At 34.0% G+C, this 232112-nt stretch overlaps 19 protein-coding genes, 2 long non-coding RNA genes, 1 other non-coding gene and 8 pseudogenes across 30 annotated transcripts; 7 read left to right on the top strand and 23 right to left on the bottom strand.

Moving 5' to 3' along the window:
- Positions 1-1899: 1899 nt before the first annotated feature.
- Positions 1900-2748, bottom strand: LOC145557965 (uncharacterized). The gene has a single exon (XM_081619131.1). The coding sequence runs from the start codon at positions 2746-2748 to the stop codon at positions 1900-1902; it is 849 nt and encodes a 282-aa protein (XP_081475257.1).
- A 4930-nt stretch (positions 2749-7678) lies between these two features.
- On the bottom strand, positions 7679-13446 carry LOC145560168 (uncharacterized). The gene is made up of 8 exons (XM_081621431.1): positions 13314-13446; positions 12982-13084; positions 11553-11651; positions 10856-10966; positions 10536-10682; positions 9968-10065; positions 8934-9144; positions 7679-8194 (listed from the first exon to the last, which is right to left on the bottom strand). The coding sequence occupies exons 2-8, from the start codon at positions 13055-13057 to the stop codon at positions 8109-8111; spliced, it is 828 nt and encodes a 275-aa protein (XP_081477557.1). The 5' UTR covers positions 13058-13084; positions 13314-13446; the 3' UTR covers positions 7679-8108.
- A 784-nt stretch (positions 13447-14230) lies between these two features.
- Positions 14231-17494, bottom strand: LOC145558773 (acetylornithine aminotransferase, mitochondrial-like). The gene is made up of 3 exons (XM_081620108.1): positions 17038-17494; positions 15960-16394; positions 14231-14955 (listed from the first exon to the last, which is right to left on the bottom strand). Exons 1-3 carry the CDS (start codon positions 17467-17469, stop codon positions 14431-14433), a joined length of 1392 nt encoding a protein of 463 aa, XP_081476234.1. The 5' UTR covers positions 17470-17494; the 3' UTR covers positions 14231-14430.
- A 626-nt stretch (positions 17495-18120) lies between these two features.
- On the bottom strand, positions 18121-22011 carry LOC145560167 (F-box/LRR-repeat protein 14 pseudogene; annotated as a pseudogene). The gene is made up of 2 exons (XR_014093105.1): positions 21879-22011; positions 18121-19758 (listed from the first exon to the last, which is right to left on the bottom strand). The product of XR_014093105.1 is annotated as an F-box/LRR-repeat protein 14 pseudogene (transcript).
- Positions 22012-23202: 1191 nt separating this feature from the next.
- Positions 23203-28433, top strand: LOC145558771 (APO protein 2, chloroplastic-like). Its single transcript, XM_081620107.1, has 5 exons — positions 23203-23475; positions 24663-24724; positions 25104-25264; positions 26412-26761; positions 27300-28433. Exons 2-5 carry the CDS (start codon positions 24676-24678, stop codon positions 28129-28131), a joined length of 1392 nt encoding a protein of 463 aa, XP_081476233.1. The 5' UTR covers positions 23203-23475; positions 24663-24675; the 3' UTR covers positions 28132-28433.
- A 383-nt stretch (positions 28434-28816) lies between these two features.
- LOC145557964 (flotillin-like protein 4 pseudogene) lies at positions 28817-31500 on the bottom strand (annotated as a pseudogene).
- Positions 31501-32621: 1121 nt separating this feature from the next.
- Positions 32622-38979, bottom strand: LOC145560166 (BRAP2 RING ZnF UBP domain-containing protein 2-like). Its single transcript, XM_081621430.1, has 12 exons — positions 38700-38979; positions 37446-37561; positions 37242-37350; positions 37031-37145; positions 36322-36419; positions 35680-35786; positions 35204-35453; positions 35051-35104; positions 34794-34937; positions 34588-34652; positions 33298-33352; positions 32622-33187 (listed from the first exon to the last, which is right to left on the bottom strand). Exons 1-12 carry the CDS (start codon positions 38958-38960, stop codon positions 33041-33043), a joined length of 1521 nt encoding a protein of 506 aa, XP_081477556.1. The 5' UTR covers positions 38961-38979; the 3' UTR covers positions 32622-33040.
- A 4442-nt stretch (positions 38980-43421) lies between these two features.
- LOC145560165 (putative receptor-like protein kinase At1g80640) lies at positions 43422-48103 on the top strand. Its single transcript, XM_081621429.1, has 6 exons — positions 43422-43558; positions 44221-44417; positions 46569-46698; positions 47215-47342; positions 47512-47608; positions 47684-48103. The coding sequence occupies exons 2-6, from the start codon at positions 44223-44225 to the stop codon at positions 47983-47985; spliced, it is 852 nt and encodes a 283-aa protein (XP_081477555.1). The 5' UTR covers positions 43422-43558; positions 44221-44222; the 3' UTR covers positions 47986-48103.
- Positions 48104-48684: 581 nt separating this feature from the next.
- Positions 48685-50378, bottom strand: LOC145557963 (uncharacterized protein At4g15970 pseudogene; annotated as a pseudogene).
- Positions 50379-56068: 5690 nt separating this feature from the next.
- On the bottom strand, positions 56069-60104 carry LOC145557961 (uncharacterized protein At4g15970 pseudogene; annotated as a pseudogene). The gene is made up of 3 exons (XR_014092343.1): positions 59919-60104; positions 58516-58887; positions 56069-57057 (listed from the first exon to the last, which is right to left on the bottom strand). The product of XR_014092343.1 is annotated as an uncharacterized protein At4g15970 pseudogene (transcript).
- A 1670-nt stretch (positions 60105-61774) lies between these two features.
- On the bottom strand, positions 61775-63748 carry LOC145557960 (uncharacterized protein At4g15970-like). The gene is made up of 4 exons (XM_081619129.1): positions 63744-63748; positions 63548-63614; positions 62436-62813; positions 61775-62266 (listed from the first exon to the last, which is right to left on the bottom strand). Exons 1-4 carry the CDS (start codon positions 63746-63748, stop codon positions 61775-61777), a joined length of 942 nt encoding a protein of 313 aa, XP_081475255.1.
- Positions 63749-65105: 1357 nt separating this feature from the next.
- LOC145557959 (uncharacterized protein At4g15970 pseudogene) lies at positions 65106-66189 on the bottom strand (annotated as a pseudogene).
- Positions 66190-68851: 2662 nt separating this feature from the next.
- LOC145560164 (uncharacterized protein At4g15970-like) lies at positions 68852-73819 on the bottom strand. 2 transcript variants are annotated; one of them, XM_081621427.1, is made up of 4 exons: positions 73653-73819; positions 70873-71223; positions 69869-70243; positions 68852-69642 (listed from the first exon to the last, which is right to left on the bottom strand). In XM_081621427.1, exons 2-4 carry the CDS (start codon positions 71137-71139, stop codon positions 69160-69162), a joined length of 1125 nt encoding a protein of 374 aa, XP_081477553.1. In that variant the 5' UTR covers positions 71140-71223; positions 73653-73819; the 3' UTR covers positions 68852-69159. The 2 variants fall into 2 exon arrangements, with proteins under 2 accessions (XP_081477553.1, XP_081477554.1); XM_081621428.1 differs by having other exon boundaries at positions 70873-71219.
- Positions 73820-76005: 2186 nt separating this feature from the next.
- Positions 76006-78722, bottom strand: LOC145557958 (uncharacterized protein At4g15970 pseudogene; annotated as a pseudogene).
- Positions 78723-86027: 7305 nt separating this feature from the next.
- LOC145560163 (DNA mismatch repair protein MSH1, mitochondrial-like) lies at positions 86028-100250 on the top strand. Of its 2 annotated transcripts, none has more exons than XM_081621426.1 (23): positions 86028-86211; positions 86351-86520; positions 87784-87922; positions 88092-88189; positions 88487-88562; positions 88668-88787; positions 89632-89679; positions 90196-90260; positions 91320-91405; positions 91774-91938; positions 92588-92697; positions 92803-92908; positions 93022-93097; positions 93472-93530; positions 94106-94173; positions 95220-95393; positions 95966-96172; positions 97158-97414; positions 97522-97665; positions 98187-98244; positions 98400-98699; positions 98844-99554; positions 99790-100250. In XM_081621426.1, the coding sequence occupies exons 2-23, from the start codon at positions 86390-86392 to the stop codon at positions 100018-100020; spliced, it is 3429 nt and encodes a 1142-aa protein (XP_081477552.1). In that variant the 5' UTR covers positions 86028-86211; positions 86351-86389; the 3' UTR covers positions 100021-100250. The 2 variants fall into 2 exon arrangements, with proteins under 2 accessions (XP_081477552.1, XP_081477550.1); XM_081621424.1 differs by having other exon boundaries at positions 87778-87922.
- Positions 100251-101002: 752 nt separating this feature from the next.
- LOC145558770 (3-isopropylmalate dehydrogenase, chloroplastic-like) lies at positions 101003-109993 on the bottom strand. The gene is made up of 11 exons (XM_081620106.1): positions 109657-109993; positions 107125-107254; positions 106900-107011; positions 105698-105773; positions 105504-105592; positions 104223-104309; positions 103461-103577; positions 103230-103337; positions 103051-103104; positions 102819-102971; positions 101003-101336 (listed from the first exon to the last, which is right to left on the bottom strand). The coding sequence occupies exons 1-11, from the start codon at positions 109892-109894 to the stop codon at positions 101262-101264; spliced, it is 1239 nt and encodes a 412-aa protein (XP_081476232.1). The 5' UTR covers positions 109895-109993; the 3' UTR covers positions 101003-101261.
- A 15051-nt stretch (positions 109994-125044) lies between these two features.
- LOC145558769 (uncharacterized) lies at positions 125045-126075 on the top strand. The gene has a single exon (XM_081620105.1). It carries the CDS (start codon positions 125175-125177, stop codon positions 125763-125765), a length of 591 nt encoding a protein of 196 aa, XP_081476231.1. The 5' UTR covers positions 125045-125174; the 3' UTR covers positions 125766-126075.
- Positions 126076-131505: 5430 nt separating this feature from the next.
- Positions 131506-132643, top strand: LOC145560162 (early nodulin-like protein 19). The gene is made up of 2 exons (XM_081621423.1): positions 131506-131802; positions 132103-132643. The coding sequence occupies exons 1-2, from the start codon at positions 131622-131624 to the stop codon at positions 132462-132464; spliced, it is 543 nt and encodes a 180-aa protein (XP_081477549.1). The 5' UTR covers positions 131506-131621; the 3' UTR covers positions 132465-132643.
- A 56-nt stretch (positions 132644-132699) lies between these two features.
- On the bottom strand, positions 132700-132784 carry TRNAM-CAU (transfer RNA methionine (anticodon CAU)). Its single transcript is given in 2 exon segments — positions 132700-132735; positions 132747-132784. It is a non-coding gene; the product is annotated as a tRNA-Met (tRNA).
- A 551-nt stretch (positions 132785-133335) lies between these two features.
- LOC145558767 (uncharacterized) lies at positions 133336-136251 on the bottom strand. Its single transcript, XM_081620104.1, has 2 exons — positions 136097-136251; positions 133336-133714 (listed from the first exon to the last, which is right to left on the bottom strand). The coding sequence occupies exon 2, from the start codon at positions 133707-133709 to the stop codon at positions 133476-133478; it is 234 nt and encodes a 77-aa protein (XP_081476230.1). The 5' UTR covers positions 133710-133714; positions 136097-136251; the 3' UTR covers positions 133336-133475.
- On the bottom strand, positions 135196-135618 carry LOC145557957 (glycine-rich RNA-binding protein 4, mitochondrial pseudogene; annotated as a pseudogene).
- An 8703-nt stretch (positions 136252-144954) lies between the features above and the next one.
- LOC145558766 (protein NUCLEAR FUSION DEFECTIVE 4-like) lies at positions 144955-148799 on the top strand. Of its 2 annotated transcripts, XR_014092609.1 has the most exons (4): positions 144955-145657; positions 146614-147506; positions 147966-148527; positions 148642-148799. XR_014092609.1 is itself a non-coding variant. In XM_081620103.1 (3 exons), the coding sequence occupies exons 1-3, from the start codon at positions 145328-145330 to the stop codon at positions 148429-148431; spliced, it is 1689 nt and encodes a 562-aa protein (XP_081476229.1). In that variant the 5' UTR covers positions 144956-145327; the 3' UTR covers positions 148432-148799. The 2 variants fall into 2 exon arrangements, 1 of the variants encoding a protein (XP_081476229.1); XM_081620103.1 differs by having other exon boundaries at positions 144956-145657; positions 147966-148799.
- Positions 148800-148945: 146 nt separating this feature from the next.
- LOC145557956 (F-box/LRR-repeat protein At2g42720-like) lies at positions 148946-152215 on the bottom strand. Its single transcript, XM_081619128.1, has 4 exons — positions 151799-152215; positions 150114-151082; positions 149756-149860; positions 148946-149539 (listed from the first exon to the last, which is right to left on the bottom strand). The coding sequence occupies exons 1-4, from the start codon at positions 152204-152206 to the stop codon at positions 149213-149215; spliced, it is 1809 nt and encodes a 602-aa protein (XP_081475254.1). The 5' UTR covers positions 152207-152215; the 3' UTR covers positions 148946-149212.
- Positions 152216-160854: 8639 nt separating this feature from the next.
- LOC145560161 (uncharacterized) lies at positions 160855-162136 on the bottom strand. The gene has a single exon (XM_081621422.1). It carries the CDS (start codon positions 161661-161663, stop codon positions 160887-160889), a length of 777 nt encoding a protein of 258 aa, XP_081477548.1. The 5' UTR covers positions 161664-162136; the 3' UTR covers positions 160855-160886.
- A 7971-nt stretch (positions 162137-170107) lies between these two features.
- On the bottom strand, positions 170108-172540 carry LOC145560160 (amino acid transporter AVT6E pseudogene; annotated as a pseudogene).
- Positions 172541-186740: 14200 nt separating this feature from the next.
- Positions 186741-189193, bottom strand: LOC145557955 (uncharacterized). The gene is made up of 4 exons (XM_081619127.1): positions 189094-189193; positions 188946-189015; positions 188760-188858; positions 186741-186833 (listed from the first exon to the last, which is right to left on the bottom strand). The coding sequence occupies exons 1-4, from the start codon at positions 189168-189170 to the stop codon at positions 186741-186743; spliced, it is 339 nt and encodes a 112-aa protein (XP_081475253.1). The 5' UTR covers positions 189171-189193.
- Positions 189194-191239: 2046 nt separating this feature from the next.
- Positions 191240-191935, bottom strand: LOC145557954 (uncharacterized). Its single transcript, XM_081619125.1, has 2 exons — positions 191612-191935; positions 191240-191473 (listed from the first exon to the last, which is right to left on the bottom strand). The coding sequence occupies exons 1-2, from the start codon at positions 191933-191935 to the stop codon at positions 191240-191242; spliced, it is 558 nt and encodes a 185-aa protein (XP_081475251.1).
- A 1409-nt stretch (positions 191936-193344) lies between these two features.
- On the bottom strand, positions 193345-195351 carry LOC145557953 (uncharacterized). The gene has a single exon (XM_081619124.1). It carries the CDS (start codon positions 195349-195351, stop codon positions 193345-193347), a length of 2007 nt encoding a protein of 668 aa, XP_081475250.1.
- A 28789-nt stretch (positions 195352-224140) lies between these two features.
- On the top strand, positions 224141-227482 carry LOC145560159 (uncharacterized). Of its 4 annotated transcripts, XR_014093104.1 has the most exons (4): positions 224141-224212; positions 224359-224750; positions 224990-225028; positions 225749-227482. It is a non-coding gene; the product is annotated as an uncharacterized LOC145560159 (long non-coding RNA). The 4 variants fall into 4 exon arrangements; XR_014093103.1 differs by having other exon boundaries at positions 224359-225028; positions 225766-227482; XR_014093101.1 differs by having other exon boundaries at positions 224359-225028.
- Positions 227483-228817: 1335 nt separating this feature from the next.
- On the bottom strand, positions 228818-231846 carry LOC145560158 (uncharacterized). The gene is made up of 2 exons (XR_014093100.1): positions 231389-231846; positions 228818-229413 (listed from the first exon to the last, which is right to left on the bottom strand). It is a non-coding gene; the product is annotated as an uncharacterized LOC145560158 (long non-coding RNA).
- Between the last annotated feature and the right edge of the window lie 266 nt (positions 231847-232112).

Raw genomic sequence — 232112 nt, 5'->3', positions numbered from 1 at the left:
TTAATCTCTGTGCACTTGCAGTTATTTCCATCAATAAGTAAAGAAGGTATCTTTAACTGTTACTTTGCAGTGGGGGCCCTCTTTCACAACTTATATCCAGGTTTTCATGCCAGATTTTTTGTACCAAAATCCCTGCTTTTTTGCCCCTTTTTTTTTTTTTTTTTTTTTTGTACTATTATAGAAATAAAATACTGTAGTAATTTGATTTAATAAGTACTGTAAATACAGATTGAAAATATGAAGAAAAAAAAAAGAGAAAAAAGTACATTTTAGAAGATATATTGGCAGAGATCAGGGGATTTATTTGAAACTCAAGGGATCTATGAATCTATTATTCCAGGTAGCTGAAGTTTCCTCTTGGACCATACTGTATACTTATTTTATGTACCATAGTATTTTGATTTTTCATGTAACCAAATATAATATAGAGGAGAATTTACATACCGTTACAAGTTATGTGCAATGATTTGACATAAAGCAGAGAGGGAAAATGTTTAATCGTTGCACATAACCTGTAACGGAGGTACTCCCTCCGTCCCTAAATTATATTCTTCTTTCTCTCTATTATGTGAGGAATAAATGCTAGAAAAAGGAATGTAATTTAGGGACGGAGAGAGTAGTATTTAGTTTTTATGAGATGCATCATGTTTGGAAATGCCATAAGCATATAGGCTTACTAAAAAACTTTTCTTTAGAATTCCAGACATCAAACATTTAATTATTACACCATCTAACATATTACTCTGTTGACTATTCCTCATTTTCACTTATGTAGATGTAGCTAGAATAAACAAGTATTATAGTGATCAAGAATCCGAAGAACAAAATGCATACATGATAGATAGTACGGAGTATATTACGCTAAGGATAGCGAAAATGTGAAAGGATGTCGAGAAGACGAGAAGTTATAACGTACGTATAACATCTTACATGTATGTTGTTAGGTTATTTAGGGTTGCCCTTGAGGCCTTGATTGATGATTCAAGTAACCCGAAAATCGAAGGACTTCATGATAAATTGATTATCAACAATGGAGTAATTTGCAACTATTTTACCATCATTTAATAAGTTTACTTGACATGTTTTTTTTATCTTGTGTAAAATTTGCTAGTGAAATCTCATTTTTCATGTCATATGTGGTAAGCACTTCCATTAAGAGTTAAGACATGCATCACACATTCAAAATAAAACTTGAACATTTTCATGTACAAAATCTAAATGTGCAATAGTTCTGATTATTTCTACTTTCGTAGTGTATACATTCGAAAGTAGCTGTAATACAGTATAATATTCACGTCCAAGTGTACAACATGTATCAAAAATTCAAAATTATCAATTTCACTAATTATACTAGTGCTCAATTTACAAAGTTTTCTTTTTTTTTTTTTTTTTTTTGTTTTAAAAAAGTATAGTTAACCCGTACTTAAATCTAAATTAATTAACAATTACTCGGTATAATTTTTTTTTTTTTTTGGTTTTTGTTTTAAAGTCTATTAGAGTATTTATCATTGCTCAATGTATGATATCACCAAAATCATAAGGAAATTTAACGACAAACAAATGTTGGCCAAGATTCCATTCAAAATCACAAGAAATGATTCCATATTTCCATCTTAACCAACGTGATTTTTATAATTTCACAACTTTCAACACATATATAATGTCTTTTTTCGTTCTCTTAACCCTTCTACCAACAAAATTAGTAATCTAATTAGTAAATTATTAAATAATTAGGTTAAAGATACATATATACTTCATTCGTACTTGTATTATATAAATTCTCCATCTAATTAACCATGCACTAATAATCTAATATAATTTCCTTACCTAAATACTTCTAATCCTAGCACTTTATGACCTTAATACTAATTAGAGAAAAGAAAAGGGATGGAGTAGTTTCTATTTATGTACTCCTACGTTCAAGTCAATAAGCTCCATAAATCTATTTTTAGTAACAAGCTGAGACATAGATGTTACCACTTGACATTTTTTCTTATACATTGTTGTTGTTGTTGTTGGATTATTAATATTCTTAATAAACTCGTACGAGGAAGACGAGGACGATGATGTCGGCGACAATGTCGTTGAGGTTGAGGTGGGGACCACCGACGGTACTTGGAAGTTTGTCTTGGCCTTGGACCCTCGGAGTCGCCGAGCTGCTGCGTCATACGCACGCGCCGCTTCTTCGGGTGTGTCGAACGTGCCGAGCCAATGCCGGCATCGCCCGACTCGGTCTCTTATCTCGGCTGACCATCTCCCCCATGGCCTCTTTCTTACTCCCCTATACTTCTTCTCCACCCCTGTGCTCGTTTCGAAACGTTTCGCCTTAGAGTTTGACTGTTTTACCGAAACGTTTTTTCTTTCATTTTCACTTTCGAAACGTTTCGGTGCGTTAGGGTTAGGATTGGAAACTTCAACCTTGACTTCTTTGCATGTTGTTGGTTTGGTGGTGGGGGTGGTGCCAAAGAGTACATGTTGGCCTACAACAGCGGCAATTCCTTCAAGGACCGGAGACGAAGGCGGCGAATGAGAAGGAGGAGGAGGAGGAGTCTCCTTCTCTTGGTTGGTGTCAATTGTTGTAGTAGGAAAATTGAAAGAAACGTTTTGTGATAATGGTGATGAAAATGCATCATATTGATAGAGGGTGTTGAAAAAAGGATCTTTGTAAATGAAAAAAGGTAGATTTCGAAACGTTTCTTGCTCAATTAAGAAGGAAGAAACGTATTCTAAGGTACTAAGATCATTCATGGTGGCTTATATTAACTTGATTTTGAGAGGAGAGAAAAGAACAAAAGGATGAGAAATGATAAAAAGCCACTCTACTTCTATATATAGTGGTCAATTAATAAATGATAATTTTTTTTTTTTTTTGAACAAGTAATTTATAGTGGTCAATTAATTTATAGACGTGTGTTAACTGCTCAAAAACCGATGAATATATAGTGGTCAATTAATACTAATTATTTATAAGTAATACAGTAGAAATTAATGGGAAAAATAAAGTTTATAATAATGAAAATAATTATTTATAATAATGGTAGTTTGAGATTAATGAAACTAAATTTATGCAAAAATAAATAAATGCGAGGTAGACGAAGTAAGGTCATGCAATAGTCACAAAAGTGTAACAGCTAGTAGTAGTAGTACTGTAGTAGTGGCCAAAGGCAAGTAGTGTAGTGAGTGTGAGTGAGTCCAAATATACTCCATAAACAGTATTTTGCTGCACTTTGGAAAAGAACGTAAAATCTGTTTACAGTTCTACTTTTAGTATTTCTTGTCTCTCTTTCATTTGGTCAATATACATCTTACCACTATTTTCAAAAAACAAAAAAATATACTCCATATATATATATAATCCATATTTAAGTTATTTTAGTTGAATTATTTGTTTAGTATATGAGTATCTAATACATAGTAATACTTTTCTTAAAACGCTTGCTAACACAATGAAGAAAAAAAAAATAAAGGAAGTATTTATAGTTTATGCATCAATGCATTATGCATGTATTTAGGTAGGTGAGATGAACATAGAGAAGTGTAAAGTGTTATTCATGTACTCGTAGTTTCGTTTTAAGATAACAAGTTTTAAATTATTTGATGGAAACTTTACAAATTATGCAAATGGTTATTATTGAGCTAATATTTGTTCATCAAGAGCTATGTAATGCTACTATGTCAATCTTACATGTACTGCAATATTTGTTCATCAAGAGCTAATATTTATTGAAGATCAAATGACTCCAACATGAACCTCAATTCCCATAGTCCTTATGCCCTGGCCTCTTTTGTGTGGGGGACGAGTTTAAGTCTTTATTTTAGGTATATAGCATAAAAAATGGGACACACTGGGCCTTAGCAATCTTTACCTTTACCTTTAAAATTTATATGTATGAAATGTTTTTCATTATAGAGAAATTAAACTAATATGTGAACACATGTAACACATACGAGTAAGAGGGATAGCTCAAGTGGTTAGAGCTTTCCTCCCAATTTTAGAAGATCATGGGATCAATTTTCATCCCCGCCCTTATGGCCTTATGGCTATCTAAACACCCAAAAAATAAAAAATACATACGAGTAATATTTTAAAATAATGAGCTGATATAAACTCATAACATAATGCAACGCAATTATGAGCAACTAAATTATGAATGCGTTCTTGATTTTCATTTATTTTTCACACTTCTTAATGTATTTATTTATTATTAACCTTTTGATTTATACAAAAAAAAAAAAAGGTATGTCTTATAATTTAAAAACAAAGAGAGTACAATACATAATTACATATGCACTATGCACTATATAATTTTCTTTTTAAGAAAAAAAAAAAAATCTTAAAGAGAATTTCAAATTACTATCGTTGGAAAATTTTAAAGTAGTTAGGTTAGTTTTTATTTTTTTTTTTAAAGGTTGATTTTATTTTATTTTATTTTTTTAAAAAAAGGTTAATTAGTTTAGTACAACTTAGTAAAACGTCTAAAATAAGCCATATTATAGTCTTAAATTTATAGATGAGGGTAAATTAATGATGAATGTAAGTACAAGTGACATTACAGTCTCGAGATGGGTTAAAAAAATAGGTAAAAAAGGAGAACCGTTGATAATGTAAAACAAAGATATAAGTAATTCTGTAAATAATTAATGGGTGGAAGAGTAGCTTATTAGGTTGAGGATACCGTAATAATTAACGTCAGATAATCGTCATAATAAGAAAAGAAAAGATAGTATAGCTCTAGTTTGACTGCTTGAAATGATTGATGTATAAATATGGTACAGTAGCAGAATTTATTTGACAATAATTCTGAGTATTTTATAGATTCACATCTTTATTATCTTGCACCAGTTGCATGGCGTAATGCTCACGATGTACCTTAGGATATTCTCTAGTGGTTTCTCACTGTACTCCACTATCATAAGATTATTTTCATCTTTACAGTTTGATTTTTAATTAGGCATATAAATATATAAGGTATTGGTGTAACGTGAGAAACGATTTTAACACATCTATATGTGAGAAGAACATAGAAAACTATGATCTCATGTAAGTAGATAATTGGTTGATGATTTATTGATTTTCGATATGATTGATCATGAAGCCCAATAGTTGTGTAATGGTTAGTGTTATTTTGGTATGGAACTCAAAATTTGCACAATGATTCATGATCACTCGTAATTGAAATCATTATTAGTAGAATTGAGTATCAATTTCAAATACTCCTTACATAAAGATCAATTTGGTTCACAAATATTAGATCAATAAATGCATTTAATTTAGATGAACCCTACATGTAGATTTGTAATTTGTTTTTGTGGAGCCGGGTTGAGTACACTCCCTCTTTCTTAGTCAAATTATGTTCGAAAAAGTATACTGTGATTAATTGTATAAGTTGAAATTATATTTATTTTAAAGTATTTAATATGTTTTATAACTCGAATATAAATAAAACGTTTAATTTTATAGACATAAAAGGACGAATAGAGTACTTCGCATGTTAAGGAAGTTCCCAACAACTCAACAAGACATAGCAAGTGTATAACCCAACCTATGCCTCTAAATTAAGGAAGTCTCCAACAAGAAATAGCAAGTGTGTAACTCTTCATTAGCTAATTAAAGAAATACATCCCAACAAACCAAAGAGAATGTCGGTCCATTACCCACTAAAACACACAATACATGACAATATTTAGATATACTTGTATTAAATCTATAAATTTGGGAAAACAAAATATGCATGTAGTAGTAATATTTTAATTTTTACCTCAAAAAAAAGTTACACCCTCCCAAAAAAAAGAGAAAAACAAAGGGAACATACTTTGGACTGACATATAAAATTGGTTTCCTCTTGTTTTTTTTACTGTGTCATGCAAAAAGGTAAAATCTTTGGGATTAAAAAGAGAAACTGAAGCAAAATCGGAAGTAAAAGTAAGGTATGATTATAACTTTATGAAATTATTGATGTTAAGAAAGTGCAAATACGTGTAACTGATAATCTGTGCTGTTTACATGCTTTCTTGTTTGTGTTGTTTTAAGTGTTGCCATAAGAAACATGCAACTAACATCACTTGAAAGTGTAAACAGTGAAAAAAAGTGTTACAAAATCGTTTATTTTTGTTCTTATAACTGGTTAGAAATAATTATGGCTTGATTGGTAAAGTCCTAGGTATTATGTACTATTGTATTGCTATAATTAGAATTGATTTGGTTAAAGAAAATGAATGTATTACTACTTTACTATGACTTTTCCATGGTTTAAAGAACTTATTGTGAATAAGATTGTTAGATGAGAGATTCATAGTTAGGGTCTGTTCTCTTCAGCTTATTTTCATTTCAGCTTAGTTTAGTTCAGCTCTAATCAGTTTAGTTTAGTTTAGTTCAAATCAGTTTATAATTTTCTTCTCTCATAAAATATTCAGTTCAGTTCAGTAAATCAAAACAGGCCCTAAGGTTTACTTGGGGATACACGGATGTGGCGGGAAAAAAAAGTAACACCTATGTTTCGTTTTAATTGACACAAATCATAATCATTTTGACAATAATAGTCACTTGTAAAGAGGAAAAAAAGAGTGATTTTCACTTAGGAATATAAATTTAAAAGAAAATATTTATTGACAATGATAACAATATAATTGAATTGGAAAATTTAATATGGAGTAAGGAATTAGCCATAAGGCGATATATAATTTGAGACGAAGAGGGTAAAATTATGTTAGGTATAACTGTATAAGTATAAGGAGTAGCCATATTTTCCAAAGTCTACAATAGCTTAATCCGTGGTATGCACATGAGTATAGCAGTGAAACATGCACAATAAACAGTATCTGACTTGACTTTGGAAAAGAACAAAAAATCTATTCCCAGTGCTTCATTCTTAGAGTTTTCTAACTTTTCTTTGTCTTACTTTCATCTTGTCGATCAACTGATAGTTATACAACATTACTCTTTTGTTTTATTCTTTATATTTTTAAGAAATAGCCAAAGTAATTGAAGCACATTAGTTTCTATTTCTGAGTTTAAAAGAATTATAGTGCAGAATTTTTGGATGGATTATTAGAAGGGAAAAAAAAAATTTAAACTTCAAATGTTGGATTTACAAAAATAATTACAATACCAACGCAAAAAATTTGGTACGTATATGACATTTTGGATGAACATATGAGAAAAAATATGAATGTACATGAATTTTAAAGTGAATGTATACAAAATTACAAAGGAAACTATAATTCCATATTGAATAGGCCACTTCCCTCACTCTGTTTCATTTATTAATCCTCTTATTTCTTGGTATAAATTGACCAAATTTTCTACATGAGAAAAAATAGGATCTTACATAGTATATATAATTAACTCCCATCAGTATAAGTCTATAAAAGGCAGTGTAGTTAAAGTATTCCGTACCAATTTTCCATTTAAAAAAACTCGTGGACATTTCGTAGTTCAACCATAAAAAAATTTGGAATTTCATGGACGAGTATTCTTAGACTAATTGATACGGTCATGGACTTTGTGAGCATCGTGTACACGTTCAAGTTCTTATTTGCAGATGTAAGTTCTGATAAAGATGAAAAATAGAGCTCAAATTTTTTCAGCTTGAAGAATATAATAGGTTCTTGATTCCAGTGGTTTTGCAACAGCAGATTTTTCAGCTTCTATACTCTTGAACAGGAATGTTATTTCTGATACTGTAAAAAGAAATCAAATTCCTCGATAATAGACAGCAACACAGAATTAATTAAGCTGGAAGTATGTGTTTGATCAAACCACATCTACTTAATCAAGAGACTTACATCATACTTGGCTACTCTTGGCCAATGTACAAAATAAAAAAAGAAAAATCTAAAAAATAAAGACTCACAGCACGTACAAAATTGTTGTGTTTCATTGTTAAGCATACAGGGTCACTGGTTTCAGCTTGGACAGCCTAAGGTTTTTCAGCCCTCATCACTATAACAATAGGGAAAGATCAGGTTTCTGCATAGACATAGCACTAAGGGAATCTAAAGCCTATCCGTGGATGATATCGACAGTTCTTTGTGGCTTCCAACTCATTGAATTAATTCTCTAGCCTTCTTTTAAATACTTCTGTTGCTTTGTGATTGAAAGGAAACAGTTAGTAAGGTTTAAACTTCCTTGCAGCTCGTATCTGTTGTATCCGTTTCTTGTCCTCCTCGAATTTACTTTGTAGCTTCATAATATCTGCAAACAGATAGGATATGTTGAGCATAGAGAAATGAGGTGAAATTAATCTGCATCTACAAATTGTCTATGTGATCCAACATGTGATCATCTACGGGAAATATTAGAGCTAAGACTGTAACATGTCAACAGTAGCGAAACACAAATTATAGACTAATAAACTATATGTCCAAACGAGTTGAGCATCATTTGATAATTAAGTTAATCAAAGCATTACTCGATTATTATCCCATAATTAGGTGAAATGGGCATGCAATAGTTGCAATTGCTCCGTGCTTAGAAAAAGGATGTAACAGCACCAGTAGAAAAAGGTTGTGGCAATTATGGGGTTAGCAAAATAATAAAATATCTAACTTCATAAATGTAAATGAGCGACTCTATTATGTTTCACAAGTTACACTAAGGATGGAGCTAGAAACTTTGAAAGTTGTACCAAATCCCTAGGTGAGTATGAGGGAAGGAGAAGTCATGAGATTTCTAAAAACAAAATGAAAGTTTGAAATGCATTGTTGACAACACAACACATGATAATGCAACACCTCATTTGTCTATCAAGAATGCCAAGGCTCAGTATACATGAAGAACCAAAATCAGCATTGAATTAAATAGTAACCAACTAACCATACGAGACATCAACATAATCCACAAAAGTGGACGCCTAAAATAAAGAGGATTTCAATGCCATCCCACTTTGCAAGTAAAAAGTAAATCTGAGAGCATAAATATAATGTAATCATACCACTCCTGTGTGCTTCTTTCCTCTGGAATCGGTAGAAATCTAGCCCAACATCCTTACTCTTTTTCTTGGCCAATTTATCACGCACAGCAGCCTCAGCTACAGATCCAACAGCAACACCACTATCAGGATCAGTTGTTCTTTTCCCACCCTTGCGGTGTACAACAACAGTCCATCCTTCCTCAGCAAGCTTGGCTTCTCTCTCTCTTTTTGCCTGTGATACAAAACCATGACAGTTATAAACATATCAAGGAAGTAGTTAAGGACTTGAGGGTAGCCACACACCAAACTGGAAAACAGAATTCAGACATGATCACCAAGGACAAAACCATTTAGGAAGTAGACTTGAATTTGTTAATTTTAACTTAATAGTTAATACATAACGATGTACAGGGAATGTCTAAACAAATGACAAGGCAGCTGTTCCACATCAAAGGATGACGACGACAACAATGTGTCCAAAACAATCCCTACCTTTTAAAAGTATGAGATAAGTCTTATGAATAGTGCTTAGACAATTATAACCTCTAAATATTTATTTTACTCAATTGCCCCCATTCATGTTTTTAGCTCTTTTTTTAAGCTCTTAATAATAGTGTGTGGACATTTATACTCCTAAAAATATTTGTTCACATATTATCCCTCATTAATGCTATTAACAACTTAAGTTGTGATGTGAGGCCAAACCGAAAAAGCTTCCCGAATATTGCTAGTTATGGCACGCGCATCGAGTGCGTTAACCACCCTAGTAACAAGAAAATTAAGAAAATTGTAAACATCTGCCCTTAGTCCTAAACTTCCAATGATTACAGTTAAGCAAGTCTGCAAGAGCATGCACATTGCAACAGTAACCCTGTACTTCTTGTTTGTACGTGCTTCAGCAACAAATGTATGAATCTATAATGGGAAGCAATTATGTCTTATAAAGGCAGAGACATGAGCATGGAAAGGATGGCAAATAGGTTACAACTATAAATGCCTGAACCACATTTATATGTAAATATAAATGTAATGACGAGGGAAAGAAGAAAAATCACCTGCTCCTCCTGCTCCTCATGTGCAGTTATAAAGTTGTCAATTTGTTCTTGCAGCACCTTCAATCCAGGTCTCCTAACGTGAAACTCCTTAATCCACTCTATAATTGACATATGTTAACCCAAAAGGTCATGCTAAATGTTGCATTTAAAGTTCAAATAACTTAAACATGAACTCTGCTGAGTAAATCAAGAAACAATGAAGATGCTGACATAAAAGACACAGAGCAAAAACCCCCAGAACATAAAATGTTACCTCACAAAAAGAATTGAAAATAAAAATCCCAACTTCAGATATGTAAGCTGAGAGGATGAAGGGATGTTCTATTCACCTGAATTTTACTCGTTTGAAATTATCTTATATGAGCTTAACTTATCTAATTTTTCTTAAACTTGTCTTGTCTATAAACTTATTTTTCCTAATAAACGAAAATAAGGTAATAGAATGGGACCTAAAAGCAAAATTTAGTGCCGTTTTCTAACTAAATTTATATGACTACCAAAAAAAAAAAGATCACACGTTCATTTGGGAACACTTTAAGATAACAGAAATAGAAATTAATTTGCATACTTTTCATCCCTTTGGAGTCATCTTCATCTACTGAAGAAATTTCATATACATCATCCATTGCAACTTCTTGCACCTCCTTCACTGACTTGATTTTTTTATTTGTTGACTGACCATCCATCTTCTTTTTATGAGCCTTTTTTGACTTTCCTAAACAAAAAAAATTGCATTTATGTCAACATATTAACAAAATCTCTCAACAGCCCAATGAGATAATAAACATGCAAATAACTAGTATCAATTATCCTTTCACCTGAAGTAGCAGGTCTGCATTTTTAAGAAAACAGATAAAGAAGAGAGAAACCATTCACAGAGCAACAAACCTTTTATTTTTTTACAGGAAACCTCTGCATCTGGTCTCTCAATCACCACTATGCTTGGTTCACTTGGATGATTATCCTTGATTTTGCTTTTGCGAGCTTTCTTTGACTTATCTACAGCATAGAGAAAGCTTGCTAAGAGAATAACAAATCACAATTATATCTCTGATTTCCATTTAATGTAGTTTTGCATTGATAGCAATCATAACATGCCTCGTACTTTTTATCTACTTCAGACACTCCCTTTATCAGGAGAACATTCTAAAAGTCCAGTCAATCATTCCATTCTTTTTAACAACATTAGATTTACCACCTCCATTCCGTTTTAACAGTCCCATTTCATTTTTAAGAGATCAAACTAATTAGTATATGACTAACTTGCTATTAAGTATTGATTTAAAAAACTTTAAAGTGGAAAAATATGGCTGGCATGCTTGAGTTTCAAACCACCATCCCAGAATAATATTACACTCTAATTACTCTGTAAGGAAAAAAAAAAAAAAGAGGTTCAAAACATGCCTTGAGGACTACAAAAAGTCACGTTGAATATGAGAAAAAAGAAATAGTATGTGACGCTCCTTAAAAATATTTTCTTTGGGGAATAAGTACCACAGCTTTATATAGAAGGAAGAAATATACGCTACTGCTGATTTTAATCATATCATAGTAGAAAATAAATGAGCAGGTAATATGGGCTTACAAGCTTTTTGATCTACTCCAGCCACATTATCCTTGTTCTTCTTGACTATAGGATACTTGCCATCATGTTCAAGAGTACATGCATTCCCTGCACTTTCACCTGAAAAGAGGTTCCATAAGATAACAATTTATAACAGCAGCAATAGCCCATCAATTTGAGAGCAGTATTTAGAAATTGATACAGGGCAACAGTAATCCTATGTATAAATGAACCTCAAATTTGGAATGTTAGCATCAAGGAATAGCTTGAATAGGGAACAAAAAAGACAATAGCATGAAGTTTACATTTAAATTTTTTATGCATAGAGTTTTAGCAGGCTTTGGAATCAAAACATACAATGTTCTATCCCTCACACCTTGCATCCAGAAGTTACTGTTATACAATCAAGAATCAAGTATAATAGAATCATCAAAGATTTGACCTTTTTAGAGCTGCCAATGACTCACTAAAGCTTGCAACTACCAAAAATAACGAGTACTAAACTTAACTCAGCTAGCTTTTCATGCCAGGAAATAAACTACTCAATTTCAGTTCAGGATTATGTACTCAGAATTGCCTTTTTTTTAACCAATCCTTGTAACAAAACATCATATCATAAATGACTTTTACAACATCATACATTCATACTCCATATTCTAGAAGTACGAAAACCTAAAACCATAGATAGGATACATTAGCATATATTTCCAATTACCTGTAATTCTACATACTCTAAACGTCAACATGTTTCCCCCTTTCTACTTACAACAATCAATCAATCAATCAATCAAAGCCTTAATCCCAAAAGTGGGGTCGGCTAACATGAACCAAATTTGATTATTCCGTGTAGTCATCGACATAAATCTTTCTCCTCCATCCCTTACGATCCAAAACTTCATCCTCACGTAAATCCATGCACTTCATATCCTTCCTCACTCCTTCCAACCAAGTCATCTTTGGTCTCCCTCTTCCTCGTTTAATCCCTCCATGGTCCCACTCTTCCACTCTTCGCACCGGTGCACCCTCGGGTCTCCGTCTTACATGTCCAAACCAACGCAGACGATTTTCCCTTAATTTATCTACAATGCCCGCCAACGAGGAAAAAAAAGCACCATTTCCCATCTCCCCTTCTTCCCATGAAAATAAACAGATCACAGACAATTCCAATTATTAGTCATTCTTCCCTTAGTTTCTTTTGAGAAATAACATGATACCAAGTCAAATTGACACCAAAATTCTAGCTACTTTGCATATGTATATGCACAAATGTCGAGTCCAACGATGTATTATGCTCACAGAACAGAACTATAACAACTCGAAGATCGTCATTGACACATAGAATCAAAGTTTCACATTTATAACTAACAAGATCAAATTACAATACCCCATATTGCAGTTCATAAAATAAGAGCTCATAGTTGTAAAAAGGCTAGTAATTTGAGCTACAAACCCTTTTCAAGAAGCTCCCGACTACGCTTTTTGATCTTCATCTTATTCATCTTCTTATCTAGTTTGTTGCTTCCCATTTCTTGGGTACAAAGCCAGAAAAAACCCTGCAAAATCAGGTTTATATCTAATTACCTAACCAAATATCAAAACCAGGCCACCATTAAACAGGGGAGAATATCGATTTTATAGTTCTGTCATAAATTCAACACTTTAAAAAACAAATATGACAAAATCATCAGATTAAACTTCAATAACCATTTCACCTCAGAAGAACCCTAAATTGAATAAACTAACGAATAACATTAGAATGTGAAACTGATATTCGATGATTACCTAAGCTTCAATGGAGGAGAGAAAGCTAAAGAGCAGCTTTAACGGAGAACTCAGAACACGCTTCAATGGAGGAGAGAGAAAGGGTGCAGCGGCGCAGCCGTCTAAAGTGATGATGAGTCTGAGAATACACTTTGTGTGTATCAGACTATCAGGGGGTAATATCGTCTTTTCCTTGCTTTATGTGGGGGTAAGGTCGACATTTTGGCTGTATAAGAAATTGAGAACGGAACTGTTCACTGTTGTAGGGTTTCCGTTTTGTAGAATCGTTTTTTGTATTAGGCAGGTTTACGTTAATATTTAGGAAAATTTGTTCGGAAGAACCTTTTGAAGTGAACATTTTGTTCAGAAAAACCTTTTAAATTTTTTTTGGCCAAGAGAAACCTGTTTAAAATTATTTTTTTGTTCAAGACAGCCAAGTGGGACATTCCGACGTTGACTAACAATTTTTCGAAGTTGACCACCTTTTTCCCTGTACGACTCACATGACTCTTAAATCTCTTATCACACCCCTCCTTCCCCTAATTCCATTCCCTTTTCCCTCCAATTAGGAATTAAGAAAATGGGGTATGTGTGATTCGAGATTTAAGAGTCACGTGAGTCGCACATGAGAGGAAAAGGGTGGTCAACGCCGGAAAGTCCCACTTGACTATCTTGAACAAAAATAAAAATTTAAATAGGTTTCTCCTGACTAAAAAAATTTTAAAAGGTTATTTTTCTAATATTTATTGTAAAAAGGTCCATTTGAAAATAACTTGACAATTTTTATACTCCTACTCAGTCTTTAGTTACTTGAAGCCCTTTAAAGATAATTTTATACTCCGTATTTGTAATTTTATCCATTCTTTTTCACATTGATATCACTATGGAGTACTAGTATTAAAATTTTAACAAGCAAACAGAGTACTTTGTAAGATAAGTGTTCCCATTGAACGAGTAGTATACATTGCAAAAAACAATTGCTACATTATTCCATGGCACAATTCAAAGAGAGGCTTAGTAGAAAAAACGTATCCCTGATTTACAGCTAATCAGCTACTATGCCTAATATGTGCTTCTGATCTATTGTTGTCACAGGAAAATTTTACATTTATCGTACACTAATCCAACATAGACTGCTTCAATCCAAGGCAGGGAAACACTTAAGGAGAATCTCTGCGCTTTTTTCAAGTTCCTGCTCTGATATGATAAGTGGAGGAACCAATCTCACTATGTTTCCTTTCCCAGCAGTTAAAATTAACAGTCCTGAATTTCGACAAGCATCAACCAGAGGACCAGCTGGTACATCTAATTCTATACCAAGAATAAGACCCTGCCCTCGGACTTCTTTGACATGTCGGTTTCCTCCCAATTTCTTTGTCAAGAGTTCTTTGAAGTACTGGCCTTTCTTTGATACGCCAGCCAAAAAACTAGGACTCAAGATTTTATCTAGGACAGTAAGTGCAGCTTGACACACAAGTGGTCCACCAGCAAAGGTGCTTCCGTGGTCTCCAGGGTTTATAGCCGATGAAACTCTTTCTGTAACCAGCGCAGCTCCAATAGGCAAGCCTCCGGCAAGAGGCTTTGCAAGTGTCATAATATCAGGGTATACACCATAAGCTTCATGTGCCCAGAGGTAACCAGTTCTGCCCAAACCACATTGCACCTAGTAATTGACATATACATAAGAATTCAGTGAGTCAAATCGGTAGTAAAAAAACAACTTTGTGGTTAAGAGTTAGTAGGCGAGAGGGATGGAGTGATCGTGGAGGCGTGAAGGATTACTTCAACATCACTCTCTTCCCCAGGCTTATTCCAACTCTTTCTAATTCAGCATGGAAAAAGTGGAGTCCATGCTATCCCGAGTCAAACCTTCACAAACCACAACATATATAGGTTTTGTTAAAAGTACTTTTTACAATCATCCTTATTCCTTAAATAAATACAAATACATAAGCAAAGGAACATAAGTTACATGACCATCTCTATTAATGCTCTATATTGGGATATCAGATTAAACCTATTCAAGATGCACCACTATGCTTCACATTACTAACTCACATAAATATACAGGTGATTAGGGTAGGGACAAGGCATGTGGATCAGCTCTCCAAGTTGTAATATAGCAGGGAAGGATCAGAATGAACTTTTCATCAAATGCAGGAAGTATTACAGGGTATTTGTTTGGGAGAAGTCTAGACTAGCATTCAATTCTAGAATGCAGCCACGCCTTTTCATTCAACCCAATACCAAGCTGGCGCAGGGCATAGTTTGCTATAGAAGAGGTTGCGGATGTCACAGTGCAACTCATACAAGGACAGGGGCCCTCTTCTAAATAATAAAACACCCATAGTAATATCCTGCTCAAACCTTTTACTAGAACCATCATTTCCTTTTCCCTTAGACCAACTTAGAGATAATCATTCACAAGCCATGATTAGCCAGGCAAACACACACTATTTCAACAGCTTGCCACAAAGAAAAATTTGGATAATTTAATCTAACTCAATTTACACTAAAGGGAAAACATCAATAAAGGTCCTCGGGAAAAAGCAAGTGGTCAGTCGTAAGAAATTGAAAATATATACCATGCTGAAACACATCATGCTCAACTGTCATAGAGGATGAACCGTAATAATGAGTATGAACCAAAACACAGTAATTTCTTACCTCATCATAAACCAAGAGTGATCCAGCTTCATCACAAGCAGCACGTAATGACTGTAAGAACTCCTTGGTGGCACTGTATATGCCCCCTTCACCTTGAATGGGTTCAACAAAAACAGCAGCTACTTTCCCACTCAATATAAGTTTTCTTGCAGCCTCAGAATTACCATATTCAAGAAAAGTGACTCCAGGCATGAGTGGCTCAAAAGGAGATCTGTAATTTTCTTTACTAGTCAAAGAGAGAGTACCAATTGTTCTTCCATGGAAACAATTACTAAACGCAATAAACTCAGTTGGTGGGTCTTTTGCATCAGGATGTGTATGTCTCTGGAACTTTCTAGCAAATTTAATGGCAGCTTCATTTGCTTCTGTTCCAGAATTTGTAAAGAATACGCGATCAGCAAACGAAGATGAAACTAGACGCTTTGCAAGCTCCACCTGAAATCAATTTGCAACAGTCTTCTCATCACAATCCATTAAAAAGGCGAAAGAACAAGAACAGCACACAACAATCAAGCCACTGACACCTCTACGTCTACATCCATCCATCACATAGCAGTCCAGCAATTACAAAATTTGACACAAATTGACACCATACATAATTTTACACTGTATTTCATGAGCAAATCATCAATCAGCCAAGATTTTAAACTACTAAACAACTACTAGCTCAAATGACATTCCATACTCTCCCTCCAACTAATCAATATGAGTGAAGAAACTAAGCCAAAACCATCTATTTCTAACATGAGACAAAACTCTACCCATATATCAATACCCAACAACTATAACATCCAATTTTTACAATGCACAAAATTGATACACAAAATAGCTCCTCTTACATAAACCCTGGCCCCACCCGAGGACTTACGTGTCTAACTAATTGACCCGTGTGAGATTCCGGTCCAATACCATACAAGTACTTCTTTTTACCATCATTAAAACAGACACAAACCTCAACATAATGTAGTTTCCCATAAATAACACAACAATGACCTCCAAAATCAAAACCCATTTCTCCTATTACAATTTAATTAATAATAACAACAACATAATGAAGAAATCAGAGAAAAAATCATACCATAGGAACAGAGTAATAAAGGTTGCTAACATGGGCCAAAGAATGGGCCTGATCAGAAACAGCCCGAACCCAATCAGGGTCAGAATGACCAAGAGCATTAACAGCAATCCCAGAAGTAAGATCCAAATACTCTTGCCCTTCAACATCGAACAATTTACAACCTTTGCCATGGGAGAAAACAACCGGAGCTCTAGCATAAGTACCCACAATCACCTTTGCATCATCCTCTATTATCTCCTTTGTTTTGGCGCCAATTTGGGGAGCATTCTTCTGGTCCAAAACGTCGACGTATAGGCATGTTGAAGGTGTGAATGAGTGAAGGTGTAAGCGTTTATGGTGGCCGGAGTTGAGGGGTGGGAGGTTGAATTGACGGCGGAGATTGGTGGAAGAGGCGGCGGTGTTGCCGAAGATGCATTGTAGGGAAGAAGTCATTGTTGATTTAGAGAAGAAAAAATGGGGTGGTAGACTTGTAGTTTAGGGTTTTGGAAAGGAAATGGGTTTTATTGGATTTGTTCTCTTTGTCGTACTCCTTTTTTTTTTTTTTTTGAACTCGATTTTAGAAAAATTAATACTCCTTCCGTATTTGAATAATCTCGTATTAACAACAATTTAAAATGAGATAGATCATTAGATTATTCTCAATGTATATTTTATGAAATTCGGTTTCTTTATGTGTATGGATACAAGTAGCTAAAATTGTGTATTGAAAAGTGTACTATGTCAAAGTATTACGGACAATATAATAAATTTCGTAGAGGGTAGAGTATACTATAGCTAGTTAACTATGGAGTAATGTATTTGTGTCTTTACAATTATTATTGTGATTAACAAACAAATAGAGAGGATTTGTATAAGAAATGAAAATGTGATTATTAAGATGGTTAACACTATGCATCAATCGAATCTACTTCTTAAAAGCAACTACAATTATTCGTGCATACAAGAAGAGCATCTACTGTGAATCTGTAATACAAATACTTTGTACAAATGAACTTATTGTTATGCCCAACAACGAGTTCCCCACGCTGTTGGGCACTCAACTTAAATACAACTTGTAACTCGTGATGGCATCAACAAATAAACAACCGTACATGTATGAGCTTTAGTTATTCAACAATACACCAATATTACAGTAAATTCTGACCAACGTGAAGCTACTAATCTACAACAGATGCATAACTTCCTTTGATGCAGCGACAACATGAATTTTCCTCTATCCCAAATCAAGTAATCCTGTGGAGTGAGCAAACAACAGAAGATCAGTACATCCAAGACAAATCTTGCTTAAATGACACATTTCTTGCCACCCTGTGAATGCTTCTCTCAGAAACCTGAGGGCAGTCTTCCACTACCAATAAATCCAATTTGTTTGATCCCACCAGTGGCTTGAATCCATCATCAGTGACTCCCAAACACTTGCTAAGCCGCAAAACAGACAATCGTGGAAACTGAGCTACAAGTTGTAGGCCTTCATCACTTATCTCCTGACATCTCACGAGTTCCAAGGATTCAAGGCAGCAAGCTGAACATAAATCCTCCATTCCATCATCGTTGAACGAATAAACATGGTCCAGTGAAAGTTCACGAACAGGGCAACTTCTAATTAAATACAGAATTCCACCTAAAGTAAATGACGATAGTGAAGGGAATTCACCATCTGCAAACGATATTCTGACAGACTCCAACGTAGGACAGTTTTCTGCCAGTGCCTTTAAGCTCTCGTCTGTTAATGTTAAGCGATTGCTAATTAGAAGAGGTACTGAGAAATCTGACGGAACACGGAGAGAAATTGACCGTAGACCTTTTGAGCTTTGAGATAAGCCCACGATGTCAGCGTCCCTAAGTCCAACACACATGTCCAAGTGAATTTTCTCCAAGTTACTGCACTTGTCCAAAACACAAGCAAGACCTCTTCCAGGCATGATGATGCAGTTTATCAAGCTCAGTTCCTTCATATTAACACATGGGATCAATTGCTTTTGCCATCTGTCTACTGCTATGCGGTCGTATAACTTCATGTATCGATAATTGGCATCCACTTCAAATTGCAAAAGTTTTAGATTCCGCCAACTATATCCAAGCTTTACCAAGTCACCTTCTCCAATAGCCCGACAATTCTTGATAACAAGGTATTGAATTTTTTCGAGTTTACCAAGATATTCAAGCCACTCAGCACTACTTATGTTTAAGCATCGAATAAGATGCAGCACACTGAGATTCTTACAGCCAACAACAACAGAGAGAATCCCACAGCCAGTTATTCTAGGAGTAAAAATCAATTTCAAGGATGAGAGTACTGAACATGATCCCAAGTAACCAATACCAGCGTCTGTAATGAAGGTGCAGTGACTTAATGTCAGATCTGCAAGAGAAGGGCAACTGTTTGATAGAGCAAGAAGCCCTTGATCATCCAACTGTTTCCCCAATTTGGACATCCACCCAGAGTAAACAATTTCCACTTTCATCAGGTTAGGAAACCTGTTGCATAGAGTGTTTAAAGCTTTATTTGCTGGGTTCAGACCACAACCAACACGAAGAAATAGTCTCTGCTCATTTTCAAGCTCAAGGAGGCGCTTGCAAGCTAAAGATAGAGAGTTTCTATCTTCAGTCCGGGAAATCCTACTTAAAATGTCCCATATCAATGCATCTGGCAAAGTGTCCATTAAAACTGAACTTCCTTGCGTAGGGTGTAGTCTGCATGCAGCACACTCCCACAACAAGCTGGACATGAAAAGAAAAATGGCCTTTAGCACAATTACAAGAAGTATAGAATAGGTGCACAGTAATGAGTCACAATTAAACCTATGCGAAAGGATGGGATGTTAAAATTCATATCTGGATAATTATTCATCTCATGCAAGAACCTTTTTGAAACAGTGATGGAACATAACACACGCGCTTAAAACTTTTTATTATATATTAAAAGGGTCCGGCTTTAAGTACATATCTTCAAATTCCCCAGCTTTTACAAGGACCATAACTACCTTTTCTAACATAGAAGCACATAGCAATCTATGAAGGTGATACATCATATCAAAACTGATGGTACTCTTAACTGAAAATTTGAAAGGAACACATTAGCTTGGACAATTTCCAAGGCAGTAGAGCCATTTTATATAATTTTAAAGCATCTCTTTCCTTCATTGAAATCACATAGATGACTAATAGAAAACAATTCCATAAAAGTGCAATGCCATTCATTAATCTTGGGATTTCCAAGGCAGTAGAGCCATTTTATATAATTTTAAAGCATCTCTTTCCTTCATTGAAATCACATAGATGACTAATAGAAAACAATTCCATAAAAGTGCAGTGCCATTCATTACCAAGACACAATCTTGGGATAAGATCCCTTCATATAGTTGTTCACCAAAAAGAAAAGACATAAGTTCTCTCTGAAAAGAGAGCCATACGTCAGCAAGACTAAAAAGAAATTCATGTCTTTAATTTCATTGGATACCAAACCACAAAACACCACCACAAAAGTTACCTAAATACACATATTGAAAGCTAAAGAAACAAATACTAAGACTTCAGGGTAAATACCAAAAGAGAAAAAAAATCTTCAATTCCATATTGATGAATGCATCAGGGCTGCCACTGATGCCCTAATATTCATTCACCAAAGCCACAAAGGGCACAAACTAAGCAATCATGTTGTAATCTCACTATCCCAGTACAACATAAAAAATTTCAGTCTTAGAGGGGCCAAGAGTAGTGGTGCACTGGTGCATCTTCCCCTTTAGGAAATTCTATACTTCCTCCGTTTTTCATAGATGCAGCACTTTCTATATGGGAAAGTTTAATTTAGATGCATCACTTTTCCTTTTAGTTGATAAAAATTTTCTCTATCTCTCTCCTATCACATGGGTCCTCTTTTTTCCTCTCTCTCTTTGTTATCTCCAAAATTTGTCAAAAAAAACGAAGGAAGTATGATCCTTTTGAATTGGCTCTCCCAAGGAGAGACACCAAACTTCCTTTGCTACCTTGCTTAAATATGCTAAATTAAAAATATAATTGTAGAACATAGTATGTGATAGATAGGGTCAACAAAGTTAAATCATAGTAACAAAGATGGTAACCATTATTTTCTCCCTCAAAAAATCAATAGCTAGCAAAGTAATGCATAAGATGATCATACAATAGGGCTGCATCATAATGTCACCATACGGAGTTACTTTAACTACTCGTATGAAATAAGTCCATCTGTATTCCTTTAAGCAAAGAATCCATTCAATCATAGCCATCAACATAAAAGATTATATATCCTCATAATATAGTGAACATGCAAATAAGCAATCCATAAGTTAATAACCACCTTTTAACATCATTAGTACACTAATCAACCATTGATGTAAACACTAGACGAAACGAAACCACATTAATTTCTTTTCCCTCCTAGAATTTTCTCAGCTACAGAGCCAACTAGCAACTTAGAGTCCACCTGACTCACAAATTATAAACTTAAAGCTGGCCCCTTTAATTCCTTAAAAATCTATTACTTAATAAGACCATTAAATTATACCAATAATATGATAGGAAAACATACAAAAATTACAAAATCTGTTTTAAGAACAAAGTACACAATTCTGGTAATGGTGCTTATTCGTTATAATTCAACAGACAATTTGATAAAGCAATACCAAAATCAACGAACACCCTCTCTAATTCAAATATGTAGCATATTAATTTAAGATGATGTTTAACAAATAAGCCCCAATTACTAATTTACAGAACAACCAAATTTTCCCCAATTATTGAATCTGAAATGCGAATTGAATAGAATTGAACAATATTTCAAGAATTAATCCATATAACAACATAGGTGATTAGGGCTTTACCTGATTAAATGGGAGTTTTGTGCTGTGAAATTTGCCAAGATAGGACAGAGGACTACGAAATGTGAAGGAAGAACCCTAAAGAAGAAAGATGATTTTTTTTATGGTTTGGAGATTTAGGAAGTCGTTAATTCGTTACGGTGTACTCCGTAAAATAGTTTGGGGAATTTTTTTTTTAAATATATTTTATACTATTTGGGATTAAAAATGATTTTTCTTTATCAAGAAGTCCATTCAATGAAAAACATTCATACAACTTAAAAACTACGGGTAACATATATTATGTAAATAAAAATGAAACAGCAACGGAAAAACTAAGTAGCCCGTAACAGAACCAGATAAACAACATGCGACGTGAGGTTTACAGACGAATCTAGTCTACCCTTACAAGTTACAATTCACTTTGTGAACCTTTCTGTCAAAAAAAAAAGGTTGCAACCCACCTTAACCTTGCAAAATAGAAAGCACCTACGAAAGCTAAAGCGCATTTTGTAACCCGATGTCTAAGAGCCTAGAGATGGACGACGATAGAACGAAACCGATTGATTGGTTTAATACTTGATAGGGACCAAATAGAGAATTGAACACCACAAGAAGGGTTAAAATCCAAGTGTTGCAAATCCAAAGGAACAACTTCAAACGCTTGATGGTTGAAAAATATAACAAAGTAATAATAACAATAATAACTTAGAATAAGACTTTTTTTTATGTTTTATTTTTTTTAACAACACACAAATAAGCAAAATAGAGCCTATTTAGACCCAATATTCTTATCTAGCCCTACGAGCTAGAGAATGGACTTTAAACACAACCTCTCTTGATACCTTATTACAAGAAAAGCAAACTGGATTATTAAAGGATATGAATTTCTTGAGCTAATTAGTGTACTTCCCACAACATAAGGATTCTTATTACAAAGAATAAGATTGGCTATGGACTCTTAATTTGAAAGATTAACATGAGTCTGACACGACATGATTATTTGTTAGCTCGTTTCAAGCACGACTCGCTTGAGCATGTGATATACTAGCACTGCACGTGGTGCCAATACAACTCGTGCCCATAATTATGGTACATAAATTACCTATAAGCATTTCTTAAAACACGTACGTAGTATATGGATTAACGTTTAAAAAAAAAATATTTATTTTTTCAAATAATCATTAAGGCTGTGATTTTGATCCCAAATAAGGAATAAAAAAATAAAAAAAAATAAAAAATCACACCATTACACCCATTCATAATTTTTTTTCTTACTATCCTCCTTTTCTTTCTTACGGAGTATTATCTTCTTATTCCCCCAATAAAGGCCACAATCTCTCTCTAGTCTCAACTCATTTGTTAGCTCAGTTTCGTTTCTTGTTCCTTATGTGCTTTTGCTCTGTTTCTTCAATTCAACCCCAAATTCCAAAAAATACCCAGAAACAGTAATTATTTACTGGTTTGATTAAAGATTACCCAGCAAAATTCAAGTTGAAATCAACCCGAATTACGTCAATTTGGAGCTACTCATTTGTTGCTAACACTGAGTTCACAACCATTTTTATTGTTCAAACTTTCCTATTTGAAAAAAATTGGAACTTGAGTGAAGAATAAGGAGGTATGATTTTAAGCTTATGTTATTTATTGAAACTACAATAAGTTGGAATTTTTTGTATTAAGTTTTGTTTATATTGTGTGGATAAATGAAATTATAAAATACTTGTTCTTCGTATTTGATTTTGTTATGGAAAGGTATCTAATTTATGCTTACTGATAATAACAATTATGAATTCAGTGGAATAATTTTTTAAATTGTTTTTGGAGGTTGTTAGTTGATTGCTATTGTTCTTTATTCCGAGTTATAACACACTATCGGACACATATTATTTCCTCTATCCGGGGTTAATAGTCACGTTGATAGTGTAATTTGAATATGTAATGTGACAACTATATCCGGACGGAAAGAGTAGTTTTAAGAAGATGCCAATAATAAGGGGAGTTATGTTTTAAAAATGAAAAAGAAGTAATGTATAGAGAAAGATTTATTGTATTTTTGGAAGATGTAAGTGTCAAATTTGAAATATAATGCAATGTTTATCATCTTCCTATCTCTAGTAAGGGCTTAGGGGAAGTAAGTTCTAGATTTCGGTTTTATATGAGTGGTCGTTTGATTGGATGTAGGGAGATAAAGTTGCAAGGAAATTGCCATTCCATTATTATTAAGGATTGAGGAGTCGATTTCTCTCATATATCGTCAGTTGCTAGGCTTTATAGTTTATACTATATAAACAGCTTTCGCATTCTATAGGAAGTAGAATTTCCTAAGAATGTGTACTTGATGTGTATTTGTGAATCTAGTAAAATTTCAATTATCGACTCTTGGAGAATTGCAACTTCATGAAGAATTTCATGTGAAATTAACAAAATATAAGAACCTACGACCATTTATGTATAAGTATTTGGGTTTATGTTTAATTAAGAAAGGGTACAGGTCAAGTTTCTAACCTGATTATATCAGTCAAAAGTCGAAAATCTTAAGTGCAAAGTCGATAGAGTCACATACAACCTTCAGTTATTGTGTAATTTTTATGGTGGGGCCTAGTCCCTCGTGTGCACCAAAAAATAAAAATATAAACAAAGTTATGGTACTAGGCTTTGAGTAATTATCTTTTTATGTTTGTTTGTTGTTTCCTTGGAGTTTTCTTTGTATAAATCTTTGGCAGAAGGTAGCAGAAGTGAGTTAAGAAAGTTAAATTATTTAAAACTTTCATGCTGATGGAAATGATCCTTTTGTTCTTTACTCAGTCCATCCCTGGTGATGCCATTGGTGGTTCTCCAGCCAAGTTCAGTGACTCCAGCATTAGGAGGTACGCCTTTATCTTTAACTGTACTAGAACTTAGCTGATCAGGATGGAACAACTAATCTTGCATCATTTGCTAAGTCTCACAAAAGGTTTCCTGAGAAGAGTTTACTAGTCACCTCCCTACCTGCATTTATGTCCTTTGAAGCCTTTGTAACTCAGAGCTGTGCAAGTGATCCTAGAAATATTTTGTGAATTCGCTTTGACATAACCTCCTTGGAATAGATAATTATCTACTTGTGCATGATGTGTATTCAAATCCAGTTGCTACCTCCTTTCAAAAAAAAAAAAAAAAAAAAAAAAAAAACAGTTGCTACCTTCATGTTAAAGTTGGCAGGAAGTGAAGCTGTTTTCCACATATAATTCCGTCTTATAATTCTTACAGGGACTTCATCTCATCTACAAGCATGCCCTATGAATTCAGGCTACCTCAATGAATGTGTCTTGCTTAATCGTAATACTTTACCCAGTGTTTCCTACAGCAGAAAATCAGAGTTTGTGAAGCTCAATGGGTACTCCGATCTTGGTTTTATTAATCATTTGAAGGTATGATACACCTTTTGTCATTGTATGTGTTGTGATTCAAGACTTTAGGTACATGAATGAAGCTTCACTATTTGCTTCTGCATTGCCACTCTACATTGTCATAGATTGTTATCTTTCCTATAAGAGGCCATGATGAGGCCTCAGTTCTTCAGATTTGTACTCTTTTGAAGTTATGAGATCTAGATGATTGTGTATTGCCAAAAAAAAAAAAAAAAAAAAAGCAGATTTGCATCACATTCTGCTAACTGCAAAATTTAAAATCTGTGTTTTGGGAAAAGGAAGAGGGGCGGAGACAAAATGTGATGGCATTGTATTTTGGCGAATCTTGCTGCCAGAATGTTACCATTATGACTTTAAGCACTGGTAATCAATGGCTGTCCCTATGTTATAGACAGTTGATTGTTAAGAATTCTTAGGGAAATGAAACGCATGGTATGATAGAATATATGTAGGAACACACCCTTCTGAAAATATTTGTGCTTTTTCTTTGATATTTATTTATAAAGCTAGCACAAACAAACAAAATGCTTAAACCAACAGTGTTTTAGTGGATCTCCAGAAATTTCCTTGAAAAAATGATCTTATTCACTGGCCAGTATACTTTTGACATCTTCTGTCACCTTTCATCCTCACTGCAAAAAATTTCCTTGAATCTAGTCCATCCTCACTGCAATTCAGATTTAGAATAGAAGGAGGCAAAATGGTTCATTTGCAAGAGTAGAAGAATTTAAGGGAACAAAACAAAAAGATTCTAAAAACCTGGAGAAACCTCTCTATCCACATTTCCCAACCATCTTCCTTTGTATGTTATAGTTTTTACAGGGCAAATTAAAGTTTTTTGTGTGCTCTGAAACTGATCCTAATATGATAGTATAACACTTTTGATTCTCATCTCTCAATTTATTGTAATTCAAAATTTAGCTGATTGCTGTTCTCGTTAATATTTGGTCCTAGAAGAACCTGGAACCAATTTTTTAAATGTGATTGTCATTAGTTTGAGTTGTTGTAAATTTGTAATCTTCCTTTGCATTCTGTAAAATTTTGAGCATGATATACGTTGAATACATACTCTATGTACCCTGTGTATGTGTGTAACTAGCTTGCTCAGGTTTCTGGATTAACTCTGTTCTGATTTTTCTTCCTTTAGTGTGGCAATCTATCCAAACTGTTATTGAAGCATAGAATTCTGCCACAAAGTTCAAGCCATACTTCTTCTTTGGTCATTAAAAATGATCATCCCCAAAATGCTGATTTTCCTAAATATTACTCAAAGAGGGAAAAGAAGCCTTTTCCAATTCCTATAGTAGAGCTGAGGCGAGCAGCCAGAGAGAGATTAAAGAATAGCAGAGGTCAGCCTAGGAAACCTGTGCCACCACCAAAGAATGGCCTGCTGGTGAAGAGCCTAGTACCAGTTGCTTATGATGTCCTGAATGCGAGGATTTTATTGATAAATAATTTGAAGAAGCTCTTGAAAGTTGTGAAAGTCCATGCATGCAAGTAATATTTCTTGTCAAACTCTTACTTAATAATTTGCTAGTTTCTACATGTACCTGCATATACCCATGTAGACACTGCTGAATTTTCCCAGTGGTTCCGTGCTGGCATGCAATTTGGTTGTAGTGAGCAGTTTTTATGAAGATTATTATCGATATTTGAACCAGTAATTTTGAGTAGTTAAGTATTGTAACACTTGTCTTCAAAAAAAAAAGAAAAAAAAAAGGTATTGTAACACTTGACTTTGTCGTCATCCTAAAGAGTTGAATTACCTGATAGTTGGAATAGTATAATATTTCAATGTTGCATGCATCTGCACTTTTTAATCTGGATAATGATTGTAATGCTCATATATCTAGATTGTCCTTGTTATGTATGGGGCTTCTTATTCTCGACGAATTTAATTGAAACACATGTTGCAACTAAAGGAAATTGTGGTCATACTTGAGATAACAACTAAGGAATATTAGAAAACTTCTTTCTGATTACTACAAGTGATTTTTGTTTTCATTTTTATTTAATTTATTTATTGGCTGTGTAGAGGCTGCAATGAGATCCATGTTGGACCCGTCGGGCACCCTTTCAAGTCTTGCAGGGGTCCAGGAGCATCAAGTCGGTATGGTTGTCATGACTGGGGAGGTGTTGTGGTGGAAGACATTTTAGTTCCTGTGGATTCTTACCATCTGCAGGACCGTCTCAGGAAGCGTATTGCTCATGATGAAAGATTTTCGATTCCCCGTATCCCTGCTGTGGTAGAACTTTGCATCCAAGCTGGAGTTAATCTTCCAGGATACCCTGTGAAGCGGCGAAGGAAGGCTGTTATTCGAATTGGGAAAAATGAATTTATTGATGCAGATGAAAGTCACCTGCCAGATCCTGAACCAGAAACTCCCAGAGTTCCAATATTATCTGAAATTCCTGATGCAGAAATAGTACCCCCATCAAGTGCTGAGGAAACTGTCTTACTCGCTGAAGAAACACTATTAGCATGGGAGAGGATGAGAAAAGGAGCCAATAAGTTGATGAAAATGTATCCGGTTAGGGTATGTGGGTATTGCCCCGAGGTGCATGTGGGTTCTTCAGGGCACAAGGCTCAAAACTGTGGAGCCTATAAGCACCAGCAACGGAATGGACAGCATGGTTGGCAAAGGGCAGTACTTGATGACCTGATACCCCCAAGATATGTGTGGCATGTGCCGGATGTCAATGGTCCTCCAATGAAGCGGGAACTTCGAAGCTTTTATGGTCAGGCACCTGCAGTGGTGGAATTGTGTGTTCAAGCTGGGGCTGCAGTTCCTGAGCAATATATGCCAACTATGAGATTAGATATAGGAATTCCATTAAGTGTTGAGGAAGCTGAAAAGGTGGTTTGAGTTTCATGGACACCAACGGCCATGTCTATAGTTGTGATGTTCCTCACGAACCATGTCTAGAGTTGCACTTTTAGCAAAAGAATGATTTAGTATCATTAAGAACTTACCGTTCTGTTGATGCCTCACTGTAAGCTTAAGCAATTTTGTCAGGTCTTGATTGTGTTAATAAAATACAAAGTATTTATTAATTACAAACATTCTTCAGTGTGATCAGTTCAAATTTTCTACAATGAGACCTTGGTTTTTTCAGGAAAAATATTTGTCATTTAACAGAACCTATGATCATTATATAGTATATTAAACTGGCTTCTCATGTTCTCAAACATGCATAATATCTCCAGCCTTGGGCACACACTCCTGCTATAGAGCTTGTATGATTAATCATACAGTCAAACAGTACTCCTTTTGTTTTTAGATTTTGTTCTAGACAACAAGGTCGCAAAACAAACATCTAGTTGAGTTAATGTAAGAATAACAAAACCAGGAGCAAACTGCAATCATAAACAGGACACAATTTGCAACTATATGGTAGTTCGTATCATTGTATGAATTAAACCCAGAAAAATTTTCCTATGTATGTGTATAACAGCATAAAACAAAACAAAAAGAGTACATCATAATATGATGTTCCAATAACCTAACATCTAATTAGTGACAAAAACTAGATAGTATAACCCATCCCCTAATGAATCAAGTTCATATATTCAAAGGTCACCTCACTTGGCAGCTGCAGCATCAGAATCATTGCCATCAGTCAGAGTGGCAAGCCAAGCAGGAGGGAGCATCCCAGTCTGTTCGTTGACCGTCTTCACTAGTGGAGGCAGCATGCTGTAGATCTCGGCCACATCTCTCATGGATCCACCAGACCCATTTCCACCCCCCAAGGCGGCCCCACCAGATCCTGATGACCAAATGCTGATCTTTGGCTGCAAACCCTGCACAGCGTCAGCATTTATCTTAGCCATCTCTTGGAATGTTCCAGAATTGATCTTCATGTAGTCCCTCAATGCTGCATAGTTTCCATCAAGGGCCTTGAGAAGGGTAATGAGGTGATATCCTTGGGCTTGAACAAGGACCGAGATTCCCTCCGCCTCTTTCTTCTTGCCATAAAGTTCTGCATCAGCTCCTTGCTGGCGAGTGTAGAAGGCAGCTGCTGATGCCTTTTCTGCCTCAGCTTGCTTTTGCATCCTGTAGAGAATCGCATCCGCTTCTCTTTGGTTGTTGTATAGGTTTCTATTAGCTTCTTGAACCTGATAAACCAAGAGTTTGCATGTTAATTCAAAGCAAGAAGTAACACAAGGAGATTAAATAGAAAATTATTACTCACATTTATTTCTGATATTAGTATCTTCTGTCATTTAAAGTACTGGTATTTATTAAGATCAGTGAATGGGGTTAAACCTTAAAATCATTACATTGCCACACGCCTTTTCACAGCATAGGAAGTTGAGAAGAAGGAAGCAACAAGATATAGTATCCAGATAGAAGCTTAATTTTGCAAAACACAGTGCAAACAGAATGTGTCACAGGGTTAGAATTGCATGCAGCTCATATTTCCATTACCAGATTTGGTTAGCATTTCAACTTTAAGGTGCCCTCAACTCTGAAGATAATTACTTTATGCTAAAATTTGTACTACTTCATTCATTTTTGGATTAATGCTATAACAATTCAATATCCTTAGCTCATATGGTTCATACTCAAGAATTTGACAAAAATTCTCAAATCCTTTGTAAAAGATGGGCATACTCTTCACATTGCTCAAGGTATCATGTACAACCAAATTACAAACTAACCAACAAAAACTTGGCTTATCTTAAACTGCAAAATGACCTTTTCACCGAATTCAACAGGTATGAAAATTCAGAGGCAAAGAGATTCTAACATAGCATCAATAACATACAAGTTTTAACATCAATAATTCTACAGAGCTAGCAAATATGTAACATGATTATTATTACATAAGCATAAACATCAATTAATTATAATAAGTACCTTGATGTCATATTCAACAGTGGCCTTACTGAGGAGGTCAGCCCTGAGTTTTTCAGTCCTAGTGAGAGCATTCTTCTTCTCCACCTCAACTTGCAACTCGGCCCCTCGAAGGGAAACAGCCTGCTCAGCCTCAACTTCTGCCAACTGAGCCGAATTAGACCAACCGGCCTTCAAAGCAGCAAGCTCGGCATTTGCTTTAGCAACATCAGCCTCCTTCTGGTTCTCAAATATCTTAATCTCACTCTTAACCTTGACTTCTGCCTTCTTGCCTTCTCCTTGCCTCTGAAGGGATATGATCTTAGTTTTTACATCAATTTTCGCTGCAGTTTGCGCTGTTTCCCCTTCCCTTTGCTTTGCTCCTACCTCCCCTTTCATCTTCGCCTCTGCAACATCCACCTTAACATACAAAACACATACTAAAATCAGATCAACCATATATATTTTCCAAAATTTAATAACGTACTAACATAAGTCTGCCTAACTAACATATTTTCTTGGACTTAAACAACACGGAATCATTAACACCAGAAATATACTACGTTAGAATTTTACTAGCAATTCAAGATTATCATTACAATTCCACTTTTTTTTTTTCTTCTTCTGACTTTTTAATATTTCCCCAATTAACCATTACTCAACACATTGTATCTCATGCGAAAATTTCAATAAACATTGCACTTTCACATCATTTAAAAACACAAAAACCCCAATTCAACAATTTTTTTGTCTAATCATATTAAACCCCTGAAAATCTACAAGAATTACAACAAAATTAAAAAGAAAACAGAAAAAACCCATGAATTAAAACTTCAAGAATCAAGAAAATGTTACCTTAGCTTGATTAGCAGCCTCCATTTGAGTCTTCTGACCCAAGTAAGAAAAATACTCATGACCAGGAACATCAACAAGCTGCTTTATATTAGCATTATATATAAACAGTCCAAACTGATTCAACTCCAACTGAACTTTCTCAAACACTTCCTTCTTAAACTCTTTAGTACCCTTAAACACCTCTTCCATAGTCATAGTAGCAGCAAGAACCCGAGTTTTGCCTTCGATAATACCCTGAACAAGTTGATGAACATGATCAGAGTTCATGTCATGGGGTGCCATGAGCTTAGCATACAGAACAAGACAAGCATGATGATCACCATCGACTCGAGGGCCGATAGTGAAGACTGCAGGGAGCACAAAAGGGAGCTTCTCATGGCTTGGACATTGAAAGTGAAGTTGACAGGTGATACATTGACACGAACGTAGCGTTGGCCTGGAAGAATGAGAGCTTTCTTTGGCTAGTTTAATGTCTTGGATTTTCCAGCCTGTTATGGCTAAGTATTCTGAAGGTCTTGCTATTTTGTATAATGGGATTATCATGGTTTAGTTGTTTTTGGGAGAGAGTTTTTGAAGGTTTTTGATGATTTTGTGTTAGTGTTGAAAATGGAGTTTTGATTTTTGGTGGGTTTGATCAAGAATTAAGCAGTATATATAGGAGATAGTAGTCGGAGCTTTTATAAAACAGAGTACTTAATTTTGGGAGTTCTATTTTTTTTTTTTTTGGCGGGTGATTTGATCTTAAATTTGGTAGTTATGGAGGTTCTTACCGTTTTTATTCTTTGTTTAAATTATTTTAGATTTTGTTACTTACCTTATATGCATGATCATTTATGAGACAAATAATAAAATTTTGATACTCATGGTTGTATTGCCCTACATTAACAATTGTAAATAAATTAATAAGTACTGTAACATTTTCCCTCAAAAAAAAAAAAAAAAAAGTACCGTAACATTTCCATAATTATACATGTTTCCTCTCTTTTTACCACATAGATCCCTCCTTATTCCCCTCAATCTCTCTTTTCTTCTTAACACCCGTGTCCTCCTCCTATGTTGTAATATCTAGGGAATCTAAGCATAATTTTTTGTTCGAGGTGCAAAATGCACCTAAGCTATAATTCAAGGTGTTAAGACCAATTTTGCTTTTACTTGTAGTTGAGAATTTGTTTGTTGAAGCTATAACTTTTATTGTTGAAAATTTACTAAGAAATCCCAAAATAAAAGTTCAAAAGAAATGCCTTGAATAGTTTTGATTTTTTCAGAAAAAACAATATATATTCTTGCTCCCTACTCCCTTGATTAGAAATTGATTTTCAAACTTCAACACAATTTATTATTATTTTTTTATTTTAATTTTTAAATTTTTAGCCGTGAGTCTTATATTATGGCAATTGAGGTCTAGTGGTTGACATGGTTGAAAGGAGTTTACTCAAGTTTAGAGAACGATGGATGAGAAATTGAGAATTAAAATTGAAATGAAAAACCAGGCTTTTTAAACCACAATTTTGACAGGATTCAAATTAATCCATCTTCAACCAAACAATCACTCCATCTCACTAAGATTTGTACCAGTTTATGTCTACTTTGTCTAGCATAAGTTTCTCTTAACAAAATTATACGTATGAATATGATGCAAATATTGTATAAGACCCTCGTTAGAATGTCAGGAAAATCTTTTTCTTTCAAGTAACAAATCGAATACTTCATAGTAGTTAACACACAACACCCTCACATCTACTATGATTTGCAAGGTTACCAGATAACAGTATATCACTAAATAGCTGTACAGTCAGTACCTTAATATAAGCTCAAAAGCTAATTAGCAAATGTATGTAACAGCGACATCACCAGCCTGACCTTAGGGCAGAATGCTTCAAGAAAGTTTAGAGACTTCATGCCAGTGAAGACCATAATGTTCAATATTGCTATTCCTGTATTCTGTTATCTAAGAAACTACCAGAACACGCACTTATATTTACGTATAACAAACTCTGGTTCACCCATTTCAATCCAAGTGACTGTGCAAACAAAGTATCATCCCTCATTAAAGCTAGCTTTGCCATAGATTGAACTAATTGCTTCACCTCTTCTTCCGGTTCTTAGATTTGATGGCTCTGGTAGAGGATTCACCTCCTAACTTCAAAACAGCACCATCATCTACTTCATCAGAAATGGATAGCTGCTCCACTGCTTGCCCTGCTTCAAGGTGCAACATCAAGTCTTTAAGCTGCAATGACACAGAAGATTGCACGAGAGTTATCATCAGAAGCTCCAAGGTAGCTAGGCCAAAACAGAAGGAACATCCTGGAAGATGACCATTTTAACAAAATGACAAACCTGTTCTTCAAGATCTCGTATTTTTTCATCCTTCAGTCTCACAGCTTTCTCCTCCCTGCAGCAACATATAAATTGTACACTTCAGTAGCCCTATGCAACATAATTCGACTTGCAAAAGAAACAACTAACTATGTACTGTAAGGATACCATCAAAATAAATTTATTTCTGCTAGTATCAAAATAATACAATGTAGCAGAAACTTTATCAATAATAAAGCAGAGTGAAAATAAATAGGTAGGTAAAAGCACTCTTCCAAAAATATTCAAGCCTACGAATTTTCAAATTTCCCCAAGAAAAAGGAAGTTTCCCAGCCCGTCTCCCAGGGGTTTATTACATCACTCAGTCAAGCTTCAAAAGCACCTTCAATTGAGCTCACCCACCACCACTAATTAATCTCTTCAACAGATATAACAATTGGGAACTTAAAAAACAGTTATTACACTAGTTTACAGAAGCATTATGCTGAAGCATTCAAACAAACAAGATAGAAACAATTACCTCTGCTAAGCCAATTAGCGAGTAAACAAGTAATCACAAGATCAAATATTCACTTATCTTAAGAATTTTTCAAAGAATGGAAAAGGTTACAAGCATCGAGGTTATGCTTCTTTAAGGCAACTACTCCCACTATAACCCCCCCCCCCCCTCTCTAATTTTCTTGGTGTTATTCATTAATAGCTCTGTTCCTGAAAGTTCTTTGCACTTTCCATTTTTGCTATTCCAAAGTCCTTTACACTTTTGCATAATTCTATTTATGAATAATCTCATTTACTACCTTACCCCTGTTACCCTACAATATTTACACTCCCTCTCTTTATCCACTTTTTTCTTACACTCAACCACCACATCGATATTGCACACTCAAAATAAAAAAAAAAGAAAGCACAAACTGTTATTTGTGTCAAAAACACAGTTAAATGCACAAGTAAAACCCAGTCAGACACAAACTGATTCATCCATGGATCGTTAATATTAGTTCCTAAACTTGTACAGTTGTACTCCACGAACATCAGAACAAACAAGGAATTTTATTCACAGAAGGTCCATAACAAGGTCAGGGTCATGTGTCACCATTTACAATTCATCACAAATCCATCTCCTGATTTTGATACATCATCAACTTTGAACAAAACCATTATGTGTCAGAGGTGATTGGTAAATGCAAATGTTATGGTAGAATGTAGCGTCCTGTGGTATAAAATATAGAAAGGAGGATCCCTACATCAACAATTGTTTGATGATTTTCCACAATCACAATATATTAAAACAAGGTAAGAAATTGGAATTACCTTTCCTCAATCTCCTGTATCTTAATTTTCCAAATCTCTTGATTTTTCAATAGATTTTCATTAATCTGCAATCAATCATTGAACACAAGGGTCTAAGTTCATGTTCGTAAAACCACCGAAAATATAAACAAATATATTCATAGATGACAAAAGCTAGCACAAGAAATCTATCCAGCTATTAGCCAGAACCTGAGTCGGACACATACATCATCCAGAAATTTCTTTTCTTTGATACATCTATCCAATTTTGCTTGCAATTTCTGCAATTTCAAGCTCACAGCCTTGCCAACAGCTTCAGCTATATCTTTTTCAGTCTCTTCTTTAATCTCTTGCAACAAAGATTCAAAATACTGCAAATACAAACCAAAATAATGATCTAGTCAGATCAAGAAATGGCACAATTATCATTTCACAAAGAACAATGCACAAGACATAGTAAAACAAATTCATTAGGTGCCCTCACCAATTTTTGATTCTCAAGCTGTGTGGAAAGAAGCTCATTGTATTCATTTACGATCTGGTAAGACAACCAAGTGCAGGGAAATTTAATCTCTGCAATTTGCAGCAACAAACCAAAGATCTATAGCTTTAAATTAAGAAAACAAAAAAAACATACAGCTTCAACTTTACTATTTACAATAGCATCGTTTATTCCAGGATCCCCACTACATTCACAGCTTCCACAGCCATGCGTAGCATGTGAACAAGGAACATTAAGTTCAACCAACTTCCCATCAGTTTTGGACTGTATTAAACGGTGCACATAGTTGTCACCAACATAGTCCCAAACACGCCTAGTTTCCAAGTCCAGGGAATAACAGTGCTGTGTTTCTTTCCAATGCATAATAGCATGGCCCTCTTTATACCTGGATTAAACGCTTCCTGGTCAGAAAATTATAACAATTAGAATATCTTGTCTATTTGACAGTTATATTACATATACTGTTTGATGTTTTTATTTTGATTTATTTTCTTTACGTTCCTTTGGCCATTTGAATAATGATAACAGTTTCTTAGCATTAGCTACTTGAAAGTTGAAACTCGGGGTTATACAATGCAAAAATTTTCTCATAACAGAAAAAGAGTTATTACCTTCCACAACCCACAAAACCACATATTACGCATATCCACAAATTCTCTGAGGTTTGACAAACGAAACATGTTGAATTATCAGGTTGCTGCTGGCAATATCGACAAACCTATATGATGACCATAACAGAGTAATGATTAGAATCAGCAATACCTTAGCAGCACACAAAAGGTTGATATTCCAGGGTTGGTACCTCTAATTCCAGAACAGGAAAGGCAAAACAATGATCAATAAATCTCCTAACAATTTCAAGCTAGCAAAATTACAAAGCAGGAAACCAACAAGACAACTAGTCAACTACCACTCTTGGGGTTTGGGGGAAGGTAAAACTGAATCAACAAAATTTCACAGCCCTGGATTATATGCTTGGTAGAAAAAACAAAATGTTACTCATTAGTTATATGAAAATTCTGATTTGTAGAAGTTTTTCAATAAAATAAGCACTTAAGCTATAGGCGCAATTGCACAAAATATACTCAAATAGAAATAGAGTAATCAACACACATAAAAGTTACAAAGTTTTATTTGGGGAGTCTGAACTCTAGCATGTGACACCAATTTTCAGTTCTTAAAGAATGAGCAACATAAGTACACCAATAGCACACAAAAAAATTGTAGTAAAATTCAAAAAAGATTAAGCTTACAGGACAAGAAGAATCTGTCCACTTAGAGATGCAGGAGCAGTGGAAAGAATGATTGCAAATGGTTGTGAGAATTCCATTGGTTTCTTGATCCAATCTCTCTGCCATGTAAGCAAACATTTAGAAAGACCATAAAAGCCAAGGGGCAAAAGCAAAGAAGACAAAGCTTATGGCCATTTCCACAAAAATTTTAGTGGTACGGACATGTATGTGTAATTATATGCTTTTGTGTAAACAAATCATGTCATATGTCAACAAATTCTAATGATTAAATATCCACACAAGATGAATAAAAATAAAAAACTAAAAGTCATGTACTTCTAAAATGTGATTCACAAGTTTTGACTTTAAATAGTCTATTCAACAAAATCCACCAAGAATGTACAAGGTAATTGTCAACATTGCCTCATTAGTACGAACCTCAATTGATAAATGTTCCTAAGCATCTAGGTTAATCACTTAATCCAGGAGAAGGTTAAATACTCCCATTAGTTCTGCACTAGTTTGCTTGGAGCAAGACATTGATTGATGTGAAAATTAAGCTGCTAAAGAGGGAGGAGAAAATAATATTAAAATTTAAAAAAATAAGAAGTTCCACTTGGTTTATGTTTACACTAGTTATTTTAATATTTTTCATTTCAATAGTAGCAACAAATCTAAAAAATTTGTGAAAAGAAATACAGAGATATGCCATAAATATACATAAACATACCTAAACATACTGGACATGTAGGTTGCTCAGTTGAGTTCCCAAGAGAAGCTTGTCCATGTTCAATAGAGCCCGTGTATTGCACATCAATAATAAAATGCACATGACAAGCTTCTGGCTAGAGAAATAAGCAGTCAGAATTTACCAAAAAAGAAGGTAAAAAGATGTAAAATACTTTGCATACACTTAAAGAAAAGTTTTTGAAGTCAACAACCTCCAAAGATGAATATGTTTGCCCATTGAAATGCTTGTAGAACCCATCTGTTGAGTCCTGACTGTCAAATCTAATCAGAACAATATATCTGTCCTCCATTTCATCATTCCTTGACAGAACACATAACAGTCAGAACACATTCAATAAGTACGCATAGAAAATGAAACATCACACAAGAAATCCCTTAAGATGTAAACTTCTCACCTGACAATCCGCATTTCAAGCATATGCTGGATAAAAGAACCAGAAAACCGGCAAAAATCTGCATAAGTCATGTGATTTGGAACCCCAAGAACACATACAAGAGGTTTTCTGCCAACCTAAGCATCATCACGAGTGGGTTAGGTCTTTCTTAAAATAATTATCAATGTGATGGAACTTGTAACAAATTTTGAAGATCATTATGAAAGTTTGTAACCATCAGTCCATCACAGCAAGAATGTACAGGATTCCATGAAAACTAAAGAATATACTTATTGCTGTAATTCATTAATTTGACTCTGGAACACCCATCCTTTTTCTCCTTATACCCAAAAGGACAGAAAATTATTGCTTTTCCAAGACTGTTATGCTGTTTAATCTATTAATTTGTTCTACAGTTTCAAAAACTTACTACCCGACTTTAAAAAAAAAAAATCAAATTTTAAACATCTCCAACAATACCACATTCATAATCATGATAGGATAAGATGCCCCTAATAAAATTTTATGACAGAAAGTGACCCTAGCGTTATACTAGTGAAACAACAACAACACTTCTTGTAGGACTTCAAAGTCAAGCAATTCATTTATAGTTTCGATGTCTCAAGACTCCCAACAGTAACACAATACATTCAGACAAAACCCCAATCAAGAATAATGGAATATACAAATGATCAAAAATCAACCTCAAAGTCTACAAAGTTTCACTTAGAGAGGATGAATACATGATGGAGGGAGTACAAGGTATAATACTAATGCATACCAAGTTGGAACGTACAAATACTAATTCATGATTGGAACCAAGTTGTAAGATTGCAATTAGGTATAATACTAATTTTCCAAAAGCTCCAATAAGACTCCAATCTAGTGCAGAACAGGGAGGGGTGGTGGCAAGACCAACACAACCTAATTGCAATCTTACAACTTGGTTCCATAACACTAATGCATACCAAGACACCAAGTAAAAACTACATAACCCAATTGTTCACATTAAAATTCCTTGATAAATTGTTCGAAAATCGATATCAGAATACATTTCCAGCTTTGATGATCTAATACACACTTCAAACTAAGCCATTTTTTCTCTCCGAAATTAATTCCATCAAATATTGTAATTACATCATATGGACCAACCTATTTGATTCCACAAAGCTAAATTATCAAACAAACAACTCAATTAGACAAATTAAAACCTTAAAATTCATAAAATCAGCAAAAAAAACTCAGAGCAAAATTAAAAATGGAGAGAAAGTATACCGGAAGAAGGGAAAGTGAGGGAGAAGAAACATCATTGGAGAAAAAATGCATGACACCTCGAGTTTCTTCAATTCTAGGGTTTCCGGAGGAAAACGACAGGGTTTGAGTAGAGATGCTGCTACCGGAGAGTTGCGACGAAGAGTCGCCGGAAACTATAATCTCCGGCGCCGGTGGAGGAGGAGGAAGAGGAGAGGTTAAACTGCTTTGCGGTGGTTCGGTGGTGGGAGACGTGCTGGCGCTTGCAGAGGTTGCTTCCGCCATTTTTGGGATGATTTTGAGTATTGAGTTTAAAGAGAGAAATTTGGGAATTGAAAATGTGTAGACGATGAATATTTATAAGGTACGAATGTACGATGGTAGATTGGTAGGTGGTGTTGGACCATTCTGTCACTAGGGTCTTTCCGTCGGGTTACTTATTTAACGGTTACTCATTCGGTCATGAGTTAATTATTTAGGGGTTACTTAGGTCGATTAGGGATTACTCGATCGGTTAGGGATAATTCTGACCACACGGCGTAGCCAACCACATATGTAACTTTGTATTAATCACAACTCTTTAAGCATCTCCTCACGATTTACTCCTAGTGATTTACAAATGGGAACAAGATCCTCTCTGATTGAGCTAGTCGAATTTTGTTTACATAGTCATAAAAGTTCAACAAAAGCAGTTTTTAAAACGAATCACTATTACGAGTAGTAGGGTCGTTCACATTAGGTTATCTGTATCGTTAAGCATTAACGATACTGTTAACCGTTAGAGCGATTACTAAAAATCAAGGTTAACCGTTCCTTAATGGTACGGTTACCGGTTAACCGCGAACCATTAATTAAATTTTAAATCATTACTTTTTTGCTCTTTTAATAGTTTCAAGCCTAATACATAGTTAATTATAAACAATAATAAGTTCAAATTAGTTGGATACAAACCTATAAGTTCGAGTATTGTCATCCGTTGCCCACAAAGGTTGGGCATGAGGAGAGAGATTGTAAAAGAATATTAAAAAAATCAAAAAAATATTATTTTAAGAGAGAGAAAAACATTGCCCAGGTCATGACCATGACCTTTGGCTAAGGGTGGGCAAATGCTTAGAAAGCGCCACTTGTCACCATTTTATTGGACTAGTAGTTTTTACTTTTTTTTTTGTTTGCAAAGTTATTGTTTATGTGATAATTTATGGTAAATCTGTACAAACTACGGATTAATATTTTTCATCAAATATTGCAATTGTAGAATTATCTTGATTTAGATAATCATGTATTTTTATATCTAGTACTAATTTAAAATTTGTTATCGTATTATAATATTATTACATCTATACTATCGTTTCACTAGTAGTTTTAACATTTAAAATTAATAGTTATTTTTAATTTATATTGATTACATGTTTTAATCTATTAGTATTATTAATTACTAAAAATTAATTAAGTAATTATAAGTGATTGAGTAGAAGAAAAAATAGGAAAGAGAAAATTTGTGACCATAAATTTATAGGGCAACTAATGGGAGTATATGGGTATAAGTAGGTATGAGGATTGGGCATGAGTGAGGTGAAAGAGAGAGATATTAATTAAATATAGTATGACCATCATTGCCTTGGGCAATGGATGGCTATGCTCTAAAGGTCACTTAGAAGAAACTTGCATGATTATATATATATATATATATATATATATATATATATATATATATATATATATATATATATATATATATATATATATATATATATATATATATATATATATTTCCTAAGAAAGTAAATAAAAATAAAATTTTAAATCAAAACGATTAATCGATGGTTAACCGTTTACTCAAATAAAACTGTAACCGTAACTGTTAACCGCTACATTTAACAGTTCGGTTAACCATAACCATTTAAATTTTAACAGTCCGATTAATTACCCTATTAAATTCATTGGTTATACCGGTTAACGGTTACCTTTTTTTTTTTTTTTTTTTTTTTTTTTTTGGTTTTGTTGCACACCCCTAACAAGTAGTATGACTTTATTTTGGTAAAGATGTAAAGCAAATACTCTCTTATTGACACTAATTCCTTTTCTCTCCTTCCATCTCATGGCCATGCCAGCGATCAACTACCTTTGTGGATCAAGTCAACCAAACAAAAGACACTCTAGTAACCAACAAGAGTTGGCTCAAGTGGTAAGCAACTTGATGTCGCTTAAGGAAGGTCTCGGGTTCGAGCCTCACCGTATGCAGAAACTCTTGTTGGGAGACTCACCCACCATAAGTCAGGTGTGCTACCCGAGTCGGATCCGGATGCAGTCGGAGCTAAGCTCCGGTGAGCCAGGTGGGCAACCTTAAAAAAAAAAGACACTCTAGTAGAAAAATATGTAAAGTGGACGTATACTAATCCCTTAGGGAAAGGCATTTTCTCATGCGAGTGGTGCTCACACTAGTGCTAATTGTCGTGTGGTGGTGCAGTGGGTGGTACTAGTGTTCGACTGGTCGTGCTGTGGTGAATGGTGATAGAGGAGAGAGAAAGGGGTGTGGCTGCTGAATTTACAAAATAACCCTTGATATAAACAAGTTTTGATCGTATACAGTTTTAACTTGTATTTTCTCGCTATGAAAATGTTTTACTCCTTTAATTTCCTCATTGTTCAATAGTATTTTTGTGGGTCAAACTTTAGTAACTTTGACTAAATTATCATTATTTTATCCTGGTAGGAGATATGTTTGCAATATATAGTCAAATTAGCTTAGAGTTTTTCACCATTATTATTAGGTCTGGTTCTTTCTCTTTATTCATATAATATGAGTAATATATAGAAAAATAATTTAAGTTTAGCAAAAATAAATTTGGTTAACTAAAAATAAATTTTAATCTATAACCAAAAAGAATGCAAATAGAACATTATTTTGTTTATTTTTTAATATAATTTTAACACAATAAAAACGAAAATGTTTAAATTTAAGCCATACTCCCTTTGTCCTCTTTTAGTTGCACCACTAGATTAGTACCCGCGCGTTGCACGGTAGTGATAAATATTTTTTTTCATATTTCTTTAGTACATGTTATATAAATATATACTACCTCCGCTCCAAATTACTCGCAACTTTGGAATATTTTATATCTCACAAATAATACCCCAAAGTTCCGGAGGTAGTATAAGAAAATATGTACATTTTTTTAAATGGTGGGTTATAATTTAATGTTACATCATAATAATATTTATTATATTATTAAAAATATATTAAAATGATGGTTATTCAAAATATATTTAATATTGCATCATCTAATAAGGTTATACGTTTAGAGTGCAAGCACAACATTACAATATTGATGTCAAACACTCAAAGTCAAGTTTTAGATTTTTCCTTTTCATATATACTTGGTCCTAGTTTATAGCAAGTAAAATGAAAAGGCAAATAAAAAATAAATAAATAAAAATTTGATGACATCATATATAAATTTGGAGGGAAATTTTGTAATGAGAAATTGACACATAACACATTTTAGCATGTTTTGTTTTAGTATTAGTTTATAGAAGATATGAATGATAAAACTCTCTTAGGGTGTGTTCTATTCACCTGATTTTCACTGATCTGAACTTATTTGAACTTACCTGAACTTATCTGAACTTGTTAAAACTTATTTTAGTTGTAATTTGTACTTAGGTAACCCTTATTAGAACTTATTAAACCTGATTTGAACTTATCTGAACTTAACTGAACTTATTACACCTGAAATAAGTTAAAATAAGGTGAACAAAACAGACCATTAGCCTCACACAATAAATGGGTCCTTGTTAAAAAAAAATGATTTGAGAGAGTTTTTTTTTTATTTTTTTTTTTTTTTTATTTTTTATGTTCCGGTTATTTCGGATTTGAGGATCAGTTCTACTATTAGTGGTTAGGTTCCGCTCCTCTTCCAATCAATGTTGCGGGGGATCGAGATATTATCTTGAAACCCGTAAAAAGTAGGGTTGTACAGAGTTTGGTCTGGACCGTAACCAAATCAGACCAAACCACATTTTAGCCGTTTGGTTTGGTTTACGGTTTGGAAAAATACGGTTTGGTTTCGATTTTTTGGGAAATACGGTTTGCGGTTTGGTTTGGTTTTTCAAAAATTATAAACCAAACCAAACCGTAAACCAGTAAACCGCATTTTAATATTTATATATTATTTAAAAATTAAAATAGTTATTATATATTTTAAAAAAGAAAAAAAAAATAATAAAAAAACATGAAAAATCAGTAGAAGACAGTCAGTAATTCTGTATACTACTATACTCCAAGATCAGTTTAGCTCTGGCAATCATTGATATTGCATAATGTAGCCCCTAATGTTGTCAAGTTGCTGCCAATTATTAAAAACTATAATGTAGTATGAATTTTTTTTTTTTCGGACAAATGTATTATGTTTTTTTCCACTGTTAATTTGTTATGTATTATTTTTATTATGTGTTATTGTGTTAACACTTGATTAGTTGGTTGTTATTTTTATTAAAACTTTGTAGTATAATATAATCCGATTATAAATTTATTAATATTTGACAATATTTAGAAAAAAATGTCGTCTCATCATAAACCGCACCAAACCGCATTATTACGGTTTGGTTTGGTTTGGTTTCAATATTAATATGGTTTGGTTTGGTTTGGAAAATTGACCAAACCGTATTTTGCGGTTTGATTTGGTTTATACTCAAACCGCACCAAACCAGACCATGTTCACGTAAAAAGTCAGGTGAAACAACCGAAAGACACGAGTAAACAAGAGTTAAAGGGTTAAAATTCAACCGACTACTGCAGAGTTAATTACAAGTATTAATTGATTAAGCACTTCATCGGCTCATAGTCATCGCGAGTTCTCCAAGCCATCTCCCAATCTACTAAGGTAAGCATTTGTCAGTTCAATATCTTTCCATTTTCAATCTATTATTTTAAATTTCATTACTTTGCAAATTTTCTTGTGTTTGATTTTAATAATTTATGGTATGTTTATTATGTTAATGTTCTATTGATAAATTGAATTCATATTATGAGAAGAGGAACTCTTGCTTAATTGCTTTGTATACATTAGATAGTTTAATGAATCACCTCCAAAATATAGTTTAAATTACTTTAAGTTTGCCCCTTTCAATTTCAAGTGGTGGGTATTTATCAAATGTTTGTAGATGGGTCTAATTTGGATGAACCAAGCTTATGTGCAAGATCAATTATATGTTTAACCTGTAAATCTTGGCATATTGATTGTGGACAAATTTGTTTATGTGATTCGTTACAATATTAGTTGATAGTGTGATGCGTTCAAATGGGGTTACTGAAAATACATAACCAAGGCTATAATTTTGAAGGGTTAGGAGTGTTTTATGGTATACTTTAGGTGTTAAATTCTGATGTGAATTGGCTTGCATCGAATGCAGCTTTTTTGAAAATTATCGTGTTTCGTGATTGCTGTTATGGGGGTTAAGGGGAAGTCAAATGTTTGCTTGTTCAGTTATGTACATAATTCGTGAGATTTATTGAACAGTTTGTTATCATTTTTGATGGAGTTAGGTATGGAGATCACACCACTAGATATTCAAGCGTTTATGAGTGAGCAACCACTAGGTAGGGTGGATGCATTTGGCAAGACTTTCCTTGGTCACATTCCTGCAAACAATTCCTATGGACTTAGGGAGATGGATGTGGCGATCAGAGTGTCGCACCCTCGAATAGAAGATCAAGAAGAGAATCTTCAAATACAGTTTAAAGTATGTTGAATGTTCTATAGCTGATGTTGTTCTTTTTCTAAATTCTTTGTTTGTTTTGCTGATTGTTGAATATGATAATTGATTCGTAAAATTTTAATCTAAAAGTGGTTTGTTTCAGCTGGCTATTAGTTGCATAGGCTAATATATTAAAGTATCATATATAGTAGTTATAGAAGAGCTTAATAATTGATTGGTGCTTGTGTCTATTCCATGTGCGTGTTTTGTTACAAAATAAGTGAAAAGGGTATTGTTATTTTAGATCCTATCTGCTCCTTACATCTGCTGCTTTGACTTGACGCTTAACTGATCGAATTTTATTTTGGAGCTCAAATCTACTAATTCCTGACAATTACTGCCGATTTGGCAGGCTGTAATAGAAGGGTAGGATTGATAAAAAAAATTGTCTAACACCCCTTTGCCCATTCCTTTTATTTGTCCCCATTTCTCCCCTTTTTGCCATTCCCTTCCGTCTTTGGCAAATTTGCCTCTGCCATATCTTTCTTTCTTTTCTATTCTCTTTCACTGCCCTCTCAACCAGCAACTTCATATTATTTTGATCATTTGCTATTCCTCTCTTATTAGTCCTATCCTTCTGTTTATTTGAATACAGCTTTTGTGTGGATCTAATTCTTCCTTTCCGAAGTAGAAATTTCAACCGCTAGGTACTTATACTAGGTGGCTTATCTTATCAGCTTCTAGCACTGTACCCTTATCAAGAGGCATTTAGGTCTTCTGTGCTAAAAGGGACGGAGAGGTGTGGGGAAAGATTTGAGTGGGAGTACTGTTGTTGGAGATACTGGTTTTCGTCAATTTCTGGTGGTACGCAATATGTTGTTGATAAATCATCAACTGCTGAGCATGAAGGAGAGTGAAGATGAACCAGTGATTCATCGTTGCCTATTTTCAGAACGCTCTTTCATTTGTTATGTCAGATCATTTTTGGTATCTAAGTTTTGTTTCCTAGTTTTTAGTAGATACTTTGGCTAATGAGAATGGAAGCAGGTTGAAGTTGAATGTGAATTATACTATACTTTCCGAAGATCCAGCAAAATACTTTTATTAATGAGGTTACAACTTACACGGGCTTTTCGCTTGCTAAAACCTCAAGAACTTTGGTAAGGTTACAAAGATGCCTATCTCAGAGCAAACCTCACCCCTCTTAAGCTCATTATTTCTCGAATCCATCTGCTGGGCATGGGAGTACATTATCAACTTTCTCAATTTCATGGCTCAATTATGCCTCGTCTTGGTCTATAATCATTGAAATTCAAAACCACCTGTATATTTTACTGATCTCCATGTTGTATTCCTGTGAGTTCAGGTATAAGACAGCGTCAAATGATAGCCAAGATTTTTCTTACCCCTATTATGTAACGACTTTTGGAGAGATTAGCCAGTGTGATAGGCACATTCTTTGATTGACTTTGGATCAAAATGATTTTTCTGTGATTTTACTTGCATTATTTTAAATAATATTTTTCTTCAGATTATTACTTTGAGCTTTAAGATTATCCCTTTATAATGTTGTTGCTGTTTTGATTGTCTCTTTCTACTTCATATTACTTGTCACTTTCAGTATGCTCATAGACGGATCCAAGGAGGGGCCTACCCGGGCCTTGGCCCCCCCAATGCCCAGATTTTGATATTATATAAATAAAAAATCTTGTATAAGTATTCAAGTTTTATAGTTGGCTTAGTTGGTTAGTTACTTGTTCCATAGATTTGGAAAGTCAAGGGTTCAATTCCCCTTGTTTGCAGATTTTTTTTTTAGTGTGGATTTCTTAAACTCATATCCATTTATGGCTTTATTATTTGAAATGCTTTATAACTTCGGCCCGGGCTATAAAAAATTTCTGGATCCGCCCTTGAGTATGCTAATTGCCAATGCTGTAATGAATGTTGATTTTAGACGTGTTAGAATATCAGTGCAAGTTTATTTGCCTCTTAAAAAAACTAATGCAATATTACGTCATTTTGAAATGCAAATGTAATGGAGAGAAAACACTTAATACATGTGTTAATAAAGAATAGAGGGAGCATTTAGTTCTTACGTACGGAGTATGTTGAATTCAATCAACATTTAAAGTCGGCAACTTTTCTTTTTTCTGGGACTTATGCCTGTAATTTATTTGTTTGCATTGTGAACTGCAGAATGAGTTGAAGTTGTGTTCTCTTAAACACCGCAATATTATTGGTTTGATTGGATTTTCCGAGACAAAGGAGAACTTTTACCTTGTCTATGAAATGGTGCAAGCCAGGCCGTTATCAGAACTTGTCAAGGGTTAGTTGCTTGTTTGCTTTGTCTAAATCTTATAATTGTGACTTATTCAATTCTGTTAATGCTTGAGAGTGTAGCATAGCGATACATTTTCTTTTCATTTATGATCATTTTTAATGAAAATGGTATCTTCCCTTTTCTCTAAAAATTGTGAACCTTCTCCTACTCTATCCCTTTTCTTAGTTCTCTGTTTTCTATTCAGATCCCCATATTATGTTATACATATGGGACAGGTTGGACTTTAGAAGCAAGAAGAGTACCTATTGTTTGTATGTGGATCACTTCGATTATGAATATGGTCTGTTGGACTTCTGAGTCATGTCTCTGTGATTCGAACCGAGTAAATAATGGCAAAAACAGAAACCTAATGCATCTTCATCTGCTTCTTCAACATTGAATTACCCTGGCTTCCATATTTGTTTTAGTTACTGATCTAGTTAACCTAATTGATTTATAACGCATGCATTACTACCATCAGTCCATCAGCATAACATTTTTTATTTTTTTTTGGTCAAACAGGCTTGACATGGGAACAAGCATTGAAGGTTCTTAAAGGAACTGTCTCCGGGTTGGCTTTTCTTCATAGCCATTCAGAAGGGCCATTTGTGCATTCCAACATCAGTACTAACAGTATTCTTGTTACTAAGGTATAATCTTTTGTAAAATTGCTTTGTATTATTTTATATGCCCCTGAATTGTTGCTTTGTTAGTCTGCACATATTTGCATCTCTATATCCTGCAGATAATTGAAATTTACTATTTTATTGCCAACTGACCAAATATGTACCTTTTGTACTGTTGTCCACTGATCTGCAGGACTTTGTCCCTAAAGTCGTTGATTTTAGGCATTGTGTAGTGGAAGGGCAAAGAACCACCCACGATAATCCCAGATACTATCCTTCATCGCAAGAAGGTATGCGTTTTTAAATTGATCACAGATGTGTTCTCCAAAATCATGGCTCATCACGTTTTATATATTGAAAAACAGGCGCTATTGTCAAGGAAGATATCTTTGCATTTGGACTTCTTGCCCTGCAGCTGATTACCAAAGATGGAAGAACAGCTTATGCAGTGGAGGAAGGTCTAGACCTCTCTCCTCACCACATACTTGATTTATATGTCCCAATGTTCAGAGAGAAGGGAAATCTTGTGCATGCATCATATGGGCAAGAAAAGGAATCGAGAAAGATTACAGAAATGATATTCAACTGTTTGAAGAAGGATTCTCCACTTGATTTGAAAAGTTTTCACAGAGATTTGGTTTTATTAAGCTTAACTAAACAATGTTAATTGTCAGTTAGTTGTCCATATCATGTTCCAGTAGCTGCAATATTGTCACCAAGAATGAGCAGTGTTGTGTACAGAATAAATCATTTGTAGCAATAGTAAAGTTTTCTTGTTATACGGAGGTTCTTTTTGTGAAATCTTTCATTTTCATACACACTTCTCATAAGGAATTACCAGATCCTCTCACGCTCCCTTACCTCTGTAGTAAGTAACACCACGTAATGTATTACGAAACAGGGAAAAAAACTCAAAATTCAAAACCTGAATGCGCCTGTTAACTTTAGCACCATATTATCTTAAAGTTGCGATATCCTTTACCTAGCAGACTGCCCACCAAAGTGTTGAAAAGTTTACCTGTTAATTTTACAGTGCAGGTTAGCTGCTGCGAAACCAGTGGAATACTCTTAGAAAAGTACAGTGCTTGAGAACCTTTGTTGTAGATTCCATAAACCTCAGGTCAGTTATTTCAAATTAGATTGTTGTGATGAATCTTCTCTTGTAGCTATTTACAAATGTAACAAACTCAGATAACCGGAAATTCAGTAATTACAAAGCTTCAGATGACAGTCATTACCATTGTAACATTCAGCTTTACAAAGTAGAAATACAAAATTCAAGAGAAATTCTTTCCCTTGCTAAATTAAGTAAGCTAGTGATTAGATACAAGTACAAACCTAATCAAATGCAGAAGATCAAGAAAAATTAACCGAGAAAGGAATACAAACATTTGTTTGGGACACTCCAACTAAAAGGTTGTGATAATTCAGACTGATTTGCAGAAATAAAGGTTTTCCAATCTTCTAATGCAGTCTTTAGATCAGCAATTTTGCTGTCTAATCCCACACAACAATTAGCATGCATTGTACAAACCTTGTTGAAATCTCTGCTAGGCGAACAAAATCCACTAAAATAATCAGTATTCAAGAACCTTATTTTCAACCCAAGTAGTGCAACAACTGGATCATGCTTTATTCTGTTAAAAGCATCTTGTTCATGTAAATGTGGATACAAGTGTCTTGATGATACCCAAAAGTCGTAGAATTTGATGGTACGATTGTTAGACCTCGCGAAAAGAAACCCCATGTTGGGGAAGTTGTTCAAGTCATACTGATCTCCATTGAATCGATCACATGAAGTTTGGAAGTCTGAATCATCAGTGATAAAATGTGGGAATGGATCTCGAAACCATACAACATCAGTATCCTGTAAAAGCAAAAAATATGCAGTTGATTATATATTATAGTTATGTTTGGTAATACTAATAAAAAAATGTGTCATTTCTTAAGATTACCGTTATAATGAAGTTATATTCCAAGGTCAAAATAGTTTGCAAGAAAGCAAGTCTTCTCCACAATATGTCCAAATACAGGGGTGTCATGAAGTTGGCTTGATGAGCAATTGCAGATGATTCATTAGTCTTCAGAAGATAACAATGGGAGACTAATGTCTGGCATCGAGTGTATGCGTCATCGTTGACTGCTATAACCAACAAATGGTTGAGAAGGTAGGCTGTATTGTTACCAATTCTGAAACTCTCTAGGAAGATATCGAAAATCGAGTTTGGTGCTGCCCATGCCTCGTTTAAGTATGTCAAGATCACTGTTTTCTCCTTTGTTGAAGCTGCCTTTAGAAGCTTTCTTAGTTCATAATACTCATCATGGACCTTCAAGTTTCAAAATTTTTGATAAAATGTAAGAAATCAAATCACATTGCATAAGAAAGCAAAAGGTTTTGCAAGAAAGAAAAGAACTACTCCCTTTATAAGAAAGGGGTAATCCTTTAATTTGGTAATTCTAAAAACACTTGAGAGAGTTGAGAAAACCCGAATTTAAATCCCTTTTCAGACAACTTTCCTCAATTCTTTGTTTATTTTCTCTAATAATTTTAGTTTTTATAAAAAAGAATTCTTACAACGGTATCAATATGTTATGGGTAAAAACTCAATTTTACCAGGCCATGTTAATTTATTAAAATAATGATGGAGATAGACAATGCCAAAATGTTACACGCTCTACATGTAACAAGTTATAATATGACATGATAAAGTTTCAAGCATTCAAAACAACGCATAGTTTAGTAACAAATTCTCGAACATGAAAAATTATATTTAATGCTTATCAGCAACCTTAAATTTATCGAAAATGCAAAAGAAAGGAAATTGATCTATTGTAACAAGAAAATTGTAGACTCACTTGTTCATCAAGGGGCGAAAATCTATTGAAACGATTGAAAGGAGAAGTGAAGCTTAAGACGAGGAATGCAAATGCAAGAGTTGAGATCAACACCGCAATTTTAAGCAATATAACAAAATTACATGGCCTTGTTGTTGTTGATGATGAAGAAGAAGAATTCATCAAATTCAAAATTGGACAACTCCAACCTTTTATCTCCACCATACGTCCTCCAATTGTTTTGGGGATCAAATTTGTTTATATTTCCACAGAAAAATTACAAGGGTTACATTATATATGTTTCGGATTGTAAGTTGAATTACATAGATTTCTATGTTGTTTAAGGAAACTATTGAGATCATATCATATCTTTGTGTGATTTGGTAGAATATTTGTAGCTCTATATATTTCCCAAGGTAAATCAATGAAAGGCAAGCAATTCTATTGTGATTATTTTCTATTTCTCTTTAATTCTTCATGGTATCACACTACAAGAAAAATCACTTTTCGTAGCGATTATTTCGTAGGGATTGTACATTCGCTACAATATGCAAGTATGTTTGTGAAATAACTAAGGATGTATCATTTTTACAATCGCCATGGTTTTCCCATATAAAATCGATACGGAAAACATAATAATACATATCCACACTATTTTTACACATTTATATAATTTTGAGAAATCGAATCATTTACAATCGCCACTAAATCCTAAAAATCGATACGAAAAGCCTTTTCAACACTAGATATATAAATATTGTTTGACAAAGAGTACATAAAATATGTCATAGCTTATTGGTGAAACATTTAATATAAGAGTTTGAGGTTGCATGTTCGAATCTTGTAAAGATCATACGCAAGTTTTTTTTTTTTTTTGAAGAAAATGAGTTAAACATTTATAGCGATTGTAATCGCTACAATAATCACCATGATTGGATGTAGTTTTTCGTATCGATTATTGAGGCCAATCCCAGCGATATTGAAAACCACTACTAAAGGCTAAGGCAACGGGGGATATTGTATCGAATGAACATTCGTTGGGAAAGCATTTTGTTGCAATTACAATCGATACTAAAGGTTAAAATAATTGCTACGAAAAGGTTATTTTCTTGTAGTGTCAAGAGCAAGGTTTGTTTTTTTGATTTTTTTTCTAAAACACCATGGCTGGTGACGATGTTCCACCACCGCCACCACCCAAGATTGAACCAAACTCTCCGTACTATTTAGGACCTCAAGATAGGCCTGGCGATTATATTACTCCGACTCGACTCAAAGGCGATAACTACGATGGGTGGGCTGCCGATATTCAGACTGCCCTTGAGGCACGTCGTAAATTCGAATTTCTTGATGGTACGATTACAGTGCCTGAATCACCATGTACGAAATCAGACTGGACTGCCATCAATGCTATGCTGATTTCGTGGCTCTCAAATACAATTGCTCCAGAGGTAAAATCCTCCCTTTCAAAATTCAGAGAAGCAAAGCCTTTTTGGGATCACCTCCAAAAACGTTTTGCCCAGACGAACGGTCCCCGAATTAAGCAACTTCGCTCTTCGATTGCTAAGTGTGAACAGATCAAAACTATGGCTGTTTCAGTATACTTTGGCAAATTACACGCTATATGGCAGGAGCTTGATCACCATGAGCCTCTAATCTCCTGCTCGTGTTGCTCCTCTTGTACAGCGGGAAGGCTTCACAAGCAGCGTCGAGACCAATCCCGTCTCCATGATTTTTTGATGGGGTTGTACTCGGATTACTACTCTTCTCTTCGTTCAAATATTTTGTCACAAGATCCTTTGCCAAGTCTAGACAGAGCGTATCAACTGTAGTGCAAGAAGAACGGGTACACAATTCAAAAAAGGAGCACGAAACTAATCCCACCGAGGCAGTCGGCTTTGTGCTCCGAGCAACTACAGGTGGGGGGCGTGGCTCTGTTTGTTCTCACTGTAAAAAATAGGGTCACGACTTCTCTACTTGTTGGTTTAAGGACCCATGTCCTCATTGTAAGAAAAAGGGACACGACCCTACTCGGTGTTTTGAAGTGGTCGGGTTTCCTCCGGGCTGGACATCAGGTCCGAAAGAGGCAGCAGCAGGTCCGGGAAAAAGGGGGGAGTGCGTGCCAATGTAGCAGCAGCAGAGTCTACCGCGGCTCCTCCCTCGAATCCTGGCAGTAGCAGTGGTGTATTCATGGCTGAATAATGGAAATCCCTTTCAGGTTTTATTGGTAATACGAATATTCCTGAAAATCGTTTACACGGTAAGTTTGATGATTCTTGTTGGATAATTGATACCGGAGCTACTCACCACGTTACCGGTAATCAATCGTGGTTGTTTGACGCTCGTTATATTGAATGTCCGGTTGGTTTACCGAATGGTGAGAGTGTGTTAGCTACTTTGGAAGGTTCTGTCCGATTGTCCGATAAAATTACCATCACTGGAGTTCTTTTTGTGCCACACCTTAATTGCAATTTGCTTTCTGTTACAAAACTCTGTGATCAATTAAATGTTGTTGTCCAATTTAACTGTTATATGTGTGCTATACAGGACCGACTAAAGCAGCTGATTGGAACGGGAATTAGGCGAGACGGACTATATTATTTCTTTGGCAAACTGGACGTGGTGTAACGTGTGTCTGTGGTTGAAGCAACGTCAGATTTGGAGCTTTGGCATAGGCGTCTGGGGCATCCTTCGGAAAAAGTAGTTAAGTTACTTCCGCATATTAATAATAAAAATAGTTTAGATAAGGGTTGTGAAATGTGTTTCCGTGCTAAACAACCTCGAGACAAATTTCCTTTGAGTGATAATAAATATTCTAGAATTTTTGAGAAAATACATTGTGATTTATGGGGTCCATATAGACATGTTTCGTCATGTGGAGCTCGATATTTTTTTACCATTGTTGATGATTATTCGAGAGCAGTGTGGATTTATTTATTTCTTGATAAAACAGAAGTTTTTCAGATGTTTATGGCTTTTGTTGCTATGGTTGAGAGGCAATTTAATCAAACAATTAAAATTGTTCAAAGTGATAATGGAACCGAATTTAATTGTTTGATTGATTTTTTTTTACTGCTACTGGCATTATTTTTCAAACCTCATGTGTGGGAACTCCTCAACAAAATGGGAGGGTAGAGCGAAAACATAAACATATTTTGAATGTTGGGAGAGCCTTGAGATTTCAAGCTAAATTGCCTATTTCTTTTTGGGGAGAATGCGTTTTGGCTGCAGCTCACTTAATAAATCGTACTCCAAATCCTCTTCTCCAAAACAAAACCCCATTCAAAATTTTGTTTCATAAACCTTCTTGTTTTGATGCTATCCGTACTTTTGGTTGCTTATGTTTTGCTCATCATAATCAAAAGACAAAGGGGGATAAGTTTGCTAGTCAGAGTCGTAAGTGTGTATTTTTGGGTTACCCTTTTGGGAAGCAGGGTTGGCGCCTGTATGATCTAGAATCTAAGGAATTTTTTGTGTCTCGTGATGTTAAATTTGTGGAAGACATTTTTCCGTTTGGTTGCCCGGATGATGTCAATATTGAGTTGGGAATTCATGGCACAACGAAGGATATACATGTTGATTTTGCGGATGTTGATTTTGGGATTGAAAAATGATGAAATAGCTGCTGAAAATAGGGAGGTGTCTACGACAAGGGGGGCTATGCGTGCCCAGCAGCCCACTGCCGCAGACACCCAGAACAGTCCGCAGCACTCCAGCACTGATCAGCCCGCTGGAAAGGCTGCGGACGCTGATCAGTGCTCGCCAGTCCCGCACAGCGACAGTGCACAGCAGGTTGGCGACATCCCTCCGTCGTCCAGCACCAGCAGTCCGCACAGCACCACCATGTCCGATGCTCAGCAGTCCGAGTTAGGGCGCGGATTTCGGGAAAAATTCCCATCAGTTTTGCTCCGTGATTATGTCACACACTCGGTTTTTGCTAATAGTCCGTCTCCGCCATCCAATCAGTCTTCAGGTACTCCGTATCCCTTAGCACATTATATACATTGTGACAAATTTTCTGTGAATTATCGAAAATTTATTTCAGCTGTTGTTCAAACCAAAGATCCAACAACTTTCAAAGAAGCTATGCAGTCTGACGGATGGCGTAAGTCCATGAATGAAGAAATTCGAGCTTTAGAGGACAATGGTACTTGGACTTTGGAGTCTCTTCCCCCGGGCAAAAAGGCACTCGGAAGTCAATGGGTCTATAAGACAAAGTTTCTTTCTAATGGCGAGGTTGAGCGCCTCAAATATCGTTTGGTGGTATATGGGAATCATCAGAAAGCAGGTGTAGATTTTGATGAGACATTTGCCCCGGTTGCTAAGATGACTACGGTTCATACTGTTCTTGCTATTGCAGCTGCCAAGAATTTGGAAATTCACCAAATGGATGTTCACAATGCATTCCTTCATGGTGACTTGGATGAAGAAGTCTACATGAAACTTCCACCCGGTTTTCAGAGTTCGGATCCTACATTGGTTTGCAGATTAAGGAAATCACTTTATGGTTTGAAGCAAGCACCTAGATGTTGGTTTGCTAGGCTTACTACAGCCTTAAAACAGTATGGTTTCAACCAGTCTTATTCTGATTATTCATTATTCACTCATACTACTCGTGATACTCAGATTACTGTTTTAGTATATGTTGATGACCTGATTATTTCTGGGAACAATTCCGCTGCATTGTCTGTTTTTAAGGCTTATTTGTGTGATTGTTTCAAAATGAAGGATCTAGGTCCTTTGAAATATTTTTTGGGGATTGAAGTGGCTCGTAGCTCTGCAGGTTTATTCTTATGTCAACGAAAATATACTCTGGATATTATATCTGAGACAGGTCTATTAGGCGCGAAGCCTAGTGGTTTTCCCATGGAGCAAAATCACAAATTGGGATTGGCAACGGGCGATTTTCTTTCTGATCCAGAGCCATATAAACGACTTGTTGGTCGTCTGATTTATCTTACTGTCACACGCCCTGACTTGGCGTATTTGGTTCATATTTTGTCTCAGTTTATGTAGCAACCTCGTAGTGAACATTGGGATGCTGCAATGAGGGTGGTTCGATAGATACTTGAAAGTGACTCCCGGACAAGGTATTTTATTGAGCTCTAATTGTGATTTAAATCTGCAGGGTTGGTGTGATTCAGATTGGGCTGCTTGCCCTCTGACTCGTCGTTCTTTAACTGGTTGGCTTGTTTTCCTTGGAAAATCTCCTATTTCTTGGAAAACTAAGAAGTAACCTACTGTTTTTTTTTCTTCTTCAGAGGCCGAGTATATATAGGTCCATGTCTTCGTGTTCTAAAGAACTAAAATGGGTGAAGGCTTTGTTGTTGAGTCTTGGAGTACAACATCCAAAGGCAATTAAGTTATTTTGTGATAATGAGGCAGCTCTGCACATTGCAAAGAATCCGGTATTTCATGAACGGACAAAGCACATTGAGATTGATTGTCACTTTGTTCGTGATGCGATTACAGAGGGGTGGATTTCTACATCTCATGTTCCGACATCTTCACAGCTTGCAGATATTTTTACAAAAGCTCTTGGGAAAGCACAGTTTGATTATCTTCTTTCCAAGTTGGGCACTTACGATCCGAGCGCTCCAACTTGAGAGGGGGGGGGGGTATTGAGATCATATCATATCTTTGTGTGATTTGGTAGAATATTTAGAATATTTTCCATATAATTATCTTTTCTATTTTAGTTATTTTTCAAAGATCCTAAGATATCTTATGATACTAGGACTAGGATTGATATTGTAGCTCTATATATTTCCCAAGGTAAATCAATGAAAGGCAAGCAATTCTATTGTGATTATTTTCTATTTCTCTCTAATTCTTCAGAAACACAAATTACATTTCTATGACCAAATTGTGGGAGAAATGTATCACATGCATTGAACGTCTACGTATGCAGGGTAATTTTGTTTCTCAAGTACTTCGTCTCATATTTTATTTTTACACTATTTATATATTTTATATAGTTTACCTTATCATCCATGTAAAAAAAAAAATTAAAAAAAAAATAAATAAAAAATTGTATGATTTATAATACTTGAGCTCTGTCAAAAATAAAATAAAATAAAAATTAATACACTTGAGCTTACATACTTGTTTTTACTATTGTAATTTATATTCATCTACATACAAATCCATTATATATGTATGAGGCCTTGACTAGTGGTTAACAGACATAAAGTATGATCCGTGTACGATTAATCACAAGAATAAATTCATCCACCCCTATTTGTGATGGTGTGCCATTGTGGCTCGTTGATACAAAAATATTATATTATAATAAAATTACAAATCCATTACGTGCGAGAGTGAGGGATAGCTCAAGTTATTAGAGTTTTCCTCCCGATCCCAGGAGATTCTGGGATTGTTTCTCTTACCCCACCTTTGTGGCTCTCTAAACACCAAAGGACGTGCGACATTTGTTAGGAACTCTCCAACGAAAGGGTCGTGACACGGCCGTGTGATTATTTGTAGAAAAATATGTCTTCCAACTCTTTAACGCCGTATTTAGGTCAGCAATTTTCTTATCTAACCCAATACAACAATTGGCATGCATTGTACAAACCTTGTTAATATCTCTACTTGGTGAACAAAACCCACCAAAATAATTTGTGTCTAAAAACCTTATTTTCACTCCAAGTTCTCTTAAAGAAGGTTCATGTTTTACTTTGTTTAATGCATCTTGTTCATGTAAATTGGGATATTTGTGTCTTAAGGATACCCAATATTTGTAGAATTTGATCGTGCGATTGTTAGACCTTGCGAAAAGGAACCCAACGTTGGGAAAGTTGTTCAAATCAAATTGCCTGCCATTGAATCGATCACATGATGTTTGAAAGTCAGAATCAGGAGTAAAATGTGGGAATGGATCTCTAAACCATATAACATCTGTATCCTGCAATTTGAAATTTCAAGTCAATATTAAGATTTGTTAGATATAAACGGAAAAATTTAACTGTCAAACATTATGAAAAGCAAATACGACAATTAATAATAAATGTATTCCATAGAATAATGAAGACATGAAGTAGAAGGTTAAGTATGAAGAGATTTATTTAAGTTCGAGTATGTATTTTGTACAAGAAATTTTAATTATTTCGATTCTTTCTTGTTAAGAGAGACACGTCAATCCCTCCATATATCTTTTTAATACTCCATTTATACCATTATATGAGTAACTTTGTACAAAGTAGATTGTTTAATTTAATCAATTCAAGAAATATGAAGTATTAGAAAGATGGATTGTTTATATTCATTTTTATTTATTTATTAATTATGAAATCACTTACTCCAAAGTCTCATCTAAGGTGGTCCTATATCAAATAACACATTTGACTTTCTTAATTAAATCAAGACCTAGAATGGAGTAAAACTTATTAATCTATCTATATCTATACTTCTATACTTTATTAGTATTTAAAAAGACAAACCACAAATTTTTCATATGATACATGACATCACAATTCACAAATCACTATTCACCCCATATGCCACATGTCATCTCTCTTAATATTTATGTTTAAGTCTTTATGTATTATACAACTTGCAAATTCAAGTAAGAAAATGAAGTGTTTCATTTCCACCATAATAAAATAATGTTTTAATTAATACACATTACATAAACATATAAATTATAATTAAAACACATTACATAAACATATAAATTATAATAAAAATTGTCTTTTCATCTCCTAGACTTTAAATATAATTTAAAATAATATGTCATTTTATATCCCACAATCTTCACGTGTATATATTTAACTAAATTCATTCATCTTCTTTCACGGTTCTAGCCTCTCTCTTTTTTTTCTTTTAAGTTTAGAAATGAAACAATCTTCCTACATATGAAAATAATTAGCCCAAGTAACAACTCGTGCATTGAACGGGCCAAAAAACTAGTTAGTAATTAAAAAGCTAGGCATCCATACATCTTCTTCAAGTATGTTTACCAATAGATGATTAATGTCAAACATATATATACATCAATAATAGCTATAATCTTCAATTTTATATGCAATATGTAACTATTATTATTAAAAGTTGATAGTTGAATTCATATTATACTCCTATATTGAGATGAATCTAACAAAACTGTATAACTGTATTCATATACTCCTATATTGGGATGAATAATCTAACAAAATTGTACATAGTTAATTAATCGATAATTAATTTTCCTCAAAAAAAAAATTATAATTTTTTTTTTTAATATATTAGAAATCACAAGATAAAAGTCAAAGTAACCTGTGAAAATTGTTGAAGTCCAGATGTGTCAACTAATAAAAATCATACTCCTTAAAAAGTACGAGTAAAAATTAGTTGGAGAGTTTCGTAAGGAGATAGATAGAATTACCGTAATAACGAAGTTATAACCCAAGGTCAAAATAGTTTGCAAGAAGGCTAGTCTTCTCCATATCATATCCAAATAGTTAGGAGTCATGAAGTTAGCTTGATGTGCCAATGTAGAAGATGCATTTGACTTTAGAAGATAGCAATGAGAGACTAGCGTCTGGCACCGAGTATAGGCGTTGTCGTCGACTGCTATAACCAGCAAATGATTGAGAAGGTAAGCTGTATTGTTACCATTTCTGAAGCTCTCTAAGAAGATATCGAATATCGAGTTTGGTGCTGCCCATGCCTCGTTTAAGTATGTCAAGATCACTGTATTCTCCTTCATTGATGCTGCCTTTAGAAGATTTCTTAGGTCATAGTACTCATCATGGACCTTAAAATTTAAAATCCATATTATTAAACAAAATGTTAATTAGTAAGTTGTTGGTTGGTTGGTTGTCTTAATTTTCTTAAGACAATGACAGGTGTGTATTTCAAAGTTTTATTGTAATAAGTAATAACGCCAAATCAACAATGTTACTCGATCTTACAAGTATAGTTACAAAGAAGTGAAGTGTAGTTTTAAAAACAAAATCTATTTATTGATTTATATAATGTTATTATGTAATTGACCTAAAAATAATAAATAAAATTAAAGTTAATTATAGTTGTATTATATCCTTCAACAATCTTAACATTTGGAAAAACCTATTCTAATGGCTTAATTAAAATTATATACTCAATTGATTCAATTGGCCTGAGAATATTGCCATATCTCATATTGCATCATTGAAATGAAAGTGCTTGTGTGTACGCAATAATAATCTACTTAATTGTATTTAATAATAAGCTAATAGAAGTTGTACGAGTAACATTATTTCATTAATTTTTTTATTTTGACGTATAAACAATGTTATAGTTTATGTTTTGGACTAAAAAAATCAAAAATATAATATGGTTTTTTTTTAAAATTAAGTAAACCCGAAAATACAAAATTAACAAAAAGAACAATCATGGGTTATCAAAATTAATATATTTCAATCACACAAGTATAATACGAAATTGCGAAGTAGTATATAAATATGATCTTTTAATTTGAAAAGTACTTGAATATAAACCTATGCCAAGTACGGTTTTTTTTATAAAAAAAAATTAATTTAATTTTATTTTATTTTTTTAACATATGCATGATCAAATTCATATATGCAAGATTGCAAGGTCATATATAAGTTTAGTTAATAGAGTACTTTTAAGGTATAAAGTGTACAATATGTGGAAAATAATTACTATGTACGTACTTGGTCTACACCGAGAGTATAATTTGAATTAACAATCATGTGATAAAACTACTATATATCACTAAATTTGAATTAAAATGCAAAATTTAAAAGAAAGGGAGCGAGTGATTAAGAGATCGAGACTCACAACTGACGAAGATAAATTGAAACGATTGTAGGAAGGAGATAACCGGCCGAAGCTAGGTAGAAACTCCCCATAGTTGTGGCATGAAGAGCAGTATAAGATGAAAAATGCAAGTGTTGAGATCAACACCGCGAATTTACTCGGCATGGCAAATTTCCAGGGCATCATTGTTGATGATGAACTCGTCATGGCTACGAGTTTATATCATTATATGCATGGAATATAAATGCTAGTCCCTCTAACCCTTCTTTATAATTCAATCCTTAGAGTGTCAACTGATGACTCCTTTTTTTCTAAATTATTTTTTTAATTTTTTTAAAATAATGTTAGGATGACTTAAGATAGTTAAGTACCTTAGCTTCTTTACGTTATGAATTGACAAATGATTTATCTTAACGCACATGCTTACTATTAAGATGTACACATATCTTGTTTAAGTCTTTAATAGTTCAATTACGATAATTAAAATATAAAAAGATTTCACGACTTGGAAATTCTGTAGACCATATGTCTTAGATAAGACAGATTTAACAATGGTTTGTTGTGAGATGTTAAGTTACTTTTGTAAGCTATATTATCAAGCTCTACTGATAAAAGAAGCTATATATACGGAGTAATATATATCATCATGTACATGTGCATTCAGTGAACAAATATACCAACTAATTTGGTTGACCGAATTTATTGAGATATAAAAGGAGCAATTTCGTACATATATGAGCTGTATGTGCAATGTGCTTAATGTTAAAATCTTAATTAGTGAGTGGTGTTGAAAGTCTGAGATAAAATAGATATCATATAATACGCTTTTGTGCTGTACTACTTGTATAACAATCTTAGATTTCGATTATGTTCTCAAACATAGTTAAATAATTTATTTATTTATTTGAAAAATGGTTGAATAATTTGTAAATTGTATAATCTATTTTATTGTCCACTCTAATCACTCTCTAATTGTAATCTTTCTTTTCCCGTACGTATATACATAAACACTTTAAAGTCAACGTTGTTATCACATGACCTGGAGAAACTAAGGCTATAATTAAGCACCGCCACCCATTAATCTCAATAAATTATTGGTTACAGAACACTCTTACTCTCTCCGTCCCTGTTTGTTTGCCCCATCCCAAACAAATGGGTCAAACTTTTAAAACTTTGACCATAAATTCTCATCAACCAACAAGATATAATGTAGTCATAAACTCATAATGTGAGGTCTTGCATGTTAGATTCATCTCATTGTACATTTTATTAATATCATGTTTTTATAATATTACGCATTTTTTTTTTTTAAAAAAAAATTATATACATTTTAAAACATGTATTGGAGACCGTAAAAAGTCAATTGAGACAAAAGATAAAAAAAAATTATTAAAAAAAAAAAAAAAAAAAAAAAAAAAAAAAAAGGGACAGAGAAAGTACTAGCCTGTTTCTTTCACTTCCAATCTCTAATTAGTAACTTAGTAGACATAGGAAGGAGATATTAGCTAGGGCACAAACGAATTATGGATGAATAGAATAAAACTTGAGAATTTTTATTTAAGATTGGTTTAACTACTTTATACAAAATTAAATTACAATTTGGTTGTATTTAGGATTGGTTTAATTACTGTTGGATTTAGTGAGTGTATCCCAAATTCCATGAACCCACAATTTTAATGATGATTGCTTATGAGCATACTACAAGTTTTTTGGTTGACATTAGCATTATATGGTGAATATAATATTCATATTTTAATAATCTTTAGTAATAGAACAATAATGCAATAAATATAAGAAGTATTATCAAAGTAGTGCAGAGCATATTCAAATGTGTCGTATGGTACACAAAAAGTAGAACAACGGATTAGACCCACCAATCAACGTCGGCATTTGAATCTCCAATGAGAAGATTGTTGTGTATAATTAGCCTTTTGATATGAAGATAAATATCTCCTCCAATCCTCAAGTGAAGTTTTTAGAGCAGCAATTTTGTTACTCAACCCAACACAACAAGTAGAATGCATGGTACAAACCTTGTTAAAATCTCTACTTGGTGTACAAAACCCGCCAAAGTAATCCGTATCCATAAACCGTATTTTCAACCCGATTAATTCAATAAATGGATCAAATTTTATCCTGTTGAAAACACTTTGTTCATGTTTTGTTGGATATAAGTATCTTTTAGATAACCAGTAGTCGTAGAATTTGATTGTACGATTGTTAGACCTCGCAAATTGAAACCCTACATTGGGGTAGTTGTTCATGTCGTACGGATCACCATTGTATGCATCACTTGATAATTGAATGTCTGAATCATCATCCGTGATTATACGTGGAAATGGATCTCGAAACCATAAAATATCAATATCCTGAAAAAAGAGAAAATAAAAAGATTTAGTATGCAATGGTACGTACGTGATGAATGTGGCAATGTGTCATTTTTATCTTATATAAAATACATGACATTTTATATATTCTACGGATATTCCCTATATTCTCTATAAATTTCTTAAGAAATACGGAGTATAATATTATTACCGTAATAAGGAAGTTATAACCCAAGGTCATAATAGTTTTCGAGAAAGCTATCCTTCTCCATATCATATCCAAATAATTAGGTGTCAAGTAGTTAGCTTGATGAGCCAATGCCGATGATGGTGCATTTGATCTAAGAAGATAGCAATGGGAGACTAGCGTCTGGCACCGAGTATAGGCGTTGTCGTCGACAGCTATAACCAGCAAATGGTTGAGAAGGTAAGCTGTATTGTTACCATTTCTGAAACTCTCTAGGAAGATATCAAACAATGAATTTGGTTCTGCCCATGCCTCGTTCAAATGTGCCAAGATTACTGTATTATCCTTCATTGATACCGCCTTTAGAAGATTTTTTAGCTCGTAGTACTCATCATCATGGACCTTAATTAATATTCAGATCATTATCAATGAAATATATATACAGCAACAATTAATGATAAAAAAAAAAAAAAACGTAATAAAATATGTAATAATGATAACGATATCTCCCTGATCCGTAGTAATAAGGTATATTATTTATTAATAATACTCTGTATTGGTTAACAATTGCTAATAAAGTAATAAATACTACAGTATATATAAAAATAATTAATAATTTATAATTATAAATAATAATTTATTTATAATTAATAATATAATTAATAATATTGAGGAATTTGGTGGATAATAAGAAAGAAAAAGTTGCATAGAGACATGTATACACTAGACATCTGTTTTAAACACTTAGACGTAACACATTGATACTAAGAATAGGTAGATTTAAAAAAAAAAAATTGGAGGAAGTACGGGGATAAAAATATATGATGATTCCGATCCAATTCTAATTTATTTACTATTGATTAAGATATAGCAATATACTTTAAAAATAAAAAAAAATAAAAAAGATACTGCAATATACGAATTTAAAAAATTAAAGTATATACAAAGTACAAACAACATACGGAGTATTATAAAACAAAGTAAATCAAAGCGCAAAATATAAAATAAAATAAACAAGTATATCATGGCGCAAACTTAATTTTAAGCCTTCTTTCAAAAAATAATAATAATAATAATAATAATAATAATTTTAAGCACAAATCAAGAAGAAACTAATAAACACAAAAATCACTTACAAGTTCATTTCCAGGGGTTAGTAAGGAAGATTCACTGGATCCTTCATAAAATGTAAATCGAGAAAAACTGAGGTACGAATCAAAATTGTGCAACATTAGACATAAAATTGTACAAATTGACAGTAACATTAGCACTACTACTGCTATTCTAACATAATTTGGTACTTTTTTTGAGTTACTGTTTTTATAATTATACTTCATTTTCGTTGTAATTGGGTTGTTCTTCCACTTTCAATAATGTATTTTTTTTGTAAAAAAAAAATTATTAGAGGTGAAGGGGTTATTATACATTTATAACAATAGAATCTTCCTTACCCCAAACAAAGACATTATGAAAGGAATAAAAAATAAATACTAAAAGGAAACAAACTTTTTTGATCCTATACCTTTTGTTTTGCTGATTATATTACCTTTTAAGCAATATTTGTTGCTTATATGCCTCTAACGATGTAGCAATCGTGACAAAGAGGTCATCAGATCAAATCTCATCCACATTTCTTATTAAGTTGAATGTATAGTGTTGGGTGTTAAAAGCCCCATATAGGGGTGTCAACTTTGGGGGGTGAATAGAGTATATAAATTAGGCCTTGAATCATTATTTTTAAGTCTTTGGTTGAGTTAGTCTTTTAACAAGACAGATAATATGATAATTGATAAATATATACTCGTTCTATCTCATAATGTATAACGAAGTGAACTAACACAGTTTGATATACTTCAATTCGTTGTTATTTATATAACATAGTAACAAAATAAGTCCAAAAGAACAAGTCTATAAAGCTAGATGTGTTCCATAAGTATTCTTAGATAGTCTGAGCCATAATAGACTAGTCAAGTGGCCAGCCTAGCTTTACAATAATGCTTAGTTAAGAATACCTTCAAAACATCAACCCATTTTTTCAATTCAATTAAAAGTGTATATTGCATAATGTATTTGAATTACTATGAAACACTATTACATTAATTAAAATGGATATTGTAAACCATAAAAATTCAAACTTGCAATCTACAAATAAAGAGGTAAAAAAATATACGGGAACAATTATTTCATTGATAAATTGTGGTGAACAACTCTTGTAGATCTCTTGACTTCTCTCTTCAAAGGGTTAGGGTACAATGTTTGGTCGTAGGGAGGAGATCTAGATGAGGTCTTCGTGACTTGTTCCATTTGAGCCTAACTAAACCCTAGAAATGACCCTCTTTATATTTTTTTTTTTAATATATTATCTCCTTATTTACATATATTTGACGCCTAATAATCAACAAAATTTCGGTGTCAATAGATACTACCTCTTTTTTTTCGTTAGTTTTAATTGCACCATTTACATGTAATTTTAAGATGGTTCTCAAAATTTAACATGAATTTGGTCTGTTTCAATGTTGTACACCTATATATAAGCCTGGCATAAATTCCACCTAAATCGATCTCTAAGATGTCATTCAATTCAATGCAAGATATAGAAAAAATATATTTCTATGTAACAAGCTTATTAATTATAATTACTCCGACTATAACGTACACCTGAATGTATATTACATTCATCTACGTACAAATACATTATATGTGACATTCTTTAGGAACACTCCAATGAAAAGGTTGTGACACGGCCGTGAGATTAATACCTGTAGAATGATAAGCCTTCCAATTCTCTAATGTAGTTTTTAGGTCAGCTTTTTTGCTATCTAACCCAACACAACAATTAGCATGCATGGTACAAACCTTGTTAAAATCATTACTTGGTGAACAAAACCCACTAAAATAATTTGTGTCTAAAAACCTTATTTTAACTCCAAGTTCTCTGAAAGAAGGTTGATGTTTTACTTGATTAAATGCATCTTGTTCATGTAAATTGGGATATTTGTGCCTTAAGGATATCCAAAACTCATAGAATTTGATCGTGCGATTGTTAGACCTTGCAAAAAGGAACCCAACGTTGGGAAGGTTGTTCAAGTCATATTCATCTCCACGGTTCCAATCACATGAAACTTGGATGTCTGAATTATTATCAGTCATTATATGCGGAAGTGGATCTCGAAACCACACAATATCACTATCCTGTAAAACAAAAAATATATATTCAATATTAAGTACTATAGATAGGTTTATTTTGTCAAAGCACGAACGCAGTAATAATAATGTGTCATTTTTGTAAAACATAATATTTAATTTCCTCTTTCACTTTTACTCAAATTGTTGCAACTAAAAGTGTTATTGCAGGGGTAAAACTGTTAAAGTAAATGGAAAAAGTAGTTATGATTATTACCGTAATAATGAAGTTATAACCCAAGGTCAAAATAGTTTGCAAGAAGGCCACTCTTCTCCATATTAAATCCAAATAATTAGGAGTCATGAAGTTAGCTTGATGAGCCAATGTCGATGATGCATTTGATCTTAGGAGATAGCAATGGGAGACTAGCGTCTGGCACCGAGTATAGGCGTTGTTGTCGATAGCTACAACCAGCAAATGGTTGAGAAGGTAAGCTGTATTGTTGCCTATTCTGAAACTCTCTAAAAAGATTTCAAATATTGAGTCTGGTGCTGCCCATGCCTCGTTCAAATATGCCAAGATCACTGTGTTATCCTTCATTGTTACTGCCTTTAGAAGAATTCTTAGCTCATAGTACTCATCATGGACCTTAAAATTTGATCAAACCATTATTAATGAAATACATAATACATAAGAACAATTAATGGATGAAATTGAACAATGATCGTAACAATGAGGATGCCCCAGTTTCTCATGGTGAGAAACAAATTTTATTCAATTGTGGAGCCCACGATAATGAAAAAGTTATTGATTTACTCACGATAATGCCCCATGAGAAACAAACTATGAAAAACAGAAATAATGCATCGAACATATGTGTGTATTCATTTTATTTGATTGTTTTGCTATCTCATATCGATCTACCTTTTTCTTAAACGAATTATTCACTTATTCTTTGGTTTATCAACTAATAACTTACACTCATATATATTTTTACTTAGTTCTAAGAGGAAAAAAAAGTCTTATTACCTTAAGTATTTACCTCTTGATCTCTAGCTTACACCAATTCTTCTTATTTTTCTTTGTTTTAGTAATCTTTAGTAAGTGCATGAATTAAAATGGAAAAATCAAAATAGAGGCATGTTATGCAACTGTTCTATTGAATAAAAATAATTTTAGTGAATTTAGACTAATGTTAATTTTAAAAAATAATTGATTAAATTAATAAATTTATTCTCAAGCTTATATTAATGACCAAAAATATATTTTGCTTGATAATAATAATAATAATAATAATAATAATAATAATAATAATAATAATAATAATAATAATAATAATAATAATAATAATAATAATAATAATTTGGATTATTATTGTTAGTTTTTTAAAAAATATATTTTGATAATAGAAAGACATATACGTCTTCTACAAATGAAATATAACTTTAACAATATAACAAATACATTAAATAGAATCAGATAATGGTTTCCTAAGAGTGAGGGATAGCTGCGCTCAAGTGGTTAGAGTTTTCCTCCCGATTCCAGAAGATCTTGAAATCGATTCTCACCACCGCTCATGTGGCTCTCTAAACACCATAAAAAACAGATAATGGTTTCCTTCATCAAATGTACTCCCTTGATTGTTATTATTATTTGATTTATTTCCAATAATTTACATTTGTTGATCAAGATTATAAAATATTTTTTTAATAAATTAAATTAATTTTAGTTATAATACTCTGTATAAGATACATGCCTATTTAGTTTAAATAAAATTTAACCCAGAAAGTTTGGGGAGCGACCATTTGCACCAATTTATGATACTTATCTAATTAGGCTACTGAATACAAATTAAAATATACATCATACAATATAATATATCATCGCGCAAAATTAATATCAAACACGTACAAATTAAACAAAGAAGAAATTAGACACAAATATCAATCACTTACGAGTTCACTTTCAGATGGTGGTATGAATGGTTCATCGTCGTAACCCTCAATGTATATAAATTGGCTAATATTGATGTACGGAGCATAAGTGTACAACATCAGAAATGAAATTGTACATATTGAGAATAACATCACTACTTTTAATATTCTAACACAATTTTTTGAATAATTGGTATTATTCATTTGTGTTGCAATTGGGTTATTGCTCTTCATACTAGTAGAAATGTATTGTAAAGGGAACATATACATATATACCAATGTAATCCCCTAGTAAAATTAAAATAATGAGAAAGGAAACAAAGAAAACAAATTTATATGATCCTAACTCTTTTTTGATCATTTTCCTTTGCAGTAATATATATTTGTTACTTAATATTAATGGGAAGATAATATGTGAGTTTTAACACTTGGCGTTTCTCTAGCTTGGCCTGGTTTTTTTTTTTTTTTTTTTTTTTTTAATTATTATTATTTTTTTTTTTTTTTTTGATAACGTGGATTGTTGGTTGAAAGAAAAATATTTGAGTGTACGTGGTCCTTTCAATTGTGCCTTGAGCGAGATCAAAGAAGATTGGTGAATGGTTTGATAGATATATGATTATGATGAGCATTTAAAGTGAACATAAACCCATTTAGATTAGAAAAAACAAATTAAACTATGACTATTTTAGGCTGTTCACTATATTTCCACTTATTTCAGGGTTAATAAGTTCATATAAGTTTAAATAATGGTTAATAAGTTCAGATAATGGTTAATAAGTTCAGATAAGTTTAGATAAGATAAGTTCAGATAAGTTGTGATAAGGGTTAACTAGGGCTATCCAAGTTTAATTTATAACTAAAATAAATTCTAATAAGGGTTGATAAGTTCAGATTAGTTCAGATAAGTAAAAATCAGGTAAATAGACGCTCCCTAAGAAGATCTTTGAAAAAGAAAATTTTCTAGCATTTGTGTTTGAGCAATTAATCTCCGTTGCATTTCTTGTTCCCGAATTCAAATACTAGTATCCAGTTTCTTCTTCTCGTGATTTGCTCATATGAAGTATATGACAGGCTTTATATTTCTTCTTAACGGTTACTGATTTTTATTAAATCTTAATTTTACTAAACTGAATTTATTTTACTTGACTGAAATTTTTTTTATGAATATTTTTATAAGGTGAAGTACGTGAATAGGGCCTAACAAAATTTAACTGTCAATTGTTCTATTGTTGGTTGAGTCAAATTATTCAATTACAAAATATATATTTCTATTATAAGCCACCTTTTTTATTATATAATTTGATGGACGCCTAAAATAACTAATAGTATACTTTACATATAGATAGAGATAATTGTTTTTGGAATCTAAAACATGTGTCACGTGCATTTAAATTCATTGTATACAATTGATGAAATGGTGCAAATGACTAATGACATAACATATGTTGATATCAGATTAAATAAATATCATCACTTTGATCAACAATAAGTTTATAACTACGTTACAACTCATCTATCATTTTGTTACAACTGTAAGATTCAAGAAGTTAAAAAAAAAATTATAATTGATACAATAATTCACCTACTTCACTCTTCTGGAGGAAGAATAAATAAAAGAAAAACATGTACACGAACCTACAATCAAATTCAAGGCTATAAAAATAACCCAATTAGTCAACATGAAAATACATCACATATGGCATTTATGTGGGACCCTCCAATTAGCAGGTTGACGTGTCGTATGATTATTGGACAAATAATTCTTCCAAACCTTAAGTATAGTTTTAAGGTCAGCTATTTTGTTATCTAAACCAATGCAACAATTAGCATGCATTGTGCAAACCTTATTAAAATCTCTACTTCTTTCGCAAAACCCACCAAAATAAGTTGTATCCATGAACCTTAGTTTTAATCCTAGTTGCCTTACAAAATCACCACTTTTTATCTTGTTAAAAACATCTTGTTCATGCAAACGAGGGTATGTGTGTCTCGAGGATACCCAAAAATCGTAGAATTTGATGGTACGATTGTTAGACCTTACGAAAACAAATCCATTGTTGGGAGCGTTGCTTATGTTAAATTCATTGCCGTTGAAGTGATCACACGAGGTTTGAAAGTCTGAATCACGTGTAAAATGTGGGAATGGATCTCTGAACCACATAACATCGGTATCCTGTAAAAAGAAAACAAAATTAATATGACATGAATTGCTATATCATGTAACATTTATTGTGCAACATCTATATATTTTTCAATCTATTGAAAATTGTCACTTGCATGCGCACTTAGAAGCACACCAATAAAACAAACACGTGTGTACAAACCACGTATGATTAATTGGGATCGCAATATTCTACCAAAATTGCATATATGTTTAATGTGTAGATTAGAATAATTACCGTGAAAACAAAGTTGTAACCCAAGCTTAAAATAGTTCGCAAGAAAGCGAGTCTTCCCCACATCATATCCAAATAGATAAGAGTCATAAACCTAGCTTCATGAGCCATTGTAGATGACTCATTAGTCTTGAGATAGTAACAATGGAGTTGTCCCAACTCATGACATCGAAAATACGCCTTTTCGTCGACTGCTACAACAACCAAATGATTGAGAAGATAGGCTGTATTATTTCCATTTCTAAAACTCTCTAAGAAAAGATCAAATATGGAGTTTGGTTCTGCCCATGCATCATTCAATGTTGTCAATATCACTGTTTTCTCCTTTGTTGAAGCCGCCTCTAGAACCTTCCTTAACTCATAATACTCATCTTTGACCTACATGTATGAATTAAAGGTATGATTATAAAAATAAGTCCATAGTTTTACTACAATTATCAACGTTTGTTGTCAAAATATGTGTGTTTACTTTTCAAATATTGTGAAAATAAGTATATCGATCCAATGTTCTAAAGTATTTTATTTTAGTCATATGCAAAGTAATTCATTATACGTATGATACATTGGACCGGTCATTAAATTACATATTATGAAATGGACAAGTTTAATAGTATGATAACCAATGTTTAACATAATTTAAATATATTGTACCGTCTTTAAAATTTCAGATATTGATTTTTAACGATGAAAATTAAGGATGTGTTCTATTCACTGATTTTCACTATCTGAACTTATTAAAACTTATTTGATATTATCTGAATTTATATTAATCTATCTGATCTTATCCGAACTTATTAGCCCTTTAGTTATAAATTAAACTTGGGTAGTCCTAATTAACCTTATCACAACTTATCTGAATTTATTTTTCCTAAACTTATCTTATCTGAACTTATTGATACTTATCTTAACTTGTTTAATGGGGAACGACTCTAAGTTAAACAAACTCAATTCTAAAATAAGCTTAAATTTTGAAAACCGAGCAATAGAGACTAAGGGTAGAAACTCACCACGGCATAATTATCATCACCATAGAAAGAAGAAGATAAGCGCCCCAAACTTGGTACAAACTGCCCATTTTTGTCGCTTGAAGAATAATACAAGACCAAAAATGCAATTCCAAGCGTCGAAAATACCAATAAACTCTTCAAAATCCTAGCAAAATCTAAAGGCTTTGTTGATGATGATGAATAATCATCAATCTTCACGGCCACCGTCGTCGTCGTAATCTCTCCCATGATTGGGCTACGCTCATCACTAATCTTCCCCTCCTCCATAACTCTTCTTGTACGTAATAAAAACCACACTAATACAATTTTATGCTTTCACTAGATGGTTGATTAACCAACACATAACCCTGCCTTGGTTTAAATAAATAAAGTTTTGAGTTAATTAATTATAAGAAGATAATAAGCTAAGAAAAAATATCAATAAAGGGAATCATGCACTAAAAACATGCCAAAGCATATGGAATATTTGAGAGAGGATAAACAAAATTCAAAGTAACGTTAAATATTATGTGTACTTAATATATATAGTATAGTTTGTACTGTAGGTGTATATGAAAAGGTCAAGTCTAGCTAAAATATTGCTGGTCATATTGGACCAGTTTTAGTTCTACAATATTGAACACGTCATTTTAATAGTTTCCTGATAAATTCTTTTGTTTTTCCTAGTAGCCTTTGCAATATGATTTTTTTAGTCGACTCTTATAGTTGTCATTAAAAAAAATTCTATAAATATATATGGGACCTAGGGCATGTTCACATTTACTGATCTGAAGAGAGGGAATTAGGAGTTGAAATAAACTGAAAAAAAATTAATTAAATGTGAATAGACCCCTAAAAAATAAATTTTTGAAAAAAGTATTGTTTTATTAATGATTCTTATAATTTAATTAATTTCATTATATATATTGTATTGGTTCATATCCTCAGTAATTTTAAATTTTAAAGTATTTTATTGGTTTATGAATTATGACGGCGTAATTTGATATACAATGAAGGATTCATGTATAACTGAAACGATAACAACATCAAACTCTTTTTTTATTGTGTGTGAATTAAACCAAATAGTAATGTCGGTATTGGTAGTGTACTTAATTTCTCATCAAACTTTAGGAGAAAATCCAATTTATTATACAAATGTTATATAATTGATGAGAGAAAAGCATATTATGCAAAAGGTATGAAGATGAGATCAAATTATAGTTACAAAGTAGTAAAAAATTGAGATAAGATTATATTTACAAAGTATAATTTACATCATTCACACCAATCACACACACACGCTCTTTAGAAAATTTTTTATTATCATACATGATTTATCATGTATATACTTTCAATAAGTAGTTTTTTTATATCACCTCCAAGACTTTAATCGTACATTAGGTGATTATTGATTAGGTATGAGAGGGAAAAGGTTAAACGGTAAATTGTTTTGAAAGAGAGAGTATATAAAAGTGATGGGGATCGGAAGACAATGAAAAGAAAAGTGTGAAGAAGTGCGCATTGAAAAGGAAACTTGAAATGTAAATTTCTTTGAAAATATATAAAAGAGTGAAGTTAATTTTAATGATTATATGTTTGGAAATATTAATATATATGGTCATACTCTTACGTTGATATTTTGGGGGTATTATTGATAGCCCTAAAATTTCTTTTATGGGGTCCATCATCCATGGTATGCTTATTCCTTTTTGCTATCTTAGTCGATTATTCATAAATGACACATCAATTTATTTTGCAACTTGGAGTATGACTACAATGCAGTCGGTAGGTAGTGCTATTTCTAATTTTCTAGGCCTACCTCTTGCTATTATGGCTATTTAGTGTTGGAATACGATGCAGATCCATATCTATCACTCTTACACAACTTGCACAAGTTTTTTACCCGATATATCAAACTTTTAAAGAAAAATAATGTTACTTAGGAAAACCAAAGTTAGACTTATGATTGAAATCCAGGATCGGTTTATATATGTGTACGTAAGAGCACCATCTCAACCAAAAGGTTAGGCTAGCTGATGGTTGAACCTCAGGAATATGTTTTATACTTTATCTCGCCCCCTCATATAATTAAGAGCTCTTTGGCCTTGAAATGTGGATACATCATGAGCCCTTCGCATACCCTGCACGATATATATATTCCACTTGAAAGTGGGGGGTGGATGAGATTTGAACCCGCGACTTTTATGACACGCTAACTCTGATACCATGTTAAAGGATCAATTTAACCAAAAACTTAAGCTTATGATTGAGGCTTTAGAATATTTTTTACTACGCATACTCTATCATTATGATAGTAGGATTGAAAAAGACATAAGACAAGGATAAAGAATATAGATTATAGAGCATTCCACCTAGTCGCTAAAATTAGCTTCTAAGTATACATAGATAGACATGTTTTTCTTATGAACATTCAAACTTACCAAAACAGGTATTAAAGAATTTCCGTCATACATTATTATCCATAGTCATTTGTCAATATAATAGACCCTTTGCTTGTTCTATTTTGTCATTCTATGCGTGTATGCCATTATTTGACTATATATATGCCTTGTACAATACTCCATAAATAATAAACATAATTAAAACTATATATAGAACATAAAGGTTCAAATAACATACAAAAACAAAATTCTTCCTAGTTTGGATTTTTCTTGTGAGTTTATCATCACCGTTCAAATAGACAGAACTTTCAAAGACAGAATGAGTAGTATTCGCTAATTGAAATCCAAAGCAACAATTAATAAATATGTAAAATAAAATAAAATAAAATAAAAACTCACCATAATAAAGTAGTCTTTTCCCTTGATTCTTTCATCTGCCTGAGTTTATATATTTATTTGAATATTTGATAATGGTTGTTTGGGCTCTAAGTTCTAGTATGGTAAAATATATACAATCTAGAAAGGATAAAATATTTTGGAAAATATTTTTGTAGAAAATATGATTCTTTTTTAGTTGCCAAACGCCAATAATAGAGTATCTATATGATTCATTTTATCTGTATTATTAGTATTATTATTCAGCAACTTGCATGAATAAATGACTACAAATTAAATAATAACCACACGTTCCTCCAATCAGTATACTGTATACCAGTAGATCAGCAGAATTTCTTTGACTATTATTCGTAAGTATGTAGTCACTACTTTGTTAATGGGATTTCTAATTCCTTGATTGATTGCATTCGTTGTTTCAAATCATAGATAATCTTATTCTTATCAAGGGTTTTGATTCTAAGTGAGTGAGAGAGAGGAGGGAGAGAGAGTAGTGAGGGTACGTCACCACTCACCAACTAGCTAGTGTAACGTATTGCGTATTATGCCCATGGACATAACACGTAAGGTAACCTCTTAATGACCCTGTTCTTTTGAGCTTCTGACAAAACAAAGCAAAATAGGTGCATGTCAACAAAATAAAGTAACTAATTTATACTCCGTAAAGTATAGTAGACCACAGCAGTCAAAAGAACAGGGTCTACCCGACTCAAGGCCATCTATGAGGGCGTGTAAAGTGATCGACATAGGGTCCTCAATTAATTCATAAGGGTCTCAAAATTAGACATATAATGATAATTGTGTGTTTATTAATAACATTAACACATTGTTCTATCTATTTTTTTGCTTTAGGTACTTTTAATTTTATTAAAAGTATTTATTTATATTAACAGCATTGACACATTATTGTTCTATCTATATCTACATTTTTATAAGTATGAAGCAATGCATGATAGGATTATACTCACTCTGCTTTTTTAAGTACCATTTTGATTTTTTGCATTATAAATTCACAAAATTTTCTTTGTTTAGTCTTAGGGCCTGTTTTCATTGACTGAACTTAGGGTCTGTTCACATTTACTTAATTTCAGTTCAGTTCAGTTCAGTTCAGCTCCAATCAGTTCAGTTCAGTCCAACTCCTAATTTCCCTCTCTTATGAAATATTCATTTCACCTCAGTTCGGTTCAGCACCAAATAGCTCAGTTCAGTTTAGTTCAGTAAATGTGAACAGATCCTCAGCTGAACTGAACTTATTAAAGCTGAACTGAACTGAAATGAATATTTTATAAGAGAAGGAAATTAGGTACTAAACTAAACAAAACTGAACAGAATTTATTAGAGCTGAACTGAACTGAACTGAAGATAATCGTATGAGAACATACCCTTAGTGATACATATACATAAGAAGAAAAAAAAATAGTCATGTACTCATATGGTCATTTGTTGGAATCACCCTAATATACAATTTTCAAATATAAAGTTTAAATTCTTATAATTTATATTAATTTATAATTTTACATAATGCTAGTCAATGTTCTACAATAACATACATACGTCTCCAGTCAAATTAATTAAGTTACTTAGGGCATGTTCACATTTACTGAACTGAGCTGATTTGAACGGAACTTAATTGATTGGAGCTGAACTGAACTGAACTGATTGGAGCTGAACTAAACTGAACTGAAATGAATATTTTATGAGAGAGGGAAATTAAGAGCTGAACTGAACTGAACTAATTGGAGCTGAACTGAACTAAATTGAAATGATTGGAGCTGAATTGAATTGAACTAAACCAAAATTAAGTAAATGTGAACATGCCCTTATACTCCGTATAACTGTATATAATAAATATAGAGAGTATTTAAAAAATTAGCACGGGCCTCCAACATATTTTGGACGCGGTCTAGCCCTACCAACCAGTAGTATACGCTAAACTAGAATGTGACCTGTAGGTCAAGTTCTCCTAGTCCCCCTAGATATTGACTCTAGTTATTTGACCCTAGTGTGGAAATTTATAAGTTGATTTTTTAAAAAAAATAGCATTACAAACAAAATATTAGGACCACATGAAATAGTGATGGATGTGTTAGATGATTAAAGTTAATTCCTTAACTCATAGAGTGGAAATGAAAAAAAATAAATAGATAGATAAAAAAAAAGGGTAACTTTATTTGTTAAAGGAAGCCTAATGATTATTTTGAATTGTCTATTTAATTTATACAACAAGTATATAAATATAGACAAAACAAGCAAATTATTCATTTAATTAATAACAACTACAAATACTAAACTCTCACCTTAACAAAAGTTCTTGAAGTCAATTCCAATGTGTTAACATCTAAAAGTTAATTGAAGAATATCACATATGACATTGATTTGGAACCCTCCAATTAGTAGGGATCGAATGATTTGAGGACATGTAATTCTTCCAAACCTCAAGTGTAGTGTTTAGGTCAGCTATTTTCCTATCCAACCCAGTACAACAATTAGCATGCATTGTGCAAACCTTGTTGAAATCTCTGCTCATTTGGCAAAACCCACCAAAATAATTTGTATCTAAAAACCTAAATTTCACCCCAAGCTTTCTCACGTATGTACCGTTTTTAATCTTACTGAAAACATCTTGCTCGTGTAGTGTAGGAGGATATGCATGTCTTGAAGAAACCCAAAATTTGTACAATTTGATTGTGCGAGTGTTAGATCTTACGAAAAGAAAACCGTTGTTTGAAGGGTTTTGTATGTCGAATTGCCTGCCATTGAATCGATCACATGAGGTCTGGAAGTCTGAATCTGGGGTGAAATGTGGAAATGGATTTCGAAACCACATAATATCTGTATCCTGTGATATAAACAGTATAAATTATAATTACTTAATTAAATGTGATTGATCCAACAAAAGAGTTTAAAGTGCTACATAAAAATTGTTATTCATTAATTTATTTTGGACTATATATAAGCAGCTAAGCAAATTGTTCATTTTGAGTTTTTCAGTTTTCTCTTTATCAGTTTTTGGTTTTTTTCATTTTTTTCGGTTTTTTTTCATTTTTTTTTTTTAAAACTACAATTTAGATTTATTTTTTTTTTAAACATAACAAAATGTTCTTACGACATACATATGAGAATGAAAAAAAAAAATTAAAAAAAATAATTAATAAGTAAAGAGTAAAAATTAGTTTTTGAACAACGAAATTCAATTTTAATTGTATTAAATCAAATTTAATAATATTGTTTAAATTCCAATACATAGTTACATACCCAAGAGGCCAAGATAATACCCTTCACGAGAATAGTCCTTAAGTACTAACCTCAAGAGCCTTCAAAAAAAAAAGTACTAACCTCAAGAATGAATAATAATAATAATAATAATAATAATAATAATAATAATAATAATAATAATAATAATAATAATAATAATAGAGGAGTGGGGGCCCAGATTGTATCTCGGCTTCCCTATTGTAGGTTGTATGACTTTTGTTTTTGAGATATAATAATAATAATAATTATAATAATAATAAAAACAACAAAAAAAAATAATATTAATAATAATATTATTATTATTATAGGACGACGAGTATAATATATTTAATGTTATATTATACGATTCTGAAATTCAATAATTCTAATAAAGTGTGAGAAGATTGTTCGTAATTTCCCCCATATTTTACTTTTTTTTTAAAAAAAAGTCTTATGAAGTTTCTGTCAAAAGAATTTCGTAATAAAGTTGACTTTTTAGAATTACTCCGTATTTGCATACCACGCTACTATACATTGGTTTCTTGCTTTCTTATCAGAATACGTAAAATGTTAATAATACAAAGAGTTAATATTTGAAAGAAAATACTTACCGTGAAAATAAAGTTGTAACCCAAGCTTAAAATAGTTTTCAAAAAATCAAGTCTTTCCCACATTATCTCCAAATACATAGGGGTCATGAACCCTGCCTCATTAGCCATCTCAGACGATTGCTTACTCTTAAGAAAATAACAATGGCAGATCAATTTCCGGCATCGATTATACGCCTTCTCATCCATGGCTATGGCTAGCAAATGATCGAGTAGCGGGGCAGTATTATTTCCAATTTTGAAACTCTCTAAGAAGATATCAAACATGGAGTTTGGTGCTACCCATGCCTCGTTCAAAGATGTTAAGATTACTGTTTTGTCCTTTGTTGAAGCCGCTTCTAGAACCTTCCTCAACTCATAATACTCATCTATAACCTTCATTTACAACAAGTCCATAGCTTTAAAATTAATTCAAGTCATGAGTTTACTTTTAATTAAGTTTTAACCTACATCAAATAAAATGTATTATAAATTTTACCATACAATATAACATTGAATGTGTTCATTACATTATCAAAATAGTCAATGTTATTGAATTGACTAGTTAAATATATCTAACTTTGTAGATTAACTTCATATATTGAATTGACTCTATATATTTCTTGGTAAAAGCTAATGAGCATCCCCAAAGCGTTAGATAAGAGAATTAAAAGTGAAAATATTATAGTAAAATTAACATTAATTACACCAAACGACTCGTGATTTTATCATGCATTCCTAACTTAATATTGTTGTACTATTTTAACTAATAAAATTATTCCTTATCTAACGTTTCAGGACGCTCGTTAAAAAGATCCATATTTCTATAACTAGATTAATCTCCTTTTAATTTTAACATAATATTGCCGGGAATAATTTTACGACATACTAGGTATTAAATATTTTGCTATATTATTTGAACAAAGAACAAGAAAACAATCAAAAACCAAAAAAAAAAAAAAAAAAAAAAAAAAAAAAAAAAAAAAACAAACAAACAAACAAACAAAGAGCTCACCGTGCCATTGATATCATATTGTGTAAAAGAGAAGCGCCCCAAACTTGGTAAAAACTGCCCATAATTGTTACTTGAAGAATAGAACAAAACAAGAAATGCAACTCCAAACGTCGAAAAAACCACTAAACTCGTTAAAACTCTTCCAAAAACAAATGGCAATGTTCGTAATGAATAATTATAATTCATAGTCGTCGTAATTACTCCCACAAATGGACTGCCCTCGTCGCTTTTTTCCTCCATAAATCTCCTTGCATCAAGTATATATAAAACCAGTAGTTTAATTTGCTTAGCTTAACAATGCGATTAATTAGAATATATCACATAATTAATATGTTTATAAATGGTTTATTTGAGTAAATTATACGAAGTAGAAGCTAGCTAGGTAGGAAATAAAGTTGAGATTAAGTTGATGAACATATATATTCTAATGTAGGAGGGGCTTCAATATTTTACAATGTAACGTCATATGTATGAACAATATACAGATCTTAGCTGTATGTGAAATGGTCAAGTATAAAATATTGGTAGCCACTTGTGATCCAGTACGAGTTTTAATTTAGTCTTAAATTAAATCGATTTATAGACAAATTTAATTGTTCAAATGTATAAATAATGTGTGGAAGAATATAATATACTCGTTTTATATATCAAGGTATATTTTTCTTGTATGCAACTTATTCCCTCCGTTCTTTTTTATTTTTCAAACCAAGAGAATATAACCTTGGTTCTTTTTTTAGTTTGATCATCTAACATTTATAGAATTTTGCTTACCTTGTAATATATGGGATATATGCAGTGCACAAAAAATGTGTGAATGGATTATGCAGTCGACCGGTCGTGCATTGTTAGAATCATCATTATTCTTTCATGTTGTATTTAAGTGATTAATTACTTTAAAGTTTGAATAATGACAACTTACCTAGTAATTGATACAACATTAGATAAACTAACTCAATTAGCAAAATGATAGAGTAACTTATTTAAAAAAAGATCATTTTGATCTTGTACTGTATATCATAACAAAAAGTAATTTAAGTCATAATCAAGTAGCTAATTAATAATAAGTTGCTACCTAGCTATTAGCCATGATGTATGATCAAATTCCGCCTACATTAATTTGTACCCTGTGTGGTTCTCACTGCATCAAACAATATATCAGATGCGTGCACATGAGATTGATTTTGTATTCATTTTTTTATTTTGCTAATTTACTCATTATTGATTTGTTTTGCAAGTAGTAATAAACTAGTGATATTTAATCTAGAAATCTAGATCATTAGCTAGGGTTCCGGGTTCGGATATAATGTTGCAACTAGCATTATTATTTATTTTGTTACGTATAAATAATGAATACAAACCTAGGATTATACTCTGCATGCATGTGTAGCATTCTGGCAGAAGGGCAAGTACAGTTGTCATGCAATTTTCAACTATTTCAAATAATGATATCAACGAAATAATTTTGAAGCTAAGTGTTGAGAATTTTACCTTGCAAATCCCTAATTTGTAAAATGACCCGTCATACAAACCACTAATAGTCTAAAGCATAGTGATTATATTTATTACTTGTAATTCGCATGTGTATAATCTTATTAATTATGAAGTATTTTATGAGTACATCAAATCATATTAAAAATCAAAGCAGCGTCTTTATAATGTTATTAATTCTTACCCTTTTAGAGTAAGACAACTGACAAAAAACTATATCTAAATCTAATGGAATGAAAATTTTGTATCACATATGTTGATATGTATAACAAAAATACTTACATGGATTCTTATTAAATTTTGTAGGACATGTATACTGAAAATCAAGGTTGACCTACAGGTTGGAGGCCCTCTTGATCTCCTTCCACCACTGCAAGAGGAGCTCGATTCACACCCCAAATAAGTGGGATTCCTATTTTTTTTTCCCTACTTGTAAGGTGAATTCTCCTTACCCTCAATAAAATGTACCTTATGTTATTTATTTCTACCCCTAATTTAAACACTCACAGATGAATAAGTCTAATTGCCAAGTTGCCAACGACTTGCGCACAATTGCACAAAGGAAGGGGAGTCAGTTGGCCTGGCAATCTGTCACATTATACTAATCAAAAGACCAAAATTAAAATAATGTTAAAGAAGGTTGAAATACTAATAATATAAAACAATATGTTAATGGATTTCTTAAAGCTTCAGGTTGGAAAGCCAATTCGAGGATTAAGTTTATTAAATTAAAGTGTAATGATTATTTATTTTCTAGGAAACTTTCATTGGCCAGGCCAGAGATTGTTAAATGGCTAAATAAATAAGTCAATGATGTAAACATTATAATAACATACATATGTACTTTAAACTATTGATCAACCAACTTGCAAGATCACAAAAAAAATTTACAGTCTTAAATATTAGAGAAGAACCACAATTTTTTATTTATTTTTTTATTTTATTTTTGGGAATTCTCTTTGGTAATCTTGTATATTTAAATTTAATTGCTTCTAGCATCAATGAATATTTTTTACTAAAATTTTAACTATAGTTAAAGTTGTTTGGTTAAATTAATTATTTTTTAATAATAAAAATTAAAAAAAACCCAAACTCCTCCCCTAGCCACCAGCAGCCCCTCCCCCTGCCAGCGGCCAGGCGCCCCACTCCTGCCCGGAGACGGTCGGCCTTCCCCACTTCGGTCGGCGACATAGCCTTCCTCGCCGCACCCAAAACTACCAGACAATCCAAACCCGTTTTCTGGGTTGGTTTTAAAACCCTAAACGAGTTTGGGTTTTTAGGTGTTTTTGAGTGGGTTTTAGGGTTTATGGGTCGGCGAACATGGGAGGGGGTCGACAAGGAGTGAGAGACACTAATACGTATGAAGTACAAAGTAGGCTTTTTTTTTCCACAAGAACTGAACTAAGATATTCCTCTTCTCATTAGCCCGTGAAAAGCGAGGCCCGTTTTAAGTGAGAATTACTAATAGTTGAGTTTGGCTAGTACCAAGACTACCAACTTGTTGTGGTGCATAGCCAAGGTGATATCTATCTATACTTACTATGTATAGTAAAATAATCACCAAAGAGGACACTTGGCATACTTTTGTGAAAAAATTTCCCTCCAAAATGCTATTTATTTATTTTCTATTAAAATTCTTTTATTAAATTTTATTTATGCAACACATAATTTAAGAATTTAAAAGATAGACATTAATAAATTCAAATTTGAAAAAAAAAATTGTTACATAAGTCATTTAATTTCAATTAACTATGTTTAATTCCAATCGACTATAAAGTCTATAATTATTAATAAATCTTATTTTATAAATCCGTGCATGACACGGGGCCAAAAACTAGTACTTGGCTAAAGTAGACCAATAGAGTGACTAAGCGAGCTTGTGTGTAAGTTGGGTTAGGCGGTTAGCCTTAGTACGCCAACTAACCGAGTTTGTTAATTAGCCCAGGCTAAATGGTCTAAACACTAGACAATTCATTAAATTAAAGGCTACAAGTTATTTAGTGAGTTAGGAGATTTTTAATTTATATATATATTTTTTTAATTTATATACTTGTATATAACATGGACTTATGGTATATGTGATCGAAAAATTGGCATGTTGGACCGATTTGATTTGATTTGAGTTGAGTTGGAGGTAAGTTCATACATTATCTTTTAACATGGACTTATGGAGCATCAAGTCAAATCAATTCAAGTTGGGCTTTTCTAAACCATTCAAGCCTTTTAATAGTGAGCTAATATGACGTTGCAGTGGGCTGTTTGAAGATTAAAACACTGGTATCATAACTGATCCAATCTCTTGCCCGTTTTCATGGTTGGACCATTCTTGAAAACCTAACATGATCTTTGACAAAAAAATTCTCAGTCTTGAAATAAAAAATAATTAAAAAAAAGGAAAATTTGTAAATTACCACCCATAAAGGGGTCTTATTTTGAAATTACCACCCATTAAAACTTTTATTTAAATAACCACCCATTAAATTAAAAAACATTTCAGATTACCACCTTTTATGAAATTCCGTTGGAAAATCTGGTTGTGGGCCCCACCTTATTAACTTCCTTCCTTTTTTTTTTCATTTCCCTCGACCTAACCTTCTGATTGAAACATTAAACTCAAAAAAACATCTTCTCTCATCAATTTCTTCAATTAATTCATCCAAAAGCATCAATCTTTCCCCTTTTTCTTCCTTTAATTATCTGTCAACTTTGCAATTACCCCTTAAGGGTTGAATCAGAATCCTAACATTTTTTTTTCTGCAAGAAATCACCATTTGACCGGAGCTTCACCTACGAGCTTGCATTTGCTGTTGAAGTCGCCATCTTGGGGTGTTTTCTGGGGACCAAAAGCGCGTAGGTGAAGCTCCTGTCAAATGGTGATGTCAATGGCGACGCTTGAGGTAAGCAATTGAGACCCTTTACAATTTCAGACACGTAGCCTAATTGCAAAAAAAAAACAACCCCAATTTTAAAGCCCAGGAACCCTAATTCCAAAATTGCAGAAAACCACCAATTTTATTGCCCCAGGAACCCTAATTCCAAAATTTTAGACATGTACCAGCAGCAATTTGAGGAAATTTGGATGAAATTTGGGGCAAAAGTTGTTAATTGATGTTGGATAATTTATAAAGAAAAAAAAAATCGAGGAGGGAAACATTCAAAAGAGTCAAATTCGCCATTTTTAGCCGTTATGTGGGGCCCTCAAACGGATTTACCACCGGAATTACAAAAAAGGTGGTAATCTGAAAAAAAAATTAATTTAATGGGTGGTTATTTAAAATGAAATTTTTAATGGGTGGTAATTTCAAAACAGGACCCCTTTTTGGGTGGTAATTTACAAATTTTCCAAAAAAAAAATATAAAAAAAAAAAAGTCACATAGCATTCGTGGAGTTTTAATTAAAAGTAAAAGTTTTTCTTAAAAAATGAAATTTGATTACGAGGTTTTTTTTTTTTGGCCAATGAATAAAAGAGGTTAATGCTTGAGACTTTGAGAGTACAAGGAGGAATTAAGGCAATCCCCTACTCCCAAGCAAATTTAGTTGGTAGGGTTTGAACTTGTGACCTCAAAGTTACATAGTGAGCTTCCCACCAACTTCACCAATCTTTGATTGGTAACTAAACTGGGGTTATTTTAAAACGTATTTATGCACTTTCATGGAATAAAACGTATTTAGGCAATCCCCTACTGTTCACGTAGGCTAGTTCGTTATTTTTTAATTTTTTCTAGTTTTCAATTTTTTTATGTAGTTAACTTTTTGGTTGTCAGTTTTCTTGATAATCATGACTTTAACAAGTTAGACTAATTTAAAATTTGATCCTAATATGACATAAACCATATGATTTTTCAAAACATAAAGCTGAAATTTAAAGTGATACCGAATGAGCCCTTAAGTAGCGGTTTAACCCTTAAATTACTATCTTAGGACCTTATTTTTTTGGGACTTGAATTGAGCAAGAACTTGGAGTACTACACACTCACCAAAAAAAAAAAAAAAAAAAAAAAAAAAAAAAAAAAAAACTGAGCTTATGTGGACCATGAATATAAGGTTTTTTTTTTTTGTTTTTTTTGTTTTTAAGAAATCATAAATTTATTTTGTTCCAATGCAAAAATGTAAAAAAGATTTTTAAAAAAACCATGTTTTTGTAAGGAATTAATCTAGTACCATAACTTCTATTTTGTTCAATTAATCCACTTCAATTGATGTTACTGTCTCCGTAAATAGCTTTTTGAAAAAATTGTTAATTTTTCTCACTTACTTATTGATAAGTAAAGGTATCATTGATCAAAGTTTTGCATTGACATGCGTATACGGTGTTTCACTTAAAATAAAAACGGATGTAATGGGTACGAGTAGTAAACAATAAAGAGCTAATGTAATTGGGTTATGTGTGAGAGAAAGAATTTAAAAAAACATTGGTCTCAGTTTTAAAATTGAGAGTTTTGCAAAATTTCAAAATAATAAAAATGTTGTATAGTAGATATTAAGTAATGACCTAAATCGAAGACAAGTGTGGTAAGGATTTAAGAATGATCGACCTAATATAATAAACATAAATAATTGTCATAATTTGTAAATGCTCGTATCTAATCTAATACTCCCTCCGTTTTTAAATACTTGCTCCACTTTCTATTTCCGTCCGTTTTAAATACTTGCTCCATTTTCTTTTTTGGAAAGCTTTAACAATATTTAATTCAATTCTCACACCTAATGGACCCAACATAATACTCTCTCTCATCCTATTCTCCTCTATTTTTGCTTTCAATTTTTTATTATCCCAATTAGGCCCCGTTCTTTAGAGCTGCTTTGCTCTGCTCTGCTCTGCTGAAATGTGCTTTGCTCTGCTGAAATCTGTTCTGTTTTGCTCTGCTATGCTCTACTTAAAATTAATACTTAATATTTAATTATTATAATAATAATTAATATTTAATAAGAATAATAATAAATAATTAATATTAATAATAATAATTAATACTTAATAATAATAATAACAATAATTAATGATTGATATTTAATAATAATAATAATAATAATAATAATAATAATTAATTATTAATATTTAATAATAATAATAATTAATTAATAATAATAATAATTAATATTTAATAATAATAATAGTAATAATAATAGTAATTATACTAATATTAATAATAATAATACTTATAACTAATAATATTAATTATAATAACAATAATTGATTTTTATAATAACAATTAATATTAAGATAATAACTACTCCCTCCGTCCCAAAAAGAATGACCCATTTGCATTAAAACACCACCAATTTGCAACAATATTTGTGCAAAATTAGCTTCCCCATATAAAAATTTCATCTTCCATGTTATTTTATTACTTTTTCTCTCTATTTTTTTACAAACCCCATGTAAATTTATCTTTCCAATATACTTTTACTTCTTTTTACTTAACTTCCTTAATACCCGCGTAATCAACCCAAATGGGTCGTTCTTTTTGGGACAGAGGGAGTAATATTTAAAGATAATACTAACTATAAATTTTTAATAATAATAATAATTAAATAATATTTAATAATAATAATTATTATAATTAATATAATAATAATAATAATAATTAATATTTAACTTTAAAAATTTAATGATTATAATAATAATGCGATGATGATAATAATAATAATAATAATAATAATAATAATAATAATAATAATAATAATAATAATAATAATTAATATTTAATAACAATAATAATAATAATAAATACTACTACTAATAATAATAATAATAAATATTTAATAATAATAATAATAATAATAATAATAATAATAATAATCAAATCTGCTCTGCTCGCTCGGCTCGGCTCTGCTCTGCTGAAATCTGCTCTGCTCTGCTCTGCTGAAATCTGTTCTGTTTTGTCCAGAAGCTCAAAAGAACAGGGCCTTACCCCACTACATTTATATTTTATTACTTTCTCCAATTTCTCCTAAAACTCTGCGCATGCAGAAATAAAACAAGTATTTAAAAACGAAGGGAGTAAGAAGTAAAAAAAAAAAAACAAGTGTTGCGAGTATTTAGACCATTCATAGACATTTATGGTTTCTACTTTCTAGCGGTTCGTGCCAAATTGCAAGGTTCAAATGTAAGAATATTTGTGTGCTTTCAAGACGACAAGGCAAGCAACAGAAACGCAAAGGAGCAGCAAGGCAGACAAACAGTCATCAGTCTCTCTCTCTCTCTTCACACTAGCCCTGCAATTTGCGCGCGCAAACCAGGTACCTTCTATTTTTGATTAATTTTGGGTACAATCTTGCATTTTCAACTAGTTTATGCTTTGAATTTTTCTGGGTTTTCTTGACATAATTCCTCACTCAATTTTTCTTCTGGGGTTTTTCTGGGTTTGTGTTTCTCAAGGGTTTCAAGAAAAAAACAGCGAAAAAGCTGGGAATTCACATGTACAGGTTAACAATGAAAGCGGTTGCTAGTTCAATGCCGCTGTCACTTCCAAAATGGCGCCCAGTTGTTCTTCTTCTACCTTCTTCACTCCACAGTTGCTCGTCTCTTCGTTCTTCTTCACTCCCAATGTACTCTCTCTCTCTCTAACTTTTGATTTTCTTTAGTCAATATTGTGGGGTTTTATGCAAATTATGAAATGGGTAATAATTGTTTGTTGGTCTGTTCAGCTTATTTTGTTGGGTTAATATATGTTTAAGGGAAAATTGGTATTGTATTAGTCAAATTATTAGGAGCAGGGTAGTTTGTGTGTAAGGATTTAATTTTGTTTGGGAAACATTTGCACTTGTTTGGCTAAAATTGAAGTACAGTATTTGTGTTGATACTTGTGTTAAGAGAGTGTATAGGATTTGTTGTGTTATGAGAGTGTTGCATAGATGTATGTTTCATGTTGGGTTTTTGTTATTGTTATATACAATGACTTGTTATTTACTGTAAAACGGCCTAAACGGGTATTATTCAAGGCGGAGTTTGTAGAATCTAGCCGTTGAGATTGAGGGAGAGGTGAATTCTAGTTCCAGTATGAGTATATAAGAAGTAGGATTGTATTATACTTATTTATACTATTATTGAGAAATGGATTAAAGTGAGCAATGTCAGTCTGTGAAAGTTTTTTAAAAAGTTTTTACTGCTTTGGGAGAGATATGATTTAAAAACAAAGTCTTGCAGTCGTTTCCTGACCGGTCTAGTTGTTATTCTACATAGGAAAGTAGATAGTGTATTCGGGCAATGTAGAATGTTGGGCGTTGTAGGTACGAGGAGCTTTTTTGAGGTATTCGAGATAGGTGGATCCGTGGATGGCATAAATAAAGAGTACTTTGGTAGGAACTAGGAAGCAATTGTAGTTTTTTGCTGGTAGTTTTTACAAAGATCTATGATAAGTATATGTACAATTATTTCGGATATAGTAACACTAACACCTGAGGGTGATTAGCCGGGATGGCAATTGGAAATCAGCTAATAAATAAGTTTGAACTGTGGGATCAAATTACCTATAAGCATTTTAAAATAAGATGTACTATGTTAAGAAGCAATTGCAACAAGTACAAAAATACCTATTCAATTGACATCTGTCAAATCTTAAACCTTTTTATCCTAAGTTTGACATCTAATTGTTTGTCATCAAAATTATGTCAAAGGTTTAAATGGGTCATATTTTTTTTGTACATTTGTCTTTATTCGACTCATTATTTTCTTTTCTTGTTTTGTTCCTTGAAACGAAAAGATGTATGATGACATTCACTTTTACCTTCTTCCCCTTCCTCCTCTCCCCTTCCAAATAGGGGGAAAAAAAAAAGAAAAGAAATTTGATTTGTGCTATTGCTTAGTTGCAGAAGCAGACAGAGTGAAGGAGTGCAATATTACAGAGATAAAGAAGCTCTGAAAGGAACAACTAGGAAAAACAAGAAAGCTAAAGAATGGAAAGATGTTCTGAGCGAAAAGGACAATTCCCATGTTTTCTGGTGGAAAGAGGTCCTTAGCTATGTGCTTTCTCATTGACATTCATCCCTGCCCATATACATGTCTCTGATGTCTACACTTGTTTACATGTGCACACAAATTTGTATATTTCAACACTTTTATGCATTTCTTTATTTATACATAGCTTACATCTATATTCTTCCGTGTTCCTATGTTGTAGAAATTAGGTGCATGCAGGAAACCTTCAACAGTTCAACTTATTAAGAGACTTGTCTACTCAAACTTGCTTGGGTTGGATGTTAACTTGAAAAATGGGAGGTAAGCTAATATAACTGTCAGTTATTAACTGATTGTTTTTTCTGAACTTTGGCATTTTTCTTTGTGAAATTAAATTTCTTAGATAAATGCTTTTCTGTTGCTTGTATTAGATGTTGACTGGAAGTTAGGGGGTAAGTTTGGAATAGTAGATTCCATTTTGTTTTGGTTCCACATTTATATCTGTTTTTTTGGTGACTGATTTTTGAATAAATCATATATAGATCCTTGTCATCAGAGGAATGATGACAAGTTGTTCAGCCTTTATATACTTACATGGAATATCTTTTCTTTATGCAGTTTAAAAGAAGGGAACCTTAACTGGGAAATGTTACAGTTCAAGTCAAGGTTTCCACGTGAAGTTCTGCTATGTAGAGTATGCCTTCATCTGATTTACTGCCCTTGTTGTTATCACACTTAGCTTCATAATCCTCTGCAGTGGTAGGTTAACTTATACCTTCTTTCCATTTCCTTTTTTCAGGTTGGGGATTTTTATGAAGCCATTGGTATCGATGCTTGTGTTCTTGTTGAATATGCTGGCTTAAATCCATTTGGTGGCTTGCGCACGGATAGTGTTCCAAGAGCTGGCTGTCCTGTGGTGGTATTGAAATGACTTCTCTTTTTGTTCCTGATAATTTCATCATCTCATGCTATGTGGGAGCACATGACATAGCTTCTACTTTGTTTTAACTGTTACTATAGTAGCAGGATTGCAGGAATGTGAACTAATTTGAAACCTGTGTTTTATTCTGGATACTGTCCAGCTTATTCAGTGCTTTGTTAAAAGGAAAGGTCCCTCTGTGTCTTTTCCTTTTCTTTTCAGTACTAAGACTACTAACTGGTAGAGACGTAGAGTCGTTTCATGATTATCTAGTTTCCAAAATAAGATATATCTATGTTTATGTTATATTTTGTATTGCTGTCAAGTGGGCTTATTCCCTTGCCTTTATTTTTACTCATTTAATACTAAGAACAAATGGGTTTTGAACATGCTGTGTTTTATAAGGACATCTCAGAATAAATAGAAGCCTTTTGGGGCTTATAATTATATCCTTCAGAAAGGGCTAGCTCATAGCCAATTTTTTCACTTCTCCCTATGATTAATTCAGATATGTCAGAAAATAATGTTTCATAAGACCCTTTTATTTTATTTTATTTTGAGGAAAATGTTCATAAGACTAAAATTTATTTATACCTCTGTCAAATATGGAGGTTTGTAAAGATATCTTTATTTTACTCTGGCATTGCTGTGAACTTTGCATGCTTGATAATTCAGCACCCCCCCCCCCCAAAAAAAAAAAAGTGTTTATTTGCCTGGGGATAATTTACTGATTCTTTAATGGAAATCTCTACTTTCTTTATTTGGGTTCTCAAGTGAATTTATCTCTTTTTGTCTGCATGCCAATTCTCCTATGAGATTTACTGTATATAATGTACTTTTGCAGAATTTGCAACAAACATTGGACGACCTGACTCGCAATGGCTATTCTGTTGTGAGTATTCTAAATACTATTGTATTGTTTAAAGCTGTCTCCATTAACATTAATAGATCTACATATAGTCTCATATTTAATCCATGAAGAAGTCAAAAGCTTATTACATGAATGGCTCTACTAGCCTGCTAAGTGTTCCAATGACATACTTGTCTTTAACTTATCCCTTGATGTGTTTAGGACTTTAGGGTCTTTGTCTTTTGTAGAATTGAAAAACTAAGAGCAGAAGAATTGTCTTCTGTTTATATTGTACTTTAGGTTAGTTGACTGACTGTACATACCAGTATTTATTAATTCCATATAATTGCCTGAAAGTTTCCTTCAAAAATTTTCCTTTTGAAATGACTTTAAATTAAAAAAAAAAAGTACAATTATTCTTAAAATATGAGTTATGTTATGGCACTCCACATGAAAGGCATATAAGAATCTGAATTGAATTGGAAAATTTTTATGAGTTGCTCACCTGGTATTTTTTGTATAATTTGATTAGCCAAACAATTTGGTTTTCCTTTGCAGTGCATAGTTGAGGAAGTGCAGGGTCCAACTCAATCTCGTTCTCGGAAGGGTCGTTTTATATCTGGGTATATATATGTATATGATATTTTGGATTCACTTTTCTTTTTCCAATCAATTATTTCTGAGTTTGCTTTACTGGCTTTTCCTTTATGGGCCTTGTGGCGCCTTTGATGAGGAGTCGTTTAACATTGTTATGCTGTTCAAGAATCATGTCATATAACTGACTACTGTTGTTGGTTGAAACCTATGGATTTTGAAGGGACAATCACTTAAGTTAAGTAGGTAATGTGATTTTGAAAAAGGTGTCAAATCCCTTGTGAATCATGAAACCGCTTAAAAAGTTAAAAAGTAGTAATGGTCTGATATTGGGGTTTGAATTTTCCATTGTTATGCACAATCTTTGTACTCCCTTGCATTGCATGAGGAACATGAGGTCCATGACTGACAGTTTTGTCTGGAAGTGGTATCACAGAATACATTGAGTTGTCTCTATTTTTTACAGAAACTAGGATATATATATATAAGGTTGAAAGTAGCTCTCCCTAATGACGACATGTTATATTTTTTCACTACTGTGCCAAAAAGAGGTTGGAAAAGAATGTCACCTCTCCCTAGTTGGGATGCTGTTGTTTTCAAGTCCTCTATTTCAAATGGGCAAGTTTTAGTATTTTTTTTTTAGAGAGAGAGGGAGAGAGAGAGAGAGATTGCCTGGAAGGAGCAAATTAGCAAAATGAACATCTTGTTATATTGCTTTCATTCCTTGAATTTCATCCTTCACATTTGCAAGAAAAGTTGTTAGCCAATGAGATGGTTTCTGTGGCATGACTTCATCTGCACTTGGGGTGGTGGTTGTCTTGAAAGCATCAATTATTTACCTATTAAAAGATCCTTGCTGATGATAGGATGCCTGCTGGTTATCAATATTTTCATAATCCCATTCTTAGCTAAAGTTCCTCCTATGTCCTGTTTTGTCTGTGACTTTCTACCCATTATTGCTCAACAGCAAAGGTTGCTTTTCAGAGGTGCATGAATATATTGGTCAAAGGAAATGGATGTCTGTGTATGTTGTCTTAAGCTTGGATTTGCTGGGTTTCAGTGTGAGCTAACTTGTTTTTGATGCTTAGGCACGCCCATCCAGGAAGCCCATATGTATTTGGCCATGTTGGGGTTGATCGTGACCTTGATTTTCCTGAACCAATGCCTGTTGTTGGTAAGAGAGAAGTTGAATATGTTAATTATATCTTTGTTTGGTTGTGCTATGTCAAGATAACTTTTTTTGAAACACTTTGGTAGTGCTTTTTAGTTTTGGATTGAAGTTCAAAAATAATAATGAATATGGTGGACTAGCTCTTACTTCAGTTAATGATGCTGTAGCTCCTGTTCTTGTTATACTTTTTTCTTTTGAGTGGGTGGTCTGGGTTAAAAACTTAAAATTTCCTGTTAAGTGTACTGTTTTTGGATATCTTTCTTTCTTTGGTTGGCATCTTGGTCAAAATTATTCTTCCCCTTGTTGAATTTTTTCTGCAACCTATTGAGACTAATGATTTACTGAGTATTTGATTTGATTTCTGTTTTCAGGGGTGTCTCGTTCTGCAAAAGGCTATTCTTTAACCTCAGTCTTGGAGACTTTGAAAACATTTTCTGTTGAGGATGGCTTAACTGAAGAAGCCTTAGTCACAAAGCTCCGCACTTGTCACTGCCATTATTTGTTTCTCCACAAATCATTGAAGCACAACTCTTCAGGTGTGCATCTTTGCCTTCAAGTCATGTATTTATATGTGAATATCCTATTCTCATGCCTTGTATTCAGATGCTCCAGTTGTGGTGTTAATATCGCTGATGCTTTGCTATCCTTTTGCTCTAGGTTTTAATTTCTCTAGAACATACTTTGCAGAGTTGATGAACACATCCTTTTTTGTTTGTAATCTTCAATGATACTTTATCAATCCCCAATAGTGCTTACTCTTGACATACACTGTGTATTTGGGTTTGATTTGTCGTCTATGGACCACTTATATTGAAGTAATTGGATAAACATTATTCAAGTCATATTATACGTAGTAGTAAATAGCTATTGATTTTAGAAGCTATTGACAGTTGTTGAATGAATTAATGTCACCAATTTCCCTAATTACAGAATCAGATGCTTCATGCTTCCCTTGAAGAACCAATAATTATTCTTTGTTTTTTGGTTCTTTAGCCCTCTGTAAACTAATCAGGGTTTAAGGGTACATGCACTTTGAGTCACGATCTTGCCAGTTGCAGGATCATACTGGGTGGTGATTTTGGCTTCATTATTATAGGGTATTTTGGATGGAAATTTTTATGAAATTAAATTTTAGTTTTTACAATTGAACAATTCCTTTTCTCACATGAAGATGCTTTGATTCAGGAACTTGTCGCTGGGGAGAATTTGGTGAGGGAGGATTGCTGTGGGCAGAATGCAGCTCTCGATACTTCGAATGGTTTGAAGGTGACCCCGTCAAAGAGCTTTTGCTCAAGGTTGATTGCTTGAAGAAGCTAATGACTGGATATCTTATGCCTATCCTTTTGTTAGTTCTGTATGATGTTTTTCTGTGTTATGTTTAAGCTTAAGTTAACATGCAGGTGAAGGAGCTTTATGGTCTCGAAGATGTAGTTGTATTCAGAAATATAGCCGTTCCTTCTGAAAAAAGGCCCCGTCCTTTACACCTTGGAACTGCCACACAGATTGGTTGGTGCAATTTGTAATATTATTTAGCTCTTGACTTTCTCTCTCTCTCTCTCTCTGTTTTTTTTTTTTTTTTTTTTTTTTTTTTTGGTCATGTATATTTTTGATGTCTTCAGGTGCCATACCAACAGAAGGTATACCTTGTTTGCTAAAAGTGTTACTTCCATCAGGTTGCACTGGTTTGCCCCAATCGTAAGTAGTTTATTTTCTTTATGTTGTTGAATCATTGTTCATCTTATGTAATTTGTCGGTATGAAAAATCTGCCTTCTACTTTTTAGAAACATGAACTGGAATGCTTTTTGAAGGTTTAGGGCTTGTATGGATTTGCTTCCTTTTTAATTGCCCTGAATCTTTTCAATATAGTGATAAAGTGTATAATTGATATAGCTTTAGCCTTGTTTTACCAAACGAATCTCTTATCTTATAAATTTAAGCATGCACTGATGGTCATCCAGTTTCTTCACAAGTCTTTTTTTACTGGCCCCAACCAATCCTTACCTTGTGGGATTATAGCTTTATTGGGATTTTGAGTGCTATTATCTCAAAATTGAAAATTTTGTTTCAGGTATGTTAGAGATCTTCTTCTTAATCCTCCTGCTTATGCTGTAGCAGCTACAATTCAAGGTATGTAGATATAGGCTTGAGGCCATGAAGTAAGACTTGGGGTAACCAGCTGCCAACGTATATTTTTGGCTTTCAAATGGCTGGATTGATTGTTTTTGATTCATTGAAAGAAATATATTGAAACTAACATGTAAACTAATATGTCAGTGCTTGTTATAATAGTCTGATAGAATGCCTGTACACTGCAATGTCATTGAATTGCTAAAACAGACTCTATTAAGTACTTTGCAAGTACCGTAGAGTTTATTTTACTAATGCATCAACATCAACACTAACATCAACTTCTATATTATGTCAATGCTTTGAAGACACTCCCACCTATTGCTAGGTTTGAGGGGTTGGATGTATGCCGCCCTACCCCTATTTTATTATAACTGAGAGGTATTTTCCATTTGACTCTTGATCTAAAATTAACAAATGTCAGTAGTTTCAGCACCCAGTATTCTTTTCATTACCCCATCTGAATTAGAAGCAGATACTTTGATTTAATATATGATTTACACTTATGAAATTATCTAAGACCTTATGGATTCTCTATGATGTAGCTGTCTAATGTACCTCTAAATTATTTGCAGAAATATGCAAACGCATGAGCATTGTGACATGCTCAATACCTGAGTTCACATGTGTATCATCTGCAAAGGTTATCCTCTAGTCTCCTTAATATATGATTTATCCATTTGTACTGATTTAGCATTATCTCTAGGCTTCTGGTCTGGTAAATATCCGAAGTTTCCCTCATTGTTCATCATTTCTGTCTTGACTTTGTATTCATCTGCCTATATGGTTTATCTAGTTAGTCTTGTTAAACTCAAAGATTTTTGTAGATTCCATGTCCATTCTTCTGTCTTAAAGTCAAAACATGTGGTATCCCCCATCCCTGGGAATGCAGTAAGCTAATCAATACATTTACAACTAGGATCTAATTGAAATTGTATATCTTAGTCTGAGGATACATCTTAGTCTCCTACACTCATCCTTGCCTCAAGGAAGAGCCTGTGAGAGGCTATGTGTCTACTTCAGAAGCGATTTGTTTCCACATGTTTAAGTGATCCGCATGGCAATCATAAAAGAGTATAGGATGCAAAACTTCAGCTTTAAAATCAAAACATTCATTTTCAGAATACAGAGCTACTGAGCTACACATTTAATGACTATATGAGTGATGTGCATGTAATGTGTGATGACTCAAAAGTCACTGATGCAGTGCATTGCAAAGTATTTAAAATAATCAAGTGTATGGTGCATATGCTCCTTAAATGCGTATGTACCATCAACACATCTTTATACCCATTTTCTGTGTTTGTTAGACACAAACTAGCTGTGGACCTTTCATAGAATTGCATGCTGCAGGTGCTCTAATAGACTACTGCTTTGTTCTTTTCTAGTTGTGAGTGTTTCTCCAAGATATGATATGTAGGGTAAGCGGTAACCAAATAATCTGTAAGCAGTAATGGCTTGCTTAAATTGCAAACCCTCTTTTTTTTTTCTTTACCTGTCTTCTTGATATTGATCTGCTGCATAGAACCTTCTTCCTTTCTGTATATAAACATATGCATGTCTGTATGATTGTATCCGTGCATCAGGCATCTCATCATCTTTTTTTCCTTTCTGAAAGTGCTTGTTTTTCCATCCACTCTTTTGAGCAAGATATTGTTGGATATCTAATTGTGGATTTTTCATCTGCAGCTTGTCAAGTTACTAGAGCTGAGAGAGGCTAATCATATTGAGTTCTGCAGAATAAAGAATGTTGCTGAAGAAATATTGCAGTTGCATGATAAATATGAGCTTCGTGAGGTCCTCGAATTATTGATGGTTCCTACTTCGGTGGCAACTGGATTGAACCTCGAATTTGACACACTAGTGAGTTTGCAAAAGATTATCTTTTTCAAAAGTGACTACTTATATTATATGCTCTTTTATGTTTTTGCAATTAAAATTAGGAGCTGACTAAGAATATGATACAATGGATTGGAATTTATACTACTTGAAGACAGAAGGAAGCTGCCTCTTTAATGGACTAGTCCTAATTGTGGGGCATAGTGTCTGAACTGTTAATCTGAAAATGTAGATGTTACGGATCTAGCTTTTTGATGTTACAGGCATAAATGCATAATTAGTTGCACTGGTAGGGACTGATGTGAAGCTGAATGAAAAGATATTTAGTCAAATAGGCAACCTTTAAGTTGATATCAAAATGAAATGAATTGATGAATGGTCTTTTGAAAACAGATCTTTATTTTTATTTTGGGTGAGGGGGATGTAGTATGTCAACCATTGAACTGGCACTCCGAATTTTTGCTATGCTAGCTAATAACTTTTATGGAATTTGTATTTCATCATGAGTGTTGGTTTTGTTGGCTAACAGTTTTTTTTTTTTTTTTTTTTTTTTTTTTTATTATTATTTTTTTTTAATATGTTAAATTTTCTTCCAGGTTAATGATTGTGAATGGGTGTCACGTAGAATTGGTGAGCTTATTTCACTAGATGGTGAACTTGAGCAACAATTAAGTTCTTTCCCGCATATTCCAAGTGATTTTTTTGAAGACATTGAATCTTCTTGGAAAGGGCGCGTGAAAAGAAAGCATATGGAAGATTTTTATGAAAAAGTTGATGAAGCAGCCAAGGTCCTTGATATGGCGGTAGGTGCATATATCTCCTGGATTTTGATTGTGCTCTTCCATAGCTGTCTTTGTTTCACAATACTTCATTTGTTGGATTCCAAATTCTGCAATGAAGTCTGGATGGTGTACGGAGACAGAATCACAAAATATTGACCGTTCTGATAAATGATACTCTAATGGTACATTATTCAGGCTTGTTACCAATTCCTGCTATTGTGCTCTTTCATAACTACTCTGTATGGATTTTATGTTTAGTTAGACTAAATTTTACAATGCTCTCAGGAGCATGATGCTCATCATGATCACAATAGAACATGCAGTTTAAAATTTTTAGAAAATAGAGAAATTTGTTTGCATGGTTAATTTTTTTTTTTTCTTTCTAAAATATATGTACATATTCTTCTCAACACAATTACATATTATGCACATAAACAAATTGATATTGTTGCTGTTGAAAAAATACGCAATAGCAATTTAGTTAAAGTGAATTTGACACGCTGCAATGTTATTCTGGTTGCAGCTGCATGTTCTTTATACGCACTTCCTTTGCATCATACATTCATTCTCTTTCTATCATACGGGGATCATGATGTAATTTGAGCAAAGTCATGTTTAAATTTATGTGTCAAGACGTGATTTCTCCGAGAAAAAAAGTATATGAAACCATCAACCAAGCTCCTTGCATGAGGATTCTACTTTTGACAGGGGGTTAAATCTTAATTGTTTGTATCCTTGCTCCTGTGACCAAAGAATTGAATAGCACTCCAGTTTGCCTTGGATTGGAGTATACAAACACATTTAGGTTTGTTAATGGGGATGCTTATTGTAGCTGTCATATTTTAGAGCTCTGTCCTGCTAATTTGGGTTAAATGCATCTATTCATCACTCCACATGACTCAATTGCTGTTGTCTTTTTTGTATTTGTTACAGTTTCTAAACGGAATTTACAGACTTACAGCATAAGATACCTTCCAATGACCATTTGTGCCTTTTCATAATTTAGGTATCGGAGGATTTTCTACCCATTATTTCAAGGATAAGAGCTTCTATAGCGCCACTTGGGGGGCCAAAGGGTGAAATTCTTTATGCTCGAGAACATGAGGCTGTTTGGTTTAAAGGAAAGCGGTTTGTACCATCAGTATGGTCTGGGACCCCAGGGGAGCAACAAATTAAACAGCTGAAACATGCATTAGATTCGAAAGGGAAGAAAGTCAGTGAAGAATGGTTTACCACGACAAAGGTGGAGGATGCATTGATGAGGTTTGCTTCTGATTTGTAACTAGAATTGAATAATGATTTTTTTTTTAAAATCATGGAATAATGATTTAACATTGAAAAATGCTTAAGAAATAAGTTTTGGGTTTCAGGTACCATGAAGCTAATGAAAAGGCTAGAGCCAAAGTTCTTGAACTGCTGAGGGGTCTGTCTGCTGAGTTGCAACATAAAATTAATGTTCTTGTCTTTGCATCCATGATGCTTGTTATTGCAAAGGCTCTATTTTCACACGTCAGGTTAGTGTTGCAGAGTTGCACATTCTAGACTCTTATTATCTGTCAGTACTCTTGCTATCTTTCAAAGCAGTTTAAATTTTCCTTAATAGTTGACTTAGGATGGTATTCCTTGGTTGATGTAATTAATGGCTTTATCAAGTCTTTTTGCTAGGGAATCTTTATTGCTAAGGTGTATGACTCTTATATATGTGTCTCAGGACATTTGGCAAAAGTGATAATATGAGCACTGTTTATGCCAGGCAGAGAGATTGAGCTTCATATTTAATAAAATTTAAACCTTCTGGCATTTAACATCTACTAGTTGTTGCCCGTCCAAAAAAAACATCTAGTCGTTTTAACCAGCCAGTTGCAATGTCTTCACAGTTGATCCTTGATACATGTGTAACTGAGTTTCTTTTTATTTTTATCTTAGCAAAATTTCTAATATTAGGACTACGTTTTTGCCATCTGAGAGCTGGAAAATTTGGACACCAGATCAAGTAATGCAACTAATACATGCCAATCATTATTTGTATTTGCAGTGAAGGAAGGAGAAGGAAATGGGTCTTTCCTACGCTGGTGGAATTTAGCAGCTCACAGGTAGTATTCCTGATTCCGACGACCCCTCCCCCCCCCCCCCCCCCCTCCCCTAAAAAAACAAAGAAGAATCCCTCCTTCCTTCTCCTACCCTTTCCTGAAGTACTGATCCTTCCTCTTGCCAACTGGGTCTTTGATGTATCCATGTCTGTATACAGAATGGAAAGCTGGATGGTGAATCCTTAAGCATGGAGATGACTGGTCTATCCCCGTACTGGTTTGATATAGCTCAAGGCAATGCAGTGTGCAATACTGTCAACATGAAATCATTATTCCTTCTAACAGGACCAAACGGAGGTGGTAAATCAAGTTTATTGAGATCAGTCTGTGCAGCCGCTTTACTTGGAATATGTGGGTTTATGGTTCCTGCAGAGTCTGCTTCAATCCCACATTTTGATGCTGTTATTCTTCACATGAAATCCTATGATAGCCCTGTTGATGGGAAAAGCTCTTTTCAGGTATGTCACCTGGGATATCTATAAAATAGAAGATTTTAAAGAATAAATACCTAGTGGCTAGTCTGCAATTACATTCAGTTGTTTATGCCTGGACTGCAATCAAATTTCTGATTTAAATGAAATTTTTGAATACAAAAAATTCAGATAGAAATGTCAGAGATGCGTTCACTACTATCTGCAACAACTTCAAGAAGTCTTGTTCTCATAGATGAAATCTGTCGAGGAACAGAAACAGCAAAAGGAACTTGTATTGCAGGTAGTATTGTTGAAACTCTGGATGCAATTGGTTGTTTGGGCATCGTATCAACTCACTTGCATGGAATCTTTGATTTGCCACTGAGAAGAAGCAAATCTGTTAACAAAGCAATGAGTGCAGAATTTGTTGATGGTCAAACAATACCAACTTGGAAGTTAGTAGATGGAATCTGTAAAGAGAGCCTCGCATTTGAAACTGCCCAAAGAGAAGGGGTACCTGAAACACTAGTCAAACGAGCTGAAGAATTATATCTCTCTGTATATGCAAATGAGATGCCTTTGAAATATGACAAATCTGATTGTTTTGGCTCTACTGCTATTGTGAATAACTCTAATGAAGCTCACTGCGACATGAGTACTTCCTTAACCAACCTAAACTTGGCTACCCAAGTGGAAACTCTAAAAAGAGAAGTCTATAATGCTGTTACTGCCATATGCAAGAAGAAGTTGGCTGAGCTTCATAAAATGGCAGACTCGTCTCAAATTCCAGAGATTAATTGCATTTTTATTGCTGCTAAGGAGCAGCCACCTCCATCAACAATAGGTGCTTCAAGTGTTTATATCATGTTGCGCCCGGATAAGAAATTATATGTTGGAGAGGTAAATTTATGCATTATATTATACAAAAATATTTGGAAAAAATAAATAGGCAATTAAAGGAGCTCTTTTTTTGGCTGAAATTCTAATACTTGCCATTTAGGCAAAAACTTTACCAAGATTATCATCCATTCCTAGCTTCATCATGCTGAAATCTTACATATATGTACTTCTGTAGATACTAGTATGTAAAAAAATCAACAAACCCTAATTTTTATTGAATTTCATGGTGCTGCAGACTGATGATCTCCAAGGTCGAGTCCAAGCACATCGATTAAAGGATGGCATGCAGAATGCTGCATTCCTTTCATTCGTAGTCCAAGGAAAGAGTGTAGCTTGCCAGCTTGAGACCCTTCTGATCAATCAGCTTCCGAAACGAGGTTTCTTCCTCACTAATATTGCTGATGGCAAACACCGAAACTTTGGTACATGTGATTCCATCTTAGAACCAGTTACTGTGTGTAAATGAATGTGCAGTTATCTCATTCAAAATTTTGGTTGGATTCTAGGGATCAAGGGGGTGTATATTGTATTGGCCCTTATGAAATGTATTTTGTATGGAAGGAGTAGGACTGTAGGACTGTAGGAGATGTATATTGTTCATAATTAACTGGCTGGTGGAAGCAACAATTTTGTTCATAATGCCGAGTTGCCCCACCAGTGCACTTCCTTACTTGAGTTGAAGCATTTATCTAGCAATGTTCCACTTCCATTTTGTCTGATTTGATTTCCTTTCGAAACTTCTAAAATATTTGTTTGAGGGTTTATTCTTACACAAGTATTAGGGACTCAGGGTATTGTACTTCGTGCAGTGGTCCTCTCTTGGTACTGAAAGAGTTCATCCGGTCACTTCCAATATTCCCAACCACTGCAAAGACCAAGCTAAAATTCTGTCCTCGACTAAACCCAGAAGTAGCATTCGTTTAGGATCAGACAACACAGGTACTTGTTATCACGCAATGTGTTAAAATCGGGTGAATTACTTCAGAGGCGGTGTGGTGATTGGCCATTTTTCTTTAAAAATAATTTATGGAAATAATGTTTTAAAAAATATTCCTGTGAATGGAGTTTAGACCACAATTTTTTATTTGCGCAATCTAAATTTTTATTGCACTTTTTCTTTTTTATGACTAATTTATAACAAGGTTAGTGAATGGTGGTTAGAGCTTCCTTCCCGATTCCAGGAAATTTCGGGATCGATTTTCATCACCCGCCCTTGTGGCTCTCTAAACACCAAAAACAATAACAAGGTTGCACTTAAACAATAGCACCTGATGACATAATACTCCATTCTTTAGTCATCACGAGCAAATTGCAGCCCTATTAATATAGACCCAAGGCCCCTATTATTATATCCGCTATTAGTTGCCTTAAAGTTAGACAGTTAACAAGGCTCGGTTCAAGATAAATACGCAAACTTTGAGCAAATTTGAATTTTCACAACAGAAGAATTGGTTACGATGAATGCCACCTTTAGCTACAGCTTTGAGTTGACAGAATTATTCTAAATATAGATCATAAATTACAGTACAAAACTGTTATTCCCAAATTGGAAACAACCTACCACATATCATAGCATGCTATGCAAAATTGTGCTTGGTTTCTCGGTCATCCTCCACATGAATGAATTGTCAGGATTTTATGCTCCCAGTACTTGGAGGGAGCTACTATTGAATATCGGCCATTGGGCTTTCATGCGACAATGCAGACTCAAACAGCAGCAGGAATTGAAGAGTCCACCGACTTCATCACCTGTTCACCCATCTCTTTGCATCCAACTAATTTCTGTAAGCAGTAGTCAATTACATATTAGTCATTAACTAAAGAAAGATTTACAAGAGAAGAAAAAATGTAATGATCCCAATAGTAAGTAATTAGTCATACATTATATTCAAATTTAGAAACTAATGTCACAAGATTTGTACATTGTAAAATGAATGCTTTCGCAAACCAGAAGCAAATGGACTTATGTACACGACCTGATGATGTGTACCAATTTTTTAAACTAGCATTACCAATTTCATTATATAGTGTACATTGAAAAAGTTCAATTCAACTGCACCTTTTGTTTTATTTGAAGGAAGGAGAAAATAGAAAAGTGTAGTGTGTGAACTTGTGGAAAACCCGGCCGCTACACTACAATCCTCCCCCCCCCCCCCCCCCCCAAAAAAAAAGGCAACCAAAGAAAAAAAAAATTATATAAAATATAAAACTTACCAAGTACAATTCTATATACAACAATAATGTAAACATGCAGAATGTGGAATTTATATAACAATTCATTAAGTAAAGGAAATTTTGTTTTTTACCACCTCACAAAAACACGAAAATCTCTTTTACCACCTCCCAAAAAAAGTATTTTACTTTACCACCTCATAAAAAACACGAAAATAGGTTTTACCACCACTTAACGGTTTCCATCCAAAAATTCCGTTAAGTGTAGCCCACAGTAACACGTGTCAGCATTTTATTTGTTAAAAAAAAAAAGAGAAATTAAAAAAAAAAAAAACAAAAATCCTAAAACTACTCCAGCCAACACCGCAGCACCACCCCCGCGCCACCGCCGCCTTCCCCCCAACTCACCGCACCCCTCCCCGAAACCACCACCCGCGTCGCACCACTAGCCCCAACCCACCTAAATCCTCCCCCTCCCTTCCCCACAACCGTATCGCCTCCAAAAACCACCAAACCCAAAACTCATCCCCCCAAAAACGACCACGAATTTGACCTTAAAAGGCTGAAATCGGCCGATCAAGGCCACTGAGCCCCAAAACCGGCCGATTTCGGCCATTTGTGGCCAGATTCGTGGCCGTGGTGGGGATCTAGGGTTTTGGGTTTGGTTGTTTTGGGGGCGACGCGGTTGTGGGAAAGGGAGGGGGAGGGTTCAGGTGGGTTGGGGCTGGTGGTGCGACGCGGGTGGTGGTTTCGGGGAGGGTTGTGGTGAATTGGGGGGAAGGGGGTGGTGGCGCGATGGTGGCGCTGTGGTGGTGGCTGGGTAGTTTTAGGTTTTTCTTTTTTTTTTTTTTTTTTTTTTTTTTTTTTCTTTTTTTTTTTATTTTTTTCTTTTTTTGGCCAATAATAACACGACACGTGGCTTTATGGGCCCACTTAACGGATTCCTAAACGGAATCAGTTCAATGGTGGTAAAACCTATTTTCGTGTTTTTTATGAGGTGGTAAAGTAAAATACTTTTTTTGGGAGGTGGTAAAAGAGATTTTCGTGTTTTTGTGAGGTGGTAAAAAACAAAATACCCTTAAGTAAACATACATTTCCAGCTGAGTATATGTCACCAGTTCGGAATCCCCTATTTAGGGTCTCCATAACAGCTGCCTCAATCCTGTCTGCGGCCTTGCTTTCCCCAAGACCATACCGCAAAAGCATTGCAGCACTTAAGATCGTTGCCAATGGATTTGCCTTGTCCTTGATTTTTCAACAAGTCAAAATCAGTTTCCATTCTATATTTAAGCTAAATTAAGATTCAATAAGTCAAAAGTCCAACCTGTCCGGCAATGTCAGGAGCAGAGCCATGTATAGGTTCAAAAAGTCCAGGTCCCTATATAAATCACAAAACTAAGTCCTTAGTCATATAAAATAAATCCTAACTATTAAAACACCAATTATTGGGAGAAAAAAAAGCAAAAAAATAGCAATTATTGACACCAAATTAGACTCCCATACCGATTGACCTATGCTTGCAGAAGGAAGCATTCCAATACTCCCACTAATCATTGAAGCCTCGTCAGATAATATATCACCAAATATGTTGTTGGTTAAAATAGTGTCAAACTGCACAAATAAATCAATCGACACTGTCAGTAATGGAGAAAAGAAAAGAGAGAGGAAAGAAAATAAGACTGTTAAATGCTTAGTGACTTTGGGCTGGTAAGGGTGAATAGATGAATAAAATACCTGTTTTGGATCACGAATAAGTTGCATTGCTGCATTATCAATATACATATGTGAAAGCTCGACATCAGGGTAGTCCACTGCCATATCCGTAACTCTTTTCCTCCAAAGCATAGATGCCTGACTAAATTGTATAGAAATGAGACTTAACAATAGATATGGTATAATAATTAGAAATTAACCTTATGAAAAACTTCACCGCAACATATAATCCGAAATATGTGCTTTGTAGGACTTAATGCAACCAAATCATGCACCAATATCTCTAAAAGTATTAAATTAGAAAGTAACAGTCTTTGTGCCTTTATGCCTAAATATATATATTTTTTTAAAAAAAAATTATTTACACCAAGCCTTTGTGGTTGCAATTGAATATTAGTAGAACAACTTGTTTACGGGAGTACGGGACTGGTAATTATTATACACTAGCTTGTCTGAGAATTACAGCAAAATCTGCATAAGGTCCATCAAGATGCAATGCTGACAAGATAGTGTCAAAACACAATAAGGCATCCCACAAATATTATATAGAAAATAAGTAAACAGCCCTTTCAAATTCTGCACAAAGAAAAGGTGCCTGATAGTAGTTATAACTCAGAACTTTCTAGCCATATTCATTCTATTCATTGGGTTTTAGAGCGCTTTATACCATACTGTCACTTGCCAGTATAGCTAATCCACATGATATGCACACAACAAAGAAAAATAAAAATAAAGTCACCCAAAAGACTAAAAAAATTCTTATTAGTCACCAGCACCACAAACCTCTAGAACATTGGCTTTATCAACAGAGCACAGTTTCCCACGCCTCTTTCTAGCAGTCTCAAAAGCAACACGAGCAATACGGTCAATCTGCCAAAAGAAAATTTTGATAAACAGTTTAATGGATGTGAGATCATGAATTACAGATATAAATGCAACATCATTGAAGAAGGGATCAGAGTACAAAAAGTCGCTATTCCCAACTCCAATAATATTTTTTCTTTGGGTGCTTAACTGCTAATATGTTAAACAAAAGAAAGTTGCATCCTATTTGCTCCAAGATATACATATAGATGAGCAAACATAACAGCACTATCATAAAGTCAGCGAGCACCATGGCACCATTCAGACTTTTTGGAAGAAGTCAACACATACAATTCACTACAAGAAGAAACTACTATGAGTTTATCATGACAAATGACATGTTCACATCAAGCAAATCTATTTCATCTTTAACTTATATTGAATTATATACACATTAACTATTAATTAAAAACATGACAGAAACAAAGACAGTTTAATCCAGTAAACAAGAACAAAATTGAAAAGGTAAGTTCAATTCATAGGTTTAATAATTACTACAATCTGATTTTTCTCAATCCACTGGCTGCCGCCTATGGACAAAACATGAACACATAACCCGAGACATAAACCATTTGCTATCACTGAATTAAGCAAATAGAGCCTGATTCCTAAATGAGAAGGATGGAGGTCAAACTACACTGCAAAAACAGTGTTCCCTAGCTAAATGGACATTTTACTCAGCTCTGCATAAGGGAACAGGAAACAACCCTGGTCTGCTATCATGGAGAAAGGAAATATGATGAAGATATTGAAGAAATAATAAACAAAGTGTTAGCAGTCAAAGTCTCTCCTTTAGTAGATTAGTAGACCTGTATTCCTAACAGTTTTCACTCAAACACACCTCAGCCCAAAGACAGGCCACCCCCCCACTAAACCTTATTTACTAGAAGGAAGAGCCACTGCAAATGAATGTCACTATCTCGTATACGTTGTTTTGGTCTTATAAATTTCACTTCATAATCTAGATGGAATCCTTTACCTTGTACTATATCTGACCAATTCTTCTATCTAAAAGGATTCAGAGTTCCTATTTCCCATTCCACCCAATTGTCTCTCCACTCTATGCCAAAGAATTTTTACAAAGAATCTGTGTGATAAGTCCATTTTGTTTTTGTGGGACAATTTTAAACATCAAAGACTACTTCTACAAAAGATAAAATTACCTTAAAGTTTACATAAAATCTGACTAGTAAAACATACCTGAGAAACAGAGTAGACCTCAGTATTGAAACCAATCTCCTCTCCCTTTTCATTCACACCAAAACCCCTAGGCTCCCCAAAATAAATACCTGAATTTAAAAACAGAAGTTTCAGAGAAGAAAAAATAATTACATCCACTAATGAAGTTATTTAGAAGCGCTTTCAGAATGAGTTCAACAATATAGGACTTTTACCGGCAGTAAGCTCCCTCACCACCATTAGATCAACACCTTCGGCTACCTCTCTCTTCAATGTGGTACAATCGATCAACTGGAAATCCAAAGCACCCATACATTAGGAACTTCAAAAATATTAGTAAAATTAAATAGCATCAAAAGTATTCTAGGAATTTGACCAGATATAAATAATGGTGTAGCCTCATCCTTTAGGAGCAAGATTTAATCTTACCCATAAAATAGCATTAGCCATAGAGTGCCTAATTCCGGAGCAAATAATTTTAATTTACACACAGCTACTACTTACCAGGCACACTTACAGAAAGCACTTAAATAACTTTTTCCCTCAAGAATTCACGAAGTGGTTTTTCTACATTAACTAAGGACAAACTTTAATGATTCTGTAATGGACTGACTTAGTATTTTCTGATTTAAAGACTAATTAAGAGATAAAAGCTTGATACTTTGGTTAATAATGGCAGAAATTGGATACAAAAGGATAGATTAATAGCTTAAGGCTATTACTCTCTTGACAAATTAAAGTTATCACTCTCCTAGTAACTTCAGGTTACTACTCTCAACATTTTTCCTCACAATTCACATGCTGTCCTACTGCATATACTATCCCCTATATATACTAAGGCCAAGTACTACTAACCTAAAAGTATTAGACTTCCCAAATCGCCCTTCCTAATGTTAGTTTATTACAGATTTTTGTACTACACTGGCCATAATTAAGACAAATCTGACTCGAGATAATGTAGGATGAAACAGTTCATAATATAACCTTTACATTCCTAAACTCGACAAACTATAGGTCACTTGCGTCACGCCGTCACATTATAAATTCTCATTGCTTTATATAGAAGTACATTAGAAGGTTTTTTTACCCTCGGGGTTCATAAGATATATATGTCTTATTTCAACAAGGGATACAAAAATTCAGGGGTTAATGTTTCCCACCTCAACAGTAACCACTGCAGTATCTAGAACATTGCTCCTCAAAGTTGTAGTCTTTATTTACCAAAGTTATACTTGCCATAGAAAACAATGAAAGTTCATGCCTTGAGAGAAAAAAAGAGGGGAGTTGGGAAAGCCCATGAGCTTGATGTATGCAAGAAGTTTCAGTATAAATCAACAGAACAGTATTTTAAGAAGAAAAAAAAGTAACATAAATAAAATAAAACACCGAATATAAGCAAAAGAAACAGAAGAGCAACCTGAGGCAAGACAGTAGCTGGCCTTAAATTTGCAAACACGTCAAGACCTGCTCGAAGCTGAAGCAAGCCGGTCTCTGGCTTCAACTTCTTTTCAAGTTTGTCCCATTTATACCTGATTTCCGACAGGGCCAAGTAACCCATCCTTATTTTCACATATTACAAGGGAGGGAAGCCAGAAAGAAAAAAAAAAAAAAAAAAATTAAAACAAGTGAGAATGAATTTTACCCTCCAATAGCTCCAAGAAGAACAGCATCAGATTGTTTTGCTGCTGCAAGGGTCTCCTCTGGCAATGGAACTCCAGTGAGATCAAAAGCAGAGCCACCAACAGGCATCTCTTGGTACTTGAGCTCAATCCCTAAAATTGAAGAATACCAATGAACAAATTAAAGATTGACAGAAAAATACAATATGACCAGGTGAGAAAAAAAAAAAAAAAAAACATTTCTGACAAGCATAATTTCAATTCTTTAATTTTTGACAAGTAAAAGCATAAGGCAGATATAGAAGTTAATCAAAAACATATAATAAGTTATCTAGTGTATAGATCGCGGGAGGTCCATCTGTACAGATGGAGTAGCCTTTTTAGAGAGGTACAGTTAAATCATTCATTATGTTAATCACAATTCACACACTGCAGAAATCTTGATGCTTTATAGTTTCACTCAACAACGTGCAAGTAGCAAACAGTAGTAGTATGATTTCACATGAAAACCTGATATTTTACAGAATGTCCTCAAAACCTTTATGAGCACACAAACATTTAAAAAATCGGATGTAAAATAATATATTGTACATCTGCTACAAAGTTACCTTGAATGAAAAATTACCCTTTAATGAATGAAAGTTACCCGGTTATCCTGATATAAATAAAAGTTATTTATGCTTTATTGATAAAAGTTACCCAAAAAAGTGTTAACTTTGACTAATCCAGATGAAGACAAGCTCAATCTGTCACCTTTAATCTTACATCAACACTTATATATAATTGCATGAGGGAAGCAACCTAAAACAGCAAACCCTTAAATACATAGAAACAAAGATAGCGATCCCTTCCACTGTTCCACCTAAGATTTGTTTGTGATCTTATCCAAAGAATACGTAGACCAACATTAGGAAGGGCATTTTGGAGTCTAATACTTTTAGGTTAGTAGTCCTTGACTCCTTGGCCTTAGTATAAATAGGGGATAGTATATGCACTAGGATATCATGTGAATTGTGAGGAGAAATGTTGAGACTTGAGAGTAGTAACCTCAAGTTACTAGGAGAGTGATAACCTAAAGTTATCGAGAGAGTAATAGCCTTAAGCTATTAATTTATCCTTCTGTGTCCAAATTCCGGCCATTATTAATCTAAATTCCAAGCTTTCATATTATTATCCATATAATATAAAAACCTGAATTTCAGTCTATTACAGAATACTACACCCTTCTACATCTCTAGCAGCTACGCATTCACCATAAACTTATCTTCTTTGGGCCTCTCCCTAGAAGTAACGGTAATGTCATCCTAAAGTGCTGCTAAACATAGATAGGACTTTACAAACATCCATGAACGACTATCATAGAACCAATGGTCATAGACCATACTAGAAAGATTGGATACTTTTAGAGCATACTAGAAAGATTGGATACTTTTATATAGCTTTGTACATGACATCTCAAACACAACTACTGTTAATAAAAAGAAATATCACTTCTTTGGTTAGTACAAATGTTATCTATATCAACAATCCATATCAACAAGAAGGAAGCCTTAAAAGTATAATGTCTAGAAAGGACAAGTGATCATTCATTATTGATAAATCGGGAATTTTTGTCAAGTGGGATTATGTAAAGTAATGAAGTTGTCCTAAAGTATGTACACTTGCACATAAATCACAAGTGTGCTCAATTTTTTATCAAACAAGCAACAAGGTATGCATGGGAAATCTAGAAACCCTCTTATCAATTCCTAAAACCTATCATTCGATCTCCCTAAACTTAACTTTTTCTAAAAACAAAATCATACACATATCAGTCATTCTTCTCCTACTAGAGTTCATAAAGTGAGAAGAAAATGATACACTACTATTGAAGGGAATGAATATCTCCTTTCTCATTTCCTCTGACTTGTTCTCTAGGTCATTTTTCCCTCTCTACACTACACACCAATCTAACTAATTATGAGTATATTATGCCTTTGTGTCCTACATGGCTACATATAACATTATAAACATTATACTGTAGAACACCAGCCAAAGAAAGCTCTCAATATCAAGATTAAAAATTTACACAACAATCATATTCGTCAAACCTTTATCAACCCAAAATCCATTAAATATAACCTTCATTCAAGCAATGACCAGTCCCAAAATTCCTATACCCTAACCCTTACTAGCCCCTACAAAATTCTCCTTTTCCTTAACAACCCCAGCTTATTATCCGCTCAATAATGAAGAGTACAACCACAATGCCGCAATCCGAAACCGAATTCTCAGCAATGAAGAATACATTAACAAAACCCCCACCCATTCACCCACCAAACACACATAATCAAGTGGGACAATCCCAACTTCAATGACAAAAAATTCACCTAACACACATTTCCAACTACATCAATGTATCCTACATTCCAACCATAATCAATAACCATTATAAGGGTTTCCAAAAATCACAAAGTAGTACAGTATAATAACTAAAACCCAATTCAATACAAGATAACAATAATCAAAAATTTAATTCAAAAGTAACAATAATCAAACAATAACAATGTTAAAACCTTCAAGAGAAGCGGCAAATTGAAGAACATCTTTAGAAATTGAGACAATTTCAGGGCCAATGCCATCACCAGGAAGAAGAGTGATGTTGTAGCTTCTTTTGGTGGGTGTTGCAGCAGCAGAACAACGCACAGTTGGGAATTTTGTGGGGTTAACTGTAGCAAAGGTTTTAGCTTTATGAAGATGAATTTGGGGTTTCAATGACGCCGCCAAATGAAGCTGTAAGTGGGTTGCTGCCATTGTTGGGGAGTCAAAGAGGAGAGAGAAAACTGGGTTAAGGGTATGAATGGGATTATGGGTAGTGAGAATGTGAGATGTGCTCACTTTTGTTTAAACTCTAAATTGGGTACCACCGTACCACTTCTTGTTTAAGGTTATGCACATGAACTAATTTTCTTTATCAAGGGGCACAATTGCACAAACAATGAACAATACCAAAGTAACCAAATTATGAAAGTATGAAACTACCAAATTACCTTCTTGATTAGATTCTGCGTAAGTGTAACACATAACTTCGAATACAGTATTAGTTTATTGTCCTAAGGGGCCGTTTGGTTGGGGGTATTCAGGAAAGGGAATGGGAATCAACTAGCCCGATTCCCTTTGTTGATGTTTGTTTAGCACTTTCTTTCATTCCCTTCACCCCCTCCATTCCCCGAATTCCTTCTAAGTCCATTCCCCACCCCTCCTAGGTATTTCCATTCCATTCTCTAGCCACCCCAACACCACCACATCACCACCTTTACACCTACCAACACCACCGGAAACCAGCCCACCTACATACCTGACCACCGCCGACCCTACCCCGACCACCGCTGCCCCACCCCCGATCCTCGTCGCCCTCCCCTCCCCCGCAAAAACAACCACAACCCCCGCAAAATAACCACCACCACCCACCCAGCCCTCCCTATCACCGTTAAACCGCCGCCTAGCCCTCCCAAAGCCCCGCCCTGCCCCTTCCCGTCGCTGCCCTTCCCCTCTCCCCGCAAATCTGCCCCTCCCCGCCCCTCGCAAATGAATTTATTTGAATTTGAAATGATTTGCAGTTTGTTTGATATTTGAAAGTTGATTTAGGATGTTTAGTGTACGAAAACATTTTAGATCTGAGGTATTTGGTTGTATTAATATGTTGTGTTCTGATGATTGAAGTTTTGATTGAGTTTGTCTTGATCTAATTATGTTGGCATAGAGTTGAGTATTTCTGGGCAGCGACGAGAATACTGGGATCCATTCGTGGCTAGGCTTCATTCGTGGCTGAGGGAGGATTTGCGAGGGGCGGGGACGGCCGGCGAAGGGAGGCGCACGGTGAGGGAGCAGCGGCGAGGGGTTTGGTGGCTGGGTGGTGGCTGGAAACGGTGGAGAGTGAAAGTGTAGGTGGCTGTGTGGTGGTGGTGTAGTGGTGGGGCTCATTCTCTTTGTTATAAAACAAACAGCATACACAATTTTAGGTAATTTCATTCCATTCCTTGTCTTTCCCTTTGTTCATTCCATTCCGATTACCCTGTGCGAACCAAACGGCCCCTAAGTACTTTCTCTGTTTCAGAATAATTGACATATTTGACTTTTTTACAAATTTGACTTTTTTTTTATATAATATACTTTGTATAAATTAATATTTTAATAAAAACTTGATATTTAATGAAACCAATCCAACTATGTAATTATACAAAGTACCTCGTATAATATTAGCTTTTGATATATTTTCTATGAAAAAAAAAGTAGTAAAATTTTATAAATCAAGCAAAAAATCAAAATGTTAAATGAATTATGAAATAAATGTGGTATGTCAAGTATCTATAGAAAGTGTATTACTTTTTTTTAGTTGTTTTGTCACACAATATGTAGTAATTGTTATATGTATATGGTCGTTTTAATAAGATTGTTGTCTTTATTAATCTTGTAAAAAAAGTTACTTTAATCGAACAATGATCATTCGTGTAGCATTTGATTCATTAAAATTAAAACATTAAAAATTTAAAGGAAGAGATTAAAGTTATTGTTGTTGGGTTGTTTTTTAATTGTAATTTAAGAAGCGTTTGATGAGATGATCGAATTTGTGTTGAGTGTCAACCAAAAATGTGTACAGTGTTACAATCAACTCTTGAAACGTGAAAGCAAAAGATGACTAAATTGGTTAGCAACCTATTCAAAATGATAAAATCAACCGTTCATATATACCTGTCACATCTCAAAATTTGCATTCAATTCTAAAATTAATTAGTTTTAGATGATATTAAAGTCTTTGACTAGTTAGCAATATTTTAGGGTACACATGTATTACTAAGTATAGCCAATACAAATATACTAAATCAAACAACCATCCCCTAATTAAAAGCGATAAAACGTTTGTTTTAAGAAGTCTATAATGCTCCTATAAACTAAAATTATAGATGTACAAAATCTTAAATTCAAGCAAAATCTTTCAAAAGTTCTTGGGTGGACCTGGTCCACAATATACTTATTGTGGACCAGAAATGTCACGTGCCAAACCCACCAAGCAGCAAAACACACTCCCAGCCCACTAACCCTTAATCCCGTAAAACCCCAAACAAAAGAAAGCGTTGAAATCTCTTTCTTGCAACTTCATCATCAACGCCATTAACAACTTCATCTCAGAGCTCAAATTTTTTTTCTCTCTCCTTCTAATCAATTCTAGGGTTTATAATTTCTCCATCATAAATCAATTTCTGCAGAATTCATGACAAATTCTTCTATACAATCAATCGAAATTGATCTAAATCGAAATATGTAGGACACTAGAAAACTTCGATATTAATGTCATCAATTTTGATCTGAACGATGAAGCTCAAATTGAAAGCTTTTATGAAGGTAAGAATTATAAAAATCTGATCATCTATTTGTATTTGATTTTGATGAAATTGTGCAAATTAAGTGATTATGCAATTGCAATTATTTGTTCGGAAAATTAGATTAGGCATTTAGGTATTATTTCGTATTATTTGTAACCAATTGTATGTAATTTATGTCAATTGAAAATTATATAGGGGTACTGTAGTTGGAGACAACATGCAAATCCAGTTTTAAGTAATATAGTTACCTTTAGTGATAGTATAGTGCCTTTTCAAAAAAAAAATAAGTGATAAAGCAGGCTGATTAGTATAGTATTCTAATACCTTATAAACAGAGACCCAAAGCCTCCTTCTCGAAGCTTGCTTCCGTGTGAAATATAATTGGTAGCTTGCTCTACTACACCGAAGGCTACTTTTTGTTGTAAAGCTTTCTTGTTCACGTTCCCTTGTGTCAAGGTTTCTTGTGATCAACATATAAGAAATCAAGAAAATAAAATGCTTAAATCTTTAAATACTGATTATTATGATAGAGTGTCTTTTATAATTGACATAGTAACTTTAATTTTGAGATATATAATTTTTGGAATAGTAACCTTTTTTTATAATGTAGTGATCTTTATTTCTAAATAGTAATCTTTATTTAATAGCCCTGTATTGCCAGTTTTTCACCATTAATTAACATATAGTCCTTAATTTTGACATAGTAACATTTATATTTGGAAAAGTAACTTTATTAATAATATAGTGGTCTTTGTGTAACACTATATAGTGACCCTTTCGTCTCATAAGTCACCCTGCTTAATTAAAATCTTAATTAAAATACAATAACTCTTTTATTTGTTATACTTACCATTTTAAAAATCATAGTCACCCTTAGCTACATTAAATTACCATATCAAAATTACCCTTTTTAATACATAGTAACCTTTTTTTTGTCATATAAATACCCTTTTAGCATATAATTATATATATATATATATATATATATATATATATATATATATATATATATATATATATATATATATATGTATATGTATATATATATATATATTATGCTCCTAGACTACTTTCAAAGTTTCAATCTTCATCTATTCCCTTTGTTCAGATTGTGCAGAGCATATATTAGCTCACTCAACATGAAGGTAACAATTGATAGAATGGATTGTCAATGCTTAAATGTTCGTTGCTACACTATTATAACTAATGTATTGTTATGCCTATTAGCTCAAATGGTCGAGCACTGTGTACTTTCACAGTAGATGTAGGTTCAAATCCTACATAGGCTATTGGTTGTATTATGTAAAAAGGCAGCTTTATTAATAAAATTTGAGTATTATCATCGTATTACAATATAAAATAACAATGCAAGCTAAATAGGTATTTATGCAGTTTGATGCTAACAAGCTACTAATACAATGACCAAAACACTACTCATCAATGATAGCAACACACAAGCATTGTTGTAGTTTAGGCTATGTGGGACTTGAACCCACACCATGTACATTATTGTACATTGCTCTACCGTTTGAGCTAATAGCCTATATTTATATATATATGGACAATCCTTCTATCTGCCCCTTAGTTGCTTAAACCAAACATTGAAATAAAAGAACATCTTGTTGATGATAACATAAATAAGAAAAATGACCATGAGTCTGTGACACCCTTAAAACAAACAAAGTATATCATAAACAACATTAATTAATGTCAAATTGTTTAGGGTGATAGACCATATTTTTTAAATTGAAAGTATTAACTAGATTACTAGCTCTAGCTGACATGTTCAAACCTAAACCCAATAGAAGTTCAAGTTCTTAGAACAAAGGGAGTATATAGACCTCACCTTATTATTTGCACAATGGTCATCTAATATGAATCGTGACCCTTAAATAAATTAAACAACCTTATTCATATACATAGTAACTCTTTTTGAAATCATAGTTGCTCTATTTGCATATTCTACTTTGCACTTCCTTGATGTTAAGCAACAGAGCAGTAGCAACAAACAAGTGAGCTTGCCTAATCTTATCCTACATGGCTACACCACCACCCCTTAAATTAAATAACACCACACTCACCTCCCTCCATTCAACCAATCCACCACACAACCGCAACAACAAAATTCCTAACCTCCATCTCGCAAGTCCCAACTGCTACCATCAACAATTCCACCGACGACAACTACCACAATACCCGCACAAAAGCATAAACAATTCACATGGCTGCTAGTAGCAGCCCACACATGTCACCCCACCAACATTGCCGCACCAACCAGGCCTTACAAACCACCACACACTCGCCTCACTTGCCCAAGACATTATCTCCTTAAACACTAGCAGAATGATTCAACAAATAATCAGTTTGGAGAAGCAAATTTTAAATCTGATCATAACCAATAATCCCATTCAGTGATTCAAGCTATCAACATATGCCATAAACGGTACAGAAAGCAAGAAGTCTACAGACTATTCTAAATAGTATTTACAACTACCTGCTAAGCTTTGCATAATCAACAATCACCAAACTACACTCTCCAAATTAGCAAATATAATAAAATACGAAATCAGAACCATAAATAAATCAATTAAATTTATAAAAACATAAATAGTGAAATTGAAATTAATCATGAATTTTAAAAACTATAACCCTAATTCGTATATACTAGGTTTAAGTGAATAAAATAAATCGTAGATACTAGGTGTAATTGAAGCTAAAAAGCCAGAATAAACCTTCAAAAAACCGAATAACACCAGAATAAAAAATGAATCGAATAAACTGAAACCCTAGATTTTCAAAATCTTCAATACAAAACAAAATTCAAACAAAAAAAATCATGCAAATCGCTTCAATTGAAGAAAATTAACGATTAATCAACATAAAAGTATTAAAAATCAACTTGAAGAAATAATCGTACCAGAATTTGGTTGATTAATGCAATTTGCGTCCAAAGAACGAAGGCCTTTTCTCCTCGTAAATGTTCCACCACCTATTGTTCTTGCCATTGAAGAAGAAATTAAGCAATCTTGAAGTTGTAGCTGTGAAGAGGAAGAATTTGAGCCTTGAAGAGAGAGAAAATGGAGGAAACAAAAAGAGAGGAATCAAAGGAAGAAGGTAGTAATAAATACAGAGTAGAAAATTAAGTAGTCTAAAATGGTTGCCTCTTTCCCCACCACGTGAGAGGTAGCTGGTCCACAATAGTTTATTGTGGACCAGGTCTATTTAAGAATTTGTAAAAATCTTTATGATATGTAGAAATTCATGACATCAAACATCAAATCTTGTCTGATTTAATCTTCAAATTAAAAGATAAACAAGAACTTCGGCCACTAGACCTACCTTGCCCTTAATTATTCTCATAATCTTATAATGAATATCCATGTATGATTTAGGTGGATAACTATTGGATAAGGTCAACACCTTCATTGTGCACCATTACTAATAGTCCAATCAAAATTTAATTTTGGAATAGGCAAGGTGTAACTTGGTCATTCTCCTCCTATGTAATAAGCATGCCTAGAGAATAGGAGATAATATTGCAAATGGAAAAACATGTTAGCATGGCTACCAAAACCTCAAACTCCACCACCAAAAGAACATGCCTTTGCTCTCCTACCACCCATCAAGGCTCTTTCCGGTGCAGCTTCCACCGCGGCCGACGAAAGTTTCCGATGAGATCTCCACCAGCAAGGCCCAAATTCAGGAAAATTGAGCCCAACAGTGCCATAAAGACCAACCTGTTGAAGGCCTTGTTGTTACAGATTATCAACCCATCAAGACATGATCTCCAAAGGCGTTGGCGCTTTAAGCCCAAGCCCACCAGGTTTAGCCTATCTTAGAATAACAATACACTTTTGGTTAGGTGATTGTTTATTTACACAAAAATTATAAATGTTCCTCTATTTTATTTTTGTTATCTTTGTTAAAATTTGAGGAGTTCAAAGATATATTGTAAGACTCCTATAAGAGTATTGATTTTGTTTTTTTGTATTTTTATTGGTATACATTACAATTTACAAACACAACTGAATTTTTATGGAATATCTTTGTTTGTTTCTTATTGCTTGAGAACTCTACAACTTTATCTAATCGAAATGAATGAGACACCTTTGTGGCTTTGTGCCAATTTTTTTTTTTTTTTTTTTTTTTTTTTGGACAATTAAATAATAAGTTATATTTGACAATTGGTAATGTCGTAGAGAAAGATATTGATATTGATTAATAAGTTGTGTTCGTAACAATAGGTGATGATTTAATATGATTTCAAGGGTAATTTTTCAGAATATTAACTATTAATTTATTATATTTCCTTGACCCTTGCATCTCTAATTTAGATTTTTTTTTTTTTTTTTTTTTTTTTTTTTTTTTTTTTTTTGCAAACGAGGGGCAAAGCCCCGGAATCTCTAATTTAGATAGTATTCATTATTCCACTTTTATACGACTTAATCATAAACAATAATGGATACTATATACTTTTGTTTTGGTGCATTTAAATTGTAAAATAATTGGAAAAACCTTTTTGACGAAGAAGTTGACTATGTTTGAGGTTTTTTTTTTTTTTCTTTAAAAAATGTTTAGCGTGATGTTTTGTACTCTAGTGCTTGTTTGATTGACAAAAATATAAAACATGTAATTGTCATTCGTGAAAAGAATAATATATTGTTAGACGAATGCAATGATACAATTAGTTACAAAAAGAGGCTACTACTATCAACTAATTTCAAGATCAGTAACTGTCAAGTATGGTTATAGTCCATAAGAGCAAATCCAATGTAGTTAGGGATTTGCTTGCAATTTTTCAACGGTATCTAGCTACTAGCTTGACAGAGCTAACAAGTACAATTAGCTTATTGGCCAAAAAAGTTTTCATAATTTTTGGAGGTTAATATATTAAACTCATTAAATTAATAAAGCTAATTGAGAAAGTCAAGTTTATTTAATTAGCAAGCTAGTAGCTAACCATTGGGGCACAAAATAGTTACAAAGAGGTTTAACTTGAAACCATATGTGGCATGACAAGACAAGACAAGCTAATTTAACAATTAATTTGCTATTAGAGATGCTCTAATGTGCATTTTGAATTTTATGGAGTAGCTAGGTAATTAACGGTTAATAATTGTATTTTGTGAAAATATCAAAACGCTTGACAATACTCTCAAATTAGAATTTTCAACAACAAAGTACCTTATTTTTGACAAAAAAAGTTAACAAATTGAATTGTATTATATGATCTACCAAAAGTATTCGAATTTAACAAATAGAATCAAACAAAAGTGTCTTCATTTAAACTACAATTGTTGAATAGTTATCCTCTTCTTGCAATTAGAGATCCACAAATTGGAAGAAGTAGTATTTAGAAGCAAATGAAGCAACAAACATGCATCATCTATCATTGTTGAATGAGAAAAAGTGGTCATTGTTGTGATCTTGTCACTCTTTTTTCAACAGAAATAATAAGAAATAACAAAAGTGCACAATTTTCTTTTCTTTTTTTATTTTCATTGTTGGTTGAATTATCATCCTCTTTCACTAAAGTATGAAGACGATCTACTAACTACTTAGTTGTCACCTCCTACTAGGTTGGTGCAGTGGTAATTTAATTAAACTTACACTTTATTTTTATTTTTTTGAAACCTAATTAAGCTTAGCTTACATTATTGATGATTAATGGGTCTTCTGATCGATCTAATAAATATAACTAAATCTTGTGGCAGTATTTCATGTCTTATAATCGATAAACTCAAACTTAGTTAGATTCTTGACTTATTCATACAAAGTTAAAGATTACAGCATAACAAATCACAATTATTGTGATACATCATCTGATCCTCAATATCACAGTACACTCTATTCGTCTCATACAAGATCAGATTATACATTGTAGCTAAATAAAGATGTGTTAGGATGCACAAGAGTATTATAAGCTTTGGTGTACGTATAAAAAATAGATAATTTAAAGAGTTAGCTGACAAGCATGTAATGTAACCAACTAGCTTGGTTAATACGACTAGTTATATTAATCAGCTAATTACGTATCAAACGTATTCAAAATAGACATAATAAAACACGCACTACGACTTATCTTATATTAGAAGGTTGAAGAATGTAAGTAATCACAATCTATGGTCCATCTCATACATGATCCACTATTAATCTTATTGATGACAAATAGCATATCATATTTGTCAACACATAATCCAATGTCAAAGCCATACCTTAAGTAACAAGTACTAATTTATAAAACCATAATTAAGAAATTTAGTTGACACTTGCTTAATGAAGTTATATTAACTCTAGACGGAAGTAATATCAAAGTGATGTAGTGAATTTGGTACACCACTTTTGACTAATCGTACTTTATAATTTAATATAACTTGTTATCTTATAGTCTTCTAAAGGATATGATAAGCTTTCGTGAACCTTGTAGATTTATATACAAATAGTACTAATAATGTGTACTGTGTCTAGTGGCTAATTATTAAGCTTATCAAGTTATCAATAATTTAAGCATTGAATATTTGAATATACTAAGTATATGTCTTTTTATATGTTTAGAAAATTATTCTACCTAATGATAATATCTTTGATTAATTTAGATAGACCTTTCTCCATGAAAATGACAATCAAATTAATTTTTTCTACTTTTCGAAATAATTGTGAAATTTTTACAATATTAATATACTATTCCTGTATTCCATAACCTTTGAACTTCAAATTTCTTTTTTTTTTTTTCTTTCTTTTCTTTTCTTTTTATTTTATAAGTAATTCAAATATAACAAGAAAGAGGCCTCCCTTATTTTGAAGAGCCATATATATGATGATATCACGTAATTGATTATAATCCATTATATGACCCTTAAAATAAAGATAAAGATAATGTTTTTGAGATACGATTATAATTTGCTTAGATCATAGGGCATAGACTACCCTTGGCTAATTGGGCTTATCCTTTATAATTATTACTTTAAAAATCAAAACTAAATAAAGTAGGATGTGGAACCCATGTCATTAGTGACTAGTTGAATATATCAATTTTAAAAATAATGCTTTACGATATTTTGTGTAATATTTATGATAAGGTTTAAGAAGTGTCACCCTTAAAAGTTTCAATTTTAAATTATTTTAGTACACTTTACCTTTGTAAAGGGACTTAGGGAGTATTTACTTTATACTAATCCTATGTACTTTATCCTTAATGGTGTCAATCACATTAGATTATGACTATTTCTTCCCGGTTTGTTGCAAGCTAGCTAGTTGCAAGTCTTGCAACAATAAAATAAAAAATGTTGCAAATTATTGAATAGAGGATATATTTCCAAAGCCCATGGGTCTATCACTAGGACAAATAGAATTTGATATTATATCATCATTAATAATTGTGTAGGGTAATTAACATAAGATATTAGCTAAGTAAGTCCATCCACTCACACAATACATAGAAGTATCATACTTACATGAAAATTTTACATAATTTATTTGGAATGTCTAAAAACTTATATTTAAATTACAAAAGTCGAGATTAAAAATTTATATAAAATGTCCGGTAGCTTATATTTATGTCTCACGAGGAGTCCATATTCATACAATACTTTCTTTTTTTAATAAATAAAACCCAATGGAATTAAAAAAACTACTTTATAGTATATAATTTTTGGAATAGAAAAACTTAAGTCATTCGCAATATGAAAGTGTTTTTATAATCTTTAACTTGAAAAGATGAGGACAAAAGAGGAAAAGTATGTGAAAAAGTGTAAATGTTATAAAAATAAGTGTGATAGGAAATATAAGGTAGTTGGTATTCATCAAATACCGTATAAAACAAAGTAAAATAAGTTAAGTGTCCTAAAATATAAAGCGAATAGAAGAAAAAATAATGCGTCGTTTTCAATATGATGATCTCATATGGAATTAATCACATAAAATAATAAAAAAAAAAGGAGAATATTTGAAATTTAGCATTAATATTAAAAAAAAACAATTCATAAATACTTTTGTATTATTTAATTTTTTTTTATTTTTTTTAGGAAAGCATTAGCCATAATTGCATAAACTAAAGGAGTAATTTTTTTATTTAGAGTTATGTCATTAATTCACAATAAATTCATCTAACCAATCATAATTTAATAAGTATGAAATAGAAAATAAAAACTAAGTTGAAAATGGAATACATTTAGTATGGATAGATATTTTTAAAACAGTCAAAATACTACCTCCGTTACAAGTTATGTGCAACGATTAGACATTTTTCCTCTCTGCTTTATGTCAAATCGTTGCACATAACCTGTAACGGAGGTAGTAGTATATGGACTAACAAATTAAAACAGGGAGTACCAGTAATAAAAATAAATAATTTATGACAATTTTAGATGACTATTGAGTATTGACTAGCATATGAATAGGGATGTCAATGGGGCGGGGCGGGGCGGATGTTGGTCTTCCCATCCCCATCCCCACCTTATATTTTCATCCCCATCCCCATCCCCATCCCCGCGGCGGGTCCAATTTTCATCCCCATCTCCGCCCCACCGGGTACAACTCCAAAACCATCCCCGCCCCACCCCCCACTTGGATATCCATCCCCACCAAAGACCCGCCTAATCCCCACCCAAGATCCACCTAATATCCGTATCTCAAATACACAATCTTTCATAATTAATACGAATTATAAAATAAAACATTCTATACACATTTTTGTGTTATAATATAAGTGTCGTACAAAGTATTATAATTAATATTGTATTTCATGTAATTATTTTATAAATTGAATAAAAGTATGTAATTTTGCTTTAAAAGATATATGGATGTGGGTATGAGGTGGGGATGAGGCGGGTACCAAGTGGGGGCGGGGGGGCGGGGCGGGGATGGGGCGGGTACAACTTAAAATCCACCCCCGCCCCATCACCCATGGCGGGTATGGTTTTTATCCCCATCCCCGCCCCACCACCCGCCAAACTGAGACCCATCCCCGCCCCATTGGGGCGGGGATGGGGCGGGTCTCCTACGTGACCCGCCCCACTGACATCCCTACATATGAACATAATAGTACTATAGAAGGATTACGTTATTCATTTGGCAAACATCTTATGAGTGATCATACTTTGGAGGACCAAACACAACGATTACGATTTGCAAGCCACCTAGACACCTAGTTGGGCGGTCAGTGGTCACATCAAATTTCTTCTTATTATTATTATTAGTATTAATTAGTTGTTAAAGTATTCAAAGTTTAATGGACCCATGTTTTACGTTCAGTCCAAATCGCTGCCAACTGGCCCTCGACACCCATTTGGGATGTTAATTAACACTATTTTAAGTTAATTACAATTATTACTTGATTCTAACTTACTTAATACTCCCTTTTAAGTAATAGAAGAAGGATTAATGGTAATCTTGTCATTTTATCACGTACTTAGAAATATCTTCTTTTGGTTTTATCTTGCGAAACGAGTTGATTGTTCTAGGACATGATCAAATCTATCATCAAAACTAGTGTAACAGCACATGCAATTATGCTAATGCCTTGCACGGACTTCACTCACGAGTCACGACCACCTATACAAATTAAATTGAATAATCTTCTTTTCAAAAGTGTCTCATTTTGTTGTGTTTGTTTTTTCATCTTTGTTAATGCTGATTATTGATTCATAATATAATTTAATTTTAAACAAATGCAATAATATTTTATTAAAACTGTAATTATATATCTCTTCTCATCACATGAGTTTTTTCCCTCTATGTCTTACAATCATTCCTCATGCAATTGAACTTTTTGACAAGTTGAACTTTTTTTTTCCTTATTCATATATTAATTTTGAATGTAATTTTTTTTTCTTAATTAATTCATCCTCTGTTTTTTGAATATTTGCTTCACTTTTCATTTCTGACCGTTTTTAAATACCACACTTACTACATTTCCTTACTTAAAAAACTTTTATATATACTTCATTTCTCTCATCTAATAGATTCAACATAAACTATACTACGCATATATTTGACCCACAAACTTGAAAAAAAATCGGGTGTACAATAATTATTGTACATCCATTATAAAGATAACCTAAAGTGATTAAAAGTTACCCCTGAAACGAATAAAAGTTACCCCAATATGCGTTAAAGTAACCCAATTCAAATAAAAATTATCTACGCTTTATTAGCAAAGAATCACATTTTAAATGACTAAAAATCAATTATTAGTGATTGAATGTAATTAAATTACCTTTATAAAACTTTTCTTGTTGTTGATTTATATAAAATTTGTATTATGTTTAAAGTTACCCTAAAATTAACTAAAATTTACCCTTATACTGCACGATGTACATTAATATTAATGTAAACCGGATGTATACAAAAGTTTTTGTATTTGACCATACCGTATTGTCGGAATTACTTATTTATGAATTACTCGATGAATCGTGAGTATACCATCAATGTTTTGTTTTGAGGGGATAAATTAGCTTAGCACAACATGCAAGAGAATCCAACAGATGGCAAACTAAATAAGGTGAAAAAAAACAATTAAGGGGACCACACCACAACACGATGTCATTTTCCCGCGCCTTGTTTGGTTCGAATCAATGTGCAAAACAACCGCCTTAATTTAATTCCTTTCCGTAACTCAATCACCCAAAGAAGCCCCACCTCACCCCACCCCACCCCACCGGTTCGGACTTTAACACACCGGTCTGGTCAAACCGAACAATTAAACCGATGCCCGAAACAGGCAAATGGGGCAGTTTGGGCAGTTAGACTTATCCAGAAAGTGGGAAATTAAGGACTTGTTTGGCTCTTGCTAGCCACGAAATGCTGCAAGGGAAAAGGACTGATTTGGAAAATATGACAAATTGGGTTGATTGATAATTTGAGAATCACGAAGGTTGAGCTTTTGTGGATAGACTTGTATTCATCAATTGTTTGTTTCATTGTGTATGGTGGTATCATTTTCTTGTATATGACGTTATTGTGAGGGGACCTTAAGGATAAGCTGTTTTTGTGCTGTGATCCTCGCAAATCCCAATGTATTTGCAATCTCATTACTCCGCGCTTTTTTTTTTTTTTTTTTTAAATGACTCGTTTTGACTTTTGACATTATTTATACACGGAATTCTCTAAATTTTGTGTGATCTGACTAGGAGTCTGTTCCGATTTACTGAACTGAATTAATTGGAGCTTAAGTGAGATGAGTAGGACGTACTGAATAGATTTGAAATGAATTGTTTATGAGAGAAGAATATTAGGAACTGAAATAATTGAAGTTGAACTAAACTGAAATTAAGTTGAAGAAAACATGTCCTAATATTTTGCTCTTTTCATCAACTAGCTAGACAAGCATGAACTATATCAAAAGTAAATAATGGTTCAAAATTTTAAATATCTTTTTAAATTTAATTGGTGTAGTCTAAATGACAAGGTAAGTAAAGTATAGATAATCAATTAAGATAACTTTAGACATTTTAAGTTTAGGAATAAAGCAAACAATAGGTAAAATCAATGTGAAAAAAGGGTTGTTAAAGAATAGTCTCAATACACAATGACAACAATTATTATTCATCCATATAGATTTAATACATTGTCTATCTGTCTTTGAGCTTATTGTTAATGTACAAAATATAATTGTAAATTGTTAATTTATTATAAGGGAGTGTTGTATATATAAATAAGGTAAAAATGTCTAAAATTTATTTCTATAATAAAACGAAACAATGATTTACTATAAATTATAAAATTTTACCATTTTAGGTTTAACATGTACATTTGATGTTTATACATTGCCAATTATATCATTCATTAGCTCAACTAAAATCTCCTTAAGAAAATAAAATCTTCATAGTTTTAGCAAGTTAGCAACCCTTTCCTAATTTTAATCCAACATTATGTTTTAGACAAAAAGCGAAAAAGACTATTTTTCAAATCTAATTTTTGGATGTGTTCATCATAAATAGAACGAGCAACTTTATAAATTTTCCAAATAGAAATATAAAATAATTACGGTATAAATAAAATTACAATGGCATCATTGTTACGACACGACATTAAAAACTTTTTCTGGTAAATTAATTTGACATCAAAGTTACACCAAATTCACCATATCTAAATTCCCTATTATTATTGCGTTTCAACTGCACTACATATAATTAATTATTAATCCACTCTATTTTAAAAATAAAAATTAATTTAAAAATAGAATCCCAAAAAATCAGGACCCTAGAATATCGATTTGATTCCCTCCGAATCACATACGTGGCACCCATCTAAACTCCCACTTCTCAAGCTTCATTTTCAAGCCACTTTCTTCGGCGCTCACTTCAATAAATATTCCCACTCGCAACAATTCCCATCCATCAGATCTCACCAACATCAACGGCTGATAATCAACCGTGTAACTCAAAAGTATACAGACGCGTGTAGATAAAAAACCTAACCCTAAACCTGTTCTGGTTTCTTCAACCAACGGCCGGATTTTTATTTTAATATAAAAATCAATATATGAAATTACAATATTACCCTTTTAAGTTCAGGTTTTTTACAAGTCACCCATCTTCTTCCTTCTTCTATTAATACGCTCTCAGCGACACCTCTAGGTTTGGAGAACTGAAATCCGAAATCCCCTTTTTTAGAAAAAAAAAAAAAAAAAAAAAAAAGATTTCCTTTCTCCTCTTTCTTCTTCCTTAAGCCATTGAAAAAACTCAGTTTCTCTCTCCTCTGTATCAACAATGGCGGCTACTACGTCGCGCCATCAACGCTCTCACTCACCTTCTGGAAGATTCTGTGCATCCTCCATTTCCTCATCTTCTTCCTTTGCTTCATCTTCTCCAACTTTCTCATCGCAATCCGAAAATCTCTTCCACCGATCATCCTCCCCTACACGAGTCAGCATCTACGGCTCCTCTCCTCAAACGACGTCGTCATCGGTCCGATTCTCAATCGATAACCGACCGACGTCGCCGAACAGATCCTTCGCCGCCGTGAACCGGAATCGGAATCCGTTTCCGGCGACAACAGGGAAGAAGAAAACATGTTTATGTTCTCCGACAACACATCCAGGCTCATTCCGGTGTAGCTACCACAAGAATCTGGAAGCGAAGAAGCAGAATACGGTGTCGTATCAGCCGAACCGGTTGAACATGCGGCGATCCGCGATGACGAACTCGTTGGTGAGAATCGGTACAGTGGAAGGCGGTGAGTGGGTGAAACGCGCTCTTGCGACGTTGATCCGTCCTTGCGCGCACCAGCAAAGACGGCGATCCGATTTCCAACCGCGACCGAGTCGACTCAGTGCGATGTCGAAGGCGGAAGATGGTTGAATTTGTTTGTTGTTGTTGTATGTACAGGAGCGGTGGAAGCGGCGCCCGAGTTGACTCACTGAGTCGTGGATCGGTTCATCCGCGTTGACTCAGTGACTGAGTTGATGCTGAGTTGTTTCGCCGAGTTTTTGTTTTTGATTTTCCCTTTTTTTTTTTTGTGTATAGAAATCCTCCCAAGTTCCGAATATTTTTACAGGACGTAGTGGTTGTTATGCATTTACTAAAATTAAATTACTAGATCTCTTGAAAGTCTTGAGTCAAGTCATAGTACCTGTTTATTTTTATCAAATGAATGGTGAATTTGAATTTACTAGTAGTTAATTAAATTTGTTTTTTAAAATTGATAATTTAAATCACCAATTTCACAAGAATTGATAAATTAAATCACAAGAGTGTGTGTGTTAAATCTGATGATTAATCCATACAAGAATTCCATTTATTTTTCCAACTTTTTTTTTTTCTTTTTCCATTCAAATCCTGTTATTATAATTATCAAAACCCGTATTTTATTTTATTTTTATATATTTTGTATTGTATTTTTTATTTGTTTTTTCAATAATGTGTTTGAAGTATGTGTATTAGGTGTTTTATTTTATTTATATTTTATGTGTTTGTTTTTTTTTTAATTTGTTTATGTATATTTTTGGGATGATAAATCTGATATGAGTTTGTTTTCTTCTCTGCAGATTTGCTAGGAGCGGAAAATTTTGGGAGACTGTAAAATCCAGATTGATTAAATTTTAAATCTGGGACGAGACTATTGGATTTTTAAATTTTTGTACAGGACCCTAGAACACCTGACAGGCTAACTAAAGTATCCTGACAAAATTAAAGTTTTTAAAATTTAATTAAAAAATTAAAATAAGGTTACTTTACTAATTTAGATATCTTTAATTCTTACTCGTAATATCTAAAAGATGCCAATTTAAGGGGAATATGCCATTTGTGGAAGATTTAACAAAAATTAGCATTAAGGCATTTTTTTTTTGAAGAAAATTAAGGCATTTTAAAAACTTGTTAATACCCGTAAAGACAAATATCATTTACTCCGTAGTAAAAAAATTGTATTTAAGGGCTATTTACATTTACTGAATTAAACTGATTGAAATTGAAATGAACTGAACTGAAATACCCTTGATCCTTATAAATTTGCTTGAAAAAGTTAAAATCATTACTCCCTTGTTTCACAAGGATACTTCTGTTTGGAATCTTTGACTTTTTGAAAATAAGTGAGAATTTTCTAAATTTCTCTCAATTTATAAGAATAAATAGAGTCAAGTGGCCACGTGGGATCTAGTTTGATTCGTTTTGATGAGTACATTATTAATACCTAACTTTTATATTTTTTTTGCTAATGTGATACTAAGGATATTTGCAGTAAAAGATTGGTAAAAATTTACATCGATTTACATAAACAGGAACATCATTATGAAATGGAGGGAGTAAATAAATTGTTTTAAAATTGATTAGAAATGAGGTGAAAGGAATTTTATTTTATTATTATTATTTTTTTAAACAAGTGAAAAGCTTTTTTCATACTCCCTTGGTTACATTTTAATTTTTATTACAAGAAAAGAGGAATTGCAAGTATATTTATACCTTAAAAATATAAAAAATATCATAGTGACTATTGGGATCTTTCTAAAAAAAAAAATATTTCTAATAATCGAGCTTATTTTAATCCTTTCTGAATTTATTTCATTGTATAATGGTATATGTAATACTCATTCCGTTCCATAATGTTAGTCTCATATATTATTTTAAGCGTTTTAAAAAGATCTACCCATATTAAATATATTTCATTTATAACTTGATTTTTTTTTAAAATTAATTGATTATATATTGATGACATGACTCTTAATGAGGAAATTTTTACCTTTAATTATGCAACTGTGACTTGTAGTTTCCTAATGAAAAAATCAAAAAAGTTAAATAGGGTAAACTAATTATGAATTATGTTGTACTTAATGTTAGATTCCAAATATATTTGTTTTCTTATTTTATGTGATTGATTCCATATGAGACTAACATTATGAAATGGAGGGAGTATTAAATATAATTTCTAAAATGGAATTAAGTTGGAAATTTATGACAAAATCACTAACAGATCGGTGTATTTAATGTTAATTTATTCTCAATATTTCCTTTTTTAGCTTCATATACTGATATACATAGTCATAAAGGTTATATTTATCATTTTCCTTTTTTTTTTTTTTTAAATGACTTTATACTTTATGACTTTTTCTATGCTTTGTGCTCTATGTTTGTACTGGACGAACTTGCTCGGTTGCTTTGACTTGAACATGAAATAGAACGATTGAAGTATTGAACGAATTGATTTGGTCATGAATCAACTATTGTCAAATTAAGCCTACCTTTACAAAATCACCTCACAAATAGAACCAACATGACCTATATAGGACCTCTCCTTGTTTAGAAAAATGAATGATGTGCCAAAAATGCAAAACAAAAGCAATACTCTGTAATAATTAGTTACATATGGTTATTTTTTTTTTTTTTATTGAATAGCCATACATGAGATTAAAGCTTCCTACATCCCTTTCTGATTGATCCATTTGCCCAATTTCTTAATCCAAAATGATGAACTTATTTGCATTAAATAATCTTCAATTTGCAACAATATTTGTGCAAAGTAATATTTTTCTATTTTTTTTTTCCGCAAATGCCATGTGAATTTAACTTTTTAATGTACTTTTACTATTTTTTCTCTCCTCTTGTTAATTCTCATGAAATTTGCTCAAATGAGTTATTAAAAAAGGGACAGATAGAGTAATAGGGAGTACTCCATAAATTTGTTCAAATGAGTTATTAAAAAAGGGACAGATAGAGTAATAGGGAGTACTCCATATGTAATGAACTAATGATGCAGTTGACTCCAAGAATTAAAAGGGTAAAAAACAAAAGGCAAGAGGTTAGGGTGGTTGTTTACAAAGATGGTCCAAATAAGGAGTGCACCTCCCCATGTTTGATGGGCAGGAGGCAACCAAAATTGCAAACATCATTTAGCCTACCTAGCTATCTACTCTTCTCTAGTTCTCTTTCCCTTTTTTTATTTACTCATTTAATTTTAAATTAATTAATTAGCATTATTTGTATTGCTAAATCTGAACAGCTGGCCACTGACAATTCTGAGTTAATAGTGTGGTTTCTATAAATCATGATAACTAAATCAGGTAGTTGACACTTTATTACTCTGACTCCAATAGCTGTAGCTCACATACGAGTAGCATAATTCTCATTAGGGGAGTAATTTTTTTTTACTCCCTAGTATCAAACTATCAACTACTCCACCGGGATTTTTTTTTTCAAAATTTAACTATTCATTAACTTAGGATGGTCCTATTTTAAAGGGTAATTTTCAAAACGGTTTCTAACATATTTTTAGCTGGTTTGACCAATTAATAGTATCACATACTCACATACATGTTTTTGATAAGGCATATTACAAAAAAATTAATCTTCTATCACTCTAAACAATTACCTTCCCTTATGCAACATTCTCATCACCTTAAAACAAATAGAGTAATATTCAATAAAACAAACCACAAAAAATTCTACACCGTGACAATTTTAACTATGGTTGAAATAAGTTAGGGATTGTTTTAAGGATGCCCCCAAAGTTAGAACCGTCACGAGTTAATTAATAATTACACCTTTTAACAAAGAATGTCCATAGTAACTAATGAAAAAAAAATAAGAGAGTAGTTCATTTAAGGGCCTGTTCTGATTTACTAAGATGAGTTGAACTGAACCGAACTAATTTGAGCTAAACTCAACTGAACTGAAATGAATAGAGCTGAAATAAATTGTTTATGAGAGAAGAAAATTAGGAAGTGAACTGAACTGAAATTAAGCTAAGAGAACATGCCCTAATTACGTATTGAACATTAATTGTGAAAAGATACTTATAGGTATGTAAAATTATGTAGGTTAATCATTAGCCATCTATTTCGATTAATCATTAAATATAGGTCGCACAGTAACTAGTGACTAGCTAGTATGGTTTAGTTCAATTTCAGTTTAAATTGCTTTTGTGAATTATGAACGATTTATGGCACATAAAGCAGTTACTACTGCATGATATAAGAAATGTCTCTCGAAACATGACTCCATTAGCTTCCTTGAAGGTGCAAAAGCCTAATTTCATTATGATCCTCTTATCATGTACAATATTCATGTGAGTGCAATTCTTACATTAAATCCCGTTAATTACAATAAATTAGTTGTTGATCTTGTTAAAGGAAATGTCAAATTGATCTCCAAAATCATTATACACCGAGATTTTCTACTTGTACAAGATGTTTGTGATTGTTTATTTGTTTATAAACACAATGCTTGAGTATTAATTAACATGTTACTTCGCATTTGATACGCCCAACATTTGCATCATGCACAGTAAATCTTTAGTCTTTTTTTTTATTCATTGATAGAACCTCACAAATTTTCTAGTTCCATGAGAAAAGAATATGTTTCTTTCAAAATTTCAGCTTTTAAGCAAAAATGCTTAAAGTTGTAGGTCATTGGGCACACCAACTCAAAATTGCGCCTGATATCACGGACATTCACATTATATATTTATATTCAATGTTGAGTTGGTCCAGAGTATGTCTCTTTTACTATTGCATGTGAATATGTGATTATGGTACTCACTGGTTTTTCTTCACCATGCAGCGTTGTCTCTCTTTTTTATGCTTTGTCTCCTTTTTTTTTTCCTCTCCCTAATTTACTTTAATGATTTAGGGTAGATTGACTGAATTCAGCTGAACTGAACTGAATTGAACTAAATTGAATTGAACTGAGCTGAACTGAACTGAACTAAAATGAGCTTTGAACTGAACTGAGTATTTTATAAGAGAAGGAAATTAGGAGCTGAACTGAACTGAGCCATTCATAAGTTGTTAGAAGACCAACTTTAATGTCACTCAATTTTAGGTAAGTTATGTGGACTTGTGGAGTAATCAAAGGACATGAAGACTAACTTGGACTTGATTATGTCAAATGCATGCAGCAAACCTAATTAAATCAATTAAAAGTCAAATGCATTCAAATAAAGCTCTTTAACCCATACATGGTGATAAAGGAAAGTACGGAGTATTTTTCATAGAGCTCTTACCAACTACCCCCTCGTTCAACTCTTTAACTCAAAGAAAATTCCTCAAAAGATGTCTATTTCATTTCTTTATTTACAAGAAGTAATCAAATGTGGTATTGGAAGAATATCCAATACATTTCATTGAGGAGGGAAACAAGTTTTTTGGTTGATCTCGAGGGTTGTAATTGTACCTCTCAAACTTGATAAAATAAATTAAAAACCGTTATAATGTTTCACACAAAACCCTTTACTTAAAAAAAAAAACTAAAACGTACTTGCATAATTACATTATTCCTAATGAATTAGTAATACTCTATTAGAACAGCTTTATTGGACCTAGGGAGCACAGTTTAAAATGTACATACTCCGTATATTATTCTCGCATGCTATATAAAAAACTAGGAAGTGGATTAACCTCTTTTTTCTTGCATAATTATTACTTGACATAATGCCAAATGAATATTATGTACTATAATAATAAATTGCATACTTTATTACTTTATATTCAAATCTCCTGGGAGCGCCTTTTTTTTTTTTTAACCCTATATATAAATAACCGTTAGTTTGGAATTGGATATGATATAGACAGTTGATATTTGATAAACCAGCTAATATGGACAATCTTGAATAATATACAGTGAAAGCCAACATCTTTCGCTGCTTTTATTATCACTACATATACCACACAAACACAAAACATCCAGTTGGAAGTGGGGGCAATTCACTTAAACCATCAAACGATCATGTTGTCCAATTCATCACCTTCCCTTATCCACATCCTCCTCATCGTTGTCGGTACCGCCTTTTTAATCTATCCGGCCACCGCTACCGACCACATTGTTGGTGCTAATAAGGGTTGGAACCCTGGAATCAACTACACTGATTGGGCTAATAACCAAACTTTTTATGTTGGTGATTACATATGTATGTACTTCATTTCTGCTTTATTTTGTTATTCCTAGCTTATTAATTATTTTGTACATACGTGACAAAAAAATTAGTTGTTACTCTTATTAGTATTGGTCTTAACTCTTAAGGCCATGTTCTTTCAAGCTGTTGTGGTCTGGTCTGCTCTGCTCTGTTTAGAAGCTCAAAAGAACATGGCCTAATTAACACTTTTCATTTTGGGCTGTATCGTATTAGGCAAATATCATAGACTATGTGCAATTATATTAAATTGGTTAGTTATTGGTACATAAGAACTAAAATTGTGTGATTTTGCAGCTTTTAGGTACAAGAAATTTGAATACAATGTGTTTGAAGTGAACAAGACAGGGTATGACAATTGTACAATTGAAGGAGCAACAGGAAATTGGAGCAATGGGAAGGACTTTGTGCATTTGAATAAGAAAGGAAGATACTACTTCATTTGTGGTACTGGTGGTTGTACTAGTGGAATGAAGGTTTCTATTGTTGTTCATTCTCTTCCTCCGGCGCCTTCGGCTTCTATTGCTGCCACCAAACACTCCTCTGAATCTACTAAACACGCCTCGGCTGCTTCGGAAGTAGTTACTTCGGGGCGGTTGTTGGTGGTGGTTTTAAGGGCGTTGTTAGTAGGTTTAGTGTCTTCAGTATTGACGTGGTGACAACGGTCTTGTGAGAAGAGGTGCTTAATTCATGTGTATCTTTTATTTATTCGAAAAAAATGTTTTGACGGGATAACCCATTAAAATTGTTTTGTTTTTGTAAGGGCTAAAGCGTTTAAATTAAATGTGGTTTTGTTTAAATTAATTCATGTGTAATGAAGAAAAGTGTGTTAATTTCATATTTGTGTACGTGTATCTTTCAGCTGCAAAATTTATAATAACAATACAAAAAAAATGGGGTGAGAGAGGCTCGAACTCTCGACCTCAGGATTACTCAGAAGCTATGAGACCTACGCGCTAGCCAACTGCGCCACCACCCCATATTGGTCAATTTGAACATTCAATATATATAAATAAAAGTAATAAAAAGTGAATGAGAAAAACAAAATAATAAATGGGGTGAGAGAGGCTCGAATCTCGACCTCAGGATCACTCAACTCTAGCTATGAGACCTACGCGCTAGCCAACTGCGCCACCACCCCTTTTTGATAATTATTGTCGGGTACGTAGTACTACTTTTGTTTTATATTGACACGGTTAAACTTCATAGGGTAATAAACGTTGTGATAATACTCCTAGTCATTCTTGTTTTTCTCATTTGAAATCTTAACAATATTCACAGGTTAATTGAATATTCTAATATGATTAATAAAATGTTATTCATGTACAATTATCGTAACAAAATGGAGTATGGCTAATGAAACAACATAACACATGATAGAGAGCACCAAAAGGGTATGGAATCCAATAAGTGCTCAAAGTGTCCATATTATTAAAGGTGTTTGTTCCAAAATTTCACTCTTTAGAAGTCCTGTACTTAACCTTAGTGTAACATTTTCGTAAGAAAACAATTATATATCTTGTAATTGAATTGTAATCAACAATAAATGTTTAGCATTATGAATTCATTAAGATAGTTTTGAGAGAACCAGTAGAACAATATGAAAGCATATACAATTCAAGCATAACGCTTATAGTCTCATTCAATCTACAAGGAGAACAAACAGTTTATCACTTGAACAAGTGAGCCAAATCTGGGTCGTCTAAATCCAAGTCTAGCCATCCATTCAAGTGCATGAACTCAATGTAATGATCTGGTGGCTTCAGGCTCTGGCAGTTCTTCACGGTGTAACCCTCAACCCTCTGAATATCACGAGCAAGCCATCGGGCAAAACCAGGGTCGACAGGAGGGGGAAACTTCAAAAGAAGTTCATCCTTCTCTTGCTTCGCAGGTTTGTTACCCATGAGCGCTGCACAATTTCAGAATGAGAATCAGGTCGAACTGGCTAATCACAACTAAAATAATACTTTGCACATCAGCAGAATGAAAAAGCAGCTATTAGGTTGGGAAAGGGATATAGCTTGCAGAGTACTCCAACAAATAAGATGATTGGAGGGAAGGAAAAGAGATAATTACAATAATTCGACAAAACAAAGGGGAAGCTTAAAATCTGCTCAAGTCCTAAATCTATTATGAATATCAGCACTCTTATTTGTCCCTATCACAATCAATTTTGTAATCTTTCAGATGAAGAACTTGCAAACACCAAGACGGCGAAACAGTGAATACAAGCAAGACAGAGCACTCAGTCTGCAGTCTTCACGGTAACAAGTAATACACTTGACTTCATTGTCTTACCACTCATCTTTAAACGAGAGGGAATTTCAGGAAAGATTAATGTGTGAGCTCATGTAATCCTACAGCTCTGTATCAGTTTAAACTTTAAACAGCCACATTCACACGGAATCACACCCCTCAGTACCAGCTTCAAAATGACAGTTCATAGAGCTGTTACCAAACACAACTGGTACCATTACTTGTTCTGCTTAAGTTCAATAACCTAACCAAGTAACCAAAGCTCAGGCTGCCATGAATATGCTTCAAGAAAACTTCATTTTAGTAGACATCTCTTGCAATCTGATGCGACTTGAGATACATGCAGTGCTGAAGTACTTTTTAACATGTTTCTGGTAGAGCTATGAATCCTTACCTTTCCATGCTTGATACTGAATTAGACTATCTACGGCAGAAGGTTTTTTGTTACAAGCTTTCGGAGACTTGAGCAGTAACACCATACTAGTCAGAAAATAAAAATCGACAAAGCTATCCTAAATATAGTAGCCTTCAGCTAATACAAACTCCTTTACCACAAACAGAGATTCTTTTTGTTTATCTGTTGCTCATTTCCTGCAAATAATCCAAAAAGGTTTCCTTCCCACAATGCACCAAGGAAAACAGCTAGAAAATCCAAAATCCCACCCTCACCCCAATCCATGCTATTACAACCATTCTAGCCATAAATTATTTGGTAAACACTTTACACCTGGTATGGCAAATTGCCGATTGCTATAAAACATAAATGCAGGCATGGAGGGAATTTCAAAACAAAACTAGTCATATTAATTCCTTCTGGATATGTAATCAAGTTTAAAAGTGCACCAACAAAACTTTTCAAGTCAAGTTTAAAATTATATACACAAACCAAATAGAGACTATAAAAAGTATTTCATAGACTCCTAGCAACCTCACCCAAAACAGCCTTTATTAGATAGCCAAACTTCAAATTTGACAAAACCACAATAGATATCAATACACCGTCTTGGGTATGGGAATTTCTATTAATGTTTATACTATTCTGTAAGCAAACAATGAAGAAAATGCTACACACTCTAATAGTAATTGTCTTGATCTTGCAGCTTTCTATAACAATGATCCCTCACAGTCACAGATTCAATTCTTGTCTCTGGTAGCAGCTTCAGTGTCCCGAATGCGAGGTACCACAATTGGTGCTCCTCGAACTTTATCAAGAGCAAAGCTTATCCTCATTGGACGACCTAACAGCTCCTTACCATCCATAGCATCTTTTGCAGTTATGGCATAATCATCCTTGGCAAAGTAAACAAATCCAAACCCTCTAGACCTTCCTGTATCCTTATCATACATTATCCTCACTTCTGTAACCTCCCCAAAATTGGAAAAAGCATCCATCAAAGACCTCTCATCAACCGACCACGACAACCCAGCAACAAATAACTTATTATTGTAGGATGGAGCTGAAACGGACGAAGACAACAAACGATACAATCTAAAATTCGATGTGGGGTTGTAAAAGGCGGCCGATGTTCTTCTTGCAAACATCTTTAGATTGTTCATTGTTCACACAGGCCTTTTTCCTGTTCAATTAGTTTAGACAACACTGAGAAGAAATTCACACTTTTTTTAGGGTCATCTCACTAAATAACTAACTTTCCTGTCATCCTTCTTCCTACCCACCTTCAAATTTCCACTCAATCACCATAATTATCAGATTCATCTCAAAATATGCAACCCCATCTAATTAATTTTGCTAATAAGTCATGCCCATATCATATATTTGTAACTATGAGAAGTTGTACCATTCAATAGGGAAACTAACCCAGAAATAATCACATTAAAGAACCAAATTTTAAATTCAATATACAAAATTACTACAATTAAAATATCAGGGTATAAACTAGACGAAGAAAAGTAGAATTAATAGATTCATCATCCAAAACTTAGGTTACCAATTAGCAATATCGAATTAACCACTAAAGGAGGATGAATTAGGGAAAATACAAGAATATAAGAAAGAAGAAGTTTAATAGAATACCTGAGAAATGAACGGCAGCCCAGAAGATGAACACTGCAGAGATGAAAAAAAAAAAAAAAAACTGAGATAAGAGGAGACTAAAATGGAAGACTGAAGAACAACATAGGTACAGTACTAATCGGCTGTAAAATTCCAATAATACCCCTACATAAAGCCATTAATGGCCAAGTTTTAAGGGCATTTCTTGAATTTTACATAAATTCAATAAATACCTAAAACCCCAATCAAAATTCCCAATTCATCAATTAGGGTTCTTAAATCTTCTTACTCACTCTTGAACAGCAAATCAATTTCCCACCTTTCTTTTTCAATTTACTGCTCTCAAAGTAATTAATCTTTATTCCAAATTGGAAATTATACCGGATCAAATGAATAAGGGTAAAATGTACAACATAATTGAAGAAAATGTTGGGAAATATGTTATCAAGGATGATGCTACTTGTAATGAAATATGTTGGGAAATATGTAATGTGGTAGATGTGTTTAAGTTGTGGAATAAGGTTTTTTTGCATCTCTCTTTGGTACTGATTTAAATGGTGATGAATATGTTGAGTCTGTTACGAATAGAATTAATCCGATTGCAAGAGGGATAATTTTTTATGTTAGGAGTTGTGCTTATGCTGCTAATTTGTGTGCTCAACGAGGTATGGAGAAATTAAGGTGTTTGATAAACCCGATTAGAGAGTTAGTTAGGTGGACTAGGACATTTCGAGGTTACAAGAAAGTTTTTAAAACTTCTTGTAAGGTGGTTGGGTTAAAACCGAGATATTTCCCTCTGGATTGGTCAAGGAGTTGGAATTCGACGTATGAAATGTTATGTCTAATTTTTCCGTACAAGGAGATATTAAGTAACAATTATAGAGATAATGTCGACCAAAGTTTAGATTTGCAATAGGATATAATTAACTCTATAATTCAGTTGTTTAAGACGTTTAATGATGCTATTCAGGCCTTCTCATTGGTTTATGATGCTAATTGTCATCAAGTTATAATTTAATGTGTAGAAATTGTTCATGTATTTGAAATGTATGAGAATGATCCACTTTTGGGTTTGGTTGTTGGGATCATGAAGAACAAATGGTTGGAGTATATGTCTGATATACCTATAATATACTATATTGCTGCAATACTTGATCCTGGTATTAAGGTGGAGGGTTTATCAAATTTGTTAGACTATTATTACAAAACTTTAGGAGTGGAGTTACTTATTAGTGGAAGAGAAAGTTTTTGAGTGTAAAGACATTTTGAAGCGGCTTTATATTCATTATGCCTCCTTATACAAGTGAAAAAATGTAACTACACAAGTAACACAACCCAATTGTCAATCCCAAATGATGTCTTCAAAGGAAGATATGGAGATAGACCATTCGCTAAGATCAAAATTGTTTATGAAAATTTTGAAGAAGACAAGGGCTAGTTTTAGTAAAACAACACAATTAGATCAGATGATTATCTGTTTTTTTGGATAATTTATCTCTAAAGATGAGAACATCCTAGTGGAAGAAAAATGATGGGGTGTTTTCGATTTTGTCTAAAGTAGCAAAAGATATTTTATGCATACCCACATCAATGGCTGCACTTGAGTCCACTTTTAGTACTTGTGAAGGTGAAAGGGTTCTTGATGAGCAGTGGTTGAAGGTTTAGCCAAGAGAAATTCAAGCTTGTATATATCTGCATACGGGCCGGGATTGGGACATGGCTGCAAACCGTGCACAATAGTTACAAGTTTACAAAGATGATCCGTGGATGATGATGGACACACCGATTCAAAAACAAAGGGGACATGTATGCACAAAACTTGAATCATTCTATTTTCTTTCTCCTTGGAGAAGTAATCTGAAATTTGGGCTCAAATATGAAGGAGTCCTTGGTCCTGTCGACCCAAGAAAATGTATATATATAGCATCTTAATATGTTCTATCTAGAACTAGAAGCTACATGAAAATGCTGTAATGATTTATTTAAGTAGCTATTTGTATTAACGGTTTATGTATGTTAAAATTAGTTAATTATAAATTGATAGCTATTTAATTTGAGATTCTGGAGAATTCTAACTCAAACATGATTTAGGGAATATAGTGTGACAGCAATACGTGTTACATTATGAAACTTGTTTTGCATATGTAATTGCAAAAGTATTAGGTACTCATTCTAGTTAGTACACATCAAAGTGATGATGAGTGTTTGATCGAATTCGCAATACTTAGGTAGGTAGTAAATGTTGAATTATCAAATCAAAACCCAAATGTTGTTCATTTCAACGATATAGGTTAAAAAATTAATTAAAAAAAAAAAAACTTCACCAACTTAAAAATGGTTGCTTAGTACAAATACAAAATGATTATAAGACATTTCTAAATTAGTTCAATCAGACTAAAAATTAGAAACAATTCAGAGTATAAACTTAAGGCATGTTCACATTTACTTAATTTCAGTCCATTTCAGCTCCAATCAGCTCAATTTAGCTCCAATCAGTTCAGTTTAATTCAGCTCCTAATTTCCCTCTCTCATAAAATATTCATTTCAGCTCAGTTCAATTCAATTCAGTTCAATTTAACTTCAATAAATTCAGTTCAGTTCAGTAAATGTAAACACACCCTTAATTAACAAAAATATACTTTATTTAAAAAAAAAAAACAAACAAAAATATACTTCAATACACAAAGTATTGAATTTCAACAAGTAAAAAATCACTCACAAGTCGAGTCAAAATTTTGGTGGAGAAAAACCTAAAAGTCTAACATACCCCTTCTTAACGTTCATCTTTATAGTGGAAACTCCTAACATTACCCCTTCTTAACGGCTACATTACAAGGGTATTTGTGGAATAAATAACATCCCATAATATCAAAGCCCTATCGATTACCAGTATCAATTTCCTAACTCCCAATTCATCAATTAGGGTTTTAGGGTTCTATCTAATACTCTGGTTCAGCAATCAATCAATCCTTTACTCTTTCAATCTCTCCTAAACTTTATTATTTTTTCCTTTTCAATTAACCATTAATCCCAAGAATTATGAAAACTTCATCAAATCCAAATGAACTTGTTCCTGAGGTTGGAGCTCTAATTGAAGATTCTGCTTGCTCAAATATAGTTGGTATAATTCAATACTCCAAATTATTTTGATTAAATAATTTTCTACATACATTAACTTTGATAATTTGTGTTTAAAATCATATAAAAGTGATCATTTGAATGCATTGCTAAAATAACCAATAATTGCTGCATATGTTAGAGATAAAGAGGTTCTTAAGCAATGTTTTGTGAATATTAATGGTCTGTTGCTGTTAAGGCTGATTTATGGTATTTTGAGTGTGGCAAAAAAATTTTGATGTATGTTGAAATTATTGATTGTCATTGGATTAATTCAACTTGGAAAGATACAAAATCTGGTAATTGAGTTTCCAATGATTCCGAATGGTTCTAAGGATGCTAATATTCGTGGCGAAATAATCAATGTGTTTGATTTGATATGTTAGAGTTCTGCTAAATTTTCTGACTAATGAGTGAAATCCTGCTTTGAGGCTCTTCATATATTATAGGAAATGTTCTTTTGTTATCAATTTGTATGCTCAATAGATATGAATTTTTTTTAGCTGTCCCATTTTTCCTTAGTTTCGATGTTAATTACGGAGTATTCTGTAGTTTTGTGTCTTAAATAACATACTAAGTTTTTTTTAAATTTTGAAGCTGATAATGGGGACTGGGTTTCTGCATCTGGTAATGAGGACTGGGTTTCTGATTCTGATAATGAGGACTGGGTTCCGGAATCTGAAGGGCATCTTGTAACTTCTCGCCTTAAAAGACATTTTGATTGTTGCAAACCTTATCAACAACGTAAGGCTCATAAATATGAAAATTCGTTTGATCAAAATAATTTCTGTTCTATGATGGCTGAAACCATCATGCATCATGGCTATTCTCTTAAGATGGTGGAGGACAAACATTATAGGGAGTTACTGAGTTATTTGAATCCCAATGTAAAGCATATTACAAGGGATACCATTCTTAAGCATTGCACCACGGAGCATGAAAAGCTCAAAGCACAGTTGCGTCAATTATTGTCTGAGGTGCCTGGTAAAATCTGTTTTACTTGTGACTCGTGGTATGCGTGCTCATCTCGTGGTTACCTTGCGCTTACTGCCCATTTTGTTGATAAATCTTGGACACTTCGGTCCAAAGTGTTGTCGTTTAGGTTTTGTCAAACTCCCCATAATGGTGCTGATATTTATCGTTTTGTTCTTAATATTATCGATGAGTGGCATCTTAAAGGCAAAGCTTTTTCTATGACTGTTGATGATTCCGGTGATATGGATGCCATGATTGAGCATCTTAAGAAAGACTTGCATTCTACTTGTTCTTTGCCTTGTGGTGGTAAATTTTTTCATATTAGGGGTGCAGATCAGATTCTTAATTTCATTGTTCAAAGTGGTATGAAGTTGATTGATGAAAGTGTTATTAAGTTGCGTGAGACTGTGAAATACATTGAATATCATGACTCTGCACTTGCTAGATTTGAGCAAGCTATTAGAGATTCTCATTCTAATTTTTCTGGTAAGCTGAGGCTGGATTTTCCAACCCGATGGGACTCAACTTATTTGATGCTTTGTCAATGTTTGGAGGCGAAAGCTCCTATTGATAAGTTTGCTTCTCAAGAGATTGGTTTTGAGTATTTTCTTCTCAAGGAGGAATGGGAAGCCATTAAAAATATGCGTGATTTTCTTAAACCATTTTATAATATAACCTTGTTGTTTTCTGGTTCAGAATACCCTACTGCAAACTTGTACTTTGCCTATATTACGGCGATTAAATATGTGTTGGCTAAAGCTAAAAATGACTCTATTGGTAGCATCGGAGAAATGGCTGCTCTTATGCTCCAAAAGTTTGAAAAATATTGGGATAACTACTCTTCAATACTTTCAATTGCTGTTTTGCTTGATCCACGTCATAAACTTCGATATGTGGAGTACTTGTATGGCAAGCTTTATGCTGGTCAGGAGTATGACGATAAGGTAAAAGCGGTATATGACACATTTACTGAACTGTATACTTTTTATGAGAATCTCTCTACTCCATCTTCTGTTCAAACTAGCGCACCCTCAACTCCAAGTATTTCAAGTTCTGATTTATGTCCCTTCTGGAAGAACTTTTTTCAGGTTGTTACATTGATAATTCATCTGATTTTAATCTTGTTTATTTTGTTTTGATGATTTTAGTATAATAATTAAGTTTTCTTGCTTTAATTATAGGTGCTTGACGAAGAAGAAAAACCTGAGAGTAGGGGAACCAAATTTGATATTGATACGTATCTATATTCCCCCCGTGTGCCTCGAAATAGTGGAGTCAATTTTGATGTTCTCCAATATTGGAAATCTCAAATCGATTATCCGAGTTTTTCCCCTGCTCTTGCTCACATGGCTAGAGATGTTTTGGCAATTCCCATCACATCCTTTGCCTCGGAATCTTCTTTTAGTATGGGAGGCAGAGTTTTGACCAAGCTAAGGTCATCTGACATGCCCGAAAACATGGAGGTTTTTGTTACAGTCCAAAATCGGATGTTTGGTTATGGTGAAGTTGAGGAGATACTCTAGAAGTCATTAATGAGACGGAACTTGATGATACCGACTTCGAATCTGTTCCTATCTAAGGTAAGTATATTTAGTGAAGTAATCTATTTTGCTTCAAATATCCAATTTCCCAATTCATTAATTAGGGTTCTATAAATTCCCTAAGTCTCTCTAGCTGATCAGCAAGCATTCAAGTATTTAACCAATATCATACTCTTTCAATCTGTTATGAAATTATTTAATCTCTCTCTCTTGTTCTTTGAATCCCTAAAATTATGGAAATTTCATCAACTTCAAAGAGTAAGGTGAGTTGTTCAAAGAACAAATTTCTTAGGTATGCAAGCTCAGAAACCAATAACATATTTCACTACTATATAAAAATCGAGTAAAGAATTTGCTACATGTATCATAATCTTGATAATTCTGGACAGTGGTAACAAGTTTGCAGTCTACCTGGTTATAAAAAGGATCATAATGCATTGCTTAATAGTCGAGTAATTGCTGTGTAGGGTGGGTATAAGAATGTTCTTGAGAAATATTTTGTTCATTTTAATGGTCGTGTTGCTGTTACATGACTTACAGCTGGGTGCTTGGGTCTATGGACTTCTGAGCCTGGCAAACGATTTGTATGTGTTGAAAGGATCTATGTATCTTGGAAGATGCACAATCGGGTTTTGTATGTAGGGGGGCTGTTTTGAGGTCTTCAACAAAGGGGTAAGATGTCGAGTTTTTGTACTCAGGAATTAAGTTCTTAATATGTAGGACTTGTTTGACTAGCAATTCCTAAGTAGATTTCATTTAGTTATTTGATTAAGTAGACATTGTTGTTAGTTAAACATGTAAATGTTATTTGATTAAGTAGACATTGTTGTTTATAAATGTTATTTGATTAAGTAGACATTGTTGTTAGTTAGACATTGTTGTTAGTTAGACATTGTTGTTTATAAATGTTATTTGATTAAGTAGACATTGTTGTTTATAAATGTTATTTGATTAAGTAGACATTGTTGTTGGTTAGACATTGTTGTTTATAAATGTTATTTGATTAAGTAGACATTGTTGTTAGTTAGACATTGTTGTTAGTTAAACATGTAAATGTGGCTAGTTTAGTGGCGAAAGTTGAGCATATATGCTCATTCAATCAATACCATGTTAAAGAGATTGTGTAGTGTTGATTTTACTCCTGTTAATTGTGATCTCTATTAGATTAATGTGAATCAATGATGTTGGTTTACATTCTTGTACAAAAAAAATGTATAATACTCCTTGTTAAGAATCTATGTTATCTTTCAAAATAACTCAATCACATACAGTTTTATCGGTGTTCCTTGTGTGTTTACCAGTTTAATCTTGCAATCGCCTTGCTAATTGTTACAGTTTACAGCAATCCAATTGTGCAAATAAAAGGTTATTTGATCTTTGGTACAGGCAAATAAGGTGGTAAGATTAAGCCAACGCTTTGAATCTATGAGCAACTTCTATGACCGGCTTATCATAATAACTATAGTTCATTCTTACTCTACGTCTCTACTTATAATGACAAGGTAGGCCACCAATATTTGATACAGATTAATAAGGCCAAAATCAATCGGGGTGTAAGGTTTAATTGTCTCAATCAATAAACTTTAATTAGTTCAAAAAAAAAAAAAAAAAAAGCATTCAATTAATTCAACCAAAAATAGGTGGATTTATTAGTACTACTGCATTATTTTGAGCTCATAAGTCTCTTTCAATCAGTTCTCAGCAAAAAAATCTCGAACTTTAAAGATTAGAGGGTGGGGATTGAGTATTTTAAAAAAGAGCTAGTCCCGATATCTTAACATGAGATACAAGGTTAACCCTTAACGGGGAAGGTTTAGGTCGTCCTCCATTGAAGCCCCCTTGAACCTTTTGCATTTCTCTCGTGAACTTCTTCTATTTTCGGCTGAAGTTCTTTTCGGCTGAAGTTCTTCAATGCTCCATTGAAGCCTTTTGTTATAGCTTGAAAATAAAGATTTATTTTTCAATATTACAAAACTAACCCAAATTATGCACTAAAAATGACAAATATGCCTTTTTGAGATACATATCTTATATTTCATATTGAGATACTTGTATTTTCTCTTTAAATAAACTCTCTTATTTGGCTAGTTGTGGCAATAAGTTAGAGTGATAAAATAAATTTACTGTTATAACCTTACTATTATGAGAAAATACAAGTTAATATTTTATTAAACAATTGATGTTTATCAAGGGATATATTGGTCTTTGCACCCTATAAGTTGAGGGTAAAAGTATAATTTCAACTTCTAAATAGATCCGTTACCGTCATTGGTTAGGGGACCATTAACATCATCATTCTCTCTTCTCCATCACATGAATTTAAAAATTCAGATTATTTATAAATAATTCAAAGCCGAAATTATGTAAAGAGAATGTGTGTAAGTTGAGACTATTTTTATAACTTTTTCCTTCCTAAATAGAGTACTACTGCGTACATAGTACTTCATTCGTCCTTTAATTATATGCCTATTTCTTCATTTATTACTCACATAATAGAGAGAAATAGGCATATAACTAAGGGACGGAGTCACAAAGGGAATATTATTTTTTGGGATATCAAATCCCAACCAAACTTTTAGTCCTTACCAAATGACCCATTGGCCATTAATGATATACAGAGTACCCCTTAATTGCAAACTCCGACAATACTCCTTGAGTGATTTCTAATACTATATGTAACTGTTATATTTAAAGGGCATTTCTAGAATTAAATGAAGGAAAACTTGTACTCCCTCCATTTTTAAATACTTGCTACATTTCTTTGGACACGCATGTCGATGTTTATTTTTGATCACTAATATCTTTAATTATCAATAAGTATAAATTCTAACAATTGAAAATTAATAATCTATTCATTAAGATGATTCTAACAAATATCCACAAGACTATATTTTTTTCTTATGTATAAATCACAAACATTAATCAAAGTAGGGCAAATGAATAGTGCAAAGAATAGAAATGGAGTAAGTATTTAAAAACGGAGGGAGTAACATTTTGCATACATACTTGCTTAACGATATGCATGTGAATATGTGACATTACTACGTATTTGATTTATCGAAAAGCTTTAAAATATCAATTTCTATTCGATTTTTTTTTTTTTGAAAAATAAAATAATTAATAATTTAAGACGTGTATTAAAAAGTGTAAAGATCTATATCTTGTAATAAAAAAAGAACGGAGAGGGCACATGAGATTTGTAACAAGGCCTCGTGAAAAATGAGCAGCAGAAGCAGAAAGTACTGTATAAAATTGAAAGATAGAGAAACACGGCAACAAATTGAGAAGCAAAATAGTGAAATAATTCCAGCTTCCAAGTGAGCAGCTGGCTAGCTACTATCCTCCCGCTTCAATCCCCTTTTCATTCCATCATTCATCCCAAAAACAACAAACACTAAAATTTTCAATCTCACTGCCAAAAAAAAAATCTGAGTTGGTGGAAACGTGCAATACTGCCAATTCCAAACAAATTATTGTTACTATTGAAATCGAGTATTTTCAGCCTCATTTTAGAATATGCTCAAATACTAACAACAAAAAAAACCCATCTTTGTCAAAGTTTAACAACCCCAGAAAAGAAAACTAGTCAACAAAAGCAGCAAAGAAAAAAGAAAAAGAAATGCCAGAAATTGCAGTAAAATCTGGTACAAGACCACCATGGATAGGATTAGCAGCAGCAGTTTGGGTTGAATTTTCAGCAGGAAATTCATATAATTTCCCTCTTTTTTCACCTTCATTGAAATCTGTACTGGGTTTTACACAACAGCAGATTACAATTCTGGGTGTTGCAAATGATATTGGTGAAAGTGTTGGAATTTTGCCAGGCATTGCTTGTAACAAGTTTCCACCTTGGGTTGTTCTTTCTTTTGGTGCTTTGGGCTGTTTTCTGGGTTATGGACTTCTCTGGCTTGCTGTTTCACAGACTGTTTCCAATTTGCCTTTTTGGCTGGTATGAATTTCTTGTTTCTTTGCTTTTCTTAATCACCCTTTTTCAAAGTTAACTTTTTTTTTTTGTGAAAAAAGTTCAAATCTTGGAATCTGAAGTTAATAGATTTTGACGATTTCACGTGTATTGTGTTTTTTTTTTTTTAAGTATCCAATTTGAAATTGATTGATTTTATGGGGTTATTTTTAGTGCAATACTTGAAATTGGTTATACAAAGGCCTCTTAGCCACTCATATTTCATCCTTAGGAGTGTTTGAAAATGAACAAATGTGAAAAAAAAAGAAAAAGAAAAAAGAAAGTAGCCTTGGTGTATATAAAGGAAGATAAAAGTGTCGGTTTAGTCTTTTGTTGGATGGACCTGCTTGAATTGTGGTGGTATTGTAGAATAAAGAACAACTGTACCTTTGGTAAAAATGTAGGAATCTATAGATTATAGTAGGAATGTCAATTTATAGGGGCAGTATATCTTGTAAAGGCAAAGAACACATTAGTCCATCCTTTTCAAATTTTTTCTGCTTCTGTACTTTGATCAATTTTGTCTCACAAAAAGATTGTAGGTAGAACGAACAATAGGAAACGGAGGGATAAGAAATTAGAGACATTAATAGAACTTTTTTTGGTAAATGTTTCAATGTATGAAAGGATGGTTTAATGCTGTGTAATGAGAAAACTCTATGCAATTTTTTATTGTGAGTTGCTTCAAGGTTAATGTCCTGTTCCATGCTTTTATTTTTTAAGCTGGAATTTTGGGCTTAAACTAGTCAAACTTGCTGCTTTACATCAAATATTATAATCAACCTATATTAAGTAGTTTGGCATTATAATATAAACTAATTGTTAGATCCACAAACTTTGTTCTGCATTGGTGCCAAGTTGGTTCATCTTATTCTCTAGTCTGACAATTGTATTAGCATCACTCTCATTATCTTATTGTAACTCCACCCCGTTCCTATGATCAGCTGTGGCTTGCAATGGTTATTGGGGCTAATAGCAGCGCATTTTTTGGGACAGCTGTTCTTGTCACCAACATGAGGAACTTCCCTATGAGTAGGGGCACAGTTGCCGGTCTTCTAAAGGGTTATGTTGGTCTAAGTGCTGCAATATATACAGAGATATATGATATGGTGCTTAAAAAATCTGATACATCACTACTCCTATTCCTCACATTCGGCATCCCAATCATATGCTTTACCCTGATGTACTTCATTAGACCTTGTACACCAGCATCTGGAGAGGACACTTCTGAAAAGAGCCATTTCCTATTTACTCAAGGGGCAAGTATATTTCTTGGAATTTATCTCCTCACAACGACAATTATTGCTGATAAACTTTCTGTCCGGAGAGCTGTTTGCTATGCGTTTATTGTTGTTATGGTTATATTAATGATGGCTCCTCTTGCAATCCCTATCAAGATGACATTATTTCCCTCCAAAAAAAAACTTACTGGACCTGTTGATTCTTCAGACAAATTGGTGTCAGATACAGATGAATCGATACAAACAGAACCCTTGCTGGTAAAATCCTCTTCAGAATTTGGGAGTTTTCGAGAGGGGGAAGATGCTTCTGATTTGGACATCCTTCTTGCTGTTGGAGAGGGTGCTGTAAAACAGAAAAGGAGACCCCGTAGAGGAGATGATTTTACTTTCCGTGAGGTTTTGATCAAGGCCGATTTTTGGCTTTTGTGGGTAGTGTACTTTCTAGGAGTTGGTACTGGAGTGACTGTTCTTAACAATTTGGCTCAGATAGGTTACGCCCAAGAAGAGCATGACACTACCATACTCTTGTCCCTATTTTCTATCTGCAATTTCGTTGGGCGCCTGGGTGGAGGTGCAGTTTCAGAATATTTCGTCAGGTGATAATGTTTTCTGATTTACTTAATTAGAAATAGATGATGTTTCACTGTCCAGTTTTAACTCTCGTTCTAGCTACATAAGCTATAGTTAACGCTCTTCAGTCCAGTGTGCCAGGTAGAGAAGTTTGCAATATCTTCTTCTGAATATTTTGGAAGTTGATGTTCTTCTATATTACCATTTGCATAAATATGATGTTCAACTCGTCATTAAATTCATAGCAATAGGAAATGATCTTCTAGTAAGTGCAAGTATTATATTAGAACTCTTAGAAGTCTTAGTCCATGAAAATTCACTTTATATAAAGTACTACATATTATGATAATAGTTTATTTGGATGACAGTTACTCAGCTAAAAACATCTCCTGTTTGGCATTTCATGTTTAAGTAATCTCAAACTTAGATATTCTGGACTTGAACTCTTGGAGCATGAAGCTGACTGCTAAACATTTGCTTTGCAGATTACATTTAATTCCTCGAACTGTATGGATGACAGTCACTCAATTGATTATGGTCGTAGCATTCCTTTTTTATGCATATGCTCTCACCGGTACCCTTCTTGTGGCAACTGCATCGCTTGGGATCTGCTACGGAGTTCAGACTGCAATAATGATTCCAACAGCCTCTGAGCTATTTGGTCTTAAACATTTCGGTGTTATTTACAACTTTATACAGTTTGGCAATCCCATTGGTGCTCTGCTTTTCTCAGGAATGCTTGCTGGTCATGTATATGATGCCGAAGCCAACAAGCAAGGATTATCAATCTGCATTGGGGCTTCTTGCTTTAAGCTTACATTCTTTGTTCTTGCTGGACTTTGTGGGTTGGGATCCTTACTAAGCGTAATACTTACGCTAAGAATAAGACCTGTATATCAAATGCTGTATGCTGGAGGTTCATTCCGTTCACGTCTAAGATCAGATCATTGATGAGAAGGTGGCTGCAGAAATTGTAGATCAGATTAATCCTGTGCTACCTACCACACATGTACTCCTTTGTATAATTGGTCTGGTACATTTTGTGAGGTAAGTTGTGTCATTTTTATTATACTTGAAATTTGGAAACCTAAAGAGCAATGATTTTATTTGCTCTGTGATTTCCAGTTGAATGTAATACTCATTTTTATTCAAAATTTTCAGTGTATGCTGTCAGATTATTGCTCTAGAGGCTTGTCCTTGAAAGTTTATCGCGCTATCACATCTGGATAAGATCTAGAGGTCATTGTCCTAACAATGTTATGTACAATCTTTCTATACACCTTTATAAATGAAAACAAGCAAATGTCATTTATTGCTTACATGTTTTTGTTCTTGCATTCTGCTTCTACTTTCACATTATTTTATATTTACTGGTACACAGATCAATTTTACCGTGAATCTAACCCTGATGCCTTTTGCAAAATTCGATTTCTTCCTGCTGGCTTTGAAATGGTCGTACTGTACGACATTATCAAAGGCCACTCAGCAAGATCAGAGTTGCTGAGAGTCGTAAAAGCAGGGAGCAGACCTTCATTCACTCCATTTGAGGGACTTGAAGTCGGACCGTGACAACAAGATGAATTTAAAGAGCATTCTAAAGTACTTAAAGAGTAAATATTCGTGCTTTCCTAAAAAAAAAAGACAACCTCACAATATTCTCCAAAATGTTTGCCAAAGAGAAACGGGTAATTTATTTTGGAACAAAAGGGTATAAAAGAAGAATATTGATCATTCATAGAATCACCACATCAACGCCTCCTCTAATTTGCTTGGCAAGCAACTTGGCTTGTCTTCTCACAAAGCCTTTTCTATCAATATATTGAAGGTCATACCATTTGTGAGCATTTCCCTTTGATCGGGGACAGCGATAATCACATATAATCTTCTTAAGCATCGGAGCATTTTGAATGACACAAAACACAAACTCAGCAAGAGATGCACTTCCATCAAATCCAACAATCTCCAAAACCTTGAGTTGATTATGTTTACGCATCTCGTAATTGATCGTAACATCCCTTTGTCCTGACATTGGCACCGGTTGTTTCGACAAAGGCCACAGCTGATGCAAACAAACTTAAACTAGTCAATACAATACTGTTGCCTTGAAATGAAAGTGCATCAATTAAAAAAAAGTATCAAATGAGAACCTAACTAATTAAGAAAAGGAAAATGATGCAGACGAGATTATTCAATCTAATGTCTAAGACTTGACTTTTAAGTAGCATCTCGACACCTTAAAGTTTATAAATTAAAAAGTGCATCAAAATAATTGTACCTCCAACTTGAAGGTATGCAACACAGGGCATTTCTCAATGAAAGACCTTAAATCGAGAAGGTTGTTCCTAAGGATCACATTCAATCCATATGCAACACGATTCACCTACATACAAATTTGGAAGAACACCGAGTTAAGTTATACAAACTTTATACTACCTCCGTTACATATTATTTGTAATGATTAGACATTTTTCTTTTTTACTTTATGTCAAATCATTGCAAATAATATGAAACGGATGTAGTAATTAAAATCGTCTTACCACCATAAGACCACCTTAGAGTCACATATAAATTAAAGTGGTCTTATGATGGTAAGACGACGCACTTACTCATAAATGTTTTCTCCCCAAACTAACCTGATTCCAATGAATAGCAAGCTTCTCAAGTCGATGTGAGAAAGATGAAAGAAGATGCAAATTATGAAGAATATGAAAGCAATAATAATCTCCAAAAGTCACATTCACTAGTGATGGAACATTAGTATACTCCACCTCTGTACTACCATAATTCGCGAAATATGTAAACGAAGTAAGCTTTGGAGCTGAAATCTTTACAGACTTTATGTCAAAGCAGTGACATATCTCCAAGTATTTCAGCTTGAGGGAGGAAACAACAAGATGTCGATATTGATTTTGTGTATGATCAAAACTAGACCTCGATGGTGACGAATGGTACCTTAATGACCTCGCCGTTAGACACTCAAGATTGAGACAATATGCTAGGACGTTTTCGAGCACGGGTCCATCCATGTTTAAGCCTTCCAAGTGAAGAGATTGTAAGGTATAAAGATGATCATTATAAACCGGGCGAACTAGGAAAAAGTCCTTCCGAATTGTGTAACTATTAACAACAATATTCCCTTGGAAATCTGATAAGTTCAACTCAAAATTTCGAACTTTTTTTGTTAAGGCGAATTCAATCCACTTATTAATATCACCAAGATTGGAGTTCCTTAGATGATACAAGAAATTTAATCTATTATCAATCCCATTCGAGGTGGGTTTCTTTAGAGGAAAACATATTCGGAAGGAATTTAAAAATGTTGCACAATTCGCGGTCATAACCTTGTTAACCATTGTACAAAATTTTTCTACTTGAGTTTCATCAAGTCCTCTGATAAGTTGTCGTGGGCTTAAGTCATAAGATTCCGGGGCCTCGAAAACTAGATTAACTAAGTGAGTCCAAACATACCTCCATTTCTTGGAAACAAGGCTACTTCTTGCTGCTGTTTTTATGTCTACAAAAGATAATATGTGTACCATGATATCATGAGGTAAGTTGCTAAGTCGGTCCATTCGTTCGCCTTCTTTCACATTGTTCTTTCTCTGCAAACAATTTTTTGTGTATATATGTAGAGTTAATCATGTAGTGCAAAAAAAAAAAAAAAAAAAAACAAAAAAAACAATTTTTTTCAATTATTTTAAATCAATATTTTTTTTTAATTTTTTTTCGCTATTAAAAAAAAAAACCAATATTTTTTCAATTAGAAAAATTACTAGTTTAGTCCCGTGCGTTCTGAAGTAGCCATTATTTAAAGTTTAAATAATTGTAAAATTTATATTTAAAAAAAAATCTTAATCTCATTAATTAATTTTGAAAGAAGCACCATATTTATTTAGTTTTTGGAATATAGGAAGAGGAAAAAAAAAAGGAATAATAAGGAATTGACACGTGTCCAATTAAGAATTATTTAATAGATAAAGTGTTAATATTAAAAAAATTGTATCACCAATTTTAACTTTTTTTTTTTTTTTTTTTTTTTTTTAAGAAACCAATTTTAACTCTTGATTGTATGTAGTTAAATTAGAACCCTTGATTATTTTGACAAAAAAAAAAAAAAAAAAAATCATCGATTTCTCTTTTTTCCACCATAACTGATCGAATTGAAACTACTACGTACGAAAGATTGAATGAATCCGATCCCTTGATAATTATTTTATTTGTTACTACTCCATAAAAATACAACCAAGATAAAAAATATATGAAATATGAATATAAAAAAATAAATCAAAGGGTTAAAATTCAAAGGTTGAAAACTCACTCTTCTCTTCTGCTTAGGGATGGGTGGATTGGGTTCATTATTCCATGGCGAAGAAGGGGGTGAGGTTAAATCTATAATTTGATGCGAACACTCGGAAACATTGTTTAGGGGTTTATCAAAGGTTTTGGCTAGTATATACCACAATTCACGACTTGTTTTGGCTTGCGAAACAAAAGGAAAGAGATCGTTTGATATGGTACCAATAAGGACACCAAATATTAGCTTATCTTGGCGAAACCATATTCGATTGGTGGTGGATGGTAGGGTGCAATCGATATGTTTGTCGAATAAGTCAAAGGCGATGAGCACGGCTTTGACTTGAGTCTTCCATGAATGATAATTGGTGGATGTGAGTGTGATTGAGTTGGGGATGGTAACCATGATGAGAGGTTTTGAGGGTTCATCCATTTTTTGGATTAGAATTGGGTTATTGTTGTTGGAAACCCTAAACTACTTTGTATATATATACTCCTATAAGATAAGTATGCAGTGGCGATTCCAGGAATTGTTCATTATGGGTTCGGACTCTCCAAATAAATACAAGGATATCAAATATTATAATTCAAAAAAATAAAAATAAAATTGCCCTTTTCAGGTGTGCACAATACATGTCAATTACACGAACAACAAAAATAAAACAAATTTAAATAAGTTACAATTAAACTCGACGAAATATTCTCAACCATAATCCTTTATCGTTTGAAATTGCTCCGTATTCATAGTGAAAAATGACATTGCATTGACAATGTCTTGCTCCCTTTGCAATTTGCAAAGTTTGGCATAACCCATTAGTGGCACCAAATAATCTCTAGCATTAAGTATAATTGGGAATTAGGGGAAAAGTATAAACAAATCAAGTACAATTGGGAATTGGGGAAAAGGTTAAAACCCAAAAAAAGGAGGAAAAAAAGGGTGTTGGGTTTCGAACACCTGACCTTTGTCATAATAAAAGGTAAGGCTTTCACCACTACAACGCACATTTGTATACTCAAGATATGCGCAAAACTTAATATTTATTACTATTTTCTTTTGTAAAAAAACCAATTCGTGTTCTTTCGAGTTTAGTATGGGTTCAGCTGAACCCACTGAACCCATACTAGAATCGCCACCGTAAGTATGTACTTTTTTTTTTTGACAACCAAGTATGGAGTACTAAAAAAAATGTCAACATAAAAAATAAAAATAATGCTAGTAGATAACTTTCAAGGAAAATAAATTTTTAAAAAAAAATATATATATTTTTTTCCCCACAAATTCTTATATGTGGTTGGTCAATGGTATGGTCATCTATTACGAGGGTTACTTCATTAGTGTTATAGGGGTTACTCGTTCGGTTTTACAAGGGAAACTTCATGAGTGTTAAAATAAGGGTTACTCGGTTATTATTACGGAAGTTATTCGGTTAGTGTTATATTAGTTACTTTGTTATTTCACAATCCGCCACATAGTGTGGCTAGCCGCACATAAGATGCACTATTTTTTTTTTTAAAAAAATATATGTATTAAATACAAAGAGTTGTTTTATAAAATTATATGGAATAACATTTAAGATATGGAAAAAATGAATATTACCGGATTTGAAATGATTTTTAAGAAAAATTATTATGAAAGTTATTGATTTGAAATTCAATATTTACCTGTCAATAAAAAAAAAAGAAATCAATTTTTAAGCTATGCAAGTATATACTTGTATACTACGTATAAGATAAGTATATGTTAGTGGACCAACTCAACCAAAAGCTTAAGCTGATAGTTGAGGCCCAGGATTATGTTTTATACTCTATCAGTATATTATCCATGTTTTATTTGGGATCAGAATTGGGATATTCTGTTGTTGTTGGAAGCTATAGAACACTCCTTAATTGTATTTTTATTTGGAAGGTATCTTTCCTCCGTTTTTCAATCGCACCATTAAAACTTGCAAGAGAGGGCAAGTCCTAAGAAAGAAAAAACAAACTGAAGAGAAAAACATACTACCTCCATTAAACCACATACTTCGCATATAAATTTGTGTTTAAAAAATGGAAATTTTGTCAAAAAATACCTATTATACTCAAGAATTTGCGAGAAACTACCTATTAAAAAAAATGTTGTAATTTACTACCTTAGATTTGAAAAATAATGTTGTAATTTACTACCTGTTGCCGGATTTTGTAGTTTGACCATTTTACTCCGGCATTGACTTAGTCACGTGCTACTCACGTGAGACTTAATGTAGGACATCATTGATTTGATTAAGTAAACATATAATAAGAAAAACAAAGAAAAGTTACAAAATATTTCAGAATGTTGATCATTCATAGAACTACTACATCAATGCCCTCTTGAATTTGCTGTGCAAGCAACTTGGCTTGTCTTCTCGCAAGGGCTATTTTGTCAATATTACAGTTGTCCTTTACATTGTGTAGATATCCCCCATCTGATCGCGGACAATGAGGATCACAAATAATCTTCTTAAGCATCGGAGCATTTTGAGTAATACAAAACACAAAAGCAGCTAGAGTTGCACTTTCATCAAATCCAACAATCTCTAAAACCTTAAGTTGATCATGTTTACGCATTTCGTACTTATTCTTAACACCCCTTCCTCCTGATGATATTGTTTTTAGCTTTGCGTGTTGAAGCATAGGCCATAGCTGTGAGCCAACATAAACTATAATCAATATGTCGCGTTGAAAGGAAAGTGTGTCATTTAAAAAATGTATGAAATGTGAAACTTAAAAAACAATAATATAGACGTACTATGAGATCGTGATATTATTTTATATTATTTCTTATGAAGTATAAGACATAGAAATAATATTTCAGACACCTTTAACAACTAAACTAGTACGTACGGACATCGACTCTACATTGAAATAATACATATACAGTCTTAACTCGTAAAATTGGTATGCTCGACCATCAACTGACTACTACCATACATAATTGGTGACGACCAACGTTACTGTATTATTTAGTATTTCCTCCATTTTTTACTATGTGCAACAGTTTGAGTTTTACAATATTTGTAAACTTTACTTTGACTAGCTTGGATGATTTATCGTTAAGGAAAAAACTAAGTTATGTAAGATCTGGTTAGATCTATCTTGATTTATACTTTATTATAATTAAATTTTTATAATTTGATAACTAATAAACAAACGTTAAATACAAGTATTGCATATAAAAGAAAACAACAAAGGAAGAATATTACTTTTGATCTCACTTAGACATAGAAGGTGCATGCAAAATTATTGGAGATATTCTAGATACTCTAGGATATTATTGTGATATATTTAGGTAGCATATCTTTGAAACACAAACTTTTAAAAAAATCGGGTGTACAATAATTATTGTACATCCATTATAAAGATAGCTTAAAGTGATTAAAAGTTACCTATGAATAAAAGTTACCCCTATATGCGTAAAAGTAACCCAATTCAAATAAAAATTATCTACACTTTATTCGTAAAGAATCACATTTTAAATGACTAAAAATCAATTATTAATGATTGAATGTAATTAAATTACCTTTATAAAACTTTTCTTGTTGTCTTTTTATATAAAAGTTGTATTATGTTTAAAGTTACCCAAAAAGCGGCAAAAAGTTACCCTAAAATTAGCTAAAAGTTTCCCTTATACTGCTCGATGTACACTAATATTAGTGTAAACCGAGACCAAAGTTTATACATAGAGGGTGCATGCAAAATATATACTACAATAAGATACCATGTTTAACCTAAATAAGACCAAAGTTTATAAAAAGTGAATCCAAAAGCGTACCTCCCTTGAAGGTATGCAACAAAGGGCATGCCTCAATGAAAGAGATTAATAAACTGGGAAGTTTACCCATAGGGATCCTCGGATATCCATATTCCGGATAAAATTGTCCCTGCATAAAATTTGGAAAAACGTACGTTACCACAAAATCAATTTAGGTTATACTTTGTACAAACAAATAGTGTACATAATCCTCTATCCCTATACTTTGTGTGTAAGCTTTATTTAACGCTATGACTTTATCGAGCATTACCCCTATACAAATTTTTAAATAAGATCCTATTACCATCATAAGACCCCCTAAGAGTCACAAAAATGATGTTACTAGTAAGACGATGTTACACAAATATTTCAATGTAAAAGTAAAAAAGTTAAAGCAACTAACCGGATTCAAAAAAATCGAGACCTTCTCAAGTCGATGCGAGAAAGCCGAAATAAGATGCAAATTATGAAGAACATGAACGCAATAACCATCTCCAAGGGACACATTTACAAGTGATGAAACATTAGTATACTCCACCTCATCAATCTTGTCACGCGCGATCAATACAAATGAAGTAAGTTTAGGAGCTGAAATCTTTAATGTACACATGTTTTCGCAATGATGTATATCCAAGTGTTTCAGGTTGACGGAGGAGACCACGAGTTTTCGTGGGCTTTTGAGCTTTAATGCCCTCGCCGTTAGGCTATCAAGGTTGTGGCAATGAGCTAGAAAATTTTCGAGCACGGGTCCATCCACTTTTAGTCCTTCCAAGTGAAGAGATTGTAAGGTATTAAATTGATCATTATAAACCGGGCTAATTGTGTAGCTTCTAACATCACACACCCCGCAAAAATTTGAAAAATTCAATTCCAATCTCCGAACCTTTTTGGTTAAGGCCAAATTCATCCAGTAGTCAACAATATCGTCATAAGCATCAACAATTGGTTTGAATAATCGAGAAAATTGAGGCACTTTATAGGATTTAGAAAGGGAGAAATTATTGGACGTATCAATAACAACGACTAAAGGAAAATGTAATCGGAAAGAATTAAGAAAGGGGGCATTATTCGCGGTTATAACCTTGGTAACCATTGTACAAAATCTTTGTACTTGACTATTATCAACGTGTTTCCTATGTACATAAGATTCCTGGTCGTTGATATCTACATCAATTAATTGAGTCCAAACATACCTCCATCTCTTCGAAACAAGGCTAGTTCTTCCTGCCGTTTTTATATCCACAAAAGATAATATGTGTATCAAGATATCATTAGGTAAGTCGCTAATTAGGTCTTTTCGATCGTCTTCATTCACATTGTCCTCTATCTGCCAACAGGTTTTGTGTACTTTGTTAATAACTTATTAATAAACATTGTACCAAAACAAATTAAAAACAACTTCGTCTCTACTTTGACAACTTATTGTGCTTAATTCGATTCACGTATATAGAGCATTGAAATCATGAATTGATAATAACAAATGTGTAAACTAAATATGAAACAAGGTAATAAGTTAATATTCAAGAAAATATGACGAATTTAACATGTGTATGTTTTTACCTGTCAAAATTAAAAAGAAACTTAGGTAAAATAAACACGAAAAATTAAAAACGTATAATGGAGATCGAAAACTCACCAATTTGTCTTGCGTAGGTTTAGGTTTAGGTATATCATATGTTTGGGCTAGTACATCCCACAATTCATGAGTTGTATTGGCTTGCGAAACAAGAGGAAAGAGATCATATGATATGGTACCAATAAGAGCGCCAAAGATTAGTTTATCTTGGCGAAACCATGTTTGATAAGCGGGGGTTGGAATGGTTGTGGATGGTAATGGAAAGGTGCCGTCGATATGTTTGTCGAATAAGTTGAGGCCGATGAGCACGGCTTCGACTTGAGTCTTCCATTGAAGATAGTTGGTGGGTGTGAGTGTGATTGAATTGGGGATGGTAACCATGATAAGAGGTTTTGAGGGTTCATCCATGTTTGGGACAATTAAAGCCATGAATGATTAATTGAAGGAGGAAGTGGCCGGGTAGAGCTAAGTAATATTTATAGAGATTGTATATATTAATATATGTCAAATACGGGTTTAGGAAAGAGGAGAGGTTTAACTTCTTTTATAATTTGATTGAAACCCTAAATTGAAACTTTTTTTTTCCCTTATATAAAATAATACAAAGTTTTATATGTGGCTGGCCACACGGTGTGGCCAGCCACAATTTTTTTTTTATTTTTTTAAAATTCTCTCTCTCCTCTCTATTCTCTTTCTCTCTCCTCTTTTCTTCTTCTTCAAGCTAGAACATTCATCTCATTTTCTCAGAGAACGTAACACAAATTTCGCAATCGTCATCAATAGTCGTCATCATAGTTCGTTCATCGGTGATTCGTTCGTCGGAAGTAGTGGTTTCACCGGGAGGGTAGTGGTGGTTTGGTGACTCCGTCGTCGGAAAACAAGTTCAAAGTTTTTAAGGCCAAATTCGACCATGAAAACTCTAGATCTAGAATTTTCATGGTCGAATTTGGCCTTTTTAGCCATATTTGAAGTGATTTTCGAAACCATTGTTAACATTTAAAGGTATTTGTTTGATTTGATTTTTTTTTTTAATGGTTTGGTTGGATCGGAGTTTGTTTGTAGGTTAGGGGCTAGTGGCAAGGCGTTTAGGTTGGTAGTGGTTCGTTGGTGGTGGTTGTTGGTGGTAGTTTTTTGTTGGTGGTGGGTAAGGGGTTACTAGATCCGGGGTTACTAGGTGGTCCGGTTAGGGGTTACTAGGTCGTCGGTCAGGGGTTACTTGGGGTTACTAGGGGTTACTAGGTCGGTTAGGGGTTACTTCGGGTTACTAGGTCGGCGGCCAGGGGTTACTTGGGGTTACTAGGTCGGGGGTTACTAGGTCGGTTAGGGGTTACTTGGGGTTACTAGGTCGGGGGTTACTAGGTCGGTTAGGGGTTACTAGGTCGGGGGTTACCAGGTAGGTTAGGGGTTACTTGGGGTTACTAGGTCGGGGGTTACCAGGTCGGTTAGGGGTTACTAGGTCGGTCAGGGGTACTTGGTCAAGGGTTACTAAGTCAGTCAGGGGTTACTTTTGTCTTGGGGTTACTTTGTCATTTGCTGATTTGACAACCTGCCGCATGGTGCGGCCAGCCGCACCAGAAACCCACTGTATAAATAAATACAATGTGTAATTGTCATAAAATTAAATATATATTACAATAAAAAAAATTTAACACATTTAATTTTTATCTACTAGTATCTTTTTGTCAAAAAAAAAAAAAAAAAAAAAAAATCTACTAGTATCTTTAAAAAAAAAGCTTAAAATTGATTAAATAATAGGTTCAATTTAGAAATCTAATTGGAAAAAAAAAAAAAAAAAAAAAAAGCAAGAAACCATGTTAAAGATGATTGGCATTTGAAGCCCATAATATGTTAGATAAATTTTGAGATAATATGGAATGGGCCTAGACAACTCAAATTAAGAGGTCCACAAACCACCTCAAAGAGGTTCAATACTAAAAGTAAACTTTTTTTTTTTTTTTTAATTTTTTATTTTGGGTTATTTAGAGAGTCACAATGGCAGATAATAAATCGAGAAAGAAGTTTTAACCACTTAATTGGTGGTAGTAGGAGTAGCTAGCTCATGCTCATCTACCATATAAAGTGGAACCAATTCTTTTTTTTGTCGAATGTTAAACACTCGCAAGTGGGCTAAAATAAATTTCAACAATCACAGCCACCTCAGTGTAACAATGATTTCATAATTATGTTGCATTCCTAGATTTTTGGCGGCATACTTCTTATTTGGAATAGAGTATCTGAAAGCAAGGTCTTTTTTTTTTTTTTTTTTTTTTTTTTTGCCAGGAGAAATCAATATACTACTTACAGCCTCCTTGTTTCTATTTAGTTGCAATTATTTTCTTTGGCACAATTTACTTAATTAGTGTGTGCACAACATTTAATTTCGATCTTCTGCATAATTAAACAATCTGCTCTTGTGTACACCAAAAAAAAAAAAAAAAAAAAAAAAAAAACAAACAAACTCTGCTCCTGTACAAAATTCGAGTGTTGGTCTCATGATTTTGCATGCAAACGATTAGAAGATAGCATTTATTTTGATATATAATCAGGGGATTTATATATGCAACTCTACGAGACTAAAATACAGGGGAGTAAAACAAATGTTATTTGAGATAAAAACAACTCATAAAAGTCCTGCTACAGTTGAAAGCAATACAAAAAACATACAGTACATTCATAAATCATAAGTATTTTACTTATTGGTGTTTAATTATATTGCAAATCATCACTGAAGAGTGAAGACTAACTACTAAGAGCTAAAAGAAAACATAATTATCGATCTAATGACTTTTTTGAGTTTCGACTTAAAAGATAAGGATGTTTCTCATATGTTCGGTAACATCTGATAAAATTGGAACGACTTAAAAGACATGTATGTGGCTATGTGCTGTCTTGCTGATATGCAGATTACTTGTGAACGTATTGGGAAAAATAGAATAAAATCAAAAGTATGTATTTTGTGTATTCTATCATAGTGCTCATTATGTCAGATTCTTCAAAAGAGTGCTAAGTCTGCTAACAGAGTAACAGTAAATCTTTTCCACCTACACTTTGTGAATTAATGTTCATAGGATGCTCAAAATTTGTGGTAAAAGCAACAGTGTCAGGGTAAATTGCTAACCAAAAATTTACAACTAAAACTGCTAACAACATAATCATCCCAACAACAATTCTAGCTATCAATCAGTCAAAATCATACCACCCATGTCCTAATAAAGTTATCGTATTACTGGTTCAAATCACATATGGTATCGATATTAACAATTACGGTAATTCCTTATGCCAGACAAAGAAATTAACAAAGATTACAACAGTAGTACAAGAAAATTAAAATCATGAACTTTTTATTATATCATCATCTAATACATTCTCACACAGCTGAGCTACAGAATCTGATATGGTCTAACTCAATATCCAAAACTCATATCAGTCACAAAGATAAACATATTTTCTACACTCATAATTATGTCTAAGATTACATACACAATATTAAATATTACTTTGACATCTAAAACACCTACAATTCTATCTTCTTAGTACTAAATTCCACCCTCAACTTTTTTTTTTCCATAAAGTTGATTATTTCTTTTTCACCAAAACCCAAAAATTATAAAAGTCAAAATCTATCTACTTTTCAACCTCAAATTATGGAAATAAAAACAGTCAAAATAAAAGAAAAAAAAAATAGAAATCTTTCAACATTCCACACACGAATTAAAGAAACAAATTTAAAAAAAAAAAAAAAAAAAAAACCCACAAAATTGTGAAAAATTAAGTGGGTTTTAAATCTTGAAACATAGCATCCCACCTGATTTCTTCAAGAGCAGGAGTCCAATATTCATCATCTTCTTGATCATCATCACAAACTTTATTATTATTATTATTATTATTATTATCTTCTTTACTTTGATGAAGATCATACATCAAAGGACTTGAGTAACTATCAAGCTTAGGAGTAGACACAACCATTGAATCATCATGATCACCTTCACCATCAACATAATCATGATTATTATCATCATAATCACCCAAATAATCACCATTAGTAAGCATTAATCTATCTTGATAATTACTATTAACCATCACTAATTTCCTACTACTACTCCTCATCATCATTGCCTTCTTCCATCTTGAACTATAGCTTATCCCACCACCACCTCCGCCGCCGCCGCCGATTTTGTTCTTCTTGTTGTTCTTCTTCTTGTTTGACAAAACAATTAGTGCTCTTCCATCATTTTCTCTATGAACCAAGGTTGCTATGTAATTAGCCAAGGACTTTTTGGTCTTTTTCAAAGCAACAAAGAGTTTTGCCATTGGATGCTTCAAGCTTAAGCTTAAACTTTTTTGTGCTTGATTTTTCTCTCTTCTTGCTAACTTGAGAATTTCTAGCCTATGTTTGGCTATTGTAATTCCCATACTTTGAAGAAATTCATGGTTGAAATATGATATATCCTCTTTTTCTAGCTCATTTTGTGCAAATGCTAACCCATATTCATACACTATTGATGACTCTAACCCTGTTTTTGATAACCATGAATACCAATCCATCACTAAAAAAAACTTTTCCGAAGATATCTTATGCAAACGTTGTATACGAAACCTTCAAGATTTTCCAAGTGAGGAATATTGTACAGGAGGAAAAAACAATTTGAAGAGTGTAGTAGTGTGTTATACTACAATAATAATAAGTGTACAATAATTAATAATAAGTTGTTATGAAAATGAGGAAATTCTATATATGATGAAAAGGGGCAGTTGGGGGTGGTTTGTAAGTGTATAATAAAAAGGAAAATATGATAATAATGGAGGGTTTTATTTATTTATAAATTTATAAAAGATTTGAATGAAGATTTTAATTTCAAACTTTATTGTTAAAAATTAAAAGGGGTGGTTATAACTTGAGAGTGACAAAAGATAAAAGAGATGTGAAAAATGGGAATGTAGGGTCTTAAGATATAAAGGTATGGTGACCACATTCCCTACAAATTTGGGAAAGTATGAACAAGAATTTTGAAAGAGTGAGGTTTAAGAAAATTTGTGTATGATGCCATTAATCACGGGGCTCAGGGCAATTTAAAGTAAAGATATTTGGGGTTACCCACTATATTTTTGGTCTTGACGTGTTGTGTCCACTGAGTTTTTGTATGGTTATTACTTTAATTAATTAGAGTAATCGACTTGTATGTTTGATTAATTAATCGATAATGAAGTAAAGTTATCGGATTGGATTTTTTATGGGTTAATCTAGCTTGTTTTTGTGAGTCGGACACTTGAGAGTAAGGGAGGGTATCTGATGTCAAGGACGGTAGTGGAATCTTTATTATGTAATAACTTGATGTATGTATATGCCATATAATTTAGACAAATTATATATTATGATCTAATTATCTGCAGTACAACTTGTTTTGAGGGCTCTAAAAAAAGTAAAAAGTACGAAGTACTTGCCTAACAATTGGAATTGCAAATTTTCAATATGACTTTTTTTTTTTTTTCTTTTTTTTTTTTTTGCAACGATGTTATTATCATAAATTTCCTTTAGATACGTGATTCAAATGTTACAAATCCCTATAGATCTGACACATAGAACTAAACAAATCTTAGATGGAAATATAAAACAAAACAAAACTTTGGATCCAATTTCTAAATTGTCCTTAGGTAGTCACTTTAGCCAAGCACACAAAAACAATTTGTTGATTTAATGATAATGAAATATACTTCCTTCATTAGAAAACTGTTGCAAATTATAGAGTTTTAAGCTTATTTTTTTTCTTATGTACTATGTATGTATCTAATTTTGTAATAAATATTCAAACGAAAAGATGTAATTAGTGTAAAAGTTATATTTCATATAAGTATATTACAATGTAAAGAAACAAGGTAAAAAAAAAAATCTAACCCTGCAACTTTACCCAATTTACGTAGTATATTACTCCCTCTATTTCAAAATAATTATATATAGTTTGAGAAATACGAGCAACAATAATATAGTCGGGATTCAATCTCTATCAAATTACGGAGTACCATTCTTAAAAATATTTCTGACTAAAATAAATGCTGATGAACATTAAAAAAGACTACCACATTCTAAGATCACATTAACTATAATGAGTAATTGACCATGTGTATCGATTGCTTCGTCCTTGATCTACTGTAATCTAGGCAATATATAAAAATATGCATGGACTGTCTCGACAAAAGCTTAATATAAAGAGCTTATCTTTAGCTATCATTTTGACTTTATAATGTATTGGTATGTAGCAGGTTACCTTGTCTGCCATCACCTCACTTTAATAATTTAGTTAATAAGTTAAATGCGTGCCATAATATATTTTAATTATACTAATTGTCTATCATAATTGTTATGTTCATGCATTTGCGTTAAAATATATCTACCACATTAATAACTAATTAATCATGTAATAACGCTAATAAGTCAGTGTTGGAATGGTCGGTATTATAAAAAAAAATTTGGATTATTGTTTTGTTTTACTATAACAAAAGTTGGATTTAATTAGGTAACGTTAATATATAAGTTATACTCCATGCATGAAATGATCATGTTTAAGCCACTCCGATCCACTGTAACACTTGTTAGTTGTTACTTTTAGGAATTTTATATTTAAGTAATTGCTTATTACTACTATAATAATGTTCATTCTTGAGGCTTTAAAATGACAGGAGCTAAGGTGTTACTCTGTAATTCGGATAGTTGGGTTGGATTTGATGAGATTAAATCGAGTCAAGTCTAATTCAAATTTGAGCCATGTAAGTTAAAATTTGAATCGGATTTTATTTAGATTAGTTAGTTTTGAATTGGATCTACTAGTTCAATTTTTGAACACCTCATAGAACATAACGTTACGTATGTACCTAAGAATATACTGTAATAAGGTTAGAATTAAATCAAGCGTTGAAAAGCTGTACAGTACTATAGTAAGGAATAATGGGGCAAAAGTCAGAGGCACCTAACTCTAGTTTTTATTGAGGTTAGCAGAGAAGTTGATAAAAGGACGAAGTGGTGGGCAGCGCCTAAAAAGTCCTACTCCTACATACCATGCATATTTTGCAGGACATGCATTATAAATAAATGTATCGTACATTTGTTGATGATCATCACTGTACTATAGTTTATAATGAATAATAAGTACGAAGTATGTCTTAAACTATGTAGGAGGCTGACGCTCTATTGATGAGTATTGACTCTCTTTTTTTTCTATTAATGGCACGTATAGACTATAGATGTGGGCATTTTACACCTACTAAAGGAAATTTGTAACATATTGCATTCAATGCTTAAATTTTAGTTCTACAATTTTGTATATTATTTTTTTTTATTAATCAAATATTTAAAGTTTTTTTTTAACCCCCCTTCTGAATACATATCTACAAGAAGTTTATATATTTTGAAAGTTTATACCAAGACGAATATTACAAGATTCACTTGAATATCATGTATCAAAATGACAGTCAAACATATTCTAAACATATTTCAAGTATTATAGGAGCAAAATCGAGTAAATGGCTTTTCTATCTAAAGTGCTATATTTATAAGGGAGTTCCAACAATCTCTTGTATAAGAATATTGTCTAGCATCAAAGATTAATCAAACAACTTCATTTTAACCTACGAACATGATTGAAGTCATTAGTTATAAATGATAAAAATATCATGAACAATCAAAGAATCTAAACTTGAGCTCACTTGTAGCCTAAGTAAAATGAATCTAATGAACAATAATTGAGAATAAATTATTTTTTGTTTTTAAATCATTATGAAATAGTACAAGTGGCCTTTGAGCCTATCCCACAAATATTGGCCAACTCATCTCATCATAGCAAGTGAGGATGGGAAAAGGTGGTAAATTTATGTCCCCCCATGCGCGCGCTAGAGGACGGTAAAACTTTTTAACAATACCTGTATTTTGCATTGTTTACTTGTATTATTAGTTACAATATATACAATACAATAATACTTGTATTTAAACAAAAAAATTTAAAAAAGAAAAAAAAAGATTAAATAAATAAATAAAACTGTATTATTAGTTAAAGTTATTGGCATAAAACTTGTGAATTAAAGAAGATCACCTATATACTTTGTAACCAATTTATTAGTATACAAAGTATATTTCTTTTATTCCTTTCTGATTTTCTTACTTGTTTATTTAGTTGTGTTTCTCATTTTATTTGTATTTTTGCTTTGTTTAATGGAAAATTAATCTACCTCTATTATCCTCTTCTTAACTACTATTTTCCACAAATAAATTTCCTTTTCTTGAATTATGTTGCTACAATGAATAAGAAGATCAATTACAAAAAGAAGTAATTGTATAGTTAGCAAGTTAATCATAATAAGCTAGCTCATTTGAAAGGAAATTTTACAATTAACACAATATATTATTTTTTACAAAAATCAACAATGAATTTTCACTTTTTATCCCCCTTTTAGCATCAACTCTAGTCATCAACCAAGCCAAACTCAATCGAATGGTGAAACCTTACATCACATATATGATCTTAAACTCATGAAATCAAGTCGTACTGGGACCACTTTAAAAGTAATACTACGTATTATCTTACCTTAATCTCACTCTCAAAACGGCTTATGCAGTTGTGATGGGCAAGTTAATTGTCTCTTAAATGTATGAGGTCGACCCAACCCTACTATATTAATACTATGAACCCTAACTATAAGATATAATGAGTTGACAATAATGAAGTGCTAAACAACTCAATCTGTCAAAATCTTAATCATAATGACTTAGATTAAGACAAATTCAAACAAAAAATACTCCTTAAAAGATTGGACATAATAAACCATAGATACAACATATGTAGGTCCAAAAACAAGAAATTTGCTAACAGTTGAAATTCACATGTATTCACATGCCTTCTTTGTAAGCATGCAATCAATTGATATTTTGGACTTTGTCATAATTTTTGGTCTCTTCTATCACAATTTTTGAGAATGAGATATGTAATACAATGTAATGTTACCATGTGAAATTATTTTTGTCCTCAACGTATAATAACACTCAATGACCCTTTCCCATACTCCACCTATCAATTTCTTTGATATTTATGTTAGATTTGGATTGTGATGATCATGCAATGTTTTAATGGATTGGAACTTTAGCCTATGTAACAAGGTTTTTGTGTGTTGGTTGAGTACTAATTGTATTGGTTGGAAGTTAGGACAATGAAAGGGATAGCCGTCGAGTTTAATTATATAGATCGAAATTATGAGTATGTCATTGTAAGGTGAATCGTGGAAGGATAATGATAATTTTTAGGATCGACCAAACATTTTTGCATCATACTTATATATGAAAGGGATCGGATTTATTGAAATAAGAAATAATGCAATGACTAAGGATTATATATATGTGGGGAGCTATTATTGCAATTCTAGCTTAAAGCAAGAACTAAATGTAAAGAAGAAATAGTCTGATATCACAAAAATAATGCAACAAGTTAATAATTGAAACCAATAGGAATTTAGGATGTAGGTACTAATCATGCATACTTTTGCTTCATTTAATAATGAGGTAGTTTGATATTAGTCTGATTAAACTGTATCAACAAAAAAACAATAATTTATCAATAATTAAAAATTCAAATCAAATCACCATATTTCAAATGAATATAACAATCTAACAAGTAATGATGTAAATTTTTGGTCTCTGTTTAGATAGTCTAATGATGGGGAAAATACATGTTTAGATAGTCTAATGATGTACTAATTCTTTACTTTGATTTTCTTTAAAGTAAAGATATTAAATGGAATAAGCTCTTCAATTTCCCCTAAAACTTTCATTTTGATCTATGAGATGGCCTGGCAAAATCACAATTGAATTACAAGATGGAACACTAAGCTTAACACGTAATATGTACTATCTCCGTTTATGCGTTTTATATTATTTCCAACGATTAGACACTTTCTACTCACACTTAATGTCATGTCGTTGTACATAATATGAAACAGAGGTGGTATTATTAGATGCTTAACTGTCTTACATTTTAACTAGTGCTCTGAAAATTGGTTCCCGATAATAAGGGGAACTATAATCATGAAATCATCAAATGAAAACGAAACATGAAAGCAGTTAGATTAGGTGCAAGTGTCGTAGAGTTTTCTTCACTACACAATAAAATCATGATCATAAAAGGCAATGCAACAATAAGAGGCGATGCAAAGCTATACGTAACCAATGAACTACTCGCATGGATAAGTTTGGAGTAGCAATGCATTGAATAATGACCCAACAAACACCATTTATTACCCAATAAATAAGATTTAACATTTAACTATGAATGTACTTTGTCTTTAATCATCTTGACCAAAATAAATAGGCAAACACATTCCGTTTTAATCATCTTGACCAAAATAAATAGGCAAACACATTCAGTTTGTCCTTCACAATAATCGTGTTGCCTCATCAACATCTTTTCATATCTCAACTACGGAGTAATTGTTCTGAAAATCAATTTTTTTTTTTTTTTTTTTTTTTTTTACTGAAATAAATATTTATTTGGTCTTTTAAAGGATTTGTTACATCTTAGAAAGATATAGAAGACCCTAATATGCCTGCAAAGTGAACTCCGAGCCCAGGGTAGAGCCTTTGATGCCCAAGTTAGTACACAAATAAGTTAGGATGGGGTGTATTTTGAAAAAGGCTAAACAACGAACGGGCTCGGGATGAACCAGAGAGGAATCCTCTGAGTGGTTCACAAACGAACCAATTCGTTGCATAACCCTTCTCAAAAAAAAAAAGGGCTGCTGCGACATTTTATAGTATTCCCTCCGTCCCTTAATACAATGCCTCTTTTGAGCATTTATTCCTCACATAATAAAGAGAAAGAGGCATTGTATTAAGAGACGGAGGGAGTACTATTTTAGTAAATTTCTGTAAGCAAAATTATAATACACGTAGTCATCAAGCACTATCTAAGGGAGTTCAGTAACATTGTGGAATTCATGCTACTTATTTTAGTGTTTCTGACAATTTTATGCTCACATTCTTCTATTGTGGTTTGTGAGTTTCAACATTCTGCTGTCTCCTGTGTAGAGCACTAATATCAATTTAATCATGGTTTTATACCCAAATGAATTTCAGTATGACTAAAGCTAAGTCAGTCATCAAGCCAAGCTTAATGCCCCACCACTGAAAGTGCCCCACCCAAGTGCACATAGCATAGTGCATCCCCTATTGCATCCGTCACAGGTGTCAGCACGTGAGGTGCACCAACACACCCGTCACATATGTCACCACATGACGCAAACACACCAACACTTGTGGTGCACGCACCATTGTGCCAATAATTAGCTGTTTTATGTACCCAAGTGTACTGTAGAATATTATTAAGGTTCGGGGAATGTTTTTTTTTTTTTTTTTAAAAAAAAAAAAAAAAAAAAGTTTGGGGAATTGAGATTTTCCATTAGTCTCATGAGTCATGACCATCTTCTGTCTCTCTGTTCATCCTACAATCCAAATAAAATCTATCCTCAACAAGTCAACAGTCAAAGGCTCAAAGCCCAACAACTTGGGCCAATAAAAGTGTTCTTGATGAAACTCAATTAAGTGTAAGAGTGAAAATGTCTTTGGGCCTAGTTTGTTATAATTGCATAGGCTTACTTTGGTTTTACTGTCCCTAAGGAACAATTGGAATTACAGTATCCTGGCTTCTACAATCAAAATCTTAGCTTCACTTAACCTATACTCTAGAACAGAAGAGTCTGCATTCTCTGTAATACTCTTTAACCCAAAATCTGTGTTTAACAAGTTTTCTACAGAGCTACAATAAACTTTAGAAAAGAGTGAATCAATAACAATGGAAACATCAAGAAGAATGAATCGGGAATAGGAAACATCAGTGGCTCTTCCTGCAGAAGAGTGCATTAAGAAAGCATAAGAGAAAGTGCTAGCAGTGATTACAACACCACACCATACATTAGGCGAGCATCAATCACTCAAATGAGATTTAGGCAATGGTTGACCCGTCTTTATAGCAGTATTCTACAAGGCTTAGAATGAGCAATCCCTGTTAACGGCAGCAACTCCTTTCTTCGGAGTCTAACGCCTATGGTGAAGATGAAGTGTTTGAAAGACTTTGATAACCTCATGGCTAGTTAAATTCCAATGATGAATCCAAGGCTTTGTCAAAGTGAAGGTGATTTCTCAAGAATAACTGCTTAAAAAGCTAGAGATACAAGATGACTCTTGATTCTTGAACAGAAGAGTTTTTTGAATGAGGGGGCAGACATGCTGAATAATTAGGGTATAAGAACCATTCTCAAATCTATCCTCTCAAATGCTACTAGGTTACTCAGTCACTCCTAGTGCCCTCAGTAAGTTAACATAACAACGGTGGAGTATCGAAGTCCTATCTCTCAATACTTCCCAAGTCCTAACACAAAGTTACTCAATATGCTCTATACCTCCCAACACATTACAAGTATATTCATTGGACATTCATCAAAATCATAAAAGACACATAATGACATAAGCTGTTCAGCATCATAATTTCCAAGTCAATATTACAGCTCATCCATCCAAACTCGCCAAGAATCCTAAAACAATATTTTGCTTGTCAATAAGTACCTTCCATCGATCAGTTCCCAATTATTTCTACATGTGATTGGTCCAAAATACAGTCCAGTAAGAGTGCCATTAACCTAACAAATCATAACAGGGTAGCAACAAGAAGCAAGTTTATTGCTTGATTTATGACATTCAAGCATTTATTCTAGCGAACATCCAATATTTAGCATGACAGCATTCCACAAAAATGCAGAACATTTTTCAATCAAGTAAAAGCTGAATCTGAGCTCCCAAAAATTTAAGCGCTTCACTTATTGAAGTGCACTGAGAGGCAAGAAAAAGACGATAAAATAAATACTGAAATTCAAAGACAATCAAGACTCAAGAGTACGGAGCAAAACAAGAATGTAAACAGTTGTACTTGATGCAGAGCTAAAATAAAAAAAAAATTCAAAAATATTGCTATTAAAGTACCACACTGGTCGGATTCTGCATCCGGAAACAGCTAATAATACTACACTGTATTTATTCCGCAGTTTCCTACACAAAAATCAGGCCAGAGATACAGATATTGCTTTTATGCACATCAATGACCTGTTCAAGAATGAATGAGTGAACACTTGAGGCTTTAACACATTACATGAGATCAAGTTTGAGAGATACATGTGAATTAGTTCTAAGAACAGGGGCTTACACTGATGGAGCCTCCAAATCCTTGGACATGCAGCAGTTATCATGAAAGTCTCCCCCTTCATGTCAAGCCATCAAATTGATTTCGTGCAATCAGTCACAACCTCAAATATCGAGCAAAAATCTACCCTTGGATCGACCTCCATGATGCAATGATGGATAAACAATTGTTATGGCCCATTGTGGAGCAATTTACATATGGACAAACTCATTAATGTAATAGTACACTCCCTGTTTCCAGGGGTCCCTTGAATTTCCGCAGCAGAAGTGATCTAACCTGTATAAGTCTCTTCGTTATCCCCCCAAAGAATACCAACTAAAAGACACCTAATTCGTGAAAAAGACAACTAAGAATGATCTTGTAGTCCATAAACATTGCCAATCACTCCAATGATACCAACTACTGCAGCCACTACCAGCATGGTCCATGAGAAAAACTTCTCTCCGCGGGTCAAACTTTGCCCTTGCCCATCCAACCGTAATGCAATAAGACATGGAAATATGAAACCTAATGATACTGCTGTTGTTGCCCCCGTAAACTTGAATGCAGTCCAAATGCTAGGAATCATTGTAGAACCAAGATAAAGCAAGGCCAACAACACAGTAGTTAGGATGTAAAGCCTTTTCTTACTATCTGAAATAGATGAATCGGTAAAAATCAAGGCATTAACTGCTTCCCGTAGTGAGAAATGAATAACTGGGAAAACAAGAACTAAGTGGAGAATGTATCCTATCCTAATGATATAATTCAGGGCAGCACTGTAGGGAATTCCAAGATCTGTATCAAAATTGGTGAGAATATCAGATTCAGTGTTCTTCCCAAAAAGCAAATATCCAGAGAAGGCAGTGAAACCATAAACCACTACAGTAACAAGTGTTGTGATTCTTACTACACGATTCATCTTTTGTGGAGAACGCCCATCAAGCTCATTATAAATAGGCTGAACATTGAAGTGGCAAACATACGCATTCGTCATCACTGGGATCACCACAAGCAAATTCACAATCGCCTTATTAGAACTAATATCCGGTGTCATCCTAGGAGGATCAATCTTCCCTTCAACAACCTTAACAAGTGCAATGGAACATGTCACAACAACAAAGACCACAGCAAGAGCAACTGAAGCAGCTGAAGTCAAGCTCAAGGAGTCAATCTTCTCCAACGCACACAACGGTGCCAAAAAGACGAGCAAAACCACCAATATCACAAGCTTCCTCTGATCCCAAACCCCATTACCCATCATCTGATCAAAAACCCCAACATGATGATACGAACCCGACATCACATCACCAATTATAATCAAATAAACAACCAAAACCCCTGCATTGTTTATAATAATACAAGTCTCGGACAAGATCCTCGCAGGACGGCCTAGGGCAAACTGGACAACCTCTCCATACGACAGTGCTTTCGAATGCACCGCAAATCTAACCAGCAATTCGACACTAATCTCCGACAAAATCCCTATAACAACTATCAAAACCATCCCTAAACCTAACCCCAGAACCCCCATTGCCGCCGGCAACGCCATAATCCCAGCACCAATAATCGAAGTAGTCAGATTAAAAACTGCACCAGGAACCCCAGACCCTTTACCAATACCACCGACAATTAAGGGGTAATTAGGGTAATTATCAAATTCAGAATCATCAATATCAACATTACCATCAACCACATTTGGTGGTTTTACATACCCATTACTAGTAATTGGTAAAAGAGATGATGTATCATGATTTTGCAATTGTAATTCCACAAATTTATCTCTAGGAACAGCTGAATAACCACTAGCCATTGTCTAATATATCAACAATAAACTAGCGATTATAATGAAAAAACTATATATATATTATATAATATGATTATTTAACAAAATTGAATGAATCAAACAATAAAGATTAGAACTTTAACGATTTTAAACTTACAGAATAACAGATCCAAGATGAATATCCTCAAAATCGTGAATTTGGGTTGATGGGATTTTTGAAAAAGAGGGAATTTGTAGAAGAAATAGAGGAATTTGGGCTAGATCTGAGAAGGGTCAACTGATAAAAATTGGGAAGATCGGAAAATGAAGAAGAAAGAATAGTATGAAAAATTGAAGAAAGAAGAGAAAGAGAAATAGAGAAGATTTATGGACCGTCAGATTAGAATGAACACGGTTTATTAAATCATAAGCAAGTAGAGAGGAACTTTCTTTGTGAGCAAAGTCTGGTTAGTCTATCTGTCGGTAAGATGTCAAATTTAAGGGTCACTTTTTTTTTTTTTTTTTTTTTTTTTTTTATGAACTTGAAATTTAATAAAAAAATTAAAGTAAAAAAATTGTGGAAGAGTTTAAAAGTAGAAGAATTACAGTAAAATATTAATTGGTTAATTGATGGTCAGAAGGATAATGCTTAATACTACAATTTGGTGAGTTCAATATAGAATAGGACTTGGAGCCAAACTAATTTTTTAATACTCTATTACTTTTTTTTTTTTTTTTTTTTTTTGAAGGAAATACTCTAATACTTCATACTTAAAGATCTTCTCTTCTAATGCTGTGAATTATAATGGATTCGTGTTAATGTACATAAACTTAATTTTAAATAGAGCTGGTGTATATCGAAAACATATTTACTCAAAAAAATACGGAGTATATACTTTAATACGGAGTATAATAAAAGTTGTCTAAATTTTTACTTGAATAATAAACAAATTAATTGTCCAAACTTATCAAGAATTATTTTGAGTGACACTTGATTATTTAGTGGGACACCAATTATATGGTTTCATGTTTCTAAAGCACGACAAAATCTGATTCATTTACTCCCTCTAATTAATTTATTATTTGTTTGATTTTTTAAGTACAACTTTCCATTCAATGTAATATTGCATTAAATAAGATGTAATTCGTATATACAAGTATATCTTTAGTTATGTACGAGTATTATACTTACAAATTATAATACAAATTACTACGTATATAATTTGTGTCATACATGACTTATACAAATTATATATAAATATATATATTTGGAAACTAAACATTGAATAGGAATTAGACAATTTCTTACTGAATTTATTTTGAATCATTGAAAAATCGTTAGTAGAAAAGTCCTCTTGAAATTAATGTTTTAATCTCTCCAACTTTAAATTATATTTATTGAAATAAGTCTAAGAAACTAGGTTCAATTATAATCAATTTTATTCGATTTTTTATATAACAAAACTATGTGAATCAATAAACAATCAAATTTATACTTTGTGTTGGTCAATATAGTCGTATCTGATAAGAGTATGTATTAGTTTTTAACAAGGAAAAAGCTAACAAGCACCCTGGTCCCGGGGCTTTAAATAAGAGAACTAAAAGTGGATGTATTAAAGTAAAATAAATATTAAGTATACCGATCGATGCGTAATTTTGACATGCATTCCAAACTTAATACTATTATTTTAAATTATAAATTAATTAGTTATCTAACTCTCCAAGGGCGCTCATTAGCAACTTTCTTTAAACAATACGAATATACATTGATTCAATAAATATCAACATACATGGGTGTTAAAAAAAATGGTCAAAAACAAGTTGGCTACACATGCATTATACGTTCAAAATTAAAGTATTTTCCTTGCTTACGAGTACCTCAATAATAAATTAATTACCAAGAAAACAAGTAAAGATTAAAGTTATAGTTTTCATTAGTATATAATTCAACAAAACAAGTTAGCATATATGTGTCTGTGATTTAATTCACATGCATAAGCTCATTATGTTATTGAACCAAGCAATAGTTTAAAACAGTATAGTTTTACTCAAACTTTTAACTTTGCTTCAACATAGTGTTTTTTCTTACCACTTTGTGGCTTTTACTTGGTAAATTAGATTAAACCTTCTGTGCAATAAAATCTCTATTGTTTATAATATTGATATCACTAATCACTATTATTTAAATAACATGCACCATATTAGACAGAATTGTAGAACATATGTTTAACTTAATTAACAATAGTGTTTCTAATGAATCATGCATATTTATTTTATTTTTTTACGCAAACTGGATGAAAGAGAAAGAGGGCATTAGTGATGGTGACAAACTGACAATGATTACTTGGTAAGGAATTGGTTTTTGAGGGGCATTAATGGTTTTTGCTTTGCAAAATGTGGAAGTGTTATTGAATTTGTTAAAGGTGTTCTTTACATAGCTAATACGTATTTAAAAGTTAAAGAATAGAAGGAAATATTAGAGTTTGGTTGCTAATTATGTTAATATTGTATATTTTGGAAAGTTTATCTTGTTTAGGAGTTTTAGGCAAGTTAGGTATTCTATTGTATTGGGTATATATTTGTGATAAATAGAATACAAAGTATGATAGAAAAGATACGATAAATACTTAAATACATAATTGATTGAAATAAACATATAACAGACATAATAAAAGCACGAGTATGGTAACAATTGGAAAATTTCTAAAACAGTTGTTGTACAAAGTGATACAACGGGCCTCTCACAAGGGGGGGGGGATTAGGGTTTTTTTTGGATTTTTTTTTTAAGGTTAATTTGTGAAGAAGGTCTTTTTAAGTAGACCTTTTTGTGATAAAGGCCCTTAAAAAAAATATAATAAAAATAAAAATAAAGTGGCACAAAAGTGTTGGGGATTTTACGTGAAAAAGGGTCACAATAATAAAATTGGAATTGAACAACAATAAACCTTCGAGACGTGAACGGAATCACTTTCTCAAAAGTAATATTTCGACCCGTAAATTACACACCGGGTTTCACGAAATTCACTTAGGAGATACAATGAAGAAACAATCATAATCATGTGTAGTGTAATTATGATTCAATGTGAACAAGTTTGTGTAAATTGTGATGATGAACCTTGAAAAATTAAATAATAGCCAAACCAAGAGAATGAAAGAAAAATGTCACGTCCAACCCCTTTCACTTTCTTGTTTTTTCATCATATACATTCATGTATATAAATATAGAGCAAAACCAATTGTAACCAACCGTCACAATTAATTGAAGCAAAAAGTATTGTGTCCAATCGGCAAAACACCACTTCAATTTCTTGTCTTATCTCTAATCTTTTAACTCCCTTAATTATCCACATCTTAACCAATGCTAATTAAGAAAATCAAATCATGATATATATCACCAATACTCTAAAATTTTCAACAATCCTCCCCCATTTAGAGTATTAAATAGACTCATTGCAAAAACATTATCATCACAAAAACAATCTTATGCATAGATGAAAGTGTACAAAGACTTGAACTCCCACTTAGTACAATATACATTCTAAGAATCCGTATCCATTTGGTATCGTAAAACGTTTGAACCAAAAGTAATACATAGTGGATACTTGAAGATATTACACACACAAGATTAAATACTTGAATACATATTTACTTGACACTTTCAGCCATATGTGTCCATATCTATTCATAAGCACATCAAAGCTATGCCCCAATAGCTTCTTGAAGCAACTAAACTTCGTACTTATATAGGTAGATCTCCTAAAACATGCTTTTGTGACAAAGCACAATACCTAGAAATCTATTAAGATAAACAACCTCTTTTCATCACAGTAAAACCGAAACTTAACTTTGGATGAATAAACATATTCCCAATCATCAAATAAGAGAATTGATCTTATTGAACTTAAGACCCAACATCTTATTGGGCGTTAAGTTGAGATTCTCCTATTTGTGATTACAATGGAGCTCCAATTGTAAATAGATTGTCATATACTTATTGTATTGTCTAGCTAAGGCCTTGTTAAAAATATTCACTAAGCTAGATAATACTTTATTTGGTATAATTTGTAATTACCGTGCACTTTCTTTGACAAGTCTTTCTTGACTTAGCACTTTAAACATTGATATACCAGCAATAAGTTTCCTCATTCATTTTAATTTGGCCTCGTTACCGTTAACCTCCAATATTATTTTGGAGTTAACCATGCAAGTTTATAACTCAGAAGCCAAGACTTAATACCTCCCCAAAAAGGAACATCATTCCACTTGTGGACCAATAACTTGTGTCAAGTTGTTCCTTCTATTACCGAAGAACTTAATTCTTTTACTTAACATCCATCTAATTACTAGATGAATTTTTCAAGGACAATGTACTTTATCCTTCATTATACTAATTCGAAGTATAATCTTCATTGATTAAATTATACCCAAAGATAATTAACCTATCCTTCATTATACTAACAACAAGTACTTCATATAACTTAGCAATCAAATGCAAATAATCCACCACATATACATATGTTAGCAAATGCAAATAATCCTTCATTAGCATGTATGTGTCTGTGATTTACTTCACATGCATAAGCTCATTATGTTCTAGCTATAGTCTAAACAGTATAGGTTTTACTCAAAGTTTTAGCTTTGCTTCAACATAGTGTTTTTCTTATACCACTCTGTGGCTTTCACTTGGTAAATTAGACTAATCAATTATTAAACCTTCTACGTAATCTCTATTGTTTATAATATTTACTTCCTATATCACTATTATGTAAATCACAAAATATGGTAAAAAAGATACGACAAATACTTAAATACATAATAGGCTGAAATAAACATATAGCAGACATAATATAAAGCAGATCAAGTATCATAACAATTGGAAAAATTTTGGTACAATTGTTGTACAAAGTGATACAACGGCCTCTCACAAAGGGCGGAAAATAGAGGGTGTTTTTGAAATTTGTTTTAAAAATTAAAAATCAATTTGCAATTTTGATGGGTTAAAAGAAGGATGTTGTACCACATGGCATATACAACTATTGAAGGCGATTTTTTCACGTAAAATTTGGGTTAAAAAAATTGATTGACATATCCCTAATGGCTATATATAAAAGCTAAAATAAAAAATAAAAAATAAATAAATAAATAAATAACACATTGTACCATTCTACCATGGTTTTGTCATATATTTTCAAATTTATACCATTTCAAGAAATGTGTCTATGTATTACTAAAATAGAGTATGTTGATGTCATCACTGTTGACATGCCACTTTTTTAATACTTCCTCCGTTACATATTATGTGTAACAATTTCCAAAAACGGAAGTTACACATTATGTGCAACAAAGTAGATATTTCCATCTATGGTAAATTTTTTTGTGTAAAAGGACCAATCTACCCTTACTTAATTTCAATAACACACCTTAAATGAATAAGATTATATGTTATTAACATATTAACCTACATTAATTCATTCATGATTTACCCTAATCCCAATCTCTCTCCTCCCTCACAAACACATCCACCACCATCATTACCTCCCTCTTAGCAGTCACCGCCGCCAGGCCGCCACCGCCACCACCACCACCACCACTATATTTCTCACTCTTCACTCATAACCACGACCCAACCCAAAATTCCCCACACAGTCAGCCACCTCCAACACCGAATCCACCTGAGCACCACCTCCACCCGAAATTTCTAGAAATCCTCCAACCACCACAAAGGCACGAACCTTGTTTTTGCTTCGATCTCTTTCTTCTTTTCGCTCTCACAACCATCGTCGATCGAGTCATCGACCTCCTTTTCCCTTGTCTAAGTCGCCGCCGACTCCTTTTTCCCTTGTTATAGTCGCAGATTCTCCTCATAATCAAACCCTAAAATTGATTTGGGTATGTGGTGGTTGTGAGCTGGGCGAGGTTAGTTGGTTTTGGTGGTTATGGAGGGGTTTCAGTTCTTGGTTGTGGTGATTGGATTATGGTTGCGAAGTTGGTTCGTTCGATTTGGAGGGGTGAGTTTTGGGTAATTGGGTTATGGTTGTGGTGTTGGTTTGATTTGGCTGGTGGGTTTTCGGGTCATGGTGGTGGTGAGAAGGTGGTTACGAGATAGGGTGGTGGTGGTGGTTGGGTCAAAGAGAGGGTGGATGTGGGTGGTGGTGGATGTTGTTGCTGGTGGGTGGTGTCGGTGAGAGGTTGTGGCAGGTGGTAGTGGTGGTTGATTAATTTTTCCCTTTTCTCTCTCCTACCCTTAATCTCAAACCCTTCATTTTGTTAATCAACATTAACAAATTTTGTCTTGGGAAATGTGCAACAAGATTTGTTGCACATAATGTGTAACGGAGGAAGTATTTTTTTTTGCCTAAATGCAAGGATGATTTCATTTGTTTTTTATGAAGCTACCATATTTAATATTAAAAATAATTGTATGTAAAAAATGGACAAAAAAAATAGTTTAAAAGTCCTATTTTGCATGCCAAGAAATGGCTAGGTTTGTGTATCATTATTTTCAAGATGAGAAAACTGCTCGGTTATGGTTTTGGAGTCATTTTGGCCCTTAAGTGTCCAATTTGAGGTTAAAAAAAAATTTAATTTAGCCCCATTAATTAAAGTTTAGTTTAATTAAGCATTATCATTTAATTTTGTTCAGTAAGAAAAGAACAAGGACTTAGGCCCTGTTTGATTCACCTTAATTTTGCTGAACTGAAATTATTTTTACTGAACTGAACTTATATTTACTGAACTGAACTTAATTTTACTGAACTGAGATTATTTTTACTGAACTGAAATTATTTTTACTGATTTTCTATTGTAATTCTTCTTTAAGAAAACTGAATTTTACTGAACTGAATTTATTTTTACTGAACTGAAATTATTTTTATTGAACTGAAATTAATTTTACTGAAGTGAACTTATTTTTACTGAACTGAAATTATTTTTACTTAATATTATTTTTTTAAGGTGAAGAGAACAGGGCCTTAATCATATTGTATAATCTAATATTCCTATTAAACTATTAATTGTTGTCATTTTTTCTTAGCTTATATTGTTGGATTTACTTTACTTTTCTAAGACTATACTTGTATATGTTATGTTAACTAGATATAGGTATTCAAAATTGAAGAGAACATATGAATCACATGAGCGGGAAAGCTTTTAATGTTTTGACTCTGGCTTTTAAAGACATTAATTAAAGTTTAGTTTAATTAAGCATCATTTAATTTTGTGAATTATATAAAGTATATTTTTACATTAAGTAATTACACAATTTTTTGTATGTGGCTGGCCACACTGTCTATTTTTTTTTCTTTTTTAAATACCACAAGTCTTCTCTCTCCTTTTTTCTTAGCTTGTTCTCCAAGTCAAACCACACATCACCAACAACATATCTATACTCCAGTCATTTTCTCTCTCTTATTTTTTTAGCTTCTTCCCCAGACTACACATCACCAACAACTATATCTCTACTCCACCCATTTTCACTCTTCTTTTTGCCAAATTGTTGCAATTAAAGCCCGAAATTGTAGAAATTGGGTGTCAAATTGCTGTGAATAATTGCGATTAATTAACCTTAAGATCATCAACAACATTTGAAGTAGTGAAATTGATGAGAACCGGAGAAATGTGAGCTCGTTTTCTTCGTGGAATCTTAGATCGAACATTCTTCGTCAAAAATTCAGCAACAGAAACAACAATAGTAATATGAGTAGATTGTAGAATATTTGTAGGGTGTGACTGGTTTGGTCAGGGGTTACTTGTAGGGTCTTATTGGTTTGGTCAGGATTTACTTGTAGTTTGGTCAGGGGTTACTTGTAGGGTGTTACTGGTTTTGGTCAGGGGTTACTTGTATGGTGTTACTAGTTTGGTATGGGGCCTACAAGTAACCCTTGAATAAGTAACTCATACAAGTAACAAGCTAAGTAACACTTGAATAAGTAACTCATACAAGTAACCACTGAAGTAACTCATATAAGTAACCACTGAAGTAACTCATATAAGTAACCCTTGAAATAACTCATATAAGTATTCCCTGAATAAGTAACTTATACAAGTAACCCTACCTTGAATAAGTAACTTATACAACTAACCCTTGAATAAGTAACTCATACAACTAACCCTTGAATTAACCCATATAAGTAACCCCTGAATAAGTAATCCATACAAGTAACCCTTGAAAAAAAAAATACAAGTAACCCCTGAAAAATACAAGTAGCCTCTGAATAAGTAATCTACATAAGTAACCTCTGAAAAAATAATATAAGTAACCTCTAAAAAATACAAGTAACCCTGACAAAACCAATAACCACGTTATACACGTGAATAGCAACCCCGTTATGCACACGTCTGGGTCCGTTATGGTGTGGCCTGCTGCACCAAAAAGGCTATGAAGTAATTACTATCATTGGCAAAAAAAAAAAAAAAAACAATTTTAAAGGAAAAAAACAGCATTAGCAAGTGACACTTGTCATTCTTAGTATCTGTTTTACTATTATATTAGCCATAGTTTAAAATATTCCATTAATTAATTTAAAAAATAACATATAATATACGAAGTTATATATTTGCTAGTATTGCAACAACTTTCAATTTTTTTAAGTCACAAATGAATAAAAATCACCCATGTAATAAGAATTAAAATTACCCAAAAAGGTCGTTGTTCCAAACTTCCAATTAACAAAAATAAAATATATATTATAAAAATAAAAAAATAACTCTATTACAAACACTAGCATTCAAAATTGAAGCCATATTTAGGAATGGCAGTGAGTCGGGTTAAATGGGATACCCGTCTCATCCTCGCCCAAGTGGAGCGGGGATGGAGGGAGCTGAGGTTTGGCGGGTGATGGGGCGGCCCGAGATGGGTATAAAATGTGTACACGTCATGGGTGATGGGCCGGTATGGATTTTAGAATAGACCCGCCCCAAATCCACCCGCCCCGTACCCACCTTATACCCGCACCATATTTCTTTTAGAAGAGTTGATAATTTATGAAACTTGATACCCCCTAAGACCCAATAAGCTTGAATAGTGAACGTCCCAATTTTCTTAACCTAATTTGATATAATTGTCATTAATGTGATACAATAGAGCATCATGGCAAAGGATTTGGGACGATTTTGGGGCGGGAATGAGGTGGGTATGAATATCCAAGTGGGTGATGGGGCGGAGATGGATCCTATCTTGTACCCGGTGGGGCGGTTATGGATGTGGATATTGTACCCGCCACGGATGGTGAGGCGGGAATGGGTATAAAATTTTTAGGTGGGTATGGGTTTGAAGGTACCATCATCCGCATCCGACCCGTCCTGCCCCATTGTCATCCCTAGCCATATTACTAATCTTCAAAGTGTAGCCCCAAAATAAGATATTATTCCTTGTGGAAATTTGGCAGAGCCCGAAGAACCAAAAGACAAATGAGCTTCAAAGAGATTTTTCCAAAATAAATAAATAAATAAATGAATAAATAACAGAAAACCAAACCGGTTCAAAGGAAAAGAAAGAACAAATTATGTAATTTTCCATTGAAGTTATGAAAAATTGACATTTACTACCTGCGAAAATATCTTGTGTTACATTTGCTACCCGTTAAATTTTTTATTTTATTTTGCTACCATCTAAAATCAAATAATTAAAATTTCACTACCGCTTAACGGAATCCGTTAAGGTTCCGTTAAGTTTTTCGGAAAAAAAAAGAAGAAAGAAGTAACCCAACCACCCCTGCCCTCAACTGCCACCCCTTCCCCCTCCCCCTGCCGGCGGCCGGCGTCTGTAACCCACCCCCCTCCCTACGCAGCCAAATACTTTTATTTTGACTAGGGAATCCTACGCGCGCGATGCGCACGATAGCAAGACATCGTAGGGGAGTTATAAATTCGAACCTCAAAGTTTACGTACTTCGAGTTACTGTTGAATTATACTTGTCTTATTTCGATCAATAAGAGATTATATCATAATTTATTTAATTGTGGAAACATGTTTTGTGTTATGATTATTTATTTTGAAAATGATCATATATATTATAACTCACCAATGTACGTATTACTATATAAAAAGGCAATCGAAGCTATTGCATCATTCTATAACTACAATAAGAGTGTTATGGAGAGGACAAAACCCTCATTGAACACCCTGGCACAAACGCTATGTGAATTAGTATATTTCCCTGCAATTAGATAGTGTTTGAACAATATAATGGAGGAGATAGCATTTATGAGCAACGAGTATTTGACTGATGATGTATGAGTACATCTTAACTCTTTCCTATAATCATAAACTATAAGCTTTTCCTAGGATAAAATTCGAGACAATGACACAGTAACTAAAGCAAAATACATCTTCAAACAACCTCTTAACCAAAAGCATAAGACTATAGTACCTCATACGTAAGACATAACTGCTGCGTTCCGTAGACACTTTACACTCCACCACTACGAAGGTACCATTATTGCATTCATCCATCAACTCCATCAATTTTAAGCTGCCTCAACTCTAACCGGATACGGGCGTCTCCGAATAGTATGCTTATTCACCTCTTCGTATAATATAAACAAATAGATTGCAAAAACTTCACATTTCCTTTAGTATAAAAAAACAACCAGCAGGGTCATCATCCTTATAGAATTATCGCAGCGGTGGGTGGTGACCAGGAAATGGAAATTGACATGTTAGCAGTATTTTCCAGCAACCAGAAAAGGAGTTCTGAGAAAAGAGGAAATTGAGAAATGAGGATTTTTGGCCTTTTTGATGGAATGATAAGAAGGAAGATAAACAAAAGAAATAGAGAACAAAAATATAAAAGGTTAAATACTTAAATGCATAAAAATTAATTTTAATTGGTGGTAAATATGTCAATTAACTTTTTATAAAGGGTATAATAATCTTAACACTATTCATAAGATTATTTTCCCACTTTTTATAACGTAGGGATAAATACTTTTGGTATACTAGTGTTAATCATTTTGTTCCAAACTGCTTTTACAATTTTCTACCTAGTATTAACCGAGTACTCGTTTGGGATCCACACCTTACAACTCATAAGTAGTCCCCGGCCCTTATCTAAGTGGCCCAAAACTGGTCAGGCCTAAAATTGTTAAAAAAAACACACTATTATAATGATTAGCAATAAATTAGACTTGGCAAATAGGTCATTCGGGTCGGGTCGAGTTTGGGTTCGGTTACTTTCGGGTTGAGTCATTTCGGGTCAGTTAATATTCGGGTCAAGTATGAGTCCGGTCAATTTGGGTTTCGAGTTAACTTTGGGTCAAGTTCGGATCGGGTCAATTTCAGGTCAGATATGTTCGGGTCAATTATATTCTGGTCATATTCGAGTCAGGTCAAAATCTTGACAGGTCATGTTCGAGTTGTTTCATTTGAGAATCAAACTCAAATCAATAAATTTATACTGAGTATATATTTTGTTATTGTTATAATAAACCATCAATTCAATTAATGAACTTAGCTACGATTGAAAATGAACAATTTGAGTTTTTTTGGTACAAGACATTTTAAGTTCAATTATAAGGTAATTTTAGTTTTGGATATTACGGGTATCGGGTTTGTTTGGGTTAATTTCGAGTATCGGGTATGTTCAGGCCACACTTTGGGTCAATTTCGGGTCGGGTCAGTTTGGGTGTCAGGTCAGAATCGGGTCAACTCTATTACCGGGTTGGGTCAGGTCAATTTTGGGTTTCGGGTGTTTTATGGGTCAATATTTTTGAGTCAATTTCGGGTCATGGGTCAGGTCATCGGGTCTGGGTCAGGATTGCCAGGTTTAGCAATAATTATATTGATGTTTTTTTTTTTTTTTTTTTTTTTTTTTTTTTTTTTTGTGTTAGGAGAAGGATCTTGTTCAAACATCAACCCTTACTTTTTTTATCCGGTGTTTGCACGTCAGATGCTTTGAGAATTGAGAGTGAGGGAGAAGGGTAATGGATCTCCATCCTCAAAGTGCCTCTTGTGGGGATTAATCTGAACCCCAACCTAAAGATTGGAAGGTGCAATATTTCCCACTAGGGATGTCGGTGGGGCGGGTCAAGTGGGAGACCCGCCCCATCCCTACCTCATACCCACGTCTATATATCTTTAAAAGCAAAATTATATACTTCTATACTATTTTATAAAATAATTACGTGAAATAAAATATTAATTATAATACTTTGTACTATACTTATATTATAAATTAAAAGGTGTGTAATTCTAAGATTTTTTTATTATTATAATCCGTATTAATTGTGTAGGATTGTGTATTTGAATGACAGAGGTTAGGTGGGTCTTGGGTGGGGATTAGACGGGTCTTTGGTGAAAAAAAGATGGGGATGGATATTCAAGTGGGAGTGACGCGGGGATGGTTTTGGAGTTGTACCCGCCGCCCGCCGGGATGGGGATGGGGATGAATATTAGACCCGCTGCGGGGATGAGGATGGGGATGGGAATGGGTATGAAAATGTTAGGTGGGAATGGGTATGAAAATGTTAGGTGGGAATGGGATGGGAAGGCCAACATCTGACCCATCCCGCCCCATTGACATCCCTATTTCCCACTAGACCTTGGTAAATTTAATAATCAATATATAAAGCTTAGTTGTTAGTGCATCGTGCAATATTCTACTAGAATAAATGTAGTCTGTGGTTAGACATCGACTCCTGTATATAATTTGAGAGTATATAGGGGAGATATAGATAGTGGACAATTGGAAATTGGTCCTCTTTGTGGCATGGGTATATGTACTAAGTAGTTATCATGCATATAGGTAATCTTGGGCCCTAGCAGTGTTATTTGACCTATTTTGGCCTTTGCTCATTGGGCTTATGTGAGTCGAATTACTTTTAAAATGGATATATCCATTTTAGTATCCAAACCGTGTATATCTATACTTATATACAACTAATACAAGTATTAAAAATAGGAAAAATTGAAAAGAAAAATCCAACTTTTAGGCGGTCTGACAATAAAAATCCAACCTTTCATTAATCTCATAAAAATCCAACCTTTATACCTCACCTTCTTTTACAGATCCATTTGACCTTGAACCTGTTAAACAAGTTATTTTTTTTTTTCCTTTTTTTCTTTCTCCTTCCTCCTTCCTCCTTCCTCCTTCCTCCTTCATTTCTCTTTCCTTCTCCTCCATCTTTTCTGGTCACCGACCACAACCACCCAACCACGACCACCCAAATCACGACCACCCAACCACGACCACCCAAAATTCGAGCCACCCTAACCCCTCCTCCCCCCCCCCCAAAAAATTCGAGCCACCCTAACTCCTCCCCCATGAAAACCGACCACCCCAACCCCCTCTCCCATGAAAATCGACCATTTTGAGTGAATGGTGAGGGTGGTGTTGAATGTGACTAGTATTGGTGGCGGTGGTTTGAATGCGTGATGGAGCCGTGGGCTGGTGTGCGTGGGGTGTTGTTGTTGCGGGTTGCGGAGCTAATAATTAGTGGTGGTTGTGGCTTGAGGTTGGCGGCTTCATTGATGAATTGGGTGGTCTGGGTTGAAATTGGTGAGATGGTGGTGTTGGTGTAGAGGGAAGGAAATGGAGTTGTGGGCTTGTGATTGGTGTTTGGTGATGGTGGTTCTGGTCGGTTATTGGTTTTTTGGGTTTTTTTTTTAAAACAAAAAAAAAATCTTTTTTTTGTCTTAAAAAATTAAAAAAAAAATTAGCCTATTAATAGTTGACACGTGGCATGTAACTTACAAACACTAGTAGAAAAAGGCTTATTTGCGTCGCTCATTTATAGTGTATTTGCGTCGCTTCTATGAGCGACGCAACTGCTCGCGACGCAAATGACTTTTGAGTCATTTGCATCGCTCCTAGGCGCGACGCAAATAAGAGTCATTTGCGTCGCTCCTTTATAAAGGAGCGACGCAAATGACTTTTTTGATAAACTTATTTTTTGTCATTTGCGTCGCTCCTTTATAAATAAGCGACGCAAATGGCTTTTCTGATAAACTTATTTTTTGTCATTTGCGTCACTCTTTTATAAAGGAGCGACGCAAATGACTTTTCTGATTAACTTATTTTTTGTTATTTGCGTCACTCCTTTATAAAAGAGCGACGCAAATGACTTTTCTGATAAACATATTTTAAGTCATTTGCGTCGCTCCTTTATAAACAAGCGACGCAAATGACTCTTCAGATAAACTTTTTTTGTTATTTGCGTCGCTCCTTTATAAACAAGCGACGCAAATGACTCTTCCAATTAACTTATTTTTTGTTATTTGCGTCACTTGTTTATATAGGAGTGACGCAAATGACTGAGTAGACAATACAAAACTGCTGTATTTGCGTCACTTGTTTGTTTAATGAGTGACGCAAATGAGGTGAATTTTTTTTTTTAATTATAATATAATAATTGCCTTGTATATGTTTGTAGTACCTGTTTTCCTAGGTATAAAGTAATATGCTAACGCTAATATAATTGAAATTAAAATGCAATATTATTGAATAATGCAAATGTAAATTTCGGCAAAGTCTCCTTTGTAATTTGGCCTACCCATAAAATTGGGAATGTCGGCATTATATTAACAACCTGTCCAATAATTTACATCTCAATATCATAGACATTATACTCATCATCCCAACACCAATTAACCAAATTACTTCATTTCAAGCCTATAATCCAAAACAAGAGTCAAACATGCGCTAAGTGGTAAATCTAAAGTTCAACATTACATATAAAATACTCTGCCCAAATATCTCGGATCTCATTTATCTCCTCCTCGGTGTACGGTGTAGTTCTTGAAAAATCCTATCAACACAACAAATATACAAGAGGAAAGTTTTAATTTAAGATTGTAGCTGTAGGGAATAGTTTCAAGCCTTTAAAATCCCACTAGCTTGAACCCCACTGTGATCATACACTAAAGTACGGTGGCGTCCAAAAGGGAAGAAGATAGAGAAAAAGAGTCGCCAACAAGTTTTTAAGGAACTTGTAAACCGTTCACGAGGTGAAGGTTACACCCCTTAACGATCCAAGAGATCGCCAACTCCATAAGGTCATGAACCAAATAAGGGTTCGGGGATGATGGTACAAATCCAACCTAAAAGAGATTGAACCTGCCCTAATAATAGGCCTCTACTTTATTCTGCTCGTATTCATGTGCGCTTTCTGATTAACATACAATCAATAGGATTAACCCTAAACCTGTTTAATCTATGTCGGTTGAATTTAATGCACAAATAAACTATTATTGGCTATCGCTTGAATTATAATCACAATTAACCTAACAAGATTATTAATTATCTTATTAAGCGTGATTGCAAATACCAATTCCCTTTAACCTGCAACAAAAGGTGATCAAGCAATAACAATATATAATATGTGTCAAGCAACATAATAAATAATCAACATCATGAATAATAATTATAAATGTTAGAAAGAACATAGGAAGCATCATAATAATCATATTTAATATTAAAAATACCCTAGACATGATACTAGGAATCATAACAATAAACACATGATGTCTACATCATAAAAAACAATTAAAATACTTACTTGGATGCCTCGTACCTCTTTCTAATAACAAAATACACACGTTAGTAACTTCAAGGAAAATAATAAATCAAAACAATTAAATTAAATAATTGAAATAGAGATTTGGGACCAAACCCTCAGAAATTAAACCTTTCACGTCTAGGGCGAAGGCAACTTCGAATATGGCTAGGTGTATCAAGATCTTGTGAATGCGGAATTTTGTATAAAAAAAGCAAGAAAGAAAGAATGCTAAAAGATTAAGAATTGAGAATTGATGAAAGAAAGATGATGAATAAAGAGAATTGGAGAATGTTGATGATTATTGATTGTAGATGTAGAAAATTGATAATTCATAAAGTGATTGTTGAATGTAGATGAATGAAAACGGAGTTTTTGATACGATATTTATAAAGAAAATTGGCCAAAAAAGATAATTTATCAAAACAGAGTCTGAAGATCACAGAACCACCTTGGCGCCAGCCCTAGCTCATTGGCGCCAGGACCATTGGCTAGCGCCAGGCGCCAATGGCTGGCGTCTGGCGCCAATCCTGGTTCCAGGCGCCAAGGCCTGGGGTTGGACGCCAAACCGGCTTTTAACACGTTTTCGAAACTATGATAATTTTACCGTACTGGAAGATAAAATAATATAATTTCAGTCGAAAATGCTATTTGATCTAATTAAAACTCTAAAGAATCCTAATTAAATTAAGAATGACAAGACCTTCTAGAATGTTCTAGAAGACCAAAATCATTCCTAATTACATTAGGAATGATAAATCATATTAGGCCCTCCCCTAAATCATTGGGCCGTACTTAAAACTCAAACCGGGCCCAGTTTAGTAAATTGGCCATAACTTCCTCAATATTCATCGAAATTGGGCTTATAAGATATCGTTGGAAAGGTCTTTGCAAGCCCTATCCAACTACACCACTATTGGACCCTTATCATGGACCAACCAAACTGGATCGGCTGTTTTCTTAAAATAAAGTTTTCAAAAACAGAGAGAAGAGAAAGGAAAAGAAATAAAACTTTCCGCAACACTAGACCTTTCCACACTTTCGTTTCATTCGATTATGATTCGACGTGAAAGGTACTCATCACTAGGTTTGGTTTTGGGGAGACACAAATGGGTGTCTACAGTAGCTAACATCAAATTGTATTTATCAAACAAAAATGAAATATTTGACAACTCATACCTGAATAAGATCTTCACTGCTATGGTGATGTTCAAGTATTTCGTACATATAACGCATGACGTAGTAGCCACACTCACGTCCACCCAATTGTTGAGGACACTACATGTAATATATTTGTAAGTTGAATTAAATTGCTATACTTCAATTATTAAGAAACTAAAAGTTAGGGTAAGAAATTAAGGTAACCTGTCCCAAATGCCATGTCAATTTACTTCCCCTAGATTGTCCACTTAATTCCTTAAAACTTCGAAAAGCACTACACATTTGAAACAAATAACATATATATTACTCTTACACACATAAAACCATGACATTAATAACAAACTAGACTTACTTTGTCATTGCAAACTTAATTGCTAAATTTCGCTTCTGCCTCAAAGAATCAAAGATGATGACTTCACGCTTAGCCATGCATAAGACCAAAAGAACCCAATGATTCCTACATAATAAATTAGACATACATTTGTAAAAGAGTAAAATAATATCAACAATTTGCAAAGTTAAAATAAATACAAGTTTAAAGTTTATATTTTTCATGGTATGGGCATAAGATGAATTGCTTAGTTTTTTGTTTTTCCATCACATGTGTCATGTATAGTAGGATACGATCAGCATCACTATGCAAATAGGTTTCTGAAATCATTTCCGGACACATGAATCCAATGGAAGCCACTTCCTCCGTATCGAGTAAGTCACTCAAGGCCCTACATATATTTCATGTAATAACATTATAAATGGTAATAAATAAGTATATGGGAAGAGTGAAATTTGAATATCTTACATCATAAAAACTTGCAAAACTGAAATATTCAGCCAAGCTCCTGTGAGAAGTTGATTGACATCTTCACGTTTGATAATGATGTCCTTACTGTCTTCATAACTAAAGGTCCAAGCATCAGCCTTAACCTTAATAGTTTCACCTTCGGGTAATGAAGATAACAAACTATTCAAAGACCCACACTTCTGAGACAAGTTTTCCAAAGCATAATCCATAAGAAAAACCTTTTTTGGATTGGTGTTGGACTCTTTTGTTTCGCGACCACTTTCAACTACTTTCAGTTTGTCTTGCATGTTTTCTTTGGCCGCTTTGTTGTTACCATTGTTCTTATTTGATATGAATTCCTAATCAATAGTAAAGCAAATCTATTCAACAATTTGCTATATTTTGTATGGCAAACTATATGTAAATTGTTACAAAAATAATTTACCTTGTCATGCATGAGTGAAACCAAGTCTTTCGGCCATTGGGTAAATGTACCGTGAGCATGCTTAAGTTTCTTGATGACTGAAGAAGGAACTGGAACCGAGAATTCTTTGAACTCGTCAAAAAAATCATCAACACTCACCCTCACGTGATCCGGAAGGAGGTTACTATGATGATCAAGGATTAACTCCGGATGATATGTACCTTCAGCTACAATGACTTTCTCAGAGTCATTTTTCAACAATGATAGCCGACAAGGAACCGGTTCCTTACAAAGATAGAAAAAAATCATAATTAAAAAATATAGAAAACTGAGTTACAAAGTTAAAAGTATGTCGCAGTCATAAATCATTAAAAAAAAAGATAAAAAATATAAAATAACAAAGTTTTGGATACCTGTATGTTTGCAAATGGATCATCACCCACTGATTGGCAACTACTAGGATTTTGTTGAGTCGTCCGGCCTATGTTATTCATTTCTATTATTTCAGTTGGAATTTGAAAACCAATCTGTTTAGCAAATAACATAAACTTCTCTTGAACCATGGAATCCATTTTAGAATCCATCTCCTGCATAGTCTCCTCTCGTACCCTCCGGGCTACTCTTGCCTCTAATTCTTCCAGCTCATCATCTCCGAATTCCCTACCCCGTCGACCACTACGCCTCTCTCCGGATCCCCATACAGCTTTAATGCCAATTCCACTGCCAAATGCTATTGCCCGACCATTACGATCTTTTTTCCCAAGGGCACGAGATAAGATATCATCATGCCTATTAGGAACAAAGTTTCCTTCAGCTTGTTGCTTTCTCCAATTATCCTACACAGTGACTTCAAGTTAGAAAACTTTGGTTGCAATACATAAACTTAACAAAATATATTCAAAATTGAAAGAAAGACTTATTACATATACTTATTATATACTTACAATGGATTCTTTCACCTCTCTTGTTTTCTCATCCGGCAAATAAGGATTTCCCTTATCATCTTCTATTGATCTTGCTAGAAGCCAAGCATATAACCTATCCGGCAAACTAGACACAACCGAAGAACAAGATGAAGTACTGGATGCTGAAGATGCCGTGGGAATATACCCTATTCTACGCCATACAATATTCATTTCACCATATGATTTGGCTCCTAAATGGTGAGGGTATTCGTTGAAAGACTGGCTTTGTCTTGCTTTCTCACCGATTTCCTATTTTCACGAGCATAAATGAAGATTAGTACATAAGAATCCGTTAACAAAGTATTAATATCCCGCATGATCATTGATATTAATACACACAAACCTTAAAATCATCTGTAGTATGCTCCTCCACAAATGTTTTCCACATATCCTCAGATATGAAATCATAGAGTACAAACGACATTCTTTTCTCCTTCGGCATATTCCTGGTACATGTGATCCAACCACTGACCAATTTTGTTTTGAAATCTCTCCAAGTTTTATCACAAGTGCGTAGGACCTTTTTTTTCTTGTCTTCATCTTCTTCGATTTGAAACTCTCTCTACACAAAAAATAAAAAAAATAAAAAAAGTTAGTAAATAATTTCATCATATTCAAATAAATTGTTTTCATCATATTCAAATAATGTCAAAATGATCATATAATAGTATAAAATTTAACATATAATAGTGAATATTACCTTAACATCTTCCCACAAAGTGTCTTTTATTCCTTGTGGAACTTGATTCCAATCTTTATACAATATAGACACCTTTGCACGACTTATTTCACCAACATGAATTTTGTATGCTTTTGCCCACTTTCCAATGGGTCGACACAATTCATCCCATTCAAGCACTCTAGGAACCCCAGGCATGGATTTTAGGCCCTTTGAAGGACCTCTTGGCTTCTTTTTCTTCTTCTGAGAGTCGGTTGTTTGTTGCTCTGATTGTGATTGATTGTGTGGCTCATCTTCCTCACTTTGCAAAGACATGGAACGATTATGCAAATCCTCATCCTCCATTATTACTTACCTGAAAAAAAAAAGACATAAATAAATTAAGACATCGATTTATATCATCTTTAAATTATAAACTTGAACACATAACAATAATAAGCAATTTATGCAATTACTAACACATATTGGAAAAAAAAAATCATAGAATTCATACCTACTTCATTCTTCTCTTTTGCGACATAAAATCCTTCATTATGATCTTTTCGTTTCAACGTTGTGTCAAAATCATTGACTATTGGAGGGATGCTCCAAACGGAAGGTGGTGACTCATTAAATTGCTCATCATATTCTTCCTCGTCCACCACATCTTCAATGCCAAGTATCCTTCTTTTACCTTCTAAAACAACTGACCACTTACAATCAGCTGGGTCAGCCATGTAAAAAACTTGTTTTGCTTGTGAAGCTAAGATAAATGGATCAGCTAGATGCCCTCGTCGACCAAGATTTACAAGGGTCAAGTTCCCTTGTTCATCTTTTTTTACACCACGGCTACTATCAGCCCACTTACATCGAAATAGAGGAATCTTGAAATCAACATAATCCAGCTCTATTATTTCTTCAATGATTCCATAATAAAATTTCTTCTTATCCACAAGTGTTTTATCATGTGCACTAACATACTCAGATGACAAACCTACTACTTTAACACCACTGTTTTGCATTGTTGACTTGTCATCTTGTCGGCTAGTGTAAAAAGAATACCCATTGATGTCGTATCTCTCATATGACATGACTTGACATTTAGCACCATATGCCAACCATCTCAATGTGTCAGATATATCGTTAGGTGTGGTGGATAGTTGGGACATCACTCGTTCCTTGAACCATGTAACGAATGAACAATTATGCTCCTTTATCAGCTGAAGATCACTTTTGGAAGGATATTTATTTTTATGAAAAACCATGTGCTCGTCCAAGTAAGGATGAACCTCACTAAGATTTTGCAACACAAAAAGCTCGGCCTTATTTTTCATTTCAAAGCCCATGGATATCCTTTTCTTGCCAATAGTACCTTGACCTCCAAGCCTCCCATCGTGTCGAGACTTTGGCAACCCAATTTTCTGTGAACGTGCAAGATATTGAGCAACCCATGCTGCCACTTCCTCAACAACTGTTCGTTGTACAATACTAGCTTCAGGTTTGGCCGGATTCATGACTTTTCCCTTTAAGTCACCCATTTCTCGTTCAAAAGGATACATGTATCTCATACACACTGGCCCACAAAGTTTAATTTCACGTACAAGATGAATAACCAAATGAGGCATCACGTCAAAAAAAGATGGGGGAAAATACATTTCAAATCGACACATTGTCTCAAGTATATCTGCTTGCAAGTCATCTAAAATACTTGGATTTATGACCTTGCTACAGATAGTGTTAAAAAAGACACATAATCTTGTAATTGTATACCTCACTTAAGGTGGCAAAATTCCTCGAATGGCAACTGGTAATAATTGTTGCATCAAGACATGACAATCATGAGATTTCATGCCACCCAATTTCAAGTCAGACATTGACACAAGTCTACGAAAATTAGAAGAAAATCCAGCCGGGACCTTTAAACCATGCAATGACTCACAGAAGCTAGTTTTTTCCTTTTTAGACAAGGTAAAGCAAGCTGGGGGAAGATACCAGCGTTTTCCTCGAGATTCGGGTGCCAACTCTGAACGACCCATAGAAGCCATGTCTTTTCTTACTTTAACTCCATCCTTTGTCTTTCCTGGCATGTTTAATAAAGTTCCCACAATGGCATCACATATATTTTTCTCAATATGCATTACATCTAGACAATGTCTAACTTCCAAATGTCTCCAATATGGAAGAGACCATAGCTCAGACTTCTTCTTGTAACCCCCAGTTGATTTGCTTTTGTAAGGCTTACCAAACTCATTCTCAATGTCTTTGACCCGCTGATAAACCTCACTTGCACGTAAAGGGCCACGAGCTTCTCTCAACTCCACTTTTCCATTAAAAGCATCCTTATTGAATCGAAAAGGGTGGTCTTCTGGAAGATGTCTTCGATTATCCATGTATACATGCTTGCCACAATTGTCTAGGCGCAATGCCTCCAAATCATCTTCACAAATGGGGCAAGGAGTTCTTCCCTTCACAGTGTACCCCGACAAATTCCCATAAGCTGGGAAGTCATTTATCGTACAAAAAATCATGGCACGTAAAGTGAAATTGGTTTTACTATATGCATCAAACATTTGGACACCTTCATTCCACAACAATTTCAAATCTTCAATGAGAGGCGCTAGATACACATCAATGTCATTTCCAGGTTGTTTAGGCCCAGATATTAGAAGGGACAACATAATGTATCTAGACTTCATGCATAACCAAGGAGGCAAATTGTAGATAGTTAGAAGAACCGGCCAGGTGCTATATTGGGTACTTAGTGTCCCAAATGGGTTCATTCCATCTGTACTAAGACCAAGCCTAAGATTTCGATCTTCTTCACCAAAGTCCTTGAACTTTCGATCAATGTTCCTCCATTGCGGGGAATCAGCAGGATGCCTCATTAACCCATCTTTCTTCCTCCCATCAGCATGCCACCTTAATAATTTTGCAGTTTTTTCATCCGAGAAGAGTCTCCTAAATCTCGGTATAATTGGAAGATACCATAATACCTTAGCCGGAGACCCTTTCTTACACATCTCACCAGTATCATTCATCTTGTAACGAGAAACTCCACACCTTGGACACTCATGCAAATCAGCATACTCATTTAGATACAACACACAGTCATTGGGACAAGCATGTATCTTCTCATACTCCATACCCAAGGGGCACATAAGTTTCTTGGCCTCATAGGTGGAGTTTGGAAGTTCATTCCCGTCGGGAAACATTTCTACTAAGGCTTCTAACAACTGCGTAAAACCCTTGTCGGTCCAACAATTGCTCGCCTTTAAGTTGAATAACTTCATAATAGCACCAAGTTTAGTGAACTTTGTACAACCAGGATATAACGGGGTTTCAGCAGCTCTCAAAATACTATCATATGTCTGGGGACACTCTGTGAAATGGTCTTCAACATCATGCATCATTTCATCTATCCTGTCCTTCTCCACTTCACTCTCACTTTCAACACCAATATCATCACCTGTATCGATATCCTCACCTTGGTGTTCATTATCATCATCACAATGATTCTCATCTTCCCTTGGACAATAACTAGAACTTGCCTTAATATATATGCTCTCACCATGCCATGTCCACCTCGTGTAGTTTTCTTTAAACCCACGACGAATTAGATGATCTTTAATATCAACTATATCACGATATCCCCTCGAATTATTACAGTCACAACAAGGACAAAGAATAATCTTTGATTTATTCTCTGTTTGGTGTTTTAAGGCAACAGTGCTAAACTCTTCAATTCCTCGTAAAAAACTTGTACAATTTCGTTTACCATACATCCAACTTCGATCCATTTTCAACCACTGAATAACAAAATTAATTTTAAGATAATGTGTATATTTTGTAACATATATATAGCTCCTTAACCATAAACAAGAATATAAGGCATCAAACATTTTCATTTAAAGTTTATATCATGTAAATGCAACTCCGGATGATCCAATAAGGTCCTTATCACTCCAACCTAACCCATTCTTGAATGTCCTATCTCACTAATAACTACTTGTAAATTTTGGTTCTAAAGAAAATCCGGCAGCATTTCCCTATAGTTCTCCAAACACACAATGTAGATAATCGGCTATCAACATATGTACCCAGAGAACAATCGGGAAATAGTGAGCCATGATCTTCTTAGACCCAAAACAATTCAAGTAGTTATCACCTAAATGAGATAGAACATTCAAGAACAGTCCCAAACCGGGGACTATTCAAGACTTACTCCTAATGAGTAAGCCCTGAACGGGTATCTAAGCCAATGATGCAAGTATTATTGCAATTCCAATCAATTATATCACAATTAAAAATCTCATACAATTCACAATCATTATACCAACCAGAACAAATAAGTTAATATTGCAAAGAATGGTTCAGATATATATACCACAAGTGAAGACAATCTCGTATGCGTACTACCGCCTTAATCGTTTGTCCACAACCAGAACCTCGAGCAACTTGTGGAATTCACTTCCGCATAATTAAGAATCTGCCATAAAAAAATTACATATATTAAACCAACATAGTTGCGTGTGTGCTCGTGATCCTAAATCTCATAGAACAAGAGCGAGCACGAGAGATATAGAGTTCAGGACATTACTGTAAGTGCCTAAGTAGAGGTACTTGTTCTCATAAACGCGCCCAATTCGTGCTACCATCACTCATTATGATGATGCCTATAAAAAAATTAAATGATAAAAAATAATTTTAATAAGACATTCAAAGAACCATAGATGTCACATGACCCATAAAATTAAAGAAAAAACAATGAATGATCAAAGATGCAAACCAGCAGCTCAAAGATGCAGCTGCAAACCAGTAGTATATTGCAAAACAGCAACTGTAAAAATCTACAGACTAAATGTAGAGAAAATGGGCAGTGAAAGTGATATTATATTATTATTGGAAAATCAATTGGTGATCTATGATGAACCTGATGAGAAGGAAAAATGGATAAAACATTACAGCAGCAGACATAAAATGGAGAGGTACAGGTAACTCACAAGACCGCTCATCTACTTGATCGATGGAATATCGAAGAGCTTGCTAGTGAAGCAGGCCCGTAGTTGGTTAAAAAAGTAAGCTTCTACCAGTGGGATCTTTATGGAGAGTTCAGAGTATAAACATGTAAGACTATTTATCCATAATCAATATTGTTTAGTATGCAAATATCCGACTGGTGGAATGTAGTCTTCCAAGTTGATCTCTGTGGAACTCTTTGTGTTGGTCAGTTTGTAAGATGGCTTCCTCCATTCTAGTGAATTGAAAGCCAAACACTTTCAGAAGATCAATTTTTCATGAATATGTTCTGCTTTCTTTGAATTCTTTCTTGCTAACCTTAGGATTCTCTTATAATCTTATTCATGGCCAAATGGACCTACTCTATGATGATTTATGTGATGGTTTTAATTTTCTAAAAATACTAGTAAAAAAAGTGAAAATTAGCTGAGCATGATACTAGAATTAAGCAGATATTATGACCTTCAGTATTTTCTTCTACTCCTACATTAAACCTTGTTCAACAATGACAGGTTATTATAGTACAGTGCAGTAACTTATCAGTTATCACCATTTTTTTTTTTTGGTTGCAAACTATGAATTAGCAGTTGTGGGAATCAAAATTGCTGCCAATCAGCCAGAATACTCTTTCTTTCCATTTTCTCGTGGACCCAGTTGGCACTGACCTCATGTAGGGCAGCTGAATGTGCATTCTGATTATAGATGAAGGCATACTAATTCTGGTAATGGCAACTTCATATATCTGATCAGTTATCAATATTTTCACATGACCCATAAAACTAAAGAAAAAACAATGAATGTTCAAAGATGCAAACAAGCAACCAATAGTATATTGCAAAACAGCAACTGTAAAAATCTACAGACTAAATGTACTAGCTGAAAACATGCAGGTGAATATATTAAACCAGTAGAATTGAGATGAGCCTCAATGAAAATTCAATGACTGAAATTATAAAAATTCAATTAAATCTGCCATATAATTTCTAATTAGTGAACTAACACTAAACCTGAAATTAAACTACCATAAATAGAAGCAATCTTACCATAGGTGAAATTGATTTCAAAAATTCAACAATGTCTAGCCGAAATCGATTTTTGGTGGCGAAATTATGCGATTTTTCCACTCGAAAATTCAAAAATTCAACATTGCTATAATTTGCTTGAACTTCCTCGGGTTTTTGGGGGCGAAATTAAGCGATTTTTCCAGTCGAAAATTTCAGTTATTGCTCGAATTTTTTCAGCAGGATTTTTAATTGAATTTTTTTGGGGTTTCTAGGGTTCGAATTCGTATGGAATTGAGTACATTTTTTGCTCGAAATGGGGGATTTTTGGTCGAAAATAATCAATTTTTCTGGGGTTGAAGGGTTCGAATTAATTAGGGTTTTTGGTCTAAATTTTTGCTCGAAATTGCTCGGATTTGCTGCCGATTATGGGTATTGAACTTGATAGCGATTTTGGATGTTGAATTTGCTGGGGAATTGCAGTTTTTTGGGCGAATTTGTTGGATTGAAGGGTCGAATTGCAGTTTTCTGTAGAAGCAATTAACTCTGTTTTTTTCTTTATGTTTAGTGAATTAGTGAAAGATTGGCATGAAAAGCTAAGGTCAAAAAAGCGCAGAAATGAATAACCTAAAGTCCAACAGAGTTATTTGCGTCACTTTATAATAAAAATGCGACGCAAATAACAAAATCTGAAATGCTGAAAATTTGTTATTTGCGTCGCTCATTCATTAAAAGAGTGACGCAATTACTTCACTGCCTTATTTGCGTCGCTTGTCAATAAATGAGTGACACAAATAATTTTAGTATTTGCGTCGCTTCAATAAATAAGAGCGACGCAAATGATAGAAAGCTAACATACACTTGACTTTTGCGTCGCTTCTTCAATAACAAGCGACGCAAATAACTTTAAAGGATGGTAAAAATACACATTTGCTTCGTTCTTTAGAATGAGTGACGTAAATATGGCAACGCAAATGAGCCTTTTTCTACTAGTGAAAAACCGGTCATCAACAAGTAATGGATCTTTAGATGAAGGTGGAATATAAAGGTAGGATTTTTATGAGATTAATTAAAGGTTGGATTTTTATTGTCAAATCGCGCAAATGTTGGATTTTTAGTTTCCATTTTTCCTTAAAAATAACATGTATAAGGTTTGCAACTAAAAAATGATTATTACAAAATTTGAACTCAATACCAATAAGTTTTAAGTTATAGGTCTTACCATCTTAGCCATTTATTATTATAGTGTTTTATTATACTATTTGTTTCTATTATGTAATGATTGAGTTTGACCATTAAAAAATATTTATAAGATTTAAACTCGAAACCAACAAGTACAAATTAGCGACCCGAGGCATCGCTCGGGCCACACACCAGTTTATATCTATATTTATATCTATACTTAGTATTCAAAAACACAAACCATCATCTCCATCATGCCACACGTAAACTTTGTTTTTCACCAATGTCACATGCCACCTCACCTTTTCATTAATTCATTCATTAATCCCCTTTATCATAATTAAACCCCATTGGCTTTAATTAATTCAATACATGTGAATGTTATTTGATTCACTTTCCCCTCAACTTAATATCTTTTACAATTGCATTCAATTTTCACCCTTCCTTTTTTAAAAAAACTATTTTTTTTCCATTAAAACATATTACAAAATAAAAATCTATATTGTAAAAACATTTCGTGCATTGCGCGGGCCAGAAGGCTAGTTTATTTTAACAGTAAAAGCAAAGTTATTCTTTAGGTTCAAAGTTGTGAACTGCCTTAATTCTATTCACATGCTTGTCGAGGCATGAAACTTGGTGAAAAATGCATACAATTGGTTCACATGTAGAATACATATAGAATCAGTAACTTGTTATTGTTGGTAGATGACGTTGATTGAATAATTCTAGGTTAAGACTTGATAGAATAAGTTTCAATAATCTTCCTTAGTCCTCACCATTGTCACCATCACCAAGGCACTAAGTCACAAGGACACAAACGAGTAGCTACGACCATCACTCCGATGACCTCTAGTAGCTACCCCACTAGTCCGGCCACACCATCAGCGATCAACCATCGTGTGCCTTCTGCCACCCTAATCACTTCAGCGTGCGCACCCCATTTTTCTCTTCTTGAGAAACAGGATGCGTTTCTCTAATGGAAATTTTGAAATATTTGCACTTTGGGAATTGTAAAGTAATACTCCCTCTACCCCCTTTTGATAGTCCCTTATGGACAAATTTTAGTCCCAAAATGTTTACCCCATTTTCCTTTTCCAACAACTATTAATATTAAATTATTACTAAAATTTCCTCCAATTTGCAATAATATTTGCAAATTTAACTTTTCTATGTAAATTTTGTTTTCCCATGTATTTTTATTATTTTCTCTCTCTACTTTTTTACATACACAATGTCAATGTACTTTTTCAATGTAGTTTAACTATTCTTTTATGTGTTTATTAATTCCCGTGAAAAATGCCCATAAGGGACTATTAAAAGGGGACGGAGGGAGTACTATTTTTTGTTGACTATAATAACAATTGAAATTGCTTATGTGGTGTAAGGAATATTTCAAGCATTATCCCTAGCTTGAACCCCACTGTGATCATATACTAAAGTACGGTGGTGTCCAAAGGGAAAGAAGATAGAACAAAAGAGTCGCCAACAAGTTTTAGGAGCTTGTAAACCGTTCAAGAGGTGAAGGTTACACCCCTTAACGATCCAGGAGATCGTTAACTCCAATAGGTCTGGAACCATGACTGGTAGTTCGAGGATGAAGGTACAAATCCAATCTAAAAGAGATTGAACCTGCCTTAATAATAGGCCTCTACTTTATTCTGATCGTATTCATGTGCGCTTTCTGACTAACATGCAATCAATAGGTTAACCCTAAACCTGCTTAATCTATGTTGGTTGAATATTAATGTACAAACAAAACTATTATTGGCGATCACTTGAATTATAATCATATTAACCCTAAACAAGATTATTAATTATCTTATTAAGCATGATTACAAGTACCAATTTCCTTTAAACATGCATAAAAGGTGTGATCAAGCAATAACAATAAATATATAATCAAGCAACCCAATAAATCAAAATAATAATAACAATTATAACAATAATCATCATAATAATAATCATTATAACAATCATAATAATCATAATGTTAAAGCATAATAATAGCAAGATCCTAGGCATGATACTAACAAGATTAATAACAAACCCTAGCATGTCACTAAACAATAAAAATCAAAGCTTTAACCCTAACATGATACTAACAAGAATATTAGGAAGAAAAAATAAGAGGCATCGTAGGAATCACAATTGATTATAGTTATTACCCTAAACATGATACTAGGAAGATCAAAACACCCTAACATGACATTAGGAATCATAATAACAACCTGGACATGATTTCTATATCAAAATATCAATAAATCAATTAAAGCACTTACTTGGATGCCTCGTACCTCTTTCAAAAAAAAAAAATACACACATTAGTAACTTCAAGGAAAATAATAAACAAACAATTAAATTAAATAATAATTGAAATAGAGATTTGAGACCAAACCCTCAGAAATTAAAACCTTTCACGTCTAGGGCGAAGGCAACTTCGAACAATGCTAGGTGCTTCTATGTCTTGTGAATGCGGAATTTTGTATGCAAAAGGGGGTGGTTTAGAAAAGAGAGAGAATAAGCTTTATCTTAGAGAGAGAACAGAATTAGAAAACTAGAGAGTTGATGATTCAAAACGGAGATTTTACGAGGACATTTATAGAGAAAATCAGTCGGATGGATAAAAAAATGAATCAGAGTTTCAACGAGAATAAAACACTATTAGCGCCAGGCGCCAAAAGTCGTCAGGCGCTAATAATCAGTTTCACGCATTTTTTTGTTTTTATCATATCTTTTGATCCGGAAGTCCAAATAAGGCAAATAATATGTCGTTGGAAAGCTATTGAAGTACACTTTCCAAAAAAATTAAAATCAGATTAAAATCTTTTGTAGATAAAAAGATATGGCCGAAATAGTGGATGAGTGTCAGTTTTGGATAGAGTTTCATATCCCATTCATATCTTTTTCGTTATAACTCGGATTTAATATTATAATATATCATTGGAAATATAATTTCAAGATCTATCCAACCATATAAGATTTGGATAAATATTATGAGGCACGAAAATAAAATCTGAATATATTCCACTTCGTACAAAACAAGGATTCTCAAAAGGAGTAGTTAATATTCTCAAAAATTTTAAGAGCATGATAAAAGTGTTTTAGTATTAGGTGCCCTACCATTGTTAAAATCCTGACTCCGCCACTGGGTGGGTTAATATTTAGTTATTAGTTGACCGGATTGTTAACCGCATGAACCAAATGGTGAAAAAAACCTAGAGGTTCCGAAGTTAAAAGATACAAAAATTTAGACCCTAATGTTATACTTAACTCAGTATGAATAGATGAGGGTAAATAAAGCCACAAAGAAGTGCGTACAAGTACCTAGGCTTAATGGGAACAATAATAAGTTTAGGGATCGGGCATGCATGGGGGTGTAGGTGTGGGCGGCGGCTACCGGGCCACTGGCTAGAGTTAAGGTTGGAGATGATTCAACCGGTGGTCGAGGAAGTTCGTAAACACTAATGTTTAGTAATTCTAATGTATGCATGTGTATCTTGCAGCAGGTTGTCTCTAAGGAAGAACCTAACAACGAACAACATAGAGGCTTGCACTATAATGCTTTTAAATTTGTTCTATATTTGATTGATCCAATTGATCAACTAATTAACTAATCTAGGAAGTATTGTATTAATTTTGGACTTTTTGACAATTACCATCTATAATTGTTGGTGTTTTAATTAGGAATTACTACCTACATTTTTCCAAAACTCTAAAACTTCCCACCACTTTGACCAACTCTTCAAAGATGACGTCACCCTTGCTATTTTCATCCGTTTTCTTTCTTTTTCACTCGATTCTCACTTTCCTCTTCTTCCACTTCCATATAAATTGAGGCATAGCTTGAAATTGAATTACTAAAAACCCTAATTTTTGAAAATTCGAAGCAAGAAGAATGAATTTTGAAACCCTAATTAATTAACTTGCTCCACCACAATGCATGCATATATTTATATGTAGGCATACTGCCATACATTGATACATATTATACACGATGATGACTATAGCCAAACAAAGACTATTATATTAAAACCTTACACAACTTGTTTATTTTACATTGCTTCAGCTTGTATGTTAACAAGCAAGCATAGAGCTTAAAAGCCGAGATCTAGGAAGCAAACAGAAGACACAGTAACATTAATTGAAAATACGAAAAGCGAGGTAAAATTAAGGCCAGCGACGCGATCAAGTGTGTTGAGAGGCATCTTAAGCGTAGATAACTAGAAACACACCCCGCCTGCAAAAGGTACATCATAACACCTGTTACCAGCACAACATTCTGGTCCAAATTGATTGTTACAATACCCGGCTAGTGGTGAGCACTTCAAACTATCACCGGTTTCCACTTGCTTAATGCTTTGGGCCTTGTCCAACACACGAATATTTGGCTGCATGATCATCATATTAGCCTTTTGGTTTCCATTGTTATGATCGGTTTTTGGCTCTTCGAATACCACCACCTTTTCTATTATGATCACATCAGGTGATCCTTTTAAAGTTTTTGGCATCCTTTCAACCACCGTTGCTGTATATCAAATAATATCGTTAACATAAATAAACTTAAATATATTATTCTCGTGATAATTAATATCAGTATGGATTGATCTCATATCTCTAACAATATGTATACGTAATGATTGATGCAATTAGCTACGAATCGAAATATATATGTGCAATATATATAAACTTAGCTTAGATTGATAATTCAATCTATAAAAATCGAAAATATATACATATATATACCTGTAGTAGTACTGAGCAAGAATAACACTGCTATAACTGCTGGAGCAACCAACATGTTAAGTGAGACCCTCTCCATTTGTTGCGCTTCTTAAACTCAAACCACTCAAACCAGATTTTTTTTTTTTTTTTTGGTGTTTAATGCTTTTGTTGCTCTACTATTTCGTCACACGGCTCTTTCTATTTATAGTAGCTAGCCTAAAAATCCTCCTAATTAATTATACTACCTCCGTTAACCATTATCTGCAACTTTTACCAAAAATGGACGCTAAAAATTATGTGCAACATTTCCAGACCTTTCCATATTTAGTAAAAAAAATTAACAAAATTACAAAAATACCCTTACTTAAAACTTTATAACATCAATTACATTCTTAAAAACATAATTAATTAATTACTAATCTAACCTAATTAATCTAACTACTCCTATCAAATTTAATTCATCCCCTCCAATAACTCATTAAAATCAACCAAACTAGTTCAAAATCATCCAATTTCTCCACATTCATACCCTGATTTTTCACCCTCTTCATCTTCCCCATTACCTTTCTCCCTAATCCTTCAAACTCAATCAAGATCTGGTATCACAAAGAAAGGCGACGAAGATGAAGACGACGAAGAAGAAGATCTGGTATTCGGTGGGTGTGGCTGTTTCTTTGGTGGTTTTGGGTTCGAATTGGGGTGGGTTGTAATTCTGGGTTCGAGTTGTGGGTTTAGTTTCTGGTGGGTTGGTCGTTTTTGGTGGGTGGATTTCGGTGGGTAGTTGTTCTTCGTGGGTGGTTTTCGTAGGTGGAAGGGTTTCCCCGGTGGTTTTAGTAGGTGGGTTTTCGTAGGTGGGTTTTCGCAGGTTGTTCTTTGTGGGTGGTTTTCGTGGGTGGGTTTACATTAGTGGATTTCGTAGGTGAGTTTTGGTGGGTGGGTTTTGGTGGTTCCGTCGGTGGGTTTTGGAGGATGGTCATCGATCTGGGAAAAGGTGTGTTCGCGAAGGTGGTGGTTCTGTCGGTGGATTTCGGTGGCTGGGGCGCTGGATTGTTCTTTCAATTTTTTTTATTTTTTGCTTAACTATTAATGACATACCCTTACTTTGTGTTAAACTCCATTAAGAAGTTTTGCATTGGAGTCCGTTCCTCTCCCCAAAGTTGCAGATAATGGTTAACGGAGGTAGTAATAAGAAAAAGGAAGTAAATTAATTTAAAACTATTGAGGTTACACTAATTCTTATACGTGGGTAGCCGGCTCTTCATATTTAAGCAATTAATTAAGTAAAAGGTGTTATTGTATCTATTAAATGGAGCTACCTTGACGAATATGGTGTTAAAGTAAAATTTGTTACAGTAATTTTAATGTTGAAACTCATTTTAGCCCACTTGCGAGTGTCCTACATTGGTGTTAAAGTAAAAGGGGCCTCTATTGGATGTTCATTCCCAATGAGGATTATATTGTACCTTCTGGTGTGCTCTAAATTCTAAGGATACTCACAAGTGAAGAGGAGTGTTGAAACCCATTATAGCCCACTTGTGAGTGTCCCACATTGGAGAAAAAGGAGAGGTGGTTGCACTTTATAAGGTAGAGGAGTTACTCCTACTATTGCAAATTGGTTTTAGTGTGGAAGCTCCAAAGCCTAGTTTGTGGACCAAATTCTCCTTCTCCTTGTTCAGGTTCCCCAGGCCTATTTCATATTGTTTCGAAGTTTAACATTTAAAACCGCAAACTAAACTAAACTGCTAAAATATGCTTTTGTTTGTGGTTTGGTGTGATTTAAACCAAACTATGTACAACCCTAATAAAAACACCCTTTAGGTGATCAATTAGATCACACCCTTGAGCCATTGAAATTAGGACTCTTTGTATTATTCTCTCGTTCTTTCTTCATTATAGTGAAGAAGCTCAAATCACCTACCGATGGGTACGGTGTAGGTCAATTTGATCAAACCACGTAAATCCTTATGCTCTTGTTTATCTTCTTTATTTATTGTTTTTTAATTTCTCAGTTTTATTTTTCATTGACTTGTTTCGCATTAATTAAACACAATTGCATCCACATTTCCTAACAACCTCTTACATACATATAAATATAAGAGATTCAAGTTGATGATGATGATGAAATTTTATCTGCATAATACATTAAATACACTTCTTAACTGGTATAAAGTTGTGAACTACTCCCTCCGCCACTTTTCTACGATTATGTTTTTTTATAAATAAATACTCTTAGCTAGAGCCTGTTCACATTTACAGAACTTAACTCAAACCAAAATGAATTTTAATTAATTTTTACATTCAAATATAATTCAAAAACCATTATATTATTACCATCCAATTTAAAAAATTGTAGTAGTCATTTGACTACTGTAGAATTTTCATTAAAAAAAATTGTTGATTTATAAAAAAGTTATACATTAAAAAACCGGAGAACGTAAATTATAAACATATGATTTGTTAATGTCAAGAGTCATTTTAAATTTTGCGCTAATACTCGGTACTTGGATGATCTTTAAAGTTTGATTGCAGAATACTTTGAGAAGATAAGTCTATGAAAATAAAATTCATTTTATATATTGATATTAAAAAGAGTAAGATTCTCTCAAAAAAAAAAGAAGATATATTTAATCTTATCGCGTTGTCGGTATGCATGAACAACTACCCGTTTTTTTTATTTGTTAAGAACTACCCAGAATTTAAGAAAAGTTTGGGTAACACTACCCTTTAACGTTTTCTGTCCAAAAAAACGTTAATGGGGTCCACTTTTTCACTTTTCCCACTTAATTAACTCCCCTAATTACCTTCTCTCTCCTTTGATTAACTTCCCCTAAACTCTAGAAATTAAAACCCCCAAATTTAGACATCCTATAAATTACAATGGCCAATTAGACATCCTACCAACTACAATGGCCAATTAGACATCTGTTAAGGGCAAAAATACCCCGTACACGTGGACCAGTCCCGTAGCAACACGTGGCCCAATGAGAGGGTGACACGTGTCGCTACAGGAAGATGCCATATGTCTAGGGCATATACGACCCCTGAAATCAGCACAAAAAAGGGGCCTAATTACATTAGGGCCCAAATCCCGAGAGATATCATTGAAAGCCGCAAAGCGGCGCCCCCAAAACGACACGTGGCGTTCTCCGATTGCGCAGCCAATCACGTCACGCAATTTTAGGGTACAAACCCTAAAAAGGACACAAGCTCCACCCCTATAAATACCCCAATCATTTATGATGGGAGGGGTGGATTAAGATATTACAAGAAAAAGAGCATTAATAGCTCCAACTTCTCTCTACTTTCTCTCTCTAGCCTTTTCCGTTTCCGATCACTAACTTGATCTTCGGAGGCGAATATTCCGACAACGAAATATTCGTTGTTTTGCAGGTGTCTCAGTCTCGTTGCCAAAAGAACGCGACCAGTATCCGAGGAAATCCAAAAAACACCCGAAACATTTGGCACCGTCTATGGGGATACTCGTCCGTTATGGCAATAGACGGTCAGACACCTAATCCAGGCGAGGACAGACATGTAGAGGATATAATCCCTACAATTCATACCAGCGATCCGCTGATTGCCACATTTTAAGAGGCTGATGACCCTCCTGTTACCGCAGCTTCTCTGAAGGCCGCACTCAACAAGCTCCGAAAGGAATTTGAGAGCAACAGAGCCTCTACCTCTAGGCAGCCGACCAGGAGAGAGGGGGAGAGGGCTCCAAAGAAAGCACAAAGCAAAGCGGCTAATGCAACGGACGCTGGGAACACCCCATTTCGTAGGCCGACTGGAAGGTCCCCAAGGGTACCACGGACAAATTTCTCTGATCTGTTGGCGAAAACACAGTCGGCTGGGGGGAGAAGTAGGCAGCCTCGAAGAGAAGAGCCTGAGCCGTCTAGACGATGGAAGGACGCAATGGATTACCTTCGGCATAAGCATCGGGAACATGCCGCTTACTCGGACACGGCCTCAACTCTAACTATGCCGAATGATTTTTCAAATCATTCTCTCTCCCAGCATACCAACACGACCATCTCCAGCAGAAGTCAAGCTGTCCGCACTCCAACTCCTCTTCTAGTTCAATCACTTCAATATCAACCTCTCCAGGGTTTCAATGGCTTGATGCAGCCGAATCCCCAAGTCTTCGAACAATATGGGCCATACGGACAGGCGTACGGTCAGGCTCCCCACCTGGCTTGACCGTCCGTGCAGCCACAACCAATTGACTGGCAGATGCGCCTGCTGATCGGGAAGATAAGCCGCCTCCATTTTCGTAAGATATTTTAACCGCCCCTCAGCCGCCGAAGGTGAAGAGTGTATTTGTGGGAGCTTATGATGGTACGGGCAACCCAGAAGAACACATCACCTCGTACAGAAACCTAATGTACTTGTAAAGTGTAGATGATGCTACCTGGTGCAAATGCTTTCCGGCCACTTTGAAGGGTGTGGCACAGGATTGGTTCAATAGCCTTCCGGCCGGATGTATCAATTGCTTTACTACTCTCAGTTTGCTGTTTGTGGGAAATTTTTCATACAACATACCACCTCGAAAGACCAGCCTTAATTTGGAAACAATTGTTCAAGGGAAGAATGAGGGCCTACGGTCGTACGTCCAGCGATTTAACCAAGAAAAAGCCCAAATTCATAATCTGCCGGATGAAATGGCTTACTCTGAATTTCTCCGGGGATTAAGGCATAATGGTTTTAAATTTGACCTGGTAAGGAAAAAGATTCGGACATACGCAGGTGTTTTGCGGGAAGCCGAACCTTATATTGAGGCGGCAAACTTTTGTTCGCTCACAAAATCAGAAGCGCCGGCCAAGGGGGCTGAGAAGAAACAATCTTCTCAGCAAGACTCAGTCGGCCAAAAGAAAGAAGGAAAAAAGAGAAAAGAAGTCTGGGTGGCCGATGGCCAGCCACAGAATTCCAAGAAGGTCAAGGCGTACGAACCCCAGTATGAGTTCAATAAGGACTGTTATTCCATCCTCATGGAAATCAAAGATAAGTTTAAGTTTGAAAAGCCCCAGCCGCTGAGAGGCCCGGCTCAGTACAGGAATAAGAACAAGTATTGTCATTACCACAAGGACGTGGGACATGACACGAACGATTGTATCAATTTGAAGAGATTGTTGGACAAGCTAGCCGAGAAAGGCATGCTGAACTCTTATGTGATGAAGTCCAAATTCACTTACACACGGACAGACAACACGTCCGAGAAGAGGCAGAAAAATGATAAGAACAAAGACAAGGAAGATGATGGGAATAGCACTGATTCAGGCTTTGTGGCCGTGATATCAGGAGGTTTCACCTCGGGCGGCCCAACTATGAAAGGGATCAAGCAGGACGCCTGAAACTTGGGAAAGGTGATGCAAGCGGATGCTGTAAAGGCCGAACCCTTTCCCGAAGTAATCATCAGCTAGGCTGACCGGGGGGAGGTCAAAGCCCTGCACAATGATCCCATGGTATTCATTATGAAGATAGCCAATTTGAAGGTCGGACGAATATTGATTGATACGGGTAGCTCGGCCGATATCATCATCCTGGCCGCTTTGAAGAATCTAAGCTTCCCAAAGGATGCTCTTCAGGACATCACTCACCCGTTGGTAGGATTTGGGGGGAATGTTATCGACCTGGTTGGGCGGATAGACCTACCCGTCCTCTTTGGGCAAAAAGGGGAAGGAAGAGATATGGTTGTCCGCTTCCTGTTGTAAAAGAGATGACTGGATATAATGTCATACTCGGCCGTCCTACGCTGAACGCAACCAAAGCAGTCATTGTACCTTATCTAATGCTGCTGAAGTTCGAGAGGACGGACAGAAAAATTGGGACAATCCAAGGAATTCAGAAGATGGCTAAAGAATGTAATCAGCTGGCCGTTAAGCCTACAGCCCACGGACCAAAATCGTTCGAGCCAAAAGAAGAAGGAACCTCACTCCCAACATACCAGGTCGTCCAGAAGCGTAAGCTTGGCCAAGATAGAGCAAGCATAGCAGCTAATGACTATCGGTCGACCAGCAGAGCTAAGGCCCCAGCCGGCTGGCAGTCACCAAGATATAGTGCTTGACCCCGATCAACCAGATTGGACGGTTAGTGTGGGCACTATAGCTTTGGGTATGCTTGGGGATGAGTTAGTTCAACTGCTGAGAGAATTCAAAGATGTATTGCATTCGACGTTGGTGAGATGCCAGGAATAAGTCCTGACTTGGCCGTGCACAAGCTGGCTGTGAACCCAGTCGTTAAACCTTTCTGCCAGAAGAAGAGAAATCATGCAGAAGAGAGGAATCAGGCGGCCGCAGCTGAGGTAAAAAAGCTGTTGGACGCTGGTTTCATTCGGCAATGTTATTACCCAGACTGGGTAGCCAATGTAGTTCTCGTGAAAAAGCCGAATGGAACTTGGAGAATGTGTGTGGATTACACTGATTTGAACAAGGCATGCCCTAAGGATAGTTTTCCCTTGCCCAAAATCGACCGCCTGGTTGATTCTACGGCCGGGCATGCCCTAATGAGTTTCATGGACGCATACTCCGGATTCCATCAAATTCCCTTATGGGAAGAAGATCAAGAGAAAACAACGTTCGTGACTGAGCAGGGGTTGTACTGTTACAAAGTTATGCCATTCGGCCTCAAGAATGCCCCTTCTACCTTTCAACGACTTGTTAATACAGTCTTCAGAGATTAGCTCGGCCGGAATATGGAGGCATACATTGATGACATGATTGTCAAGTCAAAAGAGCCGGCCGACCACCTGAAGGATCTGCGAGAAACTTTTACCGAGCTCAGGCGGCATAAGATGATGTTAAATCCAAAGAAATGTGTCTTTGGTGTTGAATCCGGTAAATTTCTCGGATTTTTGATTGATCAACGTGGAATTGAGGCCAACCTTGAAAAGATTCAAGCTGTCCTGGACATGAAGTCACCAAGGATGATCAAGGAAGTGCAAAGGCTGACCGACTGTTTGCAGGGTACATTGAAACAATGAAGGGTACATCTCATCGATTATGTTTGCAGGAGTTCCATTGAAACAATGAAGGGTACATCTCATCGATTATGTTTGCAGGGTTATAATTGTACAATAAAGGATTCTACTAAAATAATGTAGGGTTACAATGAAACAATAAAGGCTCATGTATGATCAAGTTAATTACACATAGATAATATACATAGCCTTCTTGAAGCTGCATTTAACATCATCAAGCTCACAGAATTGTCCCAAAAAAAACCAAAGACAACCACGGACACTTTGTTTGTATCGTTGAAATACGCTTGGTTCGTATCGTTGGAAAGTTGAATGAATCATAAATAAGTTGGCTTAACTCTAATCTAATATAGTTCGATCGGTCTTTCATACAATGTAGTGACTTATATTTGTAATAACAACCTTGGCATACAATGTACACAATTATAACGTACACAATAATAATGTATGCAATTGTATAGTGTTCACTTACATTTACAACTTCTACTTATAGAGAGAGAAAGCGATACTTTAAGTAGTTAGGATTTTCATTCTGATTTAGATCGATTCTCATCATCATCCGCTCTCATGGCTCTTTTTGATAAAATAACTTCTACTTTTTTACTTTACCATGAAAGAAAAATCATTAAATTTTATAATAGCATACAAAATACTTATTTGCGTATTTGCGCATTAGAGTGTGTTTGTACGTTGTTGTTATTATTATTTTTTTAATTTGAATTATAGGCATTTAATAAAGACCCTAAAATATGTTCTTATAAGAATCTAGGGTTGTGGTGGTACCCTAGGAGGTGTCAATGGTAACCTCATGGATGTCAAGTGTACTTTTGTTTTGATCAATGATGTCCGTGTTTCAGACGTACCCTACGATATTATAATGGAACCCTTTCAAAATGTAGTGGTACTATTGTGACATTAAAGGGTACTTAGTTCTTAACTATCATTTGCTCTTATATTTTGAATAATAGTTAAAATCAAATATAATACCAGTGGTATCCTTATGTAAGTTAGTGGTACTCTTCTGTGATTTTTTTTTTTTTTTTTTTTTTTTTTTTTTTTTTTTGTGAAAAGTACTCTTCTGTGATTTGTAGTACCCTTTTGTAATTATTAAGTTTTATTATTATTATTTTGTATTAAAAAAACCGAGACTGCACCATTATCTAAGGGTACCATTGACATACAAAAAGATACCACTTGACATGAATAATGGTACCATTGACATTGTTAATCAATAATGAAACTAATAAAAATGTACCATTGAGATATATGCTAACAATGCTATTTACTAACATTTTCAAGTTCACATTTAAGAGAGACAATTTTTTTTTTTTTTTTTTTTTTCAAAAAACGGAGACCACCTATTTAAGATAAGCAATTTTTTTTAAAAGCTGAGATCGCCTATTTAACTTTATTAACGAGTCTCTTTGGTCTCAATTTTTTTTTAAAAAAAACTTATTTAATTTGATTTTTGTAAAAAGTAAATTATTTGATCCAAACAAAAACACAATTCATCTTTATAGTTTGATTAACATTTATACAAGTAATATGTAATATCTATAGATGGATTACATTGATTTATACTTTTAAAATTCATCTCTTCCAGACCCTTGCCTTTTTCAATTTCAGCAGCCCCTTCACCTTGTGCTCATCGGCATATATGCCCCTTCCAATTTTAGCAGCCCCTTCACCTTATGCTCATCTGCGACCCTTTTCTAATGTACATGGTCTTCATAGCTAGGCTGCAAAAATTAAGCATCAGACAAACAAACAAAAAAATGAAACTAATAGAACAATAAGATGATTATAATGCATTATTCCTCAGCTCATTATCACCCATCTACATTAACCAAGGAAGAATCATTCAAATTACAACAAATTAATTTAATTGCTAGATCAATGAAAAATGTGAAGTCTTCTTGCGCCAAAGCTACATGCACCAACGCGCTTCTTCCAAAGCATCAAATCATCAATATGTAACTAAGTCGAACATAAAATTTTATACTACGAATTCACCTATATATATCGGAAGCACCAAATGTCTAATGTCTAATCTGATTTATTTCAACAGAAAATTGGAGGCTATCACAGCACCACCCCAACATTTTCTTTTGTGAGAACATTATTAATGTCGAAGGGTAATTAAGTTTACAAGTCATCAAGACAAACATCCATTGTAAAAATTTCATCCTCAAGCTATGGAATAACTTATAACAACTGTACCATGCTAAATTGAAGTATCAACCATGATACCACATTCTCCTATATGACTCAATACATATTCATAAATAATCCTTCTAAGACTATAAATCAACATCTCTACTAGTCTTGACCTATCCCATCCAATAGAACTTAAACAATGCAAGATTTTCTTAACATTACCATCAAAATTCAAAAGTCCCACCAACAATCTCTACCATGGTAATTTGTTTAGAGAGATAAAACATCCCCTCAAAGTAATAAGGCGGGCGGGTAGAATCGAAGCTAGGGACTTCTCTACCTCTTGAACCCTTATACTTTCCAAATCACTAAGAACATATTCTTCTACCCCATCTCAAGATTGGCTGATCTAAATGGAATTTGCCAAATAAGCTAACTATAGTAGACAAACTATATACTATAATCTTAATATATCACTTCACAACTCCATCAAATACTTACTTCTTCAAGCCAAAATCATTAAATCACAATAACTTTTCCTATACATTGTCAACTTTAAAAAATTAAGATGCAATAACAATCCACATTATCAATCCTAAGTCTAAGACACAAACCCAGAATCACATAATCACAAATTTACCCCAGATAAATCTAACATAAACATAGTAAAATTACAAAAAAAATACCCCATTTCATAAAACAAAAAATGTCATCATACCCAGAAAACGTAACAATTAAATTTCCCAAAAAAATTCATCAACCCAGAAACTTGAACTAAACCCCACCATTACTTTATACTTCAATTCAAAAGAAATCAATTTCGGAAATTAGTCCTCATTACATCATTGATCATTTCCAACAAGTATCAAACCCTAAGAGAGTGGAATCAAATTAAAAGAAAACATTTGCAAAATTGAAGATACCTTTTATGAAATTAGAGAAATTCTTTTCGGTTTTTGAGAATCGGGAAGAAGATTAAGGTCGACATCGGAATAAATGAGCTCAAATCAGAGCAGTACCACCACCGGATTTATCACCATCACCTACGAGTTCATCACATTCCTCCTAACCGTTTTTAAAAATCGAATCCTCTATCACAAACATCTTCTTCGCCATTTTCAAACTTTAATGAGCTCAAATGGTTGAAAATGGTGAAACATGGGTTGAAAATGGTGAAATAAGAAATGACTGATTACTTTTTTTTTTACAGAATGATGGAGTACTTCAAATGGGTCAAAAGCAAATAAAAAAATAAGAAAAGTAACTTTGTATTTCTAATGTATTATACCATATATCAATATACAACCCTTTTCCTTTTTATTTTGCATATACTTCACTTTTTATTGTTTACCGGGCCCCACCCCGTTGAAAGGAAGCACCGTTCTGTTCAATATGCATTTGCTAATGCATATCCAAACTTCATTTCTACTTCCTCGTACATGCCCTTACATTTGTACACCCGGGCTTATATATAACCATCTACCTTTTTTTTGTAGAGCTTTAATTTAGTATTTGGATGGCATAAATGAGAAGTCTCAATTTCATTAATGATGGACGACAATTTCATTCTTATCCTGTTATTAATCTTATTATCAAATATTAAACATAAACCCGACTAGAAATATGTGGGTTTTCTTAACCCTTTTGATAATAAAATAGTAGGTACTCGTAGTATTTTCTTTTACAACTACCAAACATACTTTATGGATAATCAAATATTCAAATTGCTGGCTTGCTGCTATTTTCATGAAACAAAGGAATTATTCTATAAGCCTTGATAAACTTACAACTACGGAGTATTTACGACTTTTTAACGGGTGCCAACTTGAGGTTCATTTAAGTCTTAACATGCAATTATGTTAAACAAATCATTAACGCGATTCTCATGAACAAATTTTTTATAAGAGCCATATCCCGCATATAAGGTGATATAATCACAACCCCAAGGGCCAAACTGACTGTCTAACTAATGCAGAACGTATTTTATTTGTTTTTCATCTATAATTGATTATATTTTATATATTACACAACAAAGTGAGGAACGTTTTAATTTAAAAATATGCAATGTCGTCTAGCATGCACTATAAATTAAAGTATAATATTATATATGCAGCGCAAATGTCTAAATTGTTAATTAATGTCTTTACAATGCAAGCAAGACTCGAATAGATAGATATTTTTTGAAAACGTAGAGGGGATATTTTATTAACCTTAGCAGAAATTGACTCTGATAAATTATATTACATGAAAATATATAACCTCAAATTAAAGATTCAGCATTTAAATCTGAACGTGTTCTGTTGATGAACCGCTTCTATCGCCGGTTGAATCTCTGCAAAATGTATGTCTACTATTCTACTAACTCTATTCTTGCCACATCCCTCATGAATGCATGCATATACTATTAGAGATATGTGTTATCGAAAAATACATGTGTGATATATTTTCCGTAGATATTGGAATAATATATTTAGGTTTATTTTATGTTAAGATATGATTTAGTGAATATATCATTAGGATATATGGTATATCTTTTGGGAAGACTGTTTCCTATCTTATGAGCATAGGTTTTGTATAAATACTCAACCTATTGATGAATAATAATCAAGCAATACAAAAGCTATTCATTCTCTCTTCTCCCTAATTTGTCATGGTATCAAGAGCAGGTTAAATCTTGGGGCCGTTCACAAAAAATTTTCCCCCTGCCAATGAGTTAGAAAATTATACTCACCGACGGGATTCATAAATTTGACCGAAAAATTCCGCTGTGCAAATTTTTTTTTTTTTTGAGAGTTGATTCGAGCATGATTTTGCTCTTTTGGATATGAGTTTGGTTTTACTCTAAAAGACCAATAAAAGATTTGAGTGTGGTTTATTCTGAAAAACCAATAAAAGATTTGAGTGTCGTTTACTCTGAAAAACCAATATTTGATTAGAGCTCGGTTTTGCTCTGGAAAAACCAAAAATTGTTATATTTGCAGGTTCGAAAAGAATGACGTTCGAAAAGATGAACGTTCTCATCGTTGAAAAAGAAGAAACAAAAATTGAAGGCGACATCACAAGAGTGTGCATCTCGGCTTCAAACAAATTGATGAATTTCCAATCGTAACGTTCGTGTTACTGCCGTTACGATTGCGGGATGGTGTTAGATATATGTGTTATTGGAAAATATATGTGTGATATATTTTCCATAGATATTGGAATAATATATTTAGGTTTATTTTATGTTAAGATATGATTTAGTGAATATATCATTAGGATATATGGTATATCTTTTGGGAAGATTGTTTCCTATCTTATGAGCATAGGTTTTGTATAAATACTCAACCTATTGATAAATAATAATCAAGCAATACAAAATCTATTCATTCTCTCTTCTCCCTAATTTGTCATATACCCTATACTCGCGGCTCCCATTTATCCTTGAAATTTGGAATCTTTTACCAAAATAGCTACTTTAACCAAAATATTTACCAAAATGACTATTTTTAAAATGTAATTCCCCGATCATGCAGCTGTAGGGGCTGTTAAAATCATTCTCTTCTTCATCCTCGGCCTCAGGGTTTTCATCTCCCTGTTCGGCCGGCTAAGGTGCAGTTTCCCTAATCGCACCTAAATCGCTGGACAACTCTCTGTCCAGCTCATCTGCTTCGGCAGAGCTGCCTCCGACCGAGCCCTGCATCGGCTCGACCATCACGTACTGACTCTTCAGGCACTTAGGGGGCCTTTCCCTTTTGATCCTTACTGACCCCAAGACCGTGACTTTTAGATGGAGCGGGGCGGGGGCATTCACTAGGCTCGGCAATCACTATGCCGGTCCTAGGTCTTGCCGATCTAAGGGCCTAAGAAAAAGGGGGAGCAAAAGTACGTCCGGCGGCCATAGAAGGACCGGCGACCGTGTAAGACTGTGGCCGACTTTGAATAACAGCCGCAGTAGAAGACTGAGGCTGACTTTGGCCAAATTGAGCAGCCCTTGCTCGAGATGAATGAGGAGGAAATGAAGTGGGGAGCTCGTCCGTTCAAAGGACCGAGCCGGAAAAAAAGAGTACGGGCCGTATTTGGGCTCTGTCAAAAGAAGTGGTCACCTCGACCACCGAACAGACACTACCACTCTATGTGGCTGAGGTATTAATGGTGGTGTTTGTGTAGGTGTTTATGGTGGTGTTCTCCAGATCCGAGCTATTCGGATCATAAGGGACTAAAGGTTCTACCATGCTGTCGTCCGGATTACGTTCAGCATACTTCTTGTACATTTGCCTCGTACGCGCCATGTCTGCCTGTAAGGACAAAGAAGGATAGGTGGGGGTGAGATGGTACACACTAGAAATGGAACCACTCCACAAAGACGAAGACTCGTCCCTGTCCACTCTAGACTCTCCAGTCCCAAGCGAATGTACGCCATCATGAGGAGAAACGAACGAGTCTGAGTGCTGAGCCAGTGTGTTCGAAAAAGAAAATGAAAAAGAAAATAAATCAAGAAGGAAGAGGAGAGTATTCGGTTACCTTTGTACGAGTAGGAGGTTGAGAAACTTTGAAGCTCTTGAAAGAAGGAAGGCCGGAAAACTCTAAGTCTTGAACGGAAAACTAGAAAAGACGGAAGAGCTCTCGAAGATTCTGGGCGGAAGTAACTTTCTCTCTCTAGAAGCTTTGACTTCTCTCTAGATGGTGAAAATGCAAAGTAAAATTTGTGAAGTCCATTCCCGCCTAAAGAAGAAGAAACGGTTAAACATTCGAAATGAATTTAACCTAGAAGTCAAACGGTTTTTACCCGTTCCGCCTCTTTTGACGGAATCCGCACTGATAACTGAACATTTATGACGGAAGTCGAACATGCATCATAATTACCCGTTAAGTTCGAAAATTGTCTCGGAAATTGAACTATTTCCTTGAGAAATGGATAAAAGTTAGTTGGCAACCAAAGGCCATTCGGCCCACCTTGTCCGACCAATCAGGCTAAAATACCCTGAAGATGTTAGACGAATCAGCTAAGGCACCTAGCTCGAGTATTGAAGCCACCTGGCCAATCCAGTCCGATCGATAACCCGGCTGATGTTGATCAAAAGGAATCAGGACACTCGGACGAGGCGTCTAGCCCCAAAAAGCAAACGGACGATTCTGTCCGACTCTTGCCAACAATTTAACATGCTCCAAGTATGCCCATGATACTCGAAAGAAGTAAGATCAGAGGAGGCGGCCCGTTTGGGACGATCCACCGTACCCCCTCTGAGGGGCAAATGTTTAGGGTAAAAATACCCCAAGTACGTGGTCCAATCCCATGACGACATGTGGCCCAATCAAAGGGAGACACTCGTCGCCCTAGGAAGATGACACGTACAAGCAACAAAAGAGCACCTGAAATAAAGAGAATGACATAAGGGCAAAAGGCCTCAGCTCCTTACATAAGGAGGCACAAACTTCTAGGAATGTCATAAAAACGGCGCCCCCTTAGGACACGTGTCCTAACCTGATTGCGCAGCCAATCAGAGCCCAAAATCCTAGGTCACTTACCTTAAGGGGCACAAATTCCCACCCCTATAAATACCCCAATCATTGATGATGGAAGGGGTGGATTGTGACGTATATATCCTTACAAAGAGCACAAAAAGCTCCAACTTTTCTCTACTTTCTTTCTCTACATTTATTCCGTGTTTCCGGTTACTAACTTGATCGTCGGAGGCGGATCTCCGATCACCGAAAATTCGTGTTTTTGCAGGTGTCCGAGTCCCGTTGCCTGGGAGAGCGTGACCAGTATCTCGAGGGATTCCAAAAAACCCCAAAACACTTTCCACTTTGCCACAAGTTTTCAATTGATCCAATACTCTCTTTTTAATCTTTGATTAAAGCTAGGTACTTCCCATCATTCTATAATTTATAATTATATATATTGTAGTGTTTAATTTTTTTAATTGCATATTTGATTAAGTAAAAAACTATTTTTTTGCATATGTATTTGTAGGTTACGTAACTGTAGATGATGAATAATACCATTTTTATCATACCATTTTTTTTTTCGAGGAACCTATTATACCACTATATCAGTAGAGTAATAAAATTACTTACGTGTTGCAATAAAACTATACATAGAGTTTAAAAAATTTACTCATCGATAGCGGGCCGTTGTACCGATAACTGCATCCTTATCCTTATATTACATTCAAATAATATTACATTCAAATAAGCAAAAAAAAATCACCCTTAAAAACACCATGTACACTAAGGTCTGTTCACTTCATCTTAATTTCAGTTCAGCCTCAATCAGTTCAGTTCAGTTACTAATATCCTTCTCTCATAAAATATTCATTTTAGCTGTATTCAATTTAATTCAGTTTAGTTCAACTTCTATTAGTTCAGTTCAGTTCATTAAATATGAACTAGCGCTTACATTTATTAATTTATCATTTGCAAGATATCTTAATATATTGCATAATTGTTGTTAAAAAAAAATATACTACGTAATTCGTATGAGAAAAAAAAATAATATATGAGAAAAGCTAGGGACTTGAAAGCATACGGGACGTGGCGTGCTGCGCGCTGCTCTCCCTTAATTAATTTAGCAAAAGATATCAAAATGGATGCCATGTTTTAATAATTATAATAATAATTATATATGACAATGTGTTGGTGCATGCTAACTCTTCCACACTAACGGCTGTGATGTTTTAACATCTTCTGATCTATAAATTTCCGTCTAATTTACCCCTTCAATTTCATCCATCACAACCTCGTCATACAAACAACTCAAAAAAGAGCATACATGATGAATTCCAAGTCAGAAAAACTAGCTTTGTTTTTGTTGTTCCTTTCGGTTCTCCTAACTTCAACCCTAGCCACTGGATTCCCAAATGACAATCGCGAGTTTGAGAGGTGCCAACTGAATTGTGTGAGTGGTGCGAAACATACCTATATCGAGATTTATGAGTGTGAGAAGAAGTGTTACGAGGATTATTTTCATGAGAACCAAAGAGGTAAGCATTCTGTTGTGAATGATGATAGGGACGACTTCATTTAGTTACAAATTAAGATGCCGTAACGAATTGAAGAAGTGTATGAAAACTTGTTTTAATTAGTGATATTATGATATTAAAAATTGGATATTAATCATTTTGTCACTATGATGTATCAAATTATAGACCCCATATGATTATCTTAGTTCTTATATTTAGAGAATATTTTAGAAAATTCCCTTTAATTTTATTTAATAGTTAGAAGATTACAAATGGGGCGATCATTGTGAAACGAAAGGAGTATTATTTGTACGGCTATAAACTACCTCTTTAATTTTATTATTGTCGGATTTGTCCTACTACTTAAATAATGGAAGACTATTTAATAACTACAATAAAATTGTTGCTATTGTATTTAGTTTTAATCCTGATCCTATATTTTTAATAAACAATCTTGCTCATTCATCCAATTGACTTTAATTTTGACCGAGAAATGGAAAAAAAAATTGTCTTCTTGATTATGAATTATGATTAAAACAAACTGTTTTTCAGTTTCTAAAACCAAAAAACTGAAATTTTTTTACGAGTCAGTTTCGGGTTGTTTGGTAGGTTTTTGACACCTTAGTCATAGGCCCTAATTAAGATACTATAAAATTATAAATAGGAGGGGTTTTATGAGTAAATGGTACAACCATTCAAGCATTAACTCCACTAATCAATCGATAATAGCCACAATAATTAAGTTGAATTTAGGTTGAAGGAAATGGCGAGTGTCTCAGTCAAACTCCTTAAGCTGTTTTAGCAATCTTGTTCATGCTCATGATTACAGCATCACATTACTTTAATTAATCAGCTTGATTATTCTACTTAAGTGCACTATTTTGTTTATATATCTATTTGTTTGATTGAGGGCCTGTTCTGATTTATTGAACTGAGCTGAGCTGAACTGAACAGAGCTGAACTGAACTGAACTAAACTGAACTGAACTGAGAGAAGGAAATTAAAAGCTGAACTGAACTGATTGGAGCTGAACCAAACTGAATGGAGCTGAACTGAATTGAAATTAAGCTGAAGAGAACAGACCCTGAGTTGAATACTTGAATTCAACATGGTTTTATAATAATTCTAATCTATTTATTCGCGCAGCTGATCCGATGTTTGAAAGGACTAAGAAAACAACTCTTGGAGGAAACTACGATGTCGTAGTAGAGGAAGTGGTGATAGTGCAACCAAAAAACACAGAGACCAGTCGTAACTGGAACAAAAAGATGATTATACGACATCCTTATAAGCGTGAAGTCGCAGTAAAAAGTACTACTACCACGGAGAATGAGTGCGCACCACAATTTGGGTTTTGTGACCAAAACCACGAATGCTGCAATGGATATTATTGTTCGGTGTTACCAGGTGTTCCAGGTGGTCTCGGTCTATGCTTGCCGCAGTAAAAGGATCACATCTTTTTCTCCATGTTTACTTATTGTTATGTCATGTCTTGTTGCTTTGTAATTTCTTGTTCGTTTGCTTAATTTTCTGCGTCATGCTTGTTTAGTTGATCGGACTTTCCTTGAATAACAAGTAATATGTTGAAACAGTTTGATCTTTCCGAGGTTATTAGAATATTTTTTCTTTTTTTTGTTAGTTGATGCTTCCTCTCTATTTTTTTTTAAGAGAAAAAGGAAATCATATTATTTAATCAATCAACCACAAAATGTTCAAATGAGTCAAACTACCAGCTCTAAAATAAAACCTTACAAAAGCAAATAAAAACCAAGTACTGCTGAAGTCTAAACTGAATCCACTTCTAGTCTGATAAGCTAAGAGCATAAAAGGAACATAATCAGATGCAGCTTTCCAACATGTCGTTCTCATAAGCGTTCTTGGCACAAGGGGGAACAAAGTTGTGCTTAATGATCTCCTCTTCCATATCAATCGCCTGTTGTGCCAAATTATGAGAAACCTCGTTAGCCTCCCTTCTCACATAGCTAAACTCGAATTTGCAAGAGTTATTGAGCAATTCTCTAATGTCACTAAGAATAGCTGCTAGCTCGTGCATATCCTGCTTGTGTATGTTCTCCAAAGTCTTTTTGAGAGATTGCGCATCAGTATCCTCTGTGATTTTTCTGAGCTTCTTGTTAATAGCTAACTCCATTCCTCCCTTAATTGCTAGAAGCTCTGCTTCCTCTGGATTTCTAGCCCTGATTTTCCATGAGCCCCCTGTCATCCAGCCGGCATATAAGTCACGAATGACAGCCCCAGCCCCTGCCTTCTCTTCATTTCTCCAGGCCCCATCAACATTAAGTTTAGCCGAGCCACTTGTAGGTCTCTCCCAGTGAGTGTGTTGTTTGTGCTCTCCTGGTTTCTTCCCCTGGCCTTGTCCTGGAAAATATTAGAAACAGCCACCAAATCCACCATAAACCTATATACATAGTAATAGGATGGTCCATAGCCAGCTGAAAAACAACATGATTCCTGGCCTTCCACATATGCCATAAAGCTACAACATATATAGTTTTCCAGTTTTTACTAAGCTGCAAGTTATAACAAACCCAATCTGCCCAATCTGAGTTATAGATGGTTCGGTAACAAAAGTTTTTATCTAGTTTGTTTCTTTTGAGAATTCGAGACTACAACACCTTAGAGTTGATGTAATCCCTAAAAATATGAAGGTGAGTTTCATTGCCAAGCTCACAACGAGTACAAATGGGGTTAAAATCCGCAATTCTTTGCGCAAGGATGGATGTTGTTGGAAGAATTTGGTGACAAGAATTCCAAAGAAGCATCTTGTATTTGTAAGGGGAATTTATGCGCCAAATTTTAGCCTAATTGATAGAGATGAAAGAAGGATGTGTGGTGAAGTTTGAAGCCAATCTATAAGCACTTTTAATGGTGAACCTACCATCATTTTCTTTACCCCAATAGATTGTGTCTTTGAAAGTAGCTCTCGAAGGTAAAGGAATGCATTCAATGAGGGTGCAAATAAAGCCAGGAACTAAGAGTTTGACCTTTCTAAGATCCCATTTACCCTCCCTAATAATGTTGCTCACTCTCTAATGAGCAATATTATCCGGAATAGTACTATCAATCAAAAGATAGATAGGCTTTTCCTTAACCTAATGATGGTACCAAAGGCTAATATCATCCCCATTTCCCACTCTATAAGAGAGTCCTCTAAGAAGAAGATCCTTACCCTTTAAGATATCTTTCCAAATAGGAGAATCGGTTTTGTTAGGGATGCTATCAAGAAAGGAAGAATTTTTGAAATATCTAGCTTTAAGGACCCTCACCCAAAGTTTATTAGGATCGGTAATAATTCTCCATCCCAATTTAGCCATAAAAGAGGTATTCCAAAGTCCTAATTTCCGAATACCAAGCCCCCCCAAACTCAAAGGAAGACAAATTTTGCTCCAACTAGTCCTAGCAAGATAATGGGATCTAACAACCTTATTCCAAAGAAACCTTCTACAACTTTTCTCAAGCTCATCAAGAATAGCACAAGGAATAAGGGTAGTTTGCATTGCGTAAAGGGGATAAGAATTAAGAATTGATTTGATCAAGGTATTCCTACCTGCCATATTAAGGAACTTGTCTTGCCACCCCTTAATTATATCCTTAGTCTTGGTGAGGAGATCAACATAATCCGCCTTTCTAAGCCTATTAGGGATAATATTAATTCCTAAATACTTTCCAAAAGAAGGAGATCCCTTGATGTTGGAAGCATTAAGAATAGCAATCTTGAGAGAGAAGCTCATTTTGGGTGGGAAAATGACTTTGGACTTAGCTTGGCTTATGAAAAGCCCCGACTTCGACCATTAAAACGCTATATCTAGCATTTTTATGGTCGAATTTGACCTTAAAAACCATTAAAGTGTTATAAACAATCACCATTTTTGGCTCCAAATTTCATGACTTCTGAGTTGGTGAGAAGAGGGAAGAAGACGTGAGAATAGCCCAGAAGACGTGAATAAAAGAGGGAAGAGGAGAGAGAAACCGACGTGAATATGTAGAAGAGGGAAGAGGAGAAAGAAAGAGAAGAAGAGAGGATAGAGACGGAAAAGAGGCGGAGAGAGAGGAAAGAGAAATGAGAAATGAAAGGGGGACGAGAGAATCTGTTTTAATTAGGGTTTTTTTTAAAATTCATAAATTTGTCGGAAAGGCTTTAAATTTTGTCATAAATTTCCGACGGAATTTAATTTCGTCGGTAATTTTCGAGGGAATTAATTTCCGTCGGAAAATATAACATTTGCGACGGAATTTCCGTCGGAAATAAAGAATTTTCCGACGGATTAAAATTCCGTTTATGACAGATGTTCGAGGGAAATAAAATCTGTCGGAAATTTTTCACTTTCTAACGGATTTTCGTGTTCGTTGGCACCGTTCCGTCGGAATTTGACCATTTTCTAGTAGTGTTAAAAATCGGTGGCAAAAAAAATTAGACGGGATAAGTATACAAGAATTGCCACCGGTTCAAACCAAACCGTTGCCAAATTGGTGAAATGGCACCGGTTTGAACCCGCATGCAAATAACTTCATTTTCCTTTTTCTTCGATAAAAATAAACGGTTATAGAAATTTTCAATCAAAAATTGCTTCTTGTTCATGAAGAATGATTTGAAATTCAGCAAAAGAATAAGGCTCTATTGAGGTTAAAGGTATGTAAAATTTTGAACTAGGATTCATGTAATGAACTGGATTATCCCTTTTATTGAATAAAAACCCCAATTTGTTGTGAATTATATCACTCTCTTTTAATTTTTTGTTCTATCTACCCTATAATTTCATCCTCATCACATTCTAGATCTCAAACGTTCTCTCTCCTCAAAGATGAAGGTACACGCGCACTCCACTGTCGCAACCGCAACCACACTGTCGCAGCCGCAAGCACAGCACCGCCGGCGACAAATTGTCTCACCCCTTTCCTTCTCTCTCCCCTCTAGCCTGGTAATCTAGGGTTTTTGTAAGCTTTTACTTCTATACAATACAATTCTCACTTTCTTTCTCCTCTAGCTTGGTATTCTAGGGCTAGCTTGACAAAATTTGCGGTTAATTTCGGAAAAATCTTCCTAATTTGTAAAATTTAGGCTTGATTTTTTAGTGAGATCAAAGGAAATTTCTCAATGCTTCAACAAAATAGAGTTTAAGCTGCAAAAGACGGTCAGAAAAACAACGAGGAGACGATTTCTAGGCCTGGTTTGTTTTTCTTCTTCAATCGTTGTACTTCAAAACTATATTTAAAATTTTTGGAAGTTTTGAATTGTTTGGTTCATTTCTGTTTTAATCGCAATTTCTTTCTTTTTTTTTCCTCACTGCTATTATGTTGCTGCTTGTTAGCATATCAAGACTAACTAGTTGAAACATTGGTTATATAATATTAGTCAATTTCTGTTTTAATCGCAATTTCTGGCTTAATTAGTTTGTCTTCGATACAGAGGGAGGGGTGAGGGACTTGCAACCATGCATATACTCTGGTAAATTGATGTCCTTCTTCCTTCAATTTCTTTATTGTTTGGTGTGGTTTGCCGTGGTGGAGTCGATGAATGCGTTTGCCCACCTTTTTGTTTTAGTTGCGATTGATTTGCCCTTTCCATTTGTTTGCACTTTTCTGGTTTAATGGTGTTAAATATTATACTCCATGTTCAAGTATTGGGCCTGTGTTTAATGTTGTTCAAGTATTGCTAAACTACTTGTAAAAAAAAAAAAAGAATAAAGTTTGGGATACATGTGGATGCAGAATTTAACTTCTAACTCCTACGATTAAGGTCAAATAATTAATGATGATTCGAGTACAAATAATTATGACTACATGTATAGGCTTCAATTAAGAGCTGATTTATACAGACATCTTATTCAAGATATGGCTAGTTTAAACTAGGTGAGTTGAGTTTGGAATGATTTACATTTGACGCTATTCATTAAAATCATGATTTAATCTACAATTTTCCTTGCAGTTAGATTCTACCTAAATTTAGCTTGTATAATAGTTACATCTTATAAGTTATAATAAATGGTACTACATTCAGTATTACTAATTTGTACATATTCTTTTTGATAGAATAAAGTGTGTATCATATTTATTTGGGTGTAAGTTTAAAAATGATTTTTTGGGAACCCTATCAATTTTATACTTATGTTAGGTATCAATATTCCAATAATTTATTTTTTCACTTCTATTTCTTTACTTTTTTAAGGCTTCTAAATAAACTAGGCACTAAATGAAGCAAAGGATAAATTTGAAGTACACAAGAAGTAGCAGGAAGTCAAACCCCTTGACACGTACAATTGTGAGCTCTGATCGGTGCAAGCCTAAAAAGTGCTGTCAGGAGTGCAAAAAGAGTTGTCTTGTGGTTAAGACAGGTTTGCAGTTGTTTCTAGATAACTTGATTTATCATTCTGGTGCAATAGTGTTACTTTGGCCTTTTTTTTCCCTCTCTCTCAATATGTTATGACTTGTGTGACCTGCTCGAAAAAATCAGAGAGAATTGCTTTAATCTATGTTTGTTGTTGTATTTAGATTTTTGCGGTATATTTTTGGTGGTGATCAGTGGTTATTCTGATTGATATTTTTTGGATTAACTTAACAATGTTGATTGAGGGATTAATTTACTCACCATGTAATTTGACTCAACTATATATAATGGTATCTTGCCTCGTTCAAGTTTTCCCCTATATTTGCTACCTCAATCACACATAGGTGAGCTTAATTTTATAGAGTTTTGTTCAAGTTTTCCCCTATATTTGCTACCTCAACCACACGTGGTATTTTAGCATTTATGGTTTCAGTTACAGAGAGAAGCTATAGAGTCGTTCTGCTGTAAGATTGTGTTGTTTTTTCTAAGTCAGGGACAACCTGCTCATGAAACTATGTTCCTCTTCCTTTCCTTTTTCTAGACACAGTGTCCATTATCCAGCACATCATTAGCTGTGCATTCACTTTAATATACGATACAATAATTATAATTTGACAGCGTTATACAATAATTATAATTGTGGGAGTTCACTCAAGCAAAGGTCAACAGAGTTTTGAGCTAGTTTAGGCACTTAGATTCATCAAGGTAATTAAATAATTTTTGCAAAGAATGACTTTCCTAATTGTATGTCGATGTCTGATGTTACCTGAGTGGTCTCCCTATATTTCAAGCAACTTCTAGCTTGTGTATGTGATAGGTTGTGATATCAGCCACCTCCTATCTTGTGTATGTGATGGTTTGGTCTAGTTCAGGCACCTAAGAAATTGAAATTTGAGCTACTTCAGGTACCTTCTAGCTTGTGTATCTAATAGATTGTGCTAGTTCAGACACCTAAGAAACTGAAAATTGAGCTAGTTCAGGCACCAAGCATTTTCTACCCTATGTTTTTGTTGTATTTTATATGTGGGGTTGTTTTATTGCTCTCCCCTTAACTATAAAAGCAATTATATGTCTATGACAGTTTAGTCGATCAGTTACAATTTTATGTATGTGATACCTAGTTTAATCATAGCATAGTTTTAGTGAAATTACTGGTTTTGATTTCTGTATTGAATTTATTTGTGACTAGTTTTGTCTAATAAGTGACAGCTGTTTTTCTTGTGAGTTTTAATGCTTATTTTCTTTTATATCCCCTCATTTTGGTGCATTGACCATGTTGGAAGAGTTCACTTAATGACTGTTTGAAACAACCTTTTTAAATTTTGACTTTATTTTTATGTTTATATTTCTTTTCCATGCATAATTCTGTCGCAATATCAAGTGCTCAGGGTGAACTGCTGCTATCCCATACAAAACATTGTCGAGACAAAATCAACAAAATCGTCAAAATTGAAGGTTGCCCATTGTATCAATTAACTAACTAGCTCTTTTTTAGTTATAGAGTATTATTTATTGTGAATTTTGAGACAAATATTTGTAATTTACAAGTACATCAATTCAATATAATTTACAAGATGTCGCTTAAAGTTGGTCTTATACTGGTTAGATTTATAGTTATTGTATTTAAATAAAGTTTATTAACAATTAATGGTCTTTACGTTTAAAATAAATAAATAAATGTAGTGTACGGATGGTGGCAGTAGAGGAATTTGCCATTGCTATCATTTTTTTTTATCTATTTTATAATGAAAACACTATTCGTAATTGGCGTTAGGATATGCCTGTTACAAATAATACTCTATTTATAACCGGCATAACTTAACGCCAGTTACAAATAGTGTGCTTTCTAACTTGGAAAATAGCCTATTTGTAACCGGCGTTAGGTTAAGCCAGTTACGAATAGTATATTATTTGTAACTAACATTAGCCGGTTACGAATAATTTTCACTAGTTGTAACGGTGGCATTTGCAACTAACAATGTCAGTTACAAAAAGTCAATTTCGCCAGTTACAAATAGCATTTTTTTCTACTAGTAATGGTGGCATTCAAAAAAAAAAAAAAAAAAAACCCACCCCGCGCGGCCTACACTTCCATAAATGCTATTCGATTAGCTCTATTATACATCCGGGTGTAATTTTACATTATTCTTGCACATTCTCAACCCTTAGTGAGGGCGTAACTTGACAGTGATGGTAGTATAGTAGGGTCACACCGTCACAGGGTCCATTCATGCAATTATGATAAAATTGTGATGTTGAAATAAATAAATGATGAGAGTTGAAGAGTCAATAAAATGTGTTGTCAATGCTGCTAAATTGCTAATAGTATATTAGAATAGGTCCTAAGTTCTTGCTGCCAACGATTTTTACTTTTTAGTCAATATATTGAAAGCAAACAATTAGGAAATAAAAAAAAAAAAAAAATAGTATAATGTTTTTTTACAAAATAAAAATAAATTAAAAGTATTACACTAGCTTAGTAAAAGTGATTTACTCTCCCTTTTATAAAGTGTCATAATTTAACTCTTAGCTTGCACTATACAAAAACATACTTGGTCATCTTGTTAGAATCTTAAAAACTAGTGTGTGACCCAGGTTTTGCTATGGATGATACGTTGAATAATTTCATTTTTATATCAGATGCTTTAAGAATAATCTTGTTAACTTTTATATTTTGGGTAATTTAGAATATATATTAGTGTGTGGGTGAGAGAGAGAATTAATAAAAACATTGATTTATTTCTAGCTAAGATAGTAATACATGTTGTTTTCATTCAATGAGGTTTTCGATTCGAATCTCTTTGTATGCATTTTTAATTTAGAACATTGAATGATTATTATTATTATTATTTTAACTTTTATATAGTTATTACTTTGGATATGTATGCAATTCTGAGGGTTATAATGGAATTAGAAGCACACGCTCAAACGATGACTGTCATCATATTTTATAATTAAACTTCCCTTACATTACATAAACTAACTGACTAACACACTTACATTACATCCTTGATCAGATGATAACCATTATTTATGTTACATAAACAAGCATGCATGAAAACTTAAGTGACAACATTTGATTCATGAAGTAGTACGATGCAAGAAATTTAAGAAAGACGAGAACGAACTAAGCTCTATTGGCCGGCCAGCCGATCACTGGCTAAGGCGTTAGGCTATATTAGTAGTCCGAGCTTAAGCCACACACACGCCACCAAAAATACCTGCTGGTGGTATACATGCTATATCATTACAGCACCACGGTCCAAATATAAAGTGGCAGAATTCGCCTTTAGCCGCGCATGCCTGCTGAGAAACATCGAGAGTATTCATAGGTAGTGAACTTATCATTTTTGCTTTCAGGCTTTCGCGGCCAGTAATCTTATTCTTGTACATACTTGCCTGCTCTCTCCTCCTCGCCGCCACTTCTTCCAATGTCATTATTTTATATTCCGCCGGGTATGCCATTTCTTCGCCGGAAGTGGTTGCCGCCTCTCCAAGCACCGGAGCTGCACAATTTATATTAACAAATGTTTTAGTACAAAGTAATAGATTGAGAACAATTTATTATATTTTAGCATAGAACAGCTTATATATTGAAAAAAAATGAACAAAACAATAATATACGTTAGTTCAAACTACTACAAATAAAACATAGGATAGATTTTGTTAACTAACTTGTTGCAGCACACAGCATGAATATTATTGCAAACACAGCAAGAGCAACAAGGTTGAATGAAACCCTCTTCATTTTCCTGAATTCCGAAGCACTCTTTGTATATTTATATTTTATTGTAGTAAGTTATTGATCAACTATTGACTTGCTTATTTCTCCATATGTCATTTCTTCTTATGCACTATCCCTTATATAGTAGCTAAAAATCTAATACTTTCTCTGTTTTTTATTACTTGCAACATCTTATCCCGTTTGTTAGTTTGATGTAAAATAGGAAAAATGAAATCTAAAAATCCAACCTTTGGCCGGTCTGACAATAAAAATCCAACCTTCCATTAATCTAAAAAAAATCCAACCTTGCACCCCACCTTCTTTGACAGATCCATTTGACCTTTAACTTGTTAAACCGGTTAAAAGGTTTTTTTTTTTTTAATTTCCTTCTCACTCCTCTTCTTTCTCTCTCCTCTCTACACCACCACCACTTCTGCCACCACCTTAGCACCACGAAACCACCCAACACCACCACCACCACCACCAGCCTATCACCACCACCACCTATCACCACCACCTTAGCACCACGAAACCACCCAACACCACCATCTAGCACCACGAAACCACCCAACACCACCACCTAGTACCACGACACCACCCACCACTACAACCCCAAAACCTATGAGGCACCCAATCTCTCACCAACATCCCCTGTTTTTTCTCCATCATTCTTTCCTCAAACTTCTCAGGGCAGCCATTCGGGTTTAAACTCCCCATTGAAATCGAACCCGAATGGCGGCCAAATCACCCACAAGAACGGGATCTTACTCTCCTCCAAACCTTCCGCTAACTCCATCATATGAATCGGAGTCATTGTATTCTGTGACCCGAACCGGGGTCGGATTAAGGGTGGGGAGGGGTGGAAACGGGTCAGGGTTTGTCAAATTGTGGTCGGCGGGCGGTGGGGAGGTTCGGGGAGGGGTCGGGCTGGTTTGGGAGGGTCGAATATGGTGTTTGGTGTGGTGGTTAGGGTTTAGATCGTAGGGGGTTTTGGTGGTTGGGGAGGTTGCGGCAAGGGGTGGGGGGAGATTGCCGGAATCCGACGACCTCGATCACTACAAGAAAAAAGACCGTTTTCCAACGGACTTTTTTCCTTGGAAACAACCTGTTTTCGTCGGAAAGCGGGTTTCCGATGGAATTCCGTCGGCGTTGGTCCGTCGGAAAAGGCATCGTAGGAAAAATGACATTTTCCGTCGTAAATTCCGTCAGAAACACTTTTCCGATGGAATTTCCGACGGAATTTTCCGTCTGAAGACAATTTTCGGCACTGGGAAAATTCGTCGTAAATTTCCGACAGATTTTACATTCCGTCGTAAATTTCCGACAGGGATTCCGTCGGAAACAGTTTCAACCGAAATAAAAAAAAAAACGACGCACCACCACCGGCACGGCGTTTAACCACCTCCAACCCCTAACTTACCCACCAACAGACCTATATCCCCACCAGTCCCCACCGCCAAACCACCCCACCGCAACAAAAAAACAAACATAAAAAAAAATCCCTACCCAAAACCCAGATCTACCCACCACCACCTCCCTCCCTTCAGCACCAATTTAAACCCCACGTACCTAGATCTGCCGACCACGACACCGCAACCCAAAAAAAATCAAAAAAATCTGACCACACATCATCACCAACCCAACCCCCAAAATCGGAACTCCAACCACCACCACCACCACCATATATTTCAAAAAAAAAAACCCCAAAACAAAATTAACAAAATAAAATCAAAATTAAGAAAAAAATAGATAAATACCTTAATTTGACCAAAAATAACCTCGAAATTGGGTTTATAAGCCAAATTCGACCATGAAAACTCTAGATCTAAAGTTTTCATGGTCGAATTTGACCCAAAACCTTCGTTGTTGATGTCATTGTTGGTGCCGTTTTAGTTGATATCGATGTTGTTGGTGTTGTTGCGGCGGAACGGTGGTAGTAAGGTGGGTGAAAGAGATGAGAGAAGATGAACGAAAATTAATAAGGGGGACAGAAGGAGATCGAAAAGGAGACAAAAGGAGAAAGAAAAAGAAGGAGAAGAGGGGCAGAAGGAGAAGGGGGACGGTGGTAGAAAGAGGAGAGAGAAGAGGAATGAGAAGGTGAAAGGAAAGAGGAGAGAGAAGAGGACCGAGAGAATGAAAGAAGAGATAGAAGGAGAAGGGGGAAAGAGAGATTAGGGGCGGAAAAGTGAAGTGGGGGATTTAGGGTTTTTAGTTTTTAAGGAGGTTGTTTGTTTTGTTATTTTAAAATATGTTGCGATGGAAATTTCCGTCGAAAATTTCCGACGGATTTGTATTCCGTCGGAAAATGTAATTTTCGACCGAATATTCCGTCGGAAAGCCCATATATTCCTACGGATTTTTATTCCGACGGAATAAAAATCCGTCGGAATTTCTGAGTTTTCCGACGGAATTACATATCCGTCGGAACCAGTCCGTCGGAGATAGGCCTATTTTTAGTAGTGGATGGTAGGGCTGGTTGGG

Source organism: Chenopodium album, chromosome 9 (assembly GCF_948465745.1).
Source record: "Chenopodium album chromosome 9, dcCheAlbu1.1, whole genome shotgun sequence".
NCBI classification, from domain to species: domain Eukaryota; kingdom Viridiplantae; phylum Streptophyta; class Magnoliopsida; order Caryophyllales; family Amaranthaceae; genus Chenopodium; species Chenopodium album.
Note: the sequence above shows the minus strand (reverse complement) of the source record. Positions and strands in the feature narration are given on the sequence as shown.

What these genes read in the sequence shown, in the direction of transcription:
- LOC145557954 (XM_081619125.1), bottom strand. Translation starts at nt 191,935, where the DNA reads ATGGAGGATGAGGATTTGCATAATCGTTCCATGTCTTTGCAAAGTGAG. An exon ending in CTTTGTGGGAAGATGTTAAG is followed by an intron (nt 191,474 to 191,611) that starts GTAATATTCACT and finishes TTTTTTGTGTAG; the next exon opens with AGAGAGTTTCAAATCGAAGA.
- LOC145560166 (XM_081621430.1), bottom strand. Translation starts at nt 38,960, where the DNA reads ATGGCGGAAGCAACCTCTGCAAGCGCCAGCACGTCTCCCACCACCGAA. An exon ending in AAACATATTCATCTTTGGAG is followed by an intron (nt 37,146 to 37,241) that starts GTTGTTGACTTC and finishes TTATTTCTCTAG; the next exon opens with CCAGAAGCTTGTCATGTGCA. An exon ending in TACGAGATCTTGAAGAACAG is followed by an intron (nt 33,188 to 33,297) that starts GTTTGTCATTTT and finishes GTGTCATTGCAG; the next exon opens with CTTAAAGACTTGATGTTGCA.
- LOC145558770 (XM_081620106.1), bottom strand. Translation starts at nt 109,894, where the DNA reads ATGGCAGCAACCCACTTACAGCTTCATTTGGCGGCGTCATTGAAACCC. An exon ending in AGGTCTACTCTGTTTCTCAG is followed by an intron (nt 104,310 to 105,503) that starts GTATGTTTTACT and finishes TTCTTTTGGCAG; the next exon opens with ATTGACCGTATTGCTCGTGT. An exon ending in ATAAAGCCAATGTTCTAGAG is followed by an intron (nt 103,578 to 104,222) that starts GTTTGTGGTGCT and finishes CAATTTAGTCAG; the next exon opens with GCATCTATGCTTTGGAGGAA.
- LOC145560165 (XM_081621429.1), top strand. Translation starts at nt 44,223, where the DNA reads ATGGAGATCACACCACTAGATATTCAAGCGTTTATGAGTGAGCAACCA. An exon ending in ACAGTATTCTTGTTACTAAG is followed by an intron (nt 47,343 to 47,511) that starts GTATAATCTTTT and finishes ACTGATCTGCAG; the next exon opens with GACTTTGTCCCTAAAGTCGT. An exon ending in CTATCCTTCATCGCAAGAAG is followed by an intron (nt 47,609 to 47,683) that starts GTATGCGTTTTT and finishes ATTGAAAAACAG; the next exon opens with GCGCTATTGTCAAGGAAGAT.
- LOC145558771 (XM_081620107.1), top strand. Translation starts at nt 24,676, where the DNA reads ATGCCATTGGTGGTTCTCCAGCCAAGTTCAGTGACTCCAGCATTAGGA. An exon ending in GTTTTATTAATCATTTGAAG is followed by an intron (nt 25,265 to 26,411) that starts GTATGATACACC and finishes TTCTTCCTTTAG; the next exon opens with TGTGGCAATCTATCCAAACT. An exon ending in GTGAAAGTCCATGCATGCAA is followed by an intron (nt 26,762 to 27,299) that starts GTAATATTTCTT and finishes TTGGCTGTGTAG; the next exon opens with AGGCTGCAATGAGATCCATG.
- LOC145557953 (XM_081619124.1), bottom strand. Translation starts at nt 195,351, where the DNA reads ATGTATGGTAAACGAAATTGTACAAGTTTTTTACGAGGAATTGAAGAG.
- LOC145558769 (XM_081620105.1), top strand. Translation starts at nt 125,175, where the DNA reads ATGGCGGCTACTACGTCGCGCCATCAACGCTCTCACTCACCTTCTGGA.
- LOC145558766 (XM_081620103.1), top strand. Translation starts at nt 145,328, where the DNA reads ATGCCAGAAATTGCAGTAAAATCTGGTACAAGACCACCATGGATAGGA. An exon ending in CCAATTTGCCTTTTTGGCTG is followed by an intron (nt 145,658 to 146,613) that starts GTATGAATTTCT and finishes TCCTATGATCAG; the next exon opens with CTGTGGCTTGCAATGGTTAT. An exon ending in GTTTCAGAATATTTCGTCAG is followed by an intron (nt 147,507 to 147,965) that starts GTGATAATGTTT and finishes TTTGCTTTGCAG; the next exon opens with ATTACATTTAATTCCTCGAA.
- LOC145560163 (XM_081621424.1), top strand. Translation starts at nt 86,390, where the DNA reads ATGTACAGGTTAACAATGAAAGCGGTTGCTAGTTCAATGCCGCTGTCA. An exon ending in CTCGCAATGGCTATTCTGTT is followed by an intron (nt 89,680 to 90,195) that starts GTGAGTATTCTA and finishes TTTCCTTTGCAG; the next exon opens with TGCATAGTTGAGGAAGTGCA. An exon ending in TGCACTGGTTTGCCCCAATC is followed by an intron (nt 93,098 to 93,471) that starts GTAAGTAGTTTA and finishes ATTTTGTTTCAG; the next exon opens with GTATGTTAGAGATCTTCTTC.
- LOC145560168 (XM_081621431.1), bottom strand. Translation starts at nt 13,057, where the DNA reads ATGGGAAGCAACAAACTAGATAAGAAGATGAATAAGATGAAGATCAAA. An exon ending in TGGAGTAGATCAAAAAGCTT is followed by an intron (nt 10,967 to 11,552) that starts GTAAGCCCATAT and finishes TCTATGCTGTAG; the next exon opens with ATAAGTCAAAGAAAGCTCGC. An exon ending in TTCCTGTAAAAAAATAAAAG is followed by an intron (nt 10,683 to 10,855) that starts GTTTGTTGCTCT and finishes TTTTTTGTTTAG; the next exon opens with GAAAGTCAAAAAAGGCTCAT.
- LOC145560164 (XM_081621427.1), bottom strand. Translation starts at nt 71,139, where the DNA reads ATGGAGGAGGGGAAGATTAGTGATGAGCGTAGCCCAATCATGGGAGAG. An exon ending in GTGATGATAATTATGCCGTG is followed by an intron (nt 70,244 to 70,872) that starts GTGAGTTTCTAC and finishes TCATACATGTAG; the next exon opens with GTCAAAGATGAGTATTATGA. An exon ending in GTTACAACTTTGTTTTCACG is followed by an intron (nt 69,643 to 69,868) that starts GTAATTATTCTA and finishes TTCTTTTTACAG; the next exon opens with GATACCGATGTTATGTGGTT.
- LOC145560161 (XM_081621422.1), bottom strand. Translation starts at nt 161,663, where the DNA reads ATGGATTGGTATTCATGGTTATCAAAAACAGGGTTAGAGTCATCAATA.
- LOC145557956 (XM_081619128.1), bottom strand. Translation starts at nt 152,206, where the DNA reads ATGGATGAACCCTCAAAACCTCTCATCATGGTTACCATCCCCAACTCA. An exon ending in TCCCTAAGCAGAAGAGAAGA is followed by an intron (nt 151,083 to 151,798) that starts GTGAGTTTTCAA and finishes AATTGTTTGCAG; the next exon opens with AGAAAGAACAATGTGAAAGA. An exon ending in TTGCTATTCATTGGAATCAG is followed by an intron (nt 149,861 to 150,113) that starts GTTAGTTTGGGG and finishes ATTTGTATGTAG; the next exon opens with GTGAATCGTGTTGCATATGG.
- LOC145558767 (XM_081620104.1), bottom strand. Translation starts at nt 133,709, where the DNA reads ATGGGTAACAAACCTGCGAAGCAAGAGAAGGATGAACTTCTTTTGAAG.
- LOC145557955 (XM_081619127.1), bottom strand. Translation starts at nt 189,170, where the DNA reads ATGGCTAAGCGTGAAGTCATCATCTTTGATTCTTTGAGGCAGAAGCGA. An exon ending in TGACATGGCATTTGGGACAG is followed by an intron (nt 188,859 to 188,945) that starts GTTACCTTAATT and finishes TATTACATGTAG; the next exon opens with TGTCCTCAACAATTGGGTGG. An exon ending in GCAGTGAAGATCTTATTCAG is followed by an intron (nt 186,834 to 188,759) that starts GTATGAGTTGTC and finishes TTGTGTTGATAG; the next exon opens with GATTTTTCAAGAACTACACC.
- LOC145558773 (XM_081620108.1), bottom strand. Translation starts at nt 17,469, where the DNA reads ATGACTTCTTCCCTACAATGCATCTTCGGCAACACCGCCGCCTCTTCC. An exon ending in TTTATTACTCTGTTCCTATG is followed by an intron (nt 16,395 to 17,037) that starts GTATGATTTTTT and finishes AATTGATTTCAG; the next exon opens with GTGGAGCTTGCAAAGCGTCT. An exon ending in CACTCTTGGTTTATGATGAG is followed by an intron (nt 14,956 to 15,959) that starts GTAAGAAATTAC and finishes GTCAATTACTAG; the next exon opens with GTGCAATGTGGTTTGGGCAG.
- LOC145560162 (XM_081621423.1), top strand. Translation starts at nt 131,622, where the DNA reads ATGTTGTCCAATTCATCACCTTCCCTTATCCACATCCTCCTCATCGTT. An exon ending in TTATGTTGGTGATTACATAT is followed by an intron (nt 131,803 to 132,102) that starts GTATGTACTTCA and finishes GTGATTTTGCAG; the next exon opens with CTTTTAGGTACAAGAAATTT.
- LOC145557965 (XM_081619131.1), bottom strand. Translation starts at nt 2,748, where the DNA reads ATGAATGATCTTAGTACCTTAGAATACGTTTCTTCCTTCTTAATTGAG.
- LOC145557960 (XM_081619129.1), bottom strand. An exon ending in TAACCCCTGGAAATGAACTT is followed by an intron (nt 62,814 to 63,547) that starts GTAAGTGATTTT and finishes ATATTAATTAAG; the next exon opens with GTCCATGATGATGAGTACTA. An exon ending in GTTATAACTTCCTTATTACG is followed by an intron (nt 62,267 to 62,435) that starts GTAATAATATTA and finishes CTCTTTTTTCAG; the next exon opens with GATATTGATATTTTATGGTT.